Source organism: Engystomops pustulosus, chromosome 6 (genome assembly GCF_040894005.1).
Source record: "Engystomops pustulosus chromosome 6, aEngPut4.maternal, whole genome shotgun sequence".
Classification (NCBI taxonomy): Eukaryota; Metazoa; Chordata; class Amphibia; order Anura; family Leptodactylidae; genus Engystomops; species Engystomops pustulosus.
In genome coordinates, this window is record NC_092416.1 from 61,687,443 (window position 1) to 61,896,210 (window position 208,768).

The following is a 208,768-nucleotide window of genomic DNA, read 5'->3' on the forward strand; positions in this document are numbered from 1 at the left end:
TTTTTTTTACTTTTTCACTTTTATACCATGATACATGAAGAAGCAATCTTCTGATTGCTTCTTCATGATAATATTCTGCAATACTCATGTATTGCAGAGTATTATCAGTGTCAGCCTATACACTTGCATAGGCTGGCAATGTGCCAGTAAGATGACGTCACAGACGCCATCTTACTGGCAATTCTTGCAGGTAACTCTGGGGTCCAGATCGGACCCCAGAGTTACTATAGCAACGATCGGCGCACCCCGAAAACGGTTCGGGGGGGCCGATCGTGGGGGAAAGACCCCCCAGATACATGTTAGATGCCGCGGTCGCGCTGACCGCGGCATTTAACGGGTTAAGCACCCGCGATCGGAGTCAACTCCGATCGCGGGTGTTACACTGGGGTGCCGGCTATCAGTCACAGCCGGCACCCCGTGTTTCCCGATGCCGGTTCGGCTCAGATCTTGAGCCAAACCGGCATCAGCTCAGCGTCCGATATATCGGACGCTGAGCGCTAAGTCACTGAGCTCAGCGTCCGATATATCGGACGCTGAGCGTTAAGAGGTTAATGTACACTCTGCACTCTGCACCCACCTTGACAGAAAAAAAAAAAAACGTTGATATTTTTGCTAATTTATTAAACAAGAAAATCTGAGACGCAAGTATTCAGCCCCTTTGCTCAGTATTGAGTAGAAGCACCTTTTGAGCTAGTACAGCCATGAGTCTTCTTGGGAATGATGCAACAAGTTTTTCATACCTGGATTTGGGGAACTTCTGCCTTGCAGATCCTCTCCAGTTCTAACCTTGCCACAATTCTGTCTCTGAGCTTGTTCGGCTGTTCCTTAGACCTCATGATTCTCATGTGCTCTGACATGCACTGTGAGCTGCAAGGTCTTGTATAGACAGGTGTGTTCCTTTCCTAATCCAGTCCAATCAGTTTTATTAAACACAGCTGGACTCGAAGGAGTAGAACCACCTCAAGAAGGAAATGGACAGCAGGTGAGTTAAATATGAGTGTCACAGCAAAGGGTGTGAATACTTCTGACCATGCGATATTTCAGTTTTTCTTCTGTATAATCATTTCTGGGGTTTTTTGCTGTCAAGATTTCTGTGATTCTACCGATCCAAAGAATAAATTGGAGATGTCATTTAGGGCGCACAATGAAAGACCTAAAAACAGAGCCAAAAAGAAAATGGTGCAAATGCAGTTTCTTGTCAATTTGACTTCATTTTGCATTTTATTTCCACTTCCCAGGACATGGCATGAGATATAAAATACTGTCAATAGGAAGTGCAATTTGTTACACAGAAAACAAGCTCACATACAGCTCTGTACATTTTCCAGTGGGGCGCGATAAACGGAAAATAAAATGGAAAAGGTCCATCAGTGGCAAGGGGTTAAAATGCCCCGTATACCACATGATGATAAAGTTTACAAAATTGAGTCATTCTCTGGAATAACGGGTTTGAGGTACCTGAGGCCGCATCAACACGTGGGATTTTGGGTATGTTTTGAAACTAAATCCAAAGCCTCACCTGTGATCACATGTTAACCCCTTAACGCTGAAGCCACTTTTCACCTTCCTGACACGGCCCATTTTTTAAAATCTGACATGTGTCTATTTCAGTGGTTATAACTTTGGAACGCTTTAAAGGGGTATTCCGGGAATATGAACATCTGACAAAAAAACCCATAATGCTATAAATAAATGAATGTAACAAAACTTAATGTCATTAGTCTCAAAATGGAGCCTAAATAGTTTGATTTTATGATTCACAAAATTTTACGGCCTCTCTAAAGTTATCATTAAGATGGCTGCCACTGGAAACTACAAGTTCCATGATCCTTTAGTTCTCAGTAACTCCTCCTCCCTCTTATACGCTGCTCCCAGTGATGATCTAACAGGTTTTCTTGCTCTGTTACCATAGTAATGATGTGTAACTGCCATCACCACAACACTGACCATACTGGATGCACTGCAACCAACCAACTACAGCCAAACATAGTGGTGATCACATGACCTGCCCAGGCAGCTGGAGGACATGTGATGTGGACATGTGACCGGCAGCCATCTTCTGTCCTGTGTATGCTCTGCAACGGACCGCGCAGAGGAAATTAACGGACTGATTAAAGGGTCGGTAGCATTTTAATTCTTCATTACAGTCTATGTCACCAGCATTTTCTGCTAAGGGGGGCAAAATTTTAAATAACAACTAATTACACATTAGCTTATATTTTAAGGACCCATTTGTATATGAATTATGCTGATTCTCAGAATACCCCTTTAACATATCCAGTTGATTTTGAGATTGTACTTCATGCTGGTTGAGAAATTTAATCAATATATTTAGTATTTATTTATGAAATAAATGGAAATTTGGCAAAAATTTTGAAAAAAACAATGTTTTCCAAATTCAAAATTTTCTACTTTTTGGAAAGTTGGTCATATCACTAAAATAACTTGATAACTAACATTTTCCATATGTCTGCTTTAACTTGGCATCATTTTTCAAACATCTTTTCCTTTATTTAGGATGTTAGGAGGCGCAATTTTTCAGATTTTCACGAAAATCATCAAAACCTACTTTTGGAGGGTCAGTTTAGTTAGAAGTGACTTTATAAGGCCCACATGACAGAAACCCCCCACAAATGACACCATTTTAGAAACTACACCCCTCAAAATATTCAAAACAACCTTTGGGAATTTTGTTAACCCTATGAGCGTTTCATGAGGGTGAAAGATAAATGAAAGTGAAATTAGAGAAATGTAATTTTATCTTACTATAGATTCATTGAACACTAAAATTTGCACCTTCACAATGGGTTAAAAAGGAAAATGCATTTTACAATGTTGAGGGCAATTCCTCATGAGTATGCCAATACCCATTTTGTCACTGTACCCTGCTGTACGGGCACATGGGGGCACTTGGAATGGAAAGAGCGTTGTTTCGTTTTTAAAGGGCAAATATGGCTGAAAAAGTTTTCATGTGACAGGATGCATTTGGAGAGCCATAGTGGTGCCAAAACAGAGGAAAGCCCCAACAAGAGACACCATTCTGGAAAGTACACCCCTTGGAGAGTTTAGCAAGGTGTAATTTGTGTATTTTCCCCAACAGGTGTTTGATTCAATTAGGCCCCAAAAGGGAAAAAAGGTGAAAATTTTCTCAAAAAAGTCACTTTTACCCAAAATTTTTGTAAGCCACAAGGGATAAAAGATGAAACAACCCCATAAATGTGTAAAAATATTTCTCCTGAGCACAGAACTGCACCACTTTTGCATATAAAGTGTTGTATGGGTGCACAGTAGGGCTCAGAAGGGAAAGAGGGGCTTTGGCCTTTTAGAAGCCAGATATGACAATCATCCTTTACAAGTGTCAGGATGCATTTGGAGAGCCCTAGTGGTACAAAAACAGAGGGGAACCCCAACAAGTGTCACCATTTTGGAAAGTGCACCCTTTGGAGAATTCAGCAAGGTGTAATATGTGTATTTACCCCTACAGGTGTTTGCTTCAATTAGGTCCCTAAAAGGAAAAAGGTGAACATTTTCCCAAAAAAGTCACTTTTACGGCTAATTTTTGTATCCCATAAGGCATTAAAGATGAAACAACCCCAAAATATGTGTACTAGCATTTCTCCCGAGTATAAAATTGCCCCACACATGCAAATAAAATGTTGTATTGGTACGCAGTGAAGCTCAGAAGGGAAAGAGGGGAGTTGGCCTTTTAGAAGCCAAATTTGACAGACATCCTTTACATGTGTCAGGATGCATTTAGAGAGCCCTAGTGGTACCAAAACAGAGGGGAACCCCAACAAGTATCACCATTTTGGAAAGCACAAACCTTAGAGAATTTAGCAAGGTGTAATATGTGTATTTGTCCGTAAAGGTGTTTGATTTAATTAGGACTTAAATAGATAAAAGGTGAAAATTTTCTTATAAAGGTCATTTTACTCCTAATTTTATATAGCCACAAGGGATAAAAAAAATGTAATAACCCCTCAAAATGTGTAAACCTATTTCTCTCGAGTGTAGAAGTACCCCACATGTGTATATAAAATGTTGTATGGGCGCACAGTAAAAGGAAAGGGGGAGGTTTGCCTTTTAGAAGCCAAATTTGACAGAAATGTTTGACATGCATTTGGGGAACCCTAGTGGTATAAAACAGAGAAGAATCCGAAAAGTGACCCTAATTTTTGAACACACACCCCTTAGAGAATTTTGCAATGTGTAATATATGTATTTGCTCCTACAGGTGAATGATCCAATTAGGCCATAATCATTAAAAAGGTGAATATTTTCCTATAAATGTCACTTTACCCCTAATTTTTGTAAGCCACAAGGGATAATATATTAAATAACCCCAAAAAAGGTGTAAAACTATTTCTCCCGAGTGTAGAAGTACCCCACATGTGCATATAAAATGCTTTATGGGCGCACAGTAGAGGAAAAGAGGGATGTTTGTCTTTTAGAGGCCAAATTTGTAAGAAATCCTTCACATGTGTCAGGATACATTTGGAGAGCCGTAGTGGTACCAAAACAGAGGAAAACCCGAAAAGTGACCCTAATGGTTGAATGTACACCCCTTGGGGAATATAGCAAGGTGTAATATGTGGTGTAGTGTAATACACGTGGTGAAATGAGCATTTTGAACATATAGGTGGTTTCCAAATATGATGTGCAATGGAGTCCGAGATGGAAATTGCAATTATTTCTGGAAAGTTCAGTGCCCGTTATATGGCGCCCCTTATGAAATAATGGAGGGGTACAGGGAGCAACGGGACATAACAGTTGTTACAATTATTCATTTTACCGAAATTAATTCACAACAGGTTGGGCGTGAATTGTGAATGTCTAGTGTATAAGGAGGTAGAATATACCAGGGGACCAACTAAACTTTTGTCACTCTGGAGGTGTCGCAGGTCTCTTAGTAGTATGTAGTGTCCATCCTAACTCCTCTTTTGGAACAGACTCTTTATTGAGTCCTATCATTAGAAGCAGCAGAATTCACCAGGAAAATGCTGTCCTGGCAAAACACAGGAACATCTAAACCAGAGGTACTGGGGCCCCGTCCTTCTTGTCCCAATATTAGTTTCCTAATATCTTCCTCTTGAAAACGGAGAAATGATACGGCAGGACCTGCACATTGGAACAGCTCGTAAGAGTTGTACAGCATAATCTGTACAATGTGCACGGCCAGCGCTTTTCTTCGTTTTAGTATGGAAATTATCGCCAAGTGTTGCTCTTATTCACCCTAGCGATGCCCATTGTGACGAATATTGCTGCTTTTGGCTGGACCAAATCGACCAGCCAATAGCGGCAAACATGGACAGAGGGGGGCAACAAAACCCCTCTGGACCGCAAGGCAAAGTTGGTGGCTGTCAGGAACAGCCGCCACCCTGCCCCGATCACCATGTCTACAGACATAGTGACCGGTATTACTGACGTCATAAGTAAATTCGCTGCTATTGGCTGGTCTGAATTGATGAGCCAATAGCAGCGATAATAAACTGAGGGTGTGTGGGGGGGACGTAACCCTTCTGGTCCAAGGGGCAGGATGGATGGTTGTAAGGAACAGCCGCCGTCTTACCCCGATCACTGTGTCTGACCGGTGTTGGCAAGTCACTACCCGCCGCACCGTTCTATAACAACGCGCGTTGGGAATAAGCTATACAATCTTTATTTATTTTTTAAGCAATTTAGACAAATTAGGGCTTATTTTTTGGGAGACAAGATGCACTGTAAAAAAAACCTTAATTTTAGTGGGTTTTTAGCTTATTGAAGCAATTTTATTAACTTTTTACGTGTGGAGTAAAATAAAATCATCAATTCTTGTTTTGGATTTTTAGCATTTTTTGGGGAGGGGGTGTTCACTGTAGCATAACAATAATATATTATCTTCATTCTACGGATCACTACGATTACGGTGATACCTCATTTATATAGTTTTATTTTTATTTGTCCAATTTTATTGAAGGAAAACTAGAATAGAAAAAATTGCATTTGTTTTAGTATTGCCATTTTTATAGTGGCATAATTATAGTATTTTTTGGTTTACGGAGCTGGTTGTAAGCTTATTTTTTGCGTGACAAGTTGTTCTTTTCACTGGTATCATTTTGGTGCTTGTAACTTTTTCGGATCACTTTTTAGAACATTTTTTGTAAAGCAATTTGATAAAGAGTTTGAATTTTTGGCAAGTTTTGGGGTTTTTTTTTACCACATTCACCGAGCGGGTCCAATTATGATTAGGATTTATTGTTACGGACGCAGCGATATCAAATAAGTGGGGTTTTTTCGTGATTTAGTGTTTTTTATACTTTATTACTTGTGTAAAGGGAAATGTGGTGTTTGGGGGGACTTTCACTTTCTTTTATTATTTATTTTTATTGTAAAAAACCTTTATTTATTTATTTTTACTTTTTTTACAGTTACTGACATCTAAGCTTGAACAAGTGATCTTCTGATCACTTGTTCAAGCTTTTTTACAGGTTACACAGTGCAATACAGATGTATTGCACTGTGTAATGTAAGACACTGAGCATGTTCAGCGCGACCGCGGTGTGTTAGGGGTTAACACCCGCGATCGGAGAAATCTCAGATCGTGGGTGTTAGAGGCGAGTGTCAGCTGTAATATATAGCCGACACCCGCAGCTTCTGGCGCCGGCTTCGTTCAGGAGCCGGCGCCAGAAGCTTGACGTAATAGTACTGCATTTTGCGGGAACGCACCTCCCGCGATGCAGTACTATTACGTCAAATGTCGGGAAGGGGTTAAGGTAACATTACGTTTCCAATGTGTTGACTAAATGCGAGCCTTTAGATTGCAACCGAAACGCCACATGTGAATGTTGCCTGAGGGGCTCTGCAAACATGTCTGGGGGCTCTGCATATGTCTACCCTGTAGAAGTTTGATGGCGCTCCTTCCCTTCTGCATCGCGCCATATGCGCAGACAGTAGGTTACATCCACATGTGGTCCTCGTACTCCACACAATATATTTGTGGATGCATTTTCTTTTATTCAGCATAAGGGGGTAAATTTTAGGGCTATATGAATTATTAATGATGAAATTAGTAAATGAATTACTAAATGAAACCTTCATTTTGTTGAGTAAAAGGTTAACAAGCTTCCTACCTACTGTTTTGAATAGTTTGTGGGGTGAAGTTAATAGAACAGGGTGTTAAAAGTTGGAGTTTTCTATCAACAGGACTTCCGAATCCCCTTTAGAAATAAAATGGTTGTAAAATTTTTATGAAAATTTGAGAAAATGCTGTTTGATTTGTAATCTTTCCAGCATCGTAATAAAACAAAAGAACAATTATGCAAATGCAAAGCTGAGATATGGTAAATGTTAGTAACTAATTTGAATAGTAAAACTGTATTTTGAAAAACCGAAAAGTTTGAAAAATAGATAATTTTTTTTCAAAATTTTTACCAAAATCCCCCTTTTTTTTTCCCATAAATGAATGCTAAATATATCAACCACAATTTTCCCGTTAACATGATGTACAACAAGTTAAACCCTTGTAAAGTTATTACCGGATAAGGTGACACTTGCTGGTTTAGAAAAATAAGCCTTGACTATCAAGGTGCAAATGAGCTTGGTGGCTAAGGGGTTAAAGTGTTGGTGGGGCAGAGGAAATGGGGCAATGTACACTGTGGGGTGTCACGGGAAGGGGGGAATTATACAGCGCTGGGGCCAATAACTTGGGTATTGGGAATACTAGGGTTGGTAAGGGAAAAGGATGTCATTTAGGGAATACAAATCCTTTGCCACATGCACAGAAGTTGTGAGGTTTGCAGAACCAACCCAAAGGTGCAGATACATGAACACAGGAGCCACAGCCAAAATAGTGCAGCAATGAGGTGCGACACTAAGACATGATCTTCTCCCGGAGGAATAGAGGAAAGTGGTCCCACTTACTGGCGCCACCAAACGCTCTTCAGTAGGGGCCTTTAGGATCCTGATAAAGGGAAATGGTGCTGTACCAACTAGTTCCATCTTCACTTTGGGTGATATGTCACACAACAGCCCTATCCCCTTTGTGGCTACCTGATGGCACAGGATTATACCATATAAACTGTAATAAATAGAACCAGGCACATTGTAAATCCTTAAAATCTGTCCAAGCTGATGGTGCTATTATTTTCCTCAAGCCTAAAGATAGGACAGTGTAAACTGAACCTGAAGCCATTCATCCTCTACAAGTCGTCATCTGTCAGCAGCGATATATCATTTCCTGAGAAGTAATGAAGGGAGAGATGTGTCCAGTATGAGATCTATTGATCCGGGGTCTAGACACGTGGGATGTAATCACTCGGAGGCTCTCGCTGTCTTGGGGGCTGTACTCTATAGACTTAAAGGGCAGCTAAAACCACATTGAGCTCTACATTGTCTCAGTAAAAGGGGTCATCCAACACAAACACATTGCTGCACTTGTCTCCAGTAAAGGCTGCATGGTGATGGGGTAACAGCATCCAAATCCTGCTCTATATGGCATAAGAGTGGAAGCTCAAACACCTGGAGCTGCAATGTTGAACACTTATGGGTAAATTTCTTTTATCGAGAAGAGTGCAAGTAATACAGATGGACAGAAATCAAAATGCAACAAAGTGCTACCTATATACAAAAGCACTGTAACATGTAACATGGGCATATTAATACGTAAAGGGGCAAACGGCACAAAAGGAATGAATGAATGGGTACAATTGGAGGAGAACACACATATGGAGGTAAATGTGTCACATCAATACTAATCAATAGCAGCAAGTTCTTCCTTCCTCATTAAATGTTTAGGGCAATAAACAAATTCCGCCCTAGAGGTAGGAGAGCAGGGTCTCTAGTGACGAGGAATGACATTGTCTGAGAAGACACTTGTTTTAGCAACAGAGCCCCAAAACAAGGATATCACTGGTTCCGAGGATGGTGCAATCGGACTGTCACTCACTCCTGTGTTTCTCACCATATGTGTAGGTGGGTGCCCCCAGCAGAGACATCGCCAACATGTATCCTCCACCTCAGGGAAGAACCTATGGACCACAGTTGGACATCTATACCAGCTGGAGCGGATCCTTTGTGTAACACTTATTACTCATCACATCACCTTGTACATTTATACATGGCCGACCACAATACTACTGAGTATGCCATAGCCCCCTTAGGCTGGGTGTCAGTAGTAGTGGTGTGGTCTACAGCTGTGCCAGGGGGCCCAATGAATTAGAGGTTAAATTATAATCCAATCACCTGATCTATGGCCCACAGGGTTAAGTGCACGTTTGAAGAGCAGATTATCCAGAACCTGTAGGCACATTTATCTTTTCGGCATTACTTGTGGCGCAGACCCTGTGAACAAGATTTATATGATAATGGGTCTGAAGTGTAGAACTCCTGTCGGTGACTGATGCAGGACACCGCAAGAATCAATGAAAGCTATATATAACATGGACGTCCGGCATTGATGAACAATTACGGGGGAATGTATGAGACGTCTCCCTGAACCTCGCTGAATTGCAATCAATTTCCAGCTGACGATAAAGTTGTTTCGGCAGCGTTTAGACATGCAATGTGCATATGATTTCTCCTGCAGCAAGTGTATAGTGTGACTATAAGTGCTATGAGCCATGGAGGAGAGGTAACCAGCTCATGGTACCACTTCTCTATATTGTATGTGGTGCACTAATACGCACAACTAATGCTGATGGTCCTTATAATCGCAGCAACTTCAACTTCTTGTATGTAAATGCAATGATCCAGTAGTCTGGCAGTACAATGGCCTGGTACTGCTTAGGGCTCCTGGCTCATGTGCTGTAACCGTGTCCATGATGCTGTTCCATCAGCAGACAGCGACTCCTGGGAAAGATGCAACCACTACTACAAGCTGCGTAGTGACTCCTGGCCCTCAATGAAGGCGGCAGAGAACTATAACTATTGTAGTAGTTATATTCTTGTACATAGGGGGCAGTATTATAGTAGTTATATTCTTGTACATAGGGGCAGTATTATATTAGTTATATTCTTGTACACAGGGGGCAGTATTATAGTAGTTATATTCTTGCACATAGGGGCAGTATTATAGTAGTTATATTCTTGTACATAGGGGGCAGTATTATAGTAGTTATATTCTTGTACATAGGGGCAGTATAGCAGTTATAGTCTTGTACATAGGGGCAGTATTATAGCAGTTATATTCTTGTACATAGGGGGTAGTATTATAGTAGTTATATTCTTGTACATAGGAGCAGCATTATAGTAGATATATTCTTGTACATAGGGGCAGTATTATAGTAGTTATATTCTTGTACATAGGGGCAGTATTATAGTAGTTATATTCTTGTACATAGGGGCAGTATTATAGTATTTATATTATTGTACATAGGCAACAGTATTATAGTAGTTATATTCTTGTACATAGGGGGTAGTATTATAGTAGTTATATTCTTGTACATAGGGGGCAATATTATAGTAGTTATATTCTTGTACATAGGAGCAGCATTATAGTAGATATATTCTTGTACATAGGGGCAGTATTATAGTAGTTATATTCTAGTACATAGGAGGCAGTATTATAGTAGTTATATTCTTGTATATAGGGAGCAGTATTATAGTAGTTATATTCTTGTACATAGGGGCAGTATTATAATAGTTATATTCTTGTACATAGGGGCAGAATTATAGTAGTTATATTCTTGTATATAGGGGTCAGTATTATAGTAGTTATATTCTTGTACATAGGGACAATATTATTGTAGTTTTATTCTTGTACATAGGGGGCAGTATTATAGTAGTTATACTCTTGTACATAGAAGCAGTGTTATAGTAGTTATATTCTTGTACATAGGGGGCAGTATTATAGTAGTTATATTCTTGTACATAGGGGGCAGTATTATTGTAGTTATATTCTTGTATATAGGGAGCAGTATTATAGTAGTTATATTCCTGTACATAAGGGGCAGTATTATAGTAGTTATATTCTTGTATATAGGGGCAGTATTATAGTAGTTATATTCTTGTACATAGGGGGCAGTATTATAGTAGTTATATTCTTGTACATACGAGACAGTATTATAGTAGTTATATTCTTGTACATGGGGGCAGTATTATAGTAGTTATATTCTTGTACATAGGGGCAGTATTATAGTAGTTATATTCTTCTACATAGGAGCAGTATTATAGTAGTTATATTCTTGTACACAGGGGACAGTATTATAGTAGTTATATTCTTGTACGTAGGGGGCAGTATTAGAGTAGTTATATTCTTGTACATAGGGGGCAGTATTATAGCAGTTATATTCTTGTACACAGGGGACAGTATTATAGTAGTTATATTCTTGTACATAGGGAGCAGTATTCTAGTAGATACATTGTTGCACACAGGGGGCAGTATTATAGTAGTTATATTCTTGTACACAGGGGGCAGTATTCTAGTAGATATATTGGGGCAGATTTATCAAACTGTCTGAAAGTCAGAATATTTCTAGCTGCCCATGGCAACCAATCACAGCTTCCCTTTAAAATATTCATGAGCACTGGAAAATTAAAGCTGAGCTGTGATTGGTTGCCATGGGCAACTAGAAATATTCTGACTTTCAGACAGCTTGATAAATCTGCCCCATTGTTGTACATTGGGGGCAGTTTTATAGTCGTTATATTCTTGTACATTGGAGCAGTATTATAGTAGTTATATTCTTGTACATAGGGGGCAGTATTATAGTAGATATATTCTTGTACATTTTACCCTCTTTACTTAAAAGTAATGTGTTACAAATTCTCATTATTGAAATCTATCACTTTTTACTACTCTGATTTTATTTTCTGGTTTGTTAAATTATTTTCTCTCTATGATAACACCATTTCGAGAGATGCTTTACAACAGTCTCTTGGCCATAGGCAGCAGTGGTCTGGAGACAATGGAGAGTTTCCTAGACATGAAGCTGGGACATCACCTATGATAGGCAATGATAATATTTTTTCTATAGGAAAATCATATCTTCTATTGTGATCCTAATTTTGTTGTAATAATATCTGATAATGAGGTGCATATAAAATCAGCAAGCCTAATGGCCAGAGAGAACATTGCAGGATTAGTACTTTCATTATACACTGCGTGCAGAATTATTAGGCAAATGAGTATTTTGATCACATCATCCTTTTCATATATGATAAAGCATATACTCCGAGCTGTATTGGCTTGAAAGTCAACTACCAATTAAGTAAATCAGGTGATGTGCATCTCTGTAATGAGGAGGGGTGTAGTCTAATGATAGCAACACCCTATATAAGGTGTGCTCAATTATAAAGCAACGCCCTTTCCTTTGGCAAAATGGGTCAGGAGAGAGATTTGCCAAACTCTGAAATGTCAAAAATTGTGAGATGTCTTGCAGAGAGATGCAGCATTCTTGAAATTGCCAACTTTTGAAGCCTGATCACCAAACAATCAAGTGTTTCATGGCAAATAGCCAACAGGGCCACAAGAAAAAAAAAGGTGCTCAAAAATGCCCATGATATACAAAAAGTGTCTACAAGCTATAAAGTACGGGACGACAACACCCATATATAAATCCCCTAGAGTATTTTTGAAACAATGATGCTCCTCTTGGCACTTCTATAGCAATATTTCTATCTTTTGAATGGAGCAAACCTATGTTTTGTAAGTCATTGTATCACGCCTTTCATGTTTTCATGCCTGCGTGCATGAGAAGTTATATGTACGATATGTTGTGCTTTACATGACTGGACTTTGTAAACTTATATTATATGTTTCTCAATAAACTTGAATGATAAAAAAAATGCCCATGATTGTGTAGAATCAAGCGTGAAGCTGGCAAGATACACTACTAGTTTTGCCATATTTTAGAGCTGCAACGTTACTGGAGTATCAAAAAGCACAAGGTGTGCGATACTCAGGGAGACACGGCCAAAGTAAGGAAGGCTGAAAAACAACCACCTCTGAATAAGAAACATAAGATTAAACATCAAGACTGGGCCAAGAAATATCTTGAGACTAATTTTTTTCTAAGGTTTTATGGACTGATGAAATGAGAGTGAGTCTTGATGGGCAGATGGATGAGCTGAGGCTGGATCAGTAGAGGACAGAGAGCTCCACTCTGACTCAGCAAGGTGGAGGTGGGGTACTGCTGTGGACTCGTATCATCAAAGATGAACTTGTGGGACCTTTTTGGGTTGAGGATGGAGTGAAGCTCAACTCTACTGCCCAGACCTACTGCCAGTTCAAGAAAAACATTTTCATGCAGGACAATGCTCCATCACATGCATCCAAATATTCCACAGTTTGGCCAGTAAAGGTCTAAAAGATGAAAAGATAATGACTTGGCCCCCTTGTTCACCTCATCTGAACCCCATGGAGAACTTATGGTCCCTCATAAAATGTGAGATCTACAGTCACCTCTCTCACAGAGTCTGGGAGGCTGTGGTGGCTGCTGCACACAATGTAGATCATAAACACATCAAGCAACTGGCAGAATATATGGATGGAGGCTTCTGAGTGTCATCGTGAAGGAAGGCAGCTGTATTGGTCACTGATTTGTTTTTGGTTTTGTTTTTGAATGTCAGAATTGTTTATTTCTACATTTTCTGTTGTCTTATTGGTTCACCTTGTGAAAAGAAACAAGTGAGATGGGTATATATTTGGTTTTTATTAAGCTGCCTAATAATCCTGCACAGTAATAGTTACCTGCACAGATATCCTCCTAAGATAGCAAAATCTAAAAAAAAAAAACCTCCAACTTCCAAATATATTCAGTGCTGATATTTAGTCTTTTGGATTGATTGAGAAGATAGTTGTTGTTTAGTATTAAAAAGAATTCTCTGAAATACAACTTGCCTAATAATTCTGGACACACACTGTATAAATATTAAATGGAAAATGAAAAATCATCAATAATTTGATAATTATTCACCTTGCAGAATTATTTCACTCTCTACATATTATTGTCATGTTACTTTTATTAAATATCTTTCATTAAAGAAACAAAGGGTTATACCAAAGATCAGCAAAACAGTAAATATTTTTCTGAAATGTAAAATAAACTATTTTGCAGAGTTCAGCTTCAACATTTTTTATTCCGTTATTTGTTGTGATGAGGCATCATTGTAAATATAGGGGTGTATAAATAAGCCAAAATCCTATAGATACTTCATTTTCCTCACTATCAGACACAGTATTTCCAGAAACATTCAGACAAATTCCCTGCTCGCTTCTTGTAAGGTTTACGCTCTTTAGATTGTAGACGACTCAAAAGTGATATCTGTGGCTGCTTGTCGAACAATTCCTGCAATATAAGAGGAAAAAGGTTTTTATTCTGAATTCTACTACCACCATGTAGAGCCCTAAGGATATGAGGATTAAGGAATTACCGTACTACTAACCTAGGTGTGTAACTACTACCACAATGCGCCATATGGATAACAATATAACTACAGTATTATGTTAGAATGAGTTGAGGTCAGTCCAGTCAGCACATCGCACCTGACTATAATACTTTCTCCTATGTACAAGAATATAACTAGCGTCGGATTGGCCCACCAGTTCGCCGATTAAAGAATCAGTGGGTCCCGATGCCTTTTAGCTACACCCCTTGTCGGCCGACGACCCTGCCCCTTGCCGTTGCTGACTCCGCCCCCTGCCATCGTGTTGAGACTTCTACTCTATCTGTGTCCAGAGAGGACACAGATAGAGTTAAGTAACAGGAACTATTAGTTCTCTGCATCATCACTGTGCTTTTGCAGCATAGAGAGGAAGATAGGAGAGGAGAGCTGCTTGGGAACTGGGACAGGAGTGTATGTGTTGTTTATTTTTTGTATTCATTTGAAACAAGGAAAAGAGCACAAATGGGGGTAAGAAAGCGGGCCACAATAGAGAGGGAATGAGACGGGACCACAATATGGGGAGATGAGAAGCCACAATATGAGGGGGAGATGAGAGGGGCCACAATATAAGTGAGAGATGTGGGGCCACAATATGAGGAAAAGATGAGAGGGGCCATAATATGAGGTAGAGATGAGAGGGAGCCACAATATGAGTAGGAGATGAGAGAGGGCCACAATATGAGTAGGAGATGCAAGGGGCCACAATATGAGGGAGAGAAGAGAGGAGCCACAATATGCAGGGAAGATGAGAGGGGCCACAATATGCAGGGAAGATGAGAGGGGCCACAATATTGTGGCAAGATGAAGGGCCACTATATGCGGGGAAGATGAGAGGAGCCACGATATGCAGGGAAGATGAGAGGGGCCACAATATGGGGGCGAGATGAGAGGGGCCACAATATGGGGGCGAGATGAGAGGGGCCACAATATGAGGGTGAGATGAAGGGCCACAATATGAGGGGAGATGAAAGAGGCTACAATATGAGAAGATGAGAGGGACCACAATATGAGGGGGGGGGGGGAACGAGTGGCCCCAATAGAAGCCAACAGGCCCTAATTGCTTTCATTAATAGGTCCTACCTAATGTTGGACATGCCATCCATGTTCACAAGATTGAATTACATTATAAAATACATTTTAGGCACATCAGTTCTGACATCTGAATTCAGACGTGTTTACACTTAAATACTAGTGGTACGTAAGTAGCAAGTTTGTTTTTTTACAAATCTGTCCTGAGACAGAATGAAGCCTTATCTGTAGCCCCCACTCCCTGATGACGCTGGTTTACCGGCGAAACATGTCAGGGGGGCTCGAGTGTGGTTTTCTAGTGTCATGGTTGTGGCTTTTAATAAGTAGGATCACTGCAGAGATCCAATAATGAGACTTACATACTGAGTTAATACTCATTCTCAAATCCTCATATAGTCACGATAGCAGCCTAAACATGCAGTTTTAAGGAAATTGGTGTGATTTCAATTAGGTTATGTCTTACCTTATCATTTAATAAAAGTTCTAGGCCTGACCGATAAGGCTTCAATCTGTCTCAGGACAGATGTGTAAATAAGATGTTAATCTGCCTTGGCACTCCTAAAAGGGCTAATCATTTTGTAGAAGTTAGTTTTTTTAACACGGCATGCTACTTCTTAAAAAATCACAAGCACAACCCATAAAAAAAATCACAAAAAATCACAACCCATCTAATTTCAGGGAGGAGATTCTCCAGATGCACATGAAATGCATTTTAAAACACAATTCAATCACATCTTGTGCACATAGCTTTAGGCTGTGTTCATATTATGTGTTTTCATTGAGTTTTAAAACACATTTCAATCATATTGGGAAAAACGCTCTGCAAAATGATCTGCATTATGTACAAGACTAGAACTACTATTATACTGCCCCCTATGTAGAAGAATATAACCTCTTACCACAAGGGTATATAGTACTATGTTAATGGCCCTATATTTAGTAATATAACTAATAATACTACTCCTATTTACATAAATATAATTATAATACTGCCCCTATGCCCCTTTTAATGCTTTAACTCACCTCTTTCATAAAATCATCCAAGTTATAAGATCTCAGACTTATTCCTAGTAAAAAGTAAAATAAACATGTATGTAAATATAAAATCCATTTAATAAAATACAGTTCAGTAATTTGCTAACAATTTGAATGATTTCTATAATAGATACATTTCAGTTCACTATACTGTATGGTAAACCAAAATATGTTTTATTTGAAAGATTTTTCAAAGCCAGCTCATGCAAATTGAGAGTTTCAAGGAATCAAAGAACAAACAATGACTACTCCATTGCACACAGCGATCTATCCATTGATGAAATAGATCACTTAAAGAGAACCTGTCAGGAACATCTACTCCATCAAATGGAAGGTCCTACAGCAATTTCTGTAGTTAGTTGCTCTGCATGATGATATTGAAATGAGTCAGTGGCTCCTGTGAATTATAAAATGACAGTAAATGAGGTAGGACCTTTGGTTTTGGGGTCTAGATGTAGCTGACAGGTTTCCTTTAAAGGACACCTGTCATCAGGTCTCTGTCACTATTTCTGTCACTACTACCTGTTGGAGCAGCTCACAAGGATCCCATCCCAGCCTTTATCTAGTCATTTCATACATTAATCATTATAATATCATCTTTTCTTTATTATGTAAATGAGGCTGGTCACATGGTCAGAGGCAGTGATGTCACCCCTGTTATCCCTCCCCTCTCCTCCCCCTGCTCATGTCTGTGTGTAATGTATAGTAAAGCATTGCTAGTGTGTGTGCTGCATCTGCTGACATGCTGCATTGTCCTAATACACATGTGTGATACACAGACATCAGCTACACAAGTACCTGACATGTTCTGCTATAACATGGCTGCCTGGAGCTGTTGTATCTTTCACATACACACACACATGCACACACAGGCTGCAGGAGGCGTGGCCACCAGCAAGCACATGGAGCAGCCATTACATGGAGCAGTTGTCAGTCAAGCACTGGGGGTGTGGCTGTACCTCCCACTCATGAATAACCCGGACAGCTTGAATATGCTAATGACTCATTGGACATTTCACAGGTCATTTGCATACAGCTTTAGGACCTCATTGCTTAGGTTTACAGGCATGTAGAGGGACAATGAAGGGATAGAGGCAATGCTCTCTAATGGCAGTTTATGAAAATATATTTAGATTAGGGGGGTTATTTTGCATGACAGGTTCTCTTTAATGTTAAAGGGACCTCATAACTGGAGTTTTCCGTGTTAGATCACTGTACTTTTTCCTAAATATATATAGTCAGACTCTTGATGTACAGATTTCTTTGCAGAAGCAGAACCTGCAACCTATGGGTCTCAGTGCAAACTCATTTACTATGTGTTATTTCTAAACCTGTCTAATGTGGCAGTGAGATATGTGATAGACTTCAGGCACCATGGCCCACGTGCCACTGTTACCTCTGCATCCTATATAGCTATGTAACAGGATCGAAATTAGCATTCATGAATCATATCATGTACTGCACCTTCCTTGCTGAAAATGTCATCTGTATTATCTGTATCTCTGCCCTTGTCCAGAAATGAGGGGAGATTCTGTAATAAGTGAGTGTCGTCCCAGCTGCTCACATCTCCAAAATCCGTCTTTGAATCTGTGATAAGAAAGTCAGAATAATAAACGACAGTAAACAAACCAGTATCTGTGTGTATAATGTGTATACAATCTGCTGTAACCCATGCCAACCAATCAAACAAACGTTTGTCTTATAAACCAGTATAGAATATCATTTGAATGAAAAAGTTCCAATCTATCAAAATATAAAAACGGTTATTCACTGCAGGGAATCCCATGAAGGAAAATAGCGCTCAAATGTCTGCAAGGGCACTTTTTCGCCATTTAACAACACAACAAATTTTTTTTTAATAAAAAGTGATCGAAAAAAGTCACAGTCAACAAAATTGTAGAAATTTTAAAAATAAAAAAATGAAGGGTGCCTAGCCACCTAGGGTCCGTGTCTCAGGCACCACGTGATCTCTGCGCAAGCGCAGTAGCTACAAATAGTCTGTCGGCAACGCACCGGCAGCAGGCACATCTCTGCCAGGTGATGCTGTGCTTCGTCATGGATGCGGTGTGCGACTAGGCAGACTAAGCGGGGGAGACTGTCTGAGGCTACTCCACATCCCAGTAGACTCTGAAATTAATTTGAATGTATATGGATAATAGCTGCATCCCAGAATTGGGAAAAGACGGAATGCAGCTGCTGAAGGGAGGGGAATCTAGCAAGGGGAATGTTTCAGAAAGTAGATTCCCCATGGTACATTTCAAGTATACTTATATACTTGAGGACTGGGTCATGTGATATGCACACAATAGAGGAAATCACATGACCTAAATATTTAGAGACCATGACATGGTCTAACTACAAGAAAAGGAGGAGCTATTTTGACTACCCAATACCCCCTATCCTTCCATATGTAAGCTTGGTTTCTGTCAATTTTCCATTTAGTGCCCAGTGAAATGATAACAATTAAAATTTTATTTAATTGTTCTGTTGTCAGAAATTAGTTTAGTAGCTTTGATTTCTGGATTCTAGAATTATACTCTGGTAATAAAATTACTATAACAACATTTTAAAAACGTCGATAACAGTATAAATAATCATCCAAATAAAAAAAATGTCATTTGTTTCATTACAGACAAGTTCCATTACATACCACTGCTTTTGACTGATACCAGAGAGCAATGTGAGAAATTTATGGTCTGCCAAGAGATAGGTGATTGATGAGTTCTTGAAATCTCCCTTTAAAAATGATTTTTGGTTAGCCTCTATTTTACTATTAACACTACATGTACTGCTATGGATTTAGTTTCTATATCAGATGGATTTACTGATAGTTTGTCATAATAATAAATTAAACGTGTGTAATTTGGATGATGCCTAATATTAAATCGTAAATGATGAAAAATAAGAGTATCCTGATAAATTACATACATGGAGAAATGAATTCTAAGTAAAAAAACAAGCATACAATAACATACAAAAAAAGCATGAAAAATATTTTTAAAATACTCCTAAATAATATATAAAAATATTCCCAAATAATAATCAGAAGTTATAAATATATAAAAAATATAATGCTTTCTGCAAAGACGACTTTCAAACATTTATCTTTTCCATGATGTGTACAGGCAGAAAAGGAAAGAAAACAAACAATTACTTAAAAAAGGTGTGTCATTAGGATAGGATTATGAATGGTTATAAAAAAAAATTATTAAAGAAATACTGATTATTTAGACACACAAAGAAATTGATGCAAAATTGAAGATCAACAGCATAAACAGCAATAAATATAACATATGAAAAACATAAACTACTCAAAAATAATAATAACAATAATTACAATATATATAAAATGATAATGCTTTGTGCAAACTGGACTTTCAAATATTTCCTCTATTTTATGTGGACTTTGTTGCTATGCTGTGTGAAGGAAGAACACGAAAAAAAAAAATAAAGTATTAATTAGATAAATGAAGGTGACTGCAAATGACTTTGCTTTTCCGACTCCTTAAGTTATCCTTCACTAACAGTCTGGAGTATTCACTTAATTTCTTATTACAGTAATATCATTTTGAGAAAAGTAATTTCCTTTCATATACTAAAAAAAAGTACAAGGCTAATGGAGACATTTTATTCCAGCTTACTTTCAGTATTTGAAAATTCCTTGACCCTTCTGTATGATCCATCATTAATAATTGGCTGCAGGATATGGAGACGTTCCGTAATTACAACCTTCAAGCTTTGAGTAGTTTTATAAGTGGGGAAGGGGTGAAATAAAGACAAATTTGTTCTTACCTGGTATTCGGAAGGAAATCTCATTGGGGTCTAAGATTGGAAGTGATCGGAGTGGGTTGAAGACAATGGCAAGGATAAGCCCACAGGAAAAGAGCTTGTGCATGGCTGCTGGATGAAGGAGTAGATGCTTCTCTGGTCTATCAGGATTCTCCTTTAATTGCCAGGTTCATCATTAAAGTGTCATATCTTATATAGCGTTCTATGATGACATAGGAAACATCACTCTCCTCCAAGAAGACGGATGATGAGCCAATGGTTCCATCCCCTCAGAATTCTTAATGCCAGACACTTTGCATTGATGTCATTCTTCAAGGTTCATGGACAATAAATTTACTGTCTCCTAGGCCCTTGCTACAAACTGTTACAGCAAATGTGGCATAGCCAGTGAAACAAAGTAACTTTCTCTTATTAATCACCCAGTTAGGAAAGGGTCGACTCAGTGGAGGAGATGACCGGGGCAATGAGGCCGGTGATTTATGGACCTGCACCTAGTTTGACGTAAGCGACTGGGGCTTTGAAAAGTAGATTTTTTACTGAGGTGGATAAATGAGGTGTCAGATGGTGTTTGGGGGTGTCGCAGTCGATACACTCAGAAGATGAAATGGTTGTTGATCGCATTTGGTGGATCCGAAGAACTTGTAACAAATACATTTTACGGTTATATATCTGCTGCTTTTGGAATTATCAACCAGTGCATAAAATTGTAACAATTAACCCTTTCTTCTCCTACAACTACTGGGTTGTCAGGGTAATAATAAATAAAGCAGAAAAAATAACAGTGGGATATAGAAGACAAAAAAAGGAGTGGGTTAGGTAAGAGTTAAAGCATTTTTTTGTAAATTCTCCCCCTTCAAGTGATATACTAGTAGGCGACATGGTAACAATTGCCTCATGTAAAGCACTGTATAAGGTCAGGTGAGCTATAATAAATTGTACCTCTACAGTGGTTACAATCTCTAATACATAAGTAGGGTAGTGATAATATTGGTAATAAAAGTAAAACTTAATCTGCATTCATGGGCTCCTTTACATCACTATTGGATTAGGTATGAGGTCCAGGTACCCTTATTCCAATTTCATGCCTTACATTTTTTTTCAACTATTCTTTGCTAAAGTTGCAATCTTGTCAGCTGTTCTGAATTTGATAAAGTTGTCAACTTTATAAAAGATAGTCAAGCAAATTAAGCTTTTCCAAAAAAAGTGCTGGTCTTGCTAAATCTTACCCCAAAAAAGTGGTCCTAACTTAAAGTAGCTACAGATACATAGGCTGCTACCTTCTTGTCCAGTCAATGCCTTCCCGATGGCAAATGTAAAACTTACATCTTTGTTACTGTATACTATCTTATAGACAATTCTCTTGGCCATCTCATACATAAATTTGACTTACAACTTTTCTTCATAGGCCTCTTTATCCTTCTGGTCAAGTAACTACATTGTTACTGTTTCAAATTTTTATAAGCATGCTCTCAATCATATTCGTGTCTATGATAATTATAATTCCTTTATTTATATTTGTCCTTTTCATAACTATAGTACTTACCCTCCTCTCACTATGCGCCATACAGAGGTGCAGGGGATGTATGAAGAGGGGTCACAGGCTGAGCCCTCTTCATACAGAGGTGGGGTTTGCTGCAAACAGCCACCACTAATACCCATGTTCGTTACTAGTACCGATCGCGGGTATTAATCCTGCCATTGCCGCTGACTGCATTTAAAAGATGGTGGTGCATAAGCGTCGCCATCTTGGTTTTGATTGTCGTTCCCCCAAACGTCATCGGGGAACAGTCTTGTCTGGTTTCTGCAGATTCGTTACAATACTGTGCACAAATGCCATATACTGCAATACAATTCTAAGAAATAGTAAAAAAAAAGTTTAAAATATATTAAAAAATTTAAAAAACCTAAACGTTCAAATCACCCCACTTTTCCTAGAACTGATATAAAACGTAATAAACAGTAAAAACCACAAATAGGTTAGGTATCGCCACATCTCAAAATACCCGATTTATGAAAAGATAAAAACGGTTATTGGCGGCGGTGAACTCCATAACGGAAAATAGCAGCCAAATATCTGAAACGCTACTTTGGGATAAAAAAAAAGTGATCAAAACGTTGCACAGTCCTTAAAATGGTAGCAATGAAAGCGTCACACCTCACACAGCTCCATACCTCAAAATGTATTAAACACAATAAAACCTATATAAATTTGGTATCACCGTGATCCTACCGAACCAAAGAATTGTAATTTGCAGCGCACAGTGAAAGTCGTAAAAATTAAGCCGACAAGAAAGTGACGGAAATGCGTTTTTTTGCCAATTTCATTTGGGATTTTTTTTCCAGCTTCCCTGTACACGGCATGGGATAATAAATAATGCCACTGAGAAGTAAAATTTGTTATGCAAAAATAAGCCATCACACAGCTCTGTAAACAGAAAAATTTAAAAGTTATGGATTTCGAATGTGGAGAAATCGAGAAATGAGAGTAACTAGGCATAAATAATATAGGTGCCTGACCACCAGGATTCAGGGATCATCACTACAGGAAGTAACAACCGTCCATTTCATATGCAAAACTATTCGTTTCTTTGTGCAATTACTCCAGCAGTGGTGGTCGCATCCAAGGATAAAAATCTTGTTTCTAAGGGACAACATGGCTACATTTATTGAAAATGATCTTCATACAGGTACTTTTCCTACTTTTCCAATTGCAGAAATGTATCTATATGGCAGGTAAATCAAATTAAATGTCAATGCCCGGATGAGAACACCCCTTTCAGTGTATGAAGTAACATATAGCTCGACATTGAGACAGCCACATAGCCTGTTATCATGTTTCTTTGGCTGTGATCCAACCTCATCTCATCAGGTCTCCTCCACCAAATTTGATGGTTCTTGATCTGTTAGCCCCCCCACCCCTCCTTCCCTTTGATTCTAAACTCATTTGCACTCATCATAACTCAGTCTATTGACTTTCATTTCATCATTCCAATTATCTGTTTCCAAACTCTAACCAGCACTTCTTATAATGCAGTTCTGTAGCTTGTTTCTATGTTTCTATAGAACCGAAGATAAGGGCTTCTGAAGGGACACTGCCCTGCAACCACTAAACTTGACTCATCTGATGTCAAAATGGGATGAGAAAACTCATATATTCCTGACTTTGGGAGAGAATTTTACAAAAAAGAGGAAATTCGATGAAGAACATTTCATCCCCTACCCGTGGGTACTAGTAATTTCGGGTGGTTACTTTTAACCGCAGACATAATACTCTAAGGTCTAGTGCACAAGTTTACAATGTGCTTAGGTTATCAGGGTACAGGTTTATATACACTTTTATTTAGCTTGTAAACATTCTTCTAGTACCTGACACATAGAAAAGAGACAGATCAGAGATGAAAGAGGATGAGATGCATATAACACACAATGACACTCTCAGCTCTGCTTACTCACCTAATCAATAAAACACACAGTCAGTTCTGCAATACAGAATTTATATGTCTCTAACTTGTAGAATAAGTCTCTGTACACAGCCGCTTGCTGGCAGGAAGTACCTGTTTCTGAGCTGGTCTTGTAATGCAGTAGGGTGGGGCAGGAGGCAGAGAGCACTGCAGTGTGCAGACAAGAGAATCTATTCATGAGAAGAATCCAACCATAGTCAAAAGATTTACGGTCGTAAATCGTGATAACTAAAATTTTAAACACCAGTACTGATAGAGACAAGTTGGAATTGGAGTTCTGTTAATAACAGTGAATTAGAGAATGTGTTATTTTGTTATCCTGAGTATATTTAAGATTCTTGGCTTCATGGGAATACCCCTTTAAAGTCCTGAGATGAATCTGATTGTATGTTAAAGCCCTCTAGTTAAAAGAAATCTACAATCAAAATCCATCATGATAAACCAGGGACACTTACTCATAAATCCAGGCATTGTGACTGTGGTAATCTTATATGTGTTATCCATGGCCTCCTTCCATTTGAAATCAACTTTTAAAATGATGCCAGAAGCGATACTGGGGTTTCACCAGAGCCCCTCTGTGCTAAAGCTTCACAGGGTGTTACACTGTGCTAGGAGCATTTCCCTCCTACAACTATTTGCTGAAACTTCATCTGCTGCAGTGAGATTACAGCAAGGGAATGGGCAGTGCTGAGTAAGCAGGCAGGAAGGTTTGACAGTGTAGTAGCCTGTGAATAAGAGCACAGAAGGGCTCTGGTTTCACCACCTAGATAAGAGTTGATTTTAGAAGGAAGGAGGCCATGGATAACACATATAAGATTACCACAGTCACACTGCCTGGATCTATGAGTAAATGTCCCTGGTTTTATCATGCTTGATTTTGATGGTAGATTTCTTTTAAAGGGAACCCGTCACCACTATTTTCACAAATACAGCTAGTGACAGGTTCCTATAGAGCTCTAATAACTATTTGACACCCTGCTTGTAGCTAAAAATTATGCCCCTGAGATTCCCATATATTCAACTTTATAGTTTTATCTGGTAACTAAGCATGGCTACATGTAGTCCAGGTGGGCGTGGCCTCCTCGGGCTGAATCCAGCAGCTCCTCCCCATCCCTATCTCTGTATGCTGCTATAATGTCATGTGACCAGGGTGACATCATCGCAGGTCCTATAGCTTTTGTAGCATTAGGAGCTGTACACTAAGCATATATGTCATGAAATCACAGCATATTTTATCACATGAAATCACAGCAGCCTGCATGGAGAGGAGTAGAAGTCCATGGAGGCTGCTGTGATGGTTTTATGTGGTCAGATATGTACATGGGGTATAGTTTTCATATTAAGTAGCTCAAGGACCTTTGATGATGTCACCCTGGTCACATGACATTAGGCCACGCCCCCGTGGACTAGCTCCAAAGCTGCATAGATACCAGGCAAGATTATAACTCTGATTTTATGGGGATCTGAGGGGAACAATTTTTAGCTAAAAGCAGGGTGTCAGATAGTTATTAGAGCTCTATGGGAACCTGCCACTACCTGTATTTGTGAAAATAGTGGTGACGGGTTCCCTTTAAGTTTAAAAAAAACAAAAACATTTGATTGGATAACATTTTTGATTATCATTGCAAAATGTTTGATCATACATTCTGCATTAAGATATTGGATTAAAGGAATTGTACATATTAAACCAAAATGCCATCTTATGTGGGGTTATGCAATATTATGGCTCTTTGCCCTCTCTCACCCCATCATAAGTAGTTATATTTTCACACTACAAAGAGTCTCTTTCAACTTCTTCGTCCTACGATAAACTCTTCCCTAATGGTGCAAATCCTCTCCAGTTCCATGGATCACCGCCCTCTGGCTTGGGGCAGTGTTATATTTGGCAGAGATAAGCTGTTTGTATGCACACATAGATATCTATTCCACGATGGAAAACCTAGAGTATAAGTAGGGGGGCTGTGTATGTGTGTGCCCCCCTTGTTCTCTCTAAGCAGAGCCTGTCATCTGGGCCTGTGATGTCATTACTAGCTGATTAGTAAGAGGCTCCGAAACAAATGCCTTCTCTTTATCTTGTTTATGTACAGTATGAGCCAAAGTCGATTTGGCATGACCGGAACGTAATACCCATGCAAGCCGTCATTAGGGTGGCAGGGCTCATGCACATGCTATCACACGGAGAACTGGCTGGAATGTGCGTTCTGTCAGTCTCGCCATATGTTACAGCACTTGTAATCACAAAACAGACATAAGTGCACAGATCCCAACGCCAAAGGATGGAATTACCCTCCCTGCACCATATGGATACTAGTATGACAGATAATAATATTAACTGGTGTTATAATAAGAATAGGCAATTATTATAATTAAGATTTTTATTACATGGAGGTAATTATTTTATTACCTAAACTAGTCAGAGGGGCGGAAGCAGCTTCATCTGGTCACACAGTCATTGGTGTGATGGAAACGTTTCAGCGCAGCTGTCAATCACAGTGATTAGGAATATTGGCCAAGGTGTACCAATCTTTCTACGCAAAGTAATTTGCAGCTGAAATGATGTGCGCCACATTTATTGAAGATTTTAGAGCATTTTTAGGCAGTTTTCTGACTTGTCCAAAAAAATGTTGTCAGTAACTAGGGGGGAGACTGGACAGAAAATTCAATATTGTTGTGCAGCAAATTAGACCAACTAATAACATGGGTAAAGTACAACTCACCTTAGGCTGCATTCACACACACACACATATGGGGGGCGTATATACCGCCGACGTATATACGGCATATATATGTCTCCCATAGCAGGCAATGGGCCCATGGTGCCCAACAGGAGCGGTGCGGTGCCGCAAAATTGCGGTACTGTACCGTTCCATACCCCGTGAAATGTGTGGGGGCTACTTATATACTGATGGGTCAAGTGTGGGGGCTGCTATATACTGCTGGGTATGTGTGGGGGCTACTATATACTGCTGGTGCATGTGTGGGGGCTATTATATATTGCTGGAGCATGTTTGGGGGCTTCTATATACTGTTGGGCCATGTGTGGGGACTAATATATATATACTGCTGGATATGTATGAGGGCTTCTATATACTGCTGGGCATGTGTGGGGGCCGCTATATACTGCCGGAGCTTGTGTGTGGGCAACTATATACTGCTGGAGCATGTGTGGAGGCTACTATATACTGCTGGGGCATGTGTGGGGTTACTATGTACAGCTAGAGCACATGTGTGGGCTACTATATACAGCTGGGGCATGTGTGGGGGCTATTATATACTGCTGGGGCATGTGTGGGGGCTATTATATACTAGTGGGGCATGTATGGGTGATACGTTATACTACTGGGCCATGTGTGGGGGCTACTATATGCTGCTGGGCATGTGTGGGGGCTATTATATACTAGTGGGGCATGTGTGGGGGATACTTTATACTACTGGGCCATGTGTGGGGGCTGCTCTATATACTGCTGGGGCATTGTGGCGGCTACTATATAGCGAATGGGCATGTGTGGGGGCAACTATATACTGCTAGGCCATGTGTGGGGGCTACTATATACAGCTGGGGCATGTGTGGGGGCTACTATATACAGCTGGGGCATGTGTGGGGGCTATTATATACTGCTGGGGCATGTGTGGGGGCTATTATATACTAGTGGGGCATGTATGGGTGATACGTTATACTACTGGGCCATGTGTGGGGGCTACTATATACTGCTGGGCCATGTGTGGGGGCTATTATATACTAGTGGGGCATGTGTGGGGGATACTTTATACTACTGGGCCATGTGTGGGGGCTGCTCTATATACTGCTGGGGCATTGTGGCGGGTACTATATAGCGAATGGGCATGTGTGGGGGCAACTATATACTGCTAGGCCATGTGTGGGGGCTACTATATACAGCTGGGGCATGTGTGGGGGCTACTATATACTGCTGGGCCATGTGTGGGGGCTACTATATACTGCTGGGCCATATGTGGGGGCTACTATATAGAACTGGGGCATGTGTAGGGGCTACCTATATACTGCTGGAGCATCTGTGGGGGCTACCTATATACTGCTGGGCATGTGTGAGGGCTATTATACACTGCTGGACTAGAAGACTAGACCCAGGGGCTTGCTTTGTGAGACCTGGTGGAGTTTGCGGTGTAAGAAGGGAGTAGCAGACATGGAGGGGGAGGGCTACCTGAGTGAGGGCAGACACAAGACCTGGGGGGGGGGGCTAGCTGTCTGTGGAGGGGGGGGGGGAGCAGTATTATAGTAGTTATATTCTTGTACATAGGGAGCAGTAATATAGTAGTTATATTCTTGTACATAGGAGCAGTATTACAGTAGTTATATTCTTGTGCATAGGGGGCAGTATTATAGTAGTTATATTCTTGTACATAGGGAGCAGTATTATAGTAGTCATATTCTTGTACATAGGGAGCAGTAATATATTAGTTATATTCTTGTACATAGGAGCAGTATTACAGTAGTTATATTCTTGTACATAGGGAGCAGTAATATAGTAGTTATATTCTTGTACATAGGAGCAGTATTATAGTAGTTATATTCTTGTACATAGGAGCAGTATTATAGTAGTTATATTCTTGTGCATAGGGGGCAGTATTATAGTAGTTATATTCTTGTACATAGAGGGCAGTATTATAGTAGTTATATTCTTGTACATGGGAGGCAGTATTATAGCAGTTATATTCTTGTACATAGGGAGCAGTACTATAGTACTTATATTCTTGTGCATAGGGGGCAGTATTATAGTCGTTATATTCTTGTACATAGGAAGCAGTGATATAGTAGTTATATTCTTGTTCATAAGGGGCAGTATTACAGTAGTTATATTCTTGTACATAGGGAGTAGTATTATAGTATTACATTCTTGTACATAGGGGCAGTATTATAGTAGTTATATTGTTGTACATAGGGGGCAGTATTATAGTAGTTATATTCTTGTACATAGGGGGGCAGTATTATAGTAGTTATATTCTTGTACATAGGGGGCAGTATTATAGTAGTTATATTCTTGTACATAGGGGGCAGTATTACAGTAGTTATATTCCTTTACATAGGGGGCAATATTATAGTAGTTATATTTTTGTACATAGGGGGCAGTATTATAGTAGTTATATTCCTGTACATAGGGGCAGCATTATAGTAGTTATATTCTTGTGCATAGGGGGCAGTATTATAGTAGTTATATTCTTGTACATAGGGGGCAGTATTATAGTAGTTATATTCTTGTACATAGGGAGCAGTATTATAGTAGTTATATTCTTGTACATAGGGGGCAGTATTATAGTAGTTATATTCTTGTGCATAGGGGGCAGTATTATAGTAGCTATATTCTTGTGCATAGGGGGAAGTATTATAAAAGGGGGGGCACATTTCTGTTTTTACCTCAGGCAGCAAAAAGGCTAGAATGGGCCCTGTGCAGCGGATAATAAGTAAGAATAACTGTCTGGCTGCAGGTAGGGCACAGTACTGGGGTCTATCCAAGCCGATGCCTGCAGCCACTTATTCACAATTATTACCTGCTGCATGGGTTCAGACAATTTTCATCATCATTATTATTGTCTGTACTGCATTGTAGTCTGCTCTGGGTTCTATGTTACTTATTGTACAAATGCACTAGTGGTTTCTGAGGGGCGCTGTACTGTGGTTTTTCATGCAAGTATTGGGGATATTTATGACTAGGTCCATTTATCCATTTCTAATACAACACAAAAGGTCTGTAGAGACCTCACTGAAACCCATTAGTCATGTCTTATTGTTAAAACTTCACCTTTATTACTACCTTTTCTAAAAATTCATATTTGTGGTGTAGATAGAGTTATTGTTTCTATTCAAATTAAAAATCATGCAGCTGATCCTGGAGTGTCGGTTTTTCTGTGTCAGTAGTTTCAGTAGGGAAATGAAGCCGTATATTTTCAAATCTAAGATATTCTGTGTTCTTATATAGTAATTCAGAATTTACCAAGTGTGGACTAGTTTTTCTGTCCCACTTGGCAATCATATATGTATAAGTAACCAATATGTATCACCAGGGCCGGTTCTAGACAAAGTGGGGCCCTGGGCAAAACTAAAAGTGGGGCCCCAAAATATAACTATTTTATGACCAGTCACAGTCAGTAAGAGGCTCCCTTTAGTATGGTAAAACAAACTGTAATTTTAAAGAATTTTATAGGAAATAGATTATATTTAGATTGATGGGCAGCACAGTGGCTCAGTGGTTAGCACTACAGCCTTGCAGCGCTGGTCAACATCTTCAAAGAGTTTGTATGTTCTCTCTGTGTCTGCATGGGTTTCCTCTGGGTCCTCCAGGTTTTCTCCCACACTCCAAAAAATTACTGGTAGGTTGATTAGACTGTGAGGCCCAATGGGGACAGGGACCGATATTTTCTGAAAGCAGACACTTGCCCCATTTGCAAAATTGCATCAAAGATTTTCTAGACATTCATGCAATTTTGAATCAAACTGAAACATTTTATAAAAAATATTTAAAAATTGACTTTGATGGCAAAAAATTTGTTCCAAACAGAAAATATTTCCCTTCACATCTCCTAAATGTAATAGATGGACATGTGTAGAGTTCAAAAATGTCCCATATTGATATGTTCACATAAATAAATCCACATAATATCACTAAAACTGTAATAACTAGATATCTGCTTTTCAGCTACAATTTTTAAGACAGTCACAACCTGCAAAATATATTAATAAAACAGAATAAAAAAGTAAAGGCGCCATAAAACCTATATAATTATAAACCTATAAAGCAGACAACCAGACGATGCATTTGGCAATTAACATTCAAAATTTCCTCTCAAATATGTAAAATCCAGAATAGTTATATAAAGAAAATATAATTTCCTAAAACAGTAAGGCTACATTCACACTGCCGTAGCAGGCAACGGCAGTGCACGGGGAGAGGAGGAGGAGATGAGCGCAGCTCACCCCCGCCCCCCTCCATAGGAAGTTATGGCGCACGGCGCCGTACTACGGACAAAGATAGGACATGTGAGAGGCAGCTTAGGAATAATTAATTATGAGGGGCAGCTTAGGAAATAATTAATGGTGAGGGGCAGTATAGGAAATAATTAATGGTGAGGGGCAGTATAGGAAATAATTAATGGTGAGGGGCAGTATAGGAAATAATTAATTATGAGAGGCAGTTTAGGAAATAATTAATGGTGGGGGGCAGCATAGGAAATAATAGTGGGGGCAGCATAGGAAATAATTAATGGTGGGGGGTATAGGAAATAATTAATTATGAGGGGTTGTCTGGTAATTAATGGGGGGGAGGCATATTCAATAATTAATGGAGAGGGGTCCCAGTATATTTAATAATTAATTGTCCCAATTAATTCATTAATTGGGCCAATATTTAAAATAGTTCTTAAGGGGGTGCAGTATATTAAATAATTAATTGAGGGGGGGGGGTGCCAGTGTATTATGGATGTGGTCACATGTACTGATATTTATTTTTAAACTTTAGTCCGGCCCTCCAACGGTCTGAGGGGGACAGTGAACGACCCCCTATGTAAAAAGTTTGGGGACCCCTGTCCTTGACGTTTTGGAAATTGTGTGTTGTTCTCTAATTTTAATCTCTAGTGTATTATGGAGAAATGTTTGGGCTGCAGATGGATTGTCTAATTTGGGTACAACTTTCATCATCTCTTTGGGGTGGAAAGGCTTCAGCATACAACAGGCTCTGATGTAGGCAGATTTCCCTTCTCACCAAGGCCCTTTTTCGTCTTTGCGTTTCCATTTTTTACTCCCCACCTTCAAAGATCTATAACTTTTTTATTTTTCCTGCATGGTGACACATAGTGCAGACATTGTAGATATAGTGACACATAGTGCACTTCAAGCGGGAAAAAAATCCAAATGCAGTGAAAATGGTGAAAAAATTCCTGTAAACTTGGATTTTATGGCTTTCACTGTGCGCCCCAAATTACAGGTCTACTTTATTCTTTGGGTCAGTGCGATCATGGGGATACCAAATTTGTATAGGTTTATAATGTTTTCATACATTTACAAAAATTAAAACCTCCTGTAGAAAGAAAAAAATGTATAATTTCACCATGTTCTGGCGCTAATAATGTTTTCATACTTCGGTGTATGGAGTTTTTTGCGTCTTTTGATGACGTTTTCAATGCTTCTATTTTTAGCTCTGTACGGCTTTTTTGATCACTTTTTATAGAATTTTTCAAAATGGCAAAAAAGTGGTATTTATGACTTTGGGCGATATTTTCCGGGTTACATAACAGTTATCATATTTTGATAGATCAGACATTTTTGGACATGGTGATACCTACTATGTTTATGATTTTTACTGTTTATTTATATTTATATCAGTTCTAGGGAAAGGGGGGTGATTTGAATTTTGAGGTTTTTTAATAAGTTTTTTTTTTTTACTATTTTTCAGACCCCCTAAGGTTATTCAACCCTAGGTTGTCTGATTGATAATATAGTTTGGCAGTATGCAGCAAACCCCCACCTTGTATGGCTCAGCCCTCACCATGCACCTGCAGCCGGCATGTGACATAAAAATGTCACATGTCGGTAAAGGGTTAAATGATTGACTTTTGGGTTAATAATGGATAGGGTTTGGGATGTAAATTAGACCAATAATATACCTTGGGAATCTGGATTCCTTTTGCAAATGTAAACAGTTTAATTTTTAAAACTTCTACATAATAAAGTTCTATCTATCTCCAAAGGGTTAAATATTTAAAGGCAAGACTGGAGTGTAAGATGAAGAAACTGTGAGGTTATGGTGAGTGGGGAGAAAGATGAAGGGGAGTTGGAGGCAGGACAGGATGAATCAGCTTTTAATTGGAGTAGTTTGATACAATAACTTTGGATGTGATGATATCCTCTCATTAGTCTGTGTCTTTGGCAGCCGCCCATTGCCACCTCACATTGAATGAATCACTTCACTACTATAAGTGCAAACATTAATATACTCAACAGGTTTGTCCGGCAAGATTTATCCGCTACATTCTGCAACTTTATGGCCCAATGACATCATGTTCAGTGAATGAGGGCTCCCGTATATGCAAATCAGTGATTTCTCCAACTCATAACTTTACAGAACTGCCATTGTGCAAATATCATAATGTAGCAAGGGCAAATCTAATTACAACGTCTCAGCGTATCACCTTCCGGAAGTTGAGAACCACTTAATTCTTGGAGATTCATAAATACTTTTGTACCTTTATAATGAAAGAAAAAAAACCTTGTAAACTTATCACATTGTCCTCTTCTGACAAATTGTTAAAGAGATTTTCCGAGTGAAGAATACTAAAAACCCCTTCTATTGATTGGTCCTTTAACATGAGATTAGTGGGAATCTGAAACCCAGCACCCCCATAGATCAGCTGTTTTCAGCACCCGATAAACAGGAATGGAAGGACGCAGACAGCGACATATTAGCTCTTATTCATGAATAGGAGTTGGTTTGCAGTAACCCAGCCTGACCACTGCACAGAGAATAGAGCTGTCTGCTACCTGTTCCATTGTCTGTCTATCAGCAGCTTGTCTGAGCACCTTTCCTTAACAAATTTTGACAGTTCTTTAGCTCTAATATGAAGGGGGAGCCCAAACACTCTTATATTTCAGAAACAAAAGGGAAAATTAAACACCTGAATACCCAAGAAAGTAATGGTTGAGGACATCTATCTTTTAGGCTATAAATAATAAATGATAATGTAGATAAAAAATTAAAAATAATAATGTAGGTATAATCTATCTTTTAGGCTATGTCCGGAACATGGCTGCCGTATTGGATGAAGAGTACTTTTTTCCAATGGAATGTTGTATTTGTAACACATGAGAGAATTGTCTCAAATAGATGTTGTCCATGGTGCTGAACACATAGCTGTAGGCACTGGAACCAATTTTCAGGAACCTGCATGAGAATCTATGGAGAATCTTTTTATTGATAACTTTTGAACAACAAAAGTCCTCACAGTATTCCTTGATCTTCTACATGCCAATTGAAAAAATGGTGGCTACGTTCCAGACATAGTCTAAAGGATTGGCCACTCATCCAATACTTGCAGGGGTCATCAGATTTGTAATTCTCCCTTTTATTTCTGAAATAAAAGGGTGTCCTGGGACTTAAGACTCATTTGGATGCATTAGTGACATTGTCTAGTACATTCATAAGCAATACAGGCGGTCCCTTACTTAAGGACACCTGACTTACAGATGACCCCTAGTTAAAGACAGACCCCTCTGACCAATGTGACCTCTTGTGGAGCTCTCTGGATGCTTTACTTTACTGCAATGATCAGCTGTAAGGTGTCTGTAATTAAACTTTATTGATAATCTTTGGTCCTATTACAGCAAAAAAATGTTGAAACTCCAACACGGGGACTGCCTGTAATGGCAAGTTGAGAACCTCTCCTTTAAGAGGCAATGTTTATGCAAATCTCCCTTTGGGGAGGGAGTGGGACCTGTTTTGATTCTATAATGATTCTGGGGGCTTAATTATTTAGGGGTTCTGTATTACTTTTGCTCTACTTGCTATAACATTTCTCATATATGGGTGCACCATAAGTGCTCTGCTTAATATGCTGCTACTCAGAATCTTCTTGCTGTCCATTCTCTAAAGTTGTCAAACAAAAGCCTGCACTGTTAACCCATGCGGCAACAGTCCCTAATCTTAGTTGGAATCTGGAGGAGCACTACACGTAGTATATTCCATAATATATGAATGAAAGGCTCAGACTGATTGTTAGTGTTCATGCATTAAGCAATGTGACCTTGAAGGTCTTAGACTGAGCCTCATTTCTAATACATTAGTCCAGATCTTCAGTCAGGTTAATGAAATCTCCTCTCGGAACGTTCTGCCTGCCCAGAGATAGTGTTTAATCATTCCTCCCATTTGGAAGCATTACAATAAACAGAATTCTGCCTGTCTTCAATTGTAGATAGAAAAAAATCTAATACTTTATTACAGAAGCAGTAAATACATTGGGCCATGATGCAGAGAGCTGGCACTGATGGCCTTTTGGCTGCAACATCCCAATCAATAAGGTCTTTGATGAAAGTATAGATTGACTACTGACGTCAACACTTGTAAAATCTTGCCAAGATTAATGGCCAGCTGCACTTTTTTGTCAAAGTGGACAATGAGAAGTTTTTTTTCATTTGCAGGGCTGTGAAATGGTCAGGAGGATGGATGTCATAAAAGGACACACATGACAGTACTTTAAAGGGGTTCTCTACTCTGTGGATGCAGAGTGCCTGATGCTGGGTGTCCTCTGTGTTTGAGAATATGATTTGGTCTGGGTTATGTACTGAAATGAAAGTTGAAAACATAACGACAAAGAAAGAGGACGGCGCCTCGCGTGATAACGTCAGGACAATTTTATCAGGTAAGTATCGAAAGGTGCTTACCTGATGGCCACTTGTAAGTGTGCAGTACAAAAATCAATGAGAGGTGGTTATCACCATTGAGCGGATCTCCTATGATGGTTACTTCAGCAGCTCCCACTTACTCCAATAACCGGTATCCAAAGGAACCGTAAGTATGTAGATATAGGAGGGAATAAAATGGTTGGAGCTATGCACAGGTGCGCTTATAAGCAAAACCGGAGGAAAAAATATAGATCTAGGCCGAATGCAGAACTATTTCATATTTTATTTCAGCAGTAAAATAAAAAGTCCATTGGACCTCCTGACGAAGCATCAGCGAAACGCGCGTCAGGGTGTAGTTTATTGGCCTCCTAGGATCCCCCATCGAACCTACCACCATGCTTTTGGGTAAGCACTAATTGTTTATGTGTACAGTGGGAGCCGGAAGGTACCTCCGGTCCCCACTCCACATAGGACCGATTTGAGGATATACTCTTTTTGTTTACATTCCCGTTTGCATTACCTACTATTTATCAGACTTTTTAGTCTGTATTATTACTCACTTATTCTTTAGGTTCTGGGGTTTCTTGAGGGCGCTTGTGTTTTCCATTGTTGCCCCAATTTCCATCAGGGGCTACTTGTTTCTCCTTATCCCTTTCCCTATTACGTGGTATTTATATTTTGTATTGTGTCCATTATTGCTCTAATAAAATATACTATGAATTTTATCTATCCTTTGATGTCTTTTTTCAGCTCTCTTTGTTTGAGTTGTAGATCCTCTGCTGGTCAGAATGGTGATACCATGAACATTCTATATTTATTGTGAAACCTCTTCAATATGTGAATAAAGATTGGATGAAAAAGACATCGGGGGTCATTTACTAAGGGGCCGATTCGCGTTTTCCCGACATGTTACCTGAATATTTCCGATTTGTGCCGATTTTCCCTGTATTGCCCCGGATTTTTGGCGCACGCGATCAGATTGTGGCGCATCGGCACCAGCATGCACGCAACGGAAATCGGGCCGTGGACGAATGATAACCTGACAGATTTGGAGAAACCGTCGTATTAAAAAAAATAAAGTGTTGCGGGACACGCGCTTACCTTCACCAAGTATAGGATGGTGCACTCCGGCGGGCCTCGGCGTACTTCAGCGCAGCAGCAACATCTGGTGGACGTCGGAGGAACTACCTTAGTGAATCCCGGTCGGACCCGAATCCACCGCACAGAACGCTCCGCTGGATCGCGAATGGACCGGGTAAGTAAATCTGCCCCATCAAGTGCTGGAGTGACTCGCATCCTTTTGGTCCACCATTGATGTCGAGGTCCGGACACATTCCATGAGCACGGTGTTGTCTATACTGGAGGTGAGCCGCTGAACACTTTGCAAACCTTTTATTTACTGAGGAATGTGGGGACATTATTTATTTAGTGTAGGGACATTATTCAGTATGGGGATATTTTAGTGGGGGACATCATTTAGTTTGGGTTTTATTAGGTGGGGGCTCCTTTTAGCGGCCATGATTATAAAATGGCCACAATCAAAGAGCATTAAGTATAGGGGAGAAGAGGTGGCATTATTTAGTGCAGGTCACATTGAAGGGGAATTAGTAGAGGCCACAGGTATTAAGTGTAGGTTTGACAGTATTGTTGTTTGTGATGCAAGCATGTGTGGGGAGTTATGTACAGGAGTGGACACTAATGAAAATTTGGTACATGCACTGGTCCTGTGCTCCGGATCTTTACCACCCTAACAACGACCCAGGCCATTGTACTGACTTTGCAGTATATGTTGTGTACTATCAGAATATTGCTTTTTGCTTTCTACATGCTACTCTCCATCCGCATTGCCTGGATTAGACTAGACAAGTTAATGTATGAAATGTATTGTTTGGCGGGTGAATTTCTGTGAACACTATACTTTCAAAATAGCATGAAGGAAGTGCTGACATTGGAATCTGTCAAGAAAGACGTAGGCCTATCTCCATGGCCCACTATGACAAACAAAGCAACACTGAGGATATTTGCAGCAATGGTACATTTTGATAGCTGTGACCACAGTACATTCACTTCATCTGGCTGCTGGTGTGACTCCACGGTTAATAAACCCTCCTTGCTCTGTGATGCTTCACATTAGAATAGGTTGTATACAAAAAAGTGTTCAAATTACCATAGAGACTCCTCCTTGTATGATTTATAGACAGTTTAAAAGGGAGGCATTTTAAGTGATGAGGTGGGCATAGGAAGGGGCAGTGTCACAAAAAGGTGGGCTGAGGTGGGCACTCTAACTATTGGTTGCTGTGGAGGCATACTGGCCATGCCAGCATATCAGGTTATTGTTATTTATAGGACATGTACCACCAGATTTACCTGTGGTAGGCTGTCACCAAAACAATGCTTGTTACCTTAGGGGTTAAGGGCCAGTGCTTATCCCACTCTTATTCAGGTCTGCTAGACCGAATAAAGTACTTTATAAAAACAAACAAATGAGTTAAGGCGCTCAGGCCTCCTGGCTCCGTCCGATGATAAAATATGGACCCCTCCTTCATCATCATCATTATTCCGGCCGCAAGCGCTGCAGACAGCAGTTGACTTTACCAGGCTCTCTGCAACGCTCGTGGCTAGAATAATGATAATGATGAAGGGGTCGGTCATTGGACGGAGCCCAGAAGTCCTTGGCCTGAGCGGCTCTGGGTCATTTGCATATTTTAAGAAATGGATTCCGTCTAGCAGACCTGGGAGAAACACTGACCCTTAACCCCTAAGGTAAATCTGGTGGTAGATGTCCTTTAACAATATGTACAGCTTTGTGGTTGCTATAAAATGGTTAACTGTAATGGTAATATTATATAAATGTAACTAATAGTAGCTAAAGTAGATACATTTATACTTTAAAGAGGACCTGTCACCAGATTTTGACCACCCTGGCTAACAATACCCGCTTATAAAGTTTCAAGTTCTTCCCATATGACCTAAAATTAACTGCTAGTGGGACAGCCATTTTTCTGATATACAAATTAGCTTTTGTGACTCATGTCTGGTGTTTGTGACTCTTCTCTCTCCCAGGTTGGCAGTGAACCACGCCCCATTATTGTGACTGACAGCTCTGTGTCTCTTCATATCACTGCTGTACTTCTGTACCGTCTGCTAATATTCAACTACAGACATATAAAGCTCTATGTAAAGATGGGAAATATTGTGTAAATTTTTTTACATGGTGCCTTGTGTTACATTCATGACATGTGACCAGAGTGACATCATCGCAGGTCCTTTAGCCTTCTAATAATAGCAAACTGTACATCATGTATGTGATTCCATGAAATCACAGCAGCCTCCATGGAGGATGGAGAGAAGTAGACGTCCTGTGACTGCTGTGACTTCATGTGGTCAGATACATGCATGGGGTACAGTTTCTATTGTTAAGAGGTTAAAGGACCTGAGATAATGTCACTCTGGTCACATGACATAAACTGTGACCAGTAAGCAGGCATAAGGGAGGATTAGATGGGAGGGCCCTAAAGAGCAGGACACACCCTCTTTGTTGCCAGGTAATATAACAGTTGATTTATATGGATGTAATCAAAACAATTTCTAGCTAAAAGAAAGGTGCCAGAATAGTCCCCTATAGGAACCTGTCACTGGCTGTATATGTGCAAATGTGGTGACAGGTTTCCTTTAATAATACGACATTTGGCCCCTTTTGGGCAACCATGAGGCTGATGTGCCCCTTCCCCCAGTGAAAATGAGTTTGACACTAGACAGTTCTCTGCTGTGCCAGATCACATTTATCAATAAAGGTGTGCAGTTTGCCTGTAAAGTGTGCAGAATGTGCCAGATTAATGAATTGTGGTGCACATTCTTCATAAATTTGGCTCCCCCTTGCACTACTCTGGAAGTGTGCACCACTTTTTGGGGGGGCACTTTGTTCATGCTGCAGAATTGTGGTCCACAGACAAACTAAGCAGTAACACCCCCACATGGTGCACATTTTTTAGTTGTTGTCCTACACAGTGCAGCCACGACACGGCGCAGACACTTTATAAATACATGCGCAAGGAGATTGCTCGTTCTGTCTAGTGAAAAGCTAGACAGAAAGCTGGTGCAAACATTTTAAACCCTTAATGACCGATCTATACTTCACATGTCAGCTACAGTTGTTCGGAGAGGGCTCACGGGGCACCATCCATTTTTTGTGGATCCACTGACTTCTATGGAAGTCCGTGGTTTGCATGTGAGAAAAAAATATTGCTTGCCGCAATTTCTTTCACGCAGTCTGCACAGCAGTGAAACAAACAGACTGGGTCAGTATTCTATCTATCCCTAATGCATTATAATGGAAAATACTATAATTAGCATCTACAACAGATGACGCAGTGTTACACTGCTAGCGTTATCGGAAACCTCCGCTAACGCTAGCTGACACTGCCACTATGTACGCCAGACCGCTCTGTAAGTATTCATGAGGGGACGGTCTGAGGCGCTGCCTCTCCCCCGGAGTGCCCCGCCCACTCCATAGCATGTGAAGAACAATATATATGTGTGTAAAGAACACATGGCAGATGTTTCCATACATCTGCAATGTCTTCTTCACACATATATATTGTTCTTCACATACTATTTTGTTCGCACCGTTCCGCGCATATCTCCCGACAAGTAAGCAGATGTGCCGAACATCTGTAATCTATTCTTCACTGTGTTCTTTACTGTGTTTTTCACTTAAATGATCCTGTGGTCACTGTTTTTATTCTATTCTTCACTGTTCTTCACATCTGCTAACTTGTCGGGAGATAATATACGCGCGGAACAGTGAAGAATAGATTGCAGATGTTTGCATACATCTGCTAACTTATCAGAAGACATTCTTTTTCAATTAAATAAAACATTTTATTCCCGAACCATGGTCCCTTTGAAAAAGTCCCATTGACTTAAAAAACGCGCGTGAAAAACGCAAAAAAACGCGAACAACACGCGCGAGAAAAACGCTAATGACTCCAAGGAAAAATGGAACAAAAACGCAGCCAAAAACGTCAGTTTTTCACGCATTGCACCCTGATGTGAAATGAAACGCTAGTGTGGAAGGGGCCTTAGCCACCTTCATGCCTGCAGTAGCTTTTATACTCGGAGCGCTGCATTGCGGTCAGCCACCACTAGATGTCACCGGACACCACGTTCTCATTACAGCAGCCATGCGTCTCTATGATAGTCATTTACTTCCGGGTCATTTTAACGTTGTTGTCCGGGTCTACTTAGGGGAGGATTTTAGAGCAGTAAACTCGCCTGCAAGAGTCTGGGAGTCGTGAACTGTATGCAGGGGAAGACATTAGGGGCTGCACCGGCTGGTGATGTAGTACAGAGTGTATGATGTGTGCATAGACAGCAGTGGGCTATGGGAGGGGGGCAGTATATCTATACAGTGTAGTACTTTATAGTGATATAGCTGCCCCCCTACGTACACTCCTTTTATAATCTTCACTATAGAAGTTAATGGAGGTGATAAGGTATAAAGCTTGTTTATCACCTTAGTCATCTGGGCATTATAAGAGACTAGTAACAGAATAATAAAGTGCTGGGTATCAAATAGTGTTAGCTGATATTATACACGTAGTTTATGTTATTCTCCCCAAAATCTATAAATATTTTAAATGAGATAAAATAGAACCAATACTGAAATGAGTAGTGAACAGGTTGGGGATATCTAACACGTTTTGATGCCAGTAAGGGTCATATGCTTGTTAATTAAAGTATGAGAATAATATCATACATAAATAATAGCTTGTCAATCATTTGATGGTGAGCTAGGGGGCAGCAGTGCGTAAATACCCAAATTTGAATTATTCATACAGGACACCATCACATGTTCTTCCATCCATTCAAACAGATCCACGTTATGAGAACACAACATCAAGGAATAGCAGGAGACCCCCCTTACTGGTGTCTTTTGGATTCTTCTGTGCATCACACTTAAATTTTCTAGGTTAAGTTTTTGTCATTGTCATGGGAAGGAAAAAGAAGACGCTGCACGACTATGCGGCAGAGTTCACAGACTTGGCGGTGAGGCGACATGTTATTAAACATGATGACACAGGAGAGACCTCAGTAGTGGAGACTCTGTACTGTAAATCCTGTGAGCTGCCCATGCGGGTTAGACGGGATCGGATATTGGAACACTTGGCCTCAGGAAGACATTACAGGAACCGGAGACTGATTAAGCAGCACTGGAACCGAACCCCTGTGCTAGTGTAAGTAGAACATAGAGGATAATCACCATCTTTGTATGTAGTGTAACTATGTGTTGGGTTATTTCTTATGTTAATTGAGTCATATCCACAGAGTTTCTTCTTGGAAAGAGTCTGTCCTGCACTGACAAGGTTTGGCCACTCTTTAACTTAAATTGTCTACGTGCCTTTCTCGCCTTAATATAATTCCCTGAATGCTCACAAATTCATTCATCATCCCTGATGCTTGCATTATTGCTGTCTGTAGACTCTCTGTGCACTCTGCATCGACATGTATACAAAGATCCTACCCTAGTAAATTGGTGGGACCTGCAGAAGGAGATTATGATTCATCTTGCTCCCCCTGGAGGAGCCATTACACTATTGTACCTCACATCATTATACAGGCTGTCAGTCATGCACTGGGGGTGTGGCTGTGCCTCCCACTCATGAATAAGCTGGACAGCTTGAATATGATAATGACTCATTGGACATCTCACAGGTCATTTGCATACATCTTTAGGACCTTACTGCTTAACTTTACAAGCATGTAGAGGGACAATGAAGGGATAGGGGCAATGCTTTCTAATGGAAGTTTATGAAAATATATTTAGTTTAGGGGGTTAATTTGCTTGACGGGTTCTCTTTAATAGGTAGATCCGTAGTGGTAGGTTTCCTTTAAGGTTGTGTTCACACTTGCACTTTTGATTTACATTGTTTTGTTCCTTGTTAGGACAGTATTACACTGCCATGGTCAGTCCAAAATGCATGGACTGTGCTGATTGACAAACCAACCACATTGCAGAGAAATTTTGTGAAATATAATGCATCAAGTTTTTCCCTACGAAACAGCAGTGGCAAAGTGTTGTGATTACAGTCAAGCGCCGCTATTCTGCGGGGAAGCTGGGATGCTCTGCATATTTCACTATGATGAATGATGTTCCGAATGATGTTTAGCTATTGAATCGCATTGTTATCTCTATGTATTTCCTATAGTCACTTAAGATATGTCCTGAGAACCTCTACACACCTTATTCAATGGGGTTCAGGGTTAATGCAGAGTGCACAGAGCTGTAGACCATTCTCGGTGGTCAGGAAAAATGCCAAATCACCTTTTATTTCTAATTCATCAAAAAGCTGGGTCAACTGAGTCTCTATACTATATACTAACTGCACCGATTCTCCATATATGGGAATGTCCTGTGCTTCACCCCTTGGGTAGTGGACTGTTTAGAGAATTGACGGACCACAGATTAGCACAGAGATGATGACTACTTCAAATTAATGGAGGAGCTAACTAACGAAGCCAATCGCCCTGGCGAGGAACACTTTCAGATCTGGAGCCCTTGGACAGGTTTTTTTACTTTCTTCATACTCAACATATGCTGAGTAAGGCGGGTGTCCTTTGCATATATCATATTCATATACATTGCTTCCCACCCTAAATTTCCCTTTGACTTTCCTTCCCAATTCCCTGCCCTTTTCCGCTATCTTATGTTGATTGATGTCTTATTAATATATTGAGACAATGAGCTTGTTTTCATATATACCTTGAACAATCTGTTTATTTGCTATATTGCGCTATCCTGCTATTCTCATTGTATTTTGTAACAGCCACATCTGAATATATATTATCTACCATGCTTCAAGATATGCAACAGATCTAAATGGCTCGACCTTACATTTTGTTGGTGGTCTTTTTAGTATTTATTCCAATTTGCTGTATTGTCATTTTGGGATAAATGCTGTATTTTAAAAGCAGCTTTAGAAATTACTGAAAATGATGCAATGTAATGTTCTGTAGTATAGATAATAGTGTATGTAAGGCTATCATGTGCACATTTAGCCCTTCATTCAGACATTGTGCAGACATAGCACTATGATAGCTGGAAGCATATCGGCAACAAACATACATATTTTTAGTCCTGGGTATTTTGTTTATTCTGTTTATTTTGGATGGGGATGAGGATAAAGGAGACCTCAATGTATGTTATTTGTTTAAATAGAACAGGCACGGACCACGTTGAAGATGTCACGCTGCATCTGGACTCCTCTTTCCATCCCCCGCCCTTTCTACTGCAGGCAAACTCTATCAGTAATACCATCGGCACCAATAATGCAATAACATCACCTCCGCTCCATCGTTATCATCATCAATCCTTGCTTCCAGGTCACCCACATATCAGCTCCACCACAAACACTATGTCTGGGAGAGAAGATTCAGCGCCATCTACCTCCTCCTCACTGCCATCATCATTCGGAACCATCCATATCCAAAACCCGACCATCTCTTCCAAGCAACTTAACCAAAAGCACGTTATCTCAGAGGCTTCCAACAGCATAGTCCCTGGAGGGCTCTATAAAAGAGATGCTTCTGGGGAAAGTAATATTGGACTGGCTATAATAGGGGTGAGTCATGGTAGCCAGGCCCTGCTTCAGAGCATAGCCGAAGAAAATGGCTACCACCTGTACTACATTGTCGAAAATCAGCGATTGGCAGTGGAGACGGCTTTTAGTGAAGGACTCTTAGCCAAGACAAGAGTCCTGCAAGAGAAAGATGTGGACATTGTCCTTAGTGACCAAAGGTAAGGTTACTATATGCTCATTAAAGGGGTATTCTGCTGCTAGTACAAATATACTTTGAGCGTATCTAAATGTACGTTGAACGTATGTGAATGTAGCCTTACACTCATCTCTTTGATGTTATTTGCAGAGTTTCTGGGGTGGTAATATGTTCTCCACCAGAAGTTGCAGCTGCCATGACCCTGGAGACGCTGAAAGCAGGTATGTGGTGATGTGTGTAAACATGCTCTAAACTAAAATAAAAGCACACTCCCCAGTATGTCCTCGACAAAATAAGGCTTCAATTTACAGGAAATATGACAAACAGTCCATCATTTTTTATTATTGTGAATTCTTACATTTTACAAATTTTTCAGGGAATTGTTCTATTTCTTTTCACATTCCCCACTGTTGGCCACTGTAGAGTGTACCATCTGTGTGCAGATAGGAGAGAAGGGATGACCCTATATACTATGCTGGAGGAACATAACCTTTATTTATATCCTGATTGAGGAGAAAAAAGAGTCCCGCTCTGCTGATCTGCAGTAACAAGTTAAGCTAACCTGTTTCTAAAACTTGTTCTCCTGTTTACATGAGCAGGACACTCATGGCTCCCTAATCATGACCTCCCCAGAGGTGCTTTATCAAGTACAAATCATCTGCTCTAGGCCTTGCATTGACAAAGTACACAGATGATGCTCCCTCTAGTGGTCAACAGTGATAATTATAAAAAGTATATATGCTCTATATTAAAATTTCCAATATCCAAAGTCCTAATATTTCATGTGCTGTTTTTGAGCTGTCTTGCTGCTTGTGAGCCAATTTTTACAGACATTTTCTGAGTGAAAATAGGTTAGGAGGGAACAAGGGAGGTTGATGAAAGCCGAAGTAAGTGGAGAAGGAACCACTAACTCTCTGATATATTACAAAGTTCCTTGTAGACAATTGATGCTATCTTATCCATGGAATCCTACATGGGGGGGGGGGCTGTCAATCTACACTAGATGGATGCTTCTGATCATAGAAAAAGCAGAGATACAAATGACAAGTTCTACAGAATCTTTTCCCTTAAAAATATCTATCACTCTTCTCAGCTCCACCGGCTTTTATCTGGTTTTAATTTGATGGCTGATATAATTGCTGTATAATTGACAAATGTTTGCCTTTATATGTTTACTTCAAGGGAAGGCCGTGCTGTGTGAGAAGCTGCTGAGTAAGAACAGGCAACTCGTGGAAACATGCTTTGATGAGGCTGACAAACAGGGGAAACCTCTGGTGTGTGGCTTTTATAAGTAAGTTAATATATAAGGCTTGTGTACTGAATTTGAATAAGAAAAGACCTCATCCAGTAGTTAAATATGCCAATAGGAAAATGTCACCTTACAAAAAAAAAAAAAAAAAAAAGGGTTCCACTTGGACACAGTTTTACCTCTCCACGTAGTTTCAAAACATCGGAGTGTATTGCTTCAGTCGGTGATTGGTGATGCGCAACTGTAGGGGTCTCTACTGATGATGAGATCAATAAATGGGGCTTTACTGTTGTTGACCTAAAAAATGGATTTGTTATCTTGTCAATTGGTTTTTGTAACAAGGTTTCTTTAAAGGGTTGTCTGAGATCGACATTCGATAACCTATGCTTAAAATGACATATTAATTGGAGATTAGGGGGGTTACTACATCTTGATTCAGCACCATTATTGGAAACCTACCATCAGATTCACTGATAGTAGATTATTATTACTCCCCTCCCCGTTACTGAACAGGAGGAGGGTGCATGGAGGTGTGTTAGCACAAAGGTGAATGGGACACAATTTTATCTCTCAGTGGATTTAATTTAAAGAGCAAGAAATGTGCTTCCGCTTGGAATTATATCTTTGAATTTTTTCATGTCGTGTTTGTACACTAAGCTTTCTAGAACCTACCACAGCTGATAGAACCGGTGATCAGGTGATATTTTCAGGTTGTATGGAGTCCCAACTATATGGAGAAAGAAGCTGACAGTTCTAAGTTGTCCATATGTTTGAGTGGGAATGAAACTGCTACACTAGATCACTGTGTATAGAGCCGCCTGCTTCTGACTCCTGCAAGCCCTGAATTAAAGGGGTATGCGTAGAGTTTCCTATTGGCTGTAGAGACACTGGGATCAGACGTTGAGAATCTTTTAGAGGTTTAAGTTGTGTCTCCGCAGGCGCTTTGACCCGGCCCTGAAATACCTGTTTAAAAAGATTCACCAGAAAAATGCTCTTGGCCGAATCCAGAAATTGTCTACAGTCAGCCGCACTTTCCCCTCTTCTTCTATCAGCAAGATCAAGACATCAGGTAGAGATAATAGCAAACTGTGTCCACATTACAGGAAAGATTTTCTTTCTGTTAATACCATTCCTGAAGTGCTGGTGTGAAGATAACCGTGAGGCAGTGGATATCTGCTGAGGCTACAATAAATGAAATATCAAGCTGCCAAATCAATCTGCGCAGCTGCCGCTGCTCTATAACGTGCTACCTGTATAGAAGGACAATTGTTCAATATGAGAGATCGATTTTAAAGCAAATGCATTTAGTGTTATGGTCAATGTATCATTCATCTATTTGGCCGCTTAATTACTGCTCAAGGTAATGGAGTGTTTTGAGTAGCTCTTAAACCTTAAGTCCTCTTGGACCACTCATTGACAATAAACGGCAGCTGGTGAAAGTCTGGCATATGTAGCAAAGTCTTTCGGCATCTTTGATGTCAGAGGCAGCCAAAAAACACATGGTTTTATTGGTTTATTACTGCTTCTGCCTTGTTCTTTCTTCACTACATAGTGCTGAAGTAGTGCTATGCAGGAACTGCCACCAGGTCTATAGATGTGGCAGACAAGTGATCGCCAGGTCTGCAATGCTGAGTCTGAACAAATGCAGTACAGTTCTGATCAGATATTTCCCCCTAGGTCGTTTCTCCTTGTATTTTGGGGCTCTTATTGTTGCCCCACTTACAGTGGAAAACTTGTAAGAGAAAAAAAACATGTGGTAATGTCCTGCAGAGGTCTTTTATGATCTCCTGAGGGCCATTTGAAGCAAAACACACAAGCACAAAATCTCAACAAATATTTAGAAGCATATATCATAAGGTAGGACTCTAAAAAAAAATATAAACATGAGATGCACAAATGCACTTTTTTTTCTTTAATGTATAAAGATATTTGTGATGCATTCTCTTTTTCTAACAGGAGGTATTTTCTATAACGCGGCTTTACATGATATAGACATTGCGATCTGGCTGCTAGGAGTTAGCCTGCCGGACACTGTGTTTTCTCTTGGACATGCTTTCTGTTCAGGTAAATTTTTAAATGCTCTATGGCAAAAATATTCTTGCGTTATAAGATGTGAATCCTTGTATAGGAGCAGACGGGACCTTATAACATATTTTCTCTATATCACAGGGAGGGACTGCCACAATTTTTTTTTCATTGTCCTTAAATGCCTCTTTTGTCAATTATATGATCACCACTACATCTGTCTTGGATTTTAACCCGTTAACGCTCAGCGTCCGATATATCGGACGCTGAGCTCAATGACTTAGCGCTCAGCGTCCGATATATCGGACGCTGAGCCCATGCCGGTTCAGCTCAAGATCTGAGCCGAACCGGCATCGGGAAACACGGGGTGCCGGCTGTGACTGATAGCCGGCACCCCAGTGTAACACCCGCGATCGGAGTTGACTCCGATCGCGGGTGCTTAACCCGTTAAATGCCGCGGTCAGCGCGACCGCGGCATCTAACATGCCTCTGGGGGGTCTTTCCCCCACGATCGGCCCCCCCGAACTGTTTTCGGGGGGCGCCGATCGTTGCCATAGCAACTCTGGGGTCCGATCTGGACCCCAGAGTTACCTGCAAGAATTGGCGTCTGTGACGTCATCTTACTGGCACAGTGCCAGCCTATGCAAGTGTATAGGCTGACACTGATAATACTCTGCAATACATGAGTATTGCAGAATATTATCATGAACAAGCAATCAGAGGATTTCTTGTTCATGTCCCATGGTATAAAAGTGAAAAAGTAAAAAAAAAAATGTTATTCAATAAAAAAATAAAGTAATAAATCACTAAAAATGCCCAAAACCCCCAAAACATATAAAGAGACATATAACTAAAAAAAAAGTCTAAATCATAACACAAACCCCACATATATAGTATCACCGCGTCCGTAACAACCCGTAGAATAAAAGTAAATCATTATTGAACCCCCACGATAAACGCCGTAAAAAAAAACTGCTATAAACCTTCCAAAAATTATGATTTTTAGCTATTCAATCCCACAAAAAATGCTATAAAATGCGATCAAAAAACCATGTGTACTCCGACATGATACTGGTGCAAAGCACAACATGTCCCGCAAAAAATAAGCCATCAACCAGCTCCGTAGCCAAAAAAGTAACAATGTTATGCCACTTGGAAGACGGCAATACATAAATGATAGATTTTTCCCCACATTAGGGTTTTGTTTGACAAATTTAGTAAAACGTAAGAAAATATATTCAAGTCTGGTATCCCCGTAATCGTATCAACCCATAGAATAAAGATAACATGATTATTAGGCTATACGGTGAACACCAAAAAAAAAAAGAGTAAAAAAACCAGTAGAGAATTGATGCTTTTCTACTCCTGCCCTCAAAAAAAGTTCCTAAATTTTCAACAATAGGTGATACCAACCCCAAAATGGTAACAATGGAAAAAGCATCTCATCGCGCAAAAAAAATGGCATCACATGACCCCAATAGCGCAAAAGCGAAAATTTTATAGCCTTCAAAAGGGGCCAATGAGGAAACTAAAATCCTGGCAGCTGCAGGGCGCTCCTTCCCTTCTGCGTCTCGCTGTGCGCCCATAAAACAAGTAACGGCCACATGTGGGGGGTCTCTGTACTCAGGAGAAATTGCAGAACAAATTGTATGGTGAGTTTTCTCTTTTTATATTTTGGAAATGTGTAAATTTTAGTGCTAAATGAACGTATAAGGGAACAATTTGACCATTCTAAATTTCACCTCCATATTGATTCAATTACTATGAAGATCTCAAGGGGTTAACAATCTTCGTAAAAGCTGTTTCTGATAGCTTGAGGGGTGCAGATTTGAAAATGGGTTGGTTATATAGGGGGTTTTGATGCTAAATATGTAAAATTTCATTCAAAACTGTATTTATCCCCAAAATAGTTAATTCTGAAAATCCGGAAAAGCGATATTCTATTTGTAAGCCGCGTGACATCAAAATAAATTATCCAGACATTTCAGAAATTATGAAAATGTAAAGTAGACAAATGGGAAATGTTATTCAGCAACTTATTTAGGTGGTAAATCTATCTGCCTGGAAACGCAATGATTTTGAATTTCGAAAATGGCAAATTTTTCAAAAAATGTATCATATTTTCTTTTTTTTTTGTAAATAAACGCAAAACTTATCAGCCAAAATTTACCACTAAAATGAAGTACAACATGTGGGGAAAAAACAATCTCAGAATCGTTTTGATAAGTAACCGTGTTCAAAAGTTATAACCATATAAAGCGACGCAGGTCAGAATCCAAAAAATCGGGCTGAGCCTTAAGCTACAAAATGGCTGCGTCCTTAAGGGGTTAAAAAATGTTAGATCTGGGTTGGAGTGGTACACCCGTGTTGCTGCCACGTCTCTGTTTGTATATATCGGTTGGTGGTGCCATCTCGACCTCAGCTGCGCACCTATTACAGACTGCGCTTCTTGCTATAGCAGGCACATAGCAGTGGTCAGGACAGCACCACTGACAGAGATACCTGGCAGTGACGGGCAGCCACACGGGTTTATTGCTTTTGTAGACCCAGCAAAGCCATTTATGTCCTCTTTTAAAAGATCCAGGGGCCATATACATAGCTCATGCCCATTACCCTATCACCAGGTTTGGGGCTTGTAAGTAAACAGAATGTCTTTTTGCTGCTGGGATTTAATGCCACAAACCTCTTAGCCCCAGTTTCTTTGGTTGCTCTGTGCTGTAGTAAAGAAATGTACATTGTATTTGAGATAAGCCCTTCTCCTACTCTGGCAGCTCCTGGCACATGTGCAGTGTGCTATTCGAGGGGTGCTTCTTTCTTCATTGTGTCTGAGCTGGGAGATTACAGCACAAAAAATTGTTCAATAAGGACATCTATACCCATTAGTCACTAAAACTTAACTATAGATGTCCTTATTGGACAATTTTTTGTGCTGTAATTTAACTTTTTGAGTACCCAGTCACCCAGTGGTCAATACACATAAACCCCATTTACCCTGCTATTGAATTGAGCTGGGAGATGGCAGTGTAAGGGCTTTTTCAGATGACTCGTAGACCATGCAGTCTCCTGTTTCATGAAGTGACCCCGGAGCAGAGGATGTTCTGAGTTTCCTCCTCTGCACGATTTATTTGTAGGTAAAGGTCAGTTTTACAGCTGCAAAGAGTTTGTATGTCCTCTTCATGTTTGCATGGATTTTCTCCGGGTCCTCCGGTTTCCTCCCACAATCCAAAACACACTGGTAGGTTGATTATATTGTGAGCCCATTGGGGACAGGGACTGATTTGGCAAGCTCTGTGTAGCCCTGCGGAATCTGTGTGCGCCATATAAATAAAGGAATTATTATTATTACCAGCAAACCTGCATGGTCACTCTTATGTACACCATAAAAACTATTCCACAAGTGTGAATGAGGATGTTTCTGCAGCTGGTACATGAACTTTTATTAAAACCATTCTGATGGATAGATTTCTTCAACAAACCTGCCCCCTTTGAGCCTTACCTATACTTAGAGTCTCCACTGTTTTAATGCTGTAGTTTGAAAATAGTTTTGTATTGCAGACATGGCTACCTTGAAAGATGCAGACACTGTCAACATCAGCATGAAGTTTTGTGGCGGATCTATTGTGAACTTGGATGTTAGTCAGCACTGCACCAAATCCTGTGATCAGAGACTAGAGGTGACTATAAGACTAATGCTAGAGCTATTGGTGGAATTGGCACAAGGAAAGCATCACTGCCATAAACCGCACACTTCATTTTTTTATTTTATTCATATGGGGGCACTGTCATTGATGTCATGTAACATGCTGCCATGCTCTCTCCTCTAGTTATATGGCTTGCAAGGATCGTTGCGTTTAGACAATCAGAACCCACTGTGCATTATAGAGAACGGTTCTTCATCGCCAACACCCTCCCAGACGCACAACGAAAGATACAGAGAAGCCTACAGAGAGCTCTTCTGCCATTTCATACGCACCATTAAAGGTCAGTGAGTGTATGTGATGCTCTTGTCTCTGCCTGAACTATTGTAGATGACATCTGCACCCAATAGTCATTGCACTATTCAGTGCAGATAAAGCCCACCTAATATAGCCCAGATAATTATCTATGTGATTCTGCTAGCGTTGACATCTTGCACATTAACTTTGCTAACAGCCATTTCAGATGGAGGAGAGGCTGTCTGTACAGTTATTATATGGAATGAATGCCTTAAAGTGCAGTAAATCCACGTTCTCCATCACCACTACTTCATTCATCAATTTTATAGTTTACATCATTTACAAATTTCAAAATTTATCTACATAAGGAGCTGATTGTATTTTCTGTACATTATTTTGCTTCAGAGTTGCATTCATAAATTGTAGGATTTGTAGCTGAAACAAGCAGTCTTGTGAATGTGACTGCGTAACAAAGCTGAGTAAAGTTATTAGCCAGCAGAATGAGTGCAGCTCTTGAGTTATTGTTATAGCTTTGCTTGTGTAACAATTTTTTAGTTATTCCATTCCCAAATCTATTGGTTCATTACATTTCAGAAATAAAAAAAATGGAGAATATAATCCAGGCAGTTGTTGAGTAAGTGCAGCACTAGAGTATAGTATAGGATGTAACTCGGGATCAGTACTATAAGTAATACATATGTAAATGGTGACACCATCAGCCGAATAGTGAGTGCTGCTCTGGAGTATGACCCAGGATGTAACTTGGGATCAATACAGTATACATAATGTATGTACACAGCTACTCTGCCAGCAGTATAGTGAGTGCAGTACTGGAGTAAAATAAAGGATGCAATGCAGGATCAGAATAGAATAAGTAATTTAAAGTACTACTGTAAAGTATAAACCTTTGTTTAACTGCACTAAGCAAAAATAAGCAATTCTCTAATTTACTATAATTGGCTATAATTAATCTGCAGCTTTTTAGCAGCTAACATAGGTTTTACCTTGCCCTCAGACTAATCTCCATTTGCAATGCTGTCTGGTTCTGGTTCTGGGAAACTATATACTGCAGCTAGAAACGACAGGAGGCCTGTTGAGATGGTCTGTTGGGCCTGTAGTGATTTCACAATCATGTGACTCGTCACATGCTTCAAGCCGGCCAAACATGCTGCCCTCTTCTGGCTCCACTGGGATGAGCTGATGTCACAACCAGGGTATACCCACCCACATCAGAATTGGCTAAATCTGAATAAAATTTTATATATATACCAGATATAACTCAGGCTATGAAGAAGTCAGCAGCATCATACAGGTACCCTTGGAATTGTTATCAAAGGCTAACACAATTTTTTTTTTCAGTAACTTTACAGTTACACTTTAATGTATGTACACAGTGACTCCACTAGTAGAATAGTGGGTGCGGCTCTGGGATATAATACATGGAGTAATTAAGGATTTAATATATTAAAAGATATATTACATAATTTAATGTCCTCTTAATTTTCAGGCATATCGCACCCAGTGATTACCAAAGAGCAGTATGTCTATGCACTCCAGGTGGCGGCAGCTGCTGAACAGTCCTTGCACAGCGGCTCTGCTGTAGACTTGACGAATGAAGCTGTGCACGTATCCATTATCAAGACTGAGGTTACCTGATGCTTAAACCTCATTTCCAAGGTTCAACAACAGCTTACTTTTCCGTTCTTCTCATGTGATCTCTAGAAATAATACTTTGCACTTAATTTTCTTTGTGCCTTGGCAGGGCACATTGATGGCCTTCCTGTTCAGTAAAGTAATAATCCTCCATTTTACCTTACTGTGTGTTGGAACTAAGAACTATAGACTAAAAAGAAGAAATTTATATAATAAAGTGGACAATCCTATCTTTCATATTCGGAGGCGGCCATTTTGGTAAATTAATAATTGTTAGACTGTGGAAATAAGAGGCGTGGAAGTAAAATCTATGGTTTTTTTTTAACATAATACAGTTCTTTTAATCCTCTGTAAAGACAGAGGTTCAAAGCTAAATCTGATGTAGCCGCCACTAGAGGGAGCTCAGACTCGCGCTGTATTATAAATTAACTGCAATAAGCTCCCTCTAGTGATGGATGCATCAGATTTCGATTTAAACCTCTTCATCAAAATCAAAGGGTGCACAGAACACTTATTATTATTTAGCATCATCAACCTGAAGGGGGGTTATTTACAAAGAGAAAGAACTCAATTCTTTACTTCCATAACAAAACTCTGTATAGCAAGTTATGTGCCTAGAAAAGCTGGATAATAACTTGAATGTCTGCTGTGTCAGATCTTGCTATGGTTGTTACGTAGCTTTCCTTATCTACTGAATTGCATCTTTACAGGTTACACTATACACAATCTATTTTTGTATTGCTGCAGATTTATGTAGATGTTTTTTAGAAACCTGAGTAAAGATACTGTAAGAGCAGCAATATTGGTTGTCACAAGGCTTTTCTGAAACCTGTCAAAAAGCTGAACCTGTTGCTTTTATAGGAGTTCTGAGTATCATCACAACCTGTACCTTTATAGTTATCCTGACCTGTATGTAGAACTGCACTTGGACCTTTATCGTGGTCCTGACCTGTATCTAGCATTTGGGGGACATTTATTATAGCTTGTGTACAAGACATGTTAATGCCACAATTTCTGGTGCAAGGACAGGGATTGTGAGCTTTGCCTCTCACGCCAAGTGGGCAGGGAGGAGGAATGGAGTGGACAGAGATACTCCATTCCAGTGCAGTAGTTACAGCCTCCACCAGTTTTTGATGCACGAATTAGTGCAATTCTTCAGCAGGCAGGATTAATCAGGAGCCTCTTGGTTTCTGTGGGGGGCCTTTTATAGTTATCATGACCTTTATATAGACATGGCGGCATATTTATCAGGACCTCTGTGCCTGATAGCTTATTGCTAGCACTTACGACTATTTTGCCCTCTCCACCACCTTCACGCCGGCTGAGCAGAGGGAGCGGCTGGCCGGGAGTGGCCCGGCTGAGTTTATTTCTAGTGCAGGCCCTGCCTGCTGTAGAATATACGCTGCACAGCAGCCTGTCTGGATACATCAAGAGGCAGAAGCGACTATGCAGCGGCGGGCCTATCATACGCTGGCGCACAAGCACCGGCCTAGGATAAATATGCCCCATGGACTTTATCTAAACTCAGACCTTTATAGTGGTCCTGACCTGTAACTAGAACCAGATTTTTATAGTGGTCTTGCCATAAGCTGAATGAAATTGGAAATTCGGAAATTCTTTGATTTGTATAGCTCTGCAGAACATGATGGCGCTTTATGTATAAGATGTATTATTTTATAATAAATGCAAGTTAAGATGTTTCAGCCTGGTTACAGCCCTCTTCCACCTCATTACCATAGGTTTTGGTTACTGATGGCTCCAGCCCTGCCTATATTACATTAGGTACAATTAGTGCTTTAACCACTATGAGATTATCCTTTTTGTGTGGGGTAAGGGACCGTCTCTATAGTCACCACCCCCACGGTGACCCTTCCCGTGTATTGGAAATAAGGGAATTGTCGCCCATAAAAAAATAGCCTCTAGGAAATGAGAGTAGTTCATGATCATTTGTTGGGTCCACTTTCAACCACCTCCCGCTTAAGCATCTCCACAACATATATAAAAGCTGTGTTTGTACAATAGAAAACTGGCATTTATACTATGCATTACTAAGACCAAAAAATCTATATTACTGTTGTTGTTATTATTACTACTTCCTAGTAATTTCAGTTGAATATTATCTTTTCTAATGGTTATTATGTAGACTGTGTGTCCTATAGTTACAGATATGGTCGGGGATAAGCACAGAGCCGGTTGTTACAGTAGCCTATGTATGAGCTGTATATAATGTATACATTATTTATGAATTATAAAGATTGCCCTACCTTTCTTTATTATTGATTATTGTTAATCCTTGTTATATGATGCTCTATATTAGCCATTGTACCACCATTTGTTTCTAACTCTTGAGTGATGCTAGACTCTATTCACTTAAGCAGCACCAGCGTGATCACCCAGATTTCCCATAGTCTTAGGTGAGACAACAGCCAATGAAACATTGTGCATAACAATTCAAAGGCATCTACTGCTCTGTCTTTACTTACACAACACCAAATGGTAAGTGACACTACTGCAGTCCTATAGAGCAAATGATTGGTCACTATTTCTTAGAAAGCAATTGTGACCGATCATCTGCTCTGTAGATCCATAGTAGTGACAGTGTTCTCTCTTACAATATTACTTTTATGAGTCTAGCGATAACCAATTGAGCACACAATAACTAGGTCACAATCTGATGGCGCTGTATAAATAGAGATTACTATTATTATTATTATTCAATTTAGTAAGTGTTTTTTTTTTGCACCCATCAAGAGAGTGTGAGCAATGTTCACCTCCTGTAACTTCCAAATCATTTTACTTGTTTATAGAGATAATGGGGCACATTTACTTACCCGGTCCATTCGCGTTCCAGCGGCGGCTTCTCCGATGAGCGTTCGGGTCTGCGATTCATGAAGGTCCTGCGCCCGATGTCCACCAGGTGTCGCTACTGTGCCGAGGTGCGTCGGAGTTCACTGATCTCTTCCTGGTGCATGTAAGTATGGCGCATGCGACCAACTTATTATTTTTTTTAATACAATGTTTTTTCCGAATTTGTCGGGTTTTCCGACGGCCACGCCCCCCGATTTCTGTTGCGTGCGCCAAAATTCCGGCGGAATTCGGCGCAAAACTGTAAAAAATACCAAAACCCGACGGAAAAATGCGAATTGGGACATGGAGATAACCATGCACACAGAACGGAAAATTGGCATCATAGGATTCCTACAAATACCATCTATGTGCTGCATATTAAAAATAGGCAGCAAAAATCTGCAGCTTGTCAATTTATTGGTGCACAATTTCTGGTTGCACTCCGTCCCTGCAGAGCAAGAAACAGGAACCGTACCAAACCTTATAGGAAATAACTTCTCTGATAATTCTCCAGGTGTTCAGCAAGCCTGACTGTTCTCAACAACATAGTGAGGGAGATTTATTAAGCTGTCTGCACCAGAATTTTGGAGTCATTTACACCCAAAAAAATACCTTGCACCTCCTTTATTGAGGATTTTACTTTTGCAACTTTTACCAAAAATGGTATTTGGCTTTGCTCCAAAAAATTAAGCCAGTGTGCCAAAATTTGGCAAAGTGCTTAATTTATTATTTGATATATATCAAAGTACAACCTGACAGTGTAAAACTACACCAGATTTATATCATCCAGCCTCAGACAGTGTCCCCCTAGCGAGGATGATGAGGATTATGACATAGAATCTTCTCTGTAGCGTAAAATAAATTGCAGACACGGGGACAGAAGAACTGCACGACTCTTCGGGTGACTTTAATGACTCCTTATACAATAGTTTTCTGGTGTACAAGCCATGAAAAAAGTTATTCCTGGCACCAGGCTTACTCCTGCTGACAGAAAAAGTTCTACAAGTCATAGATATTAAAGAATTATTCGTCCTTACATATTCTTTACTGTTCATCTAAACGGAGAATAATCCAGCCGTTTACAAACAATAGGATTTGTTTCCATTTTTTATTTTGTGACATAAAAAAAAAAACAAGAATCACAACAAAAATACAATTTTAGTTTTCCCATGAATGTTACATTGTACAGATGACATTTTATTTACAGCCAAGTCTGGACTCTATGCACTAATACTGCCTGTCAGAAGCATCGCCCTGCTGCACAACCTGAACAGAAAGATCTTAAAGCAATAAAGTGCCTTAAAATGCTACAGTGTTGAAAGATCATTCACACAAAAACACCACCAGCACAAAGGTGACAGGGATAAAAATCACCTTTAAGGTTACAGTTTTCAAGATCACTATTTGCTGTCAGTGAATCCTTCTGCCTTCTGGGCTACACCTGCTACAGGACATGACTGTAGATAGCAATGAATCAGCTGGTTCGGTGCACAGAGGGTTGTGTGCAACTGCAACAAACCTCCACCTGTGTAGACTATAGTATAAGGTTGCAACAAATGTTTAATCTATAAATAGAAACAATAATGTTTCTATACACTGACAGCAATAAGTGGTGTGTATAAACCATAAACCGTGGCAAAAAGTTACAGGTACTACAAACAAAGATTATATCCATGTTCGGCATACCCTGTTCATGGAGTCCTGTTAGGAGGGCAAAGATTAAAAAAAAACCAAAAAACTAAAAGATTGTTACATTTTGTGACATGCGACGCGCGGTGCCACAATGACAGCTATTTATAAGACCCCCCAGATACCAGAACTTGTGACCCATCTGCATCAGCCCCAATGAAGTTTCACTCTCCTAAATTGTGTTTCTTAATGTTTTATTTTTGAACATTCATAGAATAAAGCTGCACTGCATAAAATGTGTAGAAAACACCCTTGCCCTGCAAGGTATATTAAGCAAATATACATAGAGACTGAAAAATCAAAAACAAGGAAAAATAAATACATATACTCCATATGCATTACCTGTAGGGTGTGGACAGCCCCAGATACAAAAAAAAACTATGCAGAAGAAGGGAAACTGATTCGATTGGTTACATCGCACAACTCCTCCCATTTTCGTATAGTATTTTTTAATAAGAGGCACAGTACATAAACAATACATAAAATGTAACAAGCATGATATAATATTGTTCTATAAAAACAATGGCCCTTGTATAAGAACCAAAACAGGCAAAATACAGATCAGTTACCAGTAGGAGCCAATCAATTGCCAGTTTTTCTTTTAAAGCAAGAGATTGTATTATGAAATATGTGGACCTATACATTCAAGTTTTAATATGTTCAAATAACAAACAGATGTTGGAACTGGACTGATTCTATTAAACCTAAAAGTAATACATACTGAGATATAAGTGAATGAATGAAAATCCCAAATCGTATCTAGAAAGCAGCTGAAAGTGAAGTGACTTCAGTGTCACATATTGTGTGTTCCATGTAGTTACACCCACCTACATGAAGATTAGTGAAAGAATCGAAGCAACTGACAAAAATTTACTCTAATAAAGTTTTATTTTCTTGAGCCCAGTTTATAAATCTGGTGTGTACAGACTTAGAGTTTAGTTTGAATTGCTTGCAAGTATTAGAGGTGTCCTAAAAGATGTGTCCTAAAAGTCTGATCGGTGGTGGCCCAACATCTGGGACCTATATCAGTTTTTTCAAAGTCACGGGTTTTGTACAGGATAATAAAAACCAACTGCATTAAAGTGAATGCAGCAGAGCTGCAATACCACCCACAGCCTATAGACACAGGAGTGGCACTGTTTTTAGAAAAAGGCAGCCTTACTTTTCTATTCCTCTTAAAACTCCTTCCCATACAGTTCCTATTGGACACGGGGCAGAGAATGATATATCTCAAAAGAGGTTTATTACAAAATCTCTAGGTATCATGAACTTTTTTTATTCATTAAGTAAATCAACTTCTCTTTGTCTTTTTTTCCTCTGTTTTCTCCTGTATTGAGCAGTGTATCTGAAAGCATTCTGTGGCCTGCCCACTTCAGATAGATCAGGAGGCTATAGATTGACTTTTTCCATGTCTAAATACAATTTCCCTTGAAGATTCAGCTCTGTAAGGAGATTAAACTATCTAGGAAGTAAGGAGTAAAGTTATTAGACACCTTCATCTCTCGACTGTCAGTGGATAAAGGTCAGAAAGCTGATTTACACAAGCTGCTTAAATAAGGAAGAAAGTCAGGGGAAAGGAGGACACAAGAACATATTTCTGTAATAAAGTATATTATAAAGTTTACTATTATCATCTGCAATATTCATTTATCCAATTTTGTTGAAAGCTTTGTTACACTTTAAAGAAATGTCTAATCCCAGACAACTATGGAGGCAGTTTTCAATTCAGTATAATGACTCTCCATCTAATATATGGATAATTTTTGAATCCCACATTAGATAATTAGAAGCCGCTCTCTATGACGTCTTTCTAAAAGAAAGCATATCGGATAGCTACACTCAAAATCTTGACACCCCATTTAGAGGATCGATAGAGAAATCTGCATGATTCCTTTTTTTTTTTTTTAAATAAAGCTATAGAACAGTGATGGCGAACCTATGGCACAGGTGCCAGAGGCGGCACTCAGAGCCCTTTCTGTGGGCACCCAGGCCATCGCCCCAGCACACCAGACAGAACTCAAAGAATCTTCCTGCAGTTGCAAGCCACTTAAAAGATGCTGCTTTCAGACGTATTTTGATACTTCCTTCCCTGTAGGAAGAGGGAGAATGAGTAGACAGGTCTGAATTATCTTTGGAGGACCTCCTGGTGCCCCCATGATTCTCTGTGTACAGAGGGACACTGGAAAGAAGCTAAAGTGATGCAAATTTTCCATCTTTCTACTGTGTTGCTGTCCTCAGGAGGCCAATATGATTGAAAGTTGTTGAAGAACAGGGAGCAATAAGTTACTGCTTTCATTTTTGGTTGGCACCTCACAATAAATAAGGGGGGTTTGGGCTGCAGTTTGGGCACTCGGACACTAAAAGGTTTGCCATCACTGCTATAGAATAAGGGTTTTACCCTTCAAATGCTAAACCAAAAAAATGAGGCATTCCCACAAGACCTATTGGTATGACTATAACTAAAGAAAAGAGGACACAAATGAAATGGCAATTGTTAAAGGAACATCAGACACAGAGCCCTGACCTTAATGTGATTTGGAAAGTATTAATTCATGCAACAGTTGGACACCCTTGCAATGACTTTCTGGCAATGACCGCAAAATGCAGCAAATTGTGTCCTACTATAAACATCTACACAAACACAACATAAAATTATTGTCGTTTTCACCCAGTTCATTGTATCCATTCACAAAGACCCAAACTGGTTTCATTGCCCTTAAATCCATCATCTTAATATAGAATCAAAAAATTCAGAAACAAAAATTAAATACATCAAGTCAAATAAAGCACAGCTTGTGAATGAATAATACAGAATACAAGGTAAAGAGCTTTATTTCCTCGGTGCACAGTATAGGGGGTTGTGCACCCCATACACTGCACTACTCACTACTACTCTACAAACCATGAACAGTGTATATTACAGATAAATTATAGAAACAAGTATATTACGGGATTGAAGAGACAATGTATTTACACTGTAGGTTACAGTCATAAATTACAGAAATGTATGCCCCTAAAACGCAGCTGAATTGACTGAACCTACTTATATATAATTTTTTTTTTAATAAATACACCGTCTTCGGTGCAGGTGTTTAGAGCATACATGTTTTATCCAAAACATGTTCTTAAAAACCGTCAGAAATGACTTTAACGAAACACAATGAACAGACATCGGTATGAATACTTTTTTGGCAGTTCATTGGAAAGGAAGGTCCTCCATTCGTACCCTTTTAAGAATTACCTTTGCCACCTACAGACGGACATCTTTGGATATGGCTTTCTCCGCAGTTTTTGTGAAGCCAAACAGATGTCCAAGATGAATCAAGAACTCATCAGTGATGGTTGCCTAAAGTGGAATTCTCACTTACAGGGTAGCTTCTCTGGATCTGATCCGTTGTATTGTTTATTGGGTTGGCGTGCTTTCACAATATCTACATATAGAACAAGCATCATTTGTGGACCACCAATTTTAAACCCAGATGATGATTAAACCCTCCAGAGTAAACAACCACTAATTGTAGATTTCCTGCCTTGGCGTCCAAATGGGATTACCCACTTTTGGTTTCAAGATGAAAAGAATGTTTGATTTTGGTCATCCCAATACTCGATGTGTTAGTTTATATCAGACTCTGCAAACTCTTCTTTTATAGACTGTTTCCGTGCTTTGCAGTCTGGTAAATCAAATCCAAAGTCTGCCCAATCATCAGCGCCGCTCCGGTTGGGAATGGTGATGGTGTGACGTACTCGAAAATGTACAGCTTCCATAACGCGCTGGCGCTGGAGTTCACCAGAGCTTCCTATGGAAATGGTGGAAGCATTACTGCTGGATCGGATCAGCTGTTGGGTACCATAGTCATGGCTCTTGTTCAGCTCTTGGATTCCCCTCCATATCAAGCCTTTATAGTGCTCAGGAATCTTTAGTGCTCCAAGATCCTGGAAGAACAGACCAAAGAGTTTTAGAAGAGTCTAGGACATTGCACACATATTTTCATTTTCAGTCACATGTTAAATGATTACTAATATTAAAGTATGACAAAAAGTCAAGAGATGCAAACTAAGCTCAAGGGGAAGACTGTGAGTATGTATACAGGTATATAGTAAATGCATGTGCCTGTGGTCAAGCTATTCAAATGAGAAAAGAAAATATACATTGAGCTGGCTACACTAGCTGGTGGATGCAATTCTAAATGGTGCCTCTGTCTTACACCCAAGTTTGCTAGTGTATACAAGGTCATTTGATCAACCCCGACTCAACTCAAAGTAAAACATTCTGCCTATTCTGGGAAAATAAGCAAACGGCAGCCAAAGACATCAGATGTCACATCAACACTAATGGTAAAACATGGCCAGACGCCAAGAACACCTTACATCCATTCTCATAGAAGATGCATCAAGCAAATCCAATGACTGGAAGTACCCAAAATGGCTGATTTTGGCCATTTTGCCCAACAAATGCAAACGCTTACTTGTGTTAGGTGAAAAAATGAGCTGTCATGCAGGAAAATTGTGCCCATGGTCATCCAAAAACTACATCTATATGGCACAAAATGCTGAAATTGCCCCTGTGCGTATGGAGACAGTATTCAAGACTGTCAGCCAGTGTAGCCTAAAGGTGGTTGGGTTAACCATAGTATCCAATAAATGAATGAGTAGATGCATTGTGATGATTATACATGTGTGGTTGGCTTCACTACAAGAAACCACACTGCAGATGGTAAAATGCAAGATTTATATTAAGCTATACTTCCATTGGCCGCTCAGCTCATAGGACACACATGTGGGAGACCTTCCTACTTGGTTACCATGTTACACATGATGGTGTGTCCTGCCACCGCCGGCCTCTGTTTATATACAGTGGCTCAGCATGAATGTGTTGTTAGCAATGCACAGCTGCAGGCTGTAGTGGGCACCAGTGACTGCAAACAGTGGGGATGGGTGGCTCCACACTGAACCAGAGCAATGGAGAGGGGAGTACAGCATACAGGACCTATATAAAAAAAAAAAATTCTTGATCCTGGACAACCCCTTTAATTCAACTTTACTCTATAAGCGTTAACGAAGTATAAGGCTGCGTTCAAGTCTCATTTTTCACATATAGTCCAGGAAAGCTTCTGTCTTATATGCTGAACATACCCACATATTTACAGTATACGGGCAGATGGTGGCACAATTACTGCCTTGTCTGCTCAGTATATCTTGCAGATGAAAACGTGCAGCAGACTGTTCAATATCATCCTGCTTCAGGCAGGAGAGAGCAGTACACGCTCAGCATAGGCCATAATAGCTATGGGGGATGCATGAAAGTATATGGCATCCATCCCTGCCCTCTGCTGTGCATATTCTGTTTATACCTATTATGGACAGTTGTGTCAGGAGACACCTGGAGCAGGGGAAAGGAGGCGAATCAGAGGACATATTCCACTGTATATGCATACAATTGTATACACTGGGAATCCACCTGATGTATCCTTATAACGGACAGCAAAAAGTGAGATGTGAATGCAGCCTTACCTTATCCTATATTCCATTCAGTTAATATTTTATACTTCCCTAGATAGATAGAGCAGCTGACTTCCTGGATAGATAGAGCAGCTACAAAGTCAGGGCTCATCTACCGCTTAAGTTGTGACTAAAGAATAAAAAGACTAAAAATCTATACAAAGTAAGCGTAGAAATGCATTTACAAAGTTGCTGATCTCTTTAGATTTTAACTTTCAGATGATACTTTAAAGATATTGGTCTTTGTAAAAAGTGACTGCACTGCCATGAAAACCCTTGAATTAAAAGTTTGTAGTAACAAAGTTTTTTTTCTAAACCAAAGTGTCAAAATTAAAAGAAAATTGCCATCAAAATTCTGCATGATAAACAAGGGGCACTTACTGACAGTGCCCCTGTGCAGGATTCTAATAAGGCTCCAAGAGCCCTTTAGGCTCATATGCATAATTTAAAAGTGGATTTTAGAAGGAAGGAGGCCATAGATAACAGGAAGTAGATTAACACAGTCACAGTGACTGAATCTATTTGTAGCTGCAGAATGGAGGTGCTCCGGTAACGCCCTCAGAGCCCTTTAGGCTCATTTGCATTATTTAAAAGTTGATTTTACAAGGAAGGCTGGATCTATGTGTAAGAGTAAATGTCCCGGATTTTGATGCTAGATTTCCTTTAAATTGTGGTTGTAAAGGATGAATAATATATTCAATGCATTGTACATCAGTTCTATCTGTATTCAAATAATGTTATATATGGCTGAGACGGGGGGGGGGGGTAATATAAATCACCGAGACCCCGCCAGGTCCCGGATGAGTGGTGGTGCCATCCGAGCTCTGGCGTGTGCCTGCTATAGCCTGACACTCCTTCTGCTGGTGCGTGGCTGCACTGCTGGGCTTCGTATACAAACAGAGGCTGGCCGTGACGGGTGGCGCTGTCGGTTTCAGAGGGGCAATTAGAAGAGGTGTATTGTTTTCATAGCTCCCCGCCCCCGCCCCAGGCATATATAACATTTTTAAAAATCCCCGACAACTCCTTTAAAGGTGTGTTAGACTCCCTATTCCCGATCATTGAAAGTAGAACCGTGTATAAGGGGGTTCCAAGAGTTAACCCCAGCTATTACCCCCTGAACCCTCTCATTTGTAAAGCAAGCTGTTCAGGTAATGTGAGTATTGTAGTCATTTGTTATGCACAATAAAACGAAGGTATTCCAGCACTCAGAATCTTCTTTAAAAAAATATTTGAATTTTTATTTTGTAAATATTAAAATTGCAAGGTCACATCCTGGCATATCATCCAAAAAAGAAAAGATCTACGCGTTTCGGACTAGTGTGCTTGCGTCCTTATTCATGATCTAGATCATGAATAAGGACGCAAGCACACTAGTCCGATCATGAATAAGGACGCAAGCACACTAGTCCGAAACGCGTAGATCTTTTCTTTTTTGGATGATATGCCAGGATGTGACCTTGCAATTTTAATATTTACAAAATAAAAATTCAAATATTTTTTTAAAGAAGATTCTGAGTGCTGGAATACCTTCGTTTCATTGTGCATCATTCAGTCAACTGGCAGGACTGCCTTTCCGTGCACCGAGAGCTAAGGAGGAATAGGACCTCGTCTATATTGAGGATGCAGCTTATGTGAGTGAGCGGTGGCTTTCTTCCTTAGTCATTTGTTATCTATCCTGCTAAAGATGACTTATATTTGGAGTTATATGCTTATGGGTATACTACATCTCCATCACACAGAACTATGAGAATGGATGCTTCAGAATTTGTACGTCATAGGAAAAAATGATTTGTAAATCCTGTAAATGTTTGTATAAGATTTATAAAGATATATTAAAATCATAAAACATAATGTCATAAGCCAGAGACTACATAAAGGCAGACAAAAATAGAGAGATGATGTACAAGACATTTTCTTGTAATATGGCGATAATGAATGAGGGATTATTCTATGTGTGAATGGATGAAGTGGAGAGGAGGCCCGGCTGACCAACAGCAGTGCATGTATTTTGGATGTTACATTAGCCTAAAATAGCTTATGGGCTCCTTGGCCTAGGACCACACAATCTCAAATTCCACCCCTGCTAGTAACTCAAATGTACCTAACCTCTAAGTATTAGCTATAAGAACTTTGACTTGTGTTATCAAATTCAGAAATAAGACTGGATGTTCTACTCATTTTTGATAGAAATGTGGAGAGTTTAGGAAAGAGGATGGGTGGAAATAAAGAAAACAGAAATTGAACATATTTGTCCAAGGTCTGCACTGTGTACTTAAAGGGGTTTTACCAAGTTTGATTGATATCCCCTTTCAACAGGGTAGGGGTTTGACAGCTGGGAACCCCGCTATCACAAGAACGTGGGTTTCATTCTCACTGATTGATTGTGTGGTAGGTTGAGAATATGTCCTGATGCTCCATTTAATACTGAGTATAAGAAACTACCAAGCACAGCACTCGGCTATCTCCATCACTCTCATAGACAGTGATAGGAATTCCAGAGATACACCAGCACTGTTCTCAGCAATTCAGCGTTATATTAAATGAAGTGGCAGGACACACTTACCACTCCATCAATTAGTGAGTATGATATACTTACTATGAGTATATGATTGTAGGGTCCCGGTAGCTGAACTCCCATTAATCAGATTGTTATACCCAATCCTGTGGATCAACCTTGGTATAACAATCAATCTTGGTACAAACCCTTCAAGGAATATTTTAAGCAAAACTGTGTCATGCCTAATGCAGAGCCACAGGGGGCAGTAAGTGATACAGGGAGTCTTCCTTTGGTTTCCATTTGGCTCTGTCTGTCTCTGCCCCTTCAGACCCTCCACTAGGCAAGATAAAGTGTAAGGCTGCATTCACACAACCATCGGGGGAACGTATATACGGCTATTATAAGCGTGCTACCGTACATACGTCCCCCATAGGTTATCAACGGGCACACGAGCGATACGGTGCAGCACACTTGCGGCACTGTACCGCTCTGTACTGTGTGGTGGTACGGTGCCAGCGGGTCCACAGAAACGGAAAGCCTGCCATTGTATTCACAGCTGTTCATATGCAGTTTATTCTAATGGTAGAAAACTCAAGGAGAGTGGAAAAGTAGCAAAATCTCCAGACCCTCAGAATTTCCTTGAGATCTTTTCAGTTTCTCCCCATGGAGTCTGAGACCTAATGATTTGGCTCCTTGCCATGGACTCGGTACTAAATCGGTAGCCCATGAGCCTTATTGCTGCTGCTGATTGATCTAGTTGTGAGGTCCCTGATTAGAAGAGGATTCCCCTCCAAGCATTTACCTCCATAGTTAGGTTCTGCAGGTGGTATATATTCTGTAAACCTTGTGATGTGAAATACTCGATGCAGTTTGGACACCCCAGTCCTGTCAAAAAACTGCAGAAACAAAAAAGGTTTGGAAAAATAAAGAAGAATTAACTAACAGATAAACCATTGGTTCTCATAACAGGACATGAACTTGACAGATTTGTCTGTGCCAATCAAGGGCACTGCTGGAAAATTTGGCGCAAAGGGAAATGCAGAAAAGATGTTGTAGCCAATAGCAACCTATAACACTAATCTTTAAGAAAATGTCTTTGCCATTAAGATCATGACCCTTTTGAATTTTAAGAGATAAAATATATAAAAAGATTCCCATTTCGACTCACTATTACAGCCTGCATTATACTTTAGAGTTGTACTCACTATTCTGCTGGTAGAGTCATTATGTATATACATTGTGTTACTGACCCTATTCTAACCACTTTTTCCCTGGTCATTTGCATCTATATACTTCTTATACGCAAAATTCTGAATGCCCTAAATCTTTCGTTGAGATTTACCCCACCACCCCCATCTGCAGTCACATGTCTGGTTCCCATTTTAGTAAAACTAAGATTGTTGTCTCATAAATGTCTTTAAAGGAAACCTACCACTTGTAGTGGCAGGTTTCCGATGAAAATACCGGGCACCAGCTCAGGGTGAGCTGGTGCCGGAGCTTATTTTAGTTAGTGTTTTAAACCGCGGTATCGCGGTTTAAAACACTTTTTAAACGTTATAGCCGGCGCAGGCAGGTACGCGCTCGGCACTTACCGTGCACGCGGCTCTCATTCACTTCCTATGTAGCCGCGTGCACGGTAAGCGCCGAGCGCCTACCTGCCTGCGCCGGCTATAAAGTTTAAAAAGTGTTTTAAACCGCGATACCGCGGTTTAAAACACTAACTAAAATAAGCTCCGGCACCAGCTCACCCTGAGCTGGTGCCCGGTATTGCCATCGGAAACCTGCCACTACAAGTGGTAGGTTTCCTTTAAGCTGTAGAGTTGTGAGTTTTAGCAATGGTGTAATTTAGTGTCTGAGAGAAAAGTATTCTAGTGGCTCATAGCAATCAATCAGAGCTCAGCTTTCATTTTCCCACAGCTGTTTATAAAATGAAGGCTAAAGTCTGATTGGTTGGCACGAGCAACTAAACCAGTTTTGCTCTCAGACAATGTATATATAGTACACTCAATGTACAACAATATTAGGTCCTGTGTAATTCAGTCTCACTGCCCATGATATATAAAATCCAGGTCTAACCATACATTCCGCCTTTATTAACCTTTGTCAAGGAATGTCTTGCTCTAAAGAAGACAATTCAAGTCTAAAAATTTAAAATCTCTTCCCTCCTAGATATTCCACAAAGAACTGTGAGTGGTAAGGTAGAAACGTGGAAGTGTTCAGGAACCACAGAAACTCAGAAGAAAGTGGTGGATTACATAAAGTTACAGGTAGTCTTTGCAGTACACAGTTCCTAAATGTCACCAACCTCAGCAGATACTCAGTACAAAATCTGTTCCCGGACTTAAGTGCCGCGAGTTTCCATAGCTGAGCAGCTGCATAAGAGTCATGGAGTGGCAAAAAACGCTCCCTGCCTTTTTATAATGTGCCAAAGTTTGGTGGAGAAGGAATACTATGGGGATTCTTTAATAGGGTGTTGGCCTCAGAGCCTTACATCGAGTAATGTCAAATCTTCCCCATCATACCAATACATTTTGAACATATGTTTCTAAATTTGTGGGAGCAGTTTGGGAAAGCCATTTCCATTGAACACCTTCCTAAAGCCAATGAACACAAGTCTTAATCAGATCCCCATTGAACACCTTTGGGATGATATAGAATGGATCCTGTAAGCCTTATCTAACATCAGTGTCTGACTTCAATGCTGGGTGAATGGGAAAACATTCTCATAGACCCCTCTAAAATCTACAAAGCCTTCCCAGTGGGGTGCAAACCACTTAAGTTTCTATATGAACACTTATGAGTTTAGAAAGTGATGTAGCTTCTGCAGGGGTATTGTGTAGTTGTCTTAATGCTTTGCCCGTACAGTGTGTATATCTAGACGGGCATATATGTAGTGTTCCCATAACGTGTGTATATTAGAGAAGAATTAAGCTGATGGTATATATACAGTTTATTACTTTTGTATTCTGTTTCTGTTGGGGTCATAGGGCATTGAAAGGTTTTAGGAAACAGTCATTTCTTATTGAGCCATTGATTACAGCTTCTTGTAGATTACTAGTAGTAATCTATAGATCAGATAACACATTGGCAAACTGGATCACTATGCAATGTACCATAAGGAAAATTTTAACTGATACATCATATTGTTACTAAGTAAAGGGGTCCCATAGAATTGGGCGAGTCCAATATACTTAGTCCCTGCCTTTTGTAATTGACAGATGAAGCGTACTTGATCTATGAGACTGGACTGCGGGATTTCCTATTTCTTCAATTATTTTATTTGAAATCTGCTTCTGTGACCTGAATGTCTAAAAATGACCATAACTACCCCTGTTTTGGTGAAAGATGTTTGTGGTTTGTGTTGTACCTTGTGTTGTGAAGGCATGGTGTGTCATGTATGTAGTTTATGTTGCATGTCGTTTATCATGTGTGATATTAATCATGCTTTTTGCCACACTAGATGTTAGGTCATTCTACATCAGATTAGTTCACAGAAGATGACTCTACATTAGATTCATGCAAGGGAAAGGTGACAACCAAGTAATGGATTAACATCAGACCAATATGCATACCTGACAAGACTAGGGTCAGCGTTGTATGGCGGTGGGGGAGTGCAATGCGACCCCGATACCATAGACTGGGAAGAGTGAGCTCCATTCATATCCCCATTTGGTTGCATGGAGTGGTTGTTCAACATACCAGAACCTAGAAGTGGAGGAGGAAATAATAGCATTACATGAGGCACAGGATGAAGACCTTCCACTCTGTTAAGAAGAAATCTTGATCTTCCTATTATTTATTATTATTATTCCTATTATTCCTCTGTAGGCTGCTCTGGCTGATAGCAATTGTACAAGTGCCCTATTTTTATAAGACAAGGCAACCTGATAACAGTACATGGATCCTACTTAAAGATAGTATAATAAATAATCTTACCCATAGGTATCATCCCTGGTGCCGTGTTGGTGCCGTGCTGGTTTGGCTGGCCCACTAGCTGGTTGACAGATGGCAGTTTGTTGATCCCTCCATGGACTTTATTCATTGGAGAGATGACAGGACCATAGGATGACTGGGACTGAAGATGAGCACTGGAAAATTAAACATGCGGCTGTTACAAAAAGTCCTTTTCATTTTGTCTTATCCTGTCCACAGATATCTTAACGTTTTGATATTTTTTATTTAAGTTTTTTTTTTTTTTTTTTTAAGTTTAAATATTTATAGTATGTCCTAAATACATGATAGATGCCGACCCCACCTCTAAGACCTGAACCTATATTGAAAACGGAGTCTGCGGACCCCCTTCTCACAGCTAGGCTGAACTATAAATAAGCCGCCTTCCCACATTGCAATTGAATTTCATTGATGTTTCATAAGACAATTTACGCACAATGGGGGGGATTTATCATGACATTTCTGAGGTAAAACTGTTCTATGGAAACCAATCAGAGCTCAGCTTTAATTTTAAAAACAGCTGTGGGAAAATAAAAGCTGAGCTCCGATTGGTTGCCAAAGGCAACTAGAACAGTTCTGCTCTAAGAAACCTATGATAACTCTCCCCCCTATGTGTGAATGCAGCTTTACAAACTTCTGGCCTTATACATCAAATATACTTCAAATCAGATAGTCCAATACTCTATGCATGAAAATAGCAGAGGGGCCCTGTAATGTTTGCTAGGCTGTGCACAGGCTTACACTATTTATTGGAGAAGTGATAGGGTTTCCCTGCACCCTGATGTGGTGTCTTGCTCATAATGGCAAAGGGTATATCCCTAATCTACCAACATAAGAATTATCCCTCTTACTGTCTCTGGAGCAGCTGCTGCTGTTGCTGTCGGTAGGAGTCTACTAGCTGCTGCGGCACCAACTCCACCAGTTCCAGACTCTCCTTGATCTTCATTAAAATTTCAAAGTTTTCTCGACCACGAACCTGAATCACAAGGCACAAAGCAGGGAATCACTAACAACTAAGGCAAGCCCACAAAATCATGAGAAAACATGAGTTTAAGAGACACATGATAAGATTTTAAGATTTCTACAACGGCGCCTCCATTTCCATTTCATACCTATTAAAGTCTAATATACCATACACAGTACTAGTCTGTTTTCACATGTATATAGTACAACATGTAAATAATGCATATTTCGTAATATGTATACAAGTACTTGCATGTGTAACTATTACAGTTTTACACTTGATATATATACTCACTGGAACATAATAGATCTCCTCCTCTCCATGGCGCCTCTTCTTGATGTTTGGGCCCAGAGCTGGGACTCCCTGGGGACTCTGCTTACAAGATGCTGGAAAACAAAGAGCCATTTAATGTTAACACCATAGACATTATTTAAAGGAAGATGGTGAAAATGCAGACAGAAAAAAATGTCAATGAAGTCATAAAATATGATGGACTCTTTTGTATATATTGCTTTTGTTTAAGAGAAGTTAATGGACAGAAGTGTGTGGTTCCTGGGTACTTGACATTATCAGTGTGCGTCCTTTTGAGGTGTAATACCACCGTTTTGCTCTAGAGGGCAGCAGAGAGAGCGTGCAGTTAGAGTGGATGGACTGGAATATACTTATCGTACACTCACTGCGCTTGTTGGCATTGCCGTTTTTGGACGCTGTTTCATTCAATGCTGCTTGTTCCCGGAAATGATCTTCATCTGCTTTTCTGTCTCTTCCTGGACAAGCACAGATCCGACCTTCAAATGATCTTCTGCCCAGTACTTGTCCACTGCAAAATAATACAATACTTATTGACAGAAGCTGATTGTTAGGGCAAGTTGGTCCACATTTATTTTACTGTTAGTAATGCTAATTACATTTTACAGAACATTATCATAGGCAAGTAACATGCTAAATATATGTCGATTAATTCTGAAACCACAAAGTAAATCCCCTTCCCAAGGCATGTGATAACAATGTGTGCACAATAATACAATAATGCATTCAGTCACTGTCCACAGCATGTAGAAGCCCCCTGATCCCTTCAGCCACAGCAATGAGGCTCTGCAGGTCTTAGAGTTCTGGGTATTAGGATATAACATAAGGTAACATATAAACAATCATCCAGGAATTAAGAATAATGACTTTTTGGCAGGACAGTCCATCAATATCTAATGGCAGATCAAAAATAAGGACAACTCCTTTAACAAAGGTCCGTGAATTAGGACCCTAACGATCACATATATCAGTGCGCCCCTGTACCCTGTATCAAAGTAAGACCATGTGTTATTGATACAATACAATGTAACATTGATACAAAGATAATGACTCACTCTCTGGTCTCCAGCGTGATAATTATCAGAATTGGTCTTCTGTTCATTCCTCCGACACAACTGCTGTTACACATGAAGTTATAGAGAATAGTGGTGAACTCAGTACCAACCTAGAAAATGCAAATTAAGACCAATTTACCAATCCACAGCAACCACACAACATAAATGTACAAATGCCCATAAATACTGAAGTGTATTATAATATAGGAAACAGCAAAAGAACGCTTGGCCCCCCAAACCTCCCAGCAAGATTGATACTACCCTACAGAGATCTCCACCCTTGAAATCCTCATACAGGTACATCAAACTCTCAACACATGTGTACGAGAGACCTTTCAGGTCCTTTGAAGAACCCCCTAAGGTCCTAACACCACAGAGCTGAAAGCTGATAAAAGAGACCTTCCTCTTTTGAGTTAATTTAAAACTTAGACATCAGGGGGGCTTACAATGTGAATTGTCTGGGGTTCTGGTACTCTTTTAATTAAAAAAATAAATTAATCGTCTGAAAACAATATGGACATTGTATGGTTACTTGAATTACGTAGCAGAATACATAGGCCCAGATTTATCAAAAGTGAGGCACATGGTCTTGAATTATCAGACGCAGTCTGCGCTGCTCTGGAAGTGTACACCATTTTTTTGGGGTGAACCTATAGTATACAGCGTACAACACATTTCTGTAGTAAATGTGGTGCACGGTCTGACTAAGTACTAACGCCCCTTTAGGGGCACATTTTCCTGTATGTCAGACACAGAGCCGCCGCAACACAAAACTTGCACAGACACTTTATAAATACATGTGCAAGCAGTTTGCACGTTCTTTCTAGTGCAAAGTCAGACAGTTCAATAGATCTGGGCATACTGTTGTATAAGAATAGAGCATTAGCTATATACAGAGGTAGTTGACGTTACCTGTGGTGGCTCATAAGGCACCATTACACTTTGTCTACCAGTCACACCATCATCTACATATTGTGACAAGTTATTGCCCTCCACACGGATTAAATGGCTGGCTGGTGCTGCTTGACCTAAAAAGAAGAAGAAAATCAGTATTAATACTCCAAGAGACCATAAGGTGGACTGGGGAAGTCCAACATGCTCGACAACTAGTTGTCATTGAGGGAATTTTTCTGTTTTTTGGAAAATCAGTAATATACAGTACATGGCAGGAATATATATATGATTTAATAGTACTGATGTTACGTAGATCGACAACTATATATTGTACAGGGGTTGTCCATTATTAGAAAATAAATTACCAAAAAAGAAAGTATGACAAATAAGCGTAGGCCAGCTCGCCATCCATCAAAGTCAATGACACAAAATATTTGAGAAGGCCAAGAAAGATGATGCGTGGCTATCGCAAAATATCAATTTTATTTCAATACAACATTAAAAAGATGAATAAAACAATGTAAAGACAAAAATATTTAACAATTGGTGAAATGTATAGACCACACAGAGGAATAAAAAACATGTAGGTCACCAGGTAACGCCCTTATGGGCTTCCGGCAGGTTATATGGTCAAATAAGGTGCCAACAATGTAAACAACAAATATGCAGCTAAATGCTGCTGTACAAAAATGCAAAGTGAGCAAATCAGAGACCAATACCATACCAATAAGTAGGACCCCACACGTAAGACCCCGACACGTGTTTCGCTGTCGCGCTTCTTCAAGGGAGTGATGAGTGTAAAGGAGAGTGAGACATTTAAGGAACAGCTGGCCTATCAAGAAGCCCCGCTTGTTGTGGGCTGGTATCGCGAGATTAGATGTCTGGGATGAGACACAGGAGGACGTAATGAGTGTGGAGAACTGCGCAGGCGCGGGATTTGAGGCGCACTGCGACACAACCGCCCAGAACCAGGGCAAAACGTCCGCGCGTGCGCAGAAAAAGTGGCGCAGAAAATAACACTTATTAGAAAATAAGTGTATATTGTAATTCAAAAACCCCCAGACACCCTTTTATTTCTGAAATGAAGGGGAAAATAACATATCTGAATACCCCAGGCAGGTAATGAGTGAGAGGCGTTTCGTTAAGGCTATGTCTGGAACATGGCCACCATCTTGAAACTGTCATAGTTAATAAATCAATTCCCAACAATTCCAAAAACCAAGGACCTCAGAAGATCTGCAGAAATACAGAACACTGTCCCCCCTCTGTAAATCTCCTTGGCTTATAATCATGGTGGTCCAAGTCTAATGCCTCCTACTAGTGTTATCTTCTCACTCATTTTCTAATTGAACCATGTGGATTTTATTAAACCCAGGTTTCTCTTACCATCATTAAAATCTCGTCCCAATTCATGGTTAGGGCAGCGTTTCACGACTTCCGTCACATGTTCTGCTTTTTTGTAGACAGGCATGGCCCGAATGACTGTGCCAGGCGGAGGTGGGCTGGATACTTTGATTTGTATTGGACATGTTTTAGCGATCTGGCAGTAGAGTTTCTTCAACAAAGGGGAGTACTGAAAGAATATAAAAATCTTGATTAATAAATTGGACACATAATGGAAGGATGAGGCTTTGAAATTAAAGAGGGGTTCTAACTAAGAGTGATCATACACATATTAAATAACCGCACATTATAAGTACTTTACTTAGAGTTATGGTATAGTCTCTACGTCAACCTGCATATGATATCTCATTAACATATTTGTTTCCACACACACAAATAACACAACAGAATAGGAAAGATGGCATCTGAAATGGGATTGATAATATAGTAGAGCCTAGGGACTACAGCAAAATCGAGCTGTTTGTATGTAACATAGAAACATCTAGAATTTCTTGAGAGCTGTATACATAAAAATTTGGATATTTGAATGTAAACCCCCATAAAGAATCATTTATAAAGTAAATAACACCCATAGACACTAATGCAGACGTCACTGTGTCTTACTGAGCTTGGTTGCTATGAATGGAGATTTGTTTCATCCAAATACTGTGTTTATGTCCTTTTACTCGCTTCTTATAATTGTATGATGTACTGGAAATTCTGAAAGTCATATATGAATATTATGTTACATTAAAGATTATCAGTGACAGGTTAGGACAAGTATTAAGTCTTATAGATGATCCCAAATATTCACCTGGAGCAGAGACATTGCCAGGACAAGTCTGAAAAAAGTGGATTTTTATCATGCACAAAGGACACAAGAAGGTCCTTCTAATGTTCAGCTATTAGTATACAGGCGGTCTCCGGGTTACATACAAGATAGGTTCCATAGGTTTGTTCTTAAGCTGAATTTGTATGTAAGTCGAAACTGTATATTTTATCATTGTAGATCCAGACAAAAAGTTTTTTTGCCCCAGTGACAATTGGAGTTTCAAAATTTTTTGCTGTATTTGGACCAAGGATTATCAATAAAGCTTCATTAGAGACACTTTAGAGCTGATCATTGCAGCCTGGGACTATAGTAACATCCAAAGAGCTTCACCAGATGTCACTGTGGGCAGAGGAGTCCGTCTTTAAATAGGGGTCATCTGTAAGTCGGGTGTCCTTAAGTAGGGGACTGCCTGTATATACAGTAGAACTGACACATAGCAAGCATGAGCATGCACCAAGCATAGCGGCTGAAAGTTGCTCTACTCCTGTTGTCTATGTCTCATATATGGAGTAGTGTGCAATAACTGTGTATTCACAGTATGGCCTTTTACCTAACTTTTATTCATAATTGCTATATACAATATGAAAAATGCAACGTACAATATAAATACAATGGGGTTTATTTACTAAGGGTCCCATGGCCGCATTTTCGTCGGGTTTCCAGATTTATCGGGGGGCGGGCCGTCAGCCGATTCGACAGATTCGGAATACGGGCGGGATTTAACAAATCCATTTGTGTCGCAAGCCATGCACTTACATCAAGCCATGCCGAAGATGGTGAACTCCGGCAGACCTGAGCGGGGAAGCGACACATGCAGGGCAACGGGCACACGATCTTCATAAATCGCGGCACTGTGCATTCCGGCGGACATTCTGGATCGGGGATATGTGCCCCAATATGTGAATATTCTCTGACAACATGTTTTGTAACATTCAGCACCAGATAATCTCCAGGTGATCTGCAGCAGTGGAAATAGTGTTCTGGGTAGAGACACGTGGAGCACAGAAACATCAACCAACTCTTTATTGGTTTGTTCATGTATCATGGAGATAAATGTGCAGAAAAAAGGAATAACTGTTTCTGGAATGTAGAGTTCTTAAAACAACAAGGGGGTCTGGTACTTCCAACACAACAGTTGCCTAGTCTGCACCTGCCCCTGTCTTATGCTTAGTGGAAAGCTTTGCATGGCAATATTCGACCTGAACGGCTATGTTCGAGTCCAGCCAGAAGTTGGGGGGCTAAATAAAAGGGGCATTCTAAGTAGCTGGCTATCAAAAAGGGGGCATTATAAGGAGGGGGCTAAAGAAATGTAGTCACTGTACAGATTGGATTGTCCAAGGAAAAAGGGGAATGGAGCGTTATATTATGCTCACTAGTGAGGGCATCATATAGTGTCATTTCTGGGCACAATGGGGGTGGGATTGTGTGTGAGACTTGTAAACTGAAATTATACAGCAAAATACTGTCATATAAGGATGATTGTACATTAACTATACAGGGAGAAATCTAGTGGTCTAGTGATTTCATGGGCCTGTTGGGGGTAGTTAGTGGGGCACCATGACAGCCTCCAATCCCCAATGTACTGTTTTTCCTGATTGCATCTAACAAAAACTATTTAAAGGAAACCTACCACTTCTGATGGAAAGTATTAGATGTAAACACCAGGCACCAGCTCAGGGTGAGCTGGTGCCGGAGCTTACCTTAGCTAGTGTTTTAAACCGCTAGCTAAGGTTTTAGACCGCCTCCTGCACATAGGAAGTGCCAGTGGCGTCACGGCCGCGCGCAGCGCCGAAGCTACCTCGGGGCTGTAAATCAAAATGTGTTTAAACCGCGATATAGTGGTTTAAAACACTAGCTATGGTAAGCTACGGTGTTTACATCTAATACCTACCATCAGCAGTGGTAGGTTTCCTTTAAGGAAAAGTAGAAAAAGACAGGGTACAGCATTGGGGCACTACACATAACCCAGAAAAATACTGATCTTTCCTTCAATTGCAACCAGTTGCCCTGTCCCCGATAGTTGATTTTGTGGACTGTCTCCCATTTTCCTACTGCATCTCTGGAGCCCAGCTACAGTTATCTTGGGGTTCTTCTTTACCTCTCTTACCAAGGCTCTTCTCTCTCCATTGCTTAGGTTGGCTGGATGGACAGGTTGGGGAAATTTGTGGTTGTCCCAAACTTCTTCCATTTAAGAGGCCACTGTGCTCTTAGGAACCTTAAGTGCTGCAGAAATTCTTTTGTAACCTTGGCCAGATCTGTGCCTTGCCACAATTCTGTCTCTGAGCTCCTTGGGTAGTTCCTTATGAGTCTCATGTGCTCTGACATGTACTGTGAGCGGTGATGTCTTATTTAGAGAAGTGTGTGCCTTTCCTAATCAAGTGCAATCAGTTTAAATAAAGGCAGCTAAAGTCCAATGAAGGAGTAGAACAATCTCAAGGTTACATATGAGTGTCACAGCAAAGGGTCTGAAGACTTATGACCATGTGATATTTCAGTCTTTCCCATTTAGTAAATTATCAAAAATATCTACATTCCTGTTTTTTTCTATCAAGATGGGGGGCAGCGTGTATATTATTGACCAAAAAAAAGAATGTTACCAACAAAACAAAGAGTGAAAAATTTTAAGAGGTCTGAATACTTTCCATACCCACGGTAGTCTACAAGAGATAGAGCCACTCTGTACATTAGTTATCCAATGCGGATTAAAGATGCCCGTTGGGTTATCTACTACATCGAAGATAAAATATAAAGAAAGGTTTGATGTCACATTGAGTGATCGGTAACCTTGCAGAGGACTGCATCATGTCAACCTACTGCATAATATTTTCACATCATATCTTTTAGAACATCCAAAAAATCCAAATAATAACCAGATGGGCTGTGCTATATGAGCCATGTGCCACAAACAAAACTTCAGCATCTCTCTCTTTTTTCAATCCAGCGATCACTCTCCTTCCTGTCTGCAAGGCACATGACATGTAATAACAGTTAATTGACAGAGTAATTGGCCATTAGCCTCCGCAGTGTCATCCTGGCCTCAGGCCATGGAGTTAACAGCTGGATGGACACTGAAGACGTTATCTGTGATCTGGAGACATGGCAGGAGGAGCTGAGATTTGTTTTCACAACATGTTTCTATGTTGGATGTGACTAGAGGATTGCATACTACACAACATCTGTACAAGGAGCCAAATATCAGGATACAATATGGAAAAGTCTGCAAAGTAATAGTCAAACTATTCTATGTACAACAAAATCCCATTAATCCATTATTTTGTAATCCAGAAAGCATGATAAACTAGGGGCACCTATTCATAGATCCAGGCACTGTGACTATGGTAATTGTCATATATTTCTTATCCATGGACTCCTTCCTTCTAAAATCAACTTATTTAAATGAGCCAGGAGGGGGTGTTATAGGAACACCTCTGTAGTTTCGCAAGCTGTTACTTCCCCCCTCCCACTGTGTGGTCAAACTTCCTCTGAGATTACAACAGGGAAGGTTAGTTGCTGAGAAACTGTGGGAGTCGACAGTGTAACAGCCCGTGAAGTTGCATAAAGTAGGGGCTCTGGTAATGCCCCAGAGCATTTCTGGTCATTAGCAGAATTTTGAAAGTTGATTTTAGAAGGAAAGAGGCCATGGATGATCTATGAGAATGTGTGCCTGGTTTATAAAGCTTAATTATGATGGTAGATTTCCTTTAATATTTACAAGTTATAATTTAATCCTGCTTGTGGGAGCAGGAATAGGTCCATATAGGTTGTCACTCAGCTTTCCCAAGAACAGATATCATTATTATCTATTGTATAGATATATCTAGTGTATATAAACTATTACGGTATATCTAAAGCACAAACACACATTGGATATATATTTGTGGGATTTTGCTCATGTCCAGGTGCTGCCAGGTTGTCAGGTCTTGTCAGTGGACCCTTTTCATGTAGACATTCCCAGACAATCCTGAACATGTCTGGGATATAAAACTTTCCAGGAGAGGAGCTGTGTATTATGGGGAGCTCTGAGGTAAGTCATGCAGTCATTATGCCATGTTATGACATGGATACACCTTTGCTGAGCAGGGATAGTGTAGCCTGCAGGAGATACAACCACACAACCCCAACACAACATGTCTGTGCCGACACTTCATCATGTCCCTGCAGCTCCCCCATCCTTTATAGTAACATCAGAGATAACTAGGAAGGTATGTAATGTAGGGAGCAGGGTGCACAGAATAGAGCCTGGGATTACTCTCTACCACCCTGCGGTCTGATTACCGTATTATCCTTTAATCCAGCATTAACAGGGTGCAGGGATATCAGATGTAGATAACAAGTGCCCCTTGTACGAGTACTAAAGGTTAAGTGCAGGGGAGTATAATTGGCGGTGGTCTGTAATGGTCAGAAGCACATTCATGTATAATTTAACAAATCTAATTTTAGGGTGTTATGTAAAAAAGTATTATTATTTTACAGTTATTTTTACTTAAAGGGACACTGGCACCGGATTTTACAGCATTAAACTACCAGGGTAGGGTATGAAATGACCTTTCTAGCTTTGGCTCTTTTATGTGACATCTGCTGTCAGAGTGACGGAGCTCAGCCTTTGCAGATCATGGAAGGCATTTCTCCAACCTGTCGTATAGTCTTTCCAGAAAATAGCATAGACTAGAATTTTAGACCAGGTTTGACTTGGCAGAGAGCAGCAAGCTGTCCTTTCTGATTTACAAAGAAGCCAAAACCTCTTAGTAAATCCGGTGTGCAGTATGCCAACGTAGGGTCAATTAGGACTGCTTTCCAAAATGCCAAATTCCCCCCAATGGCCCAGATTTATCAATAGAGAGGCAAACTGCACCACATTATAATCTGCACGGTCTTCAATAATCTGGCGCCCCCTGCACTGCTTGGGAAGTGTGCCCCATCTTTTTTTAGGTGCACTTTTAACATATAATGTGCAGCACAAATCTGTTGAGTCTCTGTATTAAATGTGTTGCAAACTCTGACAAAGCACTAAGACGCCCCACCCCCTTTATTTCAAAGATATTTTATAAATTCATTTCCAATAAGGTTAGGTAACATACAAAAATAGATAAATAGATAAATCACATATCAAGTAATTTTATAAACACATTAATTCCAAAATCATATCCCCTCTAACCCCAATCTTTACCCCACCCTTCTGACAAGAGGACAAAAAAATAAGAGGGAAATAGAAGAAACTTACATATTTTTATTGCCACTATTGATGTATCTCAGATACATAGTACATCCAATTTCCACAAATATTTGTCCATTTCCCCAGGTAACCATTCCTTTCGGCCAGTATTCTTTCATACTGTTTGATTTTTAATAAAAGATTATACCAACCCTTCCCTTACTACTATCCCAATTTCGACAAATAGGCCCAAATTCAACGTTTTTTTCAACCCACTGAAATACTTCTTCCCAAAATGTAATTATTTTGTGGCAAAGCCAGATTATTTGAATAAAGTCAGCCTCATCTTTTTCATATCTATAACATTTAGCTAATTCCCAAACTTTCATCTTTTTCAATTCTACAGGTGACTAATATAGTGCAGGCAGTCCCCGAGTTACGTACAAGATATGTTTTGTAGGTTTGTTCTTAAGTTGAATTTGTATGTAAGTCAGAACTGTATATTTTATCATTGTAGCCCCAGACAAAAATTTTTGGTCTCTGTGACAATTGGATTTTAAAAATGTTGAGTTGTCATTAAAGCTTAATTGAGTTAAGTTAACAATAGAGCTTAACTGCAGACACCTTTAATATCTGTTACAGCTAATTATTGTAGCCTAGGGCTAAAGTACAGCAAGTTACCAATATCCAGATGTACGTTTGTGAATAGGGGTTGTCTGTAAGTTGGGTGTTCTTAAGTAGGAGACTGCCTATATATAAAGAAACTTATTTTGAATAATTCTAGGATTTTCATTGATAGATCTAGTCCTAACTCCTCTGTATATCCTCTCCTCTAACAACACCCCTTTAGGTGCAAGCTCTAAAGATGTTCTTTCTAGTGCAAAGTCAGACAGAAAACAGTCAGTTTAATACATCTGGGCCAATGTGTTCAGTTGCCCTAAAAGTGACTTCTCTCACCTAGATTGCATATGGATTAAGATTTTGGTGATTTTTCTTTTAGGTAAATGGCCAAGAATTTACATAAAAGAGAGAGATTCTCTAAAGGATACTTCATAGCATGCCTCAGTGCCAGGAGGGTTTTCCACCTTTTATATAGCAATGACTTATCCATATTCTAAAACTGGCTACTCACATGAGATCAGTCACTATTATAAGGGTCAATCATTGAAATGAACATAATACAGAGTGGCATGTGTGTGTTTATGCCGTCGTCATCTATCATTTTTTTATCTGTTTATCCAGTATTTTGCAGTATTTAATATAAAATGATAACACTATATGATAGAAGAGCAGATACTGAATGGGGGAGATAAGGGAATGCTTTTTTGGGCCACTAACATACAACTCAGGATAGTGTTGGCGAGCCTCCACATGTATGGCCTTGTCAGACAGGATTCTGCTATTGACAGACAACTCCGAAGCTTTACCAGTTTCCTGACACTTGAGCACAATTATCAATATGCATTAGCTCAATAAAAACTTCAGTTTCAACCCAACAAAAACAAGAAGCCCAAGCTAGCCCGTTCTCTGTAGATCCGCTAGCTGATGTGTCCTAACACATTGGGAGCTGATAACATCGCAGTTATCTTTGGCAGCTGTCCGGACTTGTCTGTTTTGGGTTATTTTTTTTTTTTCTTTAAAGGAAATGATTTGCCCAAACAATTACATTTTCCCACCCATCACCCCCTCTGCTCCCCCCTTCCTACCATACATTCCTGTCTGTGCAAAGAGGACTAAACTCAACCTGCCTTTCAATGTAATCATTAGATCCAAGCAAAAGCCACCAAGAAGCTCTGGAGAGAGGGATGGAGCCGCAGGCTGTTAATTCTTTTTGCACTCCTACCAGGCAGCTGTATTTGTGTCCTGGGACAGGTTCGGACAAGATAGCACCACGGCGGTGATAATAATGTGTCTGTCATCCGACTCTGGCATGTAGGATCTTGTAAACCGCAAATACCGTTAACTGGCTTGAGCGAATCTGTTACGACAGATCCTGGAAATAATGCAGGGATTGCAGTACATATCTGAAGGGTTCAGTAACCAGCATGAATAATTTTACCTTGTTTGGTGCTAACTTGAAAGAACTTAAGCAAGGATATAAGTGCACTGGTCATAGGTGGGACCTGCTAACCACCTAAAGGGTATGTCCACCTTGAGAACACACATATATATGAATATATATATATATATATATAATATATATATATATATATATAAATAGTTTGAGTGTAGAAATAATGCAGGGATTACATTATATATGGGCATCCAATAACTGCCCATTGTACATCATTGAGTACAGCAGGGGATTAGTAAGGTGGATATTACTTCTTTGGTTATTTTATAGCATTTAGGGTGCGTTGACACGTTGTGTTTGTTAATGCATTGTAAACTCAATTCAATTGCGTTTACATCATGGTAACATTATATTGGTGTAAACATCATGTTCACTGCAAAGAATAACAAGATTCTGCACAGTGTGCCACATTTATCGTGTTTAGCCAACTTACTATTTGTTGTGGGGTTGCAATATGGCACAAACATATATGTTCTACTGCAAAATGTATAATTATTTGTATGTTAAATTTAATCTGCTCCAAAAATACTATATTGAGTATGCTAAATACAATACACTTCATACTTGTAACCATGCAAGTATGGTTGAGCTTTGGAAAGCTGTTGGTATATAGAGTTATGAAAACCATTGCAATCGCCTGGATACAAGGTGCCTACTCCTGTTGTGTGGACAGCACACAATAGATCTGTCTGCAAGCTGTCAAACTGCACTGCACCTGCTGTATTGTCCCAGTGCACAGACCTGTAATTATACCCCAGGGGTAAGAGGCCCAAAACATCTCAACTATTCTCAGAGCATCACTGGCTTTAAGAACCCACATCACATGGGATAAGGCACAGGAAATGTCTGGAGCTTTCTCATAGAGTAGATGGGTATGAGAGCGATAATAAATAGATGTAAGAATATCAAAAGATCTATGTTATCTATCTATCCAGATATTCTCCATGCCCTATTGTTGAACAATATTCACAGAACAAATGTGATCCTCCATAAATCTCTGCATAATCTCCAGGGATCTTCGGATCTCACCTCTTGGCCTTACTCTTTGAAAGTGACCAGACCATGAAATGATAAAGCAGGGAAGTGTTTGCACTGTATTTAGAAAGATTAGGCTCATAAAACAATCCTGACTGAAAGGATAAACAGTAAATGCTGTGAAGCCTGATGCAAGCCCCAGCAGCTCCACACAGCATCCCATCCTCATAGATCCCACATGTGCATGTCCTATCATGTATGCCAAGAATCTCACTTTGCTGTGGAAAGCTACTATACACTGCAGAGGTGCCAAAATGTAATTTACAATGTTTGCAGCACCTCCATCCTTCCACATCTGCATCAGGAATAATTTACTGTCTAAACATATTCAGACCCAATTGGCCTTACAAGGTAAACAAACCAAAAAATGTATCTCACCCGAGGCGTGCAATTGATATAGCTGTGAAGGCCCCTCTGCCACATATGAAGACACTGGTTTTATTTCACAGAAAAGGTGTGGGGCCCTGTTACAGATTTGGGCAATGGAGTATTAGGAAAATACTATTAAAGGGAACCCGTCAGCAGAAAGTATGTTGCCAAGCAGCTTAACTCCTTCCACATCAGGTTTCTTTTAATGAGCCAGCTTGGTGGCATCATCCAGAAAATCAACTTTGAAGTGAGATGTATATTGGTTGTATAAAGTCAATGAGGTGGAGATTTTAACACTGAAGTCAAGCTCTCTCTTCCTCAGAAAGATCACTTACCAGATCTCCTGAAGCCCAATGAATGATGTCAATCACAAAGGAGGAGGCATTCAGAGCTCCCCACCTTGACTTTAATGTTAAACTCTCCACCTCCTTGACTTTATACAACCAATTTATATCTCACTCTAAAGTTGATTTTCAGGTTGATACCATTACACTGAACTATGAAGGAAACAAAAACTAGAAGGTGTTACAATGCTTGACAATATACTGGTAGTGGTTTCTTAGGCCAAGAGCTAATGACTGGTTTGACTGAGACAATCAGTTGTTTTTTGAGGCAACAGAGGCTGATACAAAATAACAACCCCTCTCCGGTCCAGTGAAGTGCTCCATGTCACCACTGGTCTGTGCTTGTAAACAGAGGTTGCAGCTGTAATATCACATAAATGATTCATGACTACTGAAAAAGGACACACATTCGATTTGCCCTTATTTTTACCTATATATAAAACACAGTGAAATGCAGTGTAATCTGCCAGCAGCATTTTATAGGGCAGGGGGAGTATAGCAGATTGATATATAATTCTGTTGGAAAGATTCTGTATAAATTATATTATATAGAAGTGGGCGGTCCTTCTTTATGATGGAGGCTTCAGTCTTAGAGGAATATGACCAGCCACTGGTCTCCTAAGATTAGAATAAGGTGAGATTTTAATTAAATCAAAATCTATTATTCTACATAAATCTTATTATACTGAATATTTTCCCAGAGAACTTTATGTCACTCTGCTCAGCTCCTCCTGTTCTATAACAAGCTTCCAGCAGATTATACTGCAAGTTTTCTTCATGGATTATTTTGGGCTTCCTCAAATAACCTTTCTAGGGGGTTTCCAGCACTGCAGGCTCATTGTTGATTCACCTGAGCTGCAGACCAGCACACCATGGATGGGGCTGTGTTTTTGAAGACATAGCCTATAACAGCTGATCCTATATGTATTACGGTAGTTATGATTTGTCCTATGTCATGATTGAAAACCCATTTAAGGCCTAGTTAACACAGCCTTTTTTGCTACAAATAATTTAGTTTTTCACTGAAATTGAAAACAATAGGAGGCAAAAAACATCATGCCCTATATTTTGAGCTCAATGTGGACACCTCTTGAAATTTAGGGCATGTTCGTCAGAATTTAACAATAGATGTCTTGACATTTCATAAAGAGGAAAAAACTCTTCTGTATAATATGAATTATGAACTGGCCACATTTTTTTAGGTATGAGAAAGAATATGTGGGATGGTGGTTGTGTTTGATGCAAGGAGATCACAGTAGCCCCAGGGTCATAACATTTGTCTCTAACATAATTCGGTCAAATAATCTCTGTATAACTAGTTCTGCTATTCAGGAGCCACGGAAAACTTTAACGGGTTTGATCACTTTACCTCATGTTTTTTGTAATGTGTGTTAGTGTGGGGGGCAGGATATTAGGAATGGTATTTTATGAATATAAATACATTAAAAGTTCTGCTCTGCTTTCTTGATATGTAAAGTGAAGCCTCCTGTCTTTTACCTCATCAGCCTTACATTCCTGTCCATAAAATGGCTGCAGATGGAGAGTCATGAGCAATCACCCTGCCAGGACCTTATGATAGTATTTATGAATATAAGAGTCATGGTCCTGGCAGGGTGATTGTTCATGGATAGATAGAGATAACATGACCCTCCATATGGGGCCATTTTATGGACAGGAAAGTCTCATCTCTGATGAGATACTGGGAAAATATGCAACGTTTTCCAGGATGGGATAAGGAAAACCAAGCCTCTTTTAGCTACCTTCTAGGTTCTGAGTTCCAGTAGTGGAGCGGGATGCGGTGGCGCTTGACACGGAATGAACTCCCCGGTACGGTCTTTAAAATTGCATAAGTTTATTGCTACGCGTTTCGGTCCGGTACCCGGACCTTCGTCAGGCATCTGACGAGACTTCACTTTATGTATCAAGAAAGTGGTGCAGAACTTTTAATATATGCATAATGGTAAATGACCTAATATCCTGCTCCCTACACTTACACACACATTAGAAAAACAAGTGGTAAAGTGGCCAATCCTTTAATATACAGTAACTTTTGTAGTAGTCATACTGGCTGTATGTAGTCCTATTGCTTATCACCCAGCTTTTCCAAAGACAGACATTCATAGCAAGAAGATGACTTTCTCTGTTGATCTTTCTAACCAGAAAAATAAATCTCTATTATACTGAGGCGTTCAGAGCGTGTTCTTTGACCATGTGCTGGATGCCACAGCGTCCCAACACAAAGGAAGGCATTCTAGCCTCAGAGTCTTACTATGATGTCATGCCCTTTGAAGTGGGATTTCCCTCATGTCAACTCTGCTAAAAAGGCTTGTCTTGCTGTGCCTCGGGCAAGCAAACACAAATCAATGGCTCAGGTACCTGCTAACCAGAGAGACAAAACAAATAAATCCATTGGCCGTGCTGTGTATAGTGTCCGGAGGAGTCAGCGACTTCGTGATGGGGGTGTCCAGCATGCAGAGTGGATAAGGCCTTATAAGAAATACAATGTATTTGGCGGATTAAGTAATTCTAGAAATATTCACTGGTAACATGAAGATCAGGTACACAGCAGTAACTCTCCATAGACATTGGGGGGATTTACTAATTCTGGCGCAAGCACGACTGTCGGCATCGGAGATCAGTCTCCGGAAAGCTGTTTTAAGTGGTGCACGGCTGCAAGTAAATAATGGGTAGACGGTAATAATCAGTCGTGCGCCATAAAAATGCCGACATCAATGAGATGTGCGCCAAAATCTTATATGGACTGCACCTTAATTTGGCTCTCTGACCATTTTTTTCCTGGTCTAATGTGCGCCAAAAATTGCGCCTAAAAATGATGACAAAATACACATAATTGTGATAAATAATCTGGAAAAAATAGGCCACGCCCACTTGTGGCAAAAAAAGACGGAGGAGTCGGGATAGTCGGAAACATCTGTTCTTTCTGGCGCAAACTCATTATAAATGATTCGCAACAATTCATGCGCCCCAAAAAACTAAAGATCTTGGCATTTTTTTATGGCAGATACGATAATACATATTCCCCATTGTGTTGATAAGCTTTATATGGCACTGCCTGGGGACGCAACATTTCTGATAAGCGTCCTAAACTACTGTAGAAAAGAAAAAGGTAAGTTAAAGTCCATACAGATCACCTACTCAGCAGTCCCACCACGCCAGTGCACAGAATATATATTGGGGGACATCTATTATCGTATCTGCACCTAAAAAATTCAGAGATCTTTCATTTTTTTGGGCGCAGAATTGTTGCGGATCATTTATAATGAGCTTGTGCCAGAAAGAACAGATGTTTCCAACTATCCCGACTCCTCCATCTTTTTATGGCGCAAGTGGGCGTGGCCTAACGTTTTCATTAAAAAAAAAAAGATTTTGCTGCACATCTCATTGGTGTCGGTAATGACTATTACCGTCTACCCATTATTTACTTACAGCCGTGCGCCACTTTAAAACATCGGGCTGTGCTTTCCGGAAAATGAACTCCGATGCCGACAGTCATGCTTCGGCCAGAATTAGTAAATCTCCCCCATAGAGTCAGCACACTTCATGGAAAATACATGGGTATCCAGCACACGGCCAAATCCTTAGAGAGGTTTCATGGTTAAAAATAACAAGTTAAAAATAATTACATCATAACAGATAAAAAAAATTACGTTTTTTGATAACTGAGTTGATTCTTTATCTAAACGTGTAATTATTTCAGCTGTTATGGCTTCATAATTACTTTTAACTTGGAATGAAATAAATGTGTTTTTAACCTTGAAACCTCTCTAAGGAGTTGGCTGTGTGCTGTAAAACCCTTGTGTTGTCCTAAACTACTAACTATAGCCATTACAGAAACTCACATCAATGACCAAGGAAAAGGGTTGCCAGGCTTCACCACTATCCATCTAGTACAATGTAAGGATCCACAGGGAACATTTTTTGTACCATGAGTAGACATACGCATGTCATGTGTATGTAGCCCCCCAGGCTATTCCTAAACAGATGATGTCAGGGAAACAGAGAAGCAGTAATGATATGTTCTCAGTAACGATATGTTGCACAGGAGATGACCAGGAAATGGATTACTGTGCATGTGTATGGAGGAGACGGAAGGAACAACCACATAAGCTCTATTGAGAAAATGGGGGGATATTTATCATACGCTGGCGCTCGTGCGCCCCGCCGCTGCAAATTCGCAGCCCAATACATCAAGAGGCCTCCGCCTCGAGCCGCCAGCAACGCAGCCGGCGACTTTTCACGTATGAAAAGTCGCCGGCAGCAGCAAGTGCGCAGGCGCGGGGACATTAACGCCCCGCGCCGGCCCACTCCCGTCTGGTCGCGCCCCCCCCTTAACGCCCTACTGGGTAAAGGTGGCGGATTGGGGAAAATAATCGCAAAAGCTAGCAATAAGCTAGCATTTGCGATTATTTCAGGGCCTCTGCGCCACTGGCGGTGCGCAGAGGTCCTGATAAATATCCCCCAATGTGTGTATCTTTGGATGATGAATATGTAGTTATCTGCTACACTCATTGGACCAGATCTATTATTCTGGCTGCACCAGTTTTCTATCTGACTTTGCATTAGAAAGAACGTCATTGGAGTCTGCACATGGATTTTAGAAGTGTTTGCGTCAGTTTTGTGTTGTGGCTGCACTGTGTCCAGCAAGACAAAAAAAAAAAAAAATAATAATAATAACCCAGGACCCCAGTGCTACGGCAGAAGTGCTACCCACTCAGCCACCGTGCCTCCCAGACCAATTTGACATACATTGTGCCGCGCTGTGTAATCTGTGGGCGCTATATAAATAAAGAATTATTATTATTAAAATGTGCTCCTATTAAACAGCAACAATATATAGAGGAGGACGTACCCACAGCGTTGGGGGAGGTCGGCATGACACGGTCCGGGGGGAAGGAGCTGTTGCTATGGGGAGGAGTTATTTGTGGCGCGAGTAGTCAGGGGGAGTTACCAAAGGAGAGAAGAAGGCTGAGGGGATTAGCCATTTTAGGTTAACAACCAAAGGAGTCCCGCCCGCCCGCCCTAGAGGATGCAAGAGCAGGGGGGGGGGGTTAAGGGGCTCACAAAATTGTCATGGCAGCTTAGGGCAGGGGGAAGGAAAAAGTCCTTGGAGTTGGTGGAGCTACAAGGGGGAGCGGGGGAGAACAGGGCGGATAGTTCTCCCCTGAATGGTGGGCCATGCCTAGGGGTATGGCAGTATGGACTCCTGCTGGGTGGTGTCCCGGGGAGTGGAAAATTGGGAAAGCCATCTGCGAGATATGGTGCCCTTGAACCAGAGGTGGCGGTTGGGGGTAATAACGAAAAAAGCAGAATGGCATTTGTAATTTGGAGCTCCAAGGACCTTTCTCCTTATTAGGATCAGGATTATGACGGGGGGGGGGAGAAATGTTTATTGATGTTGCAATATTTGTTGTATGTTATAATAAAATTGGCTGCTGTGGCCAGATTATTCCAAAAGGCGGTGTCCGAGTGTTTCTTTAGGTAAAAGTCGGAATTTGGTTGCAGTAGAAGAAGAAGAACGGCGACCAGGACTCCCCAGTGCCGTGTCAAGTTATACAGTAATTTTTTTTACTGAATTTCAAAAACCACCAATATTTTGGGGTATAAATATTGTATTAAATAACATAAACTAATTTTTTTCAGGGAGAAGTAGGAAAATATTCTGTTCAGTGTGGGCACTTGGTCTAAACTTTTTAACTTTTTTCTTCTAAATTATATTGGGGAGCATTTACCAGCTGTGCTCCAGTTTCCTTTCGGACTCATCACATTTTTATGTGCAAACTGCTTGCACAGGTATTTAAGATGTGTCAATGTAACCCCTTTGTGTCACCTGCACAGATGGAGCGTGCGACACATTTAACATGCAATGTCCGACAGAAGTGTGTCTCACACTTAAAGGTGCACCAAAAAAAGTTAGTGGACTCTTTCGGAGCAGTGCAGGGGGCGCCCTCTGCATACTACACAGGCAAACTGCACATAGTGAATGTGCCCCATTGTGTTACTTCTGTATTGCAGTGTATCAAGCCTGTCCACTGTGACACTATTTCTAACAAGCAGCCTATTAGGTTCTGCCTATAGCAGTGCCTAATAAGATTTGGTACACGTCAGACCTGTATCGATGTATGCCTGTCAACCTACCAGCATCTCTCTATCTGTGCACAAATACCTATCTTCATCTTGATGCTAGTGATGTCACTAGACTAGAATAGTGACATTATTAATGACTATAGGTTTTTATAGGTTTGGTACCAGAAACAACATCACTTCTCTCCAGACAGAAAAAACACTGCATGCTGCGTTTTTCTATCCAGCTGTTATCTATGGATGCTGGATTGATGCATCTGGAGAACCAATATGTCACAAGTTGTGTCTGTCTTCACAATACAAAATTTCTGCTGTATGCTGACGTATGTTAACAAACCCTTAAAGGGAAAAATTTAGTGTATATAGTATATTGATGTCTTATAGATGACATTGGTGGAGTGCTTCATCTTGGTGGAGTCTAATCTCAGGTCGGCATTGATTTCTAAAATTCCATAAACAAATAAAACACATTCAGAGATTATTTTTCTATATCTGGGGGTCCAGTGATCTCAGCAATGTGACCACTGTGTATCCTGTATAAAAAAACATTATATACCATGAAAATCAGATTGTTAGATTGATTATTAGTGCTAGTGAATCCTTCTATTAATAACAATGTTGTACCAAAATTGAGGCTTATCACTTAATTGATAATGTTTGGTAGTCCAATAATTACTAGACCGACCTCATTGTTTACACCCAACACATCAATGCAGGTATAGGTATAGCTGAACCTCCTGGGCCCCAATCCATATCTTCCAGGAGCCCCCTCCATAGGACCACATATGTGTCAAGGCAGGTTTGGGCTTCTTAGGCAGCAGAGCAATTTCTACATTTAGTTACAATATAAAAACTTAGACCCAAGTCCATTTAACAGGGAACAAATATTGTTAGTGTGGAATTGACATTGTATCTTGAACCCTAAACTGGGGGCAAATGGGTTAAAATAACTCTTGCACAAAAGATTACAAAAGACCCTAAGACTATATAAACTTAGAAGTTTATATGAGTGCTGACTCCTTATATAGTTTCAGAGTTGTCAGAAACAGATTTTAAAGATTTCCACCATTTTTTTATCAATTTTCTTACTACACAAAACAAAATATGTCATTACACATAACAGCAATAGTGAAGAGATGGGTAACTCACGGTCCAGGTTGCTGACTTGGCTGTGCTAGATTGCTGGAACGTCACTTCAAAGTTGTGGGGTCCTGGGTAGTCAGTGTTGGATGGGATGACCGGTGCTGGAGACATGGCATCAAAAGTGGAGCTGGGCTGGGAGTAGGGTGAATGTGTGGGGACATTCGAGTTATGATCGGGATTGTACGGACTAGTGGAGGCTGCTCTGCTTCCGATACTCTGATCCATGGTGTTATTCAGCAAACTGAATTGAGACTGCAGACAAGTAGAAAAGGGGAGGAGGAAAATAAAGAACACACAGGTAAGAGGGATTGAAGCATCAGCGGCATCTTAGCACTGAAGGTATCTTGTTACAGAACTCTTAAAGGACTTGCTCGCTTTGGAGTCATTTGAAAAATTTCCTAAGGGTGTTTTTTTTACCTTACCTTTTTGGTAACAGGTCAACACTTGTAAGAGGATGGAGTGACAGGTTTTGTTGTGAGCACCCTCTTAGTAAAGAATACCTTAGTGCAACTCACATCGAGCTGCACCCTTAGAGAATGAGAAAGCAATGTAAAATGCATCATATTAAGAGACAAAATTCATTTCCAGCATCTAAAATTAGCTGGAAATATACAAACAGGAACAAATGCATTGCTAAATTCTCCCCCCCCCCAAAAAAAATTTTGGGAATGAGCCATGCACACAATTTCTAGACACAAAGTGAAATTGATGAAAACAGGAAAACGGCTTTCAATAATTGTGCAAAAGGATATTAAATAAGTTGTTTGCCAGAGAAACTATAAAAAATTTTTTTATGCAATACACTTGATAAATGCCTACCATGTATATGGTTTGGATTCTCACTGGGTTTGTCAACATTTTGCAATCCCCATTACTTAAAAGACTGCACTATCAATAAGCAGATAACAGTACAGTAATAACCTGTAATCTGTGGGTGCCAGGATTTGTGGCATGTGCTGTATATAGCGCCAACAAGCCATTTTGTACGTTTTTATGTAGGCAGTGAACTTTATAGGTTAGACGGACTTGATATAAGGTCAAGTTCACATGCGTTGCTAGTGAGAGAACATGGAGCACCACCACTGCATCAAAACATTTTTTTATATTTTTGTTGAATTTCACCCCAGAAATATAAAGGAATCTTGTTTGTTCCTCTAGGACAACAAAGATTCCCAGTCCTTGTATTACAAGACCCTATACAGGCAAACAACCTTCATGGTCCAGACCTGTGTTGGCATTTGCAAGCTCTGGAAGTCTACGGCTACTGATCCACTGTAGTATTCAACATATGGATTATATGAAAGAACTGTTATTCTCAGTAGTCAGTTCTTTAGGACTTAAGGATCTCTCATAGAGCATAGAGATTTCTGAAAAATACAATGGTGTTGGGTGCATTTCGTCCCCATCGCAGTCCCTTAATTCTGGTAAGCTAACATCCATAAAGTAGATGCACCACAGTTTCACGTAAAGTGTCTACAATGTGTTTATGTTTAAATAGGACACATTCTTTCCCATGACATGGCCATGACAAGGAGAATAGTTACACCAAGGGTTTTGGTCTCCAGACATCAATAAGATTAGGTTACCTGCCCAAGATAATGTGTGTTCTAAGCATTACATTGACAGGCAATGAGGATGGATTAGGGGTGAGTGCACTTTGTTTACTGGTGTAAGTGCCTATGGGGTTGTAGACACACAACTGGAGAAAAGGGGCAAAGAAGGGAATGGATTGACTATTTAATGACCCATCAGCCATAACCCCCTGTTATGGTCTGAAAGTAAAGTTTTTTGTAGGATCAGTAGAGCAATATCTGAATAACAAAAATGTTTTTGAGTCATTTACAAAATATTGTCTTGACAGAAAGAGAAAAACAACTGTAACTGTGAGTCTGCAGATTAAAACATCTTCAAGCTGACATGTAAAATTCTTATGGCCTTAAAACTAGACAAGATAAATAGGAAAACATCTGTAAAAAGTCAAAGCCTAAATCTATTTTGTAGAGTCACCAGGTAAATCTGAAAAATTGGGTGGCAACAAATACAACTGTAATCACAGGAGACCAAAATTGCGATGATCCATATTTCTGCTTACTGTGAGGGAATAGTAAAAATTACTAAACATTGTTATTATACAGTAATTTGGCTCTATTTATATAAAAAATGGCCAGGTTATTCCAAACTGATGTCTGACTTGACCACCCATTTTTCTGAGTTAGGCCTCATACACACAAACAAATGCTCATTCAGCCGAGTGCTGGAGAAAGGAGGGGTAAGCTCCGTGACCAGGAGCCAAAGACGTTTATGGGGACTGTGATCCATCAATATGATGCTGATGATATCACACTACTAGGTTATGATTTCAGAAAATACGAACTGCGGCATTAACTCTGAGCTATGATTCTGTTCCCATCCTCAGAAAGGTATACGGAGAGAAAGTGGCAAATATCTGGAATTGTTAGAAGCTGAGCTGAGGATCAGTGTTACGCGCCTCATTTCCCCTGGTTTATGATGACCTCATATCAGTGTCGTAGGGTTCAGACTGAGTGAGGTTATTGATCCTACATTAAAGAAGATCTTTCACCAAGCCTGACGTGTTTCATTTAGTTGTTTCTTTATTAAATAACAATTCTGAAACTTTTTTTATTATATCTCTGTGGTTAAGTGCCCCAAATTGCCCTATATCATCTCAGTATGTGGCTATTAAAAAAAGAAACTATTATACTTACCTAGAGATGAGTTAGAGAGGTGTATTATACTTGTGACTGTTGCTTCTGACACCTGGGCATCACTCCAGTAAAGCCAGTGAGGTTCAGGGCGTACTGCGCCAACTGCACTGAAGGACTGTGCATGCGCTGAGCGCTGTGGACCAAGGTAAGTATAAATACTTTTTTATTGGACAGAACTGATATATAGAGACTCAGGATTTGGGACACAAATCACTGACCCATAAGGACCTGTGAGTTCTTTAGTGTCCCAAATCGCACTAAAATTTCCTCTTTAGCAAAAGATGCTCTAAATAGTTTAAGACTTAAGACTTTAAATTTTCCAGATTTCTGCTTGCTATCACTGAATAGTAAAATGACTAAATATTGTTATTATACAGTCATTTGACTCTATTCATATAACAATGGTCAGCCTCTTCCAAACAAATATGTAATTTCACCAACCATTTTGATACGCCCTCTAGTTACGGAGTTAGCCTGGTGAAAAAATGGTAATTTATTTTTTTTATCTTAATCTGGGTATATATCTTGCAAACATTAAGACTACAGGGTACACACAAAACCTCTCCTACCAATGGCAGCTCACTACTGTTCTATCTACATACTTTTTGTCTATTAGGCTCCTGTGATTTTGTGAAAATGTGGCCATATATTGTTGCAGCACTGTGTAATAACTTTCAGAGGCAACTTTTTTTTTGCACTTTAATGTGCATTGGAGCTCCAAAAATAGACACAGAACTCTCCCAAGGAGCCTGATTAATGATAAATGACCCCCAGTGTGTTTGTTTGCAGTGTTTCTATAAAGGGGAATGACAATCCCATTGTCCAGTGTCCCATCTTTAGTGCACAGTGTGTAACAGCCCAGTTTTGTTGCCGTTATACAGGCAAACATAAACATGTGAACACAAAGGGCAGTTTCAGATGACCATGGTGGGTCCGTTAATCCCTAAACATGTAGTGGCCTTATTCCCAAACTGTATGCTACTTCTGTAAACTAGACTTGCAGGCTGCTGCTGATATCAGGGGCAAGTAAATTGCACCAGGTCGATCCAGCTGAACACTCTCCAAAAACATAGAAAGGGGCTTAGTTCATCAAATAGTTTTAGTCAAGGTCTTCACCAGTCTACAAAATATTGAATTGCACTACATCACCCCAAAAGCTCTGCGCCCATCTCCATGTATCTAGCAGAAGCTAGACTCTTAACCAAGTATTCTTGGATGTTTAAGGGAACCTGTCATCAGGAAGGTAATTTGTACATGATGATAGCCTCTGGCACTTTGATTTTAAAAAGGCCTTTGTCGTGTATCAGAATAATTTCACTGGTTTCTAATAGTTTCTTTAACGTTGCCCGGCTCCCTGCAAGCACTAAGTGGTCTGGGGGGGAAGTTCAAATGGTAAAAGTTGTTTTCCCCTCAATGCCTCATACCTAGGTTGCCCCCCTGCTCCATCCCCCTGGCTTCATCATCTTACCACTGCAAGCAATTCTCGTTTGAACTTTTCCCCTCACCCAGGACTTACCACCCCATGTGATGTTAATGAAACAATTAAAAAATAGTGGAATTATTCAAATGTGCCACAAAAACATTTTTTCAATCAACATGCCAGAGGCTATTGGTACCTGTCATCATGTAAAAATAGCCTTTAAGGGAATATACACTGGAGACCAAAATTAGACAACAATGAATGATCACTTTTTTCAGAAATAATGTATTCTCCATTGATCAACTTTTGATGGATTTTTTGTATGGGGTACGTCATGCCACTAGAACAGTGTTTTACAAAATTACCAAAGCATATCAACATAAAACCTTTACTATGCAGAAAAGTAGAAATCAGAGGACAGCAATGACTATAGCACCTAGAAAGATTATAATTACATTGTTTAAGGTTACAACAGTCACCAATCAGTAGGAAGAACACAGGCCTTTGCTGTGACTTCAGCACATCTGTGGCCACGGGACATTACTAGTCTCGCTGCTCTGGTGGGATTTTGGTCCACTCTTCTTCCAGTCTCTTCCAGAGTTCTGTGACTGTTGTGGGTTTCTTGGCCATAACTTTGTCACCAAGGAATTTTCAGAGGTTTTCTATTGGTTTTAGATCAGGACTCCGGTCGGGCCATTTCATTGTTTCAATGTTCTTTTTTCAAGGAACTGCTTTACCGGTTTTGTTGTGTGACAGGGGGCATTATCTGTATGAGAGGTATGAGAGGTCCAACTCCTTCTGCAGAAAAAAATCCCCAAACAATGGCACTTTCTCCACCACCTTTCACTAACTTATTTAAACACATTGGGGCATATTTATCAGGACTAGCATGGCTCAGGGGCCTTGAAATAATCGCAAATGTGAGCTTATTGCTAGCACTTGTGATTATTTGCCCCAATCTGCCACCTTCACGCCAGTGGAGCCTAAGGGGGGGGGGGCGTCTGGCCAAGCGGAGGGCGCGACCGGCCTGGAGTGGGCCAGCGTGGGGTGTTGCTGCCGCCGGTGACTTTTCATATGTGATGTATGCCGCTGCGAAAATGCAGAGTGCCAGCGTATGATAAATATGCCCCTTTGGGTTCAGTCTGTCCCCAATTTGTAAAAAAACATAATGTTTCTCATCGGATCCAAATAAATTAAACTTGCAATTATATCTAAAATGAACTGTGGACCTTCTCAAAGGTAAGTCTAGCCTTGTTGTCTGGTTACCGCAGAGTGCGCTTTCAGTCCTAAGGCCCCTTCCACACTAGCGAGTGTGATGCGATGAACTCGCATCACACTCACAACGCAAGCTGCCGGGAACGCACGGCCCGAACGCTGCACTGCGGGAGTGAACTGACATGCTGAGTTCACTCCCGCGGTGCAGCGTTCGGGCCGTGCGTTCCCGGCAGCTTGCGTTGCGAGTGTGATGCGAGTTCATCGCATCACACTCGCTAGTGTGGAAGGGGCCTAATGCTCTTAAACGTCGAGACACTGTATGACGAGACAAATCCTTTCCCTGTTCAATACTGAACTGGCAAGCAATTCCAGGTGCAGTGTTGTGTTGTAATGATTACCCATGGAGATTCTATGCATTATGTTTTCCTCTCTTGCATTTGTCTTTCGAGTATGTTGTAAATGTTGTGATGCAGGTGTGGATCATAATCACTGAGAGAAGCTACTCCTCCTCTATTTTCACTCCACTCCTGGTTTGGACATCAAAAACGGCATCTGAAAAACTAAACGTGTGAATGCACCCTAAAAGTGTTCTTTTATAATTATCTTGTTTAGATTTTTATTCTGTGCTTTATAATATATACAATGAAATAATCTTAAAATACCGCTATTTTACTCATGTCACGATATATTCACACAGGACTGCATAATGACCTTGACATTTAGGATAATTGTGTATTGTGTGTGTTGATCTCCAGTGTATAGTGACCATGCATTGTATTCTCAGGAGGGATCAAAGTATTGATATAAGGCAGTAATCTTTCCCTGTGGTGGGAATATGCACTGCCATGTGAAAAGTACTGTCCCATATATTGTCATTAAAGGAAACCTACCACTTCTGAAGGTAGGTATGAGATGCAAACACCGGGCACCAGCTCAGGGTGAGCTGGTGCCGGTGCTTAGTCTCGTTAGTGTTAAAACCGCGGTATCGCGGTTTTAACACTTTTTAAACTTTATAGTAGAAACTGCTTCGGCGCTGCGCGCGACCGTGAGCGCGCAACGCCTGCGGCATTTCCAATGTAGGCGCGCGCACGATCATGCGCACGCAGCGCCGAAGCAGTTTCTGCTAGAAAGTTTAAAAAGTGTTAAAACCGCGATACCGCGGTTTTAACACTAACGAGACTAAGCACTGGCACTAGCTCACCCTGAGCTGGTGCCCGGTGTTTGCATCTCATACCTACCTTCAGAAGTGGTAGGTTTCCTTTAAGTGTTGAAAGGTACAATCACAGGAAGCTGTAAGTATGCAAAGTAACAGAAGGTAAGAATTGGGAATTCTTTTCCATCTGAGACTCTTCAAAGTGCAGCTTATTGATGCTTATAGATGCTGTAGGTAAGAAAATTAATCTTTATTATCTTAAAAAAACATCCTATTTACATAGCTTATTATTTAGTCACTTTTTCCAGGCCAGAAGGATAAATGATTTATAATGACTAAGGTGCGAGACGATTCAGTGTGCTCACCTGCCTGTGACTGGCCCCTTGTGGATATTCATTATATAATTAACACTGTGGCCCTAGGTGGCTTCAAAGCTTTATTCTTGTCACTAACACTGTCACCTGTGTCCAATGACAGAGCTACGGGATCTGATTCTTATTATTATAACTTTCATGTCTTTTTTTTATGTACACTCACCGGCCACTTTATTAGGTACACCTGTCCAACTGCTCGTTAACACTTAATTTCTAATCAGCCAATCATATGGCGGCAACTCAGTGCATTTAGGTATGTAGACATGGTCAAGACAATCTCCTGCAGTTCAAACCGATAATCAGTATGGGGATGAAAGGTGATTTGAGTGCCTTTGAACGTGGCATGGTTGTTGGTGCCAGAAGGGCTGGTCTGAGTATTTCAGAAACTGCTGATCTACTGGGATTTTCACGCACAACCATCTCTAGGGTTTACAGAGAATGGTCTGAAAAAGAAAAAGCATCCAAGGAGTGGCAGTTCTGTGGGCGGAAATGCCTTGTTGATGACAGAGGTCAGGGGAGAATGGGCAGACTGGTTCGAGCTGATAGAAAGGCAACAGTGACTCAATCGCCACCCGTTACAACCAAGGTAGGCAGAAGAGCATCTCTGAACGCACAGTACATCGAACTTTGAGGCAGATGGGCTACAGCAGCAGAAGACCACACCGGGTGCCACTCCTTTCAGCTAAGAACAGGAAACTGAGGCTACAATTTGCACAAGCTCATCGAAATTGGACAGTAGAAGATTGGAAAAACTTTGCCTGTTCTGATGAGTCTCGATTTCTGCTGCGACATTCGGATGGTAGGGTCAGAATTTGGCGTCAACAACATGAAAGCATGGATCCATCCTGCCTTGTATCAACGGTTCAGGCTGGTGGTGGTGGTGTCATGGTGTGGGGAATATTTTCTTGGCACTCTTTGGGCCCCTTGGTACCAATTGAGCATCGTTGCAACGCCACAGCCTGAGTATTGTTGCTGACCATGTCCATCCCTTTATGACCACAATGTACCCAACATCTGATGGCTACTTTCAGCAGGATAATGCGCCATGTCATAAAGCTGGAATCATCTCAGACTGGTTTCTTGAACATGACAATGAGTTCATTGTACTCAAATGGCCTCCACAGTCACCAGATCTCAATCCAATAGAGCATCTTTGGGAGATTCGCATCATGGATGTGCAGCCGACAAATCTGCGGCAACTGTGTGATGCCATCATGTCAATATGGACCAAAATCTCTGAGGAATGCTTCCAGCACCTTGTTGAATCTATGCCACGAAGAATTGAGGCAGTTTTGAAGGCAAAAGGGGGTCCAACCCATTACTAGCATGGTGTACCTAATAAAGTGGCCAGTGAGTGTATATGTGCTAGCGTTTGTGTCTTTTATACCACCAGAAGTCATTCAACTGCTGCAAAATCCATCCTCATGTTGTAGTTTAAAACTCTACCATTGTGTAACATGTAATAAATCTTCCATCACATAATATCTAAACGGTGTACCATCATGTGACATCTAAAAGGTCCACCACTATCTTAGCTGCAGTTAACATCTCTGTTAATAATAGGTAATTTGCGTCAGTTATTTGCATCAGATATTGTGAGCCAAAATCAGTATTGAACACACAGAGCAGGTACAAATCTTTTCATTATACCTTACCTCTGTATCTCTGGTGAAACCACCTCTAAAAATCTTATCAATAAATTTGCTTCCAACCTAATTCTCATGTGGACCTCAAACATCCTTGTTGTTGTACCTCTGTACCGTCACTGGAGCAAGATGCACCTGTTCTGTGTATTTGGTTATAGCTCACAATAATGGATGTAAATAATGTAATGGACCCGAACCGCAACAGTCAGAAGTTTAGGTTTGGCTCATTCCCCCACCGGTAAAACTGATTGCTGCCATTAACTCTTTAAATGCAGCATTGCAAGCGCCATTTATGTGCATTTATCACAAACATAACTGCAGCTGATGTGCACTGGCGTTTATCTCATGGAACATTGCTCTCCTGTGATGTCATGGGAAGCAGCGTTTCTCGGGGAAATGGTGGCACACCATCACCGGCTCTTTAAGGTCAGAGGCAAAAGTTAACATCCCACATTGATACCAGTTGGGGTTCGGGTTCAGTACCTAGCCCTAACAGAATTTTGAGGTTTGTGTACAACTGCACTTGGCCAAACCCAAACTTTATCGGGTCCACTCATCCCTATTTACCATCATGTATCATCTTTAAGGCCCACTGTCATATGATATCTACACTGTCTATCACTATAAGACATCTGCAAGATTCACCATCATGTAGCATCTACAAGGAATACCATCATGTAAAATTATAAAATTACCATCAAAGAGCAGCTATAAAGTCAAATTTAACATTCACAGTCATGTAATATAAGATACATACAAGGTTTTATAGTACAAACTGTCATATTTAATAAGTGTAGATCAAGACAAATTATTTTTTGTTCCCTGTGAAAAGACTTTCACTAAAAATCACAGTGGGCAGAGAGGTTGGTTTGTAACTAGGGGTTGTCTGTTAGTTGGGTGTTCTTTAGTTGGGGACTGCAACTTCAACTATTATATAACAATTACAAGGTTCAAATCAGGTCACATCTATAAGGTCCACCATCCTGCAACTTGCTCATAGATCATCCTCAAATACCACCATATCACATGTACAGGTGGTCCCTGACTTGAGGACACTTGACTTGCAGATGACCCATAGTTACATACGGACCCCTCAGTCCCCTGTGACCTCTGGTGGAGCTCTCTGGAAGCTTTATTTTTGTCCCAGACTGTAATGATCAGTTGTATGCTCTCTGTTATGTATTTTTATTGATAATCTCAGTTTCTCTGCTAGCAAAAATTTCTTAAAACCGATAGTCATTGGGACAAAATTATTTTTCTGGAGTTACTATTATAAAATACACCAGTTTCAACTTACATACAAATTCAACTTACTGTAAGTACAAACTTAAAGAACCTACCATATATACTCGAGTATAAGCCTAGTTTTTCAGCACAAAAAAATGTGCTGAAAACCCAAACTCGGCTTATACTCGAGTGAAAAAATGTAGGTTTTTACCAGGCTTTTGTGGTAAAATTAGGGGCCTCAGCTTATACTTGGGTCGGCTTATACTCGAGTATATACAGTATTTTGGGGACTGCCTTTATAAGGTGCCCCACCATCCACCATCAGTAACTATAGCTATAACAGTTACTTTATCATGTATGGTTACAATGTCTACAAATTGATCCACCTGCAGCTTTTTGTGTAGGGGAAACATTGCCATTCACAGGTAAATAAGAGAAAATTTACCATTACTGTGGCAGGGACATTTAAGGACATTTCTTGTATGTTGTTGTTTTCAAATGTGTGGAATAGGCCATCTGGGATCTCCCAGTCATTATGCCTGAGACTTTTTTGTTATTTGAATTGTCATGGGACTTTCACTGTTACTAGAATATAACCTCATGCATCCCATATGTTGAGGCCTGTGAGCAACACTAATGATTATATGTTTGTGGCCTATCCAAGCACCATGTCTAGTCCCATCAATGAAAAATCTCAGTAAAACTCATAGGTCACAGGTTGTTACATTGCCTTCACTCCCCCTCTCACTGTGTGTGATTACATAAGGCAGAGGGAGGGGTAAATGCTGAGGGAGCAGGGGAAGGGTGACTGTAACAGCCTGTGAGGCTGCAGCACAGGGGGCTCAACCTCATTAGCATAATTTTACAATTTGATTTTAGAAGGAAGGAGGTCATGGATAACAAACATCACGGTCCCAGGATCTATGAGTAAGTGTCCCTGGTTTATCATGTTGGATTCTGATGGTAGATTTCCTTTACAGGGCATCTACCACCAGATTAGGGAATAGACTGTCCTCTTATGCATGCGGGTTACCTCTAGGGGATGATGGCAGAGGTTTCAGCTAAATTCAGTTCTCCTATATTGCAGAGAAAAGGACTTTATAAAAATATGTAAATTAGCCTGAGCGCATAATAAGGCACGCCCCGCCTGCTTAATATTTACCCCTCCGTCAGACCATTGATTTTCACATATTTGCTTTCAGGGTGTATTTCTTTAAACAATTCTGCTGTTTCTTATGAACTCAAGTGGATGTAATTATAGGACCTGTCTCCTTAATGTGATAAATAATAAAGATGTACGTTTAAGGCGCAGTGAGATAATGGATTGGAGGAGCCCCATCATTTTTCATCATGGCAGTTCACCAAATCCTCATGGATACGTCTTGAGTAAAGCAGTGTCATACTCTTATCTTGATAGCAAGAATTTTGCGCAGACATGTGTCAGCTGCCCCATATTTACTTTCTAATTATTCCTCAATTGAGCTTTCAAAGGCTGAGGAGGGATCAGTATCCTCAGCCCACAGGCAATGTTTTACTGGGCAATTTATCAGTATAGTGATCAAATGGGAAATGACAGCCTGTAAGTATCTAACGCCATTCAAATGCTTTCCCTATCTGTCAGGTCACAGTAATTCAGAAATGGATATCTAGCTTTGTGTATCCAAAAAAAAGATAGCAACTACCACAGAATAGGTAATATGATAGAAACCCCAATAAATGTGGATTGGGATAAGTGAGAAAAAACCCTTTAATAAAACTGTGAATAGATGGGCAGTTACCAAGCAACCCTTATTATAAAGCACCATTCTGGGTGCCCCCATCTGGGGCAGATTTTTCTATCAGTTTACAAGAGAATTCTATCATAATAAGAACCAAAAAAATCTCTGTCTGTGCCTCATTTATTACTGGGTTTAGACAGTTTTAATACACTTTTAAAAGTAGAATGGATTATAATTTATGCTAGTATGCCACATTTTTGCCACAGCTTTCTGGCATAACCTAAACCAGTAGGAGGTACAAAATGTGACCATACAGTCCCAAACCACATCTGGAGGAGCAGAGGTTCATACTTCTACGTGACACCTCCTCTGCTGTGATTAACATTATGCACTAGAAGAGCCGGGTAGTAATGTCTTTGGACAAAGAGACATCAATTAGACTGAAGGGGGCACTTTTAGGTGAAGAGATCTTGACAGTGCTATACTCTTCAACTCCATGGGGATAATTTATTTTAGTTTCTTATGTTTGTTTTCTGTTGTTTCCTCCCTTGACTTTACACAACTAATTTACATCTAAATTCAATGTTGATTTTCTGGCAGATGCCACCACACTGGGCCATGAAAGATATATGAACTGGAAGGTGTTTCCCACACACTGGAAGTGGTTTATTACATCACTTTTCTGCCGACAGGTTCCCTTAATAATCTGAAGGAGCTTTGAAGTCTGTTGAATCGATCACTTTAGAGATGTAGGAAACCATTTTAAGAATATTCTATGTATTTGTTCCTATAGATATTCCACTGTTTTATTGGAGGTTTATCTTGCAGCTGCATGAATCTACTTGTCATATTAGGAAATTGTGTCTTTAAAAGTCATCCTTTAATATCCCAACACCCTAAATAAGGGGCGAGGGAGAAGTGATACATGTATGTGCCCTGAATCTTAAACTATGTAATCCTCCTGAGTTGTTCCTGCAAGCAGGCATTCAAAATTTGGGTTGTTCAAACACATTAATCTACATTCTTGCCAACCACAAGAATTAATGTTATTAGCTATGTCAATACGTATCTCCTAACAGGAGTCAAAAGACAATTGTTCTATTCACATAAGGCATCCCTAGCAGGCAAACCTTTCTAGACAGTTCTGGAAATCAAAAATGTTACTGTTTTTGTATAGTTAGGAAATATTGACAAGTCATAACACTGTGTAACAGGCTACAATATTACCTGTTTTAACACTCATGAGCTGCAACCTTCTTAGAGGGTGACATCAAAAATTTTAGAACCACAATTTTGAATGTTTTCTCAACCATAGACATCAATGGAAATTCTGACAAACTGGACTAATGATATTTGTGTAGATTGGGGCCAACAACAGTCTGATCACATAGATCTATAGTAAAACTGTAGCCAACTGCAACTAGGCAACGCACAATGGAGTTTGATCGAGTAACTTATGGTCTATGGCAACCGTAAGTTAAACATTTTCACAGATCAAATTATATAAATTAATTATTGTGTTTTAGATGAAGGTTAAATGTAGGGTTGAATTACATTTTTTAAAAATTCTTGGTTGATTTAATAAAAATGTATTTTGTGGGTATTGCTACTCTGTTTAATTACTTAATATAAGCTAATACTCTAGGATGAATAACACCATAACAGAGGAAAAATGAGGCCCCTTTAAGGTGCTTTTTGATATCACCATACTGCTAAAGCACCCATCGCAGGAATCCTGTCCTTCCCATCGCACCAACCAGGTATCTCCCTCTTTTATGGGGCACTATTGTAGTGTATGGACTAGCTCTTTAGTATGTATTTGTGGTGTATTTTGTCATATAGAAGATTATTCAGAGTTACAACAACATTCATATTGCTTTATACTGTATATAAATTCCAGCAGAATAATCAAAAATGAAATAAATTGACCTAAAGATGTCAATAGAAGTCAATGGACTACATGTTCAGAAAGAGGGGGTGTCACTAAGGCAAGAAATAACATGGGTTTAGTTCTTATTATTTCATACTAAATGGACAAATAAAATGCTAGATCTCACTCCTCCCAGTGTAGGCCCCCAAGGGACCCTGATGGGTGGAGGTGTACAGCATTTACTGTAAGGTGCTGCATCTGTGGCAGGTACATGAAACAGCTGTATGACAGGTGCAGAGGAGTCAGATCTGAATCCTGTATTATAGACTGATGATTTATAACCAACAATGTAAAAAAGTAGTAAATAGCATTTTGTAGTATATATTTTAAAAATATTTAAATATCTGAAAATAATTGGTAATATTTTTTTTGTTTTAAATAAAAATTTATTGTAGTTACATTTAAATGTCATATTCAGGAAACATATTAGTATGATAATAACAATAATATATAGTAAACAATAATGTAATAATAATAAACATGATAATATCAACATTTTATCTGCAACTCGTGTTCTTAACTTTTTAATAAAATGCAATAAAGATAAAAATTCTGAACTACTATAATGGAGCCATTGTTTCTCAATAAATGACAACTATTATCACGTTTGAAAAAGTTTAACAAATGTATTAACCTTCACAATTCTCAAACTACTCTGCTCCAGTATAGCAGGACTGTTCTAACCAATGTACATCATGTTTTCTTGCTACATGTCCAAATCCCAGCATGAGAACGACCTACCGTTGTGGAGCGAGTATACGACATCCATATTGCCTCCCTGAATATATGACATTACCGTTACTATTTTAAATTGGAGGTTCTGATAAATTCTATAAAATTGAGTGTATTATTCAGGTAATTTATATCACATGGTTCTATTCTGTTAGAATGAGTGAGATCATAATAAAAACTACCAAACATAAAGATTACTAACAGGTAAACTACATTCTTGTACACATCTTTGCAATCTATTTCATTTCTTTGTTATAGCTGTCACACTACAAAGCGTTCCCAAAAGAAGCCCCTAATTTTCTAATCTCATGCATGGAAGACTCTAAATGGCAACAGGTGTGAAAACCGCATCACAGGCTTTTGTGGTTGGCTCAAAGGCATTTTGACAATTTTTTTTTGAATAAGTGAAAAAAAAAATTGTAGGTAGACAACCAAAAGAACCTACCGTGTATGGCTGCATGGGGTCACTTATATACAGCATCTTAGTCTTCCTGGAATACAAATGCAGAGGGCAATTGTCCCAGCAGAGTAGTCATGGGGTCAGTAGGATGAAATGGAGACTAGGTAAGAAATGCAACATGTAGACAGTGCACAGGTATACGACACAGTGCATATGTCTTAGAGGATGCTGTGGTACATGGAAGCAGTTTGTTAGGTTTTTTTTTCTTTTTTTCCTCATCTCCCTTGGTTCTGTCAACTAGCTGCATCCAACAACAAACTTGAGTCCACCCCCTTTCCTCATGACTATTCATTAAACCACCAGGCAGGCCCAGGCTTGCCCAGTGTTGTATTGGACTATACCATGTCCTCAGAAGGGGTGAGAAAGACAGATCTACTTTTGTAATATTAAAAAAAGCAACATATTTGAATTCTGTAAAGCTGGATTCGGCACACCGATAGGTAACATGTCATATTAACCAAACTGCAAAGCAAACAAGACGACATTATGGATGAGATTAGAACAAGGTGTTACCAAGTGAATGTTCTGCAGTTAGTTACCAGTCTCCATCGTTAAGGTAACATCAGTAGGTCTCATCACCAAGCCAAGAATACGGGGACACAAAGTTTAACTTCATAACACACGAAGGCTGGTGGCTAATTCTCTGGGTTAACAAGTATTAATCTGTTGACATTTTGCATTTGCTGAGGCATTAACTGCTTTACTTGATACGGAAATGCCTCCCACCAATCATCAACATTTTCTTGTTCTATAGATTTTTTTTATTTTTAATTAACAATGAAACCTATCACATTCCAATATAATAGAAAGTGAGAAGATATATCTCCGCTCAGTTTGGACTATAAGGCGCACCATCAATAAATTCCTGCTAAAGCATCTAGGTTCATATATAAGGCGCACTGGATTATAAGGCACACCTGATTATAAGGACGAATGGCCAGCAGGTGGCAGACCTGTGCACAGTTCAAGACAGCTGTTGTCTGTAAGTGCAGTTCATATGTAAGGCGCACTGGACTATAGGGCGCACCTTTAATTTCTGAGAAAATAAAAGGATTTTTTGTGCGCCTTATAGTCCGAGAAATAGGGTAACTTGAAGGAAATCGACCATCAAAGCCAAGCATGATAATCCAGGAACACTTACTGATAGATCCAGGCACCGTGACTGTGGTAAGCGTTTTATATTTGTTATCCATGGCCTCCTTCCTTCTAAAATCAACTTTTAAAATTATGGTAACGGGCCTAAAAGGCAATGGGAGTGTTGCAGAAGCCCTCTGCGATGTGGCTTCATAAGCTGTTGTTACACTGCGGCAGCATGTCTCAATCTCACCCTCCCCCTGCACCTTCTGTAATCTGGCCAGCAGTGAGCTCACTGTGGGAGAGGAGAAGTGCATGTTCAGAATGTAACAGCTTGTGAATCTGCAGACCGGAGGAGCTCTGATGGCATGTCCATAGCCTTTCTGGCTAGTTGGAGTTGATTTTAGAAGGAAGGAGGCCATGGACAACAAATATAATAAGATTAGTCACAAGGCCTGGATCTATGCGCAATCAGCCCTGCGATGGAAAGCAGGCGTGCCTGTGATAGAATATCAGAGACACACCGTGTGCGATCAGCTCTGCATTCGAGCGCTGTTACTTTAGGCCTGATGAAGACGCCAAACCGGCATTGAAATGCGTTGCCCAGTTATGTGATTTCCAATAAATCATTTTTATGCTCAATAAACTGTTATTTGGCGCTTTTAATAACCGCATTTTTGCTTCCTAAATTCACTCACTTTGCATTTATGACATATTTTATAAAGCAATTCAAAGAGACTTTTCCTAGTAATCTGTGGTTCAACAGCAAATTTTCTTTGTTTTAAAAATATTAATCCAGAAACCCATGTAGATATGGATGTGTGAGGTCCACTGGACCGGACTTAGGGCTGTTTTAATCATATGAAAAACAGAGCAGCTTCTCCACATCCTCTTGCATGAGCTAAATCCTATCTTTACAGAATCAATGATGATGTCACTGGTGCTGAAAATGTGTATTTATTCTGCTCTGGCTCCGATTCATTTGTTTTCCAACATTCTTGAAACCCCTTTAATTCAGTGGGGAGAAGAAGTGGTGTCTAAAGGACGTGCCTGAGGGACAGCGTTTTCTTCTTGTTGCGTCCCGTTCACACCTGCTTCTGGGTTTCTATTACACTCTCTCCATTTAAGGAGTGTAGCGGAAACTAAAAAAGTGAAAGTCTTCCATTCACCTTCCATTTTCTATAGGCTTTGATGCACCTTCCAGTATGCATCTTTTATCAATAATGAAGAAAAATGGCTGCTGTAACACTTTTTCCGCTGCTATTAACATTTGTAATGCAACCTTCCAAATGCATGTGTGAACTTAGCCTAAGTAGCAGTTATATCCCTGTACCCAATCCCTAAACTATACTCTCTTAGCCCATAACAACAGATTGAACATCCTGGGAGCTACTCCACTGCAATGTCCTCAGCAGGTTCTGCAGCGGTTGGGCTGTGTTATATGATGTTCTGCAACAGCTTAGGTAAGTATTTTCTGCACTGGGCCCTTCAATATCTTACAACAGCCCTGAATGGACTTTGTGTATGTGTTGAAACCAGAGGAAATTTATGCCAAATATCTTAAAGTCATAAAATAAACCAGTCGTCTCAAAATAAAAACTAGCCAACAAGATGCAAATTTGCCATAAAATCAACAAAACCTTAAAAGGATAAAAATAAAAATAACAGTCTAGGAATTGGACATAAAGGCAAAAAGAATATGTTCCATTATCCATAAATTCATGCTTTTTTAATAGACCATTATAGGAATGTACAATGAAAATACTATTTACAAACGTGAAACATCCATAAGATTTGCAGCAATAGCAATTAGGATAAAGAAATGCTTGGATTGTCTTGGCTGCCTCCCTCAATCCCGCATACACATATCACATTATGAATGTCACAGCTCAGGGTGGGATAAAGCTGCCATCAAAGGCTTGGCTTGGCCTATAATTAGTCTAGTACAGTCCACCTGATCCTTCTGCATTACTATTGCTGGTAGTAACAACAAAGCCTTCAAGGAGTTAGGAAGCCAAGCGGCGAGAGGGGCTGCTCTAGTTACCTGCCGGAAGAGGTGTCAACACCCTCACAACAAGAGGCAAATGTACGCCAATTATGGAGTTATAATAAAAATTATAATAATGATTCCTATATTTATACAAGCAGTCCCCTACTTAAGAACACCCGACTTACAGACAACCCCTAGTTACAAACGGACCTCTGGATGTTAGTAAATTACTGTACTTTAGCTTTAGGTTACAATAAACAGCTATAACAGTGTCTGCAATTAAGCTCTATTGTTAATCCTGATTCTTACGACAATCCAACAAAATTTTGGCTAGGATGTACATAACCCCGGGACTGCCTCCGTAGCACCAACATATTCTGCAGAGCTACACAGACCTTGCCAAATCAGTCCCTGTCGTTTTTTGTTGTGCCAATATTACAGAATGGTTAATACAATGGCCGGGAATACAATTATAATATATACAGTTCCGACTTACATACAAATTCAACTTAAGAACAAACCTACAGAACCTTTCATGTACATAACCCGGGGACTGCCTGTATAGCGCCAACATATTCCGCAGCGCTACCCAGAGCTTGCCAAATCAGTCCCTGTCGTTTTTTTGTTGTGCCAATATTACAGAATGGTTATATAATGGAATATGTCATCTCTTGTTACATTATCTAATTGTCTTTCTTCATATTTCATATTGTATCTATACGATAAGGTAAATTAGGGAATTCGGAAAACCTGGACATATAAATTTTTTTTTCGGAACAGAGCATAAACAAAATTCTTAAAATTAAATGAGAAAGGCAAAAATGTAATGAACATGTTCACACTCAACTCTCAGCAAGTCTGTACGAAGCCACATCACAGAGCGGGTCTCGTTCCTCTAATATTAGGTATGGCTGTGGATGTGAGTGTGCCAGCTTTACATGTTGTGGCACAAAATATCTCAAGTGTTACTGTACAATTCAGGGCAAATCTCTGCCAACAGTGTTCATGCTTGGACAAAGTCCTGCCCTGCATATGATATTTACTTATCTAGCTCTAAAAGAATACTTCTCTCCAAATCAGAAAGCCCTGGATATAAAAGTCCTTCACTTTTCCTCCTCCTTCATCAAAGTTGCTATCTGTTTCATTAAAGCTAGTTAAAAAAATAAGAATTCAAACATCTCAATTCAATTTATAAAAATAGGGGAATAATGTTCCACTACGTGACCAGACCCAATTGCAGATAAGATTATCTCTTGGTGATGCAATAATGCTCATACTGGTATCCACCAAAACATTATATAACCTAATGCAAAAAAATAAATAATGAAGGAAAATTTCCCTAGGTGATCTTGTGATAACCAAGCAACTAGAGACACATAGTTGAAGTTTAGTCAGATGATTCAAAAGGTGAATGAGATAATGATATTTACAGGCATGTAGTACCTGGCAGCACCAGCTAGAGGGAGCCTGTGTCAAGTTCAGGTAGCAGACTGTATTACAAGGGGCACAAAACTCAAGCAGGAAATATGATGATAATATTACATATAACAAAAACATTGAGGTTTCACTAATATCATATTATCAAAGAAAACAATTATTTATAACACATATAATTCTTTACAGAGCACTTTCAATACTTTATATACCTTTACAATTAAAACCTCTACATAACAAAATTACCATTGCAAACACTTTACATTAAAGGAAATCTACCATCATAGGTCAGATGGAGGTACAGTGAGTGTGGTAATCATCTTATATTTGTTATCCATGGGCTCCTTCCTTCTAATAGTAACTTTTCAAATTATGCTAATCAGTCTGAGAAGCTACCAGCCCCTCTGTGAGCTGGCTTCAAGTGCAGTGAGAAGGAGGAAGGTTGAGAGTGTAGCCCCTTACAGTCATTAGAATAATTTGAAAAGTTAGAAGGGAGGAGGCCTTGGATAACAAATAAAAGAAGATTTCCACAATCACAGTGCCTGGATCTATGAGGAAGTGTCCCTGGTTTATCATGTTGGATTTTGATGGTAGATTTCCTTTTAGGCCAGTGACCCACCGATGAGTTTGGTCTGTGAAAAATCACTCATATCACTGGACTGTGTTCTTTCCTTAAAGGAAATCTACCATCAGGATTATGGAATACAAACCAAGTACACTTACATGCTGGTGTTTGTCCCCTTTGTCAGGATACGCTCTTCTTTTAGCTTTTAATGCCTTTGTTTTTACGAAAAAAGCCTTCAAAATGAGCCTGTGGGGCTCCACGCTCCATAGAAGTTAATAGAGCCCGGAGCCCCTCAGGTTCCTTTGCATAGCTTTTAAAGCATATTTTCTTACAAATAGAGGGCATAAGAAGTTAAAAGAAGAGCATATCCTAATATAGGGGGCACACGCCAGCATGTAAGTGTATTTGGTTTATAATCCACGATCCTGATGGTAGATTTCCTTTAAAGGAAATCTACCATCAGGAAACTACTATCTGAAGTAGTTCTCGATGCAGAGTCCCCATGCCTGCAGCAGCTGGATCCCGTTGTTTCCTTAATCTGGGATACAGCTGATACCGAAAAAAAAACTTTAATGAAAGATTATGCTGATTAATTTCAGAGGATAAACTAACTAATAAAAGTCACTAAAAGATGAGGAAATAGGCGGGTCTTAAATGGCTACTGGGGGCGTGAAGTAGCCTTTAGCCCTGGACCGCTCTGAAGCAATTACACCCCTACAAGCCTCTCAAATTAATTAACATAATATTCGATTTAGAATTTATTTCTGCAGCAGCTGCTTCCCAGAATTAGGGAAATACGGGATGCAGCTGCTGCAGGCATTGGGAATCTTCAGAAAGTATTTTCCTGATGGTAGATTTCTTTTAAATCTGTTTCCGGACAGTTTGAGCTCATATATTTGAGTGAGTCGTTTATGCAATTGTTACTTTTAACAATTTTCAGTGCTCTGTGTATGTGCACTTGTTTACACTTACCATGATGGATTCATTCATGTTCCTCATTTGATAAGCATCCATGTTGACTTCAGTCTGATTAGAGACCTCTGAGTTGTTTGAGTGACTTGACTGTGGCAGATCGAAATAATTGCTATCCGGTTCCCTGTCACAAAAAAAATAAAGAAAACATGACTTACCAATGGACATGTCATTGTGAGGTTTCTGGTTCCAATCCAGACAATTCTCACAAGGCTTAGGTATGAAACCACAAGCCCCAGAATATAATTACAGCAATACAAAGTAAAGACTATTAGCAATTTCATTTTTTTTTCTGCTACCTACAAAAAAATATTTTTCAGGCAGAATGTTCCCATTCTTCTCAGTCTAGTACACTGTGCAGGAGCACTTCCCCCTCTCACTGTGTGTAGTAGAGAGGGAGTAGGGAAGGTGTGCCCCTGCTCAGTGTAACAGCCTGTAAATCTGCAGCATGGAGGGACTCTGGTAACACCACCCAGGGCCTTCCTGACTCATTGGCATCATTTAAAGGTGAATTTTAGAAGGAAGAGGCCATGGATAACAAATATAAAAAGATGACCACATGATCATGGTGCCTGTATCAAGGAGCAAGTGTCCTCAGTTTATCATGTTTGATGTTGATGGTAGATTTCCTTTAATATTTTAAGTTAGTGAAAATGGCAAAATGACTTGGATTTTATATTATAGCAAGTACTTTACAGTATATCACACCACACCCACATGTACCTCAGATTAATGGTGCTACCTATCCACAGGAAGGCTGCAGTGAGCAACAACTAATACCGGGAACCATTAATTAAAGTTTCTGTGCCCCTGTGGCAAAATCTGGAACATTGTTTCCCATGGTGAGCTTTTTGTATTTTTCTGAGGCCCTGGGTGCTACTCCTACTGTTGCACTACCTGAAGTCCACTGTAACACCTAAACCCTCGACTTCCCTATATTACCCACAGACATATAAAAAGACAGAGTAACATGCCACGACTGTGACTTACAGGGTACTCCAGAGGTGCTCAAATGTCGTCCCTTCATCAGCAGGGGAAGAATTAGACATCTTCACCGAGGGGGAATCAGACAAAGGATATATCACTCTGTGAAAGACAGTTATATGTATTACAGAGTCCACCAGAGATTATATATTGTAGCAAATCCAACACAGAAACTCAGAATATATTGTTTTACTATAAATTGTTACAAAAACTAACTGCCAATTGATGGAGAAGATATATGGATAGCTAGATTGATATGAGATAGATTTCAGATAGCTTGATATGAGATAAATAGATATCACATAGATGATGATAGATAGATAGATAGATAGATAGATAGAATATATATAGATAGAAAACAAAAATAAGGCAGTACAATGCAAATCAGTAAGGAAAAGGTGCTATCCTTAAACCTCTTGACGAAGAATCCATGTATCCAATAATCGAAATCAAAGGCAGCGCTCCAAAACTGGGGCATGTACTAGCCTGGGCAGGCACTAGGAGCTTAGGCTAGTACACACTTAAGTAGCCTCTGCAATTAATTTACATATTACTAAATTAGAGTTTTTTAACTAGTTAGGTTAGGTTCCTGGATTATTAAATTACAGATTAGCACAGAGGCAGGCAGGAGGAATCTACTATAAGATCTACTTCTGATAGTAGATTCCTCATGGTAGGTTTCCTTTAATTACCACAGGACGACAGTAGGACATGCAGTAACTCTGTCCATTTCATATGCAAAAACTATTTGTTTAGCTGTGCAATAACTGCAACAGAGGTGGTTATATCCAAGGACAGCCGTCCTCCATTTCTAAGGGACCATATGACTACATTTTTGAAAAATTATCTTCACAAAGGAACATTTTTTTAATAGTATTCAAATAAAGTAATGTATGGTTATGGGAAATGAATTAAATTAAGTGTCCATTGCCCTTTAAACCTATAAATTCCCAGTACAAAAGTTAAATATAATCTTTTGACCACCTATTATTATAATATACACCTGCATATTGGTATAGCACAGGGCTGTGTATAGTATAGTATATCTACATCACTGTGGTCAAGATTTACTTTGCTTTTGTAGTCCTGTTGTATAAACCTATGTATTTTAGAAAAAAAAATAATGTTGTGCAAACTCTGACATACATGTGCACAAATACATACAAAGTAGTTGATATTATATGACAATATGATGCATAAAAAGCACAATAACACACTACTAAACCACTGTATTATTAAGGCTTTAAGATTACTAGTGAGTTTTCCTATTAAATGTATTCTTAACCATGGCAGCAAGGCATGCTGGGATATCTCACACGGCTCTACAGTGATTAGGAGAGTGTGAGTATAGCTCTGCAGGAGTCAATTACATTAAAGTGCTACCACTTCCTTCATGGGCGCTGTTCTCAGCTCAGGCAAAGATCGGCAAAGCCTCAAGAGGTTTTCAGCCTGTGGAAGACTGAATTAGAAGTTGCACTTCCCATCGTTAGGATGTGCCAAGACCAGCAAGCCCGGGCCTGTCCAACGCTGGCCATAATGTGTCACTTTATTGCTTTCATATCCTACACTTTAAGCAAATGTTAGTCTGCCAAGAGGGCTATGATTGGAAGATTTCACGACACTCATTGTGACAATGACTACAAGTCGCTGCCCTGCTGCTTGTCCTGGTAATACCTAGTCTGATGGCTGTACAAAGTACACATATAGTACGTAAATACGGGACTGGAGAAATCACGGGGCTGTGCATGAGCCAGCTGACTCTGTAGCAAAAGATAGAGCTGATCCCATGCCTCCCGTCATACCTCCGAACTGTTGTGCAAGAGAAAGAGGAACAAAAAGTCCCTCCCCCTCTTTTCTAAACTACGCCTCCTCTTGTAGCCCCTGCCCTCCAGCCTCTTCCTGTAGCCACCTGTCCTTCAGCATCCTCCTATCTTTTAGCCTCTTCCTGTAGCCTCCTGTCCTTTAGCATCCTCCTATATCTTTTAGCCTCTTCCTGTAGCCTCCTGTCCTTCAGCATCCTCCTATCTTTTAGCCTCTTCCTGTGGCCTCCTGTCCTCCAGCCGCCTCCTGTAGCCCCCTCTCCTCTAGCATCCTCTTGTCCTCCAGCCTCCTCATGAAGCCCTTTGTCTTCCAGTCCCCTCCTGCAGCCCCCTGTCCTTCAGCCTCCTCCTGTAGCCTTCACCCTCCTGTCCTCCAGCCTCCTCATGAAGCCCTTTGTCTTCCAGTCCCCTCCTGCAGCCCCCTGTCCTTCAGCCTCCTCCTGTAGCCTTCACCCTCCTGTCCTCCAGCCTCCTCATGAAGCCCTTTGTCTTCCAGTCCCCTCCTGCAGCCCCCTGTCCTTCAGCCTCCTCCTGTAGCCTTCACCCTCCTGTCTTCCAGCCTCCTCATGAAGCCCTTCGCTTCCAGCCTCCTTCTGCAGCCCCCTGTCCTTCAGCCTCCTCCTGTCATCCAGCCTCTGACCACTGACCAATTCCACTCATATTGGGAGAATATGCTCCTAGAGCTTCTGGTCCAAGGGGCACAGTTAGTAGGAACATGTCAAGAAGATTAACACCCACAAACCAGTCATGCAGAAAACAGTTCCCTTGCATCTCACATGAAAATCTGTCATTCTGCACTCCAACATTTAGTCGTTCAGATGCAGTTTTTGAAGCCAAAAGCATTTGTCGATCATAATGAGTGAGAACATATCATTGAAAGGTGGTACCAGGGCCGCATCTGCCATGAGGCGAGATGAAAATCTCGCCTCAGGCGGCAGAATGCGGGTCCTTGTAAAGGGCGGTGAAATTCGCCGCTCTAAAGTGGGCGATTCGGGCGTCCATTACGCCCGAATCGTCCACCAGCTAAATAAATTGCGCCTGTCTCTTTAAGACACAGGCGCGATTTATATGCGGAGCGACACAGCGCCTTTCCGGCAGCTGCGTCACTCCGTTCTAATCAGTGACACAGGCGTCATGACGTCATGCGCCTGTGTCACTGTGCGGAGCCGCGGCTCACAGGAGAGCCGCGTGAAGACCGGGGCCGCGCGCCGAGGGAGCAGCTGCCTGCAGGTGAGTGTGATTTTTTTTATTTTTCATGTACTGTCATTTATTTTATGTGGGGGAGTGGGGAGGTGTCGCTATCGTGGGAGGGGGGAGGGAATACTGTATACATTATATGTGGCCATAATTGATGTATACTGTGGGGGAGGGGTATACATTACATGGGGCCAGAATTGTTTTATACTGGGGGCGGGAGGGGGGTTGGTTACTGTATATATTGTATGGGTCCAGAATTATTTTATACTGGGGGGGGGGGGGGTTGGTTACTGTATATATTGTATTATGGGGCCAGAATTGTCTTATACTGGGGGGGGGGGGTTACTGTATATATTTTGTGGGGCCAGAATTGTTTTATACTGGGGGGATGCAGTATATATTATATGGGGCCAGATTCATTGAAACTGGGGCGGGGGGGGGGGGGGATTGTGTATATTATATGGGGCCAGATACATTTAAACTGGGGTGGGGGGGGGTGCTCTATATATTATATGGGGCCAGAATAATTTTATACTGGGGGGCTGTATATATTGTATGAGGCCAGATTATTCTTTTCCTGGGGGGTTATATATTTATATGGGTCCAGATTTCAGCTGGGGGTATACAGTATATTACTAAGCTGGGGAGCTGTATATGGGGTACAGTATATTACTAAGCTGGGGGGCTGTATATGGGGTACAGTATAATACTAAGCTGGGGAGCTGTATATGGGGTACAGTATATTACTAAGCTGGGGGGCTGTATATGGGATACAGTATATTACTAAGCTGGGGAGCTGTATATGGGATACAGTATATTACTAAGCTGGGGGGATGTATATGGGATACAGTATATTACTAAGCTGGAGGGCTGTATATGGGATACAGTATATTACTAAGATGGGGACTGTATATGGGGTACAGTATATTACTAAGCTGGGGGGCTGTATATGGGATACAGTATATTACTAAGCTGGGGGGCTGTATATGGGGTACAGTATATTACTAAGCTGGGGCTGTATATGGGATACAGTATATTACTAAGCTGGGGGGCTGTATATGGGATACAGTATATTACTAAGCTGGGGGGATGTATATGGGATACAGTATATTACTAAGCTGGGGGGCTGTATATGGGATACAGTATATTACTAAGCTGGGGGGCTGTATATTGGATACAGTATATTACTAAGCTGGGGGGCTGTATATGGGGTACAGTATATTACTAAGCTGGGGGGATGTATATGGGATACAGTATATTACTAAGCTGGGGGGCTGTATATGGGGTACAGTATATTACTAAGCTGGGGGCTGTATATGGGATACAGTATATTACTAAGCTGGGGGGATGTATATGGGATACAGTATATTACTAAGCTGGGGGGCTGTATATGGGATACAGTATATTACTAAGCTGGGGGGCTGTATATGGGGTACAGTATATTACTAAGCTGGGGGGATGTATATGGGATACAGTATATTACTAAGCTGGGGGGATGTATATGGGATACAGTATATTACTAAGCTGGGGGGATGTATATGGGATACAGTATATTACTAAGCTGGGGGGCTGTATATGGGATACAGTATATTACTAACCTGGGGGATGTATATGGGATACAGTATATTACTAAGCTGGAGGCTGTATATGGGATACAGTATATTACTAAGCTGGGGGGATGTATATGGGGTACAGTATATTACTAAGCTGGGGGGCTGTATATGGGATACAGTATATTACTAAGCTGGGGGGCTGTATATGGGATACAGTATATTACTAAGCTGGGGGGGCTGTATATGGGATACAGTATATTACTAAGCTGGGGGGGCTGTATATGGGATACAGTATATTACTAAGCTGGGGGGCTGTATATTAGGGGATGCTATATATTCACATTGGTCAGGGTTGCACTGTATGTAAAATCATGTAACATAATAACAGGTGGGATATATTAGTTATAGGATACAATAGATTACTTTGCATAATTTAAACTAAATGTTAGGGGTCTGTATTAATAAATTGGGGGTGTTGTATATTGATTGGTGCTGTGTATGCTATAATTCCAGTAGAATATATATAATAAAGGGATGTTTTATAAGTGGGGTAGCGTGCGATCAGTTGTGTTGTGAGGGGTATATATTATTTAGGAGCGCAGTGTTGTTATCCAGGAGACTTCATACTGTAAGTGACTGTGGTATTTTTAGGGACGCTGGGTGGGGATGCTGCACGGAGCTGAAGACATCTGGCCGTGAATTCAGCAGTGATACGTCATGGATTGGAGAACCAGGAATAAAGTCCTCCTGATGGAAGAAATTGTCATCTATAAGGTACTAGATGTCACTAATGCCTCTCAGGTCCTGTAGTCAGTCACACAGTGTCAGGGAGCTGTCTGTAGGGTTGTTACTTGTTAGTAAAGTTTTCCGCATTTACTTAACAGGGAGCGGGTGGGGGGGGGGGGGGGTGGACAGCATTTTAATATTCGCCTCAGGCAGCAAATATGCTAGAATCGGCCCTGGGTGGTACTCATCCTCTTTCTGGTTTGGACAGCAAAAACTGTCTGAAAAACTGAATGTGTAAACGCACCCTCAGAGCAGGACCTGTATATCACTGCCACCATCAGGCCACTATGAGAACTGCACCCAACAACTATTCCCAGCTCTGAAATCTGTTGCGCAGCAACAATACCCAGCATTTTCTGTTCATTAATGGAATAGACCCTTTAGATCACAATGATCAATTGCTATCAGGTACGAGCAGGTCTACAGCTGCATAACTTTCATACTCAAGATGCAACTAAGTGCAAGTTAACATATCTTGAAATGTTGAATAATGAAAACACAAATGATATCAGCTCACAATCTCTGATTAAACATTCAGCTTAATTTTACTACAGTGGGAAAAAACCAGACCAATGAGAACTTGTCTACATAGGGGTTTCTCTTTATCAGTCACTTACAGTTTGTATTACAGAGGGTAGTAATCATTATAGGCAAGTAGTAAGGACACATCTCCTGTGTATTATAGGATGTCATAAACATCTGATCTGTACATCCCAAAGGATGGAAGACCATCTGTGCATGCAGACTACATGCTTGTCTACATGTTCCACAGGGTACATAGAGTACAATATCTGGCACACGTTACTATCAGACGTTTGCTGCTTCTGGAATGTAATGTTCTTGACAGTGGAAGTTTAAAGTTCTAGAACTTATCTATAGGCCCCGGCTGCCCTGGATATTTTTCACTAGCTGTCAGTAAATCTGAGTGATACCTGCTGCCAACCATACAGATCAGCTGCAACTGGGAGATGTTATGGTTGTCTATGGGAAATTTCCTGATGAGATTTATTATCAGTATGTGTTATTTCTGCATTCTAGGCATTCTAGAAATGACAATCACTACAGGTCATGCAGTAGGCACTAATGCCATGGGAAAGTCAGTTCTCTACTAGACCCCTTCACCACATGTCTAATATGATACATGCTGTACTCAGAAGGTATCTACAGCGGGAATTCCTAGAAAAAACACAAATATACATTGTGCAATGTAATTGTTTTCACTGAAGCAAAGGATGGTTACAATTGCACACAAATTAAGGAATACAAATGGGTCTTGCTATATTAGAAGGGGGGACATGAGGGGTGTCATGTAGAACAATATAGTGACATACAGTGACAATATAAGATTATATAAGACAAGGTATACCAGAACAAAATACAGTGGTGTATTAACCTTTTTTGCAAATTTAAAATCTAGAATGACGTGTGGTGTGCCCATGTACTGAACCCCCTGTTCACTGAGGGTCCAGGCACTAAGTGGACTAAGTATGGAGTGTAGTAGAATAGTATTAGTATTCTATGAACGTGTAGCTAGCAGGGATTTGGTCTTAAAGGCACTCATACACAATATCACTATACAATGATATCAAATAACTTCGCATGTGTGTGCTGCGATTGTGGCGCACACGACTCTTGTGGTGCAGCTGCGTTGGCTTCCATGCCACACAATTTAGGGGGCGTGCCGCCGGATGGTCAGACTGATTTGGACTGAGTGCGGTATTTAACCTTTACATTGTGTTGCCTGCCCTATCTTTAAAAGCCACCACAAAAAAATGGTGAACTCTGTCGGACCTGAGCGGGGTAGCGACACATTCATGGTTTCAGGCGCACGACCTTATTGAATCGCCTCACGCTGCATTATAGACGGCAAATGCACTTTCAGTGAACTCCAGTGACCCTGTAAGTAAATGTGCCCCACAATGTCTAAAGCTGGATGATAAATCTGGCGCATTGTAAGTCACTGCAACAATATTGAATCCTCTGGCGCACAGGCTGTTTTCTGTCCAGCCACACCCCCTAGTTACCAAGGACACCCTCCTTTTTTGTACTAGTTGGAAAAATGCCCAAAAATGGTCTAAAGACCTTCAATTAATGTGGTGCACTGTATTTCAGGTACAAATTATCAATTTTCTGACGTAGACAGATTGATAGATATAGCCCATTGTGTTCTGCGCAACATTAATGCAATGTTAACTTAATGTTAAAGCAATGCAATTCAGAAAATCCACAGCTGTTGAATTGTGTTTCAAAATGCAATGTAAACGCAACGTGTGACCACACACTGATACAACTTAATTAAATCCAGTGTGTTCAATTGCCTTTAAAAGTTACTAATTAATAGAGTGCATTTGTATGTAATTTATTGTCACAATAACTACAGCTGTAAGAGGTTTGTTAAAGAATACTAGTGAACAAACAGCATCCCAAAAACCAAGAAACAAATCAGACAGCACAGGGGTAGAGCTCAGGCAACGTGTATTGTGCTCAGGAAAAGTACACAGTTAGGTTTTTATAAAAAGCCCAAGTTATGAACATCTAACATCAATTTGCTGGATTGGCCAATCCTGCAATATGTCTGAGTCAGGTAGCCAAGCCCGAACACGACCATCAAGTCCGCTCTTCTCTACTGACCACCCAGGGCCGTCGCCAGCACTGGGCATACCTAAGCAAGAGCCGGGGCCCAGAGCTGCTGGGGTGCCCACATAAGGCTGTACATAAGGAATCCATAGGGGTAAGAGTTGCTTATATAAAACAACCATAAGAACAGAAGACTGTTTTAGTTTCTGAATTTTTAATACCACCATGTTAGTTCACTGCAAAGGGGCCCACTGAGCCGCTGTCGTCCAGGGGCCTACTGAAACCTGGAGCCAACCCTGTGGCTCCCTAAACTGACATCCCAGAATAGGAGAAGCAGTTAAGAGGCCCAGGGTGGATATGGAGGATCTGCAGAGATCTATTTCTTATTCCATTCACAAATGATCTATATAGAGAAAGAAGAAGCCATATCTCGCAAGCTACAAAAAGTCCTAAATGCAGTTTTCAAAAAAGATTTATGGAAGAAGGTGCTCTGGTCAGATTAGAGCAAAATATTACTTTTTGCCAAACGCTATGTGTGGAAGGAAGCCAGCAATACACATCACAATGAACACACCACTGTGAAGTATGCTGGTGGCAGCATCATGCTGTGGGATGTTTTGCTTCAGCAGGGACTGGGAACTGGTTATAGTTGAAGATGGTGGAGCTAAATACAGGGCAATCCTAGAGGAAAACCTGTTAGCGGCTGCAGAAGACTGTTTTAATGATTCCTTGCCATTCACAAACATTCTCAGAGTAATATAAACTGAGCTAAAGCTATACTAAAAAGAAGAATGGGCACAAATTCCAGCTAACAATGTCCGTACATAGTACTGTCTCAGGAGGGGCTGAATACATATATACAACACACTCCACCAATAGTTAATGCTGTGTGTTGCTTTATCACATAACACATAAATAAAATACATTTAGGATTCTTGTAATGTTTCAAGATAAGGAAAAGTTAAAGGGATATAATTACTTTTGTAACCCACTGTGTGGATACATGTGAATACTTACACGGGTTCTACTTTGCACTATTATGAACGATTACTCAGTTCTGTACATCTACAGGATATGAAAGTGTCATAGACCACGTGCATCATTCTTTGCGAGAGGAGGCCAAATCTCTTAAGGACGTATTAACTACCAATTTTACCTTCAGCATAAAGGGACAAAGAACCAAAATTTTGTAATATATTTGATGCAAAACCAAATAAACTATTGACTGCTGTTATCAGCCATTTCAGGCTAAAGTGACTTCTGGCAGGAAGTCTATGATCACTACTGTACTTTATGTCTTATTTCTCTAGCAATACATCTGTATGACTCTTAATGTGTCTTACATGCACTTTTATAACTTCAGTGACATAGGGGAGAACATAAACCTTATGGTATAAAGCACAATACATCAATGACCTATGAACACATTCAGCTAAGCGGATACACTGGCAATAATATAACAGAACTGGAATTAAATCATACTTGTAATTATGTTCTTCTTAACCCCCCAGTGACACACATTCCATCTCACGGCCAAGGATTAACACTTTTCAGGTACTCTCTGTTGGCATTCGCCATCAACCACATTATTAACATGAATGACATGAACTGAAGTCATTTAAAGCATAACTGTAAAGTTATAGTGATTTTAACAGATTATTATAAGTGATTTCCCATTTAAAAACAAACAGAAGGATGCCTACTTTGTGCTTTGTACTTTTTTTCCTTTCCAAAGTTATGGCATTTTCTAAACTGAAAGTGTTTGACAAAAATCTTTCTCACCAGAGGTGATGTGGGCTGAGACTAATGTTTGCCAGTCTATGTCCTCAAGCTGAGGCCAGTTAGCTTGCCCACAGATCCCATTATGCCTTGTGTTCTCTCTCAAAGTAATTTAGCATTAAATCCATATAGTTCCCCACAAGTAAATCCACTGAACAATGCACACTGTACATACAGGATGCATATGGTGACTATCCTGGACGCTTCCAGCACATATAGGAGCAGGGAACATGTAATAAGTGGTAGAAATCATTAGTACATGAATTATATAGCCTCTGCTGAGTGAGCACTAAGGGTTAATAGCTTATCTGGACAGAGCTGATACTGCCCATGACCAGGTGGGGTAAGGGAGAGAAAGTTCTGTAGAATCAGAGGGAGATCTTGTACATCCCTGTTCTGTGCAGGAGACATCTGTATTCTTGTTCTGCTACATACACAGAGAAAGCTCTGTCACATGACCTCCTCCTCTGTGAGCAGCAGCTCCTCCCCTCCCATAAAACCGACTGAGAAACAAAGTATCAACAAAGTATGGATATACATGGAGAGGAAGCAGCCATTGCAGCACTGGGATAATCTGAGGGCTTTAGCAAATAACCTACTGCATATATAGGTGGCAAAGATAATAAGCTACATCCCAAGAGCTATTGATTTGTGGAAAAAAAAACTTTACAGTTACTATTTAATAAGAAAAAAATGTGGAAATGTGTTGTCATTGGCCTGCAGATGTACTAAATGTATACAATCTTTGATAAAGTTGGTGCATCTTTAAGTCTATTTAGAGATGTTTGTACACCCCCTAGTTACTGGAGTGACACTGAGAGAATGGTTGTGCTGGAGGATACATCCACACTTTTCAAAACTAGAATGAGTGGTGTAAAAATTTCAAATGTTCCAAATGCACTGTTTTCAGAATTCTGGAGTGTATAGTAATAATAATAATAATAATCTTTATTTATATAGCACCCTCAAATTTGCTTTACAAATCAAGTATGATTATACCCCCCCTCCCAAGACAAAATAGCTACATTGTAGGTGAATTATGTGCCAGTTACATCACTGGCTATTATGGACTCCACTAAGTAGATACTTTTTTACAGCATGCAGCAGGATGAAATAGTGTAGTCTAATGGACTATACCACCCTGTGTTTCCTGCTGTAAGCTGACGTATACTGACCCAGACAGAGGCCAAAAGAATACTCTTTGGACTTCTTTAGCACATGTGTTGGGCGCCTTCCTAGTATACACAGTGAAAGAATTAAAAAAAAACATATGTAAACCTAGCCTAAGACTGTAGACACACAGGACAAAGCCGCCGTGACTTCTGTTGAAACCATAGTGGATAGCAGGGCTGGATTATAGGGAAGAATAAATACCAATTATCCAGTTAGATTATAGAATATGAGGCCTGCTACGCACAAGCAATATATACCTATATACACACCTCATAAAAAACAAAGGAAATATCAACATGAGTTCAACCAAATAAATTTTATTAATAATACACAAAAAATGTACAATCACCATGACTTAAAACAGCCCATAAAAACTGTGCAAAAAAGTGCATCGCTAGTCCTGAATTAGTAGTATAACATGAGAGATGGCCAAAAAGGCCACTACAGACAGCAATATATATATATATATATCTATCCCATTCCAAGTTAATGCATAGTTAAATAAAGTATAGACAATATGGTCACAATCAACAGGAATAAAAGTGCTACGTGCTTAAATAAAACGTTGTATGATTTCATAAACAGTGCTGGCAATAATATCCAGGGGCTGGATATCACATCTTGAGATGTAGTGGCCCTTTAATTGGACATGGCCATATGACGTTATAGCATAAATAAATGTAATGCAATAAAACAGTACATGAAAAGATATATTCATTACAGTACTTTAATTTTAATTTCATCAATTGGCCTCTTGTAAAGTTTTGGTCATAGATGTAAACGTCTCACTTAAAAGACAATTCTGGCAACCATCTTGGAGGTAGCGGCCCTACCTCCAACACCACATATAAAATGGCGCCCGGTGGACAAAAGGCTTGAAGCATGTTAAAAATAGTGGAAGTCCCTGGATGCACTTTTGCCGAACATATGAGATCTTTATCTCATCACCGTGACACCCCAGTACATAAACATACCCACATCTCTCACTATGGTCCCCACCGGACGTGTCTCATAGGCAAAAAGGATTTTACAGGAGTTTTGGCTGAATTACGAGATCTGGAGAGCGAGATGGTCACGTGACCTCATTGATTACACAGAAGAGTCCTAGTTTAAGGTCGTTTTATAAAGTTCTCTCTTCCTGTTCTCACAGTGAAACAACAACAGGCTTCAGAAATGAATGATGACAATAGTAGAATAATGTGAATGTATCTGTGCACCCTGAAACCTCTTTGGGACAGCCAACCACTGTTGCATTGAAAAGGGGTCTTCAAAGGAGGTGGTCTTCTTAAAGGCAATAGCCTGTCTGTCAAATATATTGTAGAACTGAAAATAAGCACAACATTTCTGTTGTGGATAAAGCAGTGCTCCTCCTCAGGTGGCACGTGGCCCCCTAAGTATGCATATGGAGTAGTGACACCTTATGTGCCCCCATAAGGCTCCTGGTCACCCTATGCCAGTGATGGCAAACCTTTTGGAGACCGAGTGCCCAAACTACAACAAAGACCCGCTTATTTATTGCAAAGTGCCAACACAGAAATTTAATTTGTGATTTATACTCCCTTCTCTGTCACAGTTTTCATTGATACCAGCACCCTTAGGACGCCAATAAAGCAGAAAATAGTCCCAGGTAGAACTGTCACTTTAAAATACCTCTTTGCACAGCAAGTCCTGGGCTGTCTGGGACTGCAGGCAGATACCGGGAGTCATCTCTGGTGATGGCCTGAGTGCCCACAGAAAGGGCTCCGAGTGCCACCTCTGGCACCAGTGCCATAGGTTAGCCATCACTGCCCTATGCACTCCCTTCGATACCCATAAATAAAACAATTTAGGAATTCCATAATCCACAAGTAGTCAATTGGATGACACTTCAGTGTACAAACGTGTCTCAATTGACCCCAAGTTTGAATTGGGACAACGTATTTTGGACACAGCGGTGGCTGTAGGGACCATCAGTGAGAATATGCACAAGTTTCTGACTGTCACACATCCACGTACCCCCATCATATATACCCTCCCCAAGATTCATAAGAGTCTTGAACAACCCCCGGGGAGACCGATCGTGTCCGGCAGGGGATCCATCACATCAAACATTGCCATCTTTTTAGATCAAGCTTTGAGGGAATTATCCACCAGGGGACAATCACATATACGTGACACTACAGACTTCTTGTGCAAACTGAAACAGATACAACCATTTGACCCGAAAGGACTTACTCTCGTTTCTTTTGACGTAGTATCACTGTATACTTCTATCAACCACGAGATGGGACTTAAATGTGTGGAGAAACAATTACTGAGATCCAGTTTTAAGCAATCTGAGATCTTTTTCATTCTGGATCTATTAAGATTGATACTATTTAATAACTACTTTTTATTTGGCAGCGACTTTTATGTGCAACTTAGGGGCGTGGCTATGGGGGCCAATATGGCCCCCACATATGCAAATATAGTCATGACCACACTTGAGGAGGACTTCGTCTATGTGTCCCACCACTTCCAACATGTCATGGTGTGGTGGCGATACATAGACGATGTCTTCCTCTTGTGGTCTGGTGACTCAAAACAACTGACGGATTTTCATGAATATCTTAACACAGTGGACAGTGATATCAAATTCACCATGGTTCAATCACAAGAGAACCTACAATTCTTAGACGTACTCATTGAAAACACGCAACAAGGCCTCACTACAGATGTTTTTTACAAACCGACAGACAGAAACACCATTTTACGTTTTGACAGTAACCATCCACGTCCCATGGTTAACTCTCTCCCCCTTAGTCAACTCTACAGGGTTAAACGAATAGCCAGTGATGATGACAAACTTCAGAAAAACACTACACTGATGTTGTCTAAATTTAAACAGCGGGGCTACCCCAACAGGGTACTTCTTGACAACAAACACAGGTTGGAGAGGAAGAGTAGGAATGAACTACTATTGCCCACACAACCAGGAAACAAAGAAGACATGATCCCCTTTATTTCCACCTATTGTGACACCAGCACAAAAGTAGCATCCATAGTGAAAAAACATTGGAGGATACTACTGAGCGACCCCACAGGGGTGCCAGCACTACGCAACCCCCCGATACTCTCATATAGAAGAGCTAGGAACATCAGGGACCAAGTAGTAAAGACCGACACAGGCCCAACCAAGACATTTGTACAAAGAGGCATTCTAGGCCCCATACGCAAAGGGTGCTATCCATGTCGCACCTGCATCAATTGTCCCCACGTCATCAAAGGTGATACATTCACCCATAAAGAGACACGATATAAAATACATCATTATCTTGACTGCAACAGCGACTTCGTAGTATACTTGCTCAGTTGCCCATGTGACTTAAAGTACGTGGGGGAGACTACACTTGATTTCAAAACGCGATTCACGCAACACAGATACACCATTCGCAAAAAGAAGAGAGACTTACCAGTTAACCGACATTTCACCGAGGCAGGACACAAAGAGAGTGAACTGAAATGCATGATTATAGATCACATCCCTACACTTAGAAGAGGAGGCAACAGAGAAGCCATACTCAGGAGATGTGAACTTAGGTGGATACAGAGACTGGGGACCTTACAACCCCATGGTTTAAACGTTGAATATAATTTGAGTGGGCTTGTTTAATAATTATCATATGTTTTCTGGGGGTTGACTTAGCTGGTGGGCCTTCGGGGGATAGGTCGCCCTGTGGCACATTACATAGCCCTCCTGGTGTTTCTTGTGTAGGTCAAGTATAGTTTGGGGAAGATATCTCCGCCAGTAATGAATCAGACCCCTCAATCTGAATATGTATATTATTGTAAAATTACAACCTACTCTATCTATTTTTCCAGATACACTTGGAATACCTGACCCTCATCGGACGGATCGCAAACCCCCGCAAGTCTCGTGCCTTCCACTATTTCATCTTCACAACATTTGACAGCCGCATTACCGATGTGATTATATTACCAATATTTTGATGTCGTGAGTCACGAAAAGCCATTTATTTATTTATTATTTTTCTATTCGTAGATAAAGAAAATGATCAGTCGTGACCCTTAAGGAGAACGTCAGAGGTTTTTACCTCAGTCTGTGACCTTAGCTCCAGTAATACCAGGCAGGACGAAGGGATAGAACAACGGAGGTCCATATACCGCGTGAAATCCCAGCGATCCGAGCAGAGCGACAACGGTGGTGTTATCACTACTTGTTGTCACTCACAGGCACCTGGTTTTGGAGTGTCACAGCAATGTACGTAACCTGATATGGGATCTGACTGTGACTGTGTGTTTTTTTCCCTTAACCAAAATGGCGGCCGCCATAGTGATAGCAAGTGCGTATGCGCCAAGATCACGTGGACGGCGCCCGCCCATGTGACTATGACGACTTCCGGTGACGCGGCCCGAATACTACAGGACACTGACACTTCCGGCGCCCAGATCCAGCTGCTCATGAGTTTATGAATGGAAAGCCGAGACTGGGGGCGGTCCGATAGCTGATGGGAGGGTATCGTTTTATTTACCTGCACATACACCTGCATTGTTCACTAATCTAAAGATGTAATTTTATTGTATAAAATTAGCTACTGTATTTGGTGAATCACCTCTACCACTTGTAATAAGTACTTTTATGTTTTGCAAATTCTTGTAAGTAATTGTCACGGTCCGAATATGGACCAATGAGATGTAATGTTGGCCCTTATATGTTTGCGTACTGGCCATACACACTATGCTTGATAAAGGCTCTGCGTGAGCTGAAACGTTGCACATGGAATAAAGACACCCCATCGTTTTCATCACTATCCTGGAGTGCTGCCTGTTTTTGGAAATATATATTTAAGACGCTCTAGCCAGAGGGTCAAGGACTTTGCACCCAACTAGGTTGCTGTGCTGCTCTGAACTTTCCAACATTTATATATATATATATATATACCATTCCAAGTTAATGCATAGTTAAATAAAGTATAGACAATCTGGTCACAATCAACAGGAATAAAGGTGCTACGTGCTTAAATAAAATGAAATGATTTGTATGATTTCATAAACAGTGCTGGCAATAATATCCAGGGGCTGGATATCACAACTTGAGATGTAGTGGCCCTTTAATTGGACATGGCCATATGACGTTATAGCATAAATAAATGTAATGCTATAAAACAGTACATGAAAAGATATATTCATTACGGTACTTTAATTTTAGTTTCATCAATTGGCCTCTTGGAAAGTTTTGGTCATAGATGTAAACGTCTCACTTAAAAGACAATTCTGGCAACCATCTTGGAGGTAGCGGCCCTACCTCCAACACCACATATAAAATGGCGCCCGGTGGACAAAAGGCTTGAAGCATGATAAAAATAGTGGAAGTCCCTGGATGCACTTTTGCCGAACATATGAGATCTTTATCTCATCACCGTGACACCCCAGTACATAAACATACCCACATCTCTCACTATGGTCCCCACCGGACGTGTCTCATAGGCAAAAAGGATTTTACAGGAGTTTTGGCTGAATTACGAGATCTGGAGAGCGAGATGGTCACGTGACCTCATTCATTACACAGAAGAGTCCTAGTTTAAGGTCGTTTTATAAAGTTCTCTCTTCCTGTTCTCACAGTGAAACAACAACAGGCTTCAGAAATGAATGATGACAATAGTAGAATAATGTGAATGTATCTGTGCACCCTGAAACCTCTTTGGGACAGCCAACCACTGTTGCATTGAAAAGGGGTCTTCAAAGGAGGTGGCCTTCTTAAAGGCAATAGCCTGTCTGTCAAATATATTGTGGAACTGAAAATAAGCACAAAATTTCTGTTGTGGATAAAGCAGTGCTCCTCCTCAGGTGGCACGTGGCCACCTAAGTATGCATATGGAGTAGTGACACCTTATGTGCCCCCATAAGGCTCCTGGTCACCCTATGCACTCCCTTCGGTACCCATAAATAAAACAATTTAGGAATTCCATAATCCACAAGTAGTCTCATAAAAAAGGAATGACAATGTATCCCCACCACGTGGGAGTCTTAACAAGCATGAACTACCATCATCTAGAGTAACACAGTATCTTATCCAACCAATGTCTCTTGACTCTCCCCTAGAACGTGGGGGAAAGAGATTACAGCCATATTGAAATTAAACCACCTCAGCCAGAAACTTATTCTCTTCTCCTCATTGCAAACACATCCAACTGAGCCCAGCATGCATGTGTATTGATTGGGGAGAATAACTAAGGAAATATTAGTTTGGATGAACGTTATATATGGTTTATGACATATCTTATGATCACCCTACATAACCATAACCACCTAGACTTATAGATAACATATTTGAGATATTACCAATATTTAAGCACTGCTAGACTTGTAGGTACATTTATTAGCTATGCTGTCGGAGGTCAAGGCCTGTTATGAATTATGCTATCATTTTCATTTCATTTGTAACCTCATTTATGACTGGGAGACGCCTCACATGTGATCCATGTATTCTCCTGCCTGTGGGACTACAATTCTGGGATGGTATTCAAACAATATGTTAAAAAAAAATCCTTTAAATGAAATGCTATAGACAAAAAGTGCATTGCTTTAGTACGGTAATAGTGCGGGAAGCTACACATACAATATAAAGATCTGATGAGGAGTTCTGCTTCTTTGTTGGAGATGAATGTTCCACTGTTCCAGTGAGATTTTACTTATTGTACTGCAATTCCAGTATTAATGCTTTATTTACCTACGTGACAAACTGAGAAGAGTTTGGTGGATTTTCTTTCCAGAGCATGTGTCGTACATTACACGTGCAAGTGAATATGTAATATGCAGTTACAGGATGGCTATAGAAATGTAAAAATGGAGCAGAGCTGACTTTGACACGTGGTAGCTCGGAGCATTGTATCAAGAAATGTGGCTTTCCAGAAGGTTGCATTTTAAGCAGCTGGTAATGCAATTGATACATCTCTATAAATACAAACGATAGATAGACAGATAAATAGATAGAGGATCTATATTGCACAGTAATATCTTTCCAATTGACAAATGACTTAGCATCTAGGCTTTCACGTGGCAGACCTTACTGACTGTTCCTGAAGAATCCATATTGTTCCAGGACGTAGAACAGTCCACACTTACCCCCTTTCCATTTGATTTCACAGCAGATTGTCTCTCTGAGGTTGGAAATACCCCACTCAATGGCACAGTTTATTTTTAGGGCGCCAGTAACTCTCCATTTATACCGGAGAGTGGGTGGTACTGTGACAGACCACGTGACCCTATTTGTCATCAAAATGCTGAAAGTTTTAAGGAGGTTTTGAAACTAGTACTTCTCTCAGTGTTAAAGTGACAGATTTCACTTCATTTTGTTATGAGTTTAGCTTCAGTCTTGGATGATGAAGGTTATATATAGGAAGGATCGGTATTCATTCATGGTAGACAGACACACAAATCAGTGTTCTGGGCTCATATGATGTGGGCTGTTTTCATTTCTGTTCTTTATCAGCATATTGTAAAGTTAAATGCAATTATAAGTTAAAGACTTATCTGTCACTTTGTATTACTCCAATACTCCACTTATGATGTTAAAAATATTACCAGAAAGCATCTTGCACATTGAAAGGCATATTTTCATACTTGGAATAACTGGATTCATGAAGAATTTGTGTGTGGAGCATCAAATTTTCTGACTGGCTTCCTAGCTCTTACACTCCAATGAAACCTTTGAATCATAGATAGTGCACGTGTAATATTTTGGATGCTGTGGTATCAGCATGGAAATAAAGCTAAGACACTGCCCTCCAGTTGAATGAGTACTCAGAATAAAGAGATACCTGCCCTGTTCATGTCTTAGGCTTCATTCACATTTGTAGGAGCAGATCCATTGATGTGCATGGAATCATTCTAAATACGGGATAAAATAACACAACATCCCACACTATTTTGCTTGTCACTTTTGGCAGAATAGGTGATGGAGGCTTCTAACTGAGTTGTCTACAATGCTTCGGTTGGCTAGATGTGGTTAATATTGGTTGATTGCTAGGCATTAGATATTCTGGACTAAGTAATAAATATTCAAGGAAATATGTAAATACATTTTCCAGGGTGGTATAAATTTTCTTCCAAGCTACCCTGTAAGGCACCCCGCATAACTTTCAGGATGCCCAATGACATTAGGAAGGAAACTGGTATTTTTATTCAAAAAAGAACAGATATTGAACTGTGGACAGCACTGTCTTTGCATCTTGTCAGCACAGTGTAGGGAACTAGGCTAGTTGGCTAGGTGAGAGGCTGTAGATGTGCGGCAGGTAAGAACCTAAATTCCTTAAGGACATTTTTGACATTAAAGTCATGTGTAGACACTTTAGACAGTTGTCAGTTTCTGGGTAGATGATTTTGGAAAAATACACAGATCCATCAAGTCCAACCTATCATTCATACCTTTGATCCAGAGGAATGCATAGGTAAATGCCAATTGGCCCAAATTATTTTTGTTCTCAAGAATCCAAAGCATCCAGGCCCCTCCTGAACATGACTTAAAAATCAGCCATTGCAACAATCGGTGGCTATGGTGATGGTAAAATTGCCTCTCCTAAATTTGTTCCAAAAAGGAAGTAGTAAGCCAATGTTAATCATGGAAAAAACTCTTTTCTGACAAAAGAATCGGGGAGGTATCTGGTATCTGCCATGGAGGAAAGTTGAAAAACCACCATACACATGGGTAACCGGTCCCAAAAAAACTAAAGGCCAACATTTAGCTAGTGTATATAGTCAGATTTAAACCAACCAAAGCTCTCTCCTGCATATGTAGAATATGTAGTAGGGCAGATGAACAGACACATAAAGGGATCCAAGCACATTGAGTCAAGGGGATCTGAAGGGTCCCACTGTACACAGTTAGCCAGCTTTTTAACAAATAGATCTCAAGGAACTACATTTACAGGTCATGTTTAGATTATAAAACAATATGCAATACAATTTTATATCTAAATATAAGATAAGGACAGTGTAGAAGAAAAAGAAAGAGAATGCTGGTGTTTAATGCACAGAAGAAGTAAAAGCTTGTATGATTTTTTGTAGCATACACTAATGTATCCCGTCCACCAGCAGGAGAAGAAGACACATGAAGTCCAGTTGGTGCACGACACGAGGCCCTACCTGCTCTGCAGTAGTTTGTAAACCTGCTGGAACTTCTCACAGAGAGGAGCGTCACGTTCTTGTGAAACAGCCTGCACTGTACCAGGGCCATGTAGCGTCTTTGTCTCCTAGGCAATGACATGGAGACTACTGAAGGATAGGTGAAAGTGTGGCTTGGTTTGTATGCTCTTTCCTGGAACAGTGAGCACACACAAACTGGGAGTGTTATGCTTGGCTTGTGAGAACCTCAGAATTGCTCTGCACATGCCAACTTTATAAACTTCATACACAAAAGAAAACACAATAACTAATACCTTTTAGATTACAGCACTTGGTTCTGGTTGCTGACTTTTTGCATGTGAAGGGCTGATTATAGGTACAACGTGTAGTTTAAAACTTAAGGCAAAGTATCAATGACTCCCAATCATCACTGTATTATTGCCCGAATTGTGTAACATTAACATATACATTATGGGAACTGTTCATGGGATATAGACAGGACCCTTCTCCTGACTGCAGGGGACTGCACTTAAAACCTGCACTAGATCACTAAAACATGAACTGCCCCTGCTATGCAAATACACAACCTGGACAAAACTATTAGCATAAGTTATGAGAAACAGATCTTACCTTGTAGAGATCCCTTGTGACAGAAGACTAAGCATGTGTTCATGGGTAATTTTAGATAACAGCACACGTGAAATAGGCAACAGTCCTGAAGCCTCCCCTTAAAGAGGACCTGTCACCCAAAAAAAGACACCCATCAAACATGCCCCCCATAATCCTCTCCCCAGCCCCTATATATACAAGTTGGAAAAGTTGTACTAAATGTTCCTAAAAGATCTGATTTACCAAATAAGAAGTTGGATCCACGTTCCTCCTGTGCTGGCATATCGGGTATATTCATGAGGGGGTCGGCACTGCTCTGTATGCTCTGGCTGACACTCCCCCGATACTTGTCCACCAAGCCACTCTGTTTCACTTCTTCCGCGCATATATATATATATATATATATGTAAACATTCAGCACAGCCGCTTTCAGCTCGGTGAGGCAGGCAGTGATTGCGCAATATATGCGATGCTGCCAGCTCCTCAGACTTTTCTCTGTAGTGCAGTGGTTCTCAACCTTTCTAATGCTGTGACCCCGCAATACAGTTCCTCATGCTGTGGTGACCCCAAACCATGCAACTCGCAGTAAAAACACAGTAAAATTGCGGCTCCGATGGCTTTAGGCGACCCCCGGCTTTGGTCGTTCGACCCCCGCTGGGGTCCCGACCCACAGGTTGAGAACCACTGCTCTAGTGGGATATCTTACACCTCAAGGCAGCAGCTGCAGTATTATGGACACTGTATAGCACTATTACCAGTTTACTTTATAGTTCTATTGTATGTATTATGTTGTAAAATATCTTTAGCATTATATGTAAATACTGTTTATGTATGTGTTCTATGATGGTGCTATTTAGAGGAAATCTACCACCAAAATCAAGCATGGATAAACAAGGGACACGTATTCATAGATTCAGGTACAGTGACTGTGATAATATTCTTATATTTGTTATCAGTGGCTTCTTTTCTTCCTAAATCAACTTTCAAAATTATGCTAATTAGCCCAAGTGCTTATATCATTTCACCAAGGAGCTAGGTTTGCCCCATGGGTTCATTAGTATATTTTTAAAAGTTGATTTTAGAAGGAAGGACAGGGATAAAAAAATATAAGGCTATTACCACAGTTACGATGCCTGGATCTAGGAGTAAGTGTCCCTGATTGATTTTGATGATCCATGTAGAGTTTCTTTAACATATAGCATTATAATTGTGACAAAATGGGTGAGAACTGAGATTATGGCTGACATTTGGAGATATTTCATGCACCGGGGTACAACCTGTCCCTAAACAAGTACCACCAGCTGTGAAGAAATACATGACAAGCTTTGGTCCTCAAAGTAAACAAGACATTGGGGCTCATTTACTAAGGGTCCCGGGGTGCATTTTTGCCGGGTTTCCCGACGATTTCTGTTTTGCGCCGCATTGCGCCAGGGATTGTGTCGCAAGCGATCAGATTTTGCAGCGTCGGTGCCTGCTTGCACACGACACAAATCGGGGGGGTGGGGGGCGAGCCGTCGGACAACCCGACGGATTTGGACTACGTGCGGGATTTAACATTTAGAATTGTGTCGCAAGACGAGCACATACAAGCACCGGGAAGAAGAAGGTGAACTCCGGCAGACTTCAGCGGGGAAGCGACGGATGCAGGAACTTGAGCACACAAGCTTCTTGAATCGCGCCGGACTTCATCTCCGTCGGACCGTCTGAATCGGGGATTGCGACAGGACCAAGTAAGTAAATTTGCCCAATTGAGTTTTGTCACCAACCTCTGGCTAGGCCCAATATATCATCAAGGGGCTTTTGTAAATCCACTTTTCTGGCATGTTTGGAATATTTCATGGCTGTTGTTAAGTTTTGTCTCAGCAATTTTGGAGAAATTTGGTTTTAAAAACTGACCCCACTAACCCAAACAGATGACCAGAGCTCATTTATTATCATAGTAGCAGTGAACATGTCAGCTGCCTGTGGCTTCTGATGCTTACAGGATTACCACTGGGGTAAATCCTGCAGCCATTACGCTATGCTATACAGACATGTCAAACTCTTAACATGATAGGATAATTTTATTAATTGTTTAAATTGATAACATGTTTTGTTTTTTTAGAATTAGAAATTCACTAAGGTTACATTCACATGAATTTAAGTGTTGTATGAATCTGTATATATGTGATGTTTTTTCATCTGTATGGGCCTGTATGGCACCATATCCTTATACAGGCGGTCCCCTACTTAAGAACACTCGACTTACATACGACCCATAGTTACAAACAGACCTCTCGATATTGGTAATTTATTGTACTTTAGTCCTAGGCTACAATAATCAGCTGTAACAGTTATCACAGGTGTCTGTAATGAAGATTTAGTGTTAATATTGATTCTTATGACAACCCAACATTTTTAAAATCCAATTGTCACAGAGACCAAAAAAGTTTTGGCTGGGATTACAATGATAAAATATACAGTTCCGACTTACATACAAACTCAACTTAAGAACAAACCTACAGACCCTATCTTGTATGTAACCCGGGGACTGCCTGTAAAATACAGTGGGCTGGCAAATGATGGATGGCTGACTACTGGCTGGCTGACAGAATGCACCTCCCACTGGTTCTGGACATTGAACGTATATATACGACAGCACATGGTGCACAACCATATGCAGCCTGTATGCAACCCGTATTTTATATGTTCCCATTGACTAATATAGGGTGTACAGACGCAAATACATGAGAAAATATAATGAAAATAATGTATGGTTCGTGTGAATGTAGCCTAAAAAAGTTTTTTAATTAGCAGTAGAACTGAACAAACCTATGCTGAAGATCAAAATTAGAGATGCATGATCACCTGATTTTTTAAGAAATTATGTTATCTCCATTGATCAAAATTTGATGGATTTTTTTGCCACTAAAACAGTGTTTTACTAAATTACCAACATAAAACCTTTACTTTGAGAAACACGTAATGATCGTAATTAGAGAACAGAAATGACTGTAGCACAGAGAAAGATTACAATTACTGAGTATAAGCCAACCCAAGTACTAGCCGAGGAACCTAATTTTACCACAAAATACTGGGAAAACATATTGGGGGTCATTTACTAAGGGCCCGATTCGCATTTTCCCGACGTGTTACCAGAATATTTCCAATTTTCGCCAATTTCCCCTGAATTGCCCCGGGATTTTGGCGCACGTGATCAGATTGTGGCACATCGGCGCTGGCATGCACGCGACGGAAATCGGGGGCGTGGCCGAACGAAAACCCGACGGATTCGGAAAAAACGTCGCATTTAAAAAAAAAATCTGTTGTGGAGCTTGCACTTACCTTCACTCAGCCCGGCTCGGTGAACTGTAGCGCGTTCCGATGCTTTTCAGCGCAGCAGCGCCACCTGGTGGACGTAAGAGGAGCTGCCTTAATAAATCCCGGCCGGACCCGAATCCAGCGCAGAGAACGCGCTGCTGGATCGCGAATGGACCGGGTAAGTGAATCTACCCCATTGACTAGAGCAGGGGTCAGGAACCTTTTTGGCTGAGAGAGCCATGAACGCCACATATTTTAAAATGTTATTCTGTAAGAGCCGAACAAAATATCCACATGCCCCCAGTAGATAGGTAGCCCCAAGGTGACGGGTGCCCCTGCGATCTATGTCTGGGATCGCAGGCACACCCGTGTCCCTCTCCATGGCGGCGCCCCTTTCCAAGCTCACTCATCTCTTCACGTACCTGCTCCCGTCCCGGCTGGCCAGCGCGCGCACTCACATTCGCAGATTTAAAGAGCCAGTGTGCCGCTGATTGGCGCTAACCACTTCCTATAAAGACCGCCGGATCTTAGTGCTTCATGCCTATAAGGAAGCTTTCCACAGTGTTTCCTTCCCAAGTGTTGACCTCCCGTTGTGACCCAGGACCTGTTCCTGATTCTGCTCCTTCGCTGCCAGCCCTGACCTCTTGCTCCGTCCCTCGCATCATTGCCGCCTGCCTTGACCATCTGCTTGTTCTAGACCACGAGGCTGCCTAGTGATCCTGTACCTCGAACTTGGCTGCCAGCATGGTGGACAAGTCGCGCCTGTGGAACGACCTGGTGGTACCACACTGCAGCAAGACCATCCTACTTTGCGGCAGGCTCTGGTGAAGACCGGGTGCCACTAAGATTCCAGTCCCAAGTGTCTGCTTACATCATCGTCCGAGATGGTCCAAGGGGTTCACTACTCCAAATCCTGACACCCACCACATGCCTCCCAGTAGATAGGTAGTCCCAGCACATGTCTCCCAGTAGATAGGTAGCCCCAGCACATACCCCCAGTAGATAAGTAGCTACAGCACATGCCCCTAAGTAAATAGGTAGCCACAGCACATGCCACTAAGAAAATAGGTAGCCACAGCACATGCCCCCCAGTATATAGGTAGCCACAGCACAAGCACATGCTTCCCAGGAGATAGGTAGTCACCGCACATGCCTCCCAGTATATAGGTAACCCCAGCACATACCCCCAGTAGATAGGTAGCCACAGCACATACTTCCAGTATATCGGTAGCCACAGCACATGCCCCCAAGTAGATAGGTAGCCACAGGACATGCTCCCCAGTAGATAGGTAGCCACAGCACCTGCTCCCCAGTAAATAGGTAGCCACAGCAACAAAAAAAAAATATTCACTTCTCAGCGCTCCCTGCAGCCAGCTCCTCATTGCTCCTACGCTCTTCTCTTTGACCCAGGCTTAGACAATGGTGGTGATGGCACCTGGGTTTTACAAAGGACGTCGCTGCCTGTGTCCAGTGATCAGTCTAAGAGACACACAGGAGCCATCACTATTTATTATTATGATCTGTCTGAGAGCCAGATGCAGCCAACAAAAGAGCCATATCTGGCTCCCGAGCCATAGGTTCCCTACCCCTGGACTAGAGTATAAGCCTAGGGTGAGAAATGCAGCCACTACTCTCTAAGAAAATCTCCAGTAGTTTCCCCTTATCAATAAAATGTCCAGTATTCTCCCCTCATGAATGAAGCCCTACCTCATCATGGTTTTTGTACTGGCAGATCGCCTAGATGCAGTGTCACCTCCTGGAACCCAAAGAGGTGGTACGGGGAGAAGAGGACGCTAGGGGTCAATGCAGGAGGGTGAGTACAAACTTTATTTTTTTTATATAATCGAGTATAAGTCGAGTGGGGCTTTTTCAGCACAAAAATTGTGCTGAAAAACTTGTCTTATACTCGAGTATTTATGGTACATTTTCTGAAGGTTACAAAAGTCACCAATCAGTAGGTAGAATACAGGCCTTTGCTGTGAATTACTTCAGCATATCTGCGGCCATCACTAGTCTCTCACACTGCTCTGGTGGGATTTTGGTCCACTCTTCTTCCAGTCTCTACCACAGTTTTGTGACTGTTGTGGGTTTCTTGGCAATAACTTTGTCACCAAGGATTTTCCATAGGTTTTCCACTGGGTTTAGATCAGGCTGGCCATTTCATTGACTTTGGGTTCATTTATTCCCCAGTTTATGGATAAACATAATGGGCCACATTTATCAAAAGTAGTGCAAACTGTACTATGTGCAGTTTGCCTGTGGAGTATGCAGAGAGTAGCAGATTAATTACAACTGGTGCACCTTCTTCATTAATCTGGTGCCCCCAATTTTTTTGGTACACCTATAACATTGAGCGTGCTACACAATTCTCTCGAGTCGCTGTATTGAATATGGTGGTTGGTCCAGAAAGCCCCTTTAGGTGCAGAATTTTGTGGCAGCTGCAACCCAATACGGGCGCAGACTATTTATAAATACATGTACAAGCAGATTACAAAGTCAGACAAAAACTGGCCCAAATATTGTGGCCCAATGTTTCCTATCGGACCAAAATAAATGAAACTTGTTTTCATTAATAAAATGAGACAACTTTTCTGTTATCCACAAAACTTGCTCCTCGGCAATGGTAAGCTTGGCCTTTTGATTCTTTCTGGTAATGAGAAGTTTGGCCACTGCAGAGTGGGCTTTCAGTCCTAATGCTTAAATGTTGAGATGCTCATTGCTGAACTGGCAAGCTATTCCAGCTGCACTGTTGAAATGGTTATTCATGGAGATTCTCCACATTATCCTGTCCTCTCTTGCATTTGTGTTTCGAAGGCAACCAATCTTCTTGGGGGACTTCAACAAGTTTGTGATGTTGTAAAAATGCAATCTATAAATCAGACTTACAGCTCCTCTCTGCTTTTCCCACAGCCCAGAATGAAGATAACACTAACAGCAGCACCGAGGTGTGTGACACCCTGCACCCAGTGACCTCCTCAGCAGTGGCTTCTCCTGGAGGGGATCCCCCAGTGCTGGTCTCCTGCTGCACCCCTGTAATTCTGCACAGTATCCCCCTCAGAAACACTGGTGTCTGAGGGGGATTCTGTGGAGAATTACATGGGGGACACTTGTATGTTGTATCTGCAACATTCTGCAAACTTTTGCAAAGTTCTCTTCTCTCTTGCTGTGAGCTCAGCGTTTTGCAGAATGTTTTGTAAATAGAAGGTGATGAACTGTAAATAGAGTCTGCAGCTTCTGTCTGTAGTGTATCTAATGTCTGTATGATGTACTACTGTCTGGCTGAGCTTTGCTGCTAGAAATGAGCTGTTCTGCAAAGGAACTCAGTGCTTTTTTCTCAGATAACGCCACCTTCGGGCTGGAGTGTTTTGCGCCCGTTTTTGCGCCTAAATGAAAACGTTGCAAGTGATGAATATCATTAGGCGCAGCAAAACATCTGGATTGGTAAGATAGATGAGGGAAAGCTGGTTATTTTTGCTGCACAGCTAGTTTGGCGTTTAATCGCAAAAACGGTGCGCCTGAATGAAAAGGCGCAAAAACAACAGAAAAAACGAGTGATAAATGTGGCCTAAAGTCCAGTGGCGAGAAAGTTGCAAACCCAACCAAAACAAAGTCACAGGAAATACATATCGGTCCCACTGTTTACTAGAATATCATTCATTAGCGCAAGGAAGGTATGCGGCCTAGTGCTAACTTGACCACAAACACTGGCTTCCAAATCAATGCAGAATCATCTATATCACTGCCTGTAGTATATTAACAGTGAACTGCACCATGAAATAGTAAGTGAACTCCATTTACAATGTGTAAACCTCGTAATAGAACCCCTGGGAATCCATTCATCTCAGAACACCTCACCTGTCTCTAAACAATTTACATGAGATTGTGTCTTGGGCCGCCCCTACTGTAAATGTGATGTGAGAGAAAGACTTCAGTGGAGATTCTTCATGACAAGAAAACAGCAGGATCAAAATAAAATCACGTGAGAAGGGATTAGATTAATAAATACTGATTTCAGGTAGGCTACATTCACACTTTGATACACTGGGCCGATTCCCATCATGTCCTTACAATTGAGCACTACAACATTTGCCACTGTATGCTCCTACAGTGGGATATGTCGTCCTATTCCTCTCCTCCCCTCTATAAGTGGCAGGAGGAGTAAACAACGGCAGCAGCTTGTGATTGGCTGCTATCAAGGTTAAGGATGTTTCCCCCAGTGATGTCACTGTGCTTACACTCAGTAGAGGCCAGGGGAGGGATGCAATACATGGCATCCATACTTCATGGCCCACAGTGGCCTCAGCTGAGCATTTACATCACTCAACGGGAGGAAGCAGGATGGAAAGAAGCAGCTTGCTGCATCTTTAGGGGCTCATGCTTGCTGAATGGGCAACACTTGTGCTGTTCTCTTAGGCAATTTGATGATCCCTTGCTGCTCCTCTATCATTTTGCCAAAATGACAACATGCAGCTGCCCATAAATATGCAAATTCATGTGTTGCTTCAGATTACAAGACACATCTGTTGCTTTAGTCCCAATTAGAATTTTTGTTTGCAATGATAAATATAAACATCATCCTTCCACATAATGGTCTCATTTTGATAAATGTTCTAAATCTACCATCAGGATGAAGGATTGTAAACCAAGCACACTGACATTGTGTGCCCCCTCTGGCAGAATCTGCTCTTCTTTAAACTTCCTATGCCCTTGTTTTTAAGAAAAATGCTTCAAACTATTATGCAAATGAACCAGTGGGGCTCCAGGCTGCATTAACACCTATGGAGCCTGGAGCCCCTCAGACTCATTTGCATAATTTTAAAAGCCTTGTTTTGTAAAAAAACAGGGAATAAGTAGCTAAAAGAAGAGCAGTTCCTGCCAGAGGGGGCACACACCAGTATGTTAATGTGCTTGGTTTACAATCCTTCATCTTGGTGGTAGATTTACTTTAATGTTTTAGTAATTTTGTTGTTTATTTTTTTGTTCGTTAACTTAACAATATGTTTATTTTGTCTGTAAGCCAACTAGCCCTTTGTTTACCACATCATCTTCTTAATTTGCACTTTCCTCCAAGACAGTAGAAATGATAACTACTGGAGGCTTTCAAACAGTAGAGAAATAATTAGTCTGAATATTGTCTGAGGGTAGAAATTAAAGGAGACGATGCATGTTAGGGCACGTTTTTATGAAGGAAAAAATAGGAGAGAACATCGTCAATTACCAGACTGTTGTGATGACATAGTTAGGACCACTGGGAAGAAGATGTGTGGAAATGAAAATATAAATGATGGTCTAATCATACAGTGTTACAAAGAAATTAAGGTTCATTTTTTTTTTACATACTGATTTCTATCTATCCATCTACATTGTTTCCTATGTTAATAATGAAGCCTGGAATAGGTATCTCTTCTCAAGATCAATAGTGTTCAGTATTCTGTAAAATATCTTATATGGAGCTATAGCTCTTTCTGATTGATTGTGAGAGAGTAAGAGTAACAGCATCCTTTCCTCTTCATATACTGTATATGGGAAACATCTTAACAGCTAGTCTATAATTAGTTCATGGACATCTAAAAATGAAAGATGGAAAAATTACTAAAAAAAACATTATGTCCCACATTTATCAAAACCAGTGCAGTCTGTACTATGCCAGTTTGCCTGTGGAGTGTGCAGAGTGCGCCAGATTCATCAAAACTGGTGCACGTTTTTCATTAATCTGGCACACCCTATTCTTTTTTTATTCATGCTGAAGATTTGTGGGGCAGAAAGAATTGTGGCGCATGTCAGTGATAAATGTGGCGCAAATTCCGACAAAGCAGTAACACAAGCCTTTAGGTACACATTTTTGTTGGACAGAGATAGCCACGACACAAAACTGGTGCAGACACTTTATAAATACATGTGCAAGCAGTTTGCACATTCTTTTCAAAGCAAATATTATTAATGTGGCCTAATATAAGTTGAATTTTTCATAGTGATACTATATATATGTACACATTAGGCGGCTTATCCGGAAAAGTCATCCCAAAATGTAGGAATATTATAAAACTCTCCGCCTGCCTACACCAAGCATTGATGGGCTGGTAGAAACATACTGCTGGTACATACTTTTTTTTTTAAACATTTTTATTGAATTTTAATAGAAATACATATACAGTCAGTCCCCGGGTTACGTACAAGATAGGGTCCGAAGGTTTGTTCTTAAGTTGAATTTGTATGTAAGTCGAAACTGTATATTTTATAATTGTAGATCCAGACAAAAAAATTTTGGGTCCCAGTGACATTTGGAGTTTAAACATTTTTTGCTGTAATGGGACCCAGGATTATCAATAAAGCTTCATTACAGACACCTTACAGCTGATTATTGCAGTCTGGGACTATAGTAAAGCATTCAGAAAGCTTCACCAGAGGTCAGAGGGGTCTGTCTGTAACTATGGGTTGTCTGTAAGTCGGGTGTCCTTAAGTAGGGGACCGCCTGTACACTGAGACATGATTGGACCATTTGATAAAGCCTTTACATTTGAAATTCCAAGAAGCAGATTTTGATAGTCAAACTAAATGGTAGGTAATATAATTGGAAGTCCCTGCATACCCCTTTAGTTATAAATGTATAAAGGGGCTCAAAACACCTAATAAAAATTTACCCACCCAGAATTTTGGATTAACCCCGTACTGACCCACATTTTACAGTTGTTCTGCAGGGATACAGGATACACCTTGTATCATGTATAGCTATGATGTTTAGATTCCAATCCCCACAGCAGTGTGGTTCATAGAGTTAACATGTTACCCCCTAGCCTGTAGCAGGTTTAATAAGATTGTCTGAGAACAGAACTGTTCTAGTTGCTTATGGCAACCAATCAGAGCTCAGCTTTTATTTCCCCACAGCAGTTTGTCAAATTAAAGCTGAGCTCTAATTGGTTCTGATCTAAGGCACCTCTGACAAATCTCTCCAATTATTCCATATACCGTATACATGAAAAACCCCCTCCAAACTGCTCCGTTTCAAACTGTTCCCAAAATGGTATCAATAAAAATACTAACAGATGTTAGAATATTTTGCTGAAAGATTATTATTATTTTTTTATTATTTTAACCTTTATTTTAACTCGAGTTAAGGACAGCTGACTTACACACAAACCCTAGCTACAGACGGATCTTTCTGCCCATTTTGACCTTTGGGGGAGCTTTCTGGATGACTGAGGGTGCAGTCACACGTTGCAGTTAAAACTACATCGCAATTAGTTTTCAGGTGGTTTTAGGTGCAGTTTTGTCAAATTTCACAGGTGAAAGACATGAACCGAATGGGTGAATTTGATTTTGAAGGAGAAAGCTCTTCCACAAATTTCATTCACCTGTTAATTCGATGTCTTTCACTTGTTAAAATAATTAATACCACCTAAATCCAACCCAAAACTAATTGCGATGCAGTTTTAACTGCAACGTGTGACTGCACCCTGACTTTAATCCCAGGCTGTAATGATCAGCTGTAATGTGTCTGTACTGAATTTTTATTGGTAATCCTTGTTCTCAAAACAGCAAAAGAAGTTTGAAAATCCAATTGGCAATGGGAAAAAAATATTTGACTGGAGCTACAATAATATAATAAACCAGTTCCAACTTACATATAATTTCAACTTAAGAACAAACCTCAATAACCTATGCCTGTATACATCTGTTATGTATCTCATTGAAAGTCCTGACCCAAAGTGTAAAGTCAATATGTCATTTGGACCACAAAGTGAAACTCCTATAGTCTGTAAGAAAATGGTGCAAGTGCATTTTTTTCTTAATTTTATTGTATTTATTTTTCAGCTTCCCTGAAAAATGGCGCCACTAAGAAGTACAAATTGTCACACAATTTTATTCTTGTAATATATATTCTTGGAGTATTATAATTGTTATATTATGGTAAATATTAGCTTTATTCTTCCAGAATGGTGCTATTATCATAGTACTACTTTACACTACTACTTTACGATATTTGATTTCTCAGGACAAAAGTTCCATGGGAGTTGAAACAATACATTTCTCTTCCTTTGCTTCTTTTAGCAGCTATTGGTTTAGCAACAAGGACAAATTAAAACTGAAGACTTCTTTCAATGTCTAAATAATTCTCAATCTGTGCCTCATCCCGATAATGCAATTGATATTAACTCAAATTTAATGTTAAATGTTTTAGACTGAGGATGCAGTCTGTTACACTGATGTTACTAAAATGTAAATGTATCATTTGCTTTTACTGTCTATAATACCATTATTATAATATAACATAATATACTATGACAGTGATGGCGAACCTTTTATAGGCCAAGTGCCCAAAGTGCAACCCAAAACCTACATATTTTTTTCTAGGGTGCCAACACGGCAATTTAAGCAGTAGCTTATTTTAATCTTTTTGCTCGGTGCTATACCACAGCTTTCCATGGTCCTGAGGGCACCAATATCTTTGTCAGAAGGAGGGGAAATTAAGAATACCATCAGAGCTTCCCTTGACAGCCCCCTGAACAGGATGATTTAGGGGGGGTCACACAGAATGAGCTCTAATGACAACCTGACCCTGTCTATACCTCTTCTCTCTTCCTGTAGTCTCAGGTAGACCAGGATGCTTAACATTAAAATAATGCCCTGGGCATGGCATGTCCTGGGCTACCTTGGACTTCAGAAGGATCCCTTCAGTCTTGTCTGGCAAACACTGCCATGGGGCAATAGCCTGAGTGCCCACTGAGAGGACTCGGAGTGCCACCTAAGTGCACCCGTGCCATAGGTTTGCCACTATTGTACTATGATAACAAGAATACTTAAATCATGTTATTGCTAAGACTGTCATGATACATTCACAAAATGACTGAGTTGAGAAAACAGAAGAACACCTGCTTCAGTGCATATGTGCCTCCCTCAGCGCCATCTCCCAAGATATTACCTCTACACTGAGAAACACCACAAAGGCAATTAATTTCACCATGGCCATCCGCTGTAACAAAGAGAATTGAATCTCCAGATGTAAAAGATACAGAACAAGATGTTCCCATGTACCATGGGTATAGTGCAAGGAAGACAAATAAGTGTATTCACTGGTACAGTGGAAAATAAGGGAACATTTCCCAGGAGGACAAATGGGAATAAAGGTTTTCTATGCACAGATTTATATGAGCATTAAAAATGTACTACAGCTCCAATGCAGACGTATGTGCATCCATGACATCCACAGACTACAGTCCACTACATGAGGCGCAGCGCTCCTAGCTTCACACATAGAAGCAGTTTTGTGTTATTTTTAGGAACCTCAAAGGGGTTGTGCGGGATGGGATTTCTTTTTTTCTAGTGGCTGAAGGTGGTGGGAAAATAATAAAACTTACACTTTATACCTGGGTCCTTACCTCTGGTCAAGCATTACACCTCCTATCCCTGCCAGCCATTAATGTTTCTAAGTGCCAGGGTTTAGTAGATACAGCTATTAGAAATGCATCTTCCTCCAGCCTGTCAGCTGAAGGCAGAATGTAGAAGGATCTGCAGGAAAGACTTAGCTTACAGTTTTCAGAATTGCAGAAGTACATGCACCCTCTGCATTTGTAGCTGAACTTGGCAAAAGGGTGATGGAATGATGCTGTTGATATTTCTAACATATTTTGGTAAAAGTTTATTCAGTTTCACCACTTACCAAAAAAACATGACAAAAAAGAGCATATTTTTTACATTTGTAGTCCCTTATTAATATGTAATTATTAAAACTGATCTATCAAGTTAAAGTCTCATTATGTTATTAAAAAACAAAGTAACATTTTTTTTTATATGTAAAGCGTTTCTAAAGATATTGTATTTAACTTTAATGCAGAAAAGAACTGCAAAAATGAACCTGGACACTCAGGTATCAATTGGTCACAAAGGGGTTAAGCTATAGAAGATGTGTGCTATTGACAAGAAATAACTCTGACCCTCTGTCTACCAACAGAGGACAATAGAAAAAACATACCAGACAACCTCTTTTAATCATATAAATAAGCCCTCTCCTTACATGTTTTTTTTTTTTTGCTGGCAGTGCATGTGCACCGCCATATTGGCTCAGAACACTGATACCCTCCCCCTTTGGCGTCACCTGGTGACGGAAATCTCTAGAAGGGTCTAATGCAGCAATTAACCAAAATACTGCAATACAGTAGTATTTTAGTATATTGTATGATTGACCTCGTAGGGTTCAAGTAGTATTTTTTTAAAGATTAATAATAAAATTGCAAATCACCCCCTTTCCCTAGAACAGAGATAAAAATAAATAAACTTATACAATCATTAACATCTCTTGTATCCCAGTGTCCCAAAATGCCCAATCTATCAACATATATAAATGATTATTCCCTGAATTACACCCATAATACAGCGCCAAATAACCACCATTTTGCTGCATGAAATATTTTTGTAAAAAGTGATCAAAATGTTGTACAGTCCCCAAAATATCAGTGAAAACTTCATCCCATCCCACGGAAAATGACAACTTAACCAACTCCATACACTGAAGTTGGAAAAAAGTATGAAAAAGTTATCATTTTGTTATTAGAACATAAAATATTTTTTCTTATTGTGGAGAGTTAAAAAATTGTTTATTCTGTAATAAGAATTCAGTTGTCTTTACATGCTGGTTGTGTCTCTAAATGTCCTCTCCAAAATAAAAAAAAAATGACACCCACTTCTCATAATACCGTATTTTCCGGACTATAAAAGCCTTGGATTTCCTTGGAAATCCAAAGTGCGCCTTATAGTCCGGTGCGCCCTATATGAGGGCAGCGGACCCTACTTACATAGGTCCCCGCTACCGGAGACAGCAGATCTCCAGCGGGAACTGCAGACCACGCGGCACGAACAACTTCTGCCGCGTGGTCTGCAGTTCCCGCTGGAGATCTGCTGTCTCCGGTAGCGGGGACCTATGTAAGTAGGGTCCGCTGCCATCCTCCACCTCCCCCTCACCTTCCCCGCTCACCTTCCCCGCGTCGCCACGTCTCTTCTCGGCGTCGCGTCCCGTTGGGTCTCCGCTCCGTCCCCGGACCTCCGCCACGCCCCTGACCCTGCGCCTTATAGTCCGATGCGCCTTATATATGGAATTATTACATATATAAGGCGCATCGGACTGTTGCGCCTTATATTCCGGTGCGCCTAATGGCCCGGAAAATACGGTAAATGTTTTGTTAGTTCTAGAATAAAAAGAAATATAGCAGATAAATCAAATATTTAGTAAACCATTTATTCAATATATAGGCAGTCCCCAGGTTACATACATAATAGGTTACATAGGTTTGAATTAGTCAAAACTGCATATTTTATAATTGTAGATCCAAACAACATTTTTTTTTGCCCCATTGACAATTGAAGCTGAATTTTTTTTTGCTGCCATTGGACCGAGGATTATCAATAAAGCTTCATTACAGACACCTTACAGCTGATCATTGCAGTCTGGGACTAAAGTAGTAGCATCCAAGGAGCTTCACTAAAGGTCACAGTAGGCAGAGGTGTCTGTCTTTAACTAGGGGTCGTCTGTAAATGCAATTTTTCTATGCCCCTATAATTATGCTATCTGTACGACCTCTTTGATCATTGCACGGGATATACATTATGTGGCTTTCCAACTACTGATAATGAAATAAAGTCTGTTTTACATATAAGTTTCATGTAAGTACAAGAATCTTCATGGAGGAGGTGACCTCTTATAGTTGTACTGATGTCTATGGTAATATATATCCAATACCGTATGTGATCATTGTTTATTTTCTTTCCTGTCATATACTTCATCATTACTCTACTGACAGGTTGGTGATGACAGTGTGGCTCAATACCTTAAGAACCTCTTCATTAGAAGAGAAGGGAACATGCTGGAACACTACTGACATCCTCCTCAAGTCACAATGTAGGGGACATGGCACATGTTAAGGTAACAGTCAGAAGCATTCCAATGAAATGCCTTCGGAATACGACTGCGGAATAACCTGGAAACCTTTGCTTTCTGTTAGTTACGTGTTGTCACCTGTCTTTCTATAGATCCTGAATGGCATCTAATTTTACATTCTTATTCAGTGCTATGTGAACTACCTATTTGGCCTTCACTTCTAGTTATTAGTTTCTGTTCATGAACCAGGAGGCTTAGGATGTACAAGTCCCTACCAGACAAAAGTGTATACAGTGTGGGTTGGTGCTAGGACTACTTATGATGTTATATATATCAAGTAAATGCAATCACCAAAATCAATAGTCACGTATGATATTGATGATTGAAGTCACTAGACCTGCAGTCAGGATAGAATTTCCTGCACGAGGGCTTATTCACACAAGCGTGTCAGTTATGCATCCACTCTGTTTAGTATGCACATTGGGGAGGCTTCTAATATGGACAGGACAGAGGAAAAAAACTGTGCCTTCATGAAGTCTCTGCGCCTCAACATTGGTCCTTTTTCGACATTGGTCCTTTTTCGACATTGGTCCTTTTTTCTTGGGCGCACAATTTGGGCTCAGCTTTGAAATCTCGACACATTTCCTGTACAAGTCTGACACTTTATGGGTGCAACTTTTGGCGCACACTTAGATCTTCAAAAAGCTGGTCTAAGTTCTATTTCACTTTCATGAATGTGGAAATAGTTCAGGCCAATTTCAATTCATTCATTCCCTGCACCAAAATCCAACATCCAAGTATAAATTATTGCATGATTCATGCGGCAAAAACACAGACCCTGTGCCAAAATTGATAAATGCCCCCCATAGAAAATAAAGACTCAGTTATGCTAAGGTTCAGAATAAAAAAACAGATCACGTTTGCAGAAAAAAACCAGATGTGTGAATAAGCCCTAACAAGCCCTTGTGTGAATAAGCCCTTGACAGCTGCCAAAATAGTAGCAGTAATAGAGATTGGTTACCGGTTGCTTAATCCTTTACTATTTCAGACAGCCCCCGAGTTATGTACGATGGGTTCTCTAGGTTTGTTCATAACTTGAATTTCAAAGTTGGAACTGGTATATTTTGTAAGAGTTACTGCAGTATTTTTTTCAGCCCTGTATCAATATGATTTTCATCATTTTGGGTTGTCATGGGAACAAAGATTAAAGGGGTATTCTCGTCTGGGTATTCAAATCCAGATTAATTATTCTGCCATTTATAAACATTTCTTCAATTAGATGTCATAAAAAAAATGTTCCCGTGAGAAGATAATTTCTCATAAATGTAGTGATATGGTCCCTTAGAAACAAGACTGTGTCCTTGGATACGGTCACCTCTGCTGGTGGGATTGCCCAAAGAAACAAAAAGTTTTTGTATATGAAATGTCCGGGAGTTGCTGTATGTCCCACAGCCGTCCTGTGGTAATGATTGCTGAATCCAGGTGGTCAGATAGGGGTCAGTAGTGCATGTCTGGCCAACGCTGCCAAAATGTGAGGTGGTCGTATCCGAGGAAGCCATGTGGTTTCTAAGGGACAACATGACTACATTTATGAGAAATTATCTTCACACAGAAACATTACTTTTAATAACATCCAATTGAAGAAATGTTTACAGAAAGGAAATGAATTTAATTAAATTTAAATGCCCAGATGGGAAAACCCTTTTAACAGTAAAGCTTAAATGGAGGCACCTTTCATAACTTTTATGTTGATCATCAGGGCCGCATCTGCCATGAGGCAAGATGAAAATCTCGCCTCAGGCGGCAGAATGCGGGTCCCTGTAAAGGGCGGCGAAATTTGCCACTCTAAAGTGGGCGATTTGGGCGTCCATTAACGCCTGAATCGGCCACCAGCTAAATAAATCGCGCCTGTCTCTTTAAGACACAGGCACGATTTATATGCGGAGCGACGCTGCGCCTTTCCGGCAGCTGCGTCGCTCCGTTTTAAGCAGTGACACAGGCATCATGACGTCATGCGCCTGTGTCACTGTGCGGAGCCGCGGCTCACAGGAGAGCCGTGTGAAGACAGGAGCCGCGCCGAGGGAGCAGCTGCCTGCAGGTGAGTATGATTTTATTATTTTTCATGTACTTTAATTAAATGTGGGGAGGTTTCATGTTATACTGGGAGGGAGGGGTACTATATGGGGCAAGAAAACGTTTAATACTGGGGGGGGGGACGTTATATCATATGGGGCCATAATTATTTTATACTAGGGGGATGCTATATATATTATTTGGGGCCATAATTATTTTATACTAGGGGGGGGGGATGCTATATATATTATTTGGGGCCATACTTATTTTATACTGGGGGGGGGATGCTATATATATTATTTGGGGCCATAATTATTTTATACTGGGGGGGGGGGGGTGCTATATATATTAATTGGGGCCATAATTATTTTATACTAGGGGGGGGGATGCTATATGTATTATTTGGGGCCATAATTATTTTATACTAGGGGGGGAAGGCTATATGTATTATTTGGGGCCATAATTATTTTATACTATGGGGGGTGCTATATATATTATTTGGGGCCATAATTATTTTATACTAGGGGGGGGCTTCTGTATATTTTATTTGGGGATTTGGGGCTATAATTATTTTATACTGGGGGGATGCTATATATATTATATGAGGCCATAATTATTTTATACTGGGGGGGGGGTGCCATATATTATATATCACTAAGCTGGGGGGATGTATATGGGATACAGTATATTACTAAGCTGCAGGGGCTGTATATGGGATACAGTATATTACTAAGCTGGGGGCTGTAAATGGGATACAGTATATTACTAAGCTGGGAGGGGACTGTATATTTGGGGCAAGATTTTATTTAAGCTGTAGGGGATTTGTATATGGGAGCTGTATATAATATAATTGGGTGGTGAATAACGAGGCCTTTAAATATATGAGAGCAGGGCTATATAAAAATAAATTTATTATATATATATATATATATATATATATATATATATATATTCATTAGGTGCTATATATTTATTAGTTATAGGATACAGATTACTTTGCATCATGTAAACCAAATGTTGGGGGGGGGTCTGTATTAATAAATTGGGGGTGTTGTATATTGATTGGTGCTTAGCATGCTATAATTCCAGTAGACTAATATATATATATATATATATATATATATATATATATATATATATATATATATAATGAAGGGATGTGTTGGGGAGAGTGCGGTCAGTTGTGTTGTGAGGGGTATATATTATTTAGGAGCACAGTTTTGTTATCCGGGAGACTTTATACTGTAAGTGACTGTGGTATTTTTAGGGACGCCGGGTGGAGATGCTGCACGGAGCTGAAGATATTTGGCCGTGAATTCAGCAGTGATACGTAATGGATTGGAGAACCTGGAATAAAGTCCTCCTGATGGAAGAGATTGTCATCTATAAGGTACTAGATGCCACTAATGCCTCTCAGAACCTGTAGTCAGTCACACAGTGTCAGGGAGCTGTCTGTAGGGTTGTTAATTGTTAGTAAAGTTTAAGGATTTACTTAACAGGGAGCAGGGGGGGGCAGCATTTGAATATTCGCCTCAGGTAGCAAATATGCTAGAATTGTCCCTGTTGATCATGCAGCCTGGGGCCAAAGGTCAGTAAATTACCAGCATCCATAGAGCTTCAGCAAAGGTCACAGAGGGTAGAGAGGTACATCTGTAACTAGGGGTCATCTGTAAGTTGGATGTCCATGGACGTCAGCGTCCTCGCGCAGTTACCAGACGTCTGACTAACTGAAGAGGAGGAGATTGCGACGTGCACCGGTGGTAAGTAAGGTTTTATTTTTTTGTTTTTTTTACTGGGGGCTGTATATATTTATTACCAGGGGCTGTATATACTTATTACTGGAGGGCTGTATATATTTATTACCGGGGGCTGTATATACTTATTACTGTAGGGCTGTATATATTTATTACTGGGGGCTGTATATATTTATTACTGGGGGCTGTATATATTTATTACAAGGGGCTGAATATATGTATTACTGGGGGTTATATGTATTACTGGGGGCTGTATATATTTATTACTGGGGGCTGTATATATTTATTACCAGGGGCTGTATATACTTATTACTGGAGGGCTGTATATATTTATTACCGGGGGCTGCATATACTTATTACTGGAGTGCTGTATATATTTATTACTGGGGGCTGTATATATTTATTACTGGGGGCTGAATATATGTATTACTGGGGGTTATATGTATTACTGGGGGCTGTATACATGTAATACCAGGGGCTGTATATATTTATTACTGGGGGCTGTATATACTTATTACTGGGGGCTGTATATATTTATTACCAGGGGCTGTATATACTTATTACTGGAGGGCTGTATATATTTATTACCGGGGGCTGCATATACTTATTACTGGAGTGCTGTATATATTTATTACTGGGGGCTGTATATATTTATTACTGGGGGCTGAATATATGTATTACTGGGGGTTATATGTATTACTGGGGGCTGTATACATGTAATACCAGGGGCTGTATATATTTATTACTGGGGGCTGTATATACTTATTACTGGAGGGCTGTATATATTTATTACTGGGGGCTGAATATATGTATTACTGGGGGTTATATGTATTACTGGGGGCTGTATACATGTAATACCAGGGGCTGTATATATTTATTACTGGGGGCTGTATATACTTATTACTGGGGGCTGTATATATTTATTACCAGGGGCTGTATATACTTATTACTGGAGGGCTGTATATATTTATTACCGGGGGCTGCATATACTTATTACTGGAGTGCTGTATATATTTATTACTGGGGGCTGTATATATTTATTACTGGGGGCTGAATATATGTATTACTGGGGGTTATATGTATTACTGGGGGCTGTATACATGTAATACCAGGGGCTGTATATATTTATTACTGGGGGCTGTATATACTTATTACTGGAGGGCTGTATATATTTATTACTGGGCACTAAATATATTTATTTATTACCGGCAACATTTACTTTATTGAAAACATTTGTGGGGAGTGTCCCCACCAGTTTGCGTCCAGGGGCATCCACCACCCTTAATTTGGCCCTGAGCACAGCCACTATACAATGTATAGTCCTGTCCTCTATAAGGAGTGAAGAGGCTGAAGGATAATCTTATTATTGCAGTCTCTTCAAACAGCAAATAAAGTTAGAAAGTTGGGATAAAACAATGTATTAAATTTGTCCAAAACACAAAAGACAGCCACATTGGTAAAAACCTTTATAATGATCTAACAGCTTCGGCTATTTTTCACACTACAGTTCAAACCTCTGTTCCTTAAAAATTTTCATTGTTGTCAATGGGATTTTTAACTGATATGTTGAGATTTGAACGGTAGTGGGAAATTAGCCTTATGAGTCTATGCAATGAAGCATCATTCAGTGACAGCATGGAAGCCCAGGCAGTGGCAGAGCACTAGTTGGCACTGCTAAAGCCTGTTACTAAATCCTGTATATGTGGCGTGGCCTCACCTGTGTCCTACTCTCTCACTTAGCTACATTTGCCTCCATGGAGACAACCATAGTAACACAATACAACTTGCTCTTGTTCAGCCCTAAGTGTTTCCCATTAGGATTAAACACACTGGGAGGCAAAATGTTACAAGATTGGCAAATTATTCAATGAGACACATACATTTTTATTTTACATTAACTTTACTACTATTACACATCACAGAGGGCAATACACCAATGAGTTTGTGGCAGTTGCATCACTGCAAGAATTATATGCATGTACTTAAAATAAAAACTGAGCAGAAACACATAGGACACTTTCATCCTGCTGCCTGTGAACTTAGGCGCTGGCATGCTGGGGCACATTTTATAAAAACAGTGCAGTGTGCAGGGTGCGCCAGATTCATGATATGTGACGCCCGTTTTTCATGAATTTGGAGCTACCTGCACTGCCCCGATAGAGAGCACCAACTTTTTTCGTTGCACTTTTAATACGGGGCGTGCAACACATCTCTTTCGGACTTTGCATGTTAAATGTGGCCCACGGTCCAACTGTGCACCGGAACGCCCATTTCATTGGCGGAATTTGTGTTGTGTAAAGAATACTGCAGTCGCAACACAAAAGGGTAGCGTGCACCACATATGTGGCATGGACACTTAAATACCTGTGCAAGCAGTTTGCACATGAAAGAGTGTTCAAAGTGCGACAGAAAACTGTTGCAAGATCCTAATTTAATGGGGCTTATTTACTAAGGGTAGTGAATCACACTTTCGTCAGACTGTTCATGGTTTTCGGGATTTGCGCAGCTTTGACAGGTAGTTAATAGGGGCTTGCGCTGGGATTGTGTCACACGCCATCGAATTGTGGCGCAGCTGTGCTGGCTTTCATGAGAGAAATCGGGGGGCTTGCCATCGGAGGATTCGGACTGAGCGCGGGATTTAAGATTCAATTTGTGTCGCAAGACAATCCACTTACATCCACCGGTGAACTCTGGTGGACCTGAGCAGGGGTTTTACATTACATTAGCATTGCATTGAGATTACACTAACACTGCGTTTATGTAAATGTGGTGGAAATTGTCAATGCAATCTGTAAATGTTTCTATAGACCTGAACAATTGCGTTCACACGTGGTGTTTTCTGATATATTTTAAAACACATTTGAAATACATCTAGAAAAAGCACATCCTACAAAAGCATATGTGTTTTCACCAAAAGGCATGCATTTGTTCTCAATGGGGGTCATTTACTAAGGGCCCCGCAGGCCGCACTTTCATCGGAAATCCCCAAAATTTCCGTTTTCCCCCGCTGGGACAGCGATTGGATTTTGGCGCCGGCTTTCATGCAATACAAATTGGGGGGGGGGGGGCATCGGACGATCCAACGGATTCGGACAAACCGAAGGATTTAACTTCAAAATTGTGTCGCAAGCCATGCACCGGGAAGAAGAAGGTGAACTCTGTCGGACCTGATCGGGGAAGCGACACATGCAGGATAGCGGCCGCACGATCTTCATGAATTGCGGCAGAGTTCACCCTCGTCAGACAGTCCGGATCGGGGATCACGCAGGGACTGGGTAAGTAAATGTGCAATGGGTTTGCAATGCACTTGGCGTTTTTGGGCCATTTTCAGATCGTTAAAAACGCATCCATTTTTAAAAACCGCATGCGTTTTTGTCACTTTTTAATTGCGCAAATTTGGAAAACCGGACAAAAACACATGCGTTTTAAAAAAACGCATGCGTTTTTTAACGCATGCAGTTTCACTATCTGAAAACGCACTAACTAAAAATGGTCCAAAATGGCCTGAAAACGCCGTGTGTGACATCAGTCTGCTCTCCAACATGCCATTTAGAAACCATGGGAACCAATCAAAGCTCAGCTTTAATATTAGTTACAGCTGTGGGAAAGTGAAAACTGAGCTCTAATAGAACACTTCTGCATTTAGACACTTCTGATAAATCTCCCCCCAATGTGTTTTGCATTGTTGCATTGTTTACATGCAAAATATGTAGTGTTCTTTACTGATCCCATGCATTCCAGTTAAAATGCACATTAAATGCACATTAAATTGTCCCTTACCATTTCACTTTTCCAAGGATGGGACTCCAAACATCATCTAATGCTGAGTGTATGTATGTATGTATGCTAAAGGAAACTGTACCATTGCGTTTACAATCACCAAATTTTGCATGGCCACTCCCTTGACTCGGGTAATAATAATAATAATTCTTTATTTATATAGCCCACACAGATTACCCAGAGCTTTGGCATAGAGCTTGCCAAATCAGTCCCTGTCCCCATGGGGCTCTAATCATCCTATCAGTATGTTTTGGAGTGTGGGAAGAAACCGGCGCAAACACGGAGAGAACATACAAAACTCTTTTCAGATGTTGACCTGGGTGGGACTTGAACCCAGGACCCCAGCGCTGCAAGGCTGTAGGGTACGTCATAGACTTGGAAAGGAAACCAGAGATCAGCTGTAATTTTATAAACAACTGTGGAAAAATGTTTGAGTGTCAGAGACAGCCGCTGGAATAAGAGTGTCAGAGACAGTCACTGGAATCTGAGTTTCAGAGACACTCGAATCAATGTCAGATACAGTCACTCGAAGGAGAGTGTCAGAAACAGTCACTCAAATGAAAATGTGTCAGAGACAGTCAGGCACTGAAAGAGACTGCCAGAGACAGACAGTCAATGAACGAGACTGCCAGAGACAGACAGTTACTAAATGAGACTGCCAGAGACAGACACCTTGTGTTTTAATCCTGAAACTGGGAACACACAAGGCACATTAACGGCTAAGCTGCTGCAATTTATAAAAGAAGCATACATTGTAGTGGATAGGATTTATACAGATCCCATTCTCATTCTGCTGCACTGAAAATTGAGTTCTGCTGCGGATTTTGAATGATTGCTTATCCAGAGGCCAGAATTCAACCATTGCAATGCAAAAGTTGAACTCCATCCCCTGCTGTAGCAAAATCGTAAAAACAATGGCAGAATCCAGCTGTTTTCAGTGGTAAATACTGTGGAATGTATGGAGAAGACATTCTGATCCATCTGTCCCTGACTTATATGCAGGTTTACACAGTTAGGTGCAGTTTTATGTGCTGTGCTCTACTACAGCTATACTATTGTAAATGGGTTTTTAAAATAAAGCTAGCTATACTATATGAAAATATACACTACTTATACAGATATCTCCTTTATTTATTTCAGTAAGACTTTAGTGGCAATTAAACCAAAGTAAGCAATGCAAATATCTACATTTATCGTCTGCTTCTGGTACTGCATTGTAATAGGTGAGGTTGAGGTCCCAATTGAGCCCTATAGTGTCAGGTCGCTAGCCTGCATATGATTTTCACATGTGAGTCCTAGCTAAATCTACAGCACTCAGACATAACTCTGACACATTGGGCATACAAGCCTTGATACAGTCACAAATCCCGGCCAGGAATGTCAAATATTTCCCCACTCATGCCACCTCCAAGCCAAGTGGGCATGGTTGGACGTGATGGGGATGCAGGAACTGGCACAGGTTATAGCATAATTCTTCAATAGAATTGCAGGCCACACGGTCCACTGATCCAATATGATCCTATCTGAGAAAATCACATCAGGCACTATTTTCATCCAAGTAGCGCATAAAACTCACTAAATGTATATACAGCAATGGCCAAAGTGGGTATTTCATAATCAAACCTACCAATTTCCCATGGGACCAGTTATAAGTGTTTTTTGTCAAAGGGGTTTAACCGCTGGCATCTGCACCAATCACAAAAATGTCTTTAAATGATGCTGTGGTAATGCATGAATACTGTCACCTTATTCACAGATCTCAAGACTAATGGACTCAGGGCCCACAGAGTTTGAATGGAGCAGATCTACATATGTTCTTTACCTCCTCACCTTTGTATCCAATCAGAGATACAAAGAAGCCATTCTAATGATCAGTGCCAATGCCAGCATAAGACCTCTGTATATACAGTATATGATCATATTTTCTTCATACAGTAATATCTCTCTTTCCTGTTATCTTTATTATTTTGTTTGCTAAATGTTTGGTCTGATTGTTTCCCTGGAGATACAGAACCTGAGTAGAGACACACACAGATGTATGAACAGAGGGCTATTATCTGGTTATAAAAACTCTCAGGAATAACACAGAGAATATTCATATAATCCTATAGAAGGTAAAGCAGAGGTGTGCAGACAGTAAGACTCCTCTATATATGATGTCTGTAACCAGAGGAATTTTTACACAATGCAAGAAAAACTGATACAGACTTCTCCTCACAAAGCAGACACTTCTGCATCTCAACTTCAATTCCATTGATCTGGATGGGATTGCTTCAGATGCAAGTATATGCAAGCCCCTTTCAGATGAATGGGAGATTCCCCAGGTTGTTTGCGACAATTATGCTATGTCTGAATTCACTCTTATATTTCTAAATAGGATTCTCAGATTGCAGGTAGTAGTTTATTGCAGTGAGGTCCTTCATATATTGGACTCATAGTACATGGCACATCCTGAGATAAAAATATAAGTGGCCAATGCCACTATAAAAAATGGACCCTTGTCCTGAGTCGCAGTCTCAAGAATTGAGGTCCCCATTCAGAAAAGTTATTAGCAGAAACGTTTACATGGAAAATGTGGTGTAATCTGCTGCGAGAATGTTGTAAAACGGAGGGAACCAATTAAATCCATGAATCTAGTGTCAGGTTCTGCGATTTTCATTAGTAAAAATAGTATAATTTTGGTCAGATTTTGGGTCATGTAATATCACACCATGCGTTTTTCTAGTCCTAGTTTCCTGTGTGTTTTCACAGCTCTGAGCTACTTATTCATTAAAAAATTGACTAGAAAAAATTAAATCCTAGCATGGACATTTTTTTTCACGCACCTGTTAGGTTAGACAATGGACACATTTCACATCAACCCAGATCAGAGTAGTCCATGCTGCATTTTTTTCGGATCTTTGGACTGTGAAAAACATCTGACACGTGCATAGCACAATAGACTATCGATGAGTCAGAATTATATCCAAGCGCAATGTAGACGCTAAGAGCACTCATACGAAAAAAATCAATCTTGAGCAAGAGACCTAATACATAGTTTTGGGGAAACAGATTCAGAATAATGTATCATTATCTTTGCTTTCTGCAGAAGTAGTTATTAAGCCATGCAAGCAGTTCTATCAGTGATTGACAGCTATTTGTTTATACATGGAGATCTGCCAATCAATGATAAAACCACCCCCATGACTAGATAACTAGAAAGATATAACGGAATATATGAATATTTCCCCTCACTATATATCAAGATTACACTGCATATTCCTTGTACATTTGTATTAGCTCCTCCACACATGTATGTCTTATAAACAATTAAAACTGATGCACATTATAAGTGATGTGTCCCATGAAAAGAGATAAAACCAATCATGATAACTGATTTTCTCAAAAAAATATTGCTGCTGTGTCTTAACACTGTACATTTTCATGGTAAACTCCCCCTTTAAGACTATAACAAGCAGCAAACAGTAAACGTATTTACAAACAAAGTAATATGTATACTTTGTATCAAATAATTCATCACCATATTGTCCATAATACAAAAAACATATCATCATCCACTTCACTTCAGGAATTCATGCACATTAGTTGCTACTCACCGGCAGCCAAGGAAACACCATACAGATTACAACACTCACCAGTCATATACCATGACATTGCATTGAAAGAAGTTATAAATAATAGTAATGGGTGCTGGCATAAAATTAGGGAGCTCATTGCTGTACCTTAAATCCCAGTCTGTCCTTATGGTCCCCTGCACAGTCCTCTGTCTGATCACTGTCACTGGCATGAAAGTGGCTTTGCAGGGGGGAAAGTCTGCAGGGCAAAAAAAAGCCAAAGTACTCCACTCCTTTCACTGATCCAGGGGTCCAGGTCCTGGGTAGCAGAGAGTTTGGGCAGTCAGCAGAATGGACCGGGTTAACCCCTTCCTAGCCGGCTCGCCTCCATTTAGCAGGTGACACCTGTCTGGCCGGTTGTGAGCTTTGGTTGCGAGTGAGATGTGCAGGATAGGAGGTGACTGGTGGGTGGGATTGCTCAGATTACAGGGTTGAGACGAGGGATGAAGGTGACAGCGCTGCCAGGAAGTGAAAAAGGGGGAGGGGGGCCTGGCACAAGGCGCCTCTACCAGGCGGGAAGAGATGGGCACACAGGGGGCACAGCCAAGACAAGCAGGGGGAAGCCTCAGGAGAAAACCTGCCTGCAAACTTCTCCAGGACCAGGGGACTTGTGACCAGCTGAAACCTTACTCACATCCACTTCTGCAAGATCGCCTATTACTTATTCTGCCGAAGGAGAGTACCGCAATAATACCGCAATTATACCGCAGGTGACTTGGTATTAGGTAGCTAACACATATAAAAATATGTTCTGCCCAACACCTGTCACTACTATGAGAAAGAAATATTACAGCTATAAAGGATCGGTTATACATCGTCCGATCTTAAAACTTGCGATATTCCGTCTAATGAAAGGCATCAGGATCTGATCTATCATCATCTAATGCTTTATTATTGAGGGGGATACAACTAGGGAGCACTGGATATTACAATACTGGGGTATATGGCATCTTCAATGTATATATGTACATAGATGGATCCTATACCTGATGATAGATAGATAGATAGATAGATAGATAGATAGATAGATAGATAGATAGATAGATAAATAGATAGATAGATAGATAGAGATAGATAGATATGAGCCTGTTTCTCTTACAATAAATAGATGCTACATCTGTTATAGTATTTTTTTTCATTTAACATATTTGTTTCAAAATCAAATCTTCTTTATTACAAATAATTTCCAACGGTATCTAAATTGTTAAATGCTCTTTGAAATTATTACTGCCTTTTAAATGAATTTGTATTGTTCTTTTTTGCTATGTAATAAAAATTGGGTGTGATTTATATCTTGTATATCTTTATCTCTTTATACTGTAATTATTGTAGCATTTTGAATTGTTCTAGCTCATAGCAAAAATATGTATTTTAACATTTTCAGTCTATATTTCTCAGGTATTAATTTCACTCTAAATTTACACTGAAATATGATGGGCTGTATGCATGTATTTTTTTGTTTCCTGTGTTAAACATTCAGAATCTTGTGTATGTAAAATCAATAAAAAATAACAACAACATTTCTGTGAGGTTGCATATTGATGTATTGTAGCATGCTAGATTCCATAAATTAATACATTAACAACCTATAAAAATGAACAGATACAAAGATACATATTGAAGAAATAAAAATCCATTACAGACAATATAAATCCCAAAACGGATGGTGATTCTACTATTAAATAATTGGAAACAAATAAATAGTAGATTTTAAGTAAAATGTTTAATTTTTATGATTATTTTTAATTCTTCTGTGCAAACAGCTCAACTGGGAACAGTGTCCATAAATACATGGAATGAGAGTTGAACTCTCTCAAATATTCTCTGCTGACCTCTAATTGTGCCCATAGGGGTTCTTAGGAGCTTTTCATCTGATTTGGCTGATAATGTTGTGTTTATGGCTACAAAACAATCATATCCAACCAATAGTTGGTTTGTGAAATGTGTGTAATACATTTTACAACTTGCTGGGTTCATATTATGGCAAAATTACACGTGGTGTAAAACATGTTGCAAAAAAACTACAATCTACACAATCGCCATGTATTCCTGGAAGAGGAGAAAATCTGCAACCTATTTATGGAATAATGATCAGTTTGGGTTTCTATCTGCAGAGCTTTCATTAAATGTGGACATAAATGTTTTGTGACATTCTGCAATATTGTATATTCTACTAATTTTGAGCAAAGATGACACAAGCTAAATCCTCTTCTCAAAATCAGGTCTTTTATGCTGATGGAATTTCAATGCAAAATTTGCAGTATATTTGTTGGCCACATGTGAATTTTTCCATTATTACAAAATGATATCTATTTCATATCTATCTATCTATCTATCTCATATTTATCTATCTATCTATCTCATATCTATCTATCTAATATCTATATTTCTACAGTATCTATCTATCTATCTATCTATCTATCTATCTATCCATTTATCAATGCCTGAGTGTAACCCATTGTTAAATGTCTTGTATATGAGAGCATAAAGGAAACTACAGAAAGTGATAAACAATGAGACAGAGGTTTGAATTGAGCCTATGACTATGATATCTTACTTTGTAAATGGAAAATGAGTTGCATCCATTGCTATTTCAAAATTATGAATTTTATCTATGCTATTATCTATTCATGAGCTATTTTTATTTCTGTCTTCTATTGATTTATCTTCCAATCTTTTGTTCCATCTTTGTCTCTACTTACCACATTTTTTATAGAATATAATATGAATATAAATCTATTTCTTTTTATTGTAAATGCATAGAAATTAGAATGTTTATGATCTCATTAAAGCTACACTATTTGCACACTGTCAAAGCTGACAGGATGCCTTGTAAACAACCATTACGGAACATGACGTATCTGTTTTTTTTTCATTTGTAACGGATACTTAAAAAACTGATATATCCTTCCAGGCATCTTATGTATCCGTCCAAACTTCTATTTAAAATGACAATTCGTTTTTTTGAAAATAAAACGGAAATGGCAAAACAAAAGCCAAATGTGTGCTCAGCTTCTGTTGTGCATCTTTTGCGTTTTCTCTCCGTTGTTTCTCGGTTTTGCTTCCGTTTTGTATTTGCATCCGCAAAAAAAACCTTAAGGTTTAACATGCTTTGAAAACATCTCATCTGGTTTCTCAGCCTCAACAGTGAAAGAAAACAGACGTTTCAACAGGTTTTTATTTTGCACACCCACAGACTTTTATGGGCTTCTGCGATCCGCATCCGTGAAAAATACGGATCAGTGAAATAACAAGCCAAAGTGAACACGCCCTTCGAAAACAATGGCTTTGTGAGGCATCCGTGGAAATCACTGAACCACGGATGTGAAAAATCACTGCCAATGTGAAAGAGCTCTAGGTGTGGGTTGTGTATGACAGGAACAACTGGGAGGATAAGCATACACTCTTGTTAGATAGATAGATAGATAGATAGATAGATAGATAGATAGATAGATAGATAGATAGATAGATAGATAGATAGATAGATAGATAGATAAATGTGTGGCTGGAATTGGCACCTTCTTGAACGATTACCGCAAATCATTAGGCTTCAGCATTTAGCTTCCAGGAGCGTGTACCGAAAATAATAGCAGAGATGTGAACTGGCCCATATATTTTATACAGTTCCGATAAGTGTGAACCTTCTCTTATATCTAATAGATTTGCAAAGCTGTAGGTGTGAAGACATACAAGTGTGATTATGGGTCCTAATTCTTTTTTTTAAATGTTCTCAAAAAATTGTATTTTATTTATGTTGGGAAGAAATAGAGCTGCTTTTACTTTTGGTACTAGACCAAGATGCTACATGGTGGCCGGGGCCAGAGGCTGATTCCATGCACAAGATTTTAAAGGGGTTGTCTGGAGGTTATAAAATATGGCTGCTTTCATCCAAAAACAGCTCCTCTCCTGACCAACTTGCAAATAAATTCCATTGCCTTATATACAGCTTAATTGCAATACCAGCACTATTCATGGTCAGGTGCGATGCTGTTTACCTTTCTCTATGGAGAGTAGTGTCCCATGGGAGTGGTCAGTGAGAAGCGCTTTCCCCACCCTCGGGACACCGCTCTGTCAGCTCCTAGTGCCTTTTTTATGGGTGACATGTCCTCTTTAAAATCAGTCATATATATGCACCCAGGCTTAGGTTATGGGATACATTTTGGCGGTACATTCATACAGCCATGTTGTAAGGATGTGGTGACAGTGACTACTAGTTGCCCACTTATTCTTCGGGGTCACAACTCAAGTCATCTCATGTTTCCTCATGTCATGGGACTTACAATCTAAATCATGGTCCCCATCCTGTGTATGACTGCTCAAGACTCATTGAATACCCCTCCTGAAGGGGGCGACATAACTTGTGTAAGCCATAGTCACTATATGTGGCTATATGAGTGCTGTATGGCGGGGTCATTGCTTGGCATGGCACAGTATGTCATTGCTGCAGTGCCAGGTGCTGGAGCCAGCTACAGACTATACATGGCACTGTGGGTACCACACTGGGTGCCGCCTATTACATAACAGGATTTGGGCTGAGGCTGAGCGCAGTACCAGGTCTCATCCATGTCCAGCCTCGTCTATAGGTTATTACACACTGTTACGCGCCACGTTACACATATGCCACCGGCTGGTTATAATATTTCGTTGTCCAGTTCATTAGTGGCCACTAATTATCTATCCCAGATGGCAGAAGTGACACCGGGAAAGAGCCCGGGACCAGCTCCCGCCTCCCTTCCCGCCTCTCCCTCACAGCGCACATTCCCGCCTCTACAGCCCGCCTCTCTAAGTACAATCTCCGCCCACAAAAGCTCGGCCCGCCTCGCCTTATGTCAAGGGATCAGTGTGCCACGCCTCTCTCACGTGTACACTTCTATCCACGCCTTTTTCTTGTGTCAGTCAACTTAAACACGCCCACTGCACATCTAGACCGCCCCACATTATGTTTTGTCCGTTTACAGTAGATAACTCCGCCCCTCAAAGCCATTTGCCGCCCACTAACGTCCTTTCCGCAGCCGCTGACGTCACATGCTCCGCCTATCGCTGTAAGACATGGAGCCGGCTGCCGTGTAACTGAATAGAAGGAGCACCATGAATTTCTCCGAAGTGTTCAAGCTCTCCAACCAGCTGTGCAAGTTCTCTCCCAATGGGAAATACCTGGTGAGTGCGCGGCACTGCGTACGCCTCTCCGCCTAAGGTGGGACTACAAGTCCCAGCGTGCTCTGCACGAAATTCCGGTATTTGTAGCGTCACATAGGTCGGCGAGCTGCAGGTGGATGAGTTTTAGGGGTGATTAGTGTTATCTGCATCAGAGAGTCACCGCCACGAACATATCTGGCTGCACAAGATTGGATTACAATTACTTCTGATCCCCACAAGGATCATGGGAGTTGTAGTTTCTGCACATATTATAGATGTATACAGAGTTATACAAAATATCCCAAGGTTGTGTTATTGCGCTGTGCTGCATCAGGACACAAGTCAGTACAGAATATACATGTCCCTCTCCATTCACTTCAGCCCCTCTGAGGAGCCACATAGTAACTGGACAACCCCTTTAAGTCATAGCTAAAGCTATGTTTACATCCCGTAGGCATACACAGCATAACATACCCAGGCTAATCGGGGGTTAAATACAAATAAGTGATTTTATATCATTTAAAATATTTTTACTTTGTGATGAATTATGCTTGCCTATTGCACACCATTTTCAAGATCTCTGATTTCTGTCATTGAACTGGTACGTGAAGAAGAAAAGTTTACTGTGTTCTTCTCACAGCTGAAGGTTTGTCACAAATGTATCCAGCCTCTATGCATTATATAGATACCAAGGTCCATTTGATTAAAACTCATGGAAGAATAATAATATACAGAGGCCTGACCCCAGTGCAGTCCACCACTGCTGTCTGAGAGACTAGACTACATACAGACCCACTTGTGTGCCAGATCCCCACATGATATTAATGACTGAACAGAGGATAAACCAAATTCCATGTTTACAACTGTATTCTTATTATGATTATTTGTTCTTTTATAGGTAGCAGAAAATAAAATCAATGGCATTTTTGTTTTATCCGGAATAAGATGGAACCCATTGCTTATAATAGTGTCTGTGAGGGGATGTAACTTTTAACAGACATTTATAAAGGGGGCATAACTACAGGGGTAGCAGCCACAGCAGCTGCTATGGGGCCCACAGCGTCATGGGACACACTAAATATATATATATATATATATATATATATATTATAAACAACATTTGAAAAGTCCAGCAGCACCAAGATTGCCAATAACTTTGTGGGTGCAAACCCCAATATCCTGGTCTTGACACACCAGACGAATATATCCAAGAAAAAAATGAGACTGCACTCCAAGGTAAATGTGAGAAAAACGGATGGGAGCTTTATTAGCCCAAGTGCAACGTTTCAGACCCTGTTCAGGATCCTTTTTGAAGGCTTGAAAAAGGATCCTGAACAGGGTCTGAAACGTTGCACTTGGGCTAATACAGCTCCCATCTGTTTTTTTTCACATTTTTCTTGGATATATATACATGTATGTATGTTATGCTGCACATTGTACGGTGTAATATATAGCAGTGCACATCTTCCATAGTACACAGCTGAGCCTGTAGCTCGGATAAGAAATGTTGAGGGAGAGAACAGGACTTGGAATCTCTCATTTATAATTCCTACCATTTGCTTCCCCGATGTGGTCAGCAGCTACTGGGACACATCTGTATAAATGTATATAGGTGTATATGTGTCAGAGTGTACACTTGTGTGATTATGCAAAAGTGTATAAAGAATGGGGGCCCCCTATCTCTCCAAACAAAAGTTTGCTGAGGCCCTGCCTGTCCTAGTTATGCAACAAAACCAAAAAAAAGGGGGAAGCCCAGTTTGATTCTATAGTATATCACTACAACTCTCAAACAAATATCCAATCAACAACTCAAACACAGAGAGCCGAAAAAAGCCATCAAAGGATAAATAAAATTCATAGTATATTTTATTAAATTAACAATGCACACAATACAAAATATAAATACCACGTAATAGGGAAAGAGATAAGGGGAAACAAGTAGCCCCTGATGGAAATTGGGGCAATCATGGAAAACACAAGCGCCCTCAAGAAACCCCAGAACCTAAGAAATAAGTGAGTAATAATACAGACTTAAAGGACACCTGTCATCAGGTCTGTCACTAGTCTTGTCACTACTACCTGTTGGAGCAGCTCACAAGGATCCCATCCCAGCCTTTATCTAGTTATTTCATACATTATTCATTGTAAAATCTTCTATTTTTTATCATGTAAATGAGGCTGGTCACATGGTCAGAGGCAGTGATGTCACCCCTGTTCCCCCTCCCCTCTCCTCCCCCTGCTCATGTCTGTGTGTAATGTATAGTAAAGCATGGCAGTGTGAGTGCTGTACCTGCTGACATGCTGCATCCTCCTAATATACAGGTGAGAGACACAGACATCAGCTACACATGAATCTGACATGTTCTGCTGTAACATGGCTGCCTGGAGCTGCTGTATCTCTCCTAAACACACACACATGCACACACAGGCTGCAGGGGGCGTGGCCACCAGCACCAGGAGGCACATCATTATACAGCCTCACATCATTATACAGGCTGTCAGTCATGCACTGGGGGTGTGGCTGTGCCTCCCACTCATGAATAGAGTGGACAGCTTGAATATGCTAATGCTTCATTGGACATTTCACAGGTCATTTGCATACAGCTTTAGGACCTCATTGCTTAGGTTTACAGGCATGTAGAGGGACAATGAAGGGATAGAGGCAATGCTCTCTAATGGCAGTTTATGAAAATATATTTAGTTTAGGGGGGTTATTTTGCATGACGGGTTCTCTTTAAAAAGTCGGAGTGTCCCCACTCCACATAGGATCGATTTGAGGATATACTCTTTTGTTTACATTCCCGTTTGCATTACCCATTATTTATCAGACTTTTTAGTCTGTATTATTATTCACTTATTTCTTAGGTTCTGGGGTTTCTTGAGGGCGCTTGTGTTTTCCATGGTTGCCCCAATTTCCATCAGGGGCTACTTGTTTCCCCTTATCTCTTTCCCTATTACGTGGTATTTATATTTTGTATTGTGTGCATTGTTAATTTAATAAAATATACTATGAATTTTATTTATCCTTTGATGGCTTTTCTCTTTGTTTGAGTTTCTGTCCTAGTTATGCCCCTGCATTTATGTGTTTAGCTTCAGTAACTGTATCAAACCCTCAGATGTGAGAAGTTCAGCATCCAAACAGGTTTTCAGCTTTTGCAAGTAAACAACAATATCTAATCTTTAAACAGAATTCTAGTAATGAAGATGATGGTGGTGTGACAAGTACTTTGTCTCATTCTTTTGTCCCTAGGCCTCTTGTGTGCAGTACAGACTGGTCATCCGCGATGTGAGCACATTACAGATTCTGCAGCTCTACACCTGCCTGGACCAGATCCAACATGCCGAGTGGTCGGCAGACTCCATGTTTATCCTGTGTGCCATGTACAAGAGGGGAATTGTACAGGTGTGTGATTTTATCCATAAAATATGTCCTCAATCTCAGATTGGTGGGGTCCAACCACACCCTAAAAATCAGTTAAAAGAACTGCAGGCAGACAGCTCTGTTCTTAGTCAAGTGGTCATTCCAGGTTACTGCAGGTCTTCTTCCATTCTTTATCATGGAAGCTGAGCTGCAGTGAACGGCTGATTTGTGTAGTTTTGCCAAAATTAACATTGCATTGAATTAAATGAGATCACTTTGTATTAAAAAATGACATCCACTAGGCATGTGTATGTAAGTTTGTGGAGTATACAATTCAAGCTCTTATTAAATGATTACAAGTGAAGGTTTTCCACTGTTTCACAATGAGGCACGATGGTTGCATACACACCATGCAGTGTAAACTGCATTCGGTTTTGATGTCATACAAGGTGCAGTTTCTTAATTTAACAGGTAAAAAACTTGTTGAAAAAGAGAGACACATTACATTATAGGCAGTGTACCACCTCCACCTAGTGTTATAATCTGCTGGCAGAATATTGCAGAGAAATGCACTGAGATTTCTAACATACCTTTATTAGGTCTGTCCATTATACCATTTCTGTTAAATTCCCATGTTAATCTATATGCTAATGAGCCAGTGTTGTGCAGAAAGGCATGGGCCGGATGCTGAGGACATGACCTGGGTGCACCAGCTGGCTCATAAACATATGAATGCTTCGGTATTGTCCAGTGACAATACTGGAATAGATATCCATTTTTCAGTCCTTCTGATTGTAACATCACACACTCATGTATGGTGACACAGATATCCAGGACAGCTACCTAAGGCTATGTGCAAACAACCGTGGGCTTGCCGGGTTCCAATCCCAGGTGTAGCACACAGCTGGGTGGAAAAGGAAGGGGGGAAAGAGCACTCCTCACCCCTCCCCTCTCCATTGAAAGACTTGCCAACGTACGGTTCGGTCGGCAATACGGTCAATCAAATATATGACCAGATTTTCCATTGAAAACAATGGGGCAATGTGCTACTCGTGAAAAAAAAATATTGCTGAAAGATTCTCTTTAAATTTCCACAAATTAACCTGGCTGTGTCACTCAAACTGCACTGGGTCATGTGCATTGCAGGAATCTCACCAACCCATATTACTGAAAAATTACAATATGCTGCGATACCGTAGTATTGCATAATAACATAAACGTTTAAATGCCCCTTTTTCCTAGAACACACATAAAAAAACTACCGTACAATAAACATTCTAAAGGAGGGAAAAAAAAGTCCTATGCAATGTTTTCTTCATTTTGACATTCGTAAAAAAAAAAAGGATCTAGAGATACAGTTCCCAAAATGATACTAGAAACAAATGTTATTATTGTCAGTTGCTCCCACAATGAAGACATCTTATATAGCTTGTTACACTAAAATATAAAACATTCTAATTGTTAAACTGCACTGGGAGGCTGCTGTTCTGCTCCATACTACATCACTTATAGGATGTCCGTGTACTTTATAGGGGGGATAAAGCTGGGCAAGGCTGATGTCAGACCCCCAGTTGATGGTGATGAGGCCCTGGAAATCGGCAATGCCTCTTTTGCCCCTGTTTGCTTTTCTTTGAGATTTACAGATCCCTGAGAAATTCTTATGTAACCTTTTGTTGGATAAATTATTCTGACACGCTTACAGATTCTTTGTAACATGTCAGCCACTGGTTGAGAGTCCTCAGTGGTTACATTATATTGGCTAACTAAAAACTATGATGACAATTGAAAGCTTTTGAGACTACTTGGGGTCTCTTCATCAGGCATGGTATAAGAAAACATATGAATGTAGTACAAATTTATACACAAATGGACACAGTAGCAATGTGGTTGAAGAGACAAGTAATGAGAAACAGAACATTCAATGCAAGGAGAGAAAAGTAAAACCTAATAGCAGTAAATACTGTAGCACTTAGGGAGTGAGATGGTTTTATTGTCCCTTGACTGAGATCAGGTCCATGGCTGTGATGACCCTTTCAGGTCTGAGAAGCAGAATCATTAGGAGTCATACAATGACATAAATCCACAGGACACATTCATCTCTGTTTTGGTGTGTCAAATGTTATCATAAACTTGTATTAAAAGACAATTTCAAATCTCAGAGAGAAAGGAGGGTCTCGGAGTGCAAGAGATCTCAGAACAGAGATGAATGTGTCATGTGGATTTGCCACTCTTAAGGAATCTACTCATTAGACCTGGTTGGAATAACCACTGGCATGGACCAGATCTCAACCCAGGGACAAGAATACCATCTCTCCAAGTGGTACAATAATTACTGCACTTCTCTCTGTGCATTGATTGTTCTGTTTCTTATCACTTGTCTCTTCAACCATAGCCTTACTGTGTTGTAAGAATTTACAATTTGTGTTCTATCCAGATGTCTTATACTATGCCTGATGAAGAGACCTACGGTAAGTAGTCATCATCCTTTTTAGTTAGCCAATAACAGGTATCAACAACTGAGGACTGTCTTTTGTTCTCATCCATCAGGTAATAAAGGGACATACATTAGAAGGTGACAACTTTCTGTGACTTAGAATATGCCCTATAATCTACGTCATGAGGAGTATTTTGGGTGTTTCTATTGAATTCTAATTTTGACTTTATCTTTTTGCAGGAAATTTGTTATCTTCTCACACCAGGCAGTGGATTTCTATCTCTCTCTTACTTGCTCCAATTTGCAGAACCCTGACATCGGCTTTGTCTAATGACAACTACAAGGGTCTGCAAAGCTGTTCACAATCTAAAGCTAAGGAAGCCCATAAAGTCCTTTTACACTAGTGAATTTCATGCGGTCACTCTATATTGATCACTAGTTTATGGTATTCACTTGAGTGTTGTGAACACAATACATGAGTTTATCATTATTACACTGGTTAGAAAGAGATGTGAAAAATTATTTTTATTTAAAATTATATTTATGATCATAGATTTCTTGACACTTTGAAACACTGGTCAATCACCTTTTAGATTATACAGGCACTCTTGGTACAGCCATTGGGCAAAGGGGAGTAAATTGCTGATAACTTTTGCTGATGATTTTTTGTCCTTCGAGAACAAAATACATTTCCATAAATTTTATTTTAAAGGAAAAATCATTTTTGGTTATATGGAAAGTCTTTGGTTACATCTGGTATATTACACAAGTCTGATACAGCCTTAATTCGGAATATCTGACTACATGCCGTGCTATATTGTAAAGGACATTATAGATAATTTACATATACAAGACACTGACCCGGCTGTAAATCTGCCTAGGGGTTATTCTGTTTCTATGTAAATGAACAATTGTCAGATGAAATGTTTTGCAACTTTATAATAATTTGGATTATTTTATGTGGTTCCCTACTGTTCATGTTCTACTGAGACAGGTGTATGCTATTACAACAAAGTTTGTTAGGGCAAGTTTTTACAAGGTTTTCGTGGGTGATATTAAGATATAATCCTGCCTAAACAACACTTGTAATGTGTCTCCCTTTATATGTTCCCACCAGACTGAACATCTGTAGCTCTTCTGCTGAAAATCCATAGCAGACAAAAGTGATTTTTTTCGTTGTCGCAGCTTTTGTTACATAAATGTTGAGAATTAGCACAAAATTTCACTATTGGTTTAGAACCCTCAGAACACATCGGCAACACCCACCAATGACATCAATTTACCAGATGAGATTTTTCTTTAAGAGCCTGTCCAGAGGATCTTCTAGAAATCTGTTAAAAAATAAACCAAAGACTTTCCAGATACATAGACACAGATAAACACATGAATTTTTGACCTGCACCGTTAAACCATCAGTTTGCTAAAAGCGTGCCACTGTGTCAGGCTTCAGGACGTTATATCAGGAATTCTCCACAATAACCATGCGGAAAAAATGGATGTTCCAGCTGCCATTGCCTGGAATGTAACTTATGCACTTATCATAGCACTTACTTCTGTAGCGGGATCCAACGCCAGTCCTTCATCTTTCACAAGATTGTACTTCCCGTAGTCCACGCTGTCATTAATATCCCTCTCACTTTTTCCCCCAGGTCTGGTCTCTGGAGCAGCCTGACTGGCACTGTAAGATCGACGAGGGCTCGGCAGGGCTTGTGTCGTCCTGCTGGAGTCCAGATGGCCGTCACATTCTCAACACAACAGAGTTTCATGTAAGCGTGGGCTGATGCCTCCTCCACTTGGTATCAAATGTTGATGTCTGCCTCTCTCACTCCCGTTCTGAAAATAAATCCCAGTGGGCTCAAAGGTATCAGGTTCCCGAGACGGAAGTTCAGTACTATGCTATTCCTTTTTAATAGACCATCTGATAGTACGTCACTCAGGACTCTATTTCTCCAGTTGTACAAGAAAGTTTTTGTATTGTTTTTTTTACATTTTCTTGCATTAAGGAGGGGTCGCCACAATGAGAATGCTGCCTGCCCGTGAACTTGCACCTGTGGGACATCAGTATTTTTCATGCTCCCATAGGCTTCCATAGGAAGGCCTGTGCCGTAGGCACAGGCAGGAATGGGACCATCTCTGAGTTTTGTATAGTCTCCAGACAGATCCTTAAAAAATCAATTGGTGATAAAGAAACAGATGGCACATGTACCCCAAAACGCTCATATCCATGTAGCCTAAATGTTGTTTGAGCCTTGTGTGTGCAGACCTTCCTTCATGTTGCAATATTCTGAAACCCATAATTTATAATTGATCTGTTTAGAGTCCTGTGAGGAGTGCTGGTTACAACTTATAACTGCTTCTTAGCCACAATCAGTGGAGGGATATTCATTACAATCTTCCCAGTTACAACCAAGACACCACTATGGGCCTGTTGGGGAGCGAAGCGCACAGGGTTGTAATCAACCGGCCAGCCAGATTTACTATAATCTTTTCCAGAAAACCGGCGTAGACCAGACTATTGTGTAGACTATTGCAAAAAATATTTTTGCGCCTGTATTTTCTAAGAGGTCGGAGCCGGATGTCTGCAGCAATAGCAGCTGTGGAGCAGTAATACAGCAGACACCTACACTGTGTAGAATATGGTGAACTACTTATAAATACTTGGTATCTAGAAGTTAAAGAGGATTTCCATGACTCTAGAAAACCCCCGGGGAGAGCAGGATAAGGAAATGAAAGAACACATAAACTCACTCCGGTTCCCACCTTGCACCTTTCAGTTTTAGTTCTGTGGAGTCATTTAATGCGTGTCCTCAGGCGTGGAATATCGCTTGCTTTACCAGGGGACTCTACTTTGTGTGTTTTACCCTGGTGAGGTACCATATTTTTCTGACTATAAAATGCGCCTTACTATAAGACCCACCCCAGATTTAGAAAAAAGAAATATATTAAAATATCCCTGTTGGTCACACAAAAGCACAGCTCATACTGGGCACTACAATACACACACACACACCTACTCTACACATGAATACACACACAAAGAAACCCCCTTACCTCTTCTTCTTCTTACCCTGTCCCTCCACAGCATGCCCCCATTCTTGGCAGTATCAGGACCTTGAGTGATGTAGTAAACATGTGATCAGTTGTGGGGACATTCTGACATCCCCACAGGTCCTGTAGGCAGTTAGTTGCTCTTCGGGACACCCGGGAGAGTAGTGATGGGAATTACGGCTCTTCTTAGTGAGCTGGCTCATTAGGGAGCCGCAGGGCAGTCAGTCAACCCACACCACTCCACTTTTATCCAAATTGTATCGGGTTAAAGAGGGAGTGGTGAGCCGTTAGGGACTGGGTTAAGTGAGCCATGGGCTCACTGAGGGGAGTCGAGTCATGTTGTTCACAAACAAGAGCCGCCTCTCAGAGCCGTGTTTTTTGCGAACAACACATCGCTATGAGAGAATGAGAGAGCAGTGCGGAGGCTCTCCTCTCTGGAGGACTATGTTAGCGCCTCACCCAATTTCCATTACAGCAGCCAGGAGGGTCTGGCAGTGCTGGATTCTCCTGACCTTCGGTCTATAAGATGCAGGCACTTTTTAGCAAGATTTTTTTTTCTCGCTATAAAGTGCGTCTCGTAGGCCGAAAAATACATTGTGTTTTTAAAAAAAATTATTTTGGATCATAAAAAATATTGCTGGTGTCTTCTACAAATGGCTCCATGTGTGTCTTTAGGCTGTAGTATTGGACGAGTCTAATATTTTTCTTATCCAATACTAAGCAGTTTTTGATATGGATCAATCTTTCCTGCTCTGCCCTTGTTACCTGAACCTATATAGGAGATGGAATCAGAATAAAATGACATTGTACAGCTGTCATGCCAAAAAACTGCAGCTCTGCTGTTGTGTGCCAGGCAGGAATCTATGGTACTGAAAAGTATCACAACAATCCCTCAGCATCAGAATATTCCAATTCACTGACTGCTAGAAAAGTTTACACTCAGCTTACAGATGACCCCCAGTTAAAGACGGACCCCTCTGCCCACTGTGACCTCTGGTGAAGCTCTCTGAATGCTTTACTACAGTCCCAGACTGCAATGGTCAGCTGTAAGGTGTATGTAATGAAGCTTTATTGATAATCCTTGGTCCAATTACAGAAAAAAAAATTGGGGCAAAAAATGTTTTTTGTCTGGATCTACAATTATAAAATATACAGTTTTGACATATATATAAATTCAACTTAAGAAACCTATGGACCCTATCTTGTACGTAACCCGAGGACTGCCTGTATATGGTACAATGCAGTACGTCTTGAGGTTTTTACTTTCTCAAGGACGATCATTCAGGACCTGTCAGAGATTAAGCCTTACACTTGGTTTATGTCTTTTACGATGGGTCTGGAAAGTCTTGTATATCAACAACTGGCTAGCTACTCCTCAGAGCAATTTTCCATCCTATAAAAAAATTAATTGCTCAAAATCCACCGTCCATATGAATTCTGCAACTTGTCCAAATGATGGGAAAGAACATGTTGAGGGTGTTTCAGCCGAATCAATTAGGTGCATGTGTACACTACGCAGTGTAACTGGGCTCCGGGTGCTGACACGCTGGCTGCTGGTCACATAAGGTGAAACTGGCGTCAGGACAGCAGGCAGTACATATTTCCTTCCAATGTGTCTCCATATGATATAGAATACACAAGCCCCCATTAAGTTTGAGGGATAGCAGTAGCTCCATGGCATCCCACACATCATCGCTGCTTTTGTTTTGCGCAGATCTGTTCTCCATAATTTGATGGTTCTCTGGTGGCATCTTGGGAGCTTTACACCAAGCAGCGATGAGAGATGTCCCCCGTGTTGTGCAGCACACAGAAAAATAAAGGTGACGGTGGATGCAGACACAGTGGGACCAGGCCTCAGGTCCTTCTATGGTAGAGTAGGAGAAAATAGGCAGCACTCCAAAACATCCGGTGTAAGGTGTATCAAGAGGGTTCTTTTTATTCCATGTTTTTAAGGTACAGCAAAGTACAGCTGTCAAACCAAAAATTTGCTACATAAATCCATAGGCTAAGTGAGATATGTATGAATGATGGTGCCTCCACAGCTGCGCCCCCTGGTTAAAGCTTGAAGAACCAACTGTGAGGAGTAGGTTAAAGGAGTTGTCCACTTTCAGCAAATATTTGTTTTTGTTTGTGTAATAAAAAGTTATACAATTTTCCAATATATTTTCTGGTTTAGTTTCTAGTTTCTAGATTTCTGCTTGCTGTCATTCTATAGGAAGTGTCATTCTTTACTTCCTGTGGATAAAAACTGGTCCATGGTCATGTGACCTCACACAGGTGCATGGCTGATTATATCACAGAGTAATCAGAGCTGTGTGTTTCAAGAGCCGTGCACCTGTGTGACATCACATGACCATGGACTGGTTTTTATCCACCGGAAGTTAACTATGAAGCTTCCTGCAGAATAACCGCAAGCACAGAACTAGAAAAGAGTGATGACCTAATACAGAAAGTATATTAGAAAATTGTATAACATTGCATCACACAACCAATGTCAAAGCAGTGATGGCAAACCATTTGGGGACTGAGTGCCGAAACTACAAGCAAAAGCCACATATTTTTTACAAAGTGCCAAATGCCAATTTAAAGTAACTAAGATAACCTGAGGACACCAATACAGTTGAAAGAAGAAGAAATGCAGATTATTATTGTAGTTTCCCTCTAAGGTCCCTTAACAGGATCAATCACAGGTCCGGAGAAGGGTCTACAATGATAATACAGCTCTGTCAGCACTTCCTTGTTCCACCTGCATTTCTAGTCACTTTAAAATAGCGCTGAACGTGGCACGTACTGGGACTGCAGGAGAAGGTATTGAATCCTAAATGATGACCTGGGTGATGGCCTGGGTGCTCACAGAGAGGGCTCCGAGTGCCACCTCTGGCACCCATGCCATAGGTTCGCCACCACTGACTTAAAGGGTTTATTAACTAATATAGACTACACAATTGGATGGGTTGTCTGTGCCTGTCGCTTCTATCCAAGTTAGGTACAGTTGAATGGCACAAACCAGGGTCCCCCATTTTCCGTTTGGAAAACTAGTCTAAAATCTGTTACCTATACAGTGGGTATTCCAAATGGTTTCCAAACTTATCCACACTGCATCCTACAAAATACAAAAATTCCCAGAGGTGACAGAATGTCAAGTATTAACAATGATAAAAATTCTTTTGGTCTTGAGCGATGGAATTGACTCTGTTCTTGAGGGGTTAAATACTTAACCTATTTCTTAGCATTTTTTGTCTGTGTGTTATTTATGGCCGGCTTTCCAGGCTCAGGAATTTCCCAGTTGCTGGAGCGCAGTCAGACACATCAGTGCCGGGTTACCTGTCCAGCTGGCAGCACGTGCTTGTGTGGGTGGCGTGTATTTCTGACTAGCCATCAGAACTCAGCACGACCCCCAGAAGATTTCATTAAGGTTTTGCCAAAGTGGCATCTGTGTCAGGATAGATTTACTCTCCAGCTGTAAACAGGTTGCTAAATGAACTCCTTTCAGACAGCTGGTGAGTCCATATCAGCCACTGCGGCGTGTTTACCCTTCAGGACAGTAAATCCGGCATCCACTGGGAGCCATTGCCCTGCATTAATGGGACAGACTCATTCAGAAGAGTTAAAGTCCCCACTAAGTCACTACAAGGTAAAGCGCGATGTAAGCATGGGATGATAACACCTCTGCAGCCATGTCTTCCCTCCTGGTAACTCCTTTGGGCGGATATTAGAGGGAATTAGTGGCTTAAACATCCGGAATCTGATACTTGTTGTTTTATTGCGTGCTCAGTAGTTATCACCTTCTTACTACTCGTCTACAGGCGCTTTTATAGGGTCATGACATACAAATTATTTGCATCTTAATAAGCCATGATAGGATGTAGAGCCAAGAAAACACTGTCCACTTACTTCAACACTTTCTTCTTAAAGAGGTTGTTCCATAAACTGCACCACATCTGGCCTGCCATGTATTATTTAGCTACATAGAAGTGAATGGAGCTTGGTTTCAGTAGCATTCACTACCCATCGTCAGGACAGGAGCTGTTTTTGGAAGAAAGCTGCCATGTTTTTCAACCTCTGGACAACCTCTTTCACCTGTAGAAGGTTGTAAGTTACATGTTCTCCGTCATGTCAGGCTTGGACAAGACTATTCTTTAGAGGGGCGCTTTTGCTGGAGTACAAAAAAATCAAATTGTTACTTTTTAAAGGAGGTTTGGTAGCTTTAATCCTCATTCCTAGGAGACACTATTGCTTTTATTTAGTACAATGTATTCCCGGGGAATTGGAACCCTACGTGCTACAGGCTTTTAGGGGTGTGAAATTGATTGGGGAGATGTAAGGTTTCCTTTAATCGATTGGGATGTTTCCAGTGCATGTTATTATGCTCGCCTATATTAGTGATCCAAATGGTGCTATAACGTCACAACCACTAAAAAAATGGTATTGCTTTTGCTACCGGCATATTTATGAAAAGTAAACTTTATGACTTGTGTCTCTACTAATGGTATAGCCGTTGTAGAATGAGGGTGCATAAGGGGTGCTCTACATTGCTGTTTCAGCTTGCCAATCATAGCAGCTACCTCCAGCTGACCCTAGGGGGAGCTCAATATACATAGATTTGCACACCACCGGTTGAGTTCCACACTAGTATTAAAATGGTATCCCAAAAGTGAATTGAACGGCCTATCTGTATAAGATCCATTGGAGATGAGTGGGGGCTGAACACCTCAGTCCAGAAATCATCCAATATTAGAGTTGTGTAAAAACCTGCAATTACCCAGCTTAAAGCAATGCTCTGATTCACAATGATTACACAAAGCATAGTTTAAAAAATCTAGTGCCTGTATTTTTAATCTTTATGGCAAAATTTTCCAGTTATCCAAAACTAGTTACTTTGCTTTTCCCAGCACTTCATAGCATCTAAACAATTCATACATTAATCAATATAAAATCATCTTATTATGTAAATGAGGCTGGTCACATGGGCAGAGGCAGTGATGTCACCCCTTCTCCCCTCTCCTCCTCCTGCTCATGTCTGTGTGTAATGTATAGTTACAGTAAGCATTGCTAGTGTCTGTGCTGCATCTGCTGACATGCTCTCCCTCCTAATACACATCTGAGAGACACAGACATCAGCTACACAACTGCCTGACATCCTCTACCATACACATGGCTGCTTCCTGTAGTAGTTGTATCTCATACACACACAGGCAGCAGGGGTTTGGCCACTAGCACCAGGAAGTATGAAAAGGAGCCAGCACCAGTAACACATCATTATACAGGCTGTCAGTCAAGCACTAGGGGGTGTGGCTGTGCCTCCCACTCATGAATAAGCTGGACAGCTTGAATATGATTATGACTCATTGGACATCTCACAGGTCATTTGCATACAGCTTTAGTACCTAATTGGATAAGTTTACAGGTATGTAGAGAGACAATGAAGGGAGAGAGGTAATGCTTTCTAATGGCAGTTTATGAAAAAATATAAAGGGGTTTGAGGGTTAATTTGCCTGACGGGTTCTCTTTAAAGGAAATCTACCAAGGACACTTACTCATAGGTACACATCCAAGCACTGTAACTGTGGTAATCTGCTTATAATTGTTATCCATGGCTTCTTCCTTCAAAAAAATAAAATCACATTTTAAAATTATGCTAATGAGTTTTAAGGGCTCTAGAGGTGTTACCAAATCCCATCACTGCTGCTGATTCACAGGCTGTCACAGAACATGTCTCTCCCAAACCCTTTCCTATCCCAGACTTGTTGGGACTCTGGAAACAGTCCCAGAGCTCTGCAGATTAATTAGAATAATTTTAAAAGCTGTTTTTAGAAGGAATCAGGCCATGGATAACAAATACAAGAAGACTACAACCAACAAGCAAGTGTGTAAAAAATGGGCAATAGTGTACACCAGAAAATATTTAATAAAATTTTTATTGGATATGCCTTAAAAATCTTTAAATACATACATTTTACTAGTCATGCATGAAATACAATGCTATGACTTTGTCCATACCACAACCTGATACATTGGCACTTGTACAATATTCATTGTATGCTTTAAATTCTTACAAATAATTTAAAATAAAGCTAAAGTGCAAGTGCTCTGCAGATACATTCGTACAAAGCATGTGGTTTGTAGGGAAACAACTAAGCACATCATGCATGACTACTAGGATGTATGTCTTTGAAGGCTTTAAGGCATATCCAATACATTTTCGTATTACTGTATACTCGAGTATAAGCCGAGGCACCTAATTTTAACACAAAAAAACTGGGAAAACCTATTAACTTGAGTATAAGCCGAGGGTGTGAAATGCTTTGGTTACATGTGCCCCCGTATAAAGCCAGTAGCCCTCCCTGTATATCCAGCCCCTGACCCCTAGTATAAAGCCAGTAAGCCTGAGTGACACCCTCATGATGCAACTCCGCTTGGTCACTGTAAAGTGAACTCTTAAAGCTCAAAGGGGTATTGCCAGTTCAGCAGATTAATATTATTGTTTGTAATTTTCCAATATACTTTCTGTATCCATTCCCCACCGTTTTCTAGATCTCTGCTTTCTGTACTGCTACAGAAATCTGACCATGGTCACAAGGGTGCACAGCTCTCGTTAGTAGCAGAGAATCATCAGAGCTGTGTGATATAACGAGCTGTGCACCTGTGTGACCATGGTCAGATTTCTGTCCACTGGAAATAAACAGTGAAGCTTTCTATGGCAGGACAGCAAGCAGAGATCTAGAAAACTGTGAGGAATTGATACAGGAAGTATATTGGGAAATTGTAGAACTTTCCTTAATTCAAACAATAACACTTATTTGTTGAAATGGGAATACCCCTTTAACTAAACATTTGAAATACATTTTTTTTTTATTTCAGAAATTAAATAATGCAAGTAATAATTTATAAAATATATACCTTAGTCAAGCAGCTTCTCTTTAACTTTTTTCTGCTTTTTAATGAAGGTATATTGCAAAGTTTACTATTATCACCTGAAATTTTGATTTATCTAATAATTCCTTTTTAAAATATAAAGACATTGTGCTCACCCTAAAAAGAAGCTTTGAGGATGTTTTAAAAATGTTTTATGAAATTTATTTCCACAGTTGTATGTTAAGTCGTGGCTTATTTGGGGGGGAATGGAGTCTGTTCTTAGGTTTGCTATGGGGTCCTAGGAGTTTGTATGACCCGGCTGTGAACCATATTTTTATTTTCCAGTAATTTTTATGAAGACCATATTATCTGTTTGAGCCGTGATGAAAGTCATTAAGTCTCCCTGATCTTTTTACACTTACTGTTGTGCAATAGAAATGTTTTGCAATCACCTCGGATAACCCAGAATGACATTTTTAGATGAGCTGTGCCCGGTGATGACAATGTCTCATTAATTGCCAGGACTATAAAGGAGCACCTGTCTGCTAGTGCAAGATACCCGCCAGGACAGTGTGTCTTAGCTGATCTTCTGGGTTCAGCATTCGATCCAAGCCGCCTTAGTAACCTGACAGATTTATAACCCAAATCGAATTGTTCACACACACAGCTAGTTGTATATTGATTTATATAGTTAAATCTTGGCAACTCGCACTATGTCCAGTGCCAGGACAGCATTAAAGTTTAATGGCGCCTTATGTTTGCTTGTTTTTGCTTGTTCGCTGCCATAGATCATATTATTGACTTCTCTCAAAATTCACTGATTCCCAGGTGGACATTTGTAGAATCTCCGCTAAGGCAATTTAAAAAGGTTTGTCTGCAATTTAAAAGTCCTATAAATTTGGGTTCAGGGTTCCAAAATAATGGTGTTTGCAATACTGTATAAGATTTTTCATAAATCCAGTAAACCCATTTAAGTTAATAAGGGATCGGTGAAATTATCAAGGAAACCAAGCATTCACTGTTGGTAAATTTAATTTACTTATCACAGCTAAGCTCTATGGTATATAAGGTTTGAAAAGTGGAGTTAGTCTACATGTGCACAAATGCAGTAATTCTTCTACGTTCTACGTCCTTTGATTCAAATGATGTTCTCAGCATGAGCCACAAACTGCTCCCTCCATGCAAATTGCCAAGCACTGCCTCTCTACTCCATGTATGTATCACTCCTATTGCTTCCCTTTTTTTTTATTTTGTGCGACTTTTTGCAGTTTGCGACTTTTTAGGTGCAGAATCAAGCAGCGTACCAAAGTTAGCTGCCTCATGTTTTTAATGCAGTGTGCTGTTTAACTTTGTAGCCCAGATGTTTGTTTAACTTGCAACTTTTGGTTTTGGAATTGTCCCATTCTTGCGCCTAATAAGTTGCAAAACAGAGCATGCTAGACCCAAACTTGAGAAATTTATTGGCACTTATCAAATTTTTCTAGCCGTCCTTATGTGCTACCACCTTATCCCTAAAACACCCAATGGGAAAAAGTAAAAGCTATTGCATAAAATATAAGTGTTAGTGCCCACCTACACTTATATTTTATGCAATAGACCCAAACTTACTTATGGTAAACTACTATTTGGAATAGAAAGTCGAACACCACAAAAAGTCACAAAAGTGAGACTTAACACACATTGCAATGATTAAGTAGGCCAGCTTCAGGAAACTTGAAAAGGTGGCAGCCGAAAAACTATGATACATGTGCCCCAATGTGTTTGATTTGTGCTGCAAGGATATGGAAGATGACACTCAATCCAATTTTGAAAATAAATGCTTTTATTCTTGTACCAATCTACTTTAATACATATACATGATGTTTTGGTCAAAAAGATGCGGATTGTACTGTATAGCGATACTAAGCCTGGAAGATAGAAGCGGTATCCGCCGCTTTGGACCTTGGCTGTGTGTCAGCCGTGTTCTGGTCTCAGCGTGACCAGAACCAGAACACTGAGACCAGAACACGGCTGACACACAGCCAAGGTCAGAAGCGGCGGATACCGCTTCTATCTTCCAGGCTTAGGATCGCTATACAGTACAATCCGCATCTGAGGAAGGTCTTTTTGACCGAAACATCATGTATATGTATTAAAGTGGATTGGTACAAGTATAAAAGCATTTATTTTCAAAATTTGTTTGAGTGCCATCTTCCATATCCTTACTTGCATACAGGGTTGGGACCTTATTTTGGCACCATCAAATACTGAAACAGGAGTGCAATGGAATTTCTACAAATGATTTGTGCTGCAGACACCCGCTGGACAGACACTGATGGAAGGTATCTAGTGTCTGCTCCTCCATGATTTACAGTGCCCGCATTTACTGGCTACCATTGGCCCACTCTCTGCACCCCTCTCTCTCCATGACCCCTGCTCCTCCTGTATTGCTTTAGCATCTATGGTTTGTCATCAAAATGTTAACTCTTCAGTTTAACTCCCTATTCCCCAAGTTCACTATTTGACAATTATTACTGTTTTCTGGTGTAGCAAGAGTTAATTTGCTATATGGAGGGTGGGTTGCATACACACGCATCATTTGAAATGTGTTTTGAGACTCGACCCTATCTTGTATGTAACCCGGGGACTGCCTGTAGATTGATCTGTGGGGTCTATGGGGTTGGCCATAGTCTTGTGAGGACTGGGAGGTTGGTGGTATCATCTGTAGTCTGGTCTGGGCATCTAGGGGCACGAGTCATAGTTCCTGAGGAGGTTATAGTTGGATTTATTTATTATTGAAAATGTCATACTCCTCCTTGGCTGAAAATACTCCTCAAAAATGAGGAGTATTATTACCCTTCTGTAAAAATGCAACATAATTCGCCTGATAAAAAGGGGACGGGGATTCAGTTATACATTCTGAGGCTACATTCACATGCTGTGCAACAGACTGATCACTCTGTCTCTGCACTCTGCAGCATATTGGGGAGCATCAGTCCCCAGCAGAGTGATCAGTCCGTGGCCGTGATCACTGAAAAATGTGACTGCAGCCTAATGAAGACTTCCACTTATTAGATGTTACACTACATCATGTGATTGTTAAAGGCAATGTCTAGTATTCTTAAGCCTAGTAGCCAAGAGGTTGTGAAGCTGGAACTTGACAAGACTCTTAGTGTTTTCTTGTTTAGATGAAAATTGTGGCATATTTTTCAGTGGGCTTTGGTCGTTATTACAGTAAACACTCATTCAAAATGCCAATCCATGGACGAGAGTTTTTCTTTCTCCTTTATTAACAAACTTACTACAATTACAGATCATTTTTAAATTACAAATTTCATACAAATACATCAACATTATACTATAAAATAGCACCTTACATAAACTATACTTATAGATCTTTATCACTATACAGTATGTCCTGTTTTATGTCTCTTATATTTTCAATTTTCCTATTTCAATTCTCAATACCCCCCCCCCCTCAAAAAAAAAAAATAGGGGAAGGAGGCTGTTTCTTTCCTTATCTCCCCCCTCTTCCCCCCTTTCATACATCAAACACTCCACCATCACATAACATATTAGTTTTAATCCAGAAAGCCTATATTGATTTTAAATTCCTACTGCTTCTACTGCTCATTTCTTCATAAAATATCTTTTCATTAATAATCAAAATGTTAGTCAAGTTCTTCCAATATGCGATACCAGGAGGGTCTTTTGACATCCATTTTTAAACCACTGTTACACTGGCATACATCAATAGCTTGGCGATCGCTTGCATAGTTCCTTTTGATGTTTTGGCTACAATGGTTTCTAAAAAAAAAAGTGTGATGGGGGAATTATTCCACTATTTGCTGTAACAAAATATAAGGGCAACAATTATTCCCATTATTCCAAATCTCTTGGACTAATATCAATTCATATCATATTTATGTGCCTTATGTGGCCAGCATTATCCAGCCAGCCCAAAAAGGCTGACAATTATTTTTACTTTTTATGAAAGGTAAATGTATATCAATTCGCTTGTCCTTCCACCGTAATCTCGTAACCAACAATTAACAAGCTGAAGCGCCTGGATGTCACGCAGCAAATTGAGAAATTGTCCCGGGTAGCGCAGCAGATGTTTGGAATGTGATGCTCATGGCGGCCCCGGTGACTGTTAATGTATTAATGACAACCACTGATTTAAGCATGAAATTAAGTTGGATGTTTTCCATCCCCCATCATAGCCAGTAATTAACCTGCTGTGCAAAATAACACTCGTACCCACGGGCACCGGGCAAAGAATAAAAATCCATTGTAATTGCCAATGGCTTGCATTGACTGAGATGCTTTGTGTCGAGGAATGTGCAGGGATATAATCCGTCGAAATCCCGTGCTGACAGACGTAGCTATGTAAAGGGCCCGTGTGACCCAGTCAAGTCTGGGACACAATCTGACAGTCACTTGAGAAGGCAGGTTCTGGAGAAGTGATTCTTGTACGGTGAAAATCACCCGTTGCTCACACCTGCCACCGACTGTCAAAGCCGCATCGACTAGGTCTCCTTGTATCACTGGCAGGGACTGTTCATCGTATTACTGTCTCAATACTTTTATATTTCTCAGCTGTTTGACATTCTTATTTTAGAACAGGCTTTCTTTACAATTTTTCTCAAAAACGGCAGCTGAAAGTATCCCTGGGAGAGAGTACCTGGAATTACATGGGACCAAGTGGAATTTTATATTTTTTTTCTTCAATAATCCTTACCCTTAAGTATTTTTTTTAAGATGATTTTTTTTTTGTTACTGACAATAATTTGCAATATTGAAATCAATAGTATCAGGTGCATGGTATTCACCAATTTTCTTTGACCATAATGCTATAATGCTGTGGAATTTTAAACAAATTATTGGATAAAAACTTATATAATTTAGCCAAAGATTTTTTTAGTTCCTTTCAATTTCTCCAGAAATTCAATTACATTATATTTTACCAAATTAATAACTTCTTTCTTATCGTGCTTACTCTATAACCCAATTGCAAATCATTGAAATAATGTTTCTCTTCTAAACCAAAATTTCCCTCATCCTTGTGAGAGGTAATACTTTCTCCTTTATAAAAATCTGTGATATCAAGTTTATCCCCCTCTTTTTGCAAAAATGACACCATTGAAAATATAACCAATTTTTATAGGAAAAATTTGCCATATTGGTGAATATGTTGTGCCATTACCAATACTACCTTGTTTTTTAATCCATAACCATACTTCAAAACATCTGCATAAAGGGATATGTGATAACCCGTGTGCCTCCAACACCCCCTCATTCAAGGAGGACGATCCCTATATCTGTGTCTTAGTTTACCCTTTATATTCCTATATTATTGGAGTTCTATCCCCAATCACTAAGTATTGTAAAATAGCGGCAAAGTAGTATCCCAAAAAGTTAGGTAATGCAAACCCCCCCCCCCCTTTCCTCTAGGCCTACAAAAAAACTCTAATTTAATTCTTACCCTTTTCCTACCCCAGATTAATTCATTCAATAATGTTTCAATAACCTTAAAGTATTTCTCATTAATCCGAATAGTCACTACCGTAACTCTAATTTATCAGCCTGAGAGATTGGGAGCTTAACCCATATTTTTTTCCTAAGTTTCTAAATCAATGGCATAAGATTATCTTCAATAAATGTATTTGGATCACTGGAGACCTTAGTGCCTGGGTAATCCAAGCTCTCATCTTCTGTTAAGATTTTAAGATGATCAATATTACTCACTTTGGCTTTATCCAAGGGCAGCAAAGATGACTTTGACTTTAAACCCTGATACTACACTATATTCTTCAATTGTATTGATAATGGCAATGACTTCTGTGTGCTACATCGGGCCCAACTGAATCCCTCCAAATACCCTTTTCAAGTTACCTGTGGCTTGTCTGTTTGGTACCAAACCAGATTGGTCTATATGGATGAGTTCTGTAATTACTGGTCTTAATCTCAATTCTAATTCTCAATAACTAATGTTATTTTAAATAAATACGAAATTAAAAAGTTGTGACTTTTTTGTGGATTCGAATTCCATTTTTAACATTTGTAATAATTATCCTTCTATGCAAAAATATATTATTATTTTTGTAAGTACAGTAAGTTGATTTACACAGACCTATCCAAAGTTAAGCAGGTTAGAAGGATTGCTGTATCTATCATTCGGCTGTCATTTAGTAATCCTGATTATCCAGCATCTTTTATGCTGCTTTTATGCACTTGCTTGTTGTTAACCTGATTGACTGCACATTGTCTGACACCCATTGTTTTTTGAAGCTAGTAAGCAATCTATACAGTATCTGATTCTTGGGTCCAACACCTGAGACGCTTGTCATCTCCTGACCTGGCAACCTCCAAAACAAAGGGGGCCATCCACTGTATAGTGGTGTATCACACCCCCCTATTCGCTTAGAGTGATCGGTGAGGTGCTTGTGTGTTGGACCCCACCAATTGGGGATAGGTCATTAGTATCAAAATAGTGTTTTTTTTTGTTCATTATATTGCAGACTATCAGTTTTTTTTGGGGGGGGGGATTTTTTTTTCCATTTCGTTACTGATTTCCTGTTTATGGGGAAGTTTGAAATTCTTTCAGGAGACAACTAAATCCAGAAAGTCGTAGTCTTGTTGGCATTTCCCATAGTTCCCTCTGGTAGGGTTGGGGCCCTATTAATCAAACATAAGCCAGGAAACGATGGTTAATATGTCTGTTTTAAATCATGGCATCTGAGCTATGCAGCTGCTGAGGTCACACAGAGTGGGCGCACAGTGTAGGCTCTTACTTACATGAGCTCCCCAAAGTGCTGAGAATAGTTCTCTTTGTAAATTCCAGAATGGGCTGTCAGTCTGCAGAACCTTCAGACACGGAAACTCCAAATGTCCTATATTAATCTTTTAATAATATTTTTTTTTGGGTAAAATTTATATGATCCATAGGTTTCCAATCAAGATGTAACCAATTAAGTTGGAACGATTTACCTTTTCTATTAACTTATGTGTTTTTATAAATATTTACTCCCCAGAATATAAAAATTTTTGGAGAATCATTTCTTTCCCCAATGTCGTGTGACGCCATGTCGGACACAGAACCTGTGAGATCTGTACAGGAGGCCTTCTGTGTGTGACAGCCGAGCCTCTGCTGCCGGTGGTGCCAATTGTCTACACAGCAGCCCTGGAGTCCAATGAAGGATCCCAGAGTTGCCTTACATGTCTACCTGCTAGATCGGACCACAAAAGCAGATATTGGGTATAGCCATGTCCGTAACAACCCATAAAATAAAAATAAAAAAATCATTACTGAACCTGTACTGTGAACAGCTTGAAAAAATCAATCAATAAAAAAACTCAGCAAAAATTATGATTTTTGCACATCGAATCAATTAAAAAAACAACAATCAGTGATCAAAAAGTCACATTTAACCACAGCATGATACCAGTAAAAAGGAAAACTCGTCCCACAAAAAATGAGCCCTAAACCAGCATAATCCACAAAATAATAAAAATGTTATGCCACCTTGTAGACGGCAATGCACGATCAAGAGATTTTTCTCTCCAAATGAGTTTTTTTATTCTGTAGAACAATAAATGGGATATTGCCGCAACTGTACTAGCTATGGTATTTGTTGTATAAATCCCCCCAAAAAATCCCATAAAATTCAATTACAGAACAGATTTTTTTTTTTGCACCCCCCCCCAAAAAAGCGAATAAAGGTTAAACAACGCGTATTGCGCCCCCAAATATAGTGTTACTACAATCCTTGAGGGGTCCAGTTTTTTTTAAAAAGGTCCACTCTTTGGAGGTTTTTACTGCCTTACTATATTATGGTCTCAGCCAATGGGACATGGCACCTAAAATCTGATCCAGCAAAATCCGACAATAGACCCTCCTTCCATGCGGCCACGTGACATCATAGTGTAAGGGCCCGTGAGGCACATAAACTATGACTTCACATGACCGCCGTGTCATAGTGATCTGCACCGGCCGGAAGAGGAGAAGATGGAACCACAAGGAGAAGAAGGTCAGTATAGATTTTTTCTTTCAAGAGGGCCCTCTTGTGGACAATACATTAAAAGGGGGCACCTAGGGTGGACATTTTATTAAAGTGGTCCATCTGGGGTGGACATTTTGTTAAAGGGGGCATCTTGGGTGGACATTTTATTAAAGGGGGCAACTGGGGGTGGACATTTTTTTTTTCTTGTGGTAAAATTAGGAGCCTCGGCTTTTGCATGAGTATTCACGCTATGAAGGGGAGTTCAGCTGCAGAGCCTACAGAGGCCGGGCCAGCCACAGGAAGCATCCACATCTCCTACACTGGGGGGGAGGGTTTCATGCAGTTAGGGAATGGGACCGGCTTTCCTAAATAGAAGGGTTATAAGAGCATGATTGAAGGTGATTGTTTGTTTAACTTTATGAACAGTATAAAATTAAGGTTATAGAGGATGTAGAGTATATAGAGTAGTTATTAAGTCTTAACATCCGGGCACTTGTTGGTTTGGACGCTGGGGGGCCCTAGTCTTGTGAACAGTCCGGGGCCCATGGGACACTTAATCCTCCACTGGCTCCTTCCCTTCCGAGCCAGATTGTGCGCCCTCACAGTAGTGATCACGTGTGGGATATTACTGTATTCTAGTGAAACTGGGTAGCAAACAAGATTTGTACTCCCTCCAGCCAATATAAATACTATTTATAAAACATCTGTGCTGGTAAAAAGCTCAATATAAACCTTGCTAAATTCTCTGGGCGATGTAGTTTCCAAAATAGGATCATTTATAGGGTGGGGTCACTGTTCTCGTAGCTCAAATGTGTAATGGCACCTGAAAACAACGTCATAAAAATTTGCCCTCTAAAAGCTCAATGGCTCCATCTGATCTGTGCGCCCCTAAAGTAGTTTACGGGGTTTAATACAAGCACACCAGTATGCAAATAAGCGTATTGTTTACCTTCGGACAAGTTTTAAAAGTGTCAAAGTAGCCATTGTCAAAGACAATTCTGAAGAATAGGGAAAAAGGTGGTAGTGGCAGTTCCTATGGACTAAAGCATTAAAAACAAATACTTTTATTCCGGGTATACCTGTGCTTGGTTTGACATTGTTCAGTTCAGTTTTTTTTGGGGACAATTAGTAGAGAAATTGATGAGATCCTTCAGTATTGCCAATATCAGACCATGCTGGGGCACACCCAAAATAAATAGTTATGCCCTGTTGTCAATTTTTACAAGTGAACTGGCAAGATTTAAATAGGGAATTCAAGAAGGGATATTTTATATACCCTACAGGTGCTGATTTAATGGGATTTAGATACAGGTTTTCTATAATTTATGAAGACACTAAGGTGATGCATAAGGATGGTATTATGGGGGCTCAGGAGCTGAGCTCAAATCATATTCGGCTCCAGACACAGTATAAAGTTATCAGTAACTTCACTTGGTTGGCTTTTCACATCCTTATTATTGTGCCCGAAGACAAGGTGAATAGGCAAGCACAGTCCTATCATGTTTGCAACATGTTGCTTATACTATTGCATCTACTACATCTAAGATGGTAAAAAGGCACCATAATTATAATGTGCATTATTAGCAGGAGAACCAGGGGCCTATTGAAGGTCTTCAGGTCTGATCCGGGTACATGCCAACATGCCAGAGGGTCTAATAAGAAGCATGTCACTAAGCACTGACAGATCTATTATATCAAACTACATTTTAGGTTTGCCTACTCCTATGGAAGTAATAAAAACTGTACACAAAAAGTTAAATGCAAAAAAAAATATATACAAATATATAAAATTAATCATATAAAAGATTGTAGAGTATTTTAAAAAATGTGCTTACACATTTAGATCCGAAAGGCAGTTCAAGTACAAGTAGTAAAATGAACACTGTAGAAAGAAATCCAAAAGTTATTAAAGTTATTAATTCATACAGATGGTTGATAGGTTAAAGAGAAGTAGGTAATGGCAACATCTGACTTATGACCATGTGATATTTCAGCTTTTCTTTTTTAATAAATTAGCAATTTTGTTTTCCTTTCAAGATGTGGTGCACGGTTTACATTAATGAGCAAAAAAAATATAAGAAAGTTTTTGATCTTATGAATTACAACATGATTGTGGACATAAAATAATGGTTAATCTCCCTGTTTCTTGGTTTAACACTTTTTTGGACCTTTCTGATGAGACGGGGCATTACTGTCTCTTGTCAGTAGCTAAGCTTTTTCATCATCCATAAGTTACAGCTTAACATGTTTGAATATTACATGAGCTGCATCACCATATATTGTTTTATCTATTTTACAGCTCCGTATAACATTGTGGTCACTCAGTGCAAAATCTGTGTCATACATTAAGTATCCAAAAGCGTGTCAAAAGGGTAAGTCAGCTCTTGGAACGCATCTAGTTGTGAAATTTCCTTCTGTATCATCTGGTTTAAGTGCTTTCTGTGCAAGGTTCATTGCAATTGAGTTCTCTAAATCATTGTAACAAATAGAACAGTCGCACATGATTGAGGCAGGATTTTGGGATATGGATTTGAGCCGTCAAATACTTTTAAAGAACATTGAGCATTCATTATTCACATAAATGGTCTATGAAATAGAAGCAATGTGCTGGTCTGATTTCCCGGACCAAAGGCTGCCCCATTGCATTGCGGTTATGTAAATTGTTGGAAGTCCCTTTATACTTGCACTCTCCATGTAAAAATTCCTATTCTTAGAATTTTTGCTCTCCTTTCTTCTGCTTATTTTTTATGAAAAAAAATGACATTTGTTGCCATCTCCTTGTGTATTTAGTCACTAGTTGGACATGGCTGAAGTTCATACAGACCCCACTCCTGAACAGATTTTTCTAAATTGTTAAATTACTTTGAAAAGTAAATACCCCAAAAAAAACAAAAAAGAGGAAATAAGAACCAAGGCTTCAACAAAATGACGGAAAATAATAATCTTTATTACAAATTAAAACCATAAAATGTGTATAAAAATAGGTACATCTCAGGAAGAGATACACAATGCACGCCAGGTAATAGGTCCTAACTAAACAAGATAGTAAGGGAATGATACGGAATAGTAAGAACAGATATAATGTGGCCAAACACTGACGTAACAAAATAGACCACAGTCTACAACCAAGTGACAAAGAGGTAACAGTATAAACAATGTGTGTGGGTCACAGAAAGTAAAGGCCAAAGTCAGACAAGCGCAAACTCACACAGTGATAAGGAAATGGACGCCAAAACGGCGAAGATGAAGCCAATGTGACAGGCGAAGGGACAAACTATTACCTGGGGTGCAACCCCGACGCGCGTTTCAACCACAAAGGATAAAGACCTGCTGCGGTTTAAACGGTAATAGTTTGTCCTTTTTTCTGGCTCATCTGGTATACATTACTGTCACTTGACACATCCACCTATGGCCTTTTTTGTTTGGGTTATGTACTTTGAGAAGTAGTAACTGAAGAGTTCTATTGGTGTTCTAGAATGAATATTTCATGCAGAATAGTGAAGATGCATTTATGAAATTAGACCACTCCGGACTGGCCCATCGGAAACCCTTACAACCCTCAGGTGGACCCCGACATTATATGGTCATGTGGCAGCAGCCACCAGGTGTCCTTTAACACTGCCCGCTTATCAGAAAGATGCCCTGATTATCTCGCTGTAATTTCATTGGTTACATCCATTTTGACTCCACTGCCTACTTTCAACTTTTACCTGTACCCAAAATTGAATTACAGCACAGATTTGCATATATTATAATTTGATTGTGTTTTCTGTTAATTTGAGGAATTGGGTGATTTGTAACCACGGTCTGTTCCCTACAGGGATAGCCTTCACCAGCGATGGTCGGCACATGGCTCTGGCTGAGAGACGGGACTGCAAAGATTACATTAGCATATTTGTGTGCAATGACTGGCGCCTTCTAAGGGTGAGAAATGCCTGCGTCCACATGCTGTGCGCCTGTCTGTTCATTTAATACCTACGTATCTCTAGTACTTAGTTTGTAGAATTTACTACGCTGCTTTCAGGGGACTTTCCTGGATTCTTCCCTGGCAGTCAGCAAGGTGTCTAAACATAGTAGCAGAATTTCCATCCACCCCCTCACATATTCATTGTCCAGGCCATTATGTTAAGTCATTACATTAATTGGGGGCAGAAGTGGCTGTGGTCACATGACCTGTCACTGATGTATATAGAACAAAAGTTCATATGTAGTCCATATACAGGCAGTCCCCGGGTTACGTACAAGATAGGGTCCGGAGGTTTGTTCTTAAGTTGAATTTGTATGTAAGTCGAAACTGTATATTTTATAATTGTAGATCCAGAAAAAGAAATTTGGCCCCAGTGACAATTGGAGTTTAAACATTTTTTGCTATAATGGGAACAAGGATTATCAATAAATCTTCATTACAGACACCTTACAGCTGATTATTGCAATCTAGGATTATAGTAAAGCATTCAGAAAGCTTCGCCAGCGGTCAGAGGGGTCTGTCTGTAACTATGGGTTGTCTGTAAGTCGGGTGTCCTTAAGTAGGGGACCGCCTGTATACCCAGAGGTTCCTGACATTGAAGCGTAGCTCATATAGTTAGTTCATTGATTGCAAATGTTTGGTTCCTTTATTTTGATGTTCTGAGAAAGCTTAGTGACATCCAATACAGTTTCCACAGTTGATGCCACCCAGCTTTTCCTGAGTCTTGGATGGAAAAGTTCAGTGCCGTTCCATTTAGGCATGCCATGCAGTGGCCAGGCGACTCTGTAATCTTCATTTTCTGCTACGCACTACTGTATTACCTGCATTTTCCTGTAGCCTTCACTTGGGGAGAACTGTGTAATGATATTTTTACAGATTCCATTGAATTTGATGGAAGCTTAGTTATTTCCTATGTATTGAGCTGTGGTGTCTTTGGTGTTACCAGCTTTATCATTTAGTTGCTTATGGGACTAGTATCTATCTATTTAAAACTGTTCCATTGTAATGCTCACCCTTTTTTCTTTCCAAAGTTATGGCATTTTCTGTTCTGAAAGTGTTGGACAAAAATCTTTCTCAGCAGAGGTGAAGTGGGCAGAGACTAATGTCTGTCAGTCTATGTCCTCAAACTGAGGCCAGTTAGCTTGCCCACAGATCCCATGATGCCTTGTGCTCTCTAAAACTAATAATAATTCTTTATTTATATAGCGTACACAGATTACGCAGCACTGCACAAAGCATGTCAAATTGGTCCCTGTCCCCATGGGGCTCACAATCTAACAGTATGTTTTGGAGGGTGGGAGGAAACCGGAGTACCTGGAGGAAACCCACGCAAACACGGAGAGAACATACAAACTCTTTGCAGATGTTGACCTGGGTGGGATTCGAACCCAGGACCCCAGCACTGCAAGGCAAAAGTGCTACTCACTCAGCCACCATGCCGCCCTTAAAACTAAAGCATTAAATTCATTTAGTTTGCCACAAGTAAATCTGCTGAACAGTGCACATACAGGATATAGAGACTAGCCTGACAGCTTCCATCACATGTAACATGTTATAAGTGGGAGAAATAATTAGTACATGAAGTCTATAGCCTGTGCTGTGTGAGCACTAAGGGCTAATAGGTAATCTGCACAAAGTGCGGACTGCAAAGTAGGGGTAGGGCTGAAGCATGAGGTGCAGAGAGAGCCAGGTAAAGTTCTGTATAAACACAGCCTGGGATGAAGGGCCTGATAGGGAACAGGGGAGGTCTTGTACCTCACTATTCTGTGCAGGAGACATCTATATCTACAGTCATGGGACACATCCACCTCTGCTACTTTCACAGAGAGCTCTGTCACATGACCTCCTCCTCTGTGAGCAAGGAGCAGCAGCTCCTCCTCTCCCATGAATCCAACTGTTAAGCCATGTGAGTCCATAGTATGTTTATCAGCACAGGCAGATGAAACAGCTACTGCAGCACTGAGGTAATCTGAAGAGTATAGCAAAGAAACTACTGGATATAGGTTGCAAAGTTAATAAGCAAAGTTGTTTTACACCCCTAGAGCCATTGATATGTGGGAAAAACACTTAACACTTTCGTTTCTGCATTTTCATATGTAGATTTATCAATTTTGATTAATGGAATTGAATTTCTGCATCTATTTACTAAGCAGATGTGTTTGTCATCAAAGTGCATTGGTCTTAAAAGGGGAAAGGGGAAGGCAAACTTGTACAAAGTTTGATTCCCTCCACCTATCTACAGGAAATAGGATAACAATCTGATCATTGGAGGTCTGACTGCTGGGACCCCATTGAACATGTGAACAGGGGACTCCTCAATAATTGATGGAGCAGCATGTTGAACTTGTGTTCTACTGCTTTATTGAATAGAATTGAAGGGGACACCGGAAATTGCTGAGCACAAGGCCAACAATTTATTGTCAACGTTCAACCAATATTCTCAAATCCAATGCAGATACCTCATATGCCACATTTATCAAGCTTTCTAAGCCACTATGATAAGACAATCTAAAAAACTGGTGCAAGAAGCCAGCTCAGTAAACCATACCCCACCCCACCTCACTGAGCTGAGCTGAGCGCAGTGCTTAATGCTTTAGTGAGAATGGGATCTTCTTCCCATGATCCATGGGAGGGGGGGGGGGGTCCCAGTTTACCCACACCCTTCCCATTAGATTGTTTTCCCCTATCCTGGCAATAGGGAATAACCATCAAACTTGACACAACCCCTTTAGACACACTCCACCTGTGTTTGAAGACAGACTTGGGCTTAGCCTTACTGTCCTGTAGAAAGCTTCTATGTTTACTTCCAGTGGATAGATTTATATCCACTGAAAGTAAACATAGCGGCTTTGTATAGCAGGACAGCAAGCAGAGATGTAGAAAATTCCATGAGGAATTCATACAGAAAGTATATTGGAAAATTGTATAAGTTTCAATTTCACAAACAATATAAATTATTTGATGAAAATGGCCAACCCTGTTAAGCAGGGCTGTGGATTCGGTAAGGCAAATATCCAACTCTGACTCCTTAATTTCCAGAACTTCGATCCAGCCCCACCAATGGTAATGACACCAACTCCACAGTGCTGTTTTGTTGGTCACTTTAGCAGTAATATTCCTTTCTAGTACCTTATTCCTCTAATCTATAGCAGAGGAGCTTCACAACTGACCATGTGCAACTGATCAACTAAAAGTGGATCAGGGTTGCATAAGCCATACCAACAGGCCGTATACAACCTGTCAAGCCATGATATGCGGTCCACCCCCTTCTGACTCTCCAATGCATGCTTCCATAACTAATGTAACTGATGGAAACTTTAATTGGTACAGGAAGTGGTATAACAGTAAATGTAGCTGAAAAGCTCTCACTGCTCCCGGGTCCCCTCCTCCCACTCCACTCAGCATCCTGACACTGGTCGAGGTCAGGATCCGGGGCAGAGAGCCCACGGGAGAGGACCAGGGAGTGGTAAGTACTTGTTAGTTGTACTGTACTGCTCCAGGGTCCTCTCCTGCACCTGGCACAGCTCTGCTTTGGGTCCAGATGCAGGTGCATACAACCGGCACAGGACACAGAGCAGAGTGAGACATGGAGGAGAGAAGAAACTCCAGTGCAGTGCAGGGAGGAGCCAGGAAAGGAGAGGATTTATTTTTATTTTTTTGTCTGCTCAGGGGTCTCCAGGATTATTCGTTTTATGCTCTAGGGTTCTCCAGTATTGTGTTCTATGGGGTCTCCAGTATTATTTTGTGTTTTGGGGTCTCTATTTTTTCTGCACGGGGGTCTCCTCTATTATTTATTTTATGCTCTGGGGTGTCCAGTATTATTTTCTTTTCTGGGGGTCTTAAGCATCAGGATTTATCTGCTTTGGGGTGTCCAGTATTATTATCTGCTATAGGGTGTCCGGTTGAGTTTTCATTTTGTACTGTACTGTGGTTGTTGCTACCTCTAGGGTGCAGTTACTGATGTAGCCCCCTAAAAGTTAAGTAGTATGACAATACGACCCTTGGACCAATAATTGTTGTTCATTCCTGGCCTAATTCCTTAGTTTAGGAATAGAATAGACGTTTTAAGAAGATTTCAACACTTTTATAATTTATTATTTGTTTGTGGAGTCTGAGTCATTCCATTTAATCACAACTCCCACTCCACAGCCCTGCTTTTAAGTGTATTAGCCATGCAATAGCCTAGGTCAGTGATGGCGAACCTTTTGAAGACAGAGTGCCCAAACTACAACCAAAATCCACTTATTTACTGTGAAGTGCCAACAAGGCATTTTAAGCAGTAACTTATTGCTACCCGCTCTTCCACATCTTTCAATTGTATTGGCTCTCCTAAGGAAACCAATACAGCTGAAAGAAGGAGGGCAAATTCAGACTCTTGTTGTAGCTTCTCTCCAGAGTCTCTGTGTAGAGGAAAAATGGTTGCTCCAGCGGGAGGATCTCCAGAGATATTGCAGTTCTGTCACCACTTCTCACTTTTCCCGCAGTTCCTAACAGCCAATGAAGTGTTGCTTTAAAATAGTGCTGAGAGCAGCATCTCTTAAGTTGCCTGGGACTTGGTGGATTTGGTCCTATTTAGTGAGCTCTGTCCTCGGGTGATGGTCTAAGTGCCCACAGAAATGGCTCCGAGTGCCACCTCTGGCACCCGTGCCATAGGTTCGCCACCACTGGCCTAGGTCATTATATTTCATTTATTTTTTAAAATATTTTTTAATTAAGTTTTTATATCTATTGCTAAAAAAGGGTTACCCAATAAAATTGTGTTTCTTGCAACTTCTAGGGTCATCTGAAAAGAAGTGTATTGGAGAAATGTAATTTTGAAAATTATGCTGATGTGCCAGAAGGGCTTTGGGGCTGTTACCAGAGCCTCTCCGTGCTGCAGCTTCACTCCCCCCCCCCCTTCTCCTTCAGAATTCCCACTGCTCTCCCTTTCCATGATGTAATTTTACTCCAGCAAAGGAAAATTCAGCACACATTGGGTGGGGGAAACAATCTTATAGCCTGTGAAGCTTCAGCACGAAAGGGTTTTGATAATGCCTTTAGATAATGCCTTTAGAATTTAAAGAGAACCTGTAACCACATTTTCACATATACAGCTGACAGGTTCCTATAGAGCCCTATTAACTAACAGACACCCATCTTTTAGCTAATTTCTTTTCCCCTTACATCCACACATATCAACTTTATGTTATATTCCCTGACATCTGAGAAGGCTTGTTCTCCTCGGCTGAGCCTCCTATGTACACCTCCCCATGTCCCATGCCTCTTCTCAGCATGTCATGTGACCAGGGTGACATCCTCACATGTCCTTTAGACTCCTAAAATTAGCAAACTGTACACCATGCATATATCTGATCACATTAAATCACAGCAGAAACTATAGTTTTCTACTCTTCCCCAACCTCCATGGAGGCTGCTGTGAGATGTAACAGGCCCTTTGATGATGTCATCCTGGCCACATGACTTTCAGTGTCCACTGATGTAATAGAGCTCTCTGCATTCATACATTCACACAGCAGTATATCATGGCACTCAAACCTGTCAATCAGGAAAAAGGAGACAGTGTAATGCAAGTTCATTTTAATATGCAGGACTTGTTGGTATCCCATCAGGTGAGTTGCATATAAGTTTACAAACTGATTTTTGTAACATTGCAGCCATAGAAAGAGACCATTCAGGGATGAGGGCAATGCCTTTAAACATAGTTTTTAATGAAGTTATTTTGGATTAATTATTAATTTGCATGATTCTCTTTTATTGTTAAAGGACAAGGCCTAAAGGGTATTATAGTCTGTATAACACCACCCTGAAAAATATGTTTGAGCTACATAAGAAATAGGACAATTCATATATTCATTGTGTATCCAGATCATTGACCGTAAAGCTTGTGGAGCCTGTGTATGATTTATGCTGTATGCAGCAGATGAAGCAGGGCAGACACCTGTGGATTTTATGAGGTCTATGTCCCATATTGGCTGATCTGCTGGCAGCTCCACATTCCACATATTGGCGATGAGGACTGCTGAGGACACGGTGAACACATCACTTCTCCCAGCTGTCACAACATGTATTTAGAACGAAGTGATTGCTCTCCAGACACAGTCCACTGCAGGGTTCAGTTTCACATAGAAGTCAATGATGCCATGACAGACACAGCCCTAGAATAAAGGAGTAAATGGAGAATTGTTTTATCACAAGGACTGCTCACGTACCGTGTATACTCGTGTAAAAACCTCATCTCGGCTTATACACGAGTCAATAATAATAAAAAAAAACTGAATACTCACCCTCCGGCTCTCGGAACCTCGGCGGCAGCTCCTGGTCCTCGATGGCAGCTCCCGATCCTCTGCGGCGGCTTCTCTCTTCTATCTTCACTTGCCGGCAGTCGCGTCCATGCGATCTGCCGGCGGGCGCACAATATGATGTAGCGGTGTCGCCGCTGATGACATCACCAGCGGCGACACCGCCGCATCGCACTGTGCGCCCGTCGGCAGGTCGCATGGAAGCGATTGCCGGCAAGTGAAGATAGAAGAGAGCCGCCGAGGACCAGGAACCGCCACTAAGCATCAAAGGTGAGTATCGTCAAAGGGTGAGTATTAAGTTTATTTTTTTATTATTCGCTAGGCATACTGAGGGCAGGCTGTATACGTTTTGGGGCAGGCTGTATACGTTTTGGGGCAGGCTGTATAATACATGGGGGCAGGCTGTATACTTCATGGGGGCAGGCTGATTGTATACTACTTGGGACAGGCTGTATACTACAGGGGCTGGCTGGTTGTATACTACAGGGGGCTAGCTGGCTGTATACTACACCCTCGGCTTATACTCGAGTCAATAGGTTTTCCCATTTTTTGTGGTAAAATTAGGGGTCTCGGCTTATACTCGGGTCGGCTTATACTCAAGTATATACAGTAATTGTTCTTGCTTTTGCTGCCCTGTTATAAAACTACAGCTGTATTTACATTATTCTTGTACCATAGTTGAAGGAAATATTTTAGTAGATTTATTCCTATATAGGAAACAGTATTGTAGTAGTTCTTATGTGTAAGGTAAGTCTTCTATGTACAAGAATATATTATAATAGTTACATACTGTAAGACTCCCTCCTGTGTAAAATTCTCTTACATAGGGGGCAGTATTATAGTCCTGTATATAGTAGTCAGTATTATAGTAGTATAGTAGTATAGTATAGTAGTTATATTCTTGTACATAGGGGGCAGTATTATAGTAGTTATATTCTTGTACATGGGGGGCAGTATTATAGTAGTTATATTCTCGTACATAGGAGCAGTATTATAGTAGTTATATTCTCGTACAATGGGAGGCAGTATTATAGTAGTTATATTCTTGTACATAGGAGCAGTATTATAGTAGTTATATTCTTGTACATAGGAGCAGTATTATAGTAGTTATATTCTTGTACATAGGGGGCAGTATTATAGTAGTTATATTCTTGTACATAGGGGGTAGTATTATAGTAGTTATATTCTTGTACATAGGGGGCAGTATTATAGTAGTTATATTCTTGTACATAGGGGGCAGTATTATAGTAGTTATTCAAGAACAAAGAAACAATGGAAGGGCTCCAGCAAAAACAGGTGAGGATTCCAGGTAGCTTAAAAAGTATCAAAACGAATTTATTAGATCCAGGTTAAAAAAGCACTTGCAAGTGCAAGGGAAACGGACATGGATACACTGGGGAATGACACAACAAAACAGAGCTTGCGGTAACGCGTTTCAGACTAACGCAGCCTAGTCCTTACTCATACCTAGCTCAAGTAACCTTAAACTCCGTCTTAGGTTACTTGAGCTAGGTATGAGTAAGGACTAGGCTGCGTTAGTAGCGAAACGCGTTACCGCAAGCTCTGTTTTGTTGTGTCATTCCCCAGTGTATCCATGTCCGTTTCCCTTGCACTTGCAAGTGCTTTTTTAACCTGGATCTAATAAATTCGTTTTGATACTTTTTAAGCTACCCGGAATCCTCACCTGTTTTTTCTGGAGCCCTTCCATTGTTTCTTTGTTCTTGAATCATAGCCCATGTGGCGGGACCGATACCGGATTGGACCCTTGGACTCCGTGCACACTGTCGTCTTGAGGCTGAATAGGATCGTTGTGGGGTGAGCTGTTTTCCACTATTTTTCTATTGTTACATTGGAATTATAGTAGTTATATTCTTGTGCATAGGGGGCAGTATTATACTAATTATATTCTTGTATATAGGATCAGTATTATAGTAGTTATATTCTTGTACATAGGAGGCAGTATTATAGTAGTTATATTCTTGTACATAGGGGGCAGTATTATAGTAGTTATATTCTTGTACATAGGGGGCAGTATTATAGTAGTTATATTCTTGTACATAGGGGGCAGTATTATAGTAGTTATATTCCTGTACATAGGGGGCAGTGTTATAGTAGTTATATTCTTGTACATAGGGGCAGTATTATAGTAGTTATATTCTTGTACATAGGGGGAAGTATTATAGTAGTTATATTCTTGTACATAGGGGCAGTATTATAGTAGTTATATTCTGGTACATAGGGGCAGTATTATAGTAGTTATATTCATCTAATAATGCTGCACCTCCCTATCTCTCTTCTCTCATCTCAGTCTATTGCCCTTCCCGTGCTCTTCGATCTGCCAGTGACATTAGATTAATCTCTACCTTAAAGGGGTATTCTCGTCTGGGCATTCACATTCAGTTTCACTAATCTTCCATTTATAAACATTTCTTCAATTGGATGTTATTAAAAAAAAATTTCCCGTGTGAAGATAATTTCTCATAAATGTAGTCATTCTGTCCCTTAGAAACCAGATAGCTTCCTCGGTTACGACCACGTCACACTCTAGCAGCGGTGGCCAGACATGAGCTATTGAGTCTTGTCTGACCTCCTGGATTCAGCATTCATTACCACAAGACGCCTGTGGGACATGTAGTAAATCCCGGACATTTCATATACAAAAACAATTTGTTTCTTTGAGCAATCCCTGCAGCAGACGTGGCCGTATCCGAGGAAGCTGATCTCGTTTCTAAGGGACAAAATGACTATGTTTCTGAGAAATTATCTTCACACAGGAACATTTTTTTTAATAACATCTAATTGAAGAAATGTTTATATATGGCAGATTTATCAAACTGAATGTGAATGCCCAGACGAGAATACCCCTTTAATTCGAACCTCTCATGCACGTATCCAGGACTTCTCCCGAGTTGCACCAATTCTCTGGAATGCCCTTCCCCAGACTCTGAGACTAATACCCACCCTCCAAAGCTTCAAACGTGCTCTTAAAACCCATCTCTTTAGGCAAGCCTATCACACTCGCTAACTGCTTGAAATGTCAACTCTCCCTTTACTAATCCATCCTATCTCCCATCTGTTATCTGGCAAACAGCTGATATATACCAAGCTCCAGGCTTCTCTGCAGTCTTTTTCACCTAGGACCCTGTAAATAAGATGGCGGCTGATGGCTGGTTCAAGCAGCAACATCGTTGTTTAGTAAATTATTTATTAAATTATTTTATATTGTTCCCTTATAAAGAATGGCTGGACCATTATACGACCTCTTGTGTCACCCCCTCATCCTCATAGACTGTAAGCTCTTGTGAGCAGGGCCCTCACTCCTATTGTTCCACATGACTGTTTGTTCTTTGTAATGTAATATAGTTGTATATGTCCCCTATGATTTGTAAAGCGCTACGGAATTTGATGGCGCTATATAAATAAAGATTATTATTATTATTATCTACATAGGGGGCAGTATTATAGTAGTTATATTCTAATAACAAAAAATAATGGCATAGGCTGGACAGGCAGGTTTGGTCTCATTCAAAGAACTGTCGGAACCGTCGTCCAGGTCCCTCTCTGGTCCCAGGGTTGCTTCATTTTACAGATTTGCAAGATGGTTCATATGGGACTGCCAAGGGCCTAGTGAACATTTCTCAACTTCTTGGGGAGGATGGAGCAGCTGTGGCACACTTTTTTGACTCAGTTCCCTCCGGCAGAGATGGCTTTCTCCTCATTCCCACTTCTTGGAGTTCTGTGCTCTCTGGGTCCTAGAGGTCTGGTGTCCCTTATCTATACCCACCTTCTTTCTGAGGTGTTAGAGGGTCCACCTCTCCCGGTCAGAGCTTGCTGGGAAGCTCTCATTCCCTCACGGATGAAGACTGGGGGGCGGCCCAGGAGTCTCGCACCTCGGTATCACCAACCAATAATAAGTTGATTCACCTGTTTATCATCAATGCTATATAACTCCAGTCAGATTATTCCGTATGCATAGATTGCCAAACTCTAGATGTCACAGATGTCAAGTGTACCGGTCTCTACCTCATGACTGGTCCCCTTATGAAACTATTTTTCTGAAGGAAGCAATGTTTTTGGCCCTTAAGGCTATTGCAATAAACTGGATGGCTGACCGCTCTCCTACTGTCTCTCAGTGGAAGAAATTGGTTAATCAGACTTTACCTGAAAGAGGACCTGTCACCCTCAATAATTGCACTAAAGTAATCAGCTCCTAGTGCTAAAACAGACTCAGCAGTGTTAACCTGCTAGCGTTATCGGAAACCTCCGATAATGCTAACAAACACTGCTGCACTGTACACTACAAACGCCGGACCGCTCTCAAAGTGATCCGGCGTATTCACGAGGGGGTGGTCCGAGGCACTGCCTCTTCCCTGGACCGCCCTGCTCACTCCATAGGCCAGCGGTGACTGCCGCGTGTCACCACCCCTAAACCTGCCCCCTCATGAATGCGGTCTGCTGTTGAGAGATGGTCTGCCGTTCGTAGTGTACCGTTTTGGCACTAGGAGCTGCTTACTTTAGTTCTGTTTTTGTGGGTGACAGGTCCGCTTTAAGAGAACATAGTTTAAAAACACTGCGGCTGCCCGGATAAGTTCCAGAGCGTGTGGGGCTCCTGGTGCTACTCCCCAGATACCCTTTTAAATGTTCACAGTGTAAGAGAGTCTCTTGTCCCTTTTTCAATGAGTGTAATACTTGCTGTAGGTGTTATTATTATACTACCAATACTATAATTGTAACTGGGTACGAGCACCCATCCTGCACTCCTAGTAGTTACGGTATATTCTTGTACACTGGCGATAATATTGTAAATTTTACATTTGAGCATAGAATGTATATCTTGTTGGTAGCATTATTTTACAATTGGAGAAAGCAGTATTGTATTGGCCATAGCAGGCAATGATACAGATACCAAAGTAAAAGCTACAATACTACAGAATTCCTTAATAAGAGTCCTTTTTGATCTAGGGCAGCAGGTAGTAATATTTTAGTGGGAGTACTTCAGGGAAGTAAAGGTTAACCTTCATGTAAAAACACTTGTCTTCTTTTGTTAGATTTCTGGCTGTAAGTCGGGACACTACCATAGGATGAATAATTGTATACCCCCTAGTGGTCTGTACATCTGGGTTATATGATTAGAGGATTTATCACTGTCTTTGTATTACTGCAGCATTTTGAAACTGACACCCAGGATCTGACTGGCATAGACTGGGCACCAAATGGCTGTGTGCTGGCTGCGTGGGACACTTGCCTGGAGGTATGCACTGGTGCCTACATGCACACACTGTCCAGGAACTGATTTTCTGGTGAAAATAATAAGTGTCCTGTCTGCAGAATAAGAACCTATACTACATAAAAATAACTTTACTTGTCTCCATCTCAGTACAAGGTATTGCTGTACTCGCTAGATGGCCGCCTTCTCTCCACTTACTCTGCCTACGAGTGGTCATTGGGGATCAAATCGCTCACCTGGAGTCCCAGCAGCCAGTTTCTGGCTGTTGGCAGCTATGATGAGAAGGTAAGTAACTTACAGGCTTTTATTTCAATGGCTTCTTACATGTTTATATTGTTATTTCTTTCTTTTCTTTTCTTTTTTTTTTTTTTTTTTTTTTAGGTGCGCATCCTCAACCATGTGACATGGAAACCGATCAAAGAGCTAGTGCATCCAGTTGTAGTCTCCAGCCCGAAGACTGTAAGTTTATAAGGCAAGGATCTTCAGGCTTTTGGGGGGATGTGTCTTCTATGTTAAAGAAAATCTAACATTAAAATGACGCATGATAAACCAGGGACACTTGCGTAGATCCAGACGCTGTAACTGTGGTAATCTTATATTTGTTATCCATGGTTTCCTTCATTCTAAAATATGCCTTAAAATGAGCTTGAAGGGCTGTGCTGGGTGTTTCCAGAGCCTCTCGGTGCTGTATCTTCACATTCTATTTCTCCAGCAGGAAATGTTTCTCCCACCACTCTCCGCCTTTGTAATCTAGCAGCAGCAGGAAGCCCTGCTCTCATCATTGTAACAGCCTGTGATGCTACAGCACTGAGGCCCTCTGGAACCATCCACCAGAGCCCTTAAGACTCATTTGCATAATTTTAAAAATTGATTTTAGAAGGAAGGAGGCCATGGATAGCAAATATAAGAAGATTACTACACTCACAGTGCCTGGATCTATGAGTAAGTTTCCTTGGTTTATCAAACTTGATTTTGAAGGTAGATTTTCTAGTATTTTTTTCTAGTTTTTTTCTAGTTTTTATTATATGCCTGCTTTCTAGAAGTCACCGTCCATTTTATTTTTACAAAATAATTGCTTGTGTTAAAAATGTTTCACAATTTAGCCATAGCAATGTGTGCTGTGTTTTCACTTAATGTGCAGTAATACCGCCAAAAAACGAATAGCTCAAAATTATAACGCTTATATGGCATGGTTGCTATTGACCTGAACCTATTGTCCTATTAACTGAAGGTGGTCAAAGCTATGTCCGAACATGAAACTGGAAAGCTGCAATTGGTTGTATAACACACCCTCTACCCACCATGTATAAAGCATTTTCAGGGAAACATATTTTAACTGGTAACAGTCATTCCCCATGGCCTCGTGCCCGCTTCACTAAGCAGTTAGGTTATATTTACACTGTCTTTTCTAACAGGAAAAAAATCTTCCTCAGATAATCGGGATCCCTCTTTGATTCAAATCCCAGCTCTGGATTTTGAGTCTATTCAGCAATGGGAGATTTTTATTTTTTTAAGAATCCATGCGAAGATAATGGGCCATGTTGCTTTATACTGTCGATGGGAGATATCAATAAAATTTGAGATCCATTTAAAGGTTTTGTTGTCTTTTATCAGAAAATCACATGATTGCTTAGCTGTAAGTGTATAGCTGCTCCCAATATTTTTATTTAGTTATTGGAAATTGTATGTAGAATTGAACTGTTTTATACAGGTATTTACTTTTGACATACAGTATGTGTTTTCTTTAAGGTGGCTTACCGAGAAGTGGACAAAAGCCAAAGTGTTGAACCAAGTCAGCTCACCTTTCCTCCTCCGCGAGGAACCCCCAGCAGTCTATTCACTGTTCACAGTAAATGTAAGTGGTGGACCCTCGTCTCATCACCATTTCACAGTTTGCTCACCTATTTTACATTGTCTTGTACTGATCACATGTTACAACCTATATTACACTCCAGAGCTGCACTCACTATTCTGCTGCTGATGCAGTCACTGTGTACATGCATGACATTACTTATTCCCTACTGATCCTGAGATACATCCTGTATTATACTCCGGAGGTACACTCACTATTCTGCATGTATGTACATTATATTAACATTACATTTCTTACTTACGTTGAATATAACCTTTATGATACTCCAGACCTGCATTCAAACTGTCCTACTATCTGCTGCATATTCAGTGTCCGCACAGAGCTTGTTCAGGTGATTTGCTTTCTTTCTTCTTTACACCAGGCACTGTGCTTAAAGGGGTATTCCAATTTCGGGGAGTAAATGTTTTTTCCTTTTTTTTTTTTTTTGTATAATGAAAAGTTATACCATTTTCCAATATGCTTTCTGTATCAATTCTTCTTGATTTTCTAGATCTCTGCTTGCTGTCATTCTATAGAAAGCTTCTATGTTTACTTCTAGTGGACAGATCATTATATCACACAGCTCTTATTACTCTCTGATACTAACAAGCTGCGCACCTTTGTGAGCATGGTCACACTTTCTGTCCACTAGTGGTAAAGATAGAAGCAACAGAATGACAGCAAGCAGAGATCTAGAAAACCATGAGGAATTGATACAGGAAGTATATTGGAAAAAATGTAGAATTTTTCATGAAACAAAAAATAACACTAATTTGCTGAAATGAGAATGCCCAGGTCCATCTTTGAGAACCAATTAATAGTATTTTATGTTTTTCAACAGCAGGCATCTGAAACTTGTTACTGAAAACTGTTCCATTAATTCTATGATAGAGAAAAGTTTAGTAATCCATTTTTTCAAAACTCAATTTGGTTCTCTTTACAGATGAGCTTGTGGATGTTCCAGTAACTTTACGAACTGTTAAACCTGACACGGACCGCGCCAATCCAGAACTTGGAATTGGGATGCTGGCGTTTAGTCCTGATAATCGATACTTGGCCACCAAAAATGGTACAATTTTTTATTTATTTTTTTTTATTAAAAAAAAAAAAGTATTAATGCAAGTACTTAAAGGGGTTATCCGGGTTTAAATTTTTTTTTATGGCCGGGCTGGGGAGGGCTAGTTAAACACAATAAACATGTACTTACCTCCTCCGGTGGCTGCCGATGTCCCGCACCGCGGCCCGTCTTCTCTGTGCGCCGGTTTCATTACACAGGCGCACTGGGAGCTTCCGGCCGGCCGGAAGCTCCCATGCGCACCATCTCTCAGCGCTTACAACGCTGAGAGATAGGGACGCATGGGAGGAGCCGTCCACATCGTGGACCGGAAGCTCCCTGTGCGCGCCTTCCGTGCCCCTGTAAACAAACAGGGGCACAGATCGAAGGGACCGCGGCGCGGGACAACGGCGCCGCCGGAGGGGGTAAGTACATGTTTATTATGTTTAACTAGCCTTCCCCAGCCCGGACATAAAAAAAAATTTAAACCCGGATAACCCCTTTAATGTAGAATAATGGCAGGTGTCTACAAACCAGTCCTTTGCAGATTTGCAGGAGCCCAGTTGATGCACTTTACCTCTTTTTCTCTTTTGTTTTTCGTTTTCTTTTTAAAAGAGCATCCTGATGAGTTCTTCACCTGTCTGTTGAGCTTGGTTATTCCTCCGTCGTGACGTCATTCACCCACAACACGTCAACTGATCCCCTGTGTGGCAGAACTTATCTGCTTTTACAATATTTATAGATGTGTAATCAATGTCTGAAAGGTTGGAATTGAGTGCTTTTTGTGCTGATGTCTTGTAGATAACATGCCGTGTTGTGTTTGGATATGGGACATTCAGAAGATGAGATTGTCAGTGGTTCTGGAGCAGACGTCACATGTCCGCTCTTTTCATTGGGACCCAGTCCAGCCGAGGCTTGCCATCTGCACTGGAAATAGCAAAGTGTATTTGTGGTCTCCGACTGGCTGCGTCTCTGTGCAGGTCCCTGTGGAAGGTGAGTAACCCCCTCTTATAAACACTGGTGATCCTCCGACCTGGTGGTGTCCATTACAGCAGTGAGCCACCACGAGATCTGTCTAGCCACAAGTCCTGACACCATCGTCATCTATACCTTATAACCAGTTCTCAGTATTGAAGCTTTAGGACATTTACATCCAGTACATCTTGCTGAGAAACAAGGAAGTACGTTGTGTCTGAATATTTTTTTTTTTCTAGGAATGTTTTGTCTGTGTCTGACATATTGATTGGCACCATAACTGCAGTGCTACGCATGGCCTGTGGGTGGCGCTTCACGTTTTGGTTTTTTTGGGGTTTTTTTTACAACCGCAATGTGTATTGTTGTAACTCTTTAAATATACATGTACATGTGATGGCACTTCACTGCCTTTAAATGGTCTCCTGCATCTTTCCAGGTACTTTTAATGTGCTGTCACTAGCCTGGCACCCGCTGGGAGAAGACTCTTTACTACTGACGAGTAAGGATCATTTCTGTATTTGTTACTTGGAGACGTCAGAGGATCACTGACCTCAGCCGGAAGCTATCCTGGGAAAACATGTTTACATAGTGGGCTTATGAACCCCCACAACATGGTAACTACAGACAGACAGAGCTAAGGTGTTTGGTAGCCATGTATAAAAATAAGCCCGCTACTGTCTGTCAGGCTCACTGCTGGACACTGGGCAGCCCCGTCTTATGTCACCTTGTGGAGTTTTTTTTTTAGCTTTTCCTCTGTAGTAATGGTTCATGTCTATTAGCAGCCACTTACGAGGCATCCCATTGATGGGGACTGACAGTAGAAGTTCTAGTTTTGTTACTATATGTTGTACGTTGCAGCCTATTCCATCAGCATTTTGTGTTTTATAGATTGTATATTGTAATGTATATAAAAATAGAGATGTAATTTATACTGATTAATAAATTTGTTGTTTCCACCTGGAGGGCCTGTTTATTCACACATACATTCTGTACATCCTTACTGTATACTGCAATATTAAACAGACATCTCTCTAACAATCGCCTGTCACATACAATGGCGCAAGTTGTTGAGGCAGGATGAGAGCATTCAACTTTCACTTTCAAACCTGACAGTCTTGTATTTGTTGCTCTGATATTTTTCATTTGACTTCAATGT

At 40.4% G+C, this 208,768-nt stretch overlaps 4 protein-coding genes across 11 annotated transcripts; 2 read left to right on the forward strand and 2 right to left on the reverse strand.

Moving 5' to 3' along the window:
• Positions 1-13,920: 13,920 nt before the first annotated feature.
• Positions 13,921-40,235, reverse strand: UTS2 (urotensin 2). Of its 2 annotated transcripts, none has more exons than XM_072156312.1 (4): positions 40,130-40,235; positions 17,890-18,012; positions 16,414-16,457; positions 13,921-14,264 (listed from the first exon to the last, which is right to left on the reverse strand). In XM_072156312.1, exons 1-4 carry the CDS (start codon positions 40,167-40,169, stop codon positions 14,145-14,147), a joined length of 327 nt encoding a protein of 108 aa, XP_072012413.1. In that variant the 5' UTR covers positions 40,170-40,235; the 3' UTR covers positions 13,921-14,144. The 2 variants fall into 2 exon arrangements, with proteins under 2 accessions (XP_072012413.1, XP_072012412.1); XM_072156311.1 differs by lacking the exon at positions 40,130-40,235 and adding an exon at positions 20,218-20,415.
• Positions 40,177-54,945, forward strand: LOC140135170 (myo-inositol 2-dehydrogenase-like). Of its 2 annotated transcripts, XM_072156309.1 has the most exons (9): positions 40,179-41,276; positions 43,259-43,837; positions 43,966-44,036; positions 44,998-45,106; positions 46,003-46,133; positions 47,021-47,128; positions 50,645-50,763; positions 50,914-51,070; positions 52,532-54,945. In XM_072156309.1, exons 1-9 carry the CDS (start codon positions 41,032-41,034, stop codon positions 52,678-52,680), a joined length of 1,668 nt encoding a protein of 555 aa, XP_072012410.1. In that variant the 5' UTR covers positions 40,179-41,031; the 3' UTR covers positions 52,681-54,945. The 2 variants fall into 2 exon arrangements, with proteins under 2 accessions (XP_072012411.1, XP_072012410.1); XM_072156310.1 differs by lacking the exon at positions 43,259-43,837 and having other exon boundaries at positions 40,177-41,276.
• A 1,694-nt stretch (positions 54,946-56,639) lies between these two features.
• Positions 56,640-159,826, reverse strand: TP73 (tumor protein p73). Of its 5 annotated transcripts, none has more exons than XM_072156303.1 (14): positions 159,531-159,826; positions 112,443-112,538; positions 111,453-111,576; positions 90,823-91,068; positions 73,769-73,955; positions 72,401-72,516; positions 71,489-71,598; positions 70,796-70,944; positions 70,419-70,510; positions 70,012-70,136; positions 69,146-69,297; positions 68,782-68,914; positions 66,012-66,105; positions 56,640-61,146 (listed from the first exon to the last, which is right to left on the reverse strand). In XM_072156303.1, the coding sequence occupies exons 1-14, from the start codon at positions 159,593-159,595 to the stop codon at positions 60,826-60,828; spliced, it is 2,010 nt and encodes a 669-aa protein (XP_072012404.1). In that variant the 5' UTR covers positions 159,596-159,826; the 3' UTR covers positions 56,640-60,825. The 5 variants fall into 5 exon arrangements, with proteins under 5 accessions (XP_072012404.1, XP_072012405.1, XP_072012409.1 ...); XM_072156304.1 differs by having other exon boundaries at positions 70,802-70,944; positions 159,531-159,825; XM_072156308.1 differs by lacking the exon at positions 159,531-159,826 and adding an exon at positions 132,445-132,486.
• A 4,538-nt stretch (positions 159,827-164,364) lies between these two features.
• On the forward strand, positions 164,365-208,568 carry WRAP73 (WD repeat containing, antisense to TP73). Of its 2 annotated transcripts, XM_072156313.1 has the most exons (12): positions 164,368-164,579; positions 167,809-167,961; positions 172,003-172,119; positions 190,538-190,610; positions 192,059-192,162; positions 203,669-203,755; positions 203,882-204,016; positions 204,113-204,190; positions 205,481-205,586; positions 206,527-206,652; positions 207,439-207,630; positions 208,049-208,568. In XM_072156313.1, the coding sequence occupies exons 1-12, from the start codon at positions 164,511-164,513 to the stop codon at positions 208,159-208,161; spliced, it is 1,353 nt and encodes a 450-aa protein (XP_072012414.1). In that variant the 5' UTR covers positions 164,368-164,510; the 3' UTR covers positions 208,162-208,568. The 2 variants fall into 2 exon arrangements, with proteins under 2 accessions (XP_072012415.1, XP_072012414.1); XM_072156314.1 differs by lacking the exons at positions 190,538-190,610; positions 192,059-192,162 and having other exon boundaries at positions 164,365-164,579.
• The last annotated feature ends 200 nt before the right edge of the window (positions 208,569-208,768 follow it).

Excerpts from the sequence above, each read along its gene's own strand:
- LOC140135170 (XM_072156309.1), top strand. The coding sequence starts at position 41,032 with ATGGGAAGGAAAAAGAAGACGCTGCACGACTATGCGGCAGAGTTCACA. Across the intron at positions 44,037-44,997 it reads CCTGGAGACGCTGAAAGCAG|GGAAGGCCGTGCTGTGTGAG; the intron begins GTATGTGGTGAT and ends GTTTACTTCAAG. Across the intron at positions 50,764-50,913 it reads CCTGTGATCAGAGACTAGAG|TTATATGGCTTGCAAGGATC; the intron begins GTGACTATAAGA and ends TCTCTCCTCTAG.
- WRAP73 (XM_072156313.1), top strand. The coding sequence starts at position 164,511 with ATGAATTTCTCCGAAGTGTTCAAGCTCTCCAACCAGCTGTGCAAGTTC. Across the intron at positions 167,962-172,002 it reads ACAAGAGGGGAATTGTACAG|GTCTGGTCTCTGGAGCAGCC; the intron begins GTGTGTGATTTT and ends TTTTTCCCCCAG. Across the intron at positions 206,653-207,438 it reads ATACTTGGCCACCAAAAATG|ATAACATGCCGTGTTGTGTT; the intron begins GTACAATTTTTT and ends GATGTCTTGTAG.
- TP73 (XM_072156303.1), bottom strand. The coding sequence starts at position 159,595 with ATGCCAGTGACAGTGATCAGACAGAGGACTGTGCAGGGGACCATAAGG. Across the intron at positions 73,956-90,822 it reads CCAAGTCAGCAACCTGGACC|TACTCCCCTTTGTTGAAGAA; the intron begins GTGAGTTACCCA and ends ATATTCTTTCAG. Across the intron at positions 61,147-66,011 it reads TGCAGAACCTAACTATGGAG|GATCTTGGAGCACTAAAGAT; the intron begins GTAAATGCTTGG and ends CTGTTCTTCCAG.
- UTS2 (XM_072156311.1), bottom strand. The coding sequence starts at position 20,320 with ATGCACAAGCTCTTTTCCTGTGGGCTTATCCTTGCCATTGTCTTCAAC. Across the intron at positions 16,458-17,889 it reads TGACATTTTCAGCAAGGAAG|GAATAAGTCTGAGATCTTAT; the intron begins GTGCAGTACATG and ends ACTTTTTACTAG. Across the intron at positions 14,265-16,413 it reads TGGATGATTTTATGAAAGAG|GAATTGTTCGACAAGCAGCC; the intron begins GTGAGTTAAAGC and ends CTTATATTGCAG.